At 44.6% G+C, this 238,237-nt stretch overlaps 4 protein-coding genes and 1 non-coding gene across 13 annotated transcripts; 3 read left to right on the forward strand and 2 right to left on the reverse strand.

Annotated features, from left to right (window-relative positions):
* The first annotated feature begins 13,956 nt into the window (after positions 1-13,956).
* Ezr (ezrin) lies at positions 13,957-59,839 on the forward strand. Its single transcript, XM_020166714.2, has 14 exons — positions 13,957-14,056; positions 14,606-14,691; positions 35,796-35,879; positions 40,115-40,210; positions 41,044-41,318; positions 41,948-42,031; positions 42,793-42,939; positions 49,554-49,650; positions 54,031-54,194; positions 54,543-54,673; positions 55,482-55,642; positions 55,991-56,083; positions 58,031-58,282; positions 58,492-59,839. The coding sequence occupies exons 2-14, from the start codon at positions 14,680-14,682 to the stop codon at positions 58,654-58,656; spliced, it is 1,761 nt and encodes a 586-aa protein (XP_020022303.1). The 5' UTR covers positions 13,957-14,056; positions 14,606-14,679; the 3' UTR covers positions 58,657-59,839.
* A 344-nt stretch (positions 59,840-60,183) lies between these two features.
* On the reverse strand, positions 60,184-148,504 carry Sytl3 (synaptotagmin like 3). Of its 7 annotated transcripts, none has more exons than XM_074071283.1 (16): positions 148,246-148,504; positions 130,512-131,078; positions 128,539-128,754; positions 118,288-118,352; positions 90,622-90,673; positions 89,495-89,579; positions 87,797-87,875; positions 84,381-84,505; positions 79,575-79,709; positions 71,183-71,361; positions 67,520-67,622; positions 64,198-64,368; positions 63,288-63,393; positions 62,432-62,537; positions 61,332-61,537; positions 60,184-60,431 (listed from the first exon to the last, which is right to left on the reverse strand). In XM_074071283.1, the coding sequence occupies exons 2-16, from the start codon at positions 130,619-130,621 to the stop codon at positions 60,322-60,324; spliced, it is 1,848 nt and encodes a 615-aa protein (XP_073927384.1). In that variant the 5' UTR covers positions 130,622-131,078; positions 148,246-148,504; the 3' UTR covers positions 60,184-60,321. The 7 variants fall into 7 exon arrangements, with proteins under 7 accessions (XP_073927384.1, XP_073927391.1, XP_073927377.1 ...); XM_074071290.1 differs by lacking the exon at positions 148,246-148,504 and adding an exon at positions 144,107-144,396 and having other exon boundaries at positions 89,510-89,579; XM_074071276.1 differs by lacking the exon at positions 148,246-148,504 and adding an exon at positions 144,107-144,396.
* On the forward strand, positions 131,787-131,917 carry LOC141416683 (small nucleolar RNA SNORA51). The gene has a single exon (XR_012441298.1). It is a non-coding gene; the product is annotated as a small nucleolar RNA SNORA51 (small nucleolar RNA).
* An 18-nt stretch (positions 148,505-148,522) lies between the features above and the next one.
* On the forward strand, positions 148,523-155,123 carry Dynlt1 (dynein light chain Tctex-type 1). The gene is made up of 5 exons (XM_020166717.2): positions 148,523-148,633; positions 151,298-151,339; positions 153,836-153,959; positions 154,352-154,429; positions 154,694-155,123. Exons 1-5 carry the CDS (start codon positions 148,607-148,609, stop codon positions 154,762-154,764), a joined length of 342 nt encoding a protein of 113 aa, XP_020022306.1. The 5' UTR covers positions 148,523-148,606; the 3' UTR covers positions 154,765-155,123.
* A 1,473-nt stretch (positions 155,124-156,596) lies between these two features.
* Positions 156,597-217,349, reverse strand: Tmem181 (transmembrane protein 181). 3 transcript variants are annotated; one of them, XM_074071333.1, is made up of 17 exons: positions 217,158-217,348; positions 192,758-192,861; positions 182,942-182,997; positions 180,981-181,071; positions 179,570-179,691; positions 174,553-174,663; positions 170,421-170,501; positions 168,479-168,578; positions 167,794-167,924; positions 167,501-167,592; positions 166,595-166,652; positions 163,068-163,170; positions 162,603-162,654; positions 161,764-161,846; positions 160,639-160,728; positions 160,014-160,080; positions 156,597-159,636 (listed from the first exon to the last, which is right to left on the reverse strand). In XM_074071333.1, the coding sequence occupies exons 1-17, from the start codon at positions 217,286-217,288 to the stop codon at positions 159,558-159,560; spliced, it is 1,551 nt and encodes a 516-aa protein (XP_073927434.1). In that variant the 5' UTR covers positions 217,289-217,348; the 3' UTR covers positions 156,597-159,557. The 3 variants fall into 3 exon arrangements, with proteins under 3 accessions (XP_073927434.1, XP_073927444.1, XP_073927439.1); XM_074071343.1 differs by lacking the exon at positions 217,158-217,348 and adding an exon at positions 204,558-204,704; XM_074071338.1 differs by lacking the exon at positions 170,421-170,501 and having other exon boundaries at positions 217,158-217,349.
* Between the last annotated feature and the right edge of the window lie 20,888 nt (positions 217,350-238,237).

Below are 238,237 nucleotides of genomic sequence, written 5' to 3' on the forward strand. Positions count from 1 at the left end.
TCCTGTATTTGTCACCCGGCTTTTTGTTGAAATTCTGGGACCGCCTTGCTAGTAATTAGGTAGGCTTCTAAACTTACAATTCAACATTTTTGCATTCTGTTAGGGTAATATAGTTCACTAGACAAGATAATTGCTTATCTTGTATTTCAGAGCTGCCTTACCTGGGCAAATGCAAGCACAATAAATAAACATGGAACTAGAACAGAAACTTTTTTTTTCTTTGAGACAGTCTGTGTTTGCCAAGCTGGTCTTGAACGCCTGGGCTCAAGAGCCCCTTCTGTCTCAGCCTCCCAGTAGCTGGGACTCCAGGAGATGGACAGTGAATGCTGTATGCATTAAGAGCCAGGCCACACTAGTTTGAGCTTGTTTGCCTCCTGTCCTGCTTACCAGAGTTCCTTCTCTTTATCTCCATCTCTCCCACAACAGAAGGAAGACTTCAGGTACTTTGTTCATTGCTCCCAAGAATGCGAGCTCTTTATTCTTTGACCTCAGACACTTTGTACCTCTCCCTGGTTATCTATGTGCATCTTGTCCTTACCCTTCATTGCTAGGCTGGAAGACTTAAGTTTACTAATAAACTGTCCCTGTTTTGTGGTGTGTCTCAGTGTTGATCTATGGGGAAGTAAATGTGCAGTTTCTGGATAAAACTCTGCATCCCACATTGCTATGTCTCCTCGAAAATAAATTCCCTATAAACATCAAGGGATTGAATTAGTTTCTAATGGAAGAATTGTTCTGTTCAAGGCCAGGTCAGAGTTTGCACTTGTGGAAAGGAAAGTTCTTCAAACAGAGGCATGTAATTTGGAGAGTTAAGGAAACCCGGAGAGGATGAGGAATGCCAAGTGTGACCTGTAGCAGATGAATGTTGAGCCTTATTCTCTTATTTCTAGTAGTAATTAATAGATTTTTTTTCACTTCTTGTTGTATAAATGAAAACCAAAGCAAAGCTGCCAAAGTGCTCTGTCGATCTCAGTGTGTTTGGAACTATCTCTTCAAGACTTGGCAACAATAACACGTAAATATTAACAGCTGGTATCTTTATCGTGTTCACCTCTGGTAGGGCAGATTTCATCACCCTACTTGACAGAAAACTGTGATCGTTGGGGTCACCCAGTTCTGGCTCCCACTGCTGGGCTGCATCCGCCTCCTGTCTTCTTTCTGCAGAAACTGGTTCTCACAGAAAGCAGAAAGGCCACAAGCCGGAGGTCCCACTCTGGGACTGCCTTTCAGTGCAGCCTGAGATACATTGCATCAAAAAGATGCCTGGCTCCTCTGCCTCAGTCTCCCAGGTGTGCACATTCCCTTCACACTTGGCCTCAGAGAACAGATGCAAGGGTAGAGAGTCCTTGCTTGTCTCACCTTCAGCCAGGGTTCCATGCTGTGAGAGTCGGAGCTAGGTTCTCCCTGCCATCGGGGCAGAGATGAGCATGCCACATAGTGATGCAAGCAGTTCACACGATGCTGGGGACAGGACAGATTCTCCAGCACACCTTGGCCACTTCTGCTCCCTGCTCTGGCACAGCTCAATGGCTTAGGTGTTCCGTAGCTGTCCATTTACTTATTAAAGGGAGTGGTGGCAAACATCTATTCACTGAGCACCTGCTATGTTCAACACCCAATATTAGTAACGGTAATTATAATTACCTGGGCACTCACCATGTGCATGAATGAACCCTAATACATACAATAGCTCAGGGGATCGTGCTTAACTGCAGGTGAGAGAAGGCAGATTGCTCAGGGATCTTGCTCAGGTATATTCAAGGGGTGCTGGCAAATCTACATCCATCTCACTTCAAAACCACCAAACTGCACATTATACACAGCCAACTGTAAAACTAGGGGTTGCAGTTTTAATTGTGTTAAAGTCCTAATCTTCAGTCCCTCCGAATATGACCTTATATGAAAATAGGGTAATTGCAGATGTAATTAGTTAAGGTAAGATGAGGTCATACTAGAATAGGGTAGGCATAATGGCTCTTGCCTGTAATCCCAGCTACACAGAAAGCAGAGATGAGGAGGATCACATTTTGAGGCCAGCCTAGGAAAAGAGTTAGCAAGACTTCCATCTCGACCAATAAACTGGGCATGGTGCTTCACACGTGTGGTACCAGGTACTCAAGAAGCCATAGGTAGAGGGTTGTGCAGGCAGGAGGATCTGGTCCAGACCAGCCCCAAGCGAAATATATGAGACCCTATTTGAAAAGTGACTAAAATGGTAGCACGTCTGCCTAGCAAGCATGAGACTTTGAATTTAAACCTCAGTACCACCAGAAAGAGAGAGAGAGAGAGAGAGAAAGAGAGGAGAGAGAGACAGACAGAAAGGTGAGATTGGAGTGATGGTGACACATGCCATGGAACACCTGGGGCCACTGGAGCTGGAAGAGCCAAAGCGGGATTCTCCCCTACAGTTTTCAGAGGGAGTGTAGTCTACTTCTTTGATTCCAGATTTCTGGTCACTGTTCTGTTTTCTAAGTCCCCAGCTTGGGTGCTTGCCACAACAGCCCTCAGAATCAAACAGAGCAGGTTAAACAAGCAGTGGTTTAACAGAGGCACAGGGTTATGTAAACAGGTGTGGAATGGGGGGGCCTGAAGACCTGGAAAAGGAGAAAGAAGAGTTTGTTGTCTTAGCAAACGTGACGAGGCCAGGTTGCAGGGGCTGGAGAGCCCACGTGGGCTGGGGAATGTTGAGCAAAGGTGTAGCAGCAGGACTATCCATCTTGCCCTTGGAGAGAACAGTGAGCCTGGGGTGGGGGTGTAAGAGGGCAACACAGAATGCTAGAGGGTCATGAACTCCCCACAGGGGACTCTGGACAGGATGGATCCAGGAGCTAGCAGTGGTTGTCTGGCCGCCTGCTCCTTAGCACCTCATCTGCTTGTCACACCCTCTGGGGCCTGAGTGGTCTTCCCCTGGGTTCAGGGCCTGCCCTTGGTGCTGGCATCCTTCTGCTAGACGCGACACAGGTGAACCACGTTTATCCTTGACACCTTTGGTTTTACAAGACAGCACCCTGCTCCCCAGCTCTGCTGTGTTGCCAGCTGGGGCCACCTGTTCCAGGGGAGGGACCCTCCATTCATTTCTCTAGTCCTCTCTCAGGGTCTGGAGTCCTTCCTCTGTCCTGTAGGATCTGAGCCCAGGGCCAGCTCCCTGGGCCTGTGCCTCGAGCCTAAGGAACAGGGACTGCCACCCCCTCCCCCTCATTGTTGAGCCTGCAGACACCAGCTCATGTGGCTGCGCTCTTTGCATACTGTCTTCCCCCTTGCAGTGCCATGGCTTTGCTGGCCCTGGCCTCTCTGTCCCCATGGGTGGACCTGGTTGCAGGTCCCAGCTCTTCCCAACTTCTGCCCCCTAGGCTGCCCCAATAGCTACTGTCCTGACCTGAAGATCTGGGAGCAGGAGTTCAAGGAGCGTGACATGGTCCCAACTGCAGCTCTGCCTACTGAGTCAGCGCTGAACTGAAGGAGAAGTCACGGGAAAGCCATGCCTGACACAGCAAGGTGCTTAATGAGTATGTCTGGTTAAATGGATGGATCAAGGGGCAGCACGTGAAGATTAACATGATGGTAGGGTGGAGGAACTGAGCATCACAACACAGCCTGATCCCACTTCAGATACAGACAGAGGCAGAGAGGAGACTGGTGTGGGATGGCCCTGTGCTGTTGTACAGTCTAGGCTCACCCTGGCTCCCCTGCCTCTGGCCACATGCCTAGGGGAAGTTACTTAACCTCTGAGCCCTGAGTTCCTCCCCCACAGCACAGAGAGGTTACTATCCACCTCTCAGAGAAATGAGGCAGAGTCAATGAGGAGAGGGTAAATTTGAAAGTTCATGATGATCTGCAACCAGGGAATAGTCAACAGGTGGTAGGGTCCTCACCCCAGATTCTAATTCCTGGAAGAATTAAAAAGGCAAGCACCACGCAGATTCTCAAAGACATAGGTCACAAGGTATATGAGTTACCCAGGTGCAGGAAAGAATGCAAAGCTCCAATAATTGTCACCATCCTGGACCTTACATAGAATTGACTCTTAATAAGGAAGAATGGCTGGTTGAGACGACAATGACGAATGACAATGATGATCAGATCTCAGGTACAATCTGAGAACAAGAAGCAGAAACACAAAGCCACCCTGACACATGTCGTGGTGCTAAGGGCCATGGTGTTGAGTCCAGGATGACTCTTGGGGCTAACATAGCTCAAGCTAGGAGGATGTAGGCTGTGGACACTGGGAAGTAGGGAATAAGCCTGCAAAAGAGGAGGTAGATGTGAATCAATTAGACCAGAGGATGGGGGTGGGAAGGAGAGGAAAGGAGTTGACAGTGCCCCAGAAGCTTGTAACTTATGCAAGTGCTAAGTGGACACTTGAGTGCCTTCAGGAGTGACCTAATCCTGTGGCCTGCCTGGTAGAGACCACAGTGGAAACAAGAATTCTAGTCTGACTCCCTGAGTGACTAGGAAAAGCCTAGTTTGACTCCCTGAGTGAAGAAGGCCAGGCAACAATGCCTAGTTGGTCACAAGATGGATAGGCAAGGTCATATCCTGACGGGGAGTCCAGGCCCCTAAGCAGCGAACAGGCTAAAAAAAAAAAAAGATAGCGTCAGAAGTTTATGTTAAACATCTTCACAACCATGATAACTAAATAGAAATGAAATACCACTCTGAATTCTGCAACGGAAAACTTAAAAATTTAAAGAATGCTTTATTTTTAATGATCAATCAAATAGCATGATACCAAGCAACAAAAATGAAGATTAAAAATGTCCAGTGGAACAGCTCAGTCTGTTCTGGAAATGTCCCAGCAGATTCATTTGTTTATAACAGGATCTCCTGAAGATCCATATTGAAAAAGAGGAACAACGAGGAAGAAATTTGCCCTTTCAGATTAAGATCTACAAGGCCATAATGCAGTTAAGATGCAAGAGCACATAGACTGATGGAGCAGAACAAAGAGCTGGCAGACAGACCCAGGCACGCACCGAACTTAACATGCCGCCATCAGGGTGACAACCACATCTTGCTGGGAAAAAGATGGATTATGAAGTAAATGGAGCTAGAAAACTAGCTCTCCATAAGGAGAAAAACAAAATGACATCCCTAGTCAGTTGCTCATGAGGATGGACTCCATTTCCAGGGGAATTAAAGTCCAAAATGTGGAAGGTAAAACTAAAAAGTTGGTAGGAGAAAGTAAAAGAAGAGATTGTCTTTTTGCAATAGAACTAGAAAACATCTGAAACTCCTGCAAGTCAATAAGAAAACTGCAACAGAAAAATGGGCAGAGGATCCAAACCATTTCCAAATAAGAAAACCTGAAAGGCCACCAAACATAGTAGAGATGATCAAGTGTGTTAGAAATCAGACGAATGCAGAGTAAATCAACACTGAGCTATTTCGTAGCTATCATCAGGGTATAGGAAGTACGCTGGGATGTGGAGATGTGAGACCCCATCCCCTGCTGGGGGAGTGTCTTGATCAATTTACATGTGCTTGTAGCTCATGGTTTGTTTTGGTTTTTTATTTTAAGACAGGGTCTCACTATATAGCCCAGACTGAATGCAAACTTGAAATCTTCCTGTCTCAGCCTCCCAAGTACTGGAATTACAGAAGTGAACCCACCACACCTGGTCTCATGTAATCATTAATAGTGCCACCTTTCATTCTTTAAATTATCCTTGTTCGGATATGTCATCTGGTCACCTTCCTATGACCTAACGATTTCATGTGTGGTGAAATTCTTAGGTCCAGAGAGACATGCTTACATTACAGATGATCTAGGCATCAGTGGTGGAAGGAGTTGGAGGTGACTTGAACGTCAACCTGGGTGGGAGGACAGGTAAAATGAGGTAGGTGCACACATGAAGGATTATGCAGGAGTGAGAAACAACAAATTTGATAAGACCAAGTCAACCTGGTGGTTAATTAAAGCAATGCGAGTCCAGGGGTTGGGGACCTCAGGAGATAAATAACATTTTATCATTTATACAAATTGAAAATATGTGTATGGAAAACAGTATGCATCTTGAAGACAATACATACAAACAAAATATTGAACCCATTATCATGAAAAGGAAAAGGAAAATGGGAATACAAAGGGATAATTACAATGGAAAGAGCTGGGTTCAATTTGAATAGATGGAATCTTCTAGGAAAGGTCTTCAGAGATTAAACATTCAGTTGAGTCAGCCAGTGCTACACTCCATTGCTATTACCTACTGAGCTCTCAGTACTATGAGGTGTCCCATAGGAAAAACTGGTCCATTCAACTACAGTGATGGAGTAAGATGTTTACTGAGCCCTGTTCCATGTCAGACACTGAAGCAAACCCCAGGGATCAGGACCAATGTCTTCAAGGAGCAATAGCCAAGTTCCTGCCTTAAATCGAAACCCAAGATTGAACCCAGGGTCTTGTGGATGCTAGGCAAACACTCTACCACTTGAGCCACACCCCCAGATTTCGTTTGCATTTTGTTTTTGAGACTGGTTCTCCCGAGTAGCTATTGCCAGGCGTTGGAGAACAGGACAGAGAAATTGCTGGAAAGAATCAACACCACCAGAGCTCTGAGCTTCAGGACCCAGTCTGTCAACATTCCTATGGGCTCTACCCCCATCCACCAGTCAGCACGAGTCCAGGGTCCAGGAATGCAGGGACTACCTGGGAAAACCACTCCGGGATGCCAAGTAGATTTGTGACTGGGTGGGGGGAAGGGTGAGCTGATTTACTTTATCTTTCTTATAAATGATTTCAAAATGAAAGCAAGTCTCAGGCAATGTGTGCTCAAGGTCCCCGGTTTGCTGTAGGGTAGATCCAGGGAGAGAAACACATTCTCAAATGGCTAGATGTGCCGTAGGAAGAAGCAAGCTGCCTGGGATGGCAGAGACTCTGCCCCAATACCTCATGGGTGTCCTTGGTGGTCATTCCGTCCACTCTGAGCAGGTTTCACAGCCTGGTGATGAGGTGGATGATGGATGTGGTGACAGACGTGGCATGGTCAGAGGTGCAGGGTGCAGGGCTGACAATCCAGAGATAGAGGACAGCTTTCCTGGCAAAGAGCATGAAGCTACTCTTTCTTGTTTAGTGTGGGAGAAGGGGGAGAAAAAGGGGTCTGGGCACACAGCATAGGTGGGTCTTGCCAGGCAGGAAGAGCCATGGCCAGCCATTCAGGGTTGTATACACCAGGAACCTCCAATATCTGTGTACACAGAGGATGGAGAGACTGTGTGGGTGGGCCTGCAGCCAGCTAGTGTGTTTTCTACTTTAACCTCACTCCTGGGCATACAGGGAGCAGCCCCTGCCAGCACCATCACCTGGGGCATGCCAAGCATACTCGAATGACAGCATTGGCCCCAATACACAACAGATACTAAAGCAAATCTGCAGAGCATATGGCACTGGATGTGCACCACCTGGCCTGGGGAGCTGTTTCATCTGGCCTGCAGAGTGTTTAGAAGGAAAAAAAAGTAATAGCTCATTGCCAATGTTTAAGAATTGGGAGATGTCATGTAAAAACCAGGATTTTAGGCTTTTCTTAGAAAGTGAGACTTGTATCTGGCCAGGGTCCATATTCCAGCTTGGGAATAGCACCTCCCCCACCCAACCATCCCAGCTCTCCTGGTTGTGTGGGTCCTTTACTCTGTCTGCTGGTGTGAGGGTCCATGACTGTCCCCTGGCCAGGGACTGAGTGAGTGCCAACACTCACAGTTAATAATGGAGTGTGGAGGGGGGAGAACCTGGATCTTACAGCTGCATTTGCACCACCTACCCATCCACACATTCCTCAATTCTTGGGGTCACCTGAGGACCCAGTCTGAGGAGTTGGCTTGGAACCACAGATCATCCAAGTAACAATGCTGATTTCATGGAAACGCAGGGGAATTCTGGTACCCCCCTCTCCCTGCGCAAAAGCCAAAGGCCAAATTTCAATGAAGTGTAAACTTCAGGGCTCCTCCTTGTAGCCCACTGCCTAAGGAGGGAAGCAGCTCAATAAATATTTGCAAAATGAAGTATGTGGTCCATGTTTCAGCGTAGGGTGAAGCATTGCCCAAGATGTTATAAAGATGAGTTCATTCTGGAGCAAATCCTTTTAATATTCAGTAAGACCCAGCTGGGTCACAGAATAATCGTTACATGCTACGGAAATTCATTTGCTTGGGTATTAAAAAGATTTTGGTTTTACTTTTTAAAAATTTAAGTGTTAACCACCAATTCTCCCAGTTTACATATCACGTCTGTAGGACCCAGACAACTACAAATTCATTGTCTGCACTGCAGAGAACACACAGTGCTCTGTTCGGTCAGCTCCACGCACTTTTACTGAGTACTATCTGTGCAAGGCTCCATTCTAGGGAGTGAGACACCAAAACCAGCAAGTGCTGGCCTTACCTTTGAAGAAAGGAGAGGGGGAAAGGGAGGAGTAATGAAGAGGAGAGGAAAGATGGGGAAATTCATGTTGTTTTTATATACTGCAACTAAGCACCTAATTAATAACACCTTATTTACTTGGGAAATAGTGTGTTTCACATAAGTGGGTTCTTTTTCCATATAAAACATTAACCCTTGCATAGCAAAGGCACAGCATGTCTAAAATAATGACTATTCTGGGGAGGGGTAGGAAGGCTTTAGTTCAACTATAGTGTTTTATTTTTTTCTTAAAAATCTGAAGGTAGGCAGGTGTGATAATGCATGCCTATAATCTCTGCACTCAGGAAACTGAGGCAGGAGTATTTCAAGTTCAAAGCCAGCCTGGGCTACATAGTGAGAACCTGTCTCAAAACAAGCAAACAAACAACAATATATATGCATATATATATACATATATATATATGTATATATATATATACGTATATATATATATACAATATTTAATATATATAGCCAGGCACCTGTGGCTAAATTCTGTAATCCTAGCTACTCAGGAGGCAGAGATCAGGAGGATTGCAGTTCGAGGCCAACCCAGGCAAATAGTTCAAGGGATCCTATCTCAAAAATATACAACATAGGGAAAAAAAAAAAACCCAGGGGGGATAGAAGCATGACTCTAGTGACAGAGTGCCTGCTTAGCAAGTGCAAGACCCTGAGTTCAAACCCCAGTACCATCAAGAAAAAGAAAAAAAAATATTTCTTGAACATCTGTTATGCACCAGGCACTGTTTTCGATGCTAAGAACCTGCAGTGAACAAGACAGGCAGGGGCTTCAGCCCTTATGGGGGAGAGAGCAGACAAAGGAGCAAACTAGTAAGAGGACTGCAGAGGTGAGAGAGGTGAGGGTGGCACACTAGGAGGGGGTGCTTCCGGCAGATGAATGGATGGATGGATGGATGGATGGCTAAGACGTGCTCACACAGGAGAGGTCTCTGAGCAAAGACCTGGAAGATAAGGAAATGCTAGGCAAGCAGTGATGGGGATGTGACTTCCAGGCTGAGGGAGCATCAGGCATGAGACCTGGGAATGGGGCTGACTTTCCAGAACAAAACATCAGGCAGCGGGAGCAGAGCGAGAAGAGTTGGGTGGCAGATTGTAGACACAGCTGGGAAAGGAGCGGCTTGCTTGCAGGGCCAAGGAAGAGTTTGAATTTTATCCCACATCCCAGTGGTGCAGGAAAAGCACAGTCTGCTATGTTCTGGAAGTGGAGCTTTTGAGGTCTACCCAGAGATGCCCTGGGGTAGAGGGTGACATGGGGTCACTGGAAAGACAGGAATTGAGACTGACTCTAGATTTGGAGCCAAGGCGCCTGGCAGGGTTGTTCGCTGGAAGGGTAAGTCTGGGTAAGGAGCAGTTTTCAAACAACCAAGAACACCGGAGAAGCCAAGGTCAGAGCTGGAGATGTGAGTGAAGCTTGGGAACCCATGAGGTAACCAAGGGAGGGAGTGTACACAGATAAGGGCCAAGCCTGAGCTGAGCAGAGCCCTGAGAGCCGGGGAGGAAGAACAGGAGGGAAGAGAGAACACAGACACCCTAAGAACAGAATGTGCCAAGGAATACTCAAAGGTGTCCAAGGCTGCTTAGGAAAAGGGTAAGATGAGGCAGAGAGGTCTGCCCACGATTCAGCAGGACAGAGCGAATGGTAATACTGACGAGGGAAGTCTGGGTGCGGGGATGAAGACAATTCATTTAATCACTCTGGGTCTGCTTCCTCTGGAAAATGAGGATATCCAAGCAGATGAGGTTTAAAGATTCCTTCCACTCCCTGGAAAAAAAAATTTTTTTTTACAAGGAAAAATGGTTAAGTGATAAGAAAAAAATATAGGAAGCTATGCTATTTGGGAGTTATTAATCAAACAAATTGAGTAATCACTAGTACTCTTTTACATAAAAATTATTAAGGACATTTATGCAAATTGCTAAACAAGCCAAAGAAACATTGAGAATAGAACAGCCAGGGCGGGCAGTCTTCTTAGCACATCCTAGTTATATAAATTATACCATCAAAATAGAACAAGAGACTCTCCCTAGCCTACTGTTCTGCCAAACTCCTTAACAATTATTTCTTGACACAATGCACACTTGGAGATAGCTGAATGACACCTATCAGACTGTTTGAGTCCTCTGTGTTTATGCGACTTCTTATCCACTCAGAAAGGACGAGTAACCCTTCCAGAGGTCAGAAAGGAATGATTCAGGAATTTGCAGCTTGAGTTCACAGAACTTTATAAGATTTCATGAAATATTCTTGTCTCAGCCAATGAAAAGCTTACCCTAATGTTATATTTAAAATAAACATTTCAGCTCCACAAAGAAACAGAAAGGAGGAAAGAAAGGAGACCTGTGTACCACCACTTGATAAAGCATCAGTGCAGTGGCCCTCTGCAGTTCTTCTAGCTGCATCCCCTCCCTGCTCCAAGTAGAGGCCCTCTGTCTTGAATTTTCACCCAAGGTTAAGTGCTGAAACTTACCAAGATCCTTGTTTTGCCAAGGGCACTCTCCAAGTATTTATTTCCCTATTGCATATCGACTGTTCTTTCAAAGCCAGTGAGACTGAAGATTGTCATACTACTTGTGGATATTTTGTCACTGGGTGAGATTAACCTGGCACCGGTGTGGAGACAGGCTCCCAGGTGATTTGATAGATATGACTGTCCTATAGGAGGGTTGTAGGCTATGATCCTGTTTCTAAAACTGCCTACCAGAAGTGTGGCCCCCCCTTATTTTGGTTTATCTTACCTCAAGAACTCTTAAGCTAGGTACCAAGAGCCCTTTGCCTGACTCCTGAGGTAGACATGATTACGCTCCTCTAACTGAAAAGCTGAAACCCTGAAATGAGGAGTCAGTCAAGGTCAACAGCTAGACTTCCCCTCAACTCCTGACTCCAATGCCTCCTCACTTCCTTCCAAGGCATTGATTATCATATATTTAAAAAGTCACAACTTTCTTTTTTTTTTTTTTAATTCTGGGGTTTGAAGGCTCGCTAGACAAGTCACTCTGCTAGCCAGCCCTATGTTGGGTATTTTTGAGATAGGGTCTTGAACCTCAATCCTCCTAATCTCTGCCTTCTGAAGAGCTAGGATTACAGACGGGAGGGAGTCACCGGGCACCTTCCCTAGTGGGACTCTTGATGCCTTACCCTCTCCTATGTAATTGGAAGAAAGATCTTTTTTTTTTTTTTTGCGGTGCTGGGGTTGGTGCTCTACCACTAAAAGTCACAACTTTCAACACAGAACAGCCTCACACAACAAGGGTGTAGAGAGCTGCAAGGTAAGTAATGTATTAGGGTCCTGCCATATCCTAAGCCAGCTTCTCATATTTTTTTGTGCATCCGGGTCACCTGGGGGTAGGAGGCTTGTTAAAGACAGTTTCCAGGGGCCACCTGGGGGCTCTTTGTATCATAATTCCTAGGGGGAGCTCTAGGAGAAGTTCTAAACTTGGAGCCACTGTCTTAAGCAAATCTCATAGACTGCCCTGGAATTCAGACTTCTTCAAGAGTGCTGGGTGGAGGGATTAGGTACAAAAGACAGGTGAAAGTAAATGACCCATGAAAAATCCCCCTACAACACTCATAAGATACAATATCAATGGCTTTATTTGCCTGAGGCCAGGGGAAGTACCCTGTTCAGTAACATGTAACACATACAGCAATGGGGAACATATGAAGATTACATATGCAAAATATGGTTTTATACTATTTTAACTTCTGCAAGAAAGAGTACACATACAAGTTGAATCCCAGCAAGTAAAATTCTCGCTTGATGTGACTCAGCGACACAAGAATCCCGTGTCACCTCCACTTTACAGATGAAGATTTGGAAGTTCAGGCTCCACGGCTTGTCCAAAGTGACTTGCTGGGAAGTGCTGGAACCGGAATGCAGCCTTCCCTCTGTTTGCCTCTAAACCCTGTCATCTTTTCAATTTTATCAAATAGGGTAAAATTACCACAGGCCATTTTTCAGGATTCCCCTGCAGGGCAAAGTTCAGAGATTCTCCAGAAGGCCATCGCTATTTCAAACATCCATTTAGGAAGATATACTGTAAACTGAGCAAGATAAAAAATGGATTAGAGCTGTGTTCCATCAGCAGAGTTGGGAACTAAAAAGGCCTACCAAGGCTCCAGGTAAAGCTGTGGAGGTAGGGAGTGTCAAGAGGAGTAAATCCAATCTGACATGTTATCATAGTAGGCGATTTAAATATCTTCCATAGTTTCTTTCCTATCGCACCATTGTATCTTAATTTTAAGAAAAAAGAAATTCTGGAAGGGAAGAATTCCAACCTTATTGACTTGACTGATTAGGGACAAAATCTCAGAAGAGGCTTCCCTCTTCCTGAGTCTCTAAAGTGCCTGGATCTGCAGCCGGGAGATGACAGGTGCTGATGGGGTTGCCTAAGAAGCCACTTGTCCCATGACAGCACTATTCACCCAGCACGGTGTGTGCACAATCTCATTTAATCCGAAATCTGTGTAGAAGGTGCTAGGACTGTCCCCATCCTATAAACTAAGAAACTGAGTCATAGCTTGGAACTTTGCCCAAAGTCACTGGTTACTCTGTCCCAGGATAGATTTGAGTGCTTTTCCTACCGTTACAGGCATTTAACATCTAATCGTCATTAAAATTCTATCAACAGGAGTCATAAAATTAGGCAGTTTTACAGTTGAGAAAATGAAAGCACCAAGGAATTAACCCACTCAGCTCCCACAGGGAGTTACGGGTGAGCTCCACGAAAGGAAAACAGAAGCTCAGGTCTTCTTTAGCCAACTTCACAATCACCTGGTGGGCTTTGATACTCAAGACTGCTGGGGCGTGAAAGAGTTTCTGAAGCCCTAGCTGGGGCAGAACCTGTGAACTTGCACTTGTGCACGTTCCCAAGGGCATGCTAGTCCCTGCAACATGCTTTGAAAGCCGATGCTCTAACGTGAGCGAGCTCGCTAGTCGCACAACAAATTCTACTGGTCGCGAAGGTTCATGTGTCTCGTGTTTTAAAAAATTTCCCCTTGAGAACGATTAGGAAACGAATTAATTTCTAGAATTTCAGAGATGACTCGCCACGGAGCTTCTTGCTAGTCAAATAAGGCCACAAATTAGTCCTTTAGCCGAGCAAGTGGCAACAGTCTTCATTTTCGGAGGAAGGCGGAGGCTGCGCGGACCACGTGCGCGAAGACACGGCGGCCAGGTACCGCGCTGGGGGAAAGGTTCTCGGTCCCCGCCCAAGGACGATCCAGGCACTGCTCGGTGGCCGTCCGCCCCGCCTGACTTATTTACACTTTCTTGATTTCCCCCAGTTCAAAGTGGAACACTCGCAGCTCACATCTGCGCTCAGGAGTAGACCTAACTCCGCCAAGTTCCTCTCCGAGGGCGCGGGGCCGGGACGCGGAGGGCGAGGTCCGTGAGAGCCGGGGGCGGGGGGCTAGGGCCCCTGCCCGATCCGGGGTCGCAGGCCGAGAGGGGCGCGGGGCGCGAGCGAATGCGGCCATCTTGCGCGGGGCGCACCTCGCAGGTCGGGCGCGCGGGCGGGGCGGGAAGGGGCGCGGCCCCGGGACCCCGCCCCGCGAGGGCCTCTCGGGAGCGCGGGCGACGGGCACACTGGGCGGACGCACCGACGGCCGGCGGGAGCGCACCGTGCACTGCAGGCGCTGCGGTGAGCTGGGCGCGCGGCCGGGGGCGGGGGGCGCGCGCGCACTTTCCCTAAATGGGGACGGCGGCCGGGACTCGACGACAGGTGCGGCTTCTGGCCGAGGGGTAGCCTGCGCGGGAACCAGGTGGGTGGCCACGAGAGAGCCGGGCTGAGGGTCCCGGGTCCCCGCGAGGCCCCCACACGAGGCAAGTGGAGCTGCTGCGCGCGCGGCCTTCCTCGCTCCACTCGGTCCCCTTCGGAAGGAAAAGTGGAGCCCGCGCCGCGCCGCCCCTGGCTGCTGCCGGGAGGTGACAGTTTTTGAAACAGTGTTTCTCAAAGGCTTGGCGGTTGCGGTTTCAAGCCCAGAGGCAACGGTTGCTACACAGTGAGACTTGCTGTGTGCCGGGAAGCCCCGCGCCCCGGGCCCGGCGCCCGCCCCCGCCCCCGCTGGCCCGCGCAGCCCCGCCCCGCCCCGCCCCGGGCTGGGCGGTGACTCAGCCGGCACCGCCCGGCCGCTTCTTAAGTCCGCGCGGAGAGCTGCGGGACGCGCTAAGGGCTTCCCTCTGCCTGCAGATCGAGATCTATCTGAGCTGCTGCTGTTGCTGCCGAGCTTCCGGGGGATCGAGGCCGCCCATCAGGAACCGAAAATGCCGAAGCCAGTAAGTGGTCCCGGTTCTGAGCCGGGTCGCATGCGCCAGGTTCCGTTTCCGAGGGGAGTCACCTGCCCGAGGAGTTGGGCGGATCTTTGTAGAAAGATCTTTGTAGTGCTCTTTTTGAAGTGAGTGGGGACAGGAATCGAATTCTGCTGCCCTCTTGTTTCCTGGTGACCCTTCTGCGGGACGCTAAGAACACGCCATGGTGATGCTTTTCTTGCTCGCCTTTTTCTCCGGGAGTCCCCTCCTCCGAAGTTGTGCTCGTGCATAAAAACTTGAGGTCCCTTTCATACTGCTTCGATCTGTTTAAAAGTTTCTTTGAAAGTGCAGATCGCGGGAAGACTAGGTGACTTTCCCACCAGCTACACCTACTCTTCCAGTTCCTCAAGTGTCCCGAAACCGCAGGCAGCCCACGCTTTGCTGGGCGATTTGAAGGGCATTTGGGAGACAGGCAAGCTCTCTGCAGCGACCAGCCTTGTCCCAGTCCCGTCGTCCTCGTCGTCCCCAGTCCTCCTGTCGTCGTCCCCCGTCCACACCCCCCGGCTCCGGAGGCGCTGCCTGTTAGCCTGAGAATTTGCTGGTTGCAGCAGGATTCCTATCTTTGAAAGGGTTAGTAATGGACTTGAATTGCAGATGAGACAGCCCGGGAAGCTTGATAAGGAGGCTGCTTGGGCTCAGGACGGGACAGGTCAGCTGACTAAAGTGCTGCGTGCCTGCACCTTGCTCCCTGAATCTGATTGTGTTGAGATTGCTGGCCAGGCCAGGGTTATGGGGACAGGCAGGTTCTTAGTGAGTGGCGCTTCTTAGAAAGTTGTATCTATTTCACATTGGTGAGCTGGTGACTGGATACTGGCGACAGGCGTTTAGGTGTTTTTTGAGTTTTGAATTACGATGGAGAAAAATGAGGATTCATTCAAAATTGCAAGGAAAAAATAGATGAGGAATTTATTTCTAGTTTTTCCAAACAAGTTGGTTCTGTCAGCAGTCCTTATGTGCTTTCTCTCCTGTTGAATTTTATGTTCTGTGAGAGGAGTTCATTAGAAGTCCTAGTTTTCTGTTAGGTTAAAGAAATTACTCTATTAAAGAGTCTGAGCCAATATAGTTTTTGGTGTAAGTTGCATCATCAAGATGACGCTCATGAAGCAGATCCTCATGTGTAGGATTTTGATGATCCTACACAAAATTCTTTTATTCATTTCAAACTTAAAAATGATACAGCCAAGGTACAATGCCTTGGAGCACTATTGGGTGCAGCAGATGGGGGAGGAGGGGTGGGGGGGTCAAGAGATTAGTTCCTGGTGTGGTGTCTCGATTTTACCAAAAGATGCAGAGTTCAGTATTCAGAAAAGAGTCTGTTTCCAGTCACTGCCTTTCCTTCTCTTTTCTTTTCATCCACTGTAATTTCTTTGATTCTTTTTCTGGTTTCTTTTATTATTATTATGGTATATTAACACATAGCCATTTCTAAGTGTACAGTACAGTGGCTTTCAGTATATTCATACTGTTAAGCAAACATCACCACTATCCATCTGTGGAATTTCTTCATCCTAAACTGATCCTCAGCTCCCACTCAGTGCAGCCAGCATTCTAGTCTGTGTGTGTGAGTTGAGTACTCTAGGGACCCTGTGTGGGGGAAGCTTAGAGTATTTGACCTTTTGAGGCTGTCTCATTTCCCTTACCATCAATAATGTCTTCATTCAGGTTTTATATGTGTTGCACTATATGAAAATTCCCTGCCCTTTTTAAGCCTCTCTTTTATTTCTTATGGTGGGTATGTTTGAATTTCACTTTGTTTTAAAGGTTTCTTTTGTTGGGTAGGAACTTAAGAGTTGACAAATGTCTGACAAAGTGAAGAGAGTCGTTGGGTTGGAAAAGGAGAGTGGCCATTGCCCGTGTGTATTTGAGCCTCATTAGCCAAAGCATCTTTTTGGGAGACTGTTTTGTACAATATCCAGTTATAATTTTCACACTTTGTAGAGAAGTTTTCTTTTAGGTGAGTCATGCATGTCTGCTATGGGAGATCCCAACCTGCCCCATTTTAGGCAGGGGCAGGTGTTAGAGATGAAAGACAGTCATATTAGGGCTATCCCATCTCTGATCACAAAGAGAGCCCAGTAGCCATCCCTAAGGCTGTTACAGGGAATTCAGTTTGTTGGTGTTTGGTTTAGGGGGCTTGGGGTTGATTTGTTTCCTGCCTTGGTAAATGTTAAATGAGGCATCTTCCAACAAGCTCTATAGATCTGTCCTTTAAACAAAGGGTTATTGATTCTAGTTATTTAAGGCCAAGCTAAGAATTTCGTTAAATAGCTTTTGTGGGATTGAATGTTTATGAAGATAAGGGGCAACCACAGATTGACCTGAATAGTTGGGGTTTGGGGGCTTTTACCTGGTGATTCAGTTTAGGTATAAACTGAATCATTGCATGACTTTATTCAAAATACAGTATAAATGAAACAATATTCATTGGCTGTGTTTTCTCTTGCGATTGCTTCTTAAAGCACTACTTTTTAAACAGATTGGCTGTTTATTCATTCAGCAAGCAGGGTGCCCTGCACCAAGGGTCACACAGACCTGTCCTATGGGGACTTACAGTCTGGTACTGAGCCAAGACACAGACACAGGTTAAGTAGGAGCCCTGCCCCAAGCCTCCACAGAAGGAAACGGCCTCAGTAAAGCGTGTGCTTAGGAGGACAGCCATGCAGGGGCGGGCTGCTGGAGGGCTGTGGGGAGGGACAGCTACAGCCTGTTGTCTGAACTTGCATTTTCCATGACTGCTTTGGGCCCTAGTAAGTGGGACTGGAGGACTTCCAAGGAGGGCAGTCTGGTATTTTGTTCTGCCTGTCTCCGGGACAGGGTACTGTGTGAACAGCTCTAGGGACAGGGGTGGCGCCCTGAGACCTCCTTCAGGAATCGTTTCTTGCTCCACCCTTTCAGGCAGGGGGTTGATGAAGCTCCTCCTTTCCCTCCTCCCTCCCGTCTCCTCTTGATCTCCTCTGGTAGAAAGGAGGCATGTGGCACTGGAGAGGAAACCTGCCAGCTGCCTCAACCTAGGAGTGAAGAGGTGTTGCCTTTTAAGCCCAGCTTTCTTAAAGCCCTGTGAAGGGCTTAGAGGTAACATATACCTTCACTGTCCATGTAAAGTGGTGTGGTAGAAGTTTCTCGTGTAAAAGGAGGCTTACCTTTCATTAGGAGAACTCTGAAAGTGGGTTCAAAGTTCCACCCTGTGTCAAAACATTAAAAACAGATTTTTCTTTTTTTTTTTATGGTGCCTCACACACTCTTGACAAGTACTCTAACACTAAGCCAAGATAATTTCTGAACTAACCTTACCTCTTTGGGAATGCATGCCTTTCTGCTAAATAATTTTAATAGAGATAGAGTTTAATTGAGTACCCTGATATATTTGAAGCTCCTTCATTGAGGAGGACACATGGAACCTACTTCTACCCCACCCCCTCCTTCACCAAAGGCAGATGGTGAATTAGGTAGCTAAGATTTTGGCCTGTGGTGGTGAGAGATGCTGGCTCGCGTTACTGATCTGCCATCTTCACACTGTAAGGCATGATGAATATTTATAGCTCTTTTATTAGTTCAGCAGACATTCACCGAGTTACTGTGAGAGGTGTTGAGGCCCCCAGTACAGACACAGAAGTCACCCCTGTCATCATGGATTTACAGTCTGGTTCTGGGACGTGTGATAATCACTGCGGCTCTGGAAATTGTACTAGAATACTGGTGGTCAGGGTTCTGAGACAATGAGGTGTAGGAGGGAGCCCTGAGGCAGTGAGGACTGCTGAACAACCTAAAGAATAAATTGAGTGGAGGCTGGGGGGACACAACTCCCAAGTGCACAGACTCAGTAGTAGGGGGGAAATGAGAGGAGTTAGGGGTCCACTGGAGACTGATGTGGTTAGAGAGGAAATAAGGTCACAGTATACCTCGTCAACCATACTCAGGCACTTTTTTTCTTAACTCAGAGTTTGACCTTCTAGAAGGAGGTGACCTGATCTGATTTGCCTTTTGCAGAGTTGACTACAGTCTGTAATGAGAATCACAAGAGCAGGAGGTAGCCGGAGTGGATATGGTAGACTATTGAGTTGCAGGAAGAGACAGTGATAGCTTGGACTAGGGAGGTCAAATTGAACGGCCTAGGTGGTGGATTGGGTGTGCAGGGCCCAGGGGTGTGCCAGGCTGCCTTCTGGTTTCTGGCTTACACAACTGGATGAGTGGTGGAGTCACTACTAAGATGAAGAGTCCTCTGGGGGATGGGTGAGTCTGGCTTTTTACAAGCTAATTAATTTGCACTATAAGTGTGACAAATGAAAGAAGTTCTTAAAGTTCTGGCTGCAACCCTGTGGCGCCATTATTGGGTTTTTGAGTCACGACTGGGGTTGGAAAAGAGGTGACAGTGGGATGGGTCTCCAGCTTCAGAAAGACAAGACCAGCGGAGATGTAAGGTGTTGCTCTCACTGTAGCTTTTCCTGCAAGGGCTTAATTTGGTATTAATTTTAATTTTAATTTGGCAGTGTCTCAATTTTTTGGCCCTTTGTTTATAAAGGAGGAAAAGAACCTAGACATTCCCTTGGAAGATACCACATTCCTCTTTCCTTTCTCTCCTGTTCCTTCCACACTGGCCTCTTTTGTTACTGCCCTAAATGATAGCGCTGTTATTTCTAACAAAATTTGAATAACTTTTCTAATACTTTTACAGTTTGGAAAAGGAAAAGAGTACCACTCAGTGAATTATGTTACATCTTTATCTTATATATACATTTTTTTTCTTTTTTCTTGTACTGGGGATTGAACCCCGTACCTCATGCATGCTAGGCAGTCACTCTACCATTTGAGCCACAGCTCCAGCCCTCTTTTTCTTATTTTGTTTTTTAGTTAAGTTTTTGTGTATCTTGGGCAGTTTGGAGGTTTGTGCGATGCTTGGTGCACCTGCTTTGTTCTAATACTTGGATGATTCCACTCTGTGATCTGAAATAATAAAATTCATAGTCTGCTTTCAAAGTCAGGAATCCATGTTGAACTGCACCTTACATTTTATTTCACTTCAGTAGCAGCTACATTGGGATTCCTTAGCTACTCTAATTAGTTTTTAATTTAAGCACTAGATGTGTGTTTGTTACCACCAATTAAATATGGAATGCTTATTATAAGAAGGATAATGTTGCATTATTTCCCCTCCTAATGTATTTATCATCTATACCTGTTGACATAAGAATGAAAATGTTGCTCGAAATTTCTGTAAAGCATCTTTTTTTTTTTTTTTTTTTTTTGCAGTACTGAGGCTTGAACTCAGGGCCTTCACCTTGAGCCACTCCACCAGCCCTATTTTTTTGTGAAGGGTTTTTTTTTGAGATAGGGTCTCAGGAACTATTTGCCCAGGCTGGCTTTGAACCGCGATCCTCCTGATCTCTGCCTTCTGAGTAACTAGGATTACAGGCATGAGCCTCCGGCACCCAGCTAAGAATCTTTTTAAAGAACCAAACAAAACCATTGTGCTATAATATGACTTAGAAACTTCTGACTAAAATAAAATGCTTATGTATAGTTCATTAATGTACATTATTTTTTCAAATAAAAATCCTAAGAACCATAAAAGAATAATTTCATAATTTACTACTTCCGGTGCTTGAGCAAGCCACTTAGTGTCTGTGAACCTCAGTTTTGTCATCTCTAAAGTGGTAGTGAAAATGTTATTAAGTGAAAAGGATGCTACATAAAATAAGCAAAGACAGTGCTTTTCTCTTGAAATTGAAAGTTCATCTCTACATGCTGTAAGCTTTGTGTTTCTTGTGTGCTTTTTTTCCCTGCATATGTTTTACACACTTTGTAGGGCAGCTTGTTTGCTAAAACTTTGAGTTCCTATAAACCATGTAAAGTTTGTTCATGACCTTCACAGGGACACAGCAACATGGAATGCTTAGTAAAAGGGAGCACTCTCCATCTCCTCGTATCCATGTTTCTTTACAACTCACATGGGCTTCTTCCTGGTGTGATGAAGCACAGCCATGTCACTCTTTGCTCTGTGCCGAGGCCGTGAAAGTAAGATTGGCTTTGCCTTTAAGGGGTCTCATGGAGTCGGTGAATCTCAGTTCATTGCAGTGTGGTCAGAGAGAGACACAGGACAGGCGGAGCCCGGCAGCATTCCCCATTGACAAAGTGGGCTGTGGGGGGTGGTCAGACTAGACTGTCAATGCAGGTAGCTCAGATTTGCCCTGTCTTTTGTTAACTTTGAAGTCACTCTCTGCAGCCTAATTTTGTTTTCCGTTTTTGCCTGGGAGAAGACTAATTTAACATTGTTGTACCAACAGCTGTCGTATCAGATAGTGTAAGTAACTGTTTTCATGGAAGGAAGGTGGCAGGTCACCATGCCTGTTTCTCTAAGGTGTACCAGCTAAGAACAGTTTTTATGTTTTTGAAGGATTATTTTAAAACAGCACTGTGCAACAGACATCAAATAAGGTGTTTAAAGCTTGAAATATTTACTCTCTGCCTCTTTACAGAAAAAAGTTGCCAAACCCTGCTTTGAGATAAAGGTAACTATTGTTAAACCTTTGTTATAACCTTGTATATATTTTATGACCAGGCTAATGTTTGGAAGCAGAGTCACCCCTTTGGTTCCAGTTTAAAAAAAAAAAAAAAAAAACTTCTCAAAGAACAAAGAATCTGTTTTGTTAGCCAGTGCGAAGTGCATCCTAGGCCTTGAGCATGGCCTTCTATTATAAAAACTGTCACCACAGAGCAGGCACGATTGGCGCTGAGGTAATGTTTTAAGCAAGGCTGGTGTTCCTGGCTATTCTTTGTTTCATAGAGAAAGTGGCAGTAACTGTGTTACACTTGCTAAGCCATCATCTAATGACAGATTTCTGGCATATGCTAAAAGCAGTTTGTGCCTGTATTTGAGTTGGAAAGAGATTGTTATGTGAATATACTGCTTTGTTATCATTGAAAATTTTAAATTAATTTTTGACTTACTACAATCTGTATATGAATTTCTGTTTGACAATTCCATGCTGAGTTTAGACTGTCTGATCTAAATGTAGCTCCATTGACATCCAGTCCTTGCCCACTGTCTTATACTTCATAGACCTTATCTCTGCCTATAGTGATATCTGATACTTATTTGTACCCTGACTTTACTGGTTACAAACGAGAGGCCAGGTTGTTTCAAAAAAAGAGCATCATTATCCTCTTCTAGAACGAACTTTAAATCCTTATTGGCAGATAAAGAGATGAGCAAGTAGTAAGTATGCCTGCCTCTTAGTGTACGATCTCTGCCAGTTTCTTCAACTCCCTCTGCCTGCATACCTGTAAGCAAGAGCCCATGGGCCTACCTGTGAGGCCTAAGGTGGTAACTGTGGGAAGCCTAGCCCTGGTGTGTTCTACTTGAAACTACTGAGTTCTAATCCGATTAACAGCTTTGCATCCTGTGATGGTCATTCTTCTTTTCCCTCTAACTTAGAAGCTTGGTTAAGTAACGAAAGAAACATATTCTACTTCACTTTTTGTCCTTTTGCTCTCACAGCTAATACTATTGTCTAATCCCTCCAACACTTTGAATGCCCAATATGCTGGGGTTTTAGGTCCTGCAGTTACATTGGTGAACAGAAGGGGCCGATTAAGGGCCCACCCCCTTCACATAGTCCATCGAATGATGGCAGAACCAATGTCTATCTGATGCACTTCAATCTTAAGTGTATATTGCCTAGTCCTCCCTCGATGGCCAGGAAGAATAAGCCCAGGTCTAAAATGGCCTTTCTGTCTGGAGTCTGAAGGGAGCAGTGCCTTCCTTGGCTTCTCCCCAGGGAAAGACCTGCTTTTAGGAAGCTTACGTTGTGCTGGGGGAGACAGATATATGTCTGGGAGCAGGATAAGTGCTATTGTAAATTTTCATCCAGGCTTTGCCAAGAGGTAGCGCTATTTTTATTTTCTTCCTTTTTGTTGGGAGAGGAGTTAAAACCATCAGGCAAAGTGACTTGTGAGTGTGCAGCATGTGATGTGTTTTGGTTGTTTTGTTTTCAGTAAATCACTTTTGTATTGAACAAGGAGCCAACACAAAAACATCATGGTGGGACAGGGTCATGGCTCAAGTGGTAGAGCGCTTATCTAGAAAGCTGAAGTCCCTGAGTTCAAACCCCAGTCCTGCAAAATAATAAAAAGTCATGTTGAACAGTGACCTTTCTCCAGGAACTTATTTTCTTATAGAAGCAAAAGCACAGCATCATCTGTCAGGCTGCCTGAGATTCTGCCCTGCCGTTGGTTCGCAGATGCTGTGGTTCAGGGATGGTAACTGAGTAATATTTTGCCTGTTGTTCCTTCGCTGCATTTGTAGGTTTCCTGTTCAGTGTGTCTTTTAAGGAGATCCAACCTTGCTCCTTATGTTCTTAAAGAGAAAACTGAGCTCCAAACCACTTGATAAGAGCATAGAGTATAAATATTAGATTGGAATCTGCCTTTATGAAACACATGACTGTATTAGCTAGTGTTCTCACTGAGGTGCTACTTTGCCTTAGTTACATAATTAAGGGTATTGCATCTGGGTGCTGAGGTTTTTATGTACATAGTACGTTGCTCTTTGGGTGACACTGAGACTCGTAAGTGGGCCTCAGATGACAGAGGTAGGGTGGGAAGAACTTGGTGTCTTGTTAAGATCCTGGCTAGACGATATGGAAATGTGGAAAACAAAGCTGCAGGATGCATGGCAGGATTTGCACGGATCAACTATAAATACATTTTTGAATGAGGGAAGTAGTGGCCATTGAATTGTTGGATATGATAGTAGCTTTGTTGCTATGTGTGTATTTAACACTCATTTAGTGCTGCATGCTGGAGTTTTCACAGGTAAAGTGTTTGATAACCGTAAAGTATGCAAGCAGATAAAAAGTTTTTTTTTAAGCTATAAAAAAAGGTAAAAGCAGAATGTTCGAGTTAGTATGTTGAAAGCAGGAAGGAAGAGCACATGGAGGCTCATTGTAGCTTTCATTCTCTACAGTTGTGAATGTTTCCAGTTTCCATAATAGAGTCTGCTTGTTCAGAGCATATCACAAGGAAGAGGCGGAGACTCTTCACTTTTGCTCTCAGATGGGAGGAACCCACCAAAGAGAGTCCCTGATCTGGGGAGCCTGTGCTCTCCCCATGGCTCATTCCTTGCTGTTGAAGTACAGTGAGGGGTTCTCCATGGATCCCTGAAGTGGCACCACAGTGTCATGGTGTTTTCTGATCAAATGAGTAGCTGATCTAAGCCCATCTGGGCCATCTTGTCCTCCCTGACATATTTTAAAGGAGGTCTCTTACAGAATTGCTGTTGACATGGAAGCACGTGGATCTGATGGTGCCCAGCTATTCCTGTGACTCTATTCCCGAGATTGTGGGGGTTGAAAGTGGGAGGGGCTGTGACCCAGCTAAGAGCAGCACTTGAAAATGAACATGAAATATGACACATCTATTGAGTGGGGTTTTAGGCAGTCATTTTAAAAGGTCCATATGTGTATAATCTATGTACTGGTGCTGCGGCTGGAGTAAGGAGATTATAAGAGCGCCACAATTGTGTAATTATAATCTCATTGTGGATATAACACATAGTACTTGACTGTAATAGTGGAAATCGAAGAATTTGGTTTTTAATATATACTTTAAAACGTAAGTTTTGGTGGGGTTTGATAATTCAAACAAATTTTAAACTAAACTGATTTAGTTTGATTTTTTTCTTTGTTAAATAAAGCTGTTGAGGTCTTACACTAATTTTTTTTTTTGCCTTTTAGTATTTTTTGTTTGTTTTTTAAATTCATTTATTCACATTGCATACATTGTTTGAGTCATCTCTCCCCCCTCCTCCCCTCCCCCCACTAATTATTTTTGATAGATGGCAAAAGAGATGATTCATGAGCAAGTTCTAATAAATCTGTGTAAGCTCCTTATAGGAGAAATGTTCTTTGACACTGCAAAATATCCCTGCTCATATGATCCTAACTAGATTTTATGGCTTATTTTCTGTCTGTCCCTAAAACAACACAGTCGGGACATTTTCATCGCTTCACAGGTTCCCCTCACCCCACTAGATTGGAAAGACTCTTCACAGACTTCTAAATTTACAAAGAAAATAGTGTGTTCTAGGTGGGGAGCGAGTTCAGTCTACAGGCCTTTAGTTTCCTCTGTTTTGTGAGCTAGAATTAAAAACGATTATAGCATGGAATGGCCATCTTGGTCTTGCCTCTTTTGTCTTTCACAGGATCCTGAGGTGGTGCATATAATCAGCTACACATTTCAGTGAACCAATTGATGCTGAAGTATGTGACACACCTAGTAAAACTGAAAAAAACATGTTACAGGATCAAGACTGTACATGTTCACTAGATAAAGAGAAAGTGACCTTGAGTGAAAATTTATTTTGCCTGCTTTGGGTAAAGATGAGAATGTAGCTTATTTATGTTTCTTGAAAGACCATTTTCTTTTATGGAAACTGGTCTTCATTCTTTCTTTCTTTCTCCTTCATTCTTTCTTTCTCCTTCTCCATGTAAAGTGGTGTCTAAGAATTTTAGTTTAGTTCTCTTACTAAATGTGCAAACACAATGGGTATCATTCCAGTGTGGAAGAAGAGGCAGTATTTTCTCAGACCATGAGCAGGTCAGAAAATGCCCACTGGGTTACTCTTGCAGCACAGGACTGGCCCCTGGTTTGCACCTGGAAAGCAGCTTCCTTCCTCCACCTAGCCTCAGTGGCTTTGCCTACAAATGCATCAGTGGGGAGGGCTCAGCACACTCTGTTCCCAGCCAGGTTTTGAAGTGGAGGGAACTGACCTTCTTTTTAATGTGAATGCTCAGAAAGTTCCCTTCTGGTTCTAAGGTCATGATTTTCTCTGATCATAATGAGTACAAAAAGGACTGGGTTGGCTGTTTTTGTGTTTATTAAGCAGAATTGGTCTGACAGGAAGTAGATCTGGGGGCAGGAAGTGGCTTGCTTTCAGAGGCAGAAAGGAACTATTTAGAAGGACTTGAGATTTTATTATATGTTCTTGAAGTTATGGGAGAATATTTGTTAATCTGGACTTGCCTGAATGGATGGGGTGGTGGGTGGATGGCTGACTGGATGGATGGATGGATGGATAGAGATAGATAGATAGAATTTCACATAATTTTCACTGGAATTTAGAAATACAAATTTTTCAAAAGCTTAGAACTTTAAAAGATACTTAAGAGTAATATTAAGAACTATCCAAATATAATTATTTTTGATTACTAGAAATTGAGAAAACTGCTCAGACCTTTCTGGGCCTATTTCTCAACCATTAAGAAGAGGTCACCAGTCCAGAAGTGGTGGTCCTTGCCTGCCGCTTAGGAGTTCGAAGCCAGCCATGGCAACTTAGTGAGACCTGGTCCCAAAAAGAAAAAGATTAAAAAAAGGTTGTCACGTGCATTACCCATTCGGAGTCACCCACAAAATAGTTACAGCTTGTCACTATTTTAGTTGCTCTAAAAAACCATATATTGATGTAACAATGTGGATACCTCCTACATAAAAGTTATTAAGAAGTTCTGAGACCCACCTTCTGTCAATGCTGCGAACACTCAGGGTCTACTACACACTGCGAATTTACTCTTTTGTTGTTGTTGTTGCAGTCCTGGGGCTTGACCTCAGAGTCTACGCCTTGAGCCCTGAGCCACTCCACCAGCCATTGTCTGTGACGGGTTTTTTCAAAATAGGGTCTTGAGAACTGTTTCCCTGGGCTGGCTTCAAACCTCAGTCCTCCTGATCTCTGCCTCCCGAGTAGTTAGGATTACAGGTGTGAGCCATGAGTGCCCTCAAGAATTTGCATTTTGAGCTTAGCCTCCTGGAGGTGGTGGAGTAATGAGAACAGTTTAGGAAAGGAAGTGGAAGGGCTGTAGTGTTAATTGTAAGTAAAGATCCTTAAAGCTTTTGTGTCCTCTCTATAAAATGAAGCCGGTGCCTGCCATGCTTCCCAGGAAACTGAACCAGGCTGGCTGCCCTGTGTCAAGGGTATGCAATACATGTGATGGTGTGCTTTAAATAAAGAAAAAACAAACTTGTCAAAGTCAAGTATAGAGGTATTCTAGGCACATGCAAGTATCCTAGAAGGCAATTGTAAGGCATTTATAAATACTTAGATGTAAACGTGAATATAAGCAGAGGTATATTCTTAAAAAAAAACCAAACCTTTCATCACAAAAACTCATTGGGATTTGGTAACCTTCCTTTTTGCAGACCTGCTGGCAGTTAAAATTTGAAACTCTGTTCAAAGTCTCTTTTTATTCAATTAAAGTTTATACTCACATTTCCTAAAACTAAATAAGATTGTTTAAAGTGAACCAAGAAGCTCTTTTTACAGACACTTAGTTTTTCATGGAGTTAGCTGGCTCCTTTGACTTTGACCTCAGTAGTTAAGACCTCATGTTTCATTAGTGATTAGCACCTGGGCAAATACTAACCACAGTACTTTTTAACACCTCCCTCAGCAGGAAGTGGGGGTGGTACCATGGTGTTTTAATCCAGAAGGTACTTCCTTGTGGTGGAATAGATCCTTGATAGATGCTACCACTGGAAATTTAGTCATTCAGACAGCTGGCAGCATCAGCCCATAAGTAGCTGAATTTGAATTCTCTTGCTGGTTAGCTTTCTGCTGGGGAACAACTGTCCCAAGGAACTTGTCTGCAGTGGAGACCCACAGCACTACCACAGATACCAGGAGGCCAAGAGCAGCCAGCCTGGGCCTGTGCACAGAACTCTACCACTGGCTCATATCCCTGACTTCATCTCCCTGGGAAGAGCCCATTCATGCTTCCCAGGAAAGAACTATCTATCAGCCAGCCCTTTGGCCTCTGTGGAGGTGCTATCTAGTGGTTATCAGAGTTGTGTGACAAGGGGACTCTTGTTAGCTCTGCCATTTGACAGTTTTATTATTATTACTTAGGCAATAAAATAATTGGATATATCCTAGAATTGTATAATTATATAGAAATTTTTTATCAGAAATGAGAATATCCCATCCATATGTCTCTGTTGGTCTGTTGTGCTATGCTCAAAATGATGCACAGAAATTTTACTGAATTGCCTGACTGTTTTTGTTGTAATTCAAGGCTGACCTGCCTTTTGCATCTGACAGTTCTTTCACTCATATTCCTTAACCTTGAAAAAGAGACGGTATGAAATGATGACTGGGTATAACTTCAAGATACAGCATTGGTAGAATGGAATAGCAATCTGATGGTCTTCATCTGTTGGACTGTGGATTTGCCTCAGGGTTAGTTCATTAGTTCTGTGGATTTGCCCTGTTCTTTTCACCTTCTCTGTCCATCAGCAAGAATGCTTACAAAGTCTGGCAGTAAGAGCCAGAACTTAAATTTGTGTCCTGGGATTTCTTCTGGGTCAGCCTGCCTTTGGATGCTCAGTGATGTAAGGCTACTGTTGTGGGTGGGACATTTAGGGAAGAGCCACTGTTGCCACCTCGGTTGACAAGCACAGTATCAGGTTACTGTTGTGACTTGTATGCGTAGAACTTTACTCCATGTAATGAAAACTCATGGTGTGAGGCCACATTTCTGTTAACTTATCTTCTTTGTGTGCACTGCTCTGACACTTTGATGAATGCCTTCAGCAGAGCGCCTCTTATTTTGGTCCTCTCTAAAGGAATGACGTGCAACAGGGAGGTGTCTTGGAGTGGAAATTGGACATTCCAACTCCGTGGACAATGGAGTTACAGTTGCCACGATTTTATGTAATTTAGTTGCTTATATAACCAGTTGTTCTCAGATCCCCTTTGAACATCTAACTTCCATTTTGTGTAGGAGATGGAAACGAAGTTATCTTTTAAGAATTAACCATTGCTGTGACACTCTGAGAAGGGCTGGTGATGTGGAAAGAGAAGAGCTTTAAAAAAAAAAAATCTCACTGCCTCTGGGACTTCTGGCTTTTCCCATCTTGGCTGAATTCAAGTGTCTGCACTAGGCTAGTTAAGGTTTGCTAAGTTACTGGTAATGTTTTACAGATGTGGGTTATTTGTTAGCCAGCCCTTATGGAAAATGACCACTGTGTATGATAGCAAATCCTAAGACAGTTGACCTATTGTTTGTAGAGATGGAATTTATATCTTTCTCAAAGGTTAGAAGGGGATCAGGACTCAGAGGGCACTAAAATGTGGGTCCATCTGTTGTGGGTTTGATGAAAGAAAACAGTCTTCTAGTGCCAGTGCATGGAGATTCAGGACAGATGTTTTCACGCACAGATCATAAATGGTAGCCATGAGTGCTTTGTCCTGACCACAAGAGTTGTGACGTTTTGCATTTTTACAATGCAAGGCTCTTTCCCTTGAGCACTGATTGTCATTGGCGTCATATCTGAGCGTGATGGACTTGACCTTATTGGCCCTATTTCAACTGCCAATCCCAGCGTGGGCCTGGAAAACAGTTCTAATAAGCTCTCCAGGTGCTGCTTTTGCATGCTTGAGGCCACAGGCCTTGGAGGAGCAGTGAGGGCGGCTGTGCAAGGTGGCCATCCAGACCACTTCCCTATGCCTGACTTTATTAAGGACATCAAACATGACCTTCAGTGGCAGAAACTGGGCCCATGTGTGTGTGTTAGGGGCGGGGGAGAGTGTTAATCCAAGAAAGTCAAACATATGAAGGAGGTGTTCCATTACAAATTCTTGTTGTTAATTAAGTTGAGTGCTTCAGATGGTGTGCTCAGCATAGTTGGAGTTAAATGAACAGCAGACTGATTAAGTCCCTGCTCTATCTAGGGAGGAGCAGAGTCTGTGAAGGAGGGTCTCAGGGAGGGCAGCTCAGCAGCCAACTCAGTCTGGAGTGCTGCTAGGGAGAGTGGAGGATCCCAAGTATTTCATTGCTGTTTGTTTGGTGGCTGATACCGCCTTTCCAAGAACATAGAATACTTTCATTTAGACCTTAACAACAGAAACTTCAAAGTTTAGTTTTTGACAATTAACCTTACTTTTCTTTCGTCTTTGTTTCTTGGTAAAGATTTTTTATTATTAAATTGTTATTCAGACTAGATTAGACTGCTATTCAGCTTTTACTAGCTGCAATCATGAAAGCAACAGAGATATTAACCCAATATCCATCAACTGGCAGACAGATAGAAGGGGTACAGCCATGTAGTGGAGTATTTTGGGCAGTAAAAACAGGGCTGACATGCTAATACATGTCATAACATGGGTGAACCTTGAAAACATACTACATGACAGAAGCTGTCACAAAAGACCACACATCATAAGATTCTGTTTACATTATAAGATCTGGCAAATCCATACAGCCAGAAAGTAGGTTATTGGTTGCCAGGGCTTGGGGGGATTAAGAATAATGGGGAATGACTGCTAAAGGAGACCAAGTTCCTTTTGGGGGGTAATGAGATATTCTAAAATTTGTTGAGTATGGTGGTGTATGCCTGTAATCCCACCCCTCAGGAGACAGAGGCAGATGGAATTCATTCAAGACCAGCCTGGGCTACATAGCAAGACGTGAATTAAAAATATATATATATATATTTTTTTTTTTTTCTAAAACCAGATAGCAGAATTAGTTGCACAATTCTCTGAATGTACTAAAAAACCACTGAATTGTACATTGCAAATGAGGTAATTTTATGTAAGTAATATTTCCCACAAAGCTGCTATAAGAGAACTAATAACAACCTCAAAGTCAAAATACAGTATTGTATCCAATTATTCAGTTGAGTGAACAAAACAGCATCTGAAAAATGCTGTTTCAGTTTGTTTGCAATTGTCCTGAGCATTTTCTCCCTTTTGTAGAAGAACATTACTGTATCTATCCACTCCTATCAGAGCAGGACTAAACATTCAAAAGGTCTTATCCAAATATTTGAAAGCTGTTAAAAGTTGCTGAAGTGGCACCTTTGGAAGAAGGCTGGAATGTTGGAAAACAGCGTTGACATTTTAAGTGATAAGGGAAGGTCAGGCTCTCAGTGTAATCTGGGCTGTTTGGATAGTTCTGCAGACCAATTTTTGAGTGAAAGCAGGTATGATAAAGCAGGTGTGATAACAGGGATTAATCTGTTATCTCTAATCCACTGCCTAAAATTCAAACATTAAATGCTACATTTGAATTTCCCTTCTATTTTAAATGGTCTTCCTGGTTGAGTATAATAAGAAAATCGCTGCAGTCACTGCTGTGCTTTGGCTGCTAAAGTTACCCAGCTTGTCTAGGAGTCTCAGTCACTTGCCTGAAAGTTTGTGGGGGAATTTATCTTGCACTTGTCCCTTCTCTCCCAGCTTTTACTAAAGGTTGCATTTATTTTGTGAAAGTGACAGCATAGAGGAAATCTTAAGCTAAGTTTGAAGTGTTTCAAGGGGAAATGACATTTCCCAAAGGAAACTGTGCATGACTACATTTACCAAAATGAGGGAAAGAACCAGGGGATAATTTGACATGAGCAAAAATTCAGCAGAAGTAATAACATAATATTTAATTGTCAGTTCGGCCTCTGTATTTCTCAGATTTGTAGAAGGCATTTTAGATACCATTTTGATGCTTGAATTGGGAAGACTCAGAACTCACCCAAAGTGTATTCTAAAAAGTCCTGCTTTTTTGAGATGCTCCTTGGAAAACTTCCATGGGCAGAAGAGCCTGGAAGCCTAGATTGGCCACAGTTTGTATCAATGTAGCAGACTTATAGCATAAGAAGCTTTTCAGCAAAATGAAGAAGAAGAAGAAAAAAAAAAAACTGTTCCAGACATGTGACCTTCAAACATGGCCACCATCCCCATATATCCTCTTTGAATTTAAAGGCTAAATAATTTTCCAGAGAACAACACAGCCCTGACATGGGATGGCATTGGAAGTGACACAGGTGTTTTAGAAACTGTAGACTTGGGAGAGCCTCACAGGCCACATGGTTTCCAGCTACTTAATTTATACCTGATGTGATGGGGTGGAAGGAGCAGGAATGGGGTTGTCTGTCCACAGCTGCCTGTGCCTGAGGGATGAGCAAAAGAGATACTAGGTTTAGTGTGCTTTAAAAGGGTGGACTATTACTGAGTTTATTCAAAACAACCAAACCAGGTTAGGGTAGAAGGCCTTTCATTTTGGTGGCATTGGGGCAATTCAGCCTGTTCTGTTGCCTGTGTGCCTAAAGAGATCCATTCCCCTTCTGGAAAAAGTCCACAACATGACTGGCATCTGCCAGCGTTCTGTTATTTCTCTTTCAGCTACCCCATCCCGTCTGCACACACCCCTGCCTCTGGACTTGCACCTACCCTTTCAGACCCTCTTTTTATTTTGTTTGGTTTTTGGCAGCACCGGGATTTGAACTCAGGGCCTCAGGCTTGCTAGACAGGCGCTCTACCACTTTAGCCACTCCAACAGTGCTCAACACAGCTTTTGACAAGAGTGTGATTGGGGAAGTTATCAAAACAGTAAAAACTAAAAGCCAGCTGCTCTTTTCTCCAGACTTAACAACGGTTTGGATTTGTGGGGTGCAGTGTTTAAGCCCACAGATTTGAGCTCTTTTGGGGACCATCCTCAGGTATCAGAACCATATATTCCCACTTGTTGCACTATCGTGAGTGCAATTACCAGTTGCATTCAAGTCCTCTTAGTTTGCTAAAAACAGTTGCTTACCATGGAAGCCTGTTACTGAGATAATAAAGAGTTGGGATTTAGGTGTTTCCTTACTTGCTACAGCCTGATTTCCTTCAAGCCTCTCTCTCTATAACATATACTGTATATCCTCCTGTTACCTCGTTTTACATTTCAGTGAAAGCTTATGTTGCACGTTATTAAAGATTTATAAAACCAAGAATAATCTTAAGTCTTTCTAAACTAGAGCTGTTTACGGCAGTGCCACGCTTTGGTTTCGAAGCGCGGTGGGGGAGGAGCCCTGCTTTACCCTCCTGGAGCATTTGGAAATGTGTGTGTGTTGGGGAGGGGGTGCTTCCCGATGTCCCAGTGACTTGGGACCCCTGTGCTTAGAGATGGGCTCCGGGGTACCCCACGTTCTGCAGCGCTTGGGATGGTAGTACAGAGTGATCAGCTCTGCTGTCCACTTGCTGGCAGCACCCGAGAAACACTGGTGGGTTGTGACTGACAAGTAACGTGCGCCCTATCTTTTAAAGCAGCTTGAGCGCTGGCATGAACTCAGAGCTCATCTGTTGTCTCACTCAGCTGTGCTCCTGTTTTCCTAATAGGATCTTGTTTACGTTGGACTACGATCCTACTGTTTATGCTTCCCACATAGCTGGGATGACAGGTGTGCACCACCACACCCAGCTTCTTATTGGTTGAGTTGGGGGGGGGTCTCTTGAACTGTTTGCCTAGGTTGACCTTGAACTACAATCCTCCCGATCTCCACCTCTCTAGACACTGGTGTAGGAAGGTTTCTTAGAGAAAATTCCTGGTTCGTGCCCACCTCAAGTGTGGGGATGGCTTCTCTGAATGGGACAGTGGACTGAGCAGTGGAGGGAAAGTAGGATTGCTTGCCATTGGCTGGTCCTTGTTTATGTGTCCCTATAGTGCCAGTAAAACCTCGCCTGGTTCTCTGCCAGACCATGTGATTTCCCATGGGTGTTGGGACATACATAGAGAATTTTTTTTTATTTCCTTTATTCATATGTACATACAATGATTGGGTCATTATTCCCCTCTTCCCTCCGCCCCCATAGAGAATTTTGTGGCACAATAAGCCCAACTAAAACTCCGTTAAAATTGCTGCTTCTGTTGCTCAGACTAAGCCCTTGAAATGGGAGGAATGGATTCATAGGTTTACAAAGACTTCAGGACACTTACTTTCTAAAAAGTCCACTTTCTGCACACTACTGGGTTGTTATAACCAACTTCAGAAAGGCATTCATTGTACTACTTGCTTTTTCAGAGAGTTGTGTGTCTTTTTTTTTTTTACCCCCAGTACTGGGGATTGAATTTGGGGTCTTAAGCTTACTAGGCAAGTGCTCTACCACTTGAGCCTCACCCCCAGTCTTTTTGCTTTTAGTTTGTTTTTCAGATAAGCTCTTGTGCTTTTGGCCAGGCTGGACTCAGACCATGATCCTTTTCCTGTACCTTAGGAGTAACTGGGATTATAGGTATGCACCATCATGCCCAGCTTGCTTTTTTTGTGGTACTGAAATTTGAACTCAGGGGCTCATACCCCTTGAGCCATGTCACCAACCCTTTTTGATATAGTCATTTTTCAGTTAGGGTCTCGCTTTTTCACCTGGGGTTGGCAAACAATCCTTAGACCACAATCCTGAGTAGCTGGGATTATAGGTGGTACATACCACCATGCCCGGCCAAGTTGTATGAACTTTGAATCAAATATGAATCTGATTCAGCACCTGATGGTAATATATTTAATTCCTGTTAATGTGCTCTATTTAACTTGCACAATGGTTGCTATCACATTTTTAAGGTAAACACTGGTTTTAGTTTCAGGTGGTGACATCTTCTCACTGTCCTACGTCTAGAGATGTTCAAGATATAGTCCCAACTCTCCTTTCCATCAAATCTAGTCTTTTTTCTTTGTCTTAAGCAGGTAGTGGCTATAGAGCATGCTGACCTGTAGTTCTGTTTCTGGATTGGTAACTAGGAAAGGAAGAAAAGTAATCTGGGCTCTCTGCATTGTCGCTTGTCCTCCCATTTGTGGTTGAGAGTGATGTTGTCATTGGCATGTCTGTGTGATTTGGAGCTGGGTTTGTTGCTGGAACATTTGACTTTAGGAATGGCTTTCTCGTCTCTAACATGTATCCTTAGACTGTCATTGAGAGTGATGATTGCTTCAGTTAATGCTTCATGACACTTCTTTCTGAATTTAAAATGTATATGTATATCACAAGCCAGAAATGAAAGGAAGTTAGGATTTTATATTTTAACATGGTTAAAAACCTTGAAACATCTCTCATCTTGCTTTTCAGTAAACATCGGTTCTTTAATATGTGGACTTGTTGAAGAGACTTTTTTTTTTAAAAAATCTGGAAATTTTTATCTGTTCTCCATAGTAGTAATAACCAGCCAGTGAGCTTTTCAGGCATCCTGGATGTATGTCAGAGCTGTCTCTGTTTATCACAGTCTCAAATGGTAGGGGAAATGTTTCATAAAGACTCACTCTGTTCCTGAAGTAGGAAATGGGTTTGGTGAGTGTTTCCTGTGTCTGTGCCCTGGCTGGCTCCTGGGAACTCTCTTAAGTGCTGGCACAGTCGGGCTCTGTCCTCATGACCTCTCTACCTGTGCTGGGGAGAATCTGGCACCTATTCTTTTTTTTACCTGTTCAGTGTGAGAAGCCAGCAACTCTTGATTTTAACCATTGTAAAAGCTATTACCACTCATGTTTTCCTGTGGAATGGGTGATGTTAAACAGCAGGATTTGAGTGTTTTTCCTATGTTTATCTAAGTCTGGGTTTTCTCAAGTGAGAATTTTAGAAGCTACTTTGAAATCAGTTGGCTTTTTGCTTTTTTTTTTTTTTTTAACAACCAACATTAGAAACCCTGTTAAGACCCTGCCATCTCTTGGACCACCTCAATTCCCTGTGAACCTACCATCCTAATACTGCTTCCATTGTTTGTTCCCCTTTCATCTAGATAGATTTAACATATTTGCACTGATAGTGTTTGTACCATTTTGCTTGACACACTGTCCTGTTTCTCCTGTCTTCGTAATTACCATTTTAAATAACTTTATAATATTCCATCCTCTTTGATGTGTCTGGACATTGCACCATTTCTATCTTCAACATTTAGATGGTTTCTAACATTGCCCAAACCGTCTAGCTCTCCTCTCTTCTCCACTTTCTGCCTCGGTGTAAACCACTCCTAGGTGCTTTCTTCACTGCTATACAGGGTCTTGGGGTAGTGTTTGGAAAAAATATGTTAACAGTTAGCAAAGACTTTTTGAAAAGCCACCTAGACCCAAGTGTGAATGTGCTTTATTAAGGCAAAGAGGCCTTGTATTTAAACAGGTTCTTGCTGAGACTTGCTCAGCTGTTCCACAGCCAGGGTTTGTGACTAGCATTCTGGGGAGGAACATGCAGTCACCATGCTGACAGGTGTTTGAGGTTCTGTGGACAGCCCAGAGGTCATTAGAGAGGAGAAAGCTCAGTTAAATGTGATTTGTTCTGTTCTGTGTTTCAGATCAATGTTCGTGTTACCACCATGGACGCAGAGCTGGAGTTTGCCATCCAGCCAAACACCACTGGGAAGCAGCTTTTTGATCAGGTTGGTCTCTGACTCTGAAAAAAGGGAATTACTGTTTTAGAAAAAACTTTTTTGCAGCATCCACATCATTTTGTTTGCTGAGTGAGTTACCTGTTTTGCTTACTTTGAGGCATTAGATGAAAAGAATCACTGAAAAGGTGAAAGTATAGTTCTCTATCATAATAGCATTGCAAAATGCCTTTAAAGTCAGGGTGTTTTTGTTCAGTATTTACTGGTGATATTAATACTTATTGTTATTAATACTGATTATTATTACTTCTGGCAATACTGGAAGTTGATTACTCAGAACCTCGTGCTTGCTAGGCAGGCTCTCTACCACTTGAGTCACTCCCCCAAGTCTTTAGTATTTATTATACGTTTGGTTTTTCCCTAATAACAACAATTCTAAATACAGCTTCGTCTAATGGCTCAGTCTTCCCCAGTCAAGGTGGAACAAGAGCCATTTTCAGCATTGTTTCCACAGCTTTACGTCACAGCTCAGCACACATTTTCTTCAGAGGTCCAGATAGTAAACATGTTAGGCTTGCAAGCCATGTAGTCTGGGTCATAACTGTTCAGTCTTGCCATTGTCATATTGAAAACATCCAGAAACTCGTGAATGAATGAGTATGGCCGTGTTCCAATAAAACTATACAGAGACACTGAATTTTTATGTGATTCCTTCCCCCTCTCCTGCCTTTTAAAAAATAGAAACCCATTTGTATCTTGTGGGCTGCAGAGTCAGCAGACCAGATTTGGCTCACAGGCCATAGCTGGCTATCTCGGCTTTATTTAAAAACCTCTTCTGTGGTTCAGACAAAACCAGCTTTGCTATCATGAGCACCATGACGTGGGTATGGCGGTGCCCATCACACAACTTGGACTGGTTCCAGATGTGGTCTGTCTTTGTTTCCTTCTGGATGTCCTATTGTGTTTTCTGTTGTCTCTTAACAAAACACTTCACATGATCAACTCCAACTGGCAGATCTTACTCACTACACAATTCTCGTTTTTGGTAAGACGTTTTCCCAGTATGCTTTAAATGAACCCCTCAGAGGGGGTAGTGCCTCTAACTCTTACCTTAGAGTTAATCTTAGAAAACCCACTTCTCCCTCCCTGCCTTCTTTTTGCTCCTCTGCCCAACTTCATGGACTAAGTGGGCCCAGACGGTGGCAAGGGAAGCGCCTGAGATGCCCTGTGGTGTATGCACTCTGTCTGCAGCATAGAGACTCTTCTGGAAATGGCAGGGCAGGTATATGCACATTCTTGCATCTCCCCAAAACTTGAGGCAAGTGGCAGAGTTTGAAGAAGAACAGTGAGCCTTTTTCCATGGAATCGGTCCAGGCTCTAGAGAGCAGAATCTACTTTTCCAGGCTAAGTAAGTTCTGCTCAGAGGCAGGAGTCCAGGGGGCACAGGGCCAGAGGAGAGTTACAAGGCACTTGAAGTAGAGCCTGCTTCTCCAAATGGCCCTGCTGGCAGCAGCTGTGTCCTGCATTTGAGCACCAAAGCTGAAAATGCCAGTGGCTGGCAGCTCCAGGTGGCTCCACCCATGCTTGATCCAATCTCTGTCCCCTCCAGAAAGTCAGCACCTAGTAATGCCAGGACTTTCAGCTAAGCCAGGTGTGCCTGCCGGTCCTACAGAGGTAGGTGTGGTCCAGGCAGCTGGTCATCGTGACTCTTGTCACTATTGTTTTGAAGTCCTTTCTTGGGTATGCTTCACCTATTAAGAATAAAGATACTTACTGCTCCAGGTGGGGCTGGATTTAGGCTGCAAATGTAAAGGTTTCTCTTGAAACCTTTAGATAATTTTAGGTAAGTTGAGTGGAGCCTGCTGAGAGCTGGGTGGTTCAGTGGCTAGGACCTGAGCCTGCCCTGGCTTCCAGTGTTGGCTCTGCCCCCATGCAGCATATCCCCTGGTCACCTTCCCAGACACTACAGTCCTTGCCTATAAATGAGTGGTGGGGCACCCAACAAAATTGTTCTGAAGGTAGCGAAGGAAACTCTAGGACAAGAGGAAAAACTAGAGAAATTTGATGAGAAGCTCGTTCAGGGACCAGGCACTGAAATATGTCCTTCATGGAGCCAGGCAAAAGAGACTTCAGAGGTGAGTCAGTCTCCTCCCACCCCATCTCACCTGTCCTTGCAGCTCTTCTGTAAGCAGCCGCTCTCCTGGCCAGTGTAGACCCTGCAGAGTATTGCTATCTATACTGGACTCCAGTCTAGGATTCCAGTTTGCTGGAACTGCCATCCCAGGACCAAACTAGGACTGGACAGACACCAGGCCTCCTGCTGTGCTGGGGGAGGGGGCCCCCAGCTGTTGCTTGAGGTCATGTGAAACAGATACCCCCAGCCTTTTCCTTCTAAAACCTGCCATCCAAACCCCTATGAGGCAGAGCTGAGAACTTGACCTGCACACTGTCGAGACTCTCCTCTGTGGGAGGTGAAGCAAAGGACCTTGAAGGCAATGGTGAGGGGTGTTTTTATTAGGAATGTGGAATTTTCCCATAGGGAGGACCTATGGGGTGGCCTTTAAAATGCATTGAAGAAAGGATGATTGTTTAACTCCATTGTGACATTTTGAGGAAGCCATGGTGATACAAACGGGGCTTTGAAATAGATACCAATGACAGTTACACTGAAAACAGAAGATTTCTACAGTGAAGATGTATGGTAGATCAGAGAAACCAGGGATGGCTTTCCACTGAGAGAGTCTGGGTCATGGCTGTGCAGCACAGTTCCAAATTTGTGATTTGCACCATTGTAGTAAGATGGAGAAAAGAAATCCGAGTTGTGACTCTAATGATGAACATGAGTGTTAAGAGTGATGGAGAGGAAGGTCAGGTGGACGAAAGTTCTTCCCAGCTTTTCAGAACTAGGCAGAGGCTGAGGATTGGTGGATAAAGTGGAAAGACTAGATTACAGCAGGCACCTGCTTTGTGCATAGGACTTTTGTAACTTTGAAACAATCTCAGATGACAAGGTGCAGGTTTGTGGAGAACAGGCAGTAATCAGGATTGAGTATAGAGATCTGATCTTTGCTCTTTCTGTACTTAGCTGAGAGAGCACAAAAGACATTGGGGGAGCAGAGCACTGTATGCAAGTCTGAATTTCCTTCACATCATTCTACAATGAAGAATTGTAGGTGTAGTCCATCCTCGATGTTTTTGGGGGTGAGTGGAGGGAGAGATGAACAGATCAGCCCTTGGCATTCATTAAACAGAGACTTCTAGAGCATTAGCATCTGCCCTGCTTCAGATGGGGTACAGGCCAGGTCATGTGTTTTTTTGAAATTGCAACTTTTACTTTAAGCAGGTGTCCCATGTGTGGTTTCTAGTGTGTTCAGTACTCTTTGTTTAAATGTCTTAGAAGGCATGTGTTTGAAGAACAGTAATGAATAAACATTTTTTAAAGGTTTAACATTATATGTCATGGGATTTTAGATTACATGTCCAATCTGTAAGACTTGGTTCTGATGTTCAACACATCTGACTGCTGCTGTTTTTTCTTGTTTCCAAGATGCTCATGAAAATAACCAGCCCAAGGTGCTCCCTATAATGAAACATGAGAGACTTTTTTCCCAGTGTCATGGAGACTTTTAACATATGAACTCCTTGCTGTGACCTAGGCTTGGGACCCTACCAGAGCTACAGAATTTCACATTTCTGGAGGCCTAAATGGCCTGATATGTGTGTAGCCCCTGACACCTTGAACACCCCAACCTGTCCCCCACCTGCTTTCTGCCTCCCAAGGACCACTCATTACCTGCCTGCTCCTTAGTAAGCCAGATTCCTGAGTCAGCTGCCTGAGGGGCCTCAGTGTTATGCTAGTCATTTTCAGCCACTTCTCACCTGGGCTCCCTGATGGATGAACTCGCACCCGGACACACCTATTACTGACAGACCACACATCCCATGGTTCTGGGTGCTAGCCACAGCCCACTTTGGTTTTCATTCAGAAATGCATCTTGCAGTGTGAAAGAGTAGGAGTGTAGTTCATGAGATTTAATGATAACCATCTAAGTCTGTTCAGAGTTATATTAAACATACATTGTTTGTGGCTTTAGCAGAATAGTCCATGCAGGTCACAGGTCACATGAGACAGTGTGGGGTAGGGGGGATGCTGCTGGTCTGTGGGTTGGACCAAATAGGCAGATAGCAATCTCAGGAACTTCTGGCTACATGACTGCTGGTAGGTGTTGCCCAGGTGAGGGAGTTTCTTATGCCTGGGCCTCTCTTTTGCTCTTTCTCTCACACAGGTGGTTAAGACTATTGGCCTCCGGGAAGTATGGTACTTTGGCCTCCAGTATACAGACAATAAAGGATTTCCTACCTGGTTGAAACTTGATAAAAAGGTAAGGCGGGTTAACTATTTACAGGCTATTAATTGGAGTTGGTCTGCTTTGTGGACATTAAAACCAGAGCATTTCAACTCTGTCTTTTGTTTTCTTGTTCCTTCTTTGTGTAAAAGTTTTTATGGACAGGAACGCTGCAGGCTTCCAGTAAGCAAAGATATGAGTTGGAAATTAGATCCTGGCATCTCCCCAGTGCTCCCTCATTGAAGCAGGCGATGGTTAACTGCCTTCCTTTTAGTTGACCTTAGTTTTTTTTCAATGAGATTAATCTTAGAAACCATGAGTCACCCGCTGTGTCGTAAGAACCTGCTATTGCTTTGTTTGAACTTGTGATAGATTATCTTTCAATTCCAAAGATTGAGTAATTCCACTAACAATTAAAGAGACGCCATCAGCAAAATGTATTTTCTTCAAACTCTTCGAAAACTCTACTTTTTTCCCCACCCCCACCCCCTTTCTTGTCATGTCACTAAGCCAGGGCAAGAGGAGCAGGATGAAGTGTGGGGGTCAGTCTTGTGGTCCAGGACCAGACTGATAGGTGGGCATATTGCAAGATTGCAGGTCACTGGGGGCAGGAGTGGGGTCATTTCCATATCTGAATTCTCTGGGACTGATAAGATTGTCTTAGAAATGCCGGTAGGTGTGGCATGTCAGTAGTGTAGGTTTCCAGCAGAATGTGGATGTGTAATATACTTTACATTGACCTTGTTTACAAAAATGCATTTCAGAACAAATACTATTTTCTGAAAGCTGGCCGGAGGGCCACTTTTGAGTCACTTGTGAGTTCAGAAGTGGCTTTCAGTGTGTAATGAGAACTGACTTCTATCCCACAGGTGTCTGCCCAGGAGGTCAGGAAGGAGAACCCTGTCCAATTCAAGTTCCGAGCCAAGTTCTATCCTGAGGACGTGTCTGAGGAGCTCATCCAGGACATCACCCAGAAGCTGTTCTTCCTGCAGGTGAAAGAGGGGATTCTCAGTGATGAGATCTACTGCCCCCCAGAGACTGCCGTGCTCCTGGGGTCCTATGCTGTGCAGGCCAAGTTCGGCGACTATAACAAAGAAATGCACAAGTCCGGGTACCTCAATTCCGAGCGGCTGATCCCTCAGAGGTGAGCAGAGGGTAGTCTAGTCTGATTGAGCACAGGCCTCCGTCCTGCCATGGGGGTCGGACAAAAGTGGTTGTGAGAAGGAAGCAGGGGACTCTGTCAGGTTGAAGAGCAACTTTAGACTGGGACTATAGTCTTAATTTCTGGACTTCAGGACATCCTGAACCAGTGGTTCCTGCAAGGCACTAAGGATTAATAAGACACAGCCAAAGGGAAGGTGCATTGCTCTTTTTGTGGGCACTGACAGGTTGTTCTCACCTGGGGATCTCTCTGGCAGAATTAGGACCTGCCTGCTTAGCTCTGCCTGATGCGTAATAATCTGGCTTCTGCTAAGTCTGTCTTTATTCACTCATAGTAATAAAAATGACCCCTTTTGGAAGAAAAGGTCACTTAAAATATCTTCCTAAATTTCTTCAGCAGGACTGGCTTTGTCTTGTTCGAAATGCTAAATCTTCAGATTTCTTCTAAAAAATAAGCAATGCTATTGACCAGAAAGTAGAAACAAAAAAATCTCTGTGATTGTTTTATTTAAAAGGACAGTAGTAGTTTGAATGTGGGTGGAAAGCAGCCCTGTAGCTCTCGTCTCTCAGCCTCTGACATTCACAGTACTGTATCATCCTCTTGCAACCCAGAGTCATGGACCAGCACAAACTCACCAGGGACCAGTGGGAGGACCGGATCCAGGTGTGGCACGCAGAACACCGTGGGATGCTCAAGTGAGTGCTGGCTTTTCCAACTTGTCTTCTTCTCAGGGGACTCCAGGTAGTGCTTTCAAAGTGGTCAGCCTGAGGCCCAAGCTGCAGTCCTAGTACCTGGTGAGGTACCCCCCTCTAGCCACAAGTAGGGTTTTCTTATGGGGAGGGAGATTTGTTTTTGGTTTTGGAATTTTTTTAAACATGGCCAGAATCAGTTTAAGCTTTCAGGTCCTAAAAGCTCTTTCTCCCATTCTTTAGAATAAAGAAAATCGAATGTCTGAAACTCATTTAGTTGAGGGGAGCACTGATCACCAGCAAGTCGGACTAGGGGTTTCCATCTCCCTGCTAAAAAGAGGTGCTAGTTTGCCCATTTTTTATATGGTTGCCTTCAGAAGTATACAGAAATGAAAACCACACATACCAGGTGAGAAACACTGGTAACAGAGAAACATAAGCAAAGCATAAGGAAGAACAGAGAACATGTGGCTTTAAGGTAGTTAAGTGTACAGCCATGTCCCTGACTCTGGGCATCATTCTGCTTGAGTTTCCTTCTCAGACCGTAGCAGCAACTTTTTACACTATCCCAGCCTCACAAGTTCCTTTGCAGTTTGGGCCTCAGAGTGCCAGCATTCCCAACTGGCTTAAAAGTCCTGTGTAGGGAAAATGACTCAAAACCTGTAGCAGTGGCTACTAGTGTTGTGGGGGGAGGTGCCCTCTCACCGCCCCCACCCCCAATATGGAGCACTGCTAACCATTGCACCTGTGTTATATCTCCTCACTAGAGATAATGCTATGCTGGAGTACCTGAAGATTGCTCAGGACCTGGAAATGTACGGAATCAACTATTTCGAGATCAAAAATAAGAAAGGAACAGACCTTTGGCTTGGAGTTGATGCCCTTGGACTAAATATTTATGAGAAAGATGACAAGTGAGTTGAAGTTTATGGTTCTCTTTAGGTGGGCAGTGGGCCTGGAAACAAGGGTCACAATGGCAATGGTGTATGTGGGTTAACTTTGACATATTTGGCCCTTAACAGTCCAGAGTGTGAGTCTTTACAACTTTTGCATTGTGCTTTACCCATCTTGGAGGGCAGCCCCATCTGCCTCCTGTCTCCACAGTCTACTCAGCAGCACAGGGAATCTGGGGGAGGGCTGGAGGGGCAATGACCTCAGGACTCTGAGGACTCGGAAGAGAAATAGAGAGAATGGCAGCTGAGGAAGACTCCCTCCCATCAGACTGAGGCTCCCACCCCCAGCTGCCACAGGTCCCAGCACATCCATGACTCTTCCCCAAGCAGCCTGGCCCAGGTGAACTCCTGGCTTCAGGTTTATGCAAATCCAGCCAAGAATATTTATAGTGTGGTCAGACACTTGAAGATTCTGTAAGCCACAGCCTGCATGTCTGAGCAATTAGCTAAATCCCCTGAGCCTGCAGAAAGTGTCTAATTGCCTCACAGTAGTTCAAGTGTAAGTTGCAACTTACAGAGACCTGCCTGGCATTGGGAGTCTAGCTTCTTGTTACTGCAGATGCCGTGGTCCCTGATACGGTACTGCACATGCCTTCTTTCTGCCCAGGAAAACCATCTGCTTCATGAGAGCAAGTTTTCCATGGTACTTTCTTGAGCTCAGAGGATAAGCCTAGATTGTCAGTACTCCTGGTCAGAGACTTCCTAAATTTAACCCATAGGAGTTGGGAGTGGTGGTACACTCAGGAGGCTGAAGCAGAAGGATCGAAAAATCCCAGATCTACCTGGGCTACATGGCGAGATTCTCTTATCAAATTTTTTTTTAAAAGTACAAAACCACCTCTTGGGAAGAACAAGGAGAGAGGCTGCTTGGGTCCCGGCTCTGAGTGCCTTCCTTCCCTGAAGGATTCCCTAAGAGCCCTGTGGTGGCATCAGCTTCAGGGACTGGCAGAAGACAGCTACAGCTCTGGCTGGGAGGTGTGAGGCAGGAAAGCTCCAGAGTCTCAGTGCCTAGCCCTTTTGGTCTGCATGGAGCAGAGCTGCCCTGTGTCCTGGGATGAACCTCAGCCCATGGCATACATTCCAGTTCCCATCCCAGACCTGTGCGGTCCCTTTAAGTGGCCCTCTAGCACATCTACTCTGCCTGTTCCCAAATGTGTCTTCTCTCAGCTCCCCACGCCTCACATTCCCCCACAACCTTCTCTCTGGGTTTACTAGGGGAATGGTACTGCTTCTGACAGATGACACACACGTAAAGACTCTGTCTCTAGTCCCGGCAGAGTGTGTTCAGAGCAGGGCCTTGGGTTCATGCTCCATATACTACACTTGAGCCTGTGCACAGGGGAAAGCAGACTCTGTCCACCTAAAGGACCTGTCCTGGCCAGGAGTGGACTAAGCTACATGGCACCATGTGACACGCTTGTCAAAGTATCAAAAGAACTTGGGGGAACCGACAAGTGACCCACTGAGGCTTTGCGGTTTGCTCCTGCCTGAATGTGCTGGATGCAGTGTGAGTAGAGAAACGAGCTTTCTGAGTAGATAAGGGAACTAGGGGAACCACCCTGTGATCCTTCCTGATTTGGAGGCCAGGGGCTATGAGCTGTGCGGGAGAGCCATGTGTGTCCAGAGTCAGAGAGTACCCTGCATCCTCATGGGACTCATGGAAATGTGTGTGGGAAACTGCCTCTTTGAACTCTTGAATGACCAGATTTTGTAACTGAGCCGTGGCCAGAACTGTCCAAACAGGTTTTTCCAGCTGCAAAAAAACAGCCATAGGCAGGGACTTGCTGAAGCCAGCCTGTAACCTCCCCAACCCATGGAAGTGTTCTTTTCTTTTTTTTTTTCCCCAAGTAAAATTTGAGCCCTGTGTCCCACTTGGTCCTATCCTTGCTCCTCCTGATCCCCCATTCAGCAGTGCAGCTGGCAGCTCTTGATGGATCTTCTCCTCACAGAGTGTGCCACGGCACTGGGCAGCTTCACATCCCATCTGCTCCCCCTTTTCCTGAAGGCATGTCCTGTCTTCAAAGGAAAAGCACTTAGGTGGACATTTACCAGTTGACAGGCCCCAGTTCTTTTGCAGATATTGACATCATGGTTAGAGGTATAAGCAGGAGATTGTTCCTGGGGCCTGAGGAACTGCCAGCACTCTAACTGGGCTCGGTGTTGAGTTGCTATCTTTACCAATAGAACTAATGGTGAGAATTAGATATTCTTGATACATTGTTCACGAGAGGAATCTGATACATATCCAGTATGTAAATTGAGCTATAAGAGATTTAAGGGCACATCTTTATTGTATCCTTTTTGGAATTCAATAGGCTGTGACTGGGAAATGTCTCTTGGGGGGTCCCCTTTTAATGATATATGTCACCATTCAGTGGGAGCATAGAAGACTAAAGCATTTGTCTCCTCCCCTTTCTTTTTTTAAAACCCTTAGCTTGGGAGAGGAGGAGAAGTGGCCAAACACCTTCCCTAACAGGCAGCATACGCTTATAGTAGAGGAAGTCCAATTGAGCTGGGTTACACTTCTACCTGAAACTCTCAAACCAGACACAAAAACTAAATGAAAGTTCTTTTGTCCTTAGAAAGCATGTATTCCCCCCTGAGTTTCATCCCTCTGCAGGCTCACTTTATAGAGTACTGGTGACATTTATAAAGGTGGAATATTTTGAAACTGGCAAGGTTCTGGGCTCCCACCCTTCAAGAGAGAGGATGCTGGGGAGCTGTGGACAAGTTGGGGGCTGAACTCCATGTGTGAGATTACTCAGTATAGTATTTGCTGTCTCATGTCTGTTTTTGACTCCATACCATTCACTGTTAGCCCTCCAGCCTCTGTTGGCACATTTCAAAGTAAATCATGGCATCTGTATTTTTCCCCAAAAGGAAAACACAGGTCACTTAGTCTCTACTAAATACATTTTGATGTAAGTTTTAAGTATAACAAAATGTAGTCTTAACTGTTCATTTGCTGAATTTTGACAAATTAAATATGCCTGTAAAATACAAAATCTTACCAAGGCATGGAATATTTTTACCCTGAGCTGTAGATTTTGAATTTAAAATTTTTAACTATTCATTCTTTCATTCTTAAATCATACCAGACTTCAACATGGTTCCACAAGTAATACAAAGAATTCCCATGTACCCTTTACCCAGCTCCCTCAAATGTAAATACCCTATGTAATGATAGTCCAAGTAACAAAATCAGGAGGCTGATATTGGTTCAGTAGCAGTAACAGTCTGTAGACCTTATTTCCATTTGAATTCGAGTCCCGCTAGCTTTCTGCCCCAGGATCCAGTCAAATCACTCCAATGTTTGTCATCTCCTACAGTCTTCTTTGAGCTGGGACAGTTTCACAGTCTTTGTGTAACTTCATATTTTTGAAGAGTATTAGCTATTGGCGTGCAGGAACCCCTCAAGTTGGATTTGGAGTCCCACAAAAGGGCCGTGGGCCTCCTATGAGGTGGCAGTGGTGTAAGTGTGTCCAGCCCCTAGTGGTGCTAACTGGATCACATGGTCGGCCATAGTTTCTGTCCTTCCTGTTGTAATTGGTATGTTTTGAGGAGGTACTGTGAAACTGTGTAACTGTACTGGTTCTCACACTTTCATTTATTAATCCTAGCATCCTTGATGAGGTTTACATGAAATAATTATTGCTATGATATGACAAATGGTGGGGTTTTGTTTTGTTTTGTTTTTAGAAAAGGCTTTTATGTATTAACTAGAATTCTTTAAGGAGCCAGTTTCTCTTCGCCACTTACTCAGTTATCTGTATTGACAGGATATTTGTCTTAGTCTTTGTGCTGCAGTCTGTTAGTAGTGATAGTTATTTTATTGCTCAAATTGTTTGAGATTTGACCTATGGGAGCCCTTTGGAGTTTGAGCCTGTGTCCTTTCTATGTGGCCTCACTGTTCTGTGACATATCCTTACCCTTCTGGCCTCTCAGATGCTATAGGATCATCCTGGTCTTTCCTGACTCAATCCCAGCCCTTGGTTGGGTTTTTCTCCAAAGACCTCCGTAATGCTTACTGGAGAATGCCACTTTTTATTTTTATTTATTTATTTTTGAGACCAGGTCTTGTAATGTAGCTCAGGCTGGCCTCAAACTTGTAATCCTCCTGCTTCCACCTCCCAAGTTCTGGGGTTATAGGCGTGTGCCACCAATTCCTACTCCTCTTCTTCTTCTTCTTCTTCTTCTTCTTCTTTTTTTAAATGGGTAGCTTAGCAAGGACACTTAAAATACAAATCCTGTAGCAATCTTCTGGGTGGACCATGTTCATGCCCTATATGTAATCTCTTTAAAAAAAAAAAAAGAAGAAAAGGGAATCCTTGTAGGCTCTCATTCTCCAGCTGTGGTTAAGAATTAAAGGAAGTTATTTAACTTGGAAATGAGTCATAACTTTCATGTTCAGCCCTCATCCTTTGATACTGCAATTATGCTTATGAGTGGCTAGGGATTATTATATGAGGTTTCAAAGTCTTAAAAAGACAAACTTTTCAGACACACTGGAAAATAGAGGATAGAGGCCATGGTGCACCAAACCCTTCAAAGAGAGACACCTGTCAAGCTCAGAAGCCTGAGTTTTCTAGGACCAGAAACTGTTTGGAGAAACCTGGGTAATGCCTGGAGCTGAGGAGCTAGGATTGCTGCTATTCCAGAGCAGTGGCTGCTTGCCAGTGCCCCTTTCCTGGCCTTTCCATGTAGGAAGCACATGGGCAGGATCGGGCTGTATCCTGAGTTCCTTTACAACACTCTGAGACCTGTAAACAAAACACGCCTACAACATACATGAAGATGAAATAACAGAACAAACTCCCTGTGTATTTGAGTGCCATGAGCCATGTTAGCCACCTATGTTTTACAAGCATTGGTGATCATACAGAATAGAATTAGAAAAAGGATGTATGCTGCCCGGTGAGGTGGCTTGCACCTGTAATCCTAGCTACTTGGGAGATGGAGACAAGGAGATTGCAGTTCAAGGCCAGCCTGAGCAAAAAGATTACAAGACCCCATCTCAACCAATAAAAAGTTAGCCATGATGGCACACACCTGTCATCACGGCCATGCAGGAAGCATAAATAGGAAGATCGTGGTCCAGGCCAGCCTGGTCATAAATACACCATCGTATGCAAAAAACAACTAAAGCATAAAAGGGCTGGGGATGTAGCTCAAGTGGTAGAGTGCCTGCCTGGCAAGCACAGGGCCCTGAGTTCAAACCCCAGTATTGCCAAAAAGCTTTGACATGTAAACCAATCTGGCCAGCAGTGTCCTTTATCACTCCCTACAGGTGAGCCATAGCTGCCGTGCCCTAGAAAAGCCACCTAGGGCTGGTGGAGTGGATCAGGTCGTAGTATGCCTGCTGGCAAGTGCAAGGCCCTGAGTTAAATTCCCTAGTACTGCAAACGAGAAAAGCCACCAGTCAGGCTTACTGCTTGACCTGGCTCTTGGCATAGCAAGACCTATGCGGCATATCAGCTTTTATTTAAATCTTTGAATAGGCAACAGATTCCTCCCCACCCCTGCTGTGTTCTACTGAAAGTTACAGATGTAGGAAAGGACTGTTTTTGATGGCAGCCCTTGAATAGTTGTTTGAGGGTTTGTCCTTACTTTCAGAATAGTATTAGCCCTGGTAGCATGTTGAAAGAGTAGGGTGGGAAGCATGAGGTAAGCAGAGTAGCATGGACTTTCTTGGGCATGCTCACAAGTAAGCCAGAATTCTGGCCAGGAGAGGAATAGTATCGATTACGCCCCTTTTGTGTACTCTGAGGGCCATCTTGGAAGCTGCAGGGTGACCCGGGACAGTCCCTGGCCAGGCAGGAGAACATGTATCATGAGCCCAGAGGAACAGAATCTCTACCAAGCCCCTGTCTGCTGCCCTCGGCATGCGGCTGCTGAGTGTGGCATGTCTGGGAAGCAGAAGGCAGGCTCTCCATTAGGGAAAATAGCAACTCACTATTTAAATAACACTAAGCGGTTATGCAGGAGAGGCCACCATAGGAAGGAAAGTAAGCATGTGTGCATGTTGGGGGGTGGGGAGGAGTAGTGGCAGCTGGGGACCTTGTGTTGAAAGCATAGGTTTGGGAATGAGGTGACAATTGATGCTGAATTAAGGACTCTTGACATATTTTGAAAAGAGGGGAATGGCTGGGTGATAGGGAATTAATTAGACCAACAGAATAAACTAGGGGCCCTGGCAGTATGAGAGGCGGGTAGGATGGAGGTGTGGGAGTGCAAGGTATAAGATGCTGGGGAGAGACTCAGATAGGACAGCGGATGTTCCCAACTGAGAGTGGCAGGTGACTGCAGGATTGCCAAGTGGAGTGACTGATTGCAGGTAGACGCCTAAAACTGAGAAAAACTAGAGTAGTCGTACAAGGTCACAGATACTCACAGACAGCCACTGCGCTTAACCTGGGACAGGTGAGGACTATTTAATAGTAGCATTTCTCATTCTTCTTGGACTAACTTTATATATTTTTAAATCGAGCTTAAAGAAATTAAAACTAGATTTGCAAACCTTTCTTAATCCAAATATACATCTAACCATCCTACCTCTTTTTTTTTTTAAACCTCAGGTTGACCCCAAAGATTGGCTTCCCTTGGAGTGAAATCAGGAACATCTCTTTCAATGACAAAAAATTTGTCATTAAGCCCATCGACAAGAAGGCACCTGTAAGTTCAACTGAGCTCCCCACAGATTCACCACTTACCATTCTCACAGCTACATGGGTTTTCAGGAGAACACTTGGGTTTCTGTATGTGCTGAGGAGCCTGTGGGACTCAGAGCTAGTCACTGAGGGTCAAGGATCCTTTGGACTGTGTGACTGACCACTGCAGTGGGAGGTTATTGTAGAGACCAGATATCCATCAAAAACTAGATGCCGTAACCTAAGCTTTCAGGTAGTCTTCATTCCATACAGAGGAAAGGGCAGTTCTGAGTCATTGGCCTTTGCCAAGTGATAAGCATTGTCCAAAACGCCATGTTGCTGCCGTAGCACACCCAGCTTGTGAATGTTCAGCACCGTGTGGCGAGCCAGCCTGCCTTAGACAGGGACCTGGGTGTGGAGCTCATGCTAGCATCTCTCCACTGGCTGGAGAACAGACAATGAGGCATTAAAGTCTTCATGAAGGACCAGAATTTGATTTTCAGTGTTCCCTCAAACTTACCCAAGTTAAAAAAAGTCCCAAATGTATCCAAACCAGTGCTAGTGCCCTGGGTTTCCTCTGTGCCTCGTTTCTCCCACACTGATGCAGGCCCCCACCTTTTCTCTCTGGTCACCCCATGCCGGTCACATGGTCTTCAGTCTGACACATCACCTGCGGCATCTCACACAGATGAGACTGGCAGGTGCTCACCCTGGAAGGGCATGCCTAGAAAAGGAGTTAACTCTTCGTATTCTAGCATTCGAAAATATAGATTGTTAGCTAAGGGCTGCCTCTGCACTATGGAAATTTATTTTGGTTTTATTCTGTTAAACGTAGCCAATGTTAGCTTAGAATACTTAAGATATACATATATGACTATAGTATGGTAAAAATGGTGAGGATTTTGTTTTCTCATCAAAAATCTAATTCTTCAAAAAAAAAAAAAATCTTGAAGAAAAATTCTGTTACACTCCTTTGGAGCCTGCTCTGAATTTTACCAAAATTAGAGATTGGAAAAGACTTTGTGTTCTCATGTCCTCTTTGCTCCCTAGGTACAGTGTTAAGCTTAGAGAGGCAAATGTGGGCTGGGGTCCATACCTTGGGTGACTCTCAAGCTTCTTGGGACCACTTTGAACTGCTAAACCCACTTGGGACACCATATGGTGTAGCTGTCCAATTACTTTTCCCCATATACGGGTTAGTCTAGTATAATTTAAAACCAGCAGGTCTTAACATTGTTTGTAAAAGTATTTTCTTTATTGAAATGTTTCCTGCTGTTTATAAACTCTTGACTCCTACTCCATGGGTAGCCCATGGTTCTTTAAAATTAACCTAGCATTTAATACTCCAAAGCTCCATGGTAACAATTCACATTAATGTGCAGTCCCACCAACCGAGGGTCACAGCGTACCCATGTGATATGGGCAGTAAGATTGGCACAGTTTGAAGTCAGGAAGATTCTGGTCTGTGGGTAGATTGCTGTCTATTCAGCCTGGTGCTACTAAGTTTTCAGAAATTTATTTTAGAAATTGAGCTGACTACAAAAGTTCTTTCTGGGATAGACTGTTTCAGAATTAGTGTATAAATGTTTAATTTGGTGTATAAAAGTTCAACTTTTGAAAAGCTGAAGAATATTTCATAATTATAAAATCCCAGAAGTGATTTGAGTTCATCTGGCTGAATCAATGCATATGTGTTCACTGCAAAGTAGCTGTATGGGAAGACTCGCTTAAAAAGAAAAGAAAGAACCATTGCTAGTGTATCAAGATGTCTAGAATTACAGGACTGCAGACATGTCATGGACAGTCATACCTCTCTCAGCCTTTCCCTGTGGGGAGAAGAAAGCAAATTTTCAAGTTTAAATTTTTATGTAAAAAATAGAAGAGGAAATTCCAAAGGTCAAGGAGTTATGGGATTCTTTATCTGCTGTGGCCTTACAAACAGAACCCCCTGTCCTGGCATTTTCTGCAGGGAACTCTCAAAACCTGCTGGGTCGGGGAGGTGGGACGGAGGGGCAGCTCTTTTTTAAAAGCCAGCTTCTCTTTTCTGCCAAGTAACACAGCAGTTTGGGACCACATTTTGACTCTTAGGTGGCATCTCCAATCCCACTACCCTCCCAGCTTGTCCAGGTAGCCTGTAGGGGTTGAGACAACTGTCTTTCCTTTCAGAATAGGGCTTTCCATCCCTGTAGCCTCAGAGAGTTCTTAAGGAACTGCTTAACTGCCTTTGAAATGTTGGAAAGTGGCCAGCCTTCTCTTTCCCAGGAATCCTCTGTCCGGGCTCCCACTGTCTGTCCCTCCCTGGTCCTGGGACTAGACAATGGAGATGGGCTTCCTGGGAAACTTCCTGGAATTCCTGCTAAGGCTCTGTCTCCTCCTCTTTTGCCCACCTAGATTCAGAGGATCTCTGGTTCACTTTGTCTGTTTACCTTTTCTAGTTTCTGTGTCTAGGATGCAGGTTGTCTGCCATTTTGGAAAGCCTGCGCTAGGTGTCTTTCTGGTGTGGCTTTGCATTAGGAGGCACAGTTTGGGAACTTGGACTTTGAAATCCAAGTGTGTGAGTTTTTTGTTTTTAACTTGCTTTCTTTGGAAACTGGCTTTCTTCAAAGGCAGTGGGAATAATTTCCCTCCCACCCTCCTCTTCCCTGCTCAGCAGCCTGTTCCTAATTCTCAGGAGCGCTTGCCAGTAGTTCTAGGACCTATCTCCTAGGGGCAGAGATGGAGGAGTTCTCATGTTGGTGTACTTCTGACCCTTGACGCTGTTTGATTGATTTTTTTTTTCCCCCAAAGGGGAGTTGGTGCTAATCAGCATTTCTTTGCAAATACTTGTGAGTCACAGTGGAACCTACTTGGGCAGTGTGTCTCTGAAGCCATAATACACGGTTGTTTTCTCTTGTGTAATAGGAGATAGGCAGGTTATAAAAATTCCTGTTTCTCCCAGGCCTGCGGACTCCTCCCTGGGAAACCCGATGGCTTAATAACCAGTGTGTGAAACCAGAGGGGAGCCCCACCCAGGAAGCTTAGGAGTTCCGGGCTTAACCTCAGCCTCCCACCCCAGGGCTTCCAGAGCCAATGAAAGACTGGGGAGCTGCGTGTGCTCTCCTTGGGCGTGTCGCCTGGTGGGTCTGGTGTGCTCTGAAGGCCTGTGACGTGGCTGTGGGGTGGGACACACTGCTGCTTTGTTTTGGCCCCTTTTCCTGTTCTCTATGATCAGGATTTGGAGGCCAAGGGGCCCATGGTTAGGAAGAAGCAGGCAGAGGCATTTCAACACCTTAGGGAGCGCGTCTGTGCCCTGTTCCTTCTTCTGCTCCTTATGTTGATCATTTCAGGAGTTGGGAACCAAGATGGTCTGTCATCCCTGCCCAGGTCACAAAATTCCCAAATGCCTTGCTCTCTCCCCCACTTCAAGAACCCTTCTCCAGTATCTGGTTTGTAAGGCAGCTCACACACATCTGTGAGGGGTCACTTTGCATGTCAGCCAGTGTTTATTGTCCTAGGTGCCATTCAACATACTTAAACATTATTTAACTTAATCCTCATGACAGTCCCATTTGATACTGTCAGCACCATCTAATGGTTGACACTGAGGCTGGGTGTGGAGCATTGTTTTGATCCTGGAGAGAGAGAGATAGATGAATATAGCCCCTGCTCTCAGGCACCACTGGTCTATGGGAGCAAGAGGTACCAGAACCAAGCAGGGAAATAATGTGTTAGCACACTCACAAACATCTCTGTCAGGCATAGAAGCAGAGCTGGGGTCCTTGGGACAGGATTGAAGAATGACACTTCCAGTAGAAGGATGCTTATAGGTAGGACAGAGTGCAGCTGAGGTGCACATGTGGATGGTGGGGCTGGTGATCCAAGGCTGTGACATAAGATAGGCCCAGGAATCTGGAGCAATGGAGGTGAGGGTGGTGACTGGTCCAGGTGCTTGTGGCAGTGTGGGAGGTAAAAACGTTGTGGCAGAGGAGACAGGAAGCTCAGGAGATGTTAAGAATGCACCTATGCAAGAATGGGGACAGGTGTGGGACTGGAAATACCAAACATGGTACCCAGGAACAAGGCAGTACTGGGACTCAACTGATACTGGATTTCCCAAGGCTGGGAGAAGCCTCACCTTGAAAGCGTTGTGACATACACAGACCACACATACACACGCATGCTAGCACACCTGCACATACAGACCACAGATGTGTATGCGGACACATATGGGTGCACATGTACAACCAGGCACACAGACTGGATGCAGTACACCTCTCCCCCAGAGAACATACATTCCCGGTACAGACAATGTACATTTCTAGTCCCTCTCCTCTGCTATATTTATCCTTTTAGAAAGGTTCTAGAACTTTGTGAACTATGGTCTGGGAAAGAAAGCTGAGTCTAAGACACCTGTTCTGTCTTGCAGGACTTTGTGTTCTATGCCCCCCGCCTGAGAATCAACAAGCGGATTCTGCAGCTGTGCATGGGGAACCATGAGCTGTACATGCGTCGCAGGAAGCCTGACACCATCGAGGTACAGCAGATGAAGGCCCAGGCCCGAGAGGAGAAGCACCAGAAGCAGCTGGAGAGGTGAGTGGCCAGACCCACAGGGCACCACGGCCTGCTGCAGCTGCCTGGAGAAGCTGTGCTCTTCCTGGTCAGAAGAGCCTGGTAAACATAACCTAGTTTATGGGCCTCCGAGACCTGGGGCCTAAACAGTTCCATCCTTGTGGTGTTGCTCAGAGCCCAGTGCAGGGTCAGTGCTATGGCTAAGAGGCACCATTTCTGTGAGCTGGGGTCAGCTCCCACCACCTTTGTCATACCAGAATAACACGACACAGCAGGCAGGAAGTTCGCACAGGAATGTCCACTGTGTCTGCGAGCCAGCACCTGCCAGAACCTAACCCTTCCTGTGCCTCTGCCTCCTCTCTGTACCAGGCAACAGTTGGAAACTGAGAAGAAGAGGAGGGAAACTGTTGAGAGAGAGAAGGAGCAGATGCTGAGGGAGAAGGAGGAGTTGATGCTGCGGCTGCAGGACTATGAGCAGAAGACCAAGAAAGCAGAGAAAGGTAGGGAGCTTTGCACCACATGGCATGACTGCGCTGGTGTCTGTAACTGCCCCATAGAGGGGCAGACAGGGGCTACACACAGCCAGGAGGGGGCTTCCTCGAGAGAACACAGTTCAGTTTAACACAGCACCCACCAAGAGAGGCTTTGAACAGAGAAGTGATGACATGGCTGTTTAGGTTAGAAAGCAGCTCTATATTTCCGTTCAGTTAACTTCTATGCTGGTTGTTTTCAATTTTCCCAAGACCTTTTGAAGTGAGTACTGAATCACCACCATTTTCCTGGTGACAACATTAAGGTTTAGCAAGATGGAATCATCAGTCCATGGTCAGGCTGCAGTGAGTGACAAAGCTAGGCCACACTACCCAACCTTCTAGACTCAGACCCTCGGCCAGACCCTGCAGCCCACCTACAGCTGTCCACAGCTCAGCTCCATAGTGACACCTTGTCCAGTCAACCCAGGGAGCTTTCAGTATAGCAGGGAAACACCTGTGTTTGCTGGAACCTGGAATGACACTGGCAGGGCATTTCTGTGTTCTAGCTAGTGCCCAGGTGACGGGAGCCAAACAGACTGGCTGGAGAGAGGTGTGTCTGACCAGCTCTGTGCAGCAGTTTCTAACCTTCTCAAGGGAGTTATAGAAACAACAGCAATGATCCTGAAGTGTCCTTGGGCAAGGTTCACTGCCCTGTGACTCAGTCCATCACCCCCATCTCCTTCTGCCACCCTGGGGTGGGACGGAAGGCTTTTGTATCGTATGCCCCTGCCCTGGCTTGGGGATTTGAGCAGCTCTGGCTTTGTGTTCTCTGCAGAACTCTCTGACCAGATCGAGAGAGCCCTGCAGCTGGAGGAGGAGAGGAAGCGAGCCCAGGAAGACGCAGAGCGGCTGGAGGCTGACCGAGTGGCTGCACTGCGTGCCAAGGAGGAGCTGGAGAGACAGGCACAGGATCAGATAAAGAGCCAGGAGCAGCTGGTAGGGATTGCCTGGGTTTCAAGATGCTGAATTATGGAGAGGCTGCTTCTGGGGATGGAAAGAGCAACACCTGCCTTATAATGGCTTTCCTCCGAGTATAAGCACATCTGCTGAGGCCAGTGGCAGCCGCATGGAGGAATGAGGGGGAACTTGTGCTAATCCCAGTCAGGGAGGTGGACGTGGGCATCCAGGGTCCCACAGAGACACAGGGTGGCATGGATGGGCCCTGCTGGCTGTGAAGGTGGGGCACAGTGTGTCACCAGGAGGGCCATTCACCAACTCACACTCAGAAGTGAACTCTGCCCAAAGGACTCTAGAAACCACTTTAGCTTCATCTTCCCTTCCCAGGCTGCCGAGCTTGCAGAGTACACCGCCAAGATCGCACTCCTGGAGGAAGCACGGAGGCGCAAGGAGAACGAGGTGGAGGAGTGGCAGCACCGGGTGAGTCTGCACTCCAGAAACCCCTTTCATGGGGCACACCTCTGGTGGCCTCCTCTGGTGGACGGGTCAGGACGAGGGTCTAGCTTGGGTGACAGCTTGCATGGAGAGCCCTGGGATCTTTCACTATCCTTTGCTGATGCCAGCTGTACTGGTGAAGCACTAAGCCCCAAGGAATGGGCTCAGCCTTGTGCATTTGTGCAGTGTGCTGGTGTTGGATTAGCAGAGGAACAAAGACCTGCCTGTTCATTTCCACCACTCTGTTCCTGCCACCTGAGCCAGCCATGATCAGACCCTGATCAGGAACTAGTTTTAAATCCGATTACCTGGGTGCCCCCTGCAGTGGGGTTGAGGTGCCTGAAACAAGACCCGACAGTTGGAATATATTGCAGGAGGGCTCCAGGCTCTGCCATTGGTTGGGGGCTGTGGGGTGCTCACCTAGAGCCTTGGATTCCTTATTGCAGAATGGGGACAATACCCAACTCGGAACCCCTCCCTGTGGGTTAGAGCTCATGTGTGCAGGACCTTAAACAGGTTTGATGAGCTGTAGCTACAGTCATGAGACCTGTGATCTTATGTGCCCTCTAGGACAGCAGAGGGACCAGGTGGTTCATGTTAGGAGCCTAACACCAAGCTTTGGGAGCCTCCTCTCCTCTCCATCTCTTCTGCCTGCATCTTCTGCCTCTGGTGTCCCCTCCTGGGCTGGCCTGATGCCTCTCTTTTGCTGTTTCCCTACATGTTTTCCAAACCCCTGCCCTCCCCGCCCCCCTGCTATTCCTTCTTCCTAACCTGTTACAAGCACAGAGCTTGTTAAAACTTTTGGAGAGGAAAGCTGGTTACGAGCAGCTTAGGCAAAACTTGGGTGCACACAGCTGGTGGAGATGATGGCCCCCTGAGGGTGCTGGACAGATTTGAGGCAATGGATAGGAAGGTGCTTGGTGACAGTCCTCAAAGAGAGTGAGGCCACACAGCACAGCACTTCTGGTGGCAGACTGTAGTAGCTGGAGGACTGGGGTTTGAACTCAGGGCCTCGCACTTTAGTAGGCCGGTACTCTGCCACTTAAGCCATGCCCCCAGTCATTTATGCTTTCATTATTTTTCAGATAGGGTCTTGCATTTTTTGCCCAGGCCAGCCTAGACCATGATTCTCACACTGTAACTGGGATTACAGGCACACATGCTACCATAGCCAGGTTGTTTGTTGAGAAAGGGTCTAACTTTTTGATGGCCTCAAACAGCAATCCTATCAATCTCTGATTTACACAAAATTGGGATTATAGGTGTGAGCCACCATTCTTAGCTAGTTAATTTCTTTAATAATTTTTTCAAAAATATACATTGAGCATATACTAGGATTATAGGCAGAAAAAAAGAAAAGGCACTTGAAAAAATGTCTGGCCTATGTCATCTGTTACCTCCATGCGGTGGACATGCGTGGTGACTGCACAAAGGATCCTGCATGACCTTGTCCTCTGAGCAGTGCTTCAGCTTGGCTCCCTGCTGCTTCCAAATCCCTGTGCCCTTCACCAGGACACCACCCTGCTGCTCCTTCCTTCCTTCCTTCCTTCCCTCCTTCCTTCCCTCCCTCCTTCCTTCCTTTCTCTTCCCTTTCCCTTCCCTTTCCTTTTTCCTTTCCTTTCCATCACTGTTATCATACCTTAATAACACAAGGGGATTTCATTGTTGTAATCCCATACATCCATACATGTGTGCAGTACACCTTGAACAAGTTTACCCCTCCGCTATATTTCCATTCTTCTCCCCCTCTCCCCCCACCTTTTCAAACAGTGTTTGGTGGGCTCCATTATGCCGTCTTCATGTGTATGTATGTAATGTACTTCCATCCTCTTCACCCCTTAGTAGTCTTTCCACCATTTCTTAAAGAAAAGGATCCCCACATGGGGGCTGTGAGGACAGGCTCTCTCACGTTGAAAAATTTGCCCCCCAAAGGCCAAAGAAGCCCAGGACGACCTGGTGAAGACCAAGGAGGAGCTGCACCTGGTGATGACCGTGCCCCCGCCCCCACCACCCCCAGTGTACGAGCCAGTGAGTTACCACGTGCATGAGAGCCTGCAGGAGGAGGGTGCCGAGCCCATGGGCTACAGCGCCGAGCTCTCCAGTGAGGGCATCCTGGACGACCGCAACGAGGAGAAGCGTATCACCGAGGCTGAAAAGAACGAGCGTGTGCAGCGGCAGCTGCTGGTGAGCGGGGCGTAGGGCCTCTGGGGGCTGGCTTAGCTTTCATCTGGGCTTTACATAGGACCATCACCTGAGCTGTCCCCACCAGCACCCTCTCCTGCTCTTCCACGTTCCCTAGGGGAGGGGTCTACATCTCCCAACCTCTTCATTGTGGTGTCACTGTGATGTTGTACGGAGGATGGGTCGGTAACTGATGCTGCTTCATATTGCAGACTCTGAGCAATGAGTTGTCCCAGGCCAGAGACGAGAATAAGAGAACCCACAATGACATCATCCACAACGAGAACATGAGGCAAGGCCGGGACAAATACAAGACCCTGCGGCAGATCCGGCAGGGCAACACCAAGCAGCGCATCGACGAGTTCGAGGCCATGTAGAGGCCAGTCCAGGACTGAGGGCGCCCCATAGCGGGGCTCTGCAGGAGCGTCCCGGGCGGCCTCGCCACACTTGGCTCTTTAGTACTCTAAATCTAGAAACCCCCTGAACGTACTCCGGGTCCCTTGAAAAAAGAGCAGTTGCCGGCAGAGGTATTCTGAGCCGGAAACCAGTGGAAGCTCCCCTGGTTTATTTTTCTCAGCTGTATCATAGTGCCAAACAGGCTTGATTTTTATGACAGTTATTGAATCACTTCCTGTTTCATGCTGGAAGCAGGACAGATGGGATTAAGTGCCTGTCAAGTTTGAGTGACAAACTTCACGCTGGCCCATGTGACACAAGGTTCAGGATCGTTAAAGAAAACCGCGTGGTAGCTCACATGGGTGCCATACTGTCTCTAGTTTTGAAATGAGCTCACATTGATTTGTTCTTGATTTCTATGAAGGGTCCATCTGCATATGTTTGTGTTCTAAGGGGTGAAAATTATTTTGGAAATTGAGCCCAAAGCACTCTCCCAACACAATGATTTCCTTCTTCCAGACATCTAGTTCAGCAGCCTCAGTCTGCAGTGGTCATTCAGAGTGAACGGTACCGGACTCTCCGATGCACTGTGTTGTCTTGCTTACCATTTAGAAAATGTTGTTGGACTTGTATACCTAACTAATGATCAGTATAGAGCATAGTGTTTATATATATGTGATAATGTGGGTTTGTAACATTAGTTCTAAAAAGGGAAAGTTTTGTTCTGTATATTTTGTTACCTTTTACAGAATAAAAGAACTACATATGAAAAACCATGTAACCACGGCACTCGATCTGATGTGACGTGAGTACAGTTGTGAAACTGATTACCTGCTGTAATCACATCTGTACACAGTTTTTCTCATTAGTGTTCTTTGTGCATATAACTGCACGCTTCAGTTTTCTAAGCTGCTTGTTTGGACAAGATCATTCAGACTCCAGCCATGAAGGGACTCTGACCTGTTTATCACAAGAACCTCCTTCTGACTTGTTTGCATTCATCCACATCTCTGAAAACTGTTAAACATCTGCTTCGTAAGCCACTGATTCTGTACACTCCACCTCCCTTCTCGTGCGCTGTGTTGTCCTTTTTAGTTAAATGTTATGTGCAGGTGAATCCCACACTGCAGACGTACACAATAAAAGCTGTCTAAGGCAATGTCAGCAGTGGGTGTCTGCTTGCATTGGCTGGGAGGACTTTGGAGACTTGCCCGGGTTCTGTGCAGTCCCCTGTGAGGGGTCCCCAAGTCCTTGGGAACATTAGAGCTGGCCGTTTAGAAAGCAGCAGTTTCCCTAGCTTTGTGTGGCTGGCTAGCCTGTTCTGAGAGGTTTTCCACGGAGAGCAGGAGGGATGGGACCACACACAAGGCTCATTTTTCTCTGAAATGCGCATGACAAAACTATGGTTTTCACTAGTGATAAGCACTGGGAAACCTGGGTGATTGCTGAACACTTACTGAAATCTGGCCATTTTCCATGACTCTTAAAAGAACAGACAGTAACCCACCTGAGACTTACTCATGTAATTAACATGTTACATAAATACACATAGATGTGGAGCAGTGCTCTAGGCACATGGTCCCAGACCCCACAGCCCTTTGCAGGCACACAGCACCTCGGCATCCACTGCAGCCTGACGCTTCACTTCAGTGCAGGATGAGTGTCATGTCTGTCCATAAGTTGGGGCTGGAAAGTACTTTCTGCCATTGAAGCTTCGACTGTGAGCATGAGTCCATGTCACCAACTGCACCTTCCTCTGTAATGTGAGACAAATTAGCAATGGTGGGTGAGAACACCATTTTATCCCTTCTCAACTTCTTACAAACAAGGACCAGCAAGAAAGGTATTTTCCACCCAATTCTTAGGACTGAAAATACTGACCACAGATGAGTAAAAGCAAGGCCTCCCAGCACAACAGGTGCTGGGAACAAACAAGGAGCACTGACACATTCCTCACAGACCCTAGGAGCCTGACCTTTCCTTTCCCACAGTCTAATGGGAGAATGACTGTCTGGGTGGTAGGGAGTCAACAACCTAAGCTGGAGGCTGTGGGTGGTAGGAGCCATCTCAGATCCAGAGGGTTTGACAGAGTTCCTTTGGAAAACTGAATCTTTTTCCTCTTTCGTAGTTAGAGGTTAGCAGAGATGTGTGCAGGTGTTTTGGTTGTCACGGTGAGGGGGCAGAGCCTCCCTGCCTACACAATGCCAGCAGCCCCCCTGGTGAGCAACATTGAATAGTGTCACTGTTTGTCCTACTCTCAATGAGGCCCTTTCTGAATTGCCATTTGTTTGAGTTAAAGATATTTTCCTTTGAGAAAATAATCCTCTTATGATTGACACCAGACACAAAAGTAAATACTGTGCCTTGCTCGTTTTGAGGCCTAAAGCTTTTGTTTCTTTAGCGGATCTAAATCTGATTCAAATTGTTGAAATACTTTGCTGTATTAGTGCCTGGCAGATTAGACCTGGACGTAGGACTCCCCACTCACGGCAGGTTAGGCAGTTTTAAAGCTAGCTAAGTCACTGCCGCTGTAGGAACTTTTTTCTTTCTTTTTATAGTACCCACATAAGATGATGGTCATGGACAAAACAAAGTTGTGGTTTTCACTATTTGATAAGCATGAGGGGACAAATGAGGACCCTACAAATAGACTTACTTGAGCTGAGTCTGGCTCCCCCTAGCAGGCGGTCATTCATACCAAAGATGGCCTGGTCCCAGACAGTCAACTCCAAGCTTGACTGCCTTAGCTGAGACTTGGTTACACCACTGAACACAAAGGAGTGTTTCCACTGGGGGCAAGCTTGCTTCTTCAGTACTGGGGACTTCAGCCGCAGTCTCTGTTGGTTTGGCAGAGTCAGACAGCTGAAGAGGAGAAATAGAAGGCCTGAGGTCACAATCTGAACACACAGCCTCCTTCCCTAGCGCTTGTGCCGCACACAGTGCAGAGCAGACATGCAAGTGCCACATCCACACAAAGTAAGCGTTCTAAACCTAGAGCATGACGGGAGCGCAAGGCTTGGCCCCAAGCCCTCCTGCCAGGATGTTCCCAGTGTCCCTTAGAGCATCCGCATCAGGTATGAAGGCTGTGGGAATTCTGAGGCCCGCAGGCCCTTACTGGCATCCTTATCACCCTTTGATGGCACAGTCCATTAGAACTGCTGCCCCAGGACCAGGGCTACGTGTTCACGTGGTCTCATGTTGCTCTGTTCGCCTCAGGAAATACATTCAGAACAGCTAAGTAAGTAACTTGCCCATGCCACACACAGAAGTGACAGGGTTAGGACACAAGCTTGTTTCTGTCCTGACAAGGCAGGCTTTGCTTTCCCATTCTGTCAGTGACTGGGAGTTAACATTTCCATGTAATTACTGGTTTTTGTTTTTTCTTGGAGATAGCAACACACCTGTAGTGACTAAGAAATGTGGAGAGTCATCCATGTGACACTTAATCCAAGAGGCGGTGTCAAGCTAAGGAACTGTTGATGGAACATGCCACTTTTTCATACCTGATTTCAAAACTGATTGATATAAGAACTGACAAGATTGGGGTTTCAGGTTAAAAATCAACCTCAGCATGTCTACATCTGTGAATTCCTGGAAATCAGAGTCCTTAATATATACTGTTGGATTTTCATGGGAAAGCTAAAATAAGATGAATTTTAAGTGGCCCATATCTTTGGTATTTCCTGCAGGTGCTAAGACCGTATGTATGTATACTGGAGAATCAGCGCACCGTATCTGGTTACATCTGATACCTACCCCTTAACAAATGAGTTTAAGGTACCATCTGACCGCACAGGTAAATTCTTGGCTCCCAGCACTACCAAACAGAGTTGACCATCAAGTGCCAGCTGATCTCCTGTCCCTGGAAGGAAAGCCAGTGCTTAAGTCAGAACTATTTCTCCTAATGTATTAGAATACAGTACCAATGTCCCCAAAACTGAGAGGACTGTATAGCCTCAACCCCAGGAGCAGGGGAAAGAGGCACCTTCCCGAGCAGGCGCAACTGGCCTGTGAAGGTGGGAGCTGCAGCGAGGAACAGGGACCCCACAGGGAGAAGAGAAGTGGAAGGTGTCACTCTGGTTCTGTGGAAATGGGAGTCACTGATAGTCCTATGAGCTGGGAAGCAGAATTTCCTCTTCCCGCCAAACAGTAAGCCACTACATTCAGTGGAAATATGCATTCTCCACCCTCTCGGTTGCCACACGCTCCACATCATCTGAGTTAAATCTTCAGCAGCTCCCTCTGAGCCCTCGGCACCTTGAGGAGCACTCTTGGTTCCAGAAGAGTTAGACTTCTGACCCAGGATGCGCCTTGCTGTGGAGTATTTCACTAGAGACTGTCCAGTCTGCCCCTTGGAGGCCTTGGGGCCAGTGTCACTAGAGTGGGCACTAAAGGCCTTGCCTGGTCTGGCTATTCATGTTCTTTCATGCTGTGTGTTCCGGGGAACCCTCTCCCAGGCCACCTCCTATCTCAGTGAGTTACTGGGGCATGCAGGGTCAGTGGGCAGCGGGAAGGAAATGCTAGGAAACCTTTCCCACCTCTCGGCCTAACTTCCTTCCAGGCTTTGGGGACAGTGATCAGACAAATGCTCAGGGGGCAGGAGGTCACCCACCCTCTTGCAACTCCTGGAGCTTTCTGGGTTCTGCAGGGAGGATCAGTTTGGCACGAACAGCAAGTTCTCCATTATTCTGAGGAACACCGTCTTCATATTTCTCAGCCTGTGGGCAAGAGAAAGACTTCAGAGGCAGGGTCCTCCCCCAGTGGCCTGCCACTGCCCCAGAACCTTCTGTGCTGCTCTGGTTGTCTCAGTTCTGTCCATAAATACTCCCTGGCTACCCTTGCAAAACCTGGAGCCTGGGAGAGTCCGGGGCTGGTGGACTAGTCATCCCCTATCTATAGTAACTTGTGTCTGCCCCACTCACCACCCCCAGCTGGGAGGCCGACGCAGCCACCCCAGCAAACCAGATGGGCCCAGAGAAGAAATGATAATGAAATCCGATCAATTTTCCACTTGGGGGCAGGAGGAGTGTGCTAGGAAGGGTCTATATGCAGTATTTGATTCCACCAGCTGTGAGAAGCAGCTCTCAGGAGAACCACAGAGGGCCCAGAGGTCCTATGAGCCCACATGGGCCAGCCTCCATCTGTGCTAAAACATCTCTTCTTGGCCCTTGGGTCCAACTGAGATATGGCAGCTTCAGTATCTAGCAACCAGGGACCAGTTCCAGGACACCTTGCTGTCAGAGCCCCAGGAACAGGCCTGTGAGCAACACTTGCCATCCAGCACCAGGATCCTGATCCGTTAGCTAGCACTAAGGACACCTTTTGGCTTGGCACACTCTGCTTCTAGCCTGCTTTCCAAAGGAGGTTCAGACAAGCTTGGCAGCAGACTTCCTTCGCCCAGACCCCATGCCAGGTGGTGTCCACAGATGGTTCAGCCCTGCCTTCAAGCTGACAACAGAGGAGTGGGAAACAGTGTGTACATGGTGGGCATGGAGGACACCCAGCCCCAAACCAGACATCACCTTGGCCCGAAGTGGATACCAACGGAAAGACCGTGTCGCATTGTCCTCAAAATCCCATGTGGCCAGAGGAACAATGACTTCTCCAAGGAACACCCTTCGAGTCAGTGTGCCCAGGTGCCATACAGAGACCTGCAGCTGCCGGGTCACCAGCTGGATAGGGTCCACCTGATACTGCAGAGACAGAGCAGAGACGGTCAGATGGGTCCCCTGACCCTGCTCTCATGGGCCTGCACAGATGTCTCTCTCATTCATCTGTAGCCAGGGACCTGGTGTGGTAGGGTAGGCCAAGCTGCTTGGAGTTGGGGGAAGAGACAGGCCCTCTGCCTACTCCCCAAGTGCCCCAGGGTCTGCAGTCACTGAGTGCTCCCCCTCACATCCCCAGCCCTCACCTCTACTCCACACTTTTTTAGAACAGAACAAGGATGAAAGTCCACACCCAGTCCCGGGGCTCCTGGAAATCAAGCCAAGAACTGTGCCAAGGCAGAATCTGAACTTGCATCTGGACAACACTGCAGCTAGCCATTGTCATCCAAAAGTACTAAACACTGGACTTTTATTTTTAAAAAATACAAATCATAGAGGCTGGAGGTGTAAATCAGTGATAGAGTGTTTGCCTAGCATGTGTGAGGCCCTGGGTTCAATTCCCAGTACAGCAAATAATAATATTAAAGGAAATACAAAGTATGAACTTTTACCCCTATATTTTTGCCCTACATGGATGATGCATGTGGACAGCATGCAGGGCCAGGAGACCAGAGGTCAAAGGCCCCTGAGGGTAGGTGACGCACGGCCCTTCTAAAGGTATGAGCCTCATTCCATCTCAGCCCCTAAGGACTTAGCTTAATGCCTATTAATTGGGTTTTCTCAATAGTGAACACAAGGTACAAGTTACTGGACTGTCATTTTGTCCCAAGCATCTTAGACACACTGATCTTTACCTTCCACAAGTACCCTATGAGGTCAATATCATCAGTCTACATTTTGCCCATGAAAACACAGAAGCTTAGAAATTCAGAGTCTCCTGTCACCTGGAAGCCATCAGTGGCAGGCAGCCCTGAGCTCTCACTTCTGACCTGACCTCCATGCTGCTGCAACTCCAGCGTTTGCTGGGGTTTGAATCTTGACCATTTGGGACCCTCTGGACAATGCCACGATGTGGCCAGAGACTCACAGCCACTTAGTTGACTATCTCAGACACTCAAGTCTGTTTCTCCTTAGGTCTCACTGGCTGTTCACCCCATCTGACAAACAGAACTGCTTCCTTCCGGTGATTGAACCTGCTCTATCGCACAGACCTATTTTCCATTGCCCTGTGGTCCCCCGAGGTCTTCTACACACTGCTGGAGTGTTAGGAGTTTCCAAGAGTGTGCAGGCAATAACCAAGACCACCTAGGCCCACTGTGTCAGTTCTTCCCAAACCCCTTCCAAGGGTCTCCAATGGGTTACAAGGCTCCCTGGAGTCCAGAGGGCGCTGGAAGGAGCGCTCTGTCCAGAAAACTTTTGATAACCAATTTCAAGAGTCTCAACTTTCATATGAACTTGTCTCAAAAGCAGCCAGAGATGGTTCATACAGCCTGTTACCTACCCTACTCTTCCCTGATGGCCTGCCCCAGGTGTACAGATCTCCTGAGTACCAAACATAGAGGAAATTTGAAATACTGCTTTCTGCAAGACTTTGAAAGATTGATGGACTCCCTCATCCCCCATCTTTTCCATCTTACCTGAGGTTAAGTCTGGCCTGTGTTGGGATGTTCTGAATTTAGATTAGTCATGATTCTTTCAAACCTATCTGGAAAGTTTCCCAAGACTACAAACTATTCACAATAGACGGGGAGACCCATGGGTAAAAATAATTGTAAGTGGTTTCTTTGACTTTTTGTCAGAACGGGGGACTGAACTTGTGCTTGGTAGACATGCGCTCTTACCACTTGAGCCACTCTGCCAGCCTGGCAGTGATTTCTTTGAGATTCTGTGTATAATTTAAATAAGGCAGGTAAAACTTTTAAATTGAACTATATAATTAAATATTTATCTAAAACAGTCCTTGTCTCATTTCATAAACCTCTGTCTAGCAGAAAAACACCTTATTAAGCTTATGATGAGTGCTTTTAGATATCAACCTAAAATGTGTGAGGTGACACATAGTTTTCGAAATTCTCCCAGCAGGCATGTGACTCACCAGGTGGTCTGTGACCAGGATGCATGTGTGGCCAGCCCCAACCAGCAGCATAGAAGTGTGCAGTGCAGCTTGTGGGAACAGGGCATCTCAGGCCCCACCTACAGCTGCTGAGTCAGAATCTGCGACTTTTAAAAGTCCCCAGGGGATGCCAACACACATGAATTTTAAGAAGGACTGCCAGGTCACCCTGGCTTTTAGCTAGGCTTCTAAGTACTCCACAAGACTCAGTTTCTGGTTGGTAAATGAGGGCTCTAATGCCTATCTCAGTGTGCGTAGACAGCTCTTGGCCACAGCAGGGGCCCAGCAAACAATGGCTATTATTATTTAATGAATTCGAGGCACTGTGCCAGCCACCCAGATGGCCTCTGGCTGCCAGTTCATAGACACCCCTACTTGCCAAGGAAGGCAAACAAAGCCCTCTCTTCTCGCCAGCATGAGATAGCAGGACTTTCAGGCTGCCCAGTCCTAACTGGGGCATCCCCCAGGTCTAGGCTGCCCTTCTAGCTGGAATTCCCACAGCCAGCTCTCTGCCTATGCCCAGCCTCCACTCCACCTCTCCACCCAAAAGTAGAGCATGAGGCCCTGGCTCCGTCCTAAACCATAATCATATTTCTTAGCCTCAATGAAAATGAAAATCCGAACAATTCCTTGATAATTTTTTTTTTTATAAAATGACATTTCTTAAAACGAAACAGGAAGAAATCTGAGTTTTTCAGATATTACAGTAAAGAAGTCACACTACCAAGATAGAACTTAGTGGTTTCATTTACAGGGCCCCTGCTTAAAAATGCCCCTCTGATACTCAGACACTTGGTCACCTGACACTTGTTTGCAACAAGACAAACCAATTTTTAAAGTCACTCTGTGCCCATTTGGCAGCCAGGTTCTTTTCCACCATCTTCTCAGAAATCATTGATCATGAGCCAGGCTCAAGTCTGGCATAGTCCGCACTTTTCCTGTACCAAGGCTGATGTCTTTTTTTCTGCCAGTTTGCCACTGATTGACAGAGCCACAAAGAAATGTATAGGGGTCTGCACTTAGGTCTAACTGACTCAAGAGTTTTAAAAGCCACATTGGACTCTGACCTTGTGCCCAGCCTGGGGTGGGGAGGACTCAGCTCATGAAAATTTGCCCAGCAAGTACCTTCAAGGTCTCCTCAAATGTTGGGTCCATCGTATTCTTTTGGACTCCTGTCTTGCGTTTTCCCTGGGAGGATCTGTCAGGCAGTAGGTAGGTCTTCACATACCTAGCGGGCAAATGTGGAAGGACAAGACAAGCGCTCACATGGGGTGAACCAAGAGCTCAAGGGGACACAGTCTACACGTCAATGGGTCCTTTCTCCTGCTTTCTGCTGGAGTTTGAGTCGATAGAAAGGGCTTAGTGTACATGGCAGGCATAGCAATGTGAATGCAGAGCGGACAGCTTCTGATTCACATGACTTCGGCGAAATGTTGGCTGTGTGATCCTCTCAAATATTCCTAGAAGAGTGGGAGTAGATCCCTGCCTCACTCATGCCCTTCTCCTGGAATTAATATCCCCTCCTCAGCTGCCATTTGAAAAAGACCTCAGAACAGATTCTCCAATCTGCCTGGATGTTGGGGCCAAGTGCCAGCTTCCCCTCCCTCCACCTCCACCTGGCACTGTCCATAAAAATAAAGGGGAATTGGAAAACCCATGACTCATTCTCCTTTTTCTTCATGGGAGCCTCAAAGAGCTCCACTGTTAAGCGTCCTGTTTTTGAACTTTTATATAAATATAACCATTCATATATATTCCTCTATGACTTGCTTTTTTCCCCCCACTCAATATAATGCTTTGGATTCATCCACAGTGCTGTGTGTAGTCTCAGATCATTCACTTACATTCCTACATACTATTTCCATGCATGAATGTCACAATTTATTACCCTTCAAAGGGTCTTAGGACTTAGTTTTTGTAATTATGAGCAGTTCTGCTATGATCATCCCTTTATGCTCCTGTTGTACCCATGCAAGGGTTTTTCTAGGCACAAAACTAAAGTGACATGTTTTTGGTGCATGTGTGCAGTGCTGGACTTGGACCTAGATCCTTGTGCATGTTATGTAAGCACTTTACCACTGAGCTACATCCCCAGATGGTATATGCACTTTCAGCTTCACTAGATCATGCCAAATTACCAATTCAATCACTTTAAAAGATAGAGGACCACTCAAGATTTCTATTTCCCCTTATGTCAGCTTCAGTAACCATGTTAAGAGACGTGCCCATTTCATCTAACTTATTAAATTTAATGGCATAAAGTTTTACACAGTGGCCTCTCACTATGCTTTTGTAACTGTTAAGTTCATTTCGCAATGTCTCTTCTTGCATTCGTGATATTAGTACTTGTGTATTCTCTCTTGCTTTATCTTGATGAATTTAGCTAGAGGTATGTCAATTTTACTAATCTTTTCAAAGAATTGACATTTGGTTTATTGATTTTTCTCTACTGTTTTCTACTTTACTGATTTCTAATCTTCTGTCTTATTATTTTCATCCTTAGTTAGAATTCATTTGCTCTTGTTTTGCTAGCATTTTAAGGTGGAGGCTTAAATAATTAATTTTTAATTTTTCTTCTTTTTAAGTACAAACACTGCTTTGATTGCATTTCTGGAACTTTGAAATGTAATGGTCAAGGGACATTTTTGGAACAGAGACCATCTCAAATTCCCTGAGACATATGTTATAGGCAGAAGAATAACAGAAGTTTAAGACCAGAAAGATAAGGGGGAGTTCTGAAGAACCTTATAAACTACAGAAATGCACTTACTTTCTCCGGCACAAAGGGGCTATTTGCTGGTTTCAGAGCAGAGGAGTTTGATTAGATCAATGATCTACTGCTTTTCCCACCATCACCCTCCTCCCTGCTAACTAAAACAGTGTGCCCCCAAAAAGAAAGTCAAAATGAAGTCCTTGCCTAAGCCAAACACAGAAAATCAACTCCAGCCCCAAATAGGAAAGGATCTAAATGTGGGGGGAAAAAAAATCTCTATTGGGAGAAAACAAAGCAGAATGCACGCATGACCTTTGGGTGACATGGAAATTCTACAGACATAAAAATCAGAATTTTTAAAAATTTTGTTTTGTTTGGTATGCGTGGGGGGAGATTTTTGCAGGGTGGGGAATTGAACCCAGGGCCTTGTGCATGCTAAACATGTAGTCTGCATCTGGGGCAAACCTCCAGCCCCTAAAAGCAGAGATTTTTTTTTTCTTTTTTTTTTATTGTTTTATTATTCATATGTGCATACAAGGCTTGGGTCATTTCTCCCCCCTGCCCCCACCCCCTCCCTTGCCACCCACTCCGCCCCCTCTTTCTCCCCCCCACCCCCTCAATACCCAGCAGAAACTATTTTGCCCTTATTTCTAATTTTGTTGTAGAGAGAGTATAAGCAATAATAGGAAGGAACAAGGGTTTTTGCTGGTTGAGATAAGGATAGCTATACAGGGCATTGACTCACATTGATTTCCTGTGCGTGTGTGTTACCTTCTAGGTTAATTCTTCTTGATCTAACCTTTTCTCTAGTTCCTGGTCCCCTTTTCCTATTGGCCTCAGTTGCTTTTAAGGTATCTGCTTTAGTTTGTCAAAGCAGAGATTTTTAAAGAAAAAGATTACCAACTTCTCTACAAGTCACTACAAATAACTGAAAAAATAGGGAGTAGCTAGGATAAGATAACCAGTAAAGAACTTTTTTTAAACCTATTAAAAGAGGTTTTTAAAAACATTTTCCTAAGGGCTGGGAATGTAGCTCCATGGTAGTTTGTGGGCTTTGTATAAGTGGGGGCCCTGGGTTTATTCGCAGCACTACATAAACACATGCAAAACTTTTCCTACAAATAAATAAGAAAATGACTAACAAACCAACAGAAAAGTGAACAGAAGATATAAACAGAGAGGCTTGGCCAGTGGTTCAAGTGGTAGAGCTAGTGATCAGGGAAGTGTACATTTAATAGTGATATATGACTTCATAACAGTTGGGGAAAATTTTTTAATCTGTTTATTAATTGTGTGAAGCAAAATTTTAATTGTGCTCTATATGGAAATCAAACTTACCAACACAATTTATTGAGGCCCACTTTCCCCCACTGATTTCTAACAGCTTCCTTGCTATATCTGAATGCTTAGGATCCTTTAAAATTCGTGTGTTGACACTTGCCCCCCACTGAGATGGCATTTGGAGGTGGGGCCTTTGGGCCTAAAGGTGGGGCCTTTAGGCTTGAGGGCAGCCCTCTTGAGTGGAATCAGTGCCCTAATAAGAGTCCTCAAAGAGCGGCCTTCTTCCCTTCCTCCGTGTGATGACAGAAGCAGGTGGCCTTCTATGAACCAGAAAGCTGGGGCTCACCCGACACAGACTCTGCCACTACCTTGGACTTCCCAGCATCCAGAACTGTGAGAACCAACTTTCTGTTGTTTAAAGCCACTCAGTCTACAGTCTTCTGTTACAGTGACCCAAATGGTTTAAGACACCCTTGACCATGTGAGTTCCCATGCATTCTCAGGTCTAGGTGGACTTTCATTCCACTCTGTTGGCTCAGTCATCTATCCTTGGTTCAGTAATACATAGTTTGAATTACTACAGCTGTATTAAGACTTTCTTAAAGTAAATCTTTTCAATTTGGAGTTTTCTGTTTTTTTTTTTTTTTTTTATGATTGTCTTTGGTTATTCCTGGACTTTTATATATATATATATATATATATATATATATATATATATATATATATATAATATATCTTAGAATCTGTAAAATACATCATTTTATGTGAAAACTTCAAAAAAAAAAAAAACTTACGGATTGCACTTTTTCTTCTTTTCTTCTCCATAAGCCAAGTTCTTGCAGGTCTTGATGCTTATTTCTAAAGAATGCGTTTTAAAGCAGTAACCAATAGCAAATTCTATTTCTCCAGTGACTTTAGCGTTGTCAAAATTACCCATCTCCGTGCAGGTGCTGTTAATGCTCATTAAACTTCCCTGAAATCAAGAATGACAGATCTAATAAATTACTTCACAGTTGATAAGTTTTTTTGCAGTCCTGATTTCAAGATATCAAGTAAATCACAATTCACAAGCCTATATCCTGACTCACACAGTACGTTAATAATGTACCAGCTTGTCCTTTGCAAACTAAGTGACATCTGTTGTATCCCAAGGAGGTGTGGAGTCCCAAGAAAGCCCTGCTTTGCCCACATATGGTCTTTGCCTATGTGTTTCACAATCCCATCCCTTAACAAGGATCACTTAGGATGAACTGGACTATCTCTTGTGCAAAGATAACTCCTGGATAGCATCCATGGCAGGACAGACATTGTTAAGCAGCACAGTGTGAGGCTAAGAGCTGAGAGAGGGAATCAGAGAGACCTGGATTCCAGTGCTGGCTCAGTAGCTGTGTCAAAGTCTAACTGGGAAAAATAATACTGGTCACCTAAGGTTATGCTGAGGACTAAATGGAATGAGGTATGTGATGTGTGCAAAGGTAACAATAAATTGTGTTTTAATGTTTATGGGTACCAAAAATAAGAAACAAAACTGCCATCATAAATTAAGGCACTCCAAGCTTGGATGATGGATGGAAATAAGTAGCACAGGGTGTCCATGCCTAAAAGATAAAATAAACCAGGCAGGTGCCAGTGACTCATGCCTGTAAATCCCAGCTACTTGGGAAGCTGAGATCAGGAAGATCATGGCTTGAGGCCAGCTCGGGCAAAAAAGTTCATGAGGCCTCATCTCAACAGAAAAAAGTTAGGCACTGTGGCACACACCTGTCATTCCAGCTACAGCAAGAAGCATAAAATAAGAGGATCACAAAAGGTAAGATCTTATCTCAAAAATAACCAGAGCAAACAGGGTTGGAGGTATGGCGCAAGCAGTAGAGTGTTTGCCTGAGTATGTGCAAAACACTGAGTTTAAACCCAAGTACTACACTCTCCCTCTAAAATATATATATATTTAAAATAAACCATCTGATCACTTAATTTTGCTTAAACAATTGCCACCATTTGCATGCAAGTGACTTCAGTGCTGACTTAATAGGAACAGAGAAGTCTAATTGCTTTCTACTTGTACTTCTCCATCAGATCCTCCACATTACAAAACACCCTGAAAAGAAACTAAGAAAGCCTACGGCAAAGACTCAGAATCACCAGAGAGAGACTAAAAACAAAACCAGATCAACAACTCCTCAGAGGGAATGGAACCTGAATTAACTAGTGCTAAGAACACAACCAGCTTCACCACACCTAGTCTCTGGTTCTGAAAATTGTCACCTGACAACACAACATGACTGCTGGAATGAAAAACAGCTTTAAAACTGTCCACATTCAAGGACACATGGGGTTATGAGGCAGCATGAGTGAATGATGTATAGAAAGTGAAGACTGAAGAGAAGAGGGGGAAGATTGGCAAAAGAAACTTGAGAGAAGAACAGGGTGGAGGAGTGGAGTTACTGAAGAATTCTGACAATTGATACAGCACTCACCTTGAGCCTTTACTTCAAGTTGTGCCAAACCAAACTACTAGGCTGACTTCTCTGCTAAGAACAATTAGAAAGCTGAGTTAAACAATCAAACTGTCCCAAGACATTGTGGAGTCACCAAGACAGCCAGGACACCAGGGTCTAAGATACTAAGGAGAAGAGAAGCACGTTGAGGCCAGCCTGTGCTCTGAGCTACTTCTCCCTTTGAGATATTCATGCATATGAGATAACACAGGGAGACTCAGACACTGAGCAAAGGTGTTAGCAGCTGGACAGGGTTGGGAGGAAAAATTAGCACCCTATCCAATTATGCATGGTATGTGCATATAGAGTTCAAGGAGCTGAGTTCACAGAGAAAAGGGGCATGCCTATCCTGAAGTGAGAACACCACCAGATGCTACTACCCACTCAGGGCCTTTGATGAACCGCTGCTCTGGATACAGCACTCAGAAGCTGAAGAATACCTTCACTAGTTTCATCCTACTAGAGAAAGAAAAAGTGGAGTGCAGGTTTACCACAGAGGAGGGGCTGGAGAACATCTAGACTCAGTGGAAATTCCTCAAAGGCTTTCTTACTAGGAGTAAGAGTCAACCCCAAATGGACAAGTCCTCACAAAGACTGAACCCAGCTCAGTCCCAGACTGGACATATTGTCTACACTCTCAGTATGTTCACATGATGTCCAGCATTTGATCAAAAATTACCAGGCATACCAGACCAACAGGTAACCAACTTCCCCAGTTTCCTTCCTCAAGACTGAAGAATTCCCTGGTAGGTAGCACCTGAAATGCTAAAGCCAGGTGCATTTTTGGGTAAGCCAGGATGTTTGGTCATCCTAAGTGTAGGATGTAAAAATAAGAAAAACAGGGGAGAAAATAAAACCAAACCCAAAGCAGATCCAGGAATTGATATTATAAGACATAAACTTTAAAATAATGGTGATTAATATGGTCAAGAAAACAGATAACAAGATGGAGAATTTCTTCAGAAACCACAATCTATTTAAAAAAAAAAAAAGAACCAATTAAAGATTAAAGTAACTGAAGTTAATAACTCCAGGAATTAATTTAAGGTCAGACACAGCTAAAGAGAAGATCAGAACACTAGAAGATGGATCAGCAGAAAAATCTAGAGTGGGGGGAAAGTGAAGAGAAAACAGAGAACAGAAAAAAAATGTAAGAGACCTAATGGGCATAATGAAAAGATGTAATATATTTGGAGAGTCACAGAGAGAAAAAATGGGCAGAAGGTAGTTAAAGAGATAATGGCTAAGAATTTTACAAGACTTAAAAAAAAAAGACAATGAATTACAATAAATTGTGGAAAATTAAAGACAGAAAATATTAGTTGCAGAATGGAGAAAAGATATAATGCCTTTGATGGAGGAAAGATTAGGACTTAACCAGATGACTTCCCAACAGAAACAACAGAAGCCAGAAGACTTGACTAATTCCAAAGGCACCATGAAAGGAAGGGGATGGAGACAGGAATGCAGAAAGAGAAAAAAAAAAACAATAAAAAAATAGATAATAGAAAACAAGTAGGTAAGACAGATTTAACTCAAAATATATCAGTAATTACCGTAAGATACAACAGACTGCATACTACAACAAAGAAAGATTATCTGACTAAAATTTTAAAAATCTGACGGTATGCTGCTTACATGAGACCCAGCTTAAATATGAATGTATAGAAACGTGGGAAGTAGAGGGACAGAAAGCGATAAACCAGTAAACAAGACCCCCCCCCAAAAGGCAATACAGCTATAATAATGTCAAAGAAGATTTTTAAATCAAGAAGCATTATTCAAAAACAAAAACAAGTATTCTATAATGATTAAGGGGCCAACCCACCTGAAAGATGGAACAACTCTAGTAACATCAATAACATAAATACAGGAAAAACTGACAACACTGAAGGAGAAACAGACAAGTCCATAGGAATTTTAATATACTATTCTTATTAAAGAGAAAACTAATAAAATTTATCAGTAAAGATACAAATTATCTTAAACAATACAACTAACAAACCTGACTTAATGATCTATATAAAATATTCCTCACAACAAATGCAGATTAGAGATTCTCTTACAAAATTTAGCCATAAGCAAGGACATACAGGAAGTCTCACAGGGTCGTTATAGGGTTAGAAACGATGATGTAGATAAAGCTCTAAGCACACCACCCAACCCAGAAGCAGCTTAATAAATTCACTGGTGTCATTACTAGAAGTTAATATTAATCACACATATGACTATGATGTGTTATTCCATAATCTGTGAATAGGTGAGGCTAACTCTGTTATCTGCATTTGACAGATAAGGAAACTAAAACCCAGAGGGTCACTTAAGTTATAGAGGGAGAGCCTACCACCCAAGACTTCTGTCTTAATTCCATTGCTCCTTTAGGCATAAGGCAGTGCAAGCCTTTATGCCATAATATTTACAGAGAGAATTTTAAAAGTCAAAATACTTCAAGTGTCTTTTTTATTAACGTCATAAGCATTTCTAGAAGATCTACCATGAGCCAGGCACTGAAAAGGCCATGGAGAACAAAAATATGCAGTCACTGCTTTTGTGAGTTCACAGTCTAATGGGAGAGATGGATCTTGCTAGACAAGTGGTCCAGCGGAGAAGTAGGGACAAAAACAATGTGTCATGAAAGTAGAAGGCAAAGAATAGGTTATAGAGGAAGGAGAGGTCAGCAGTGTTGGATGCTGGGAAGAGCTCAAGTAAAAGGAGGTCAAAAGACTTTACTGGATTCCATGATGTGAAGGTCATGGCAGAGGGTGAAGGGGTGGGAAGCCAGAGTGGGGTGGGCTGATATGTGAGTGGGAGAGAAAAACCTGGATATGTCAAGTGCAAAAGACTGGAAGTTTGGCTGAGAAGGAAAGGGAAAAAACGAGAGCCAGGGAGGAATGGAAGGCTGAATGGGGGTGTTTTGATTTCATTTATTGTTTTGTTTTATTAAGAGAGATCTGAATATGTTTAAGGCCAGTGGGAAGGATTCTGCTGAGTAGAAGCTGAATATATAAGCGGGAGGAGGAACAGGTACTAGAATAAGGTACAGAGAAGATAGAGAGGATGGCATCCAAAGCATCACTTGGGAGGATTAGGGAATTTCATCATGATTCATTTCATCTCTTCTTTTCCCTGTGCGTGGTGCAGTACGAAAGGAGATTTCTTTGTTGACAATGAGGAGGAAGAGTGAGTTTGAAAAGACAGGAGAGACTGAATGTTTGTTGTGAAGAGCAAAAAACTGAGTTAACCAGACAAATGAATCAGGCTGTGGGCAGTGTTGAGGTACATATGAAGTTGGTGACACAGTAAGAAGACAGACCTAATCCCCAGTGTGTGAATGTAGTTTCCCAGGCCGAGACCAGCCTTACGGTGAGCCTTACCCCCTGGGTGTACTGGTTGAGGTGTGAGGCTCCAAATTGGCGTCCAGAACTCTAAAGCACCCAAGAAGCACTACAGTGACTCACCCTTCATTTTATAAGTAGATAAATAGAGGTCAAGACAGGTTGAAACACACCAGCTTGCACTGCAAGTCAGATGCACAGCTGGAAGCAGGGTGGACTCATAGCTCATTGGGCCCTACCCTTGGACGTGCTGAGTAAGTTCCAGTGCTGTGCCTACCCACGGGGCGAGGAAGTGCTCTGTCCTCAGCATGCAAGGTTAGAGTAGAGCTCACTCTTGGTCAACCTTCTGAGATCACTGATAACTCTTCAGGTTCTGCTTTCTCCAAAATCAAAACAGAATCTTTGAGCAAGTTGCAAACTCTGAGCAACTTTGATTAAGCCAATCAAAAAATTCAGGCCTAGAAGGACAACAAAGAGTTATTCCTCCTTCTACTTATATATTCAGCCTGACTCCTGTTAAAACTGTAAATGTTGGAAAGAAAAATCACTTTGGGCAAAAGCAAAAGAGAGCCACTCAAAGGCAAGAGAACATTCATTTTAAAGGCCTTTGACATGTACTACTAATGGCCCTGCAGGGAAGTCACAACAATTTCTGTTCACCCCAGCACTTTACAGCAAATGTAATATAAAATTCTTCAGGCTGGCAGAGTGGCTCAAGTGGTAGCATGCCTACCTAGCAAGCATGAAGCCCTGAGTTCAAACCCTAGCACCACCACGCAAAAAACAACAACAAAAAAAAAACCTCTAGTAGTCCTATATTTAAATTTTATAGTGTCTTTAATTCAATATATCAAAAATACTATGCCAGTGTGTATCTGTACAATTGTGTGTGTGTGTGTGTGTGTGTGTGGTGCTGGAGATAGAGCCCAAGGCCTCATACATGCTAGGCAAATGCTCTACCACTGAGTCACACCCAGTCCTACAAAAATTATTGAGATTTTTTTTTCATACTAAAAAGTCCTCAAAATCTATTTTGAAGCTGAGATAGCAAGTGGGACTGACCATATCTCACTTGTTCCATGACCACATGGGACCGATGGCTACTATATTGGGCAGCACAGCCCTGAACTTGTCAAGAATTCTCACCAAGTTACATAATTTCCTCAAGGTTTAAAATTGCCAGGGCTCAACTAGTGTTTCTCAAACTTGGCTGTCATACAAATCTCCTGAATTTTTGTTAGATTGTACATCCTGACTAGTACAGTTGGGAGGGCCCAAGACTCTGCATTTCTGACCAACTTGTGGGTGACACCTATGCTGCCGGGTCACACATGGTCAGGAGTGACAGTGTAGAGCAATGGCTCTGAAAGAGGAGGACCACCCACAGGAGCTGGTGAAGGGGTGGGCTTGGGTTCCTGGCATTCAGAGGATCGGGTCTGTTAGCCTTCCTTGAACGCATGGTCTGGCCTGCTCATACCATGACTTTTATGTATATATATATTTTATTGTTGTTTTGGTTTTTGGTGACTTGAACTCAGGGCCTAGGCAAGCATTCTACCACTGAGCCATCCCCACAGCCTCCAATCACAACTTTTGAATATCCCAATTGACATTCTTGTAGATAGAAAGAATGGGCCTTATTATCTAAGCCAAACACCATTTAATATAAAAATGTGACACCTGGAGGCATAGGTTGGTTAAAGGACTTGCTGCTCTGAGTCACCCTTTTTGCCACTAAAGGAGCTAGAACATGAATCAGGATGTCTGTTTCTAGACCATTCTTAGCACTGTATTATACCAGGGAGTTTATGCATTTATTTCATTCTCAAAGCAATCCAGCGAAATAAAAAAACTCTGACACCCATTTCCTTCAAGAGAACACTGACATTTAGAGAGTCTTTGATAACCTAAGGTCATAACATAAGAGTAAGAACCATGACTATTGATATATTTGAATGTCTATTTCACCTCCAAACGTCATGTGTTGAAACATAATCTCCAAGTGAACATGTTAAGAGGTGGCACCCCAGGGAATGGGAGTAAGGACTTTGCAAAAGAGGTTTCACACGATATTTGACACCTTTGCCCTTCCATCCCTACCACCAGGTGAGGACACCAAGGAAGCCACTATGAGGACCAGACCTTCATCAGAACACCAATCCTACCAGGGCCTTGATCTTGGATTTCCATCCTCCAGAACCATGAGAAGCAAATTTATATTGTTTATAAATTACCAAGCACAAACAGACTAAGTCAACTGTTACTTGAGTTCTCATAACCCTCATTTAAGGTTCCATTTATTGTGCTGTCTATCACAAGTCTAGTATAAAGTACCACTCAATGTTTTTTTAACAAATGAACAAATAAATGAAAAATACCTGTCTATAAACAGAGAATAGATACAAAACATTACAGAGCAATATTTAAAAAGAAGATAGTTAGAAGACCTCTACTTCCCAACTTCAAGACTTACTACAAGGCTATAATAAGCAAAACAAGATTGTCTTAGCATCAGGTTGGACCTAGAGATCAGCGGAACACATAGCCCAGAAAAGGACCCACACTCGCACAGTGATTTGATTTTCAACAAATACACCAAAGTCACTGGGGGAAATGAAAGTCCTTTTTTTTTAAACAAGTGATACCAAATTAACTAAGTATCTATATTAAAAAAAATAAGCCTCAATCTTTACTTTATACCATTTACAAAAGAATCAATGAGCTGGAGCATAGATTTAGACATAAAAGTTCAATTTTTATTAAACTTTCAGATGAAAACAAGAGACTATCTTACTGACATTTACAAGACACAGAAATAACATGAAAACTACTTTGATGTTACACTGCATCAAAACTGAAAACTTCTCATCAAAATATACCTTTATTTTGTTATTAGTTACTCTCTGTATATATGAACATGTTCACGATAAAATGCTGTAAAGATAAAGTGCCCCCAAAGTGTAGCAAGGCTTTCCCCAGACCCAGTCTAAGTGAAATATTACCTCTAAGCTCTACAATCAAGTTCCAGTTCATCTCACAAGACAACTGTTCATTCCTGTCCTTGCCTACCAATCCAGTGTGATGGGTTTTGTTCAGATGGTTTTGTTTTGGGCACTGAGATTGAACTCAGGCCCTTGTGTATCCTAACACTGAGCTAGATCTCCAGCCTGAGTTTGATGTTTTTTTACTGTTGTTCTTTTGTTTTTGTTTATTTCTTTTGGGGCCACTGGGGGTTGAAGTCAGGGTCTCGTGCTTGCTAGGCAGGCACTGTATCACTTGGGCCATTCCCCCAGCCCAGTTTGACATCTTGATAACCACACATTCCACATCAAGAGTATTGAGATAAGACTCACATGTCTCAAGCCCCCAGAAAATAAAGTGTTGGGTGTTGGGCTGGATGGGAGAGTCTTTGACTTCACAACAGGGCTGGTAGAACATCTGGGATCCTCTTGATGGAGAGGTTTCAGAATATCTGGTGTGCTGATCTTCTGGAGAAGGAAGAACAAAATTAAAATTATATCCATATCTGACTTTGTTCAAATGTGTGCAAGTGCAGCCTGAATCTATTAGTTGAAGTTACCAATATGCAAACTTCTAGTGACTGAGTAGGACACACTCATGTTTAAAGAAATGTATGTGCGCACACCCTGAGGGCCCTAGCAGACATCTCCCGAGCTTTGGGATATCCCTGAACATTGATGGGTGAGTTACTTATGACTTAGTGAAAGTCTTAAAGAAGTCCAAATTTTGGCTTTAGTAATGATACTGGTATTTCATCACATGAAATATAATATTCAACTCAAAAAGCAATTTTAGCTTCAATCTGTTCACTTAAAATGGAAAAATCAAAATGTGTCCCTAAGTTTTATAAAAATCCTTTTCTAATAGTTGGCATTTGTCCTATAATGCTTTCTGATGTGGTAACCACTACCCACATGGGGCTATTTAAATTCAAATTCAAGTTACCTGAAATAAAGTAAATTCAGCTCCTCTGTTGCACTAGACACATCTCAAGTGTTCAGTCATTGTATGCAGCAGTGGTTACTGCACTGGACAGTTCAGATAAAGAGCATTTTTCTATTAGTGCAGAAAGTTCTAGTGGATAGTGCAATAGAGAGCAATCCACTTAATGGACAGGCTGAGAAAACCCCTTCTGGACTAAAAAGTATCCCAACTGAGACATTAGCTCTTGATACTGGAGGTAGAACTTGGAAACACAACAGTTATACCTAAGTCACAATTTTCATAAATAAAATGCTAAGTAAGAACATTACAGAGCCAGGCACTGGTAGCTCACACCTGTAATCCTTGCTACTTGGAAGGCTGAGATCGGGAGGATGGTGGTTGGAGGCCAGACTGGGCAAATACTTCGAGAGACGTCCCCATCTCCAAAATAACCAGACAAGAATAGACTGGAGGTGTGGCTCAAGTGGTAAATCACCTACTTTGCAAGCACGAAGCCCTGAATTCAAACCCCACTCCCACAAAAAAAAAAAAAAGAGAACAAATTAAAGTAATAACTACCTCCAAATTAAGACTGTCAACTGAATTGTAAGAGACAGCTGCTAGTGACACTGTATTGGCCATCAAATTCATGCCCTGGGAAGAGTATGTTTCTAAATAAGCCAGGACTCAGGAATGCCTTTCATAAAACTTAAATGCAAATACAAATAGTTTAAGATTATTAGAAAAGTTGAGGGGCTGTTTTGATTGACTAAGGAATCCAAACAGAAATTTGTGTTCAACTTTTCCCCCAAGTAAATTCTAAAGGACTAGGATGACATTGTAAGACTCAGAACCCAGTTAAAGGGCATCAAGACCTCACGAGTTTATCACTGTCATTGAGATGGACATTGTCCCCCTCTGATTTTTAATGTATTTTAGTAACTATCTAGTTTTGGTCAGCTCACAGAGCAATATGCTGGCCCTGAATGAGGTCTACTCTGCAAAAAAGTTGTTATGATTAACATTTTAGGAAGGGAGATAAATAAATGCTAAATGTCATTTAATCAAAATATAAAACTAGAGTGTGCATTTGGGATTTTGCTAACAGTAGCTAAGAACATAGAAAATAAAGACCAGTGACTGCTGCCACCTCTCAGGGTAGCCACTTAACATGACTCAGGTGCAGAGTCATGTTAAGAAAACACTCAGACCTGGCCAATCATACATTCTCTGTTCAAGGGCAAATTTCAGCTGAAAAGCAGCCCCTCCCTCCTGGGCCACTAAGAGGGTCAATGGTCAATGCCCTTCAACCTGAGGTGTTTAACAGTCGAGAAATGATACGGCCACTGGCCTCCTCTCACTCAGCCTTTGGCATGTGGCCAGCAAGGGTTGGGGGAGAAGGTGCACGGAGAAGACCAAGTGCTAGGTGGGTAGTTTCTTTAGATTTCGGGTGTCTGTGGGAAAAGCTTCACATAGTACAAAGGAGATTACAATGAAATAAAGTCTTCCTCCACCTCTATCCTGGGGCTCCCTCCTCAGACATTGCCTCTCCTAACATCTTTTTATATATCCCTCCTGTTTAACAGGTGCCTATTTTCATGGCCGTTATCATAGGTCGACCACACATATATAATAAAACCCACTGGGATGCACATGGGGAGAGGTAAAGAGAATTTACTTCTTGAAGAATCCAGACACAGAGACTCCAGTGAAGGTCTCTGCAGAAGTTTTTTCAGTTCACACCGTTCATGGTCAAGAAGTAATTTGGAGAGGTTGGCAAAGTGGCTCAAGTGGTAGAGTACCTCCTGGCAAGTGTAAGGCCCTGAGTTCAAGCCCCAGTGTCACCACAAAAAAAACCAAAAAAGCTGATGTGGAAGAGATCATGAGGGTTTGGTCAATCAACAGCCCCAAATCACAACACTGCCTTAAGAAAGTTATCGAAACCAGGTACAAGTGGTACATGCTGCGGTCCCGGCACTCGGGAGACTGAGGCAGGAAGATCCCTTGAACCTAGCAGTTCAAGGTCAGTTTGGGCAACATAGCAGGAAGAGAAGAAGAAAGTTATATACTTCTTCTTTGCATCTGTGTAGCCATTGAGGGACACCAATGCCCCTGCTTCCAGAGGGCACTATGTTGTATAATTAACGTTGGTGAGATGCTCCACTGTGTCCCGATGAAAATGAATTTTTGAGCTCACCAGCTAAGGCATGTGTAATGCACGTCCTGCTTAAAGATGTACTCCTTACATTTCAACCCAACAATCATTTGGCATTTATAGGTTGTGCCCTGGTTGTCAAGTACTTCATGACATTTGGCTCAGTTAAAACACCCATATTCTTAGTTAAGGTGAGGAGAGAGAAGGCCTGCAAAAAATAAGTCATACATGCCCTGTTAAGAGCAAGGCCATGGAGTGGACCCTCAAGAAACAGAGTCTACCTAGGAAGGTCCTCTACCCTGGGCCTCTGCCTGCACCTCCCTGTTTCCACCCCTGAACACTTTTAGCCCATCAGACAACCTTATGATTGGCTGGCAGGCTCTGTTCCATGGACACATGCAGCAAAGGAAGCATGTGCTGAGGATGTCATATTACAGCATCATTCGGAAAGCAAAAGTGAGGCCTGTGGATACTCAGATGCCCCACACAGGGCACCCTACGTCCCAACCAGGAAATCCACAGCACCCTTCATAGCAAGGGCCATGGAGAAGGTCCTAGAATAGGCCCAGAACAGAGCACTTTGGAAATGGATGCTAACACTCACCTCCATCTGTCCACTTAAGGAAAGGGAGTTGATTTCTGGGAAGCCAAGGTGAGCTGACAAGGTCTCCTAAATATGTCTCGAAGACACTTTGCTCCTACAGGTCAGCTGGAGGAGCAGCAGTGTGGCACTACCCTCCCCTAGGAGCTCCACAGAAGTCATCTGAGCCTCCTCATCTCACACCCGCCCAGAACCAGCAATGAGGAATCTGCATTTCAACCAGCACCCTGTGACTCACTTCCAGACACATATATGGTAGTCGAGAGTCTCTGCCGCAGAGCTCAGCAGCCCTCCTCTTTCCAGCTATGTACCCACGGACATAGGACTCAACCCCTCTAAGCCTCCATGTCCCTCAAGGTAAAATGAAGCTACACGCAATGCCTACCTCCTAGGTTGATTGGGCAAATAGAGTGAGATGGTCCTGGTAGAGCTCTTTGTATAGAATCTAGCACATCATAAAAAATTCTGGAAATTTAGAGTATGTTTAGATATTATACTATCTTACTGGATGCTTACAAGAACTCCATGTTAGAGCCTTTATTTTGTAGAGGGGCACTTTGGCTTAGGCGGAGGACAGGAAATAGAGGCAGGACTTGATACTGTGGGAGACTGTGTACGTACTCCTGCAGGAGAGCATGACTAACCTCACCCTTGCCTAAAGGACAGTCTGGGATGTGTTGAGTGGCACCCATGGCTCCTGTTGGCCCATGTGCCCTCGATAGCTGAGTAGAACAGCCATAGTGACCCTGCAAAAACAGGTGCTGGCAACTCCCCAGCCAGGTCACCTCAGATGGACTAGATCCCAGGTGTTCTGACCCCAAAGCTGACTTTGAATCGTACTCAGTGCACCAGCTTTGAGCCTGGTAAATCCTCATGGAAGCAGAGTGACTATTCCCCTGAAAGCCTTCCTCAGGTGATCTCTCCCTTGGCTGAGGTACCTGGAGAAGGAGACACTCACCTGCTTGCTCATAACTAGACAATATTTATGTTTTCCATCAGGATGGATTTTAACCAAAGGTTAATGGCCCTAAATGGAAGTAGCAAGGTCTCTCACACCATAGGGAGGGGATTCAGAGACCCCAGGATAATAGCAAGAGTCAGCCCTGCTGGTCTGGCCTTCAATTCAGGATGGAGAAGCCAAAGAGACTCAACTTAAAGCCCGAGTTTCCAGGACAACCTTGAACTCTTTTTTCTTCTTCTTGAGATGGGTCTTGCTCAAGCAATCCTCCTGATTCAGCCTCTCAAGTATTTAGGATTATAAGCACACCAGTGTACCTGGCTTAAGATCTGACTCTTCATGGCCAGGCCTACCCAAATACAGGAGCTTATCATTACATTTTTCTGACTGCTTAAGGTTTGCTAGCACAGGAGAAGTAGATCTATGGAGAAACAGGCTGGAGAGCTCTGAATGACAATGTGAAGGTGGTCAGTGCAGAGGCCCAGCAGGCCTGAGGATACCCTGGAGGTGACGTTGACAGCAGTATCAGACTGGCTCCGTCTCTCGGTCTGGCCCACACACTGCCTGGAGCCCATGGCTAGAAGATGCTTCTCAGAAGTCATGTCATTCTGGGACTTGGAGAACTCTAAAAACAAACACAAGGAACGATGGCTGGGAGCACACAGCTTTGCCAAGACCTGCAGGAGCCCTCTTCTGGATTCCCTGCCACCCACAGACCCAAAGGCCCAGGAGGGCAAGGTTGATGGAAGGGGAAGGGTGGTAGGTCCACCATGGAACACAGAGGCACTAGGAAGGTGACCAGACATTGTATGCTGGAGACAGGGCAGGAGAAAGGCTGGATTCCTTCAAGGGTCCCCCTGTAGTCACATTGACTACATGCCACCATGGACCACTGTTGAGGCAGGAGTTGAAGGGAATTCCTTCCCATCTTCCCCTGGCAGGTCATTTGTATGAACTTACACTCAACCACACACAGCTAGCCAGCATTTTAAGGATTCCTGACAACGATTTTCCTACTAAATACCATTTCTTGTGACTCTTAGAAGGAAAATGAAAATAAGATTTTCATACACTGAAAAAGATGACTTAATGGTTTTGGTTTTGATTTTGCAGTGTAATAGTGGTCTAGAGTAAACATGAACTGAGTATGAAAGAAGGAACCACACACAGAAGTGAAAGACCCACTTTAAAGATGGATTCTTCCTTCAAAGATGGCTTCCCTTCCCCAGAAGGCCTCCGCTCACCTATTTTTACAGCAGCACTGCTGGCTACTTAAGAGATAGAATTCCAGTCACCTGTGTAACTCCAAAAGTTCTACTAGCCACGTTAAGTAAAAGAAACAGGTGACACTGATTTCAACTCTGTATTTCATTTAATATAATATATCTCAAATATGATTAAAGCATATAATTAATATTAAAGCGATTCATGAAATAGTTTACTTTTTTGACACCAAGTCTCCAAAATCTGGTGTGTATCTCACTCTGGCAGCACATCCTGCTGCTCTATGTCTAGGGGCTTCTGTAAGTGACAGCATGGCTCCAGGCCAGCCCTGTTTCTGGTCACTAACATTTCAGTATGTGAATTCCTATGCTTCTGCTCTCTGTGAGCTCTCTCCTGCCTCACTGCCCAATGGGGAGTCTTTGCAGCCTCTCTTCCTAGAGAGGGAGATCCTGACCTTCTCCCCCAAGCCCTGGGGCACTCACCCTGCCTACCTTGCCTCCAGCCTCTCAGAAAGCCATGTCACCCTGCATTCTCAAGTCTACCATCCAGAAGTGTCTCAGGACATCTCTCTATGCATTCTTGCCCTCCAAATAACACCCTGAATGGCAGCCTTGTGTGGCCAACTCCAGCCTAGCTGTGTGACATTTTCTAGTTCTCAACTCTAGGGAGAGATTGTTGCCAGCTGTCTGTTTGAAGACCCTTCCCAAGGCTTGTGCCTGGGTGGTCCATTTCAAGTTCACAGCTTAAGGCAGAGGAAGAACCTTCCTAAGCAATTCAGGTTTTGACAAGCCAGCTTATGTAATGGTGTTATTAGGGAAAGAAAGGAGCAGAAAGAAACAGATTGCTCCTCAGCACGAAACAATGTCCTCTATGCTAGAACTTTACTGATTACAAAAAGAGCTGAAATCTTCCAACTGCTTTGAGTACTATCCTCAGCCAGAGGTTGTAACTCTGGGTCAGTTCTCTCAACCCCTGGAGGGCAAAACAACTTCCAGAAGCTCCTGGAATTGCCTTGGCTCTTTCACATGGCCAGCTTTCCTCTGCCCCCACTTCTGCAGGAAATAGGTAGGAAAACAGAGCAAGAGGAACACATGAAGAGTTGATCATGTGAATTAGAAAGAAATGAGAATTAGCACCTCCAAGATGCTGTAGTCCTGTGGAGAAAAGAAGGTGAGGGCAGGGTGAATGAAGGCCAGGCAGAGCCATGTGTCCCATCCTGCAGGAATGTCTCAGGCATGTGGACACCCCCAGGAGTCAGATAGCTGGACTTTTGCTATCCCTACGTCTGGGCCTGGGATACAGGTTACCAGTTTCAGTGGACTTCCATATTCTGAGAAGGGATGCTGCTTTGTTCCCACAAACCCTCACCCTCACTCCACCCACGGATTAGCTCTAGCTGCGCACCCAGTGCCGAGCTGGCAAGCCTCAGCTGTGTGGGCAGATGTGTAGGCAAGGCTGGGGGTCAGCCCTTCAAATAGGCCTGTGCACACCACACCGTATGTGTCCAGGAAGGCAAGCATGCAGTGGTATAGGCGTCCTGCCTCTTTGGATTTCGGTGACTATGGGATCTCAGATTGGAGTTAACTCCAAGGCACAGATTCCAGTTGCAGTGGAAGGAAGGGATTCACATAAACCCCATGGATTAGGGAAGGCGCCAGGCTTCCAGAAAGATGCAGAAAAGTTCTGACTAGGAGGCCGTGGATGGGAAGAGAGCCAGCTGAGTCAGGCACAGGCAGCTGTCACAGCCCTATTGATAGACACTGCAGGGGGGTGTTATAGAAGAGCCCCGTCCAGATGCAAGGGCTGATTTTCAACCCCCAGGCACTGTTACCAAACAGGCCCATGAAACTGGGCTTCTTCCCCTTTCTAAAAGAGAAGGTGACAGACGGTTGCAGGAGATAGTCACTGTTGCTGCTTATCTGAAGAGTGGGGCTTTAACTTCAATTGTCTTGTGACAGGGCTTGAGGGGAACATGGATGACTAATTAGAATGAAATCCTAAGGTTGTCTCAGAGCCAACGTACGACAATGAGGCCATCCACAGGCAAAAGCAGAAAGAGGAATGATGAATGGAAAGCTCAGAGAAAGAGAACCGGATGCCCCAGGAGCCCAGGTCCTAGGAAGGACATTTTCTAAGCACCTGTCCAGATCTGGGTGTCTTAGGAGATACTAGGAAAGGAGTCAGTTCTCTAGGACTTGCATTTTAACAAAAACAGGAAAAAAACCATGTCTGAGCAGAAAGACACTGAAAGAGACAGGATTCCAAGCAATGGTAGCCCTGGTTACTTGCATCTGCACACTGAAGAAAATAAATTTACCAAGAAGAAAAAGAGAATGGACAGGTAATTCCATCCAAATGACAGATACTGGGCTCCCTGGGGCTTGACAGGTTGTGATTTTGGATTCACTGCAATGTGTCTTTACATTTCTTTATCCAGCCTCTGGAGTCTAAATGTGTCAAGCACTTTTGTCTGTGCTGCTGAGGGATGGGCAAGAAAAGGAGGAACTGAGTCATCTAATGGTCTGAAATGGCAATCCCCTCTCCCCACAAGGAACTGGGCGTTGCTCTGAGGGTGAAGGGACGAAAGGCCAGGTGCCGTGAGTTTCCTCTGGCCAGGGACAGTCCTATCTGAGGCAGCAGGGCTGGCCTGCATGCGTAGTGGTAGAAAGACACATCCCAGGCGTTCACTTACTTTTCATGTGGGTGCTAACAGACAGAAACAAATTTTCCACGGACTTATTAAATCCTTTAAACTGACCAAGTTCCTGTAACTAAAACAGAAACAGGAGAGAGAATGAGTTATGTTAGATGACCAGCATTTGCCCTGCAGTCTCCAGGCTGCCAGTCCCAAAACATTGCAGGTGGGTGAGGGCGCTCGGTGTGCGTGCTGGTGTGGGCGTGTGCATGCATGTCTGGAGGCAGAAAGAGCACAGCCACCTAAGAGGCGGGCGTCCTCTGCATTCCTCTCTGTGTTTTGGCATGCTCGTTAAAGAGCAGAGCACTATCAACAGGCTGTCCACAAGATAACAACTACCTCTTGAGATGATGACTGACATTTCATTGGCTCAAAGATCATACCTAAGTAAATTACTGCCTGTGTAGCCTCCTTGCTCTTATGGCCCCACACCAACTCTACACAAAAGAGAACATGGGCAGAACCCAGGTGACATGGGGCTGAAGGTGGTATAAGGCACAAGGTGACCAGTGGGAAGCCAAGGAGGTCTGCCTCCCAAAACAGGAGAATAAAAAGGGAAAAGAAACAACAACAAGGAGATAGCTCCCTTCTCTGAGTCTCATATGTCTATGCATCCACTCTCTACCAATCCACCTATCCACTGTCCATCCACCCCTGCACCTACCATCCAGTGACCCATCATCTATCAATTCACTTTTTGTCCATCCATTCATCCACACAGTGACCATCCAACTGTCTATCTACTGTCCAGTCAATGACCTACTGTATATCCATCCATCTACCTATCCATGATCTGTCCATCCATCCATCCATCCATCTACCTATCCACTCTCTGTCCAACCATCCATCCATCTACCTATCCATGATCTGTCCATCCATCCATCCATCCATCCCTTACCTATCCACTCTGTCCATTCATCTGTCCATCCATCCATCCAGCCAAAAAATATGTCTCAAGCACATAGGTGCTAAAACAGCTCTAGAGAATTTAAAATCTCAAGAAGAAGGAATCTGAAGATCACCCCATAGTCTCAGTTTCAAATTGGAAAAGAATGTACATTTTTTCTCTCTCATCAATAAGACACATGCATTCTCCCTTATATAGGTATCCTTGTCCCTCTAATTCACAGAATAATGATGCTAATCAGCACCTTATGTTTCTGTGGCACTTTTCAGTTTCCAAGGACCCACAAAAGACATTATTTTGTTGACTTCTCACAATAGCCATGGAAGACAAGTCAGGCAAATAGAATTATTTCTTCTGCTCAGATTGGAAACCCAGGTAACTCCTCCAAGATTGCACAGCTAATTTCTTTAGATAGAAATGGTTCTGGTCCACTTTACATTAGAGCCTGAAAACACTCAAAAGGTACAATCCCACAGACACCCCACTCCCACACCTGTTGGCAACCTGAGACGCCCTACACTCATGCTAGCCAATCCAGATCGCCACACACTCAAAGGCACAGTGCTGAGGTAAGGATGAGAGTTGACACCAAGACAAAAGTAAGGAGGAAAGAAGGAGACCAGCTGACAATGCAGACACTCCATGACCAAAGACCGAGGGTGGAAGCACGTCTCAACCTTCATCTGGACCTTAGCTCTGTGCCTCTTTCTGGGACTCACTCCAGTCAGTCAGACCCCTGTGCTCCAAGGCTGTTGGCCCAAATCCCCCATTCCCACCCAGGGACACACATGCAAACACATCACCCTGCCAGGGCTGCCACTGCACTGGTTTTCACTGAGAGGTGGTGGAGTTGGAGGAACCACAGAAATTTTGCTGCCAAGGAAGAACACAGGAATAAGAAATGAGTTATAAATTCTGCAAGTTACTAGTTTACAACACACATGCACCATTATTCTAGAATTCAAATTCTCAGTCTTCTTTGTTTTTAACTGCCTTGCTGTTAAAAAACAAAAACCAAAAAAACCCAAAAACCAGACAACCCTGCTTCTCCCTGGCTCCTCTGTAAGGGACACCACTTCCTGGCATTTGAATGTGGGAACGAATGTCCTGCCACCTTCAGTCTGGTCATCTACTCCACCTCTATGTTCTGAAATGACCAGGGTGCTGAGATCAGTTTCCCTACAGGGCTGGCAGGCCCAAGACTTCTCGTACAGCATCTCATCTGGACTTCTGTGTTCTTGTATTATAAACCACATCAGCAGAAAGGCCAAAAATACTGTAGATTAAAAAAAAAGCACCATGACAGAAACTGGAAGTATGAGCTATAAGAAGACGGAACAACTGGGGAAGGAAAAAAGAATTTGTCTCAGCTCTGAGCCAAATTTTCTCATAGGCCAAAAAAGTAGTACCTGGCAGGAGCTGTCTAGTGGTGCTTTAATTCTCAGTGTAATCAGGTCTGTCAATTACTGCCAGGTTCAAGGCTCCTGGGGCTCAGAATGTTTTGCAAAGATGCTAACATCTCTCAGACCATTATTCAATGCCACCAAGGTTCATTCCACAATATCTGAAGTGCCAGGCACTGGGTAAGGTGTGAGAGATATGAGTGATTAATAAAAGCAAATGCTGGGTTTAGAAGGTCATCGAATGTCCAATCAAAAATGATATTGCGTTTCCTTAGAACATTTCAGGAGAATTTGAGAAACTAAACAAAACATTGAGCCACAGCCAGAGGGCTTTTCACAAAAATCTGGAGACATCTCCGTTTGAATCTTTTCCAGGTGCTTTAGCAATTTTTTTTTTTTTAAGTTACATTCCAAAGCAGTGACCTCTGGAGGTCAAGAGACCAGAAAGTTCTTTCAGAGTGTCCTCTGCACTCCTACCTGGAGGGCTGGACGATCTGTCCTTTCTAACTCACCTCAGCCTCTGATAAGACTTCAGGAGCTTTGCCCCGGCTGTGTCCCGTTTGCCTGGAGTAGAGAGCAGGAGAGGTCATTTGGTAGTGAGAACATGACTCAGGTGACTCACATACAGGAAGCAGTAAATTAAGGTCTTTTTCTAATAGCACTTCTTGTGATTAAAAAGAGATCCTTTGGGGGTGATAGGAAGGCTCAAAAATTAGGTCGTGGGGGATGATTTCAATTTACTGAAAAACAGTGACTTGTACATTTAAAACAAGTAATTTTAAATTATGGACATTATACTCCACTAAAGCTACTGTACACACAAGCGTGCGTGCGCGCACACACACACACACACACACACACACACACACACACACACAAGGCTATAAGGGTTGGAAGTGACTATTTTTTTAATTAAAAGTTGATGTTGAATTAGATTTTCTAAACATGGACAATTTGAAAAACCATTCAAGCTTCCAAGCTTCTGTTTGCCCTTTGGAAACATTGTATAATTAAATAAATATATTCCTCTAAATGTTCCTTGTGATGAAGATTAAATTAATCCCCTTAAAAAATGTAATCTGCTTATTTCTAGTTATACTGGCTAATAATTTCTGAAATTAGACTGCACCTGACATAGTACCCTTTTTGTTTTTTCAAGGAAAGAGGGTTTTTTTGCTTGTTTTGTTTTGTTGTTTTTTTTGGTAGGGCTGGGGTTTGAAATAAAGGCTTCACACTTGCATAGCAGGCATGCCTCCAGTCCACTTTGCTCTGGTTATTTGGAGGCAGGGGTCACATGAACAATTTGCAAGGGCTGGCCTCAAACCTCAATCCTCCTAATCTCAGCCTCCCAAGTAGCTAGGAGTACAAGTGTGAGTCACCAGCACTTGGCTGGAAAGAGGTTTTCATGTTGTATTAAGACCCCAGAAGTAAACCTCTGCCTATCCACAGTTCTGTGGCCACAGTGTTTCTTGGCCATGTATACAGAAAGAGGTATGCAGTGGTGGAAGCTCTACTCTGCCCTCCAAACAGCCCGAGCCACCAGGCCACCACTCTGGGTGGTCAGGCTAACTCCTCCTTCATCTGTTTGGAAGGCTTTGATCTAGTCCAAAGAAAGATATAGGAGCTGGTGGAATAGCTCAAGTGGTAGAGTGTCTGCCTTGTAAGGGCTAAGGTCCTGAGGTCAAACCCTAGTACTACCAAAAAAAAAAAAGAGAGAGAGAGAGAAAAGAAAGATGTAAGTATTGGCATCAGTTCCAAGGACACATTGACAGCCAGGGACAGTAAAAAAGTCAGGATGAGCAGGGGAGCCTGTGGGAGCAGCAAGACAATGTCTAGCATTAAACCCTTGATATAGAGCCCCAAATCTCAAAGCAAGGGTAACCCCCAGGTCCTGGATCCTTAGCTGAGCTGGCCTCAGGAAACACAGGTACCCTCAGAATTATATCTAAAGTTTGGAGTCTGCTTATATATTCTCAAGGCTTCCCAAAGGGGTTCGCTTGATTCTAAAAGGAGACTGAGCACGCCCCATGAAGAAACAGTTCTCCAAGGCAGAACAAAAAGGTCGTGCTCAAAGGCTGAGAGCTAAACTCGTAGAACCAGCTGGCGAGGGATAAAATGACACAATGACACCTACAACAGCCTCCTTGAAGAAAATGTGTACACTGGAAGCAAAGAGGGCGGCAGCTTCGCTGCACCATGGTGAGCACGGAGAAAGAAGGCAGAGGAAAACAGGGAGACAGAAAGAAAGAAAATAGCAATGTTGTGTGCCCAGACAGGCCAGGGGTGAAAACACAGAACAAGAGACGGTGAACTCTGAGCACTCTGAGTCTAGCTCTTCCCAGGACACTGGGTTGCCTTTTAGTCATCTTGCTCCAGGACTGCTGTAAGTGTGCCCTGAAGCACAGCCAGCTAAGCCACAGTCTCTCCCCACAAATCTGATGCTATCACCACCACCCCAGGACCTCCAGTGACTCCTTTGCCATTGCCTAAAGCCCAAGGCCCCACTGCCCTGGCTCTCTCTCCCATGCCCTGCAGGCTTTATCCTTTCCTTTCCACCAAATTGCTTCTTACCTGGGTGTCACTGCCTCTGCCTCCACAACTAAAGTCACCCCCTCCCCACCTCTTCTCTTCAGGCTACTTTCCCAGGCATTCCTACCTCAGGCCCTTATCTCAGACCCTCGACTAGAAAACTCCTTGGTTTCTCTCCTTTGACCCCTGCAGATGGTCTTGCTGCAGCATGGCTCTCTGCGGCCCCCTGCTGGCCGTGGTAGGCTGGAGAACCAGCTCTTTTTATATCCTGGCCACAAATCCTCAACACGGCCTTAGAAAGCCAGCGTGGGCAGTATTAAGGAGTGGTATGATTGTGTTCTCACATCCAAGTACTATCGAGGCCCAGCCCTGATTACCTTCTAAGATGAGATAGGATCAGGTGCAATCAGGGTGGTGTGGCCATAGACAGTGGCTGTGTTCTGATCAAAGTTTATGGATACTGAAACTTAATTTCATACTACTTTTATGTGTCTTTTTTTTAACCATTTAGAATGTAAAAACCCATTCTTAGCTCAGAAAACATGAGAACAATCAGAGAAATCAGCTGACCCACAGGACCTAGTTTGCCTATTTCCCTATACAGCCTGGGTGGGACACAGAACCCCAGATCCAGTTCCCACCCCACAGATCCAAACCTGCATGTGCATAAGATCCCTCAGTGGGGGGACCACTGCCACACGTGGTCTCTTTTTTTGTTTTTTGGCACACTGGGGGTTGAACTCAGGGTCTTGCACTTTACAACCAGGTACTCTACCACTTGAGCCACTCTGCCAGCCTTTTACGCATTAGTTATTTTTCAAATAGGGCTCACATTTATGCCAGGGACAGCCTGGACTGTAATTCACCTATTTATGCTTCCTACATAGCTAGGATGACAGGCGTGTACCACTGTGCCCAACTTTAATTGGTTGAGATGGGGGTCTCATGAACTTTTTACCCAGGCTGGCCCCAAACTGTGATCTTCCCAATCCCCGACTCCCAAGTACCTAGGATTATAGAGTAGAGCCACTGGGCTTGGTCTCATGTAGCTTTTGTCCCACTCTGTTCACTGACATTTTACTTGGTCTTCTATGTTTTTTCTTAATGTGATTTAAATTCCTGTAGTCACTGTGAAGAAACACACAGAGGACAACCCATGGACGTATCCAGGGGCCATGGTTTGGACACAGGGGTCTGAGTCCTACCTGGCTGCCTGGCTGGGCATGGAACTTAGCAGAAACGTAGCCTTTATCAAGGGTAGGTACAAGCAGAGTGCGACCCCAGGCTGTCGGGGCCCCATCAGGACTTCACCTGACTCCATGTCAGGTGTAGCGTAGCTCAGAGCACTGTGCGTGCCATGGCTGCTCAGGTAGGAATAAAAGTGAGGGCAAGCCGGCCATGGGTGGCTCACACCTGTAATCCTAGCTACTCTCTACAGGAGGACCATGGCTTGAAGCCAGCCTGGGCAGATAGCTTGTGAGACCCTATCTTGACAAAAAAGGGGCTGGTGGAATGGTTCAAAGTTTAGGCCTTGAGTTCAAATCCCAGTACTGCAAAAAAAAGAAAAAAAAAGAGGGCGGAAGGGATAGAAAAGACTGCCGCAGAGACACATGTGGCTGTCTGGTTTGTTCCTGGAAGTTACCCTCCCTCTACCTTTAGTAGGCCTTGACATTTTTCATAATAAAATATTAGGAGGAGCAGGGTGCCAGTGGCTCACGCCTGTAATCTTAGCTACTCAGGAGGCAGAGATCAGAAGGATCACGGTTTGAAGCCAGCCCAGGCAAATAGTTTCACAAGACCCTATCTTGAAAAACCTTCACCAAAAAAAAAAAAAAGAAGAAGAAGAAATCAGGAAGAAAATAACCACATGGAAACCAATGGCCAAGTCCATGAAAACTCAGATACTTCCCAACTTGATAAATGTTTTCAGATTTGTCATTTGTTCTTCCCTGCTCAATCTGCAAGATCCGGGCTTTATGTTTGAGACATCCTGGCCTTGGGTGTCAGGCCCCTGAGGGAGAGGGGCCAGCAGTGAAGGGTGCAAACAGGGCAGCAGCTGGGTGGGAGAGGGCCCAGAGGTGGGAGCCCAGGCCCTCCCCACCCTGGCAGGAGGCAGCCATCATACCATCTCTCCTACACCCACCTTCCTCTCCCTGGTCCAGTGCACCCTGAAGAGCATATGTGAGCCTGGATCTCCTGCACTGGGCACCTACCTGTGTGGACACAGCTGCAGCCACCCTGCCTGGCACCAGAGTCTGTCTTGAACTGAACTGTGTCCCTCCTAAAGAGGATGGGTGGGCGTCCTAACCCCTGCTTCCTGTGAATGGGACATCATTTGGAGATGGAGCCTTTGCATATTAAGGTAACATGAGGCCACCAGAGTTCTAACGTCACCAGGTGGCTGAGTGGGGGGGCCCCAGTCTCTGCCACCACTCAAGATCATGAACAACATGGTAGACATCCAAATGGGGGAAGAAGGCTGAGTCACCTAGGTGTGCCATGGAATCAAATAAAAATCTTCATTGAAAATGCCAGAGGCACTTGGACTGTGCACCCATTTACCAGTGGGCATACCGCCCTCTGGAAAAGAAAACTCAGGGCCTGCAGATCCCTCTGAGGGCAAAGAGAAAAGGAAAGCTGACTCCAGCTTTCTTCCTGGGCAGCCACTCTGGCTCACCTTAGGCAACAGGATTCAGGGGGAAACTGCACTCCCACCAGGGGCCAGGCAAAAGCAAAAATGATGTCATTAAGGTAAGATTTTGGAGTCCTAACCCAGTATGTCTGTGTCCTTATAAAAACAGGGAAAATGAATATGAGCTAGATGAGGAAGACAACATGGAGACAGCTGTGCAGCCGGTGGAGCCGGGGCTGGAGCGAAGCTTCTACCAGCCAGGGAAATGCCAGGAAGGAAGAGGCCAGAGATGCCAGGTCCCATGGACACACTGAGTTCAGGCTTCAGTCGTCAGAACTGTGAGGCAACAGATCTCTGTTGCTGAAATCCCTCATTACACAGCCCTAAGGAGCTCAAACAGAGGCCCTCAGTGATCTAGGCCTGACCTTCCTGTCCAGTGACACCTTCTGCCACTGCCATCCTGTGCACTTAGTACTGGCCAAGCTGAGCATCCCAGGTGCCCTCTGACCATCCCATGCTCTTCCCCATGCCTCTTTCTATCTAGACTACACCTCATCCACACCTCTGATCATGATTTGCAGGTGTGGCAACTGTTCTCACCAGACTGGTCTCTTACCAGTTAACTGTGCACACTTGCACGGAAGCTCCTGTGACTGTACTGTATTCAACTGCATGTATGTCTGTCTCTCCTGCTAGATGGTGACATCTCAGGGCGTGGGCCTCATCTTAGGTATCTTGGTGTCCCCACTACCTAGAAGAAGTCTTGCCATGCAGGAGGTGGTGGCTATAAATATGACATTGATAGGAACCGACACTATTTTAACAATAACCATAAGCACTACCTCATTTAAGCCATTAAATCACATATGTATTAAAACGAGTTCACATTTTTTCACAACTAAGCTTACGTGCAAGTTCACGCATTCACATGAGCTGACTCTCACACACACAGGCACTCTGATAGCAATAAGAATAAGTGAGATGATCTCTGCTCACAGCAGAAGCTGATGATGATGGAAGGATTCACTCAATTACAGAAGCAAGCAGAGGGGAGTCAACGGCTGTGGCTTACTGTTCAAAACCCAGTCCTGCACCTGAAGCTAGCATGTCTGTGACAAATCACTATACATATGTATGTCCATTTCTCCATCCATAAAAATAGGTTTAAAGCAACTTTTTCTAGAAACCCACAAAATTTCTGTAAATGGAAGTCCACCTTAATTAAGCTGGACTCTATTGTGATGCCAGCCATTTACACTAAATCCTGACCATGCCAGTGCCCTGGACTGCAGCCCCTGTGACAGACACCAGACTCTGTCACCATGATACTAGGATGACTTGGTTCACAGGGCAGACGCCATGCGAGGTCCCTGTTGTAACTCAATTAACTAACAGATTATGTTGCTCTCAGGTGGCCAAGGGGTTTGAAGTCTGAACTGCATAATCTGGATGGGTTAATCCTCTTTCAAAACTCAACCGTTTACTCCTCCTCCTACACTGTCCTATGTCAGTCCTTCATTAAGGAAAGTCATGTCCATCCATACAGCCTTGGGGAACCAAAGGGCAGAGCTAGCAGTCAACCGAGTGGAAGGGTAACTTGCTGCTCTCACCTCTCTGTTGGTGCCTGTGAACTGGGAACAGCATCCTGTGCGAAACCAGACCTTGCAGCTCCAAGTGTGACCCAAGGAAAACACAGGTAGGGTTACCAACAGAGCCTCCATGGAACCTGAGTCCCTTCCTTGACATGCTTTAGGTCCACCCCAGGAAGCATTTTGTTAGAACAACACATTTTGCTGTATCTGCCCAGAATAAAATCACCACAATAAACACAAAACAGTGACTAATAACTTTTAGTGTGACTCCCTTGTATGATGTCTGATCTGGACAATCATGTGTGACCATCCTGGGGTTGACCCATAATGGAACTTGAGTATCCTCCAAATGCTAGAGAAAGGTTAACAAAGCCAGGGGCTAGACGGAGAGTTGGACAACTGCAGTGTGTGCTAGGATTTGTTTCTTAAACATTAGGGAAGAAAAGGTCTCTAGAACAGCAAAGTTTCAAACTAATCTTTAGCTCATAGTCGAAACAGAAACTCTCAAAAAAGTCCATCAAAAATTCCCTCAACGTGCTAAGAATTGTGATACCTTGTCACAAATGCTTTTAGTTCTTCACACACACACACACACACACACACACACACACCCAAGCTGACTATGTGACATGATGGATATCTGTAACTTTTTTATTATCTACATGTATCCAATAACATCATATTGTATACCTTAGATGTGCATAATAAAAGTTTTTAGGTAAAAACTTTAAAAATGGTTGTGGAGCTGGAGTTCAGAGCCATTTTTAAGTATATTTAAGTCCTGAGAGCAGTTTTGAGCAGAGACAGCCAAGCCACTAGCTCAGGATGAAAGAAGAAAAAGTGCCCTCCTATGAATCAACAACTAATGTCTTCCAGGAAAGCAAAAACTAATAATGGTAGATTTACAACCCCGTGAGTACAAAGCATTTCTCATTCTGCCCCAGATATTACTCTTGCACTTAACTGCAGGAAAAAAAAAAATACTTTGTTCCTTTAATGTGGCAACCAACTTTCTATCAAGCAGAGCTCATGGCCGGCTCCCATGTAGATAGCAATACTCAAGGGCTGACAAGTAACCCTCCCACTGAGATCTGTTTAAGATTGATGACAACTGGTGAGTCTGTTGAGGCCCTGAGACAATAGGGTATGAACCACATACCCTAGAGGGAAGTGCAAAGCCAAGGAACTATGGACACCATGGGGAATAGTGTGAGGAGCCACCACCAACAAGGATCCTCAGGGTACCTAATGTAGGGCAGCGCCTTTGGTTTGCTGCAGAGTGAAAGAGCAAGTGTGTGGGGTCGATTCAGCACAGCTCTCCATGGAACAACCACGGATGTCTGTACATGATCCTGACACACAGGTTATTCCAAGGAATGGGTTGGCCTGGTACACTTGTTGGGTCTGGGGGATCAGAAGACAAAATGGGCCAGTGCTCCCATCCCCCATGAGAACACTGTGAGCCCTACATCCTATAAAGGGACATACAGTTTCACAAATTATGGCCCCCTGGGGATGCCTCAAAATGACACAAGGCTGATATGCAGGAGGCTTTCACAGAACTGAGTATATGTTCCTGCAGGATATGTTAAAAGACCACTCCACTCCTGGCTCCTGACTCCCCTCCCCAACAGAGTGTGTTCTTATTGAGATATATCAGAAGGCCATTCCATCCCTGACTCTTAACTTCCCTCCCCAACAAAAAAGACAAAATAAAAACCCCACTATGAAAACCACAGTGAGTCACCAGTTTCCCCAGGCTCCACTGCACTGCTCTAGCTGTAGCCTTTCCTTTCTCTCTAATAAATCTTACTTGAGTGCTGACCTTGTCTCGTGAAGTCAGTTTTCTGCCTCACTGGACAATTCTTTGGCTAGTGAAAGCAAGGACCTACGACACCGACCTACAGCACACTGGATAGGAGCCACTGGGAGCCACCCCAGGTGAAGCAGCTAATATGCTTTGCATGCAGGCTCTATAGGGCAGGCTTTATGATGACTGGGAGTCACCCTCTGAATATGCCCATTCAGCAGGTCAGAGTAAAGGCTGTGACTCGGGGGACCTTTCACATGACCACTGCACGTAACCCTACTGCTACAAAATTCAGACTCCTCTCACATTTCTCTCTCAGTATCCCACATGGGTCTTACAGAGGCTAATGAAAACATTAGGTTAATTAACATGAGAATGAGGAAAAGCAAAAAGGAGAGTCACAGGACTTATCTCAGGAAATAGAAACTTTTTAAGAAAAGTGATAAAGAAAATGTTGATTGGATTAAAACAAAAGTCTTAAGACATTCTACCAAAGGGAATGCCTGCTGATCCACTAACATTACAGGGCCCAAAACCGAGGCAGACTAGCAATAGCAAAATAACCCACCATGGAACTCCATTCACTCTCTCTCTCTCTCTCTCTCTCTCTCTCTCTCTCTCTCTCTCTCTTTTCTTTTAATAGTACTGGAGCTTGAACTCAGGGCCTCACATTGCTAGGAAGGTGCTCTCTCACTTGAGCCACTTCGCCAGTCTTGTTTTATGTTGGGTATTTTCAAGATAGGGTCTCATGAACTATTTGTCCCAGCTGACTTCGAACTGCCATTCTCCTGATCTCTACCTCCTGAGTAGCTAGGATTACATGAATGAGCCACTAGCACCCAGCAGGATTCCTTTCTCTTAAGCAAACATACCCCCACGCTAGACTTTTTTACCACTCCCCCAGCACCATCCTGAGCCATCTCTACAGCAATAAATTTCCTGTAAATTGTAAATACCTTGGCAGTTGCAAATATCTTTGCAAGCTAGTGTCCAAACAGCGCCTCTGAGTCGGGCTTGCCTGATAAAAAAAAAAAAAAAAGGTCTACCCCGAATTTGACCTCTCAGGCAAAGTCCTCTTCTTAAGACCTTATGAATATTGGCCACATCTCATACAAATAATTAAAGGCCTGGAATTAGCATAAGTACATGCACAGAATACCCCATCTTATGTGAAAAGCTGTGTCAATCAAATCTGCTACCCATATTAGCCCTCCCTAAGGACTGCCCAGATTTTTCCCACCTTACAACTTATAAATTAGTCTTTAAACAAAGAGATCGATGTTTCTGTGCCACCTGGCAGGAGCCCACTGCTTTTCCTCTTGTGGTACTTCCTCTTACTCTTTCTCCTCCCTTTTCTTTAATAAAGTTTTGCCACTGTTTTGCAATTTGTGTCTCCATCCAGTTCTCTGTTCAGGTGACACAAGAATTTGGGATCTTCTGGATTAGTGTCTTCTTAGACCACTCAGCCAGTAACAAAACCAGTCCCTTCCACTAACTCCATTTTGGAGAAAATTTAAAAGCCAGAAGACAGAAATTACAATAAGCAATTGTGATTGTAGTTGACAATTGCTTAGGGCAATAATCAGACAAGTCAATCAAGAAAACAGCCAGGGTCCCTGGACTCAATCCCTGCATTGGGATAAGCAGTGTTATGCAACCTGAAATGAGTAAACAAAATTGGTAATTAAAAGGATTAAATTCAATATTGGTGTGGACTCCTCGAGAGCCTTGTCCTCCCTGAGCCCTTAAACTCCCAATAGTAAAAGCTCTGCACTAAATGGCTTATCAAGGAACAGAAAAAAATGACTCAAGTTATGAAAAAATATCGGTAGAGTGACTGTTTTAAAATAGCTAAAATGGGCTAGGCACTGGTGGCTCGTGCCTGTACCCTAGCTACTTGGGAGGCTGAGAGAAGGAGGATGATGGTTCAAGGCCAGCCCAGGCCAATAGCTCATGAGATCCCATCTACAAAATAACTGGAACAAAATGAACTGGAGGTATGGCTCAAGTGGTAGTGTCTGCTTTGTAAGCACAAACTATAAAACTTTTAGTGTCCTGAGTTTAAATCCCAGTCCCACTAAAATAAAAGGTAAAATAAAATAACATTGCTAAAATGATTTATAATCAATCCTCTTGGAAAGACAATGAAAACTTCAGGTACATTTCTGCTACATTACGGACCGTCTGATTACATAGAAGTTTTCCCATGTAGGAAGATTAATGCTCAAACAGTAACTAAAAGGTTGTTTGAAAATGTCTTTCCCTCTATTAGGGACATGAGAACTACTCATTTTGTAACAGTGGCCACTCCTCAGCAAGGTTACGTCCTTTCCCTTTGCCAAGATTCTAAATTCTAAAGAGAAGCCACACCTAAATGATTAAGATGTTGACTGCTAAATAATCTTTCTGTAGATTTATAGAACCCAGAACATTGGGTAACCTTCAGATTGCATCAATGTAAAATGTTCCCCATTGTTCTTTAGTTCTGTGCATCGACTAACCCAAAGTATACAAATTTCTGTGAGGTTTAGCTTGCAGAAAAGTAATAGTTGTCTAAAGAACTGCAGGAACCATCCCTGGAGGTTGAAGTCCACTGCAGTGTTTCAGTCAGAGGGAATAAGAGACAGAGCCCTGGGTGACAAAGACCCCCTTCAGCAAGTAGACTTTTGCTAATTGTCCCTCTTCTTTCCCTCCCTATGAAAACCTGTTTGGTGTTCTGAAAGTCTCCTATACCTAGATGACCTTCTCTCTCAAGATTGGGGAAGTTTTCTGTTATTATTTTATTGAATATGCTTTCTATACCTTTAGCTTGTATCTCTTCTTCTTCTGTAGTCCTGATTTATATGGTTGGTCTTTGATCCTGTCCCAGAAGTCTTGCATAGTCTATTCATATTTTCTTAGTATTTTTTTTTCTCTTTCTTTGTGTAATCTAATTCCTCTACTTTATAATTTTCAATCCCAACATGTTATTTTCTGCTTTTTTCCATTCTATTAGTAAGGCTTTCAATTGAGTATTTTATTTGGGTTATTGAACTTTTCATTTTCAGGATTTCAATTTGTCCCCCACCATCACAACCAAGGATTCAATATCAGCACTGAATTCCTCCTTCATAACCTGCATTGTCTTCCTTATTTCATTCAGTTGTATATTTGTATCCTCTATGAATACATTCAGGTGCTTATATAGGTCCTCTTTAATTTTTTGTTTATTTTGTTTTTTAAAACTATAACTTTAGCACTTTTATTGTCCTTTTTAATTTTATTGACCATTCTTATCACTGTTTCATTGAGTTCATTGTTTAAAATTTCATACTCTTCACTATTGTTCAAGTACTCTCTTGTGGAATCATTGACTTTTGGAGTAGACACATTGTCTTATTTTTTCATATGACTTGTGTTTCTATGTTGAGATTTATACATCTGAATCCAAGTCATTGGCTGGAAGTTTTGGTCACCAGTTGAAAATAGTCCCAGTGTTTCAGTTGAAATAGTCTCAATGATCAGGCAGGACAGTGTAGTGGCTGAGTTGAGGTGCTATTTCTCATCACTGGACTGGGGGCTGTGGGTTATGGCTTAGTAGCCAATCATTCATCCAGTGCTCAGGACACTAAGCCTGATCCCCAGCACTGCTCAGGTCAAGATAAACAAAGTAGCTGGAGTCTCCTGTAGAAGAGACTTTACAGGCTTCCCTCCTTTGTGTATGGGAGCTGCTGTTGGATGCGTGGAGTTTATACGGTTTGTGGACTGGGCGGATTCCCATTTTCTTCACATGTATTCCACCCCCCACAAACACACACACCACTCCCTGTTTGTGTCCCCAAGGGCAGAAAGCATCCAAGCCTCAGAATGATCTCAAATCTGTCAGAGAGTGGGGGATTGCAACAGAGCACTGAGTTCTGCACTGGCTGGGGGAAAACTGAGGGACATAGTCACTCTGCCTGCTGGTATCCATGCTTACAGACCCCACCCAGCAGTTCACCTCCCTTTGCAGAGGAGTAAGCTGTGGAAGTTTCACAATTCAGAAGGTCTGCACTTGAGTCCTCAGCCCTGATTGTCAGCAATCAGGATGCAATACCCAGGGTCAGATCTCAGTGCTTTCTGCCCCTTCCCACAAGGATCCAATACCCAGGGTCAGATCTCAGTGCTTTCTGCCCCTTCCCAACTATTCACCTCCCTGTGGGGAAGGTTGGGGGAGTGAGCTGTGGGACTTATGTGATTGGAAGGTCTAGGTGTAGTGTGCTGACCTGCCCAGCAGTCAACACACACACACACACACATAGCCATGGGACAGGCCCTGGAGGCTGAATACTAAGCCAACCACAGGCTCAACACTTTGTTTCTGCTCTAGCCTCAGGCTGAAGGGTGAATTCACTTGCTGGTGCAGTTTCCCAGTTTGAACTTCTCTGTGGGGCCACATCAAACCCTCTCCCTTTCCTCCACCACTTCTGGCAGCTGTTTCCCACCCAGGCTCTGGCAGGGTGTTTGAAGACTTCCTGAGCTATGAGCATTCCTTGTTTTCCATCTCCCAGAATATCTCAGTATGAAAACAAAAGGCTCCCCTCTCAAGATGGTACTTTGTTATATCCCCCTGAGATAATGTCTTTCTTCACCAAGTATAGCCTTCCACACAAGACCAGATGCTGTCTCACAGACCCACACACTGTGTTTAAGACTTGCCAGAGGTGTGGTCTTATCTTGCAGCTAGAATTGGCAGCTTGTCACCAGGCATATCTGTTTTACCTTCTGGTGGTGTCTTCAGTTTCTCCTCTATCTCCTGGGAATACAAGGTAGGCTTGGGACTGTTTGCTGCTTTTTTGTTGCCTCAGTTTCTCTGAGGCTTTCTGCCATCCTGCTACCTCTTTTATGATTCTTAAGCTTTTTTTCTCTTCACAATATAGTCTCTCCTGTGCTGCCTGATTCTTCTCATTCATGGAGTGAAAAGAGTGAATGCTTCTAGCCTGCCATCTTGCTGATACTTCTTGTTGCACACAAAGTCGTGTACATTGGATATTGTAAAGATGTAGCCACAGGGGATTCAAGAATATCCTCCAGAGTTAAAATGGGGTGGTTCCCCTCATCTGGCACAGTCTTTGATCCTTTTAGCTTTAGTTGGTTGATTACTGGTGACCCTGGATATTGAGAAAACTGAAAATATTTGGTATTATCCTACTGATAGTTATAATAGTAGAAGTCCTGATGCACTGTGTTCACTCAAAAGTTTTACATGTTTGCATACAGTCATCTGTAGAATGTCAAATGGTGTCTCTTTAACTAGAATGACAATAAACTAAAAAGAAAATGAAATTCTGGTACATAGAGGAAACTTAAAGACATGCTAAGTGAAATAAGCCAGACACCAAAGGACAAATGTATTTTAATATAATTAATAATATATTTGACTACCTACTGCAGTCAAATTCATAGCAACAGACAGCAGAAAAGTAGTTCAGAGTGGGTGAGATGGAACACAATATTCTCCAGTAACAGATCCCATAGGAAAAGAAATTTACAAAATGTCTGAAAAGGTTTTCAAAATAATGATCTTAAGAAATCTCAAAAACACAAGTGAATACAAACAATTAGGTAAACAATTAATGGGCTAATGAGAAATTAAATGAAGAAATAAGTATCATAAAAGAAGACCCAAGTAGAAATCTTTGAGCTGAATGATTTAATGAATGGAGTAAAAATATAAGTAAGAACCATGAAAACAGACTAGATTGAGCAGAGAAAAGGATTTCTGAATATTAAGACAGGTTTTTTAATTAAGTCAATCAGAGGAAAATAAAGAAAAAAAGAGTGAAAAAGTAAAGAAAGCCTATAGGACATTTAATAAGTGAACAAGTATCTTTGCTATGAGAATTTCAAAGGAAGAAGAGATGAATGACATGAATAACATATTTAACAAAATTATAGCTGAAAAGTTTCCAAGACTTAGGAGAGATCAACATCCTGCAGCATGAAGCCCGAAGAACATGAATTAGACTCAACCCAAAGAAATTCTCCCAAAGGCATTTCATTAGTAAACTGTCAAGAGCTAGTGGAGTGGCTTAAGAGGTAGAGCACCTGCCTAGCAAGCATCAGCCCTTGAGTTCAAACCCCAGTGCCACAAAAAAAAAAAAAAAAAAAAAAAAAGAATTATCTTCAAAAGTCAAAGGTAATCCTAAAGGTAACAAAAGAAAAATACTAACTCATATATAAAGGTATCCCCACTAGACTAACTGCAGTTTTCTCAGTAGAACATTGCAGGCTCAGTGATAATGGAATGATATATTCAGAGTGCTAAAGGGGGAGAGGGGCAACCTGCCATCTAAGAATACTATATCCAGCAAAGCTATCCTTTAGAAATGAAAGAAAAATAAAAGCTTTCTCAGATAAGCAAGAACTAAAGGAATCAATCATCAGTAGACAGACTTTATAAGAAATACTTACAGAAGAGCCCTATATCTAAAAGTAAAAAGATAAAAAATACCATAATGGAAGTATCAAATTCACTAATAGAGCAGGTACACAAATGAGAAAGAGAAAGGAATCAAACCTTATCATGACAAAAGAGAACCAAACCACAAACCTTAACATAAGAGAGGGGAAAAAAAGACCAAAGAAAAGAACAACCAGAAAATAACTGACAAAATGACAAAAGTAGTTGTTACCTATCAATAATAGGTGGCATGTAAACAGATTAGATTCTCCAATTAAAAGCTAATGATTGGCTGAAGAGATTTTAAAAATTTAAGGCATTTGTATATGCTGTCTACAAGAAACTCACTTCATTGGTAAAGACACATAGAGTGAAAGTGAAGAAAGAATTCAGTACAGTTGTTGGATACAAAATCAATGTACAAAAACAATCAGCAGAGTTTCTCTATACCAATAACAAATTAGCTGACAAAGAAACCAAGAAAGCAATCACATTTAAAATAGCTACAAAAAATCTAGTAATAACTTTAGTTGAGGTAAAAGAGCTCTACAATGAGAACAATAAAACACTAATGAAAGAAGTGAAGAAGACACAAAAAAGGAAAGACTTCCCATGTTCATAGAATAGCAGAATTAATATTGTTTAAATGTCCATATTACCAAGCAATCTACAGATTCAATGCAATCCCTACCAAAACACCAATGGCATTCTTCACAGAACTAGAAAAAGACAATCCTAAATTTTCTTATGAAACTGCAATATGCTGAATAGCCAAAGCTATCAAAAGCAAAAAGAACAAAGCTAATGGCTTCACAACATGACTTCAAAACATGCTACAAATCTAATAGCAAACACAACAACCTGGTCTTGGCATAAAAAGGAAACACAGAACAGAGAACTCAGAAATAAATCTGCACATTTATAGCTAATTTTCAACACAGTCACCAAGAACATACATTGGAAGAAGGAGTCTCTTCAATAAATGATGCTGGGGAAAACTGGATATTCACATGCAGAAGAATGAAGCTAGACACCTACCTCTCACCAAGTAAGAAAAATGAATTCAATTGGCTCAAATACTGAAATGTAAGACCTAAAACTATTAAAAGAAAATGTAGGGAAATGCTTCTGGATATTGGTCTGGACAAAGATTTTTTGCATTTGATCCTGAAAGCACAGGCAACAAATGCAAAAAAAAAAAAAAAGATGACAAATGGTATTATATCTGATAAAAAAGCTCTGCACAGCAGAGTTAAGAGACAACCTACAAAATGGGAGAAAATATTTGTAAACTATCCATCCAACAAGAGGTTAATAGCCAGAATACATAAAGAATTCAAACAATTCAACAATGATAAAACAAATAATCTGATTAAAACAGAGGCAAATGATCTGAACAGACATTTCTTTAAAAAAAAGATATACAAATAGCAACAAGTATATGAAAAAAATGATCAACATGACTAGTCATTGGGAAAATGCAAATCCAAGACCATAATGAGGTATCATCTTACCCTACTTAGATGGCTATTCTAAAAAAGACAAAAAAGTAACAATACTGGCAAAAAAGTAGAGAAAGAAAAACTTTCATTCACTATTGGTGGGAATGTAAATTAGTACAACTGTTATAGAAAACAGTATGTAGATTCCTTGTAAAACATAGAAATAGAGCTGCCATAGACTCAGCAATCTCTCCACTGGAATCCATATCTCAAAGAGATACCTGCACTATCGTGTTTGTGGCAGCACCATTTACAATAGCCAAGGTACAGAGTCATGTACCTTGATGTCCACTGATGGATGAACAAAGAAAATACATGTACAATGGAACATTATTCAGCCACTGAAAAGAAGGAAATATTGTCACTTGCGGCAACATGGTAGAATCTGGAGGACATTATGTTAAGTCAGATGCACAAAGACAAATACTCCAAGTTCTTACTTGTGTATGGAAGCCTAAAAAGTTGATCTCATGGCAGCATTGAACAGAATAGCTACCAGAGCCTGGGAATGGAAGGAGGAGGAAGGATGAACAGAGGGTGATTACCGGCCCAGGGCTCAGTTGATTAGGACGAATAACTTCCAATGCTCTAGGGCTCAATTCAATGGCTGTAGTTGACAACGAATTGTATCTTTCAAAAGAGGTAGTACAGTTGACCACATCCGGCACAAAGAAATAATAAATTTTGGAGTGATGGATATGTCAATCATTCTGATCATTATTCACTGTGTGCATGTATTGAAATGACACCTAGTACCCCATAAATATGCATGATTATCATGGACAATTAAATATATATATATATTAAAAACAATAACAAAAATGAACAAAATCAAGAACCTGCCTTGGGAAGATTACCGGATAAAACCAGAAAAGTTTGAAGGCCAAGGTCTTACTTCACCCATCAATCATAAATTCTGACTTCATCATCTCTGTTCTACCCAGTTTGAATGGACCCATCTAAAAATATCTCAAGGATATGACAAGCAACCAATCCTCTAGAGCACACACTCCCTTTTGTGATGCTGTACATCTTTGGTCTTTCCTCTTATGGAAAGTAGTAAAAAGAAACTATTCAAAAGTAGGATCCCACTTTTTTAAAAAATAAGATCAAACCAGGTATGGTGGTACACACCTGCAATCCCAGTACTCAGGACACTGAGGCAGGAGGTTCACAAGTTTGCAACCAGTCTGGGCTACATAGCAAGAGCCTGCCTCTACACAAAATTTTATTTCTGGGAAACAAAAATGACATCATTAAAGGCATCATTTTAGGAGAGTAGATGCATATAAACTAAGGTCTTTGTTTGCAACTTACAGGCAGAGTTAACAGACTCTGTTGAATTATGGGACCAGACGGTGTTCATTGAGCAAACAAATAGCGAAGAGATAAAGCAGGGAACCGGAATAGAGTCATGGACACTGTGACTGCCATCTACTTCTTTTCTTTCATGAGCCTGAGTGCCTTGACTCCATGCCTCCAGTCTGATTCTGTCCTCAAAATTCCTGTGACCATATGGCAATATCCACCCTGCCCATAGAGAATAAAACTCGGAAAAGTGACTCTAAAACCAATCACACTTGCTACTGGAAAGGGATAAATGTAATTTTCCTTCAAAGTTATCAGACACAATAATCATCCTGGCTTGCTATGGGATGGGTCACTGAGAGTTATCAGAGGCTATGTTAAAGATCAGCCTCCCTAAATTATTTTATTTCCCCAATTATTAATGGTAGAGTGAAAATCTAAGTAGATGGTTTGCATATTACACTTAAATTATTTTAAACTTGAAGAGGCATTAGTATTAAAAGCACCAATATTGTCGTTTGTCTGATTTTAAGTTTGAATATCAAACAACAAAATGCCATACTTGTAAAAAAAGTAAAATATGTGCATTTACAGAAAAGAGTCAAAAGAGAGCACTATCTTTATGTGCTTAGCAGGTGTCAAAGCATAAAGATGGATTTTGTTTCAGTTTTCTACTTAGTGACCTAGAAAACTTCCATGATAATTGTTCATTAGCTTAACTAATTTACAAGTGGCTTTCAAACCTAGTGTGAATAAAAACAATTCCTTGGGGACCTGTTAAACATTCCCTCTTGGACTCCAAGTTCCACTGCATCAGAACTTCTGCGCAAAAGGCAAGGAGCTGGAATTTGAAACAGCTTTCTGCTGACTCTGTAGCAGAGATCCAAGAAACCACATTAAAACCCTTTGCACAAATTGCCAAATCCTGTGGACAGAGGGGCTAGAGGTAACAGAGCCAGGAAGGGCTCGGGAGCGTCCTAAAGACACTTTGAGAGAGAGCTCCTACAAAGGTCTGGACATTTTGATAATTCAATACAGCACAGAAGCACAGAGAAGCCTCAACAACAGAACTTAAGGAATTATTTTAAGATCACAAAACTACATACATAACTAAAAACCTTAGAGGAAAAACATCCAAGACTTCATGTAGCTATATGAAATAGAACAAAAAGATCTCTTGCACTTGCTTTAAGTGGACAGGAAGGGAGTTGAGGGGAGAGATGATGGGGCCTTGTACAGTACAAGCCAAATCAGAATTGTCACTATGAATCCTCCCCTGTATAATGAATACATTCTAATAAAAATTTTATTTAAAAAAGAAAAAGAAAAAATCCATGATATAATCAGAAAAAGAAATATAAGTAAAACAAAATAAAATATTTTGTACCATCTCCCTGCAAAATGAAGAATTGGGCAACTTTTCCTGTTCTTAAGTCTTCTTAATGGTTGGGAAATTAGCATAATAAATATTACCACAACTGATTCTATTGATCTTCCCTGGACTGTTATTTCCTTGTCTACTTTCAAGGAAATTTTGGGAACATTTATCTTAAATGGCACACATCTATAAGGCTTTTAAAAGAGAAATAAGCAAAGCATATGAAAAAGAAATTGGGTCATGAGGGCACAATGACACTTGGAATCAATTCAATGAACATTAAATTTAACTCCCGGAAAAATACTCTCACCTTACATTTTTAATGTGTTCAGCCCTGACAATGGACCCTCCTATACATTACATCACCTTTATTGCCACACAGACCTATCCTTGTTCAATTCATTCATTCCCTCCCTCATTTGCTTATAGCTCCTACCCTTGAAACACACAAATTGTAGTCAGGGCAGAACCACCGAGGGTCACAGGTGGAGGGCAGCATCAGGAGGTATTCAGTGGGACAGGCTGCCCTGGAGCACAGGATGGGCAGACAGAAGAACATTGCCCCAAGCTGTGCACATCCACAGCCATGGGCTGCAAACCAGTGGGAAAGTACATAACAAAGACTATAGGGGAACATTTAGGATCTGGAGGGAAAAAAGTTAGAATGGGGTTCTCTCCCTCCCCATCTCATTCCCAGTACAGGGGATCGAACTCAGGGCCTCAACTTTCTGGGCAAGTGCTCTACCACTTGAAACACACTCCAGCCCTGGAGTCAGCTTCTTGGTGAACTGTGAAAGGTTAAAGTTAGGAAAAAAAAAATACAACATGGATATTTAACTGATCGCAGTGTAAGGAAGAAGTCTCTAAACAGAAAAGCAGACAAAGAAGTAATACTGGAAAAGGTAGATATGGTTACAAACAAACAAAAACCCTACTGTATGTCAAAAATCCTGAACCTTTCCAACAGATTACAAAGCAAGAAGCTACATTTGCAACTAATGTGACCGAAAGGGCTAACAATCTTAAACATACAAAAGACACTAAGAAAGCAAGGGAGTGCAAAATACCCACTCATTGTAAGTAAATAAGTTCAAGTTAAAACATAAGAAGACCACTTTGGATGACCAATGTGGTTTTACCAAATTGACAAACTTGGTTTTTAGTGTCTTTGTTTTTAAGACTAACTCACATACGTGTTGAGTTATACCCACCCAAGAGGCAGCATTCCTAAGAGTCATCTCACTGTTCTCTTCAGAACATTCAGAGAGGTGCTGAAGATCCTCTACGAGGGTATTGACTGCAGTATTATGTATTGCAACATCATAAACTCCCCAAAATATAATAGAAAACTGAAAATTCTCTAATTGTCCAACAGTCATGATTTGGCTAAACAAATGATACATTCCAATAGTGGAATGAGCTGTAGTCATAAGGAATCCAACAGTCAATGACACTCTAACGTATGGAAAATATTCTTTGTAAGTTATATAAAGAAATATCAAGACAGAACTACAAAAGGTTTGATCTCAATTATGTAGACACATTGGCCTGATTCATACTAAGTTATCCTAGTCAATCATTTTTTACTTAAAAAAAAGAATTTCTTGTGAGTCAATCTAAATACTTTTAAAAGTGCGCATATGTAGTTTTATAGACACACACAGATACAAATAATTTCTGTTCTTTTGTGAGTGTAACAAAATTTTAGTAATTATTCTCTTGGTGAAGTTGTTTTTTTATTATTATTTCTTTATTTTTCTTTTGGCAATACTAGGGTTTGAACACCCTTGATAGACAGGCACTGTACCACTTGAACCACACTCCCAGCCCTTTCTTGCTTTAGCTATTTTTTAAGTAAGGTCTCAGGCTTTTTACTTAGGGCATACTTTGTACAATGATCCTCCTACCTATGCCTCCCACATAGCTGGGGTTACAGACTCTTACCAACATACCCAGCTTATTTATTGAGATGAGGTCTCACTAAGGTCTTTCCCTTGGCTTGCCTCAAACTATGATCCTGCTGGTCAACTCCACCTCCCAAGTAGCTAAGATTATAGCCATGACCTAGTGTGTCCAGCACAAGTTGCTGTGTTTTTAACATTACTCTTGGAATGAGGGCATGGCTCAAAATGGTAGAGAACTTGCCTAGCAAGTTCAAGGTCTTGAGTTCAAACTCTAGTACTGCCAAAATTTTTAAAAAATCACTCTGAAATTTCCTCATTTTTCTTTCTTTTTTTCCCCCCAATACTAGGGATTGAACCCAGGACCTCACAAACACTTGGCAAACCCACTACCACTAAGCTATATTCCACCCCACTTTCCAGTTTTTAAATGAATACAAATTACTTTTATATTCAAAACAAAAATCACAAATTTGAAATCATGCTACACTGTAAAAAGCTTAATGAGTGCCAAGTGTGGGGAGAGGGCAGCTCACAAACCCTTCTGGGGTGGTGTAGTGGACATGCACTTCCTAAAAAGTCATTTGGTAAACACGCCACAAGCCTGTCACATGTTCATACATTTGACCAGCCATTTTTCCTCTGAGTCTATTCAAGAGAATAAAACACAGCTGCCAAGAAACCTGTAGAAAATCTTCATCACAGAGTTATTTGTACCATGAAAATTGAATAAAATGACAGTCATCGACAACAGGGAACAGGCTGAATCAATTGTAGTGTCTGTAGTTGATGTATTTCATGGTCAGCAATACAGTTTGGAAGAAGTCTGGGGTTTTTTTGTTATTGTTGTTGTCTTTTGGCAGTACTGGGGTTTGAACTCAGGACTTCATGCTTGCTAGGCAGGTGCTTTACCACCCCAGCTACTCTGCCAGTCCCTGGAAGAAGTCTTAATACCATAGGAAAACATTTATTCTACACTGAATTTTAAAAGCAAGATAAAACTATACATAAGGGCTGGACAAGTAGCTCAGGGGAGGAAGGCATGCTTAGCACATGTGAAGCTGTGGGCTCCATCTAGCACCAACACCAAAACAACTGTGCCTGATCACAAATACATTTAAGATGGTGAAATCTCTATGTGTACACACATAGGCACATGAGCACCTGGGAATAAGACTGGAAGAGAGAGAATGGGATTACCAGTAGTTTTGGACAGAAGCGGTATGTGCGTGGACTTCTGTACCCTGACCTGTTTCCCAAGCGTTCTGCAATGGGCATGCATTGCTTCTATAATCAGAGAATAAAAACTGCTTTCAAAAGACAAAAACAAGTGTCTTCCTCTTCCCAGAGCAGAGGACAGACAATGGGAAAAAGTAGGTGGCACATTAGACCTGCTGCTTTGGAAGCGGAATGAAGGCACGGGGAGAGTGAAGAGACCTGGGGAGATAGGAGTGTCAGGATTTAAAGATTGGCTGTGTTGGTGGGATGAGGAAGAAGAGGGGTAAGTATGAGTCTCAGAATTATGAGAAGTGGTGCTGTTCCCCAGGATTAGGAGCCAGCTCCCAAAATGGCCTCCTCACCCCAGTGTAGCCCCTCCCAACCTGACTGCCACTGACCTGTGTGACCAATAAGAAGTAGCAGAAATGGCAAGATGTGACTTTTGAAGCTAGGCTATATGAAATATTGCAGGGCTCTGCCTTGCTCTCTTGGGTCAGAGGAATCCCTGGGGAAGTCAGACATCATGCCATGTGGACACTCAAGCAGCCCTGTGAGGACATCCACATGGTGAGGAACCCAGTCCTTTACTGGTCACATAGATGAGTGAGCCCCAAGAAAGCACAGCCTCCAGCCCCAGGCGAGCCTTCGGCTGAGGATAGAAACTGTGTAAGATGCCAAGTTAATTGTCTTAAGTCACTAAGTTTGGAGTTTGGGGACATCTGTTACGCAGCAGTAGATAGCCAACTCATAGGAAGAGGGACATGTGGGAGCTGCCTGTACCTTCCTTGGTTTACATGCATCATCTAGGTTTTGGCTTAGGATGGAAAAGGATGGAAAAGGCCTTATTTCTGCCATGGCAACAAAAAGCACTACAGAATACACAAAAATCACTTTTTCTTGAGTATAGTAGAGAGCTGAGGTTGCAGCTGACTCCCTATTAGATGTAGTGGAGCTGCTGGGGGATCCCAGAGATTGAGGGGGGTCTCTTCCTGTCCATCTTCTGTCTGCTCAGCATGAACTCAGCAGGGCAGGGTGCTGTCTGCTCCTGCAGCTTCCACATCTCTGCACCCTCCCTGTACCCCCTTCTTTCCTCCCTCCCTTCCTCCCTTCCTTCCTTCCTTCCTTCCTTCCTTCCTTCCTTCCTCCTTTCCTTCCTTTTCTCTTTATTTAAGCAAGCTACCACTTGAGCCACACCCTAGTTTGTTTTTAGACAGGGTCTCATGCTTTTGCCCAGGATGGCATCAGACTGAGATCCTCCTACCCTAACCTCTGTGATTACAGACGTGTACCACCATGCCTGGCCCCCACTTATGCTTTTTCATTTCTCCAAAATGACCTATTTGACCAGTTCCTAAGTTAAATTCTCTTTGTTCAAATAATTACATGATTTCTGTTTTCCTAATTGAATCTTAACTGATACTGGAACTACATTCATCCGCTAGTGCACCAGATTCCCTTTGGGGGAAGAGACAGGAGTGAGTAGACTTCCTGCTTATCCATAGAAGCCTTCATCAGCTGACCCTCAACTTCCTGCCTGCCTGTCCTGACTTTCCTGCTATGGACTCCACCCCACCCAGTCTGGTTCACAGGACTACTGTGTGTTCTCCCAACTTGGGGTTTTTCTGGTTCATTCCACACCTCTTGAGCACCACTCTACAAGACAGGACAAAAAGAAAACACAATATCTCAGTATTTGAGGAAGCACGTAGAGAAGGAATTTGTTGTTTGTGTTAGAGTCGGTCTTTGTTTTATATGTTGGTAGAAACAACAGCTAAAAAGGATGATTATGCTTAGGTTGACTTTCTTTATGTTAATTTTGTCATTCCTTCTTCAATTCCTATATTCTTGTTTGAACTAGGAATTGAAAAATTTTTTTAAAGGGGAATCTATCAGCTGAAGAAGGCCCTTGAGTTCCCAATAAAAAAGCATTTTAAAGAAACAAAACAGAGCCAGGCATGGTGGCACCTGTCTGTAATTTCAGCACTTGGGAGGCAGAAGGATGGTGAGTTTGAGGCCAGCCTGGGTTACTAGGTATAGCAAAACCCTGTCTCAAAAAAGAAAAAAAAACCAAAACCCAGCTGAGCATGGTAGTGCATACCTGTCATCCCAGTTACCTGGGAAACTGAGAACAGGAGGATCAAGGATCAAAGTTCCAGGCCAGCCAGGGGCAAAAAATAAGTTCACAAGACCTCATATCATTTCTGTAGTGTAGTGGTTACCACATTGGCCTGACACAAGCCCTCACCCCAATGGAGAAAATGTGGCATGGAGATGGGCACCTGTCACCCCAGCCACAGTGGAAAGCATAAAAGAAAAGGATTGTGTCCAGGCTAACCTGGGCAGGGGCTGGGGGGTGGGGGATGGGGGTTGGGAGGGGACTTGGGGGAAGCAGGAGCAGAACCCTATCTCCAAAATAACCAGAGGAAAAAAGTCTGGGGCATGGCTCAAATGTAGAGAACCTGCCTAGCAAGTACAAAGTCCTGACTTCAAACCCCAGTACCACCAAAAAAAAAGAAAGTAAAAAAAGAGAGAGAAATAGAAAAGAAACAAAACAAAACAATAAAATAGAGAAACACCTGTGTTACCACAGTGTTGCCCAATAACACAATTAACATGAGGAGGACAGCACCCCAAGGGGAGCACAAATCAGGACCTGGGGGATGGATACATCTTTAGATATCACAATGCACGGTGTGGGGCTCCAGAAGGCTTGGTACCCAGGCACAGCTATGCTACATGGCCACAAGGAGAGGGTTAGCCTCAGAGTGTGTGAGGGCTGAGATGAAGTCAGTCCCTCGCTGCTTCCTGCTGACAGAGCCTTGTGTTCCCAGGTTTCTAGTGAACTCAGCAGAAGCATCATTTGTTCTCAAGTAAGAAGAGTCAGGAGTGTAATCCAGGGGAGAACTGCATACCAACCCAATCTGTACCTCAGCTCCAGTGCCTTTTACAAAAGGTGAGTATCAATACTTTCCTTTGACCAGCAAATTTGAGGGTGAAATTAAATGGCTTGCTTCTTGACCTCACACTGACACTTTTTTTAGAAAAATTATTCCAAGCCACCTCCTGCCCTCTAAATCAGCCAGAACCTACCCGAGCCACTAGGGCAGACAGATGTGATCGACAGCACACTGCCTCCACTTGAGTCTCATGACATTTGTGTATGTCTTCGTGTGATTCTTTTATTTTTGGTGGTGGTGGTTTTGGGGTTTGAACTCAGGGCCTCATGCTTGCTAGGCAGGTGCTTTACCACTTGAGCCACTCCACCAGTCCTTTTTTTGTGATGGTTTTTTTTTTTTTTTTTTTGAGATAGGGTCTCATGAACTATTTGCCAGGGCTGGCTTTGAACCGTGATTCTCCTGATCTTTGCCTCCTGAGTAGCTAGGATTATAGGCGTGAGCTACCAGCACCCAGCTACCAGCCCTGTTTTGTGTTAAGCATTTTTGAGATACAGTCTTGAGAATTATTCCCTGGCTGGCTTTGAACCCCAGTCCTCCTGATCTCTGCATCCTGAGTCACTAGGATTACAGGCATGAGCCACTGGTGCACAGTTGCACAGTTTTTTGTCTGACTCTTTATCATGCTCTGAAATGGTCATTTGTGTGACCAGAGCACACTTCCCTTTTGCCATGGTGTGAGGTCTCAGCTTCTGACTACACTGTCACACCACACTTTCCAAATACATATTATAAGACCTTCATGGTATTCAGACCAAATGCACGCTCCCATCCATGGACCACCACATGCTTATGCACATTTGCTTCCTCCTAACGCTGTTCACTCCCTGTGGTCTTCAGTTATTCAATTATTTTAATCAAGAATCATGAACAAGGACTGATAACCAGAATATATAGGGAACTTAAAAAACTAAATTCTCCCAAAACTAATGAACCAATAAAGAAATGGGCAAGTGAACTAAACAGAACTTTCTCAAAAGAAGAAATTCAAATGGCCAAAAAAACACATGAAAAAATGCTCACCATCTCTAGCAATAAAGGAAATGCAAATTAAAACCACGCTAAGATTCCACCTCACCCCTGTTAGAATAGCCATCATCAGCAACACCACCAACAACAGGTGTTGGCGAGGATGCGGGGAAAAAGGAACCCTCATACACTGCTGGTGGGAATGTAAACTAGTACAACCACTCTGGAAAAAAATTTGGAGGCTACTTAAAAAGCTAGACAATGATCTACCATTTGATCCAGCAATACCACTCTTGGGGATACACCCAAAAGGCTGTGACACAGGTTACTCCAGAGGCACCTGCACACCCATGTTTATTGTGGCACTATTCACAATAGCCAAGTTATGGAAACAGCCAAGATGCCCCACCACTGACGAATGGATTAAGAAAATGTGGTATCTATACACAATGGAATTTTAGGCAGCCATGAAGAAGAATGAAATGTTATCATTCGCTAGTAAATGGATGGAATTGGAGAACATCATTCTGAGTGAGGTTAGCCTGGCCCAAAAGACCAAAAATCGTATGTTCTCCCTCATATGTGGACATTAGATCAAGGGCAAACACAACAAGGGGATTAGACTATGAGCACATGATAAAAGCAAGAGCACACAAGGAAGGGGTGAAGATAGGTAAGACACCTAAAAAACTAGCTAGCATTTGTTGCCCTTAATGCAGAGAAACTAAAGCAGATCCCTTAAAAGCAACTGAGGCCAATAGGAAAAGGGGAACAGGTACTAGAGAAAAGGTTAGATCAAAAAGAATTAACCTAGAAGGTAACACACATGCACAGGAAATCAATGTGAGTCAATGCCCTGTATAGCTATCCTCATCTCAACCAGCAAAAACCCTTGTTCCTTCCTATTATTGCTTATACTCTCTCTTCAACAAAATTAGAGATAAGGGCAAAATAGTTTCTGCTGGGTATTGAGGGTGGGGGAAAGGGAGGGGGCGGAGTGGGTGGTAAGGGAGGGGGTGGGGGCAGGGGGGAGAAATGACCCAAGCCTTGTATGCACATATGAATAATAAAAGAAAAAGGAAAAAAAGAATCATGAACAAATATTGTGCTTGGTGCTATATGGATGAAAAGATTTTAAAAGGATAGTGCCTACTTGTAGAGAAAAGCTGATGTGCACAAATAATTCTATATAAAAAACACTTTGCAACAATTGACAGAAGAAATGTACAAACCAGAAGCTGATGTGTTCTGGAGGGAATTACTGCTCCAAGAAGTAGAAAGTCAGGGACACTCCATGGGGCAAGTGCCTTAAATAAGGGTCCCCATCTCAGAGATAGAAATGGGGTAGAGAGAGAAGAGCCACAAGCAAATGTAACAAATGGTATGAATTGCAATCCAGGGACAGGAAAGCTTGACAATGGAAGAAGAAGTCCAGACATTGGGGCCTGTGCACTGTTAGAAATGATGGGCCATTGCTCTGGAGTGAGGTCCTGCACTGGGCTCCAACAGACCAGGCCAAACCAGAATGGAGTCACTGGTGCTAAAAGCCACATAGAAAGCAGAAATATGCCAACATTGACTAGATTTTCCTGAAAACAGGAGATTCCAGTCTACCGAGTCAGCATAATGAAGAAGTCCTTACTGATCCTTTACAACAAAAAGGGGAGGGGCTTTAACCATTACCAAAAAAATAACCAGGTGTTAGCCAATGAATCTGTCTTCTCTTGTTTTCTTGGAAGTTCCCCCCTTACAAAACCCCCTGTTCTGCAATGGACCAGGGGAGCTCTTGGCAGTGGAGGCTGCCCCAATTCCTGAATCACAAAGAAAGTCAATTAAATCTATAATTAAATTTGCTGTAATTTTTGTCTTTTGACAATTCTAAACCCATAAAGATTTTTTAAATCCAAATATTTAAAACTAGGAATGTATTGCTTTACTTTAGTAAAGGTTCTCAGAGCACTTACCTTCAGTTGGAAATTTCTTGGCTCGTTCCTCAAAGAACCAGTCTCCAGTTTTTATTTTCACATTTCTGAAAAGCAAGCAGAAAGGAAGCCTCAGGCAGATAGATAAGGATGGTGCTGTATTTGACCCATAAGCGGTAGAAAGGACATTGATCTTACAAGGGACCAAACACCTTATTTTACAGATGCTCCATGGAGGTTAAGCGACTTCAGACTGGCAGAAAAGCTGAGTCTCCTGCTCTGGTATATTTTACCCTATGTGTGATGTATGCATATTAACACATCCTTCTGCCTAACGCACATTAAATACTTAATATTTGAATACATACAAAAAGTGAAGCAAAACTGCCACCAAAGCAATCAATTTACCATGTCACTAGCGGGAAGCCAGGGAATGAAGGATGAGTTCCAGGGACGCGCAGTGCTCTGCACTTGGCTGAGGAAAAGAGTTAACCTTAGTTTGTGTTTGCCAGGATATTTACCAAGAGCCAACAGAGCAGCCTGGCCTGAGAAGATTCCTGGGAGGATCTGGAATGTGGAGCCAAGTGAAACAGGAGAAACCACCTCTGCAGGGCCACCTGGCCTGACAGGGGCTCCCTGGGACTGCGTCTGTGTCATCTAACTCACAGGCATACCAGCACCCGGACATAAAGACCCAAAATGTGTTCTACTCTTGACAGATCTCAAATTTCTCAAGCAGGCACTGGTGGCTCATGCCGGTAATCCTAGCTGCTTGGGAGGCTGAGATCAGGAGGACTGCAGTTCAAGGATAGCCCTTGAACTATCCAGGTGTTAGCCAATGCATTCGTTTTCTATTATTGTTTCCTTGGAAGTACTCACCTTACAAAACCCCTTGTTTTGGCAAATATTTTTAAAGACCTCCATCTACAAAATAACCAGACAAAATGGACTGGAGGTGTGGTTCAAGTGGCAGAATACCTGCTTTGCAAGTGCGAAGTTCTGAGTTCAAACCCCGGTTGCACTAAAAAAAAAATTTTTTTTTAAAAGCTCAAAAAGGTAGAATTGTGAATGTCCTTTTCAAATATGAAAAGGTGATCACACAGACATTTTAAATTGTTCTCACCCTTAAAATAAAGACTATATGGGCTGAGGATATAGCTCAGCAAGGGTGAGGCCCTGGGTTCAATCACTAGTACTTCCCCACCTCAAGAGAAAAAAAAAGAACAGGGAGTGTTTAGAGAAATTGAAGAGTGGTAAATTCACCTCCTTTGAAGTGCCACACCTATCCACTGTTCTATTTCTGAGGCTGCCTCCTCGGTCCTTGTAAGCAGGACAAGTCTGGTTGATAGGTAAAGTGGGCAAGACTAAGAAGGCCTCTAGCTGAGAAACACACTACACTTCCTAATTCTGTGTTTGTTTGATTCTAGTAGTGGAGCCTATTACCCCTGTGATATAAAGCCCTCATATCTGAGACCCTTCTACCATCAGTTAAACCAGCCAGACACAGGCCAGCATTGATAAGTACACACACACACACACACACACACACACACACACACACACGATGCACAATCAGAAGAGAACGAAAAACGGTCAAGGAGAAGGAGGCCGGAAGAGGGTGTACCTGAGCAAATCAATACTGCAGATACCTATAAACAAAAGACTCCTCTAGCCCAGGTTTCAGAAGCCATACACGGGTCATCTAGTGCCAACCCTCTCACATGGTGACATTAAACGTAAACATGTAATCAGCTCACACAATCCCAACTGAAGTATAAGCAGAGCTCATTTGCCTTATCCATGACTGGAGAATAAAAGAACAAAACACCACTGTCCTAAACCACACGAAGATGACTGGAGGTTGTTTCCTTTGCTAGATTCAGGCTGGATCTCCACCACTCCTTCTTGCAAAATCAGCAGTTACATAACCACTTATTCCAAAATACCTTTTATAAGGACTTCCTGTCTACACCAATCCCCCTTTAAGAAAGAAGACTGTTGCTCTTACTGTCTCAATCTCTGTCTATCTGTAGGGCCAACCCAGAGTAGCATAACCTACAGTAACTGAAGGAAGCAGTTAGCACTTCTTCCTAGACGATTAAATCAGAATCAGATTATGAAAGCTTTTTGGAACTGTTCATGAGCTCAGCAGGCTAAAGCTTTTAAATTTCTCAGATAGAATAATGATTTACTTCTTTAACTTTTTCAATAGATCCATTAATGCACCTTAAAGGCAAAAAGGTGGAGTGGTGGAGAGAATGGGCCACATGGAGTCAGGAACCTCACCTATGCCCAACCCTTCCCTGCTGAGGCATATCTGGGGTCACAAGGTGCACCACCATGCCCGGCTTTTTGGTTGAGATGGGAGTCTTGCTAACTTTTTTCCAGAGCTGGACTTGAACCTTGATTCTCCCCATCTCTGCCTCCTGATTAGCTGGGATCCCAGCATGCACCACCACATCTGGTCCTCAGAAAAATATTTTGACCTCATTACTCTCACCAGGAGTTAAGTAGGGCTGTAGGATGCCTTTATTTTGCAACCAACTTGCTTGTGTCTGCCTTAGCTAATGCCCCTGTTTTATTCTCTGAGAAAAGTGAACATGACACCCCCTACAGTTGCTTAAGGTATTTTTCATCATCCAACTGAGGAGAGATGGAAAATCAATCTGCCTGGTCAGGATTCTTCAACTGACTAAAGAAGCACATCCGTGCAGATCTGATCTCCCAGACCAACCAATGTCCTGATGGCGATGAAGCCCCCAGTGAGCCCTAAAGAGAGCCATGAGGCACACAGATGCAAAACTCCAAACAAAGCATCTGAATATTGTAAAACTGAGAGCAAGCTATCTTGTTTCTGTTACTTTTCACAACTGCCTGGTAATTACCAGTTAAAACAGTCCTGCGCAGGCATGCAGTTGAAAACTTTACTTCACACCATCTTGCAACTAAGACTGCTTGCAGTTACAATGCAAAATGGTGGGGTTTCCACAAGCTCTACTGATCTGATTTCACAGGAAAAAAAAGACCGATCATTGTGATTAAATCCTCGGTAACTAGGAGAGGAGTCAGAAAGTGAAGATGAAGATAAAGAAGTTTACCAATCTCCCACCAACACTTCTAGCAAAACATTAATCATGGCCCCTTCCTGAACCTCACAGAGAAGGCAGGCAGGCACCCCTGTCACATTCAGAGCCCCAGTCACAGCCACAGCAGGGTGGGATGGTGAATGAACGGACATCCCCACCTCTGCAAGGGTACCCTGAGAATCAAGGGTGAAGTGGCATCCAAAACAGGCAGAGCCCTGCGGTATGACTGAAGTTTCATTCGTGCCACACCATCAAATGTGGGGTGAGGTTGTGCGCTCAGACCAGGCAGAAGCTGTAAGAGGGGGCTGGGTGGAGGATGACAGGAAGGGATGGGCACAGTGGGGAACCCATGGCCCATATGACAAGTATTAAAAGTGGTGAAGGCCAAGGGAAGTCTGTTGGTTACAAGATGTCAAGATTGTAACTTCCGGCTTGTTACATCTAACCAGTCAATAAAGCAAGAGCAATTCTACTGCAGCCTGACAGGGTCTCCTTGTTTAAAGCTTTGGCTCAGACATTGGGCTGACTCTGAGTGCTGACCTACCTCCCCCGGAGATCTGAGCAGGGCGTCCACCTCACCAAAGGGACCATGAGAAGGGCACAAGGCAAAAAGCACTTGCTCCCCATTGGCACAGCCCCAACCTGGAGGGGTCTGGGGAGATAGCCAAGAGCATCTCCCCAAGGCAGGATAAATGGAGGGCACAGACCAGAGAAGCAGCCACAGGAGCATCACTACGGCAACAGGGGGCCTCCAGGAAATAGTCAAAAACATGTCAAACCCGCCTCTGTGGAAAAGAATCAGAAGACTTAAGGTAAACCCAGGCTGGAGTGAAGAGACGGAACAGAATAAAGGAAGAGTTGGGAATGTGACCATGCTGAAACAGGGTGAACTCAGTGTTGTCACCAGAAAAGGGCAGAGAGAAGCTGACTCGATTGAGTCATGTTTCCAGAACATGAAAACAAAGGACAAAGACAAGAACTGCTGAGGGAGAAGATAGCACAAATGAAGGATGAGGCCAATCTACTTTGTTTTTCTCAAAGAAGCCAGGACAAGTGGCACAAAAGAACAATCACATACAATTGAAGCAAAAGTTAGAAAATGAGCAAACCCAAGGGGCTGAATAATCGGCTCACAATAACATTCTTTATTCCAGAAAGATCAGTGTGGAGAGACTCCTTCCCAGAAACATAGTAGAAACTGTTTTTACTGATAAGAATGCAGAAAAAATAATACATTTCTAGTGCATAAAAACAGGGGACAAAGATAGCGTCAGATGTGTAATACTAAATTTCAAACAACAAAGATGTCTTTCTTAAATTTCTTGATGAAAAGGTTAGGACCCAGGATTTTAAAACCCAGTGAGGTCATTGCTCATGTGGTACAGCTCACAAACATGCAAAGACAGACACTGTGTGTCAGGGGAACAGCTTCAACTGACTGAAAAATGAATCAAAGTGGAGAATTTTCAAGTTGGGAACTCATGGTCTCAAAAAATGGGGAATAAGCACTGGAGTTGGTTAAAACATAGAGTCAGTTTAGTACAATTGTATAGCATAAAACAAAACAGGTAACAAGGGACTGGGGGAGTGGCTCAATGGTCACGTAACAAGCATGAGGCCCTGAGTTCAAACCCCAGTGCCACCAGAAAAAAAAAGTAATAAAAATATGGAAGGAGATGCTATATAACATAAAAGTAATAATTCTATGAATGTAGATAATTCAAAATGATTTGTAAAACAAATAATATTATTTATAAAACATTCTCACTGGGACTGCAGCAAGCATGCCAGCTGGTGAAATCACCATGAAGGGTCATAGGAGCATAGCTTTATCCTATTTTATCAGAGCTGCAGTACCCCATAGCAATGATAGCTTTCCATAGCCAGCAAATGTTCAGAGCTGTCTCCAACATCTACCTGCCACACCTTCAAAAGCGGCCAGCTGTTCCCATCTTACAAATACCATCACCCTTTAATTCTGGACCTGCCCCCACTCTCTGGCCACACCCATGGCTCCTTTTGGCACTGTCCCTGCTCTCTAAAAGTTCCCAGGCATCTTCCTGTTCACCCCAATTACTTGTCTCTGTTAACCCATTGGCTAGAGACACTGCTGTCATCACTCACAGCTCCAATTCAAGGAGTTACAGAGTGAAGTCGCCTTACCTCTGTTTCTCTTTTCTCAACTCACTTCCTGCCTCACCCTAGCTCAGGATGTAGCTGAAGACCTTCTTCCTCTAAGTAGCCTCACTGCCTGCTGAGGCCCATCCATGCCCATGGCTTCCCCACTTTCCAGATCAGACAGGAAGCCCTGCCCCTCCCCAGCCTCTCCCCTAGCACCAGCACCTTCTACAGAGTCACTCTAAAAGAATCCAGCTATCTTACACTTTCTTCTTAGAACCACGTCCTAGTCTGGCAAGCTAAAAAAAAAAAGATCTTAGAATCAAAAATCATGGATGATATTATACATTTTTTAAAAAAATCTTCCAACAGCATCTTTTCTGAAGCCTGTCTGCAAATATTTATTTTAACAAAGTGAAAAAAAAATCTCTGTGCCCCAAGGTACCATCATCATACCATTTTATCTGATTAATTCAAGTGGTAGACAATATTGCAATATGTTAGTTCTTAAGGTCTGTCAGCATTTATAAGGTCCACATTTTTAATATTTGTTTCCTAGATAAAACTTAAAATTAACTCAGATTCCTTTCCCAGGTAAGAGCGGCTGTTACACAGTAAGTGATATGCATTTGATACACATTGGCGGTCCTTTTCTCAAACGTAAAGGTAATAAACTTACCAAAGCTAGCTCATGGAGCCTGAGAATGCAGTTAAACACAGTAATCATTGTAGACCTGGCAAGAACTAGACAGGCCTTGGGAACTCCAAAGGAACAATTACAGTCCCTTGTTACAATGTTGTACAATGTTAAAAGGGAGAAGGAGTTACTGTTTCTTACCAGCTAACTTCAATACCAGCTACAAAAGCTCACAGGAGCATGGCAGAGTTGGGCAGACTCCAGTTCTTTCATTTTAAAGGAGTACTTGTTAGGTTTTAAAAACCAGAAAGCATAAATTTAAAATCCAAAAAAGACATTCCAAAATCTAATCTCATCCTCACCAAAGTATACTGGAGGTAAAGGGGTTTCAGAGGAGGCTAGCAAACCAAGTTCAGCTTTACCATTGGGCAGAAACCCACAGGTACCCCTTTCAATTGAAAGGGGGCTTATTAATATTGATTCTGAAATGTTGGCATTAATAAACTAAGACAGGGATTGTCTTAGTTTATTAAGACATCAGTCCCTCACACGTGACATCTGTTGGAATAGAAATGTACTTTGGTCTGACCTGTACATACGGGTATGTTATCGTGGAAATTCTCATGAAAGCATGACTTTAAAGGCACAACCAACCTGCCCCATACCCCAGCCCCTCACCCTTATGTGTCTGAATTCTTTTTTTTTGTTTGTTTGTTTTTGCATGGTACTGGGTACTGGGATTTGAACTCAGGCCCTTGTACTTCCTGGGCAAGTGCTATTTCACATCCACAGCCCATCCTGCTTTTTAATTTATTTTTCAGATATAGTCTCACTTTTTGCCTTGGGTCAGCCTAAGACAAGTGATCCTCCTACCTATATCTCTCCTGTGGCTGAGATTACAGGCACGCATCACCATGCCTTGCCTAAATCTGAATTCTACTTTTTGTCTTTTGGCAGCACTGGGATTTGAACTCAAGATCTCATGCTTGCAAGAGAAGTACTCTACCACTTGAACCATGTCCCAAGCCCCTGAACTCTTCACTACAGCCCACATTGTGGCCCTGAGTGCCCACCAAGGCAGCACTTGGCCAGCATGGAAAACTGCCTCCTGTGGCTGACCTCCCTTGAGAGGAGACAGGTTTCAGCTGAACTAAGAAGGTGGCAATAAGAGTATGAATAAAAGGCATAATGAAATAGAAAGCTTACTAATTCTCAGAAAGGTTTTAAAAAGCAGGTTCTGCCATGACTAATCAAGTGCTGACCATAAAATGAATTTGACTTTCAACAAAAAAAAGGCCAGATGAGATGGTGCATGCCTGTAATCTCAGCACTCAGGAGGCAGAGGCAGGAGGATCTTGAGATCAAGGATGAGGACAATCTGGGTTATATAGCAAGACTTTATTTTGTTTCATTTTTTTGTTTGTTTGTTGTTTTTTAAAAAGCATTCTCTTTAGTAAGCATAAAATAAACCTTTCAAAAAGTATTTCATAATGTTCTACTTTTTTACTTTGGTATCAGAAGGCTTCAAAGAATGTTAATATTCGTTACTCCTACTGGTACATAGATAAAAAACAAAACAAACAAACACAAAACTCATGATCCTATAAATAATTATCAAATAGCCCATTCCTAAGCAAGCAGTGTGCATACTCCATGTGCAGTAGGGAAGTTCTGTGTACCTACTAACAGATGTCACTGTTAATTCAGAATGGAGAAAAAAATGGGTGCAGTGCCTAGAGCCTGTAATTCTAGCTTCTTGGCAGACAGAGATCAGGAGGATTATGGTTTGAGGTCAGCCTGGGCAAATACTTCCCAAGACCAGATGGCATTCTGTCATCCCAGATACACGTGGAGGGGGTGAGGGTTGAGGGGGTGGAGAGAAGCACAAATTGGAGTCAGGTCCAGTCTGCTCAGGCATAAGGGGAAACCCTATCTCAAGAATTACCAATGCAAAAAGGGGCCCATGGAGTGACTCAAGTTATGGAGCACCTGCCTAGCAAGCACATGGGGCCTCCACACAGTCACCAGCCAGCATATTTCACTTTAAAACTGGTCTGTTTGTATTGTAATTGCTACCCTAAGCCCCTGTGCTTCTTGATTTAAAGAACTTATTTCCCTTATTTTGCTCCCACAAACACTTTTTTTGGGGGGTGGGGGGTGGTCCTGGTGTTTGAACTCAGGGCCCCACACTTGCTAGGCAAGCACTCTACCAATTGAGCCACACTTCCAGCCCACATAACCACTTCTTGCTGAGGGAGAAGCAGGGAGAGGAACGTGAGTAGTGTTAAAATCCTTTCCCAGGTCCCAGTATGTAAGGCAGGGGAGAACGTCAAAGCTTTACAAGTCCTCATCCTTGTTTTGGGTCCTAAACTCAAATAGTGTCCCAGAGTGGACAAAGCTGGAGTGAGGACAAGGGCCATGAAGAAGGGGCAGGATGAAGGGAAAGAAACAGGTGTCATTATAAATAAGCCCTCTCTACACATGGCTTCCTGTGTCAGTCTGACTCAGAGTAATGCAATTATTTAAGGTATTTTGAAAAACATCCTTATTTCAAAATAAGGAAGCTGGGGCTTTAGGAAAGATACTGGTGTACTTAGAGGGTCAAGTTACAATGCCTGGGCACCATGTCTGCTAGGGCAGAGATTTCAACACTGTCAGCTTCCTGGGAGATTGCTCAGCCCAGTCCTCCTATTTGATTTTTACCTTACAGTTAACTATTAGGGAAAAAACTGCTGAGGGCTCATTTAATGCCTTTATCATTAGACTTCAAATCTATGCAGTGGATTGACTGGGGAAGAAGGTCTTCTTCAGCCCTCTCTAGAAGTAGTTTGGAATCATTATTGACTCTCCTGAGAGCCCAGGCCTGTATCAACATGGGCGGCTCACAGTCCTGCATTGGTCTTCTCTCCCATGCTAAGAAAAGCCTGAAGAACATGGACTCCAGCAAACCAAAGAAACAAGGGGACTGCCTCCAGTCATGCCATGTGAAGTCATTACAGGAGTGGAGCCATGTGGTTTAAGAGTGGAGAAAGCAGCCTGAACTACTTCCCCATTCTTTGGCTGAATGACTGACCCACAGTATGCTTGGCAAAGGGACAGGAAATTAAGCAGATTGGCATCGGGGTATCAATAACGTGAGCCCTCCAAGTGTTGGAGAAGAGAGAAGCCAGAACCATACCACGCGCACGGGTGCCTCTGCCTCCCTGTCCTGGGGCACGCACACATCTGCAGTGATAGTTAGAAGTTGCCTTCAGAGCTAGGAGTCTTTGATTACTCTCCAGATTCACACTTGCCTCTTGTTCCTCCCTTCCTGCAAGTTCTGTGATGTCCTGCACATGCTCCCCCAACAAATGGAGAGACCCTTCTTTTGTTCAAGGACTCCACCACCATCCCACTTTTGCTTTGAACAATGCTGGTCCAACTCAAACATGCTCCTTATTTTCACATCAGTAGCTCAAAACACCAATTCTGTGTTTAAATGAGTTTAAAAACTTCATCACCAACAGGTTGACATAAATGTAGATTCAGTAGACAGGAAGCATCCATTTCTCTATCTGAATGTCAGATATAGGCCAGTTAGCCTCCTTCAAAGACTGCATCAGATTTCCCCAACCTCCTCTCTTTTACTGGATATGAATGAAGCACTAAGAAAACCAAGGTGCTAGTCAGGAAATCCAAGTGAACCTTAACTCCTGGGCCAGTTCTTTGTTAGCTATCACAAACTTTTGTTAAAAGACATTTTTATATAATAAAAAATAGTTTTGAATTAAATCTCTCCCGAGAGGAAATAGGCAGCTCTATGTTGGGCACTCTGGAAGCATCTACTCACCAGATTTGAGGAGTGAGCTCTCTTTGTCAAAAGTTTTGTGACTGAAACATGGTAGCTCTTTCTGTGAAAATCACTGACTCCACCAGTGAAAGGAAAGCAGGGTAGAAATTGGCAACCTTGCCTCCATCTTGCATCTGTCCCCTTCACTCTGAGTTTCTCTCCTATAATCACTTTGGGTTCCAGGAAGGACAGGACTAATTCCCTTTACAAGGGAAACTGTCCCCCATCCTCCCAAAAAAAGAGAGGAGCAGCAGAGCCTCCACCCACCAGGCAGCAGTGGCTCTTATTGTAACAAGGCCCCAGCTGACCAAGCCTGAGATCATGAGCCCAGGACACCTGTGACCACCACGTCTGACTGCTGGGACACATCTGTGACCTGGACTGCTTGACAACTGTGCCTCCAGCTCTCCCTCTATTTAAACCTAAAGTACAGGGAAGGTGGGCTGAAAAACTATTTTGCCTCTTCCCACAGCTTGTCTCCACCCGTCACCATCTCTCCCCTCCTCAGGTCAGGCTGCGTGGCCAGACCTGACGTGTGGAACCCCTGAAACTCTGGTTACAGGTAGTTTTGGACCATCCCAAGACCGGGTCAGTGCAGAAATCGGACCCTGGGTCATGCTCACCTGTCCTCGAAGCACACAGTGCACTTCCAGGCGCGGGTGGTCCTCAGGAACACGCGGCACTCGGAGCACACGCGGTGGCTGCAGCCCCGGCACACGGCCCCGCGGTTCAGCAGCAGCCCCAGCTCCCGCTGGCAGCGCGCGCAGCACTGCTTGTAATCCCGGCTCGAGCTCTTCGCCCCTCTCCACCGGAGATGCTGCAGGTGCGTTTTCAGTTTCCTGCGGCCCATGGAGGTAAATAAGATATGACTGGTAAAACACCAGATGCCAGACTACAGGCAAGAGCCTCAACAGAACCATCCTGGCAAGGGACACCCCACCCCATCTCTCAGGGCCGAGGCAGAAACATGGTTTTGGTTTTTTTGGCGGCACTGGAGTTTAAACTCGGGGTCTCATGCCTGCTAGGCAGGCGCTCTTACTGCTTGAGTCACTCTGCCTTCCAGGAATTTTTTATGAGATTCCCAACTCTTCCCAGGTCCCACACCTCACAACAATGCTGTTGATTGCTCTTCCAGAGCATCTCCTGAATCTGTCCACTTTTCTCTCTATATTAAAATATTAATATTCCACTTATTAAAGCCACACATTCATAAACTCAGTTTTTCCTTAATCTTTTGACCTCAAATCTTACCCTATTTTTACACTTTCATCACCTTTAAAAGTATTTAATAACACCAGGCACCAGTAGCTCACGTCTGTAAACCTACCTACTTGGGAGGCTGAGATTGGGAGGATTACAGTTTGAGGTCATCTGGGAAAAACAGTTCGCAAGACCACATCTCCAAAATAACCAGACCAAAATGGACATGGCTTAAGCGGTAGAGTGTCTGCTTTGCAAGCACAAAGCCCTAAGGCAAACCCCAGCCCTACGCCCCCAAAAGAGTAATTAACTAAATTTCCTTACACTTAATGCTGCATTTATAAATTCACTATATTTTATATGATAAATACAAAATTAATATTTTAAATACTTCAAATTTTTTTGTTATTGAAACTGGATCTCACTATGTAGCTCAAAGAAAATTCTGGTTTTCCTCAGTGTATTATAGTTTCTAATGGAAGAAACACACTTAAGACTTTTGAAATAAAAAGGGAGGATGGAAAAAAATTGTACCTTCAAATTAACCATAAAATTTCCCTCATTTCTCAAGCATTTGGTTGTCCAAACTTTTACATCTGTAGTATTTTTATTGACAGACTGTGAAAGAGTTCTACTCTCAGAAAACAAAACCAAAACCATATTCCATTTGCTTGCTTTTTGGTGCTGATTGTATCCAGGGCCTGTCCCATTTACGCATGCTCCGCACAACTGAGCTACATCCGCGACCCATTTCCTTCTTTCCAACCCTCCTGTCCCCGACAAACACAGATTTTCCAGTGGGTCTGGACAGCTAACATTGGATATTTTCCATACTCCTACCAAGTAGTTCCAACAGCTTCAGCAGCCAGGAAAGCGCTGTTGACAAAGTGCTTTGGGAACAGGCTGAGCAGGTTTCATGTTTTACTTTCTGCTCCCTTTCCTCAAAGCCTACCTGAAAGCAAAAGTGAGCAAAGGAAGAAGATCATAATGGATTGCACCAGATTTGCCCTTTCTAAGCCACCTTCTTTGTGCCTTGAGGTACCACCAAGAGTAAGAGAGGAAAACTGAATCCGAGGTCTTTCCCTAGGGAACTACCAGAAGTCTGAAAGTGCCCCCCTTGAACTATTCCACATGTAAGCAAGTGGACTAGCACACAAATACAGAGGTGCCATTAGAAATGAACAAGGGCGACCTCCCTTCTTCCCTGCCTTCTTCTTAGTATGATAGCAAAAATAATCTCCACCCGCAGGGTCATTAGGACGCTCCTCGGTCAGAGGCCCAGCAGCGAGCAGTGGTAACAAGTGAGCAAGCAAGTAGCAAAGAAACCAAGGAGACTCCAGGCAGAAAAATCCAACCCCCCAACCCCAAGAAGTGCACCCCTGGGAGGCCAGCTTACCTTATCCTTTCCTCCTCTATGCTCTGGACAGCCCGGTCGCGGTACAGGACCTGGAGAATGATCTCGCGTTCTAACTCCTTAAGGGACTCCAGCTCCATTCCGTGAGCCATCTCCTCTCCCTTTTCCTCCACCTACGTTGGAAGAGTTTCACTGCCTGCATACAACTGCAACCCTGTGTTCTTGGAAGAGCCCCTCTCCAATTTCACTGGTGACTGGGTTTTGCTTGTGGCTCTTTTTTCCTTTTTAACTGTGTCATACTCCTCTGGAGAAGAAAGTTCCACAAAGCTGATCCTCTGTGGGACTCACTGCAACCTAGGGAGCTTTTTCACTGGGTTTTGCCACAGCCTCTGACATCCGCCTGAGATGAGCATATCTTTTTCTGAGGTTTTGCCAGAGATTGTTATAAATAATGCATGGCTTCAAGCAGATAATTTCTGAGAAGCAGAAATAATCTCCAATCTGAGGAAATTTACAGTGACAGGATATTGATGACTTGGAGAACTTAACCTTCCTCTGGAAATGTTGCCAGGTCAGTAAAACTGCAATTAAAAGCCCAGCCTGTAATACCTGGAGAAGAGAAAAAAGCACAGCATCAGTTTTTTTCTGGTGTTTTCCTGGTGTGACTTCTCTGCAGCATGACTTCAACAAAAACAAAATGTTCTATACAGCATCCTCTACTGTGGTGATGATGTAAAATTTTAAAACTGATTAAATAAGACTTCTTATATTTAAAACTTCCAAACTGGGATTTTGCTAATATGATATGAATGCTAGATCTTCAATGGTCAGAGGAATGTTGAGTGGACAGTCATGTCACTTAATGATGGGATAAGTTCTAAGAAATGCATCATTAGCTGATTTCCTGCCATGCAAACATCACAAAGTTCACCAACCTATTTACACAAACCTAGAGGGTCTAGCCTGCTCATACCTATAGAATAGCTATATGGGACAGCCTACTGCTCATAGGGTTGTGATGAGAAAAACAAAATGAGATTACATCAAGCACTAGAGAATATGGTTCAGTCACGAGTCACAGTTAAGGACATAGATGTGGCTGCTGTGGCCTAACACAGCGGACTGTTTCTTTTTCAAGAAACAGAAGATGAAACTCTAAAATTAACAGTAAAAGAATAGTAAATGCATAAACCAGCAACATTGTCACTTATTGTCATTATTGAGTATGATGTACTAAGTTGTCTGTGCTACACGTTTACACAACTGGCAGCACAGTAGGTGTGTTTACACCAGCCTCACCACAAACAAGAATAACAAGGCCCCTTGGTGCTTACCACAGACTGTGTTCATACACTGATCTACAGAGAGAGGAGGCAAGGAAAACCTACCCATGTAAACCTCAGCCCAGGCCCTGTGCCTGCTCCGTATTGTGAATGGGGAAGAGAAAAAGATGACAAAAAATAAATAAATGAAAGGGGGGGAGGGAAGGAAGGAAGGAAGGAAGATAGATAGGGAGGGGATGGATGGAGGGAGGAAGGGAAGGGAGGAAGGGAAGGAAGGAAGGGATGGGATGGAGGGAGGAAGGAAGGAAGAAAGGGAGGGAGAGATGAAGGGAAAAAGGGAGGGAGGGAGGAAAAGAAAGGAAGGAAGAAAGAAAAAAGAAAGAAAGACAGCCCTGTTACAGTTGTATGGGACCGTTGTACCTAAATGTGTCTGTTGTTCTCTTAAGCATCATTGTGTGGCACGTGACTGTATATCATCATCCTAATTGAAAATGTTAGAGAAGCGATGCTCTCGATTGTTGGCAGTTCTTTTCACAAGTAATGTCAAATCAAAAAAAAAAATACTGATTGATTAGGAAATTATGAAGTGGCATCACCACAACCTCAATCTATCAATTATTTATGGCCTTTGATTGTGTTCATGAGCTCCCTTGTACATTAGGCCTTGCTTCTGTTTAGTGCCAGTTGAAAGGTTTTGCACACATTCTTCTATCAAGAAAATGTAGTTGATCTAGTCAGTAGTTTTCTACAATGCTGTTTTTGTTATCAGACCTGTGTGAATCCCTTAGTAACAAGATGTCCTTCCAATATGTTAGAAGCCACACTCTGTTGGGCTTGAACAGAAATCCACATGAGATTAATTTATGAATGAGATGTTAATACACCCAAACGGTATCATTCTCTTTAAGAAAAGGTTCTTAATTTTTCTTAATCTTTGGTAGTCTGGTGAGCCTATGTAATTAAATGCAGAAAATAAAATATATTGGGTTACAAAGGAAATTGATTCTACTGAAATATTTTAAAAATTATAATAATGAATTACATGTGTTCATTGATGCATGAAATAATAAGATGTAGGAGTGATCTAGTGACTTCTACAATTTCAAAGTGGTGATTGGTGTAAACAATATTTTGAGATATCTATAACATATATAATATGAAAATATCTGTGATTTCTACTACAGATAAAATTATAGGGCCAAATGATTCTACCATGGCTTTCTGCCTATCTTCATAATTTAAGGAAATGTTACATTTTAGTTCAAGGGATAATGAAAATAAAGATGTAATATTCCCCCATATAAGTTCATGGGCTTGAACTATGGACCACTGGCTTAAAAGATTCCACATAACCAGAAAATACAGGGAGTTCAAAAAACTAATCTCCCAAAGAATCAACAATCCAAGAAATCAATGGGCAAATGAACTGAATAGACAATTCTCAAAAGAAGTATAAATGGCTGATAAATGCATGAAGAAATGCTCAACATCCCTGGCCATAAAGAAAATGCAAATCAAAAACATATTAAGATTTCACCTCACTCCTATTAGAATGCTATCTATCATCAAGAAAAAAACAACAAATGCTTGGGATTGGGGTATGCCTCAAGAGGTAGAACATGTGCCTAACAAGCACAGGCCCTGGGTTCAATCCCTAGCACTGCCCCCACCCCAAATAAAATGCTGACAAGGATGCAAAGGAGGAGAGGAAACATGGGGAGAGGAGGAACCCTTATATACTGTTGGTGGGAATGTAAATTAATGTAACCACTATGGACAGCAGTATGGGGGTTTCTCAAAAAACTAAAAATAGAAGTACCATATGATCCAGAAATTCCACTCCTGGCATATACCTGAAGGAATGTAGGTCAGGATATAATAGGGCCACTTGCACACCCCTGTTTATTGCAGAACTAAAAGCCAAGCTATAGAAATAGCCCGGATGTCCTACAACTGATGAATGGATTAAGGAAATGTGGTATATATATACACGATATTATTCAGCCATAAAGAAGAATGAAATTATATTTTCAGGTAAATGGATGAAACTGGAGAACATCAGGGTAAGCAAAGTAAGCCAGATTCAGAAGAACAAAAGTTGCTTGTTTTCCCTCATCTGTGGAAGTGAGACCTATAAGATAAATGTGTATATAAATATGATCACATACACTCACACATATGTAACATGTTTGCAGTAGTGGAACTGTTCAAGGGGACTAGGGGGAGCAGGACAGAAGAAGAAAATGATAGAGTGTGGGGAGCAGAGTAGGAGAAGCCTATGAGGACATAAGCACAGTTGTACTCAATATTCTGCAGGCTGAGTTTGGCACAGCCCCAGCCACAGAAGAGAGCAAGAAGGCACAATGCAGCTCAGCTGCTTTTCCTAAGTTGTTATGTTCAGAGAAGCAGGAACACAGGTTCCTCTTGTTACAATGTCACACCCCTCCCTGGAGAACTGTTGCTCATCTTCCTTGTTTACCATTGATTATAAAAGACTCGCAGAAGGAGGACGTGAGGCTTTTGGATGAAGGGAGGCTTTTGGATGGGGGAGGTTTTTTGCTGGGGAGGGGGTTTTGGCTGAAGGGAAATTGCTGGAGGGAGGATTGCTGAAGGGGGAAATGAATTGCTGAAGGGGAATTGCTAAAGAGGGGTTGATAGAATTCGAGACTTTAAGAAAGCTGAAGAGAGAACGTGGAACAGTGCGAGTCTAAGGAAAGAGACTTTAAAGAATAGAAAAGAAGCAAGGTTTTAAAGAATTGTAAAGGACTAAGGCCTTAAAGAATAAAGATAGAGAAAAGAAGCAGAGTAAACGAAGAAAAGAGTAAAGAGAAAAGAAGCAATAAGGCTGCTGTCGTCTCCATCCGAGCGCCCAGCACACCTGGCCCCACCTTTCTGTCTGTCTATCCTGTGTCCTTTCTGCATCTCTCATCACCCCCCAGTTAGCTCCAGTTAGGTTCAGTAGTAACAAGAGAGCAAGAAAAAGCTTGCTCCAATAGAGAATGAATAATATTGAAATACATTGCATCTGTGTATGAAGATGACACAATGAAAACACTGAAAGCTGTTGAATAATGGGGGAAGCTTGAAGGGTAGAGAGAGTAAAAGGGGTTGATCTGATTAAAGTACAATATATACACATGTGAAACACAATGGTAAACTGCTTCTGAACAATTAATAACATGCTTAAAATAATGAAGGACAGGATGTAAAACACGTCCTATTCTCAAATGCATACCAAAGGGAGTGGGGAGGGTGGATGACAGGGTAAAGGAAGGTGAATATGGCTGATGTACTTTGCATACTTGTATGAAAATAGAATAATGAAACCTGTTGAAATTGTTCTAAGAAGGGGGGAGGGGAGAGAGAGAGAATGATGGTGGGATGAACCTAACCAAGGTACATTGAAAGCATATATAGACATGCCACAGTGAACCCCCCCATACACTAATATGTGCTAATAAAACTGTTTTAAAAAGAGATTCCATCATTGTGGTTTCTCTATTGTTAGGTAAAGTTGAAATATTCTGCTCACCCGAATCGCAGAGGTTTTGTGACTAAGAAAACCCAGAGTGCTGAAAGGAAAGACTTGGCCTCTGGTCTACAGGAAAATACTTAAGTACCTGCTCTCCAAAGGCCTCCTGACCAAACAGTGAGAAACCACAGAGCAACAGAGACTCTGGACTCTGACCCAGCTGCATGGCATCTCTCTGTGCCACCAGGGGCAAAGCCTCATGCCCTCTTAGTTCAGGGTCCAGATGAGTAGGAGAACTAGTGCATCTTAGTCCCCCAAGGCTGAGTCTCTGGGAAAGAGGAAAGCAAGAGAAAACGTGTGACCAAGTGCCAACTACTCTGGAAGTTGTTAGCCATCATGTCACCCATGTTCCAAGCTCCATCTTCAAAACTTGCCCCTCAGCTCTCCTTGCTGTTTTCTTACTTCTTCTCTGCTGAATGTGCTTCTGGGTTGAGAGCTGCCAGGTTTGTCTGATTCTCAAGTGTTTTAAATGAATATTTTGCTCTTGGCCCCAAACACGGGATCTGAACACCATGCTTTCTGCTCCACCAGTAAAACTGGTCCTGGGCTGGCAGTGACAGCAGAAAGTGCTTCAACAGGAGGAACCCGGGGACCCTCAAATGCTCACCCATAGGTGATGCATGCATCAGAAATGCAGGATCCAACTGTCATTGCCAAACACCACCCTCACTCCATCTCTGCCTGCCTGTGGGCCTGGGAAGGGCCCTTTGCAAGGAGCAGTGGGAGCTGTGGCTCCCCCTTGTTGCTGTGAGCTCCTACTTACAGAGAAGACAATGATCCATCCATCCAGTCATACAGAGAGCGTTTGTTCAGGCACTGTTCTGGGTCCTGAGTTGTACATGATTTGACTGATTTGTCTTATTTTGTGGCAGTACTGAGTTTGAACTCAGAGCCTTGTGCTTATCTAGCAAGCCACTTGAGCTACACCTGCAGCCCTTTTGTCTTTACATAATATTTTTAGGCAGGGTCTCATTTTTTTGCCTGGGCCAACTGGGGGCTGTGATTCTCCTACCTATGCCTCCAGCGTAGCTGAGATTACAGGTGTGAGCCACTGCACCCAGTGACTGGTTGGTCTTTTATACCCTAACTTACTACTGATAAAAATATGATGTGGCTTATAATAAAAGCAAATAGAGAGCAAAATAAAGTCAGAGAGATATCAGCCATGAGAAGGAAAAGGGGAAAATAGTCCTGCTGGGAAGCTGGAGGAAAACAGCTGCTGTGCTTCAGCATTAAATTTCTGCCTGGCATGGTGGTTCACACCCATAATCCCAGCTATGAGGAGGTAGAGATGGGAAGATCTTAGTTCAAAGCCAGCCCTTCCCCCTCCCCCCCAAAAAAGTTAGCAAGACTCTATCTCAAAAACAAGCCAGGCATGGTACTTCATATCTGTAATCTCAGCTAGGTGAGAGGCAGAGATAGGAGGCTCATAGTCCAAGGTTGGCCTTGGGCAAAAACGTGAGATCCTATCTGAAAAATAACTAACACAGAAAGGACCATTGCTCACATGGTCAACTGCTTCCTGACAAGCCCAAAGCCCTGAGTATCCAGTAGCACCAAAATAAATAAATAAATAAATGTCTGACCTTCCTAGTAACCAAGGCAAAGCAAAACACAACAACAAAAATGAAAATGATTTTTATATAGTTCTGACAGGTGCGAAGAAATACAGAAGAACCTCTTCAAGGTGTAAAGGACTAAGACAATCAATTTCTTCAACAGTGGTTTGTCAGGAGACGCAAAAATGTGCTGCATTATATTGACTTCAAATTAAAGCCAAGGAAATGGTCTGCCATGACAGCTCACTGGAAGCATTTCAAATATGACTGTGCTTTCTAGAACTCCAAGTTGATGTGGGGACAAAGCTCAGGACACGAGGTCTGAGTATCCCAACCCATCCCATTGTAGTCATTCTTAACCTTTAGAGCCTTTGATTCTAGTTTCTTCAACCATTCAGCCAAAGTAGAGGTCTCAACTCTCACTTCTATAAGCCTTCAGCGACTCAGGGGACTTGGTAAACATCTACTACAGAAAAGCTGCCTATTGATAGATTAAAGTGTACATTTTTTTTTACCTTGGAGGTCCACTCTAAAACAAGATGGCTTTTCAAAATGATGCCATAGGTACGGCCTCATCCCAGGGTCAGTTGCATCAAGATTTAAAAGGTCAGGCAGGCATGGTGGTACATGCCTGTAATCCCAGCACTCAGAAGGCAGAGGCAGGAAGTTTGAGGCCAGACTCACATTTTTTTGGGGGGACTGTTTCAAAAAAATGTGAACAGAAGTCTAGGAGGATGTTTTCTTTCAGTTGACAGTGGCCTTCTAGTGCCCCACTATCTGGGCAGTGTTTGAGCCACAGGTGCTTCACTTCATTGGAAGTTGTTGTGGATTTCCCATGGGGACATCACATTCCCATTTAGAGACATGTGGATGTTGTGTTTTCACACTGGCAAAGAATTGTCTTGAATTTTATGGAAACAAAAGAATTATCTGGTAATAGAATTTAACCTTTATATAAACACAAGGTGTATTTTTGCATTGTTCTGAACTTTGTAGCAGTGCAACATAGTGTAAACTGAAGGAAGGACTACTTTGTTTCACTGTGAAGTTTAACAAGAATTGGTTACGTGTCAGAAAGACGTCACAGAGGGCAACACTGCTTGGGGTGCTGGAGTCACTAATGCCAGTACAGCAAGTCTGCACTTCAGATTTCATTTGCAGGATTCTGTGTGCGCAGACATCTGACTGCTTCACCATGTCCTCCGATACACTTTGCATCTCTATACAAGTATAAATTACACTATGACTCCTTTTATCACAGTAACGACTTTTAATTTCAGGATAGTAAAAGGTGAACTGCAAAGCATTTCTGATAAGGGGTGAGGATTGGATGTCATGCGTTTAAGAACCACTGAATGTGAGGATCCCATCATCCCCAAGGTCACTTCAGTCAATTACATCACTCTCCATCATTTCCACGTTTGTAGGAGAGCAGAGATGAGGGAATTAGAGGACTGGTTCATTATTGTTAAGTTGTGTTGTTTTAGGTTCAGAAACTTTGGTTTGATTGTGAGTTTATTTGCTTATGCAATAAATACCAGGTCTGATTTCTGGGATATAATTTTATAATTGAGAGTTCAGAGTTCCTCTCCCTTTCTTTTCTTTTCTTCTCTTCTTTTCTTTCCTTTCTTTTTCTTCCTTCCTCCCTCCCTTGCTCCCTCCCTTCCTTTCTTCCTTCTTTCTTTCCAGGGTCTATTATAGCCAAGGGGGCCTAAAACTCACAATCCTCCAGCCCCATCCTCCTGAGTGCTGGGATTATAGTCAAGAACCACCATACCTAGCCCAAGTTCCTCTTTCAATATGAATTCTTTAAATTATTTCACCTGCATCTCTTTGGTCCTCTTAAACTAGTGCCTTCTCTGTTAGGTTGACTGTGGGTTCTTACAAGTTTTGGGTCAGCTGCTAACTTAGAGATTCTACTCTACAATCCTTCCAACTCACTCAAAACCAATTCACTAAAAACTATTCCTGGCTCATAGTCTATTTATTCAAGACAAGTTGCCCTAGATAACAATTTGTGTTTTTTAAATAAGGTTTTAAAGTGAACTTCTTTCTGGCCAATAGAAGTTTCTAGAGTGTCAGATGGAGTTAATTAGTAAGATGAACAGGCCAGGCCCATGGTAAGGCAAGAAAGTCAGAGCTAACTCCATCCACATCACAGCGTTAAGGAAGGTATAGGGCACACTTACAGATTTGATTTCTAGACATCTCACATATTCTTCAAGCACACATGAAGAAGATTAAAGATGAAGCAAATATACTTCTCTCTTGGATGCTTTTCATCTTTGGACTGTTTTAGAATAAAACATGGAGGTAGTAAAAGAATTCTATGAAAATTAGTTTGCATGGTATTTGCTCCATGTGTCACCACACCATGGTGGGCTGGGGCTTCTCCATCCTCAATTCCCACAGAATGCTCAGCTTGCTGCACTGAACTCATTCCCTCATTCAAGAACATTCCTTGTGTAGTTCACATGCGCTTCCATTTCCTTGCATTTGTTCCACTCTTTCTCTGCCCACCTAAATTTCATTAATTCTGAGCAACAGAGGACAATAGCCAGGAGACACAGGCCGGGCCTGACTACCCTGTGAGGAGCTCTGCTCTACCACTTGCTGGCTATTGGTGTTCCTTTAACTCTCTGGGATTTAATTCCTCACCCACAAATCGACAGAAGTCCAGCACCCAGTCATAGAGCTGTGTTGCTCCGTGCATGGCGCTTGGGATGTTAGCTGTTAGCAGTGCTGGTAACAGCTCATTGTTGCTATTGTAAAGTCTTTAAAGAGCTACATCAATTTCTAACTAATTCAGGAACTTTCTCCTTATTTATAGTCAAAACCAATTGTTCCTTCAGCTTTAACCCCTTTTTACTCTGCATATTTCCCCATGGCAACCCTGATACACTCTTTTGTGTACTGGGTGTCTCCTTTAGTGAGGACATTGGGTTAGTCATCACCAGAAGGAGGTACCTGATGCCTGGCTTGAATTGAGAAACCAGTGACTATTTGACATGCAAGTTTACTAAAGCAGGAAACAAGAAGTCAAGTACAGCAGGAAATAAGGATAGTCAGGGAGCAAAGAAATGCCCATTTCAGAAAGCTTCAGCCTTTAGACACCTGAAAAACAGGAAAATATGGGCCACTTGCTAATTTGAAAAGAATGTACTAGAAAGTACTGCATTTTAATAATTTTCATACAGAAATTCACAGTGTCATAACTTGAATAATTAAATCACACATATCTATTTTCTGTGATTTTTTTTGTTGTTGTTGGTACTGGGGCTTGAACTCAGGACCTACACCTTGAGCCACTCCACCAGCCCTTTTTGTGAAGGGTTTTTTGAGACAGGGTCTCAGGAACTATTTCCCTGGGCTGGCTTCAAACTGTAATCCTCCTGATCTCTGCCTGCTAAGTAGCTAGGATTACAGGCATGAGCCACAGGTGCCCAGCTGTGTGATAGTTTTTATAATCTCACTGACTCAACAAATTCTTTTTTTCTTTTTTTTGGTCATTTCTCCCCCCTTCCCCCCGCCCCCTCCCTTATCTCCTTACCCCTCGCTACCTGGCAGAAACTATTTTGCCCTTATCTCTAATTTTGTTGAAGAGAGAGTATAAGCAATAATAGGAAGGACCAAGGGTTTTTGCTAGTTGAGATAAGGATAGCTATACAGGGAGTATTTGACTTAACAAATTCTTAAACTTTGCTTATGTTCCAAGTCCTGGGGTCAGGCTCTGTTCTCACCCACAGGGAGCTTAGAGGCTACCTCCTACCTCAGTGTCTCTTGCACAATTGCACAACAATGGTTGCTTTTGCATTGTGGCGCTCTACCCATCAATCTAATTGCATTTAACAGGTAAACATAAGTAAAACCTACAGCACAACTCCATACCTATAGCCTGTTAGAGAAGTATGCCACACCAAAACATCCCACCCCATTCCAGCTAGTTCAGGACTCTATCATGGACTCTCCAGCCATTTGTTAACCTCTGTGAGATGAAAGTCGCCTTCCTGTATGAAGTGGAGAAAACCATCCCTATTTTATAGGAAACTAAGTGAGTTGTCCAGGACAGCCCAGAGCAACAGCTGGAACAAAGCAAGAAGGACTCAAGTGATCCTTCTGCAGGGTTTTGTCTTACCCTTCAGGAAGGCCCTAGAGAGGGGAGGGGGGGGTAAAAAAAGCCATTTCTCTAGGATTGACAAGGACCCAGACAGCAATGGGAAATATTTCAATCTAGGCACACTTTTCCTTATCCTTAGGGGATACATTGCAAGACCCCTAGTGGATGCCTGGAACCAGAGACATTATCTAACCAGGTATATGCTATGCTTTTTCCTATGCAAGTATACCTCTAAAAGCTTAACATATAAATTAGGTACAGTAAGGGATTAGTAGCAATAAGTACTATAAAATAGAAGTTATACTAGTATGCTATAGTAAAATTTATTTAAAACATATGAATTTTGCTTATTTCTGGATTTTTCCATTTCACATTTTCGGCTCATGGCTGCTGGTGAGTAAGTGAAATTGTGAAGAGTGAAACTGGATTGGGGGCTACTACTGTATTTCCACTTTGTCTTTATCGAGTCTTGCTGTATCCCAGGGAGACTTTGACATCCAGACAAGCACGGTGTGGTCATGGGATTTAGTGCATCCATTTGACCAAAAAACTGGTTTTATTGTTCTTCCATGCAAGAATTGAGGACATGCAAACAAGTGAGACCCAACTTCTTATTCAAGAAGTAAACTAATCAATCACGACGTGGCAGGATGAGCCCACAAACTCAGGGATGCACAGAGAGGGCGAATGCTGGAGGGAAGGCAGGGAAAGAGGTGGGCAACTTTGCCAAAGGATGAAAACAATCATGAGCCTGTCAACAACAAGCCACATATAACATGGTGGTCCTGAGATTATCTGTCCTAGTGACCAGTTGTCTTGTGCATACTCAACGATGTTTGCACAATGATAAAACCACTGAATGATGCACATCTCAGAATACATCCCCATCATTATGACACGTGACTGCATCCAGTCATGTTCTGGGAGTTTGAAAGAATGTGTTCCTGGGCCTGACAATAAACTCTGACTTTGGCTTTGACATCTGGCAATGGGGTGCAGTACAAGAAATGTGAAGCTGAAGGAGAGAAGAAAAAGAGGTTGAGAAAGAGAGCGATTCTTTATTTGCAGACAGGTCCTTGTTTCTCTCATCTAAGTATGTATAAACAGTCTTGTGACCAAAGGACATGAATGTCTACCCATGCCTGAGCTGGAAGGAAACATGACAGCAGGGTGGAGAAGTAGCAAAGAGCAGCCATATGCGAGCCTGCGAGTGCAACTGTTTTCACCACCTGCTGTCGAGAAACTACAGAATATTCTCACAGCCTGCAAGCCACAGGCCTCAGAGACACACAGCCTGGTCGTTTCTAGGGGCCGCCTCTCCACCCCACTCTTCACCACAGCTATTTCCTTAAGAAGCCTCCAGTTTTAGCAGCAAAGACGCCTTCTGCCTCATACGCAAGGGAAAAGCTGAGTGGTTAAACTGGCCTTGACATGTTCCCTCTTTTCAGTTTGTGTAGCTTCTTCAGGGAAGAATATGACAACCACAAAAGACTATGAGCTCACCAAAGGAAGGTGACAAAAAGCACCTCTTGTCTTTAGTCCCAGCCCAAACTGGGCTCCTTATTCACAGGCTTCTAAGGTTCATTTGCAAAAATGAGGTAACGGGTATGTGTGTCCATCAGTCTGGCACAGAAGTGCAGACTTGCATTTATACATGCTGTCTCTCTTGTCACTCAATCAGAGGTGAATTTCTGGAAAGCCAGTGAAACCCAAGTGTTAGGATTCCTTACTTGCACAGCCCCAACCAAGGTCCCATCCTACCTGAAAGACTCCAGCAATGGTGTAAGCTTCCCATCCCTCAATACTCTGTACTTACTGCTCAAAGACACATGTGCGTACACTTGAATCCATACAACTTGAAGCTACCTGAAGGAGGATAAAATCCCTACAATTCACTGTTAATTCTGTCTATTCCTCCTCATTTGGGTAGATTCTTGCCAACATCCTCACAAAACATTAGTTTAGAATCAAAGTAAAAAAATGAAATAGAAACCCATGGTTTTCATGTCTTAAACTTGGCCTCTTCTTACAGAAGGGCAGAGATGGTAAGTAATAGTCCACAGGCATAGATACTATTCATAACTGTGGTTACACCGCTTGTCCTACCAACAGCTCCACTTATTAAGCACTTAATATTTAACAAGTACTTTTTTTGTGTGGTACTGGGCTTTGAACTCAGGCAGGTGCTAACAAGTACTTACATTGTTCCAACTAATCCTCATTGCAAAAGTATGAAGTAAGTGAGTGTGTGTGTGTGTGTGTGTGAGAGAGAGAGAGAGAGAGAGAGAGAGAGAGTGCAAAATTTGAGTAATTTACCTAAAAATTACACTGTAGTCTAGGTTTGATTGACTCCCAAATTTGGGGTTTCCTTTAGGTAGAGAAGTTAAGAAGTTACAGTCTCCCACTGTCTTGGCTGAGTAATGTTTTCTACATCGGTTCTAATTTCCTAATAGATCTTTAATATCTAATGTACATTTTCCTTTGACTATCTCACTCTTATCAAGATGTTTGCTTGGGGGTTAAAGAAGCTTAATTAAAAGACTTTTAAATAAGGCCCTAGATAACGTAATATATTTTGGCAATACTGCAGTTTGAACTCAGGTCCTTGTACTTGCCGGGCAGGCGCTCTACCATTTGAGCCACACTTGCAGCAAACTTAATTTCTTTATTATTAAATTATATTCATTCCACCCCTGAACCAGAGATTATAGGGATAGGGTGATCTAAGTAATCTGAATCAGTGAAGTTGATTCAAGCCAAAGAAAAAAATTAAATAACACTATCATCTGAAGAAAAAAATTCATACAGCCTGACATGGAGGCGCATGCCAGGCACTCGGGAGGCTGAGACGGGACGATTGTGAGTTCAAGGCTAGCCTGAGCTACAGAACAAGACTCATTCTCAAAAAAAAATCACACCATGTAGTTTAGGACAGTGTTTTCTGTTTTGTTTCTGTAATTAACTATGAAGTTATTTCCTCTGAACTATTTAAAAGATTGTTACATTTTAAATACATTTTATCCAATAAAGTTACAAGTCAATCTTCATCTCATTTGTTGTTGGTTTTGCTTCCCACCTTTTCCAAGTTATCAACTTAAGAAAAGTTACAATAACTGTAGTCTCTACCTGCCCCACCTCCAAAATACCTGCTCCACTGCAGACATGGATCCTCATCCTGCCTTCATCTGCTCAAGACAAGAGACCAGGAGTGTGCTCAGGAGATGAGGCGGTTCATTCTTCTTCACACAATAGCTGACCTGTTTCACTTTCCTCACTGTTGGGCACAGGCAGAAGTGGTGCATCCGTATGGCCTGCCCAAGCGCTTCTGTGGCTGCTCCCACGTCACTAAGGGCCCAGGCAGCAGAACCACCCCCAAACCACACACAAGCCCTTGGAGGCCAACATTTCACATTGTGAGCTGGAGGAAAGTAGTTAACCTAAAGTCACACTGTGACTGTGACTGTGTATGACTGTATTCCCATATAGAAATGTCTTATCTGTCATACTGTCCATGAAAATTCAAGTGGATCTGATGAAATATTTCAGCCTCCATCATAGAAGCCAGAGCATTTCCCAAGGGGCTTCACACTCCTCAGGTTCAGTGACTAACTACATCTCAAAGAGCAGCTGCCAACTCAAAAACCAATTCATAACCAGACTGGCATAGGCTTTATTGGGGTAAAACTTTTTGCACACTTAAAGTTTAATTTACTCTTTACTCAGGAGTAATTTACGTCTGACAGAGTACATAACAAGGCAATGGCCCAAACCTAGGAGCTGGATAGAGGAGAGGTTAAGAATTTTAAACAAAAACTATCGTTTAGAACAGAACACAGTTTACAGAGTTTACGTATTACCTATTACATAAGTAATAGTAAATAGTTTACACAGGCAATCTCTCTCATGTAACAAGACAATGACCCCAACCCAGGAGATCATCCCAGGGGCCAAACAAGCCCAAAGCTTTAACTTCCAACATTAAACTTAACCCCATCTTCACCCCCTGGATGTGACCTTCCCCCAACCTACTGAAAGTGAATTCCTTTTCTAATTAACTCTGTCATTTACATTTTATAGCTACCTCTGGTCTCCCTGTCTCCCTTATTTAAGATAAAGTCACTTCCGCTATTTGCTCCCCTCACAGAAGTGGGATCCTGAGAGTTAGAATGGCTGTGAGGAAGACTAGGTTAGAGAGGAAACTTTGAGGTGAGACAGACTGAGTAAGCATAAGCAAATCGCTCAGCCTCTCTCTGAGCCCTTTTCCTGGTAATCCTCCTAACCTCACCTTCCCAATTAGCTAGAATTACAGATGTGAACCACCAGCGCCTGGTAGAACTTTCATTAAATGAGGATGGAATTTGGCATTTTGCCTAATAATTTGTTATGTTTATCGTCTAAACTATTTGTTCACTCACACATATATCAAGTACTCCCTCTGTGTCAAGCTCTGAGCTGGGTTTTGTGCTACAAAATTGACCCCTCTCAGCCTCCCGAGTGCCTGGCATGCGCCTCCATGTCAGGCTGTATGAATTTTTTTTTTCAGATGATAGTGTTATTTAATTTTTTTCTTTGGCTTGAATCAATTTCACTGATTCAGATTACTTAGATCACCCTATCCCTATAATCTCTGGTTCAGGGGTGGAATGAATATAATTTAATAATAAAGAAATTAAGTTTGCTGCAAGTGTGGCTCAAATGGTAGAGCACCTGCCCAGCAAGTACAAGGACCTGAGTTCAAACTGCAGTATTGCCAAAATATATTACATTATCTAGGGCCTTATTTAAAAGTCTTTTAATTAAGCTTCTTTAACCCCCAAACAAACATCTTGATAAGAGTGAGATAGTCAAAGGAAAATGTACATTAGATATTAAAGATCTATTAGGAAATTAGAACCGATGTAGAAAACATTACTCAGTCAAGACAGTGGGAGACTGTGCTTGCTAGGCAGGCACTGTACCACTTGAGCCACTCCTCCAGGCCCAAGACACAGTCTTGATAGAATATTTTATAAACCTGATTTCTGTTAATGGGAAGGTTTGGATTTTCTAGGCATATGTCACTTTGTAGTGCTTTGGCAAATACAGGGATCTCGCATACTCTTCCCTACTGACGTACAGGCAGCAGGGCTAAGGAACTGCAAATCAGTAGGACATTCGTTGTTCACTAGTTGCATATCCAGCACTTCCTATCTTCCGAGAATGAACACACATTAGAAGCACTGGCACATAAACACATTGGCTCATAAATCTTGTGTTCAGCTATGTTTTTGAATGATGTTTAGTTTCTGTGAATCTTGGGTTTATTTTTCAATTTGGTGGTTAGTCATAGATTGGCAGGTAATGTATGCAATCACTCTTTCTTCAAGTTAAGTCACTGAAATACAAAATGTAGAAATAAGGACTTTGTCAATGCCTTTTAAGAAGGATCACGGTTCAAGGCCATCCTCAGCAAATAACTCACCAGACCCCCCCCCCATCTCCAAAATGACTAGAGCAAATACGGGAGGTGTGGCTCAAGCAGTAGAGCACCTGCTTTGCTAGCATGAAGCCCTGAGTTCAAACCCTATTCCCACCAAAAAATAAATAGCAAGAAAGTTAATTAATTAATATTCTTTGATAGTTGAAATTGAAGAGTGATACCCAGTGCATATAAGCTGGAGTCACGTCAAGTTTTGTAAATACACACTCACATGTTCTCCATTGACCTTTAGTTGCAATATTACTTAAGATCTATGCACTATTTTGGCAGTCATTCAGGAAACTCATTTGAACTAGGAAGTTTCTAAAAGGCTGTGAAGGAAATGAAATGGATGTCCCAAACTCCACACTCTTTAATCGCAAATGTTCACTAAGAATCCTGCTTTGCCCCTTACTAAGACAATCAGCTAGTAGAACTCAAGGCCCAGAACAAAGCAAGAAGAAGAAAATTAGGAACGTTAAAGGCACTTAGTTGGCTCAGGATCATGGTAGGGCAGAGGGCCTGAGCCAGCTAGTCAGAGGACGCCTAAAGAGGGACTCAGGTGAATCTCTGAGAATGGCAGAAAGAGAAAATCAGAATCAGAATCAGAATCAGAAGTACACCAGGGCACAAGACTAAAACAGGTGAGTTGAAGCCAGGTAATAAGAAGGGAACTTAAAAAGGTAAAATAAAGTTCAGAAACCAAGGCGCAGAAGACCAGGTGTGGGACAGCACCCAGCCCACCCACTGGGTCTCCCTGCTTATGCCAAATACCCAGTGCAGAGCAGCCTTAGGTGGGCCTCAGCTCTGCCCTCTCCTGGCGGCTCTGTGTCCCACAAGGAGGCACTCTACTCTCTAGTTCTCTCCATTTGGGTCTAAGGCAGAGCTAACAACCCTAGAGAAATCACTCATTCATTTGATGAATTTTAACTGTGTGCCTTCTGTAGGAAGGCATACAATAGTGAAGAAAATGAGTCCTGCCTGCATGGAACGTCAATTTAGATGTAAAGACATCCTAAGCAGGCAGCCATAAATACATCCTTCAAAGTGAGAGAAGGGCTAGGAAAGGGACAGGATGCAGGCTAGAGAACAATGAAGGGCTGCCTCCAGGGAGAGATTTGGAGCTAAGAGCTACTCAAGCTTAATCATCTGAAGACCATCAGGAAAAAGTCTGTAGACAATAGCATTGGAATTATTGCCTTATGGCAAGGCAAGATGGGACAGAGGAAGGCAGTAACTTTGGAAGGGTTAGTTTCTCTCTGAAAGGTTCTAGTAAGACCCTAGCCAAAAGACCACCCCGGTTCTGGTGCATCAGTTGTCACCATAATCCAAGTGAGAGACACAAACCTTGAGCTAGGACCAAAGCATAGGTGTGGAAACAAGGGGATCTGAAGCTTATTCTACCAAATCTTTGGGATCTTTATCGTGGGCTGTTTCCAGGGGGTACTAGCAACTGAGCTTTGGGGTGTCTGGTAGAACCAGAACAAATATCCTCCAAAGTCAAAACTCCGAGCCTCAGAGTACATGCGAACAGGTGCATATGCCCCAGCCCTGCGTGGAGACGCGTCTACATAGCTCAGGGCAATTAATTGCTCATTGCAGCCAAGACGCCTGGATACAAGTCCGTGTCTAGTTCACTCTGCTTAAGGAAGCCAGGGAATGTGCTGCAGTTTACAAAAATTTCTATCCAAAATGGTTTTCAACACAGTGCTTTAAGGAAAAACTCATTCACCATGCATGTATGGGAAAACTTGCCTCTTCAAAGTTTTGTACACTTATCCTGGATCCCCAAGGGAACTGTAACCAACATCTCACATTGCACCTTACCTTAGTCGTCACTTGACAGTTTGGAACTAGATGTCCCAGCCCGTTTGCAAGTGCCCACTAATCTCCACGGTAGGTGGAGGAGGGGCTAGGACGACGCTTCCAGCCCTCCCCACCCCCACTGGCTTTTGTCTCTGGTCTGCTTTGAGTTGCTGCAGTTTGCTAAGCTGTCAGGCTACCCTGTCTGCTTGGAGACCACCACCTCCTAGAGACCTGGAGTTGCATCCGGGCAGGGCGGGGCCCTGGAGAAGGGCGTGTCCACCGACGCGGTGGGCGTGGACGGGGCGGTGCACAGGGCGGGGCCTAAGTGCGCTTGCGCCGTCCGCTCTCCTCCGGGTGGCGGAGGCTACGCGCAGGAGGAAAGATGGAAGACTATCAGGCTGCCGAGGAGGTAACCGCCCTGTGGGCGACAGGAGGGTGGAGGCTGATGACTCTGGGCGTGGTGCCGTGGCCCTGCTTGGGGAGCTGCCCTGGGCCGCGGCGGACCCGCTCAAGGGCTGACGAGCCCGGCCTCCGGTCCGCCGCACCCGCAAGGGCACCGCGGCCGTTCGGTCCCAGCGGGGAGGCGCGGGAGGCCGGAGCTCGACTCCTTTTGCGCGGCGGCGCCCCGGCGGTCTGCGGGCAGAGGCCGGGGCCACGGCGCCGGGACGGCCCTGCCCGAGGCTCCGGAAGGATGACATCACTCCGCCCCTTATTCCGTGGAGCAGCCCCAGCCGGCCCCAGGGGTGCTGGGCGTCCGGGGGGGGGGGGAAGACCCGGGTCCAGGGTGACAGGCATGCGTGGCGTGGGCGCCCAAGGCCACCTCCCCGGTCCCTTCTGCCCGCCGGAAGCAGACGTGCCCGCAGCGGGGCCCTGCCTTTGTCTCCGCTCCGCTCCTTGTCCCTCCGTGCCGCGCGCACGCCGCCCAGGCCCACCACGAACCAGTGGCATTTCATTTGAGTTTGAGATGCGAGAAAGGCCGCTGATTCTTGAGCGGGGAGAAAAAGCGTCTCGTGTTGCCCCGAGAAGCAGGGAACACACACAGCTGTTTGCCAAGCAGATGTCCTGGTGTGCTCCTGAGATGGAGGAAATAGAGCCCGTGGACACTGCTCGTGTTCTCGCTGAGTAATCCTGTTGCAACATTTGTATTACGCAATTGTCAAAAATAAAAACTTTGAAGTTTGACATTTTGCCACTTTTGAAATTGAGTTCCACCTGGAAGGAAGGCGTTGAGAGAAAAATTAAACTTTAAGGAATGATCCTAGAGTTTCAGTTTTGATCTAATTTTCAAACTAACCCAACTTTTATAGCAGTATTTGAGTGCTGGTAGCAACCACGTGAATAATGACAAAGCATGATTCAGGAGCAGCTAGCAAAGGAAAAGCCATTACCCAATGTAAGATTGGAAAAAGGCTTGCTTTGTAGTAACATTGAATAAAATGTTTTAAAAAACAAAGGACGTTGTAGGAGAAAGCCCTTACAACTACATTCGGACTACAGCTTTCACAAAGGAAGTAAATGGCTAATATTCATTATTCCAGATCCAGTGGCCTATCCTAAAAGAAAGGGGCTGGGTAGAGTGATGTGTGTGTTACAGATTAAGCCCTGGCTGTCATAGCTACCTGCTGTTAGGCTCCCCTTGGCATTTACTAAATCGTACATCCCACCAGCCTGTCAACTAAGCCTTTTCTGCATATTCTCTAGCCTGTTGGTGATTCTACTCTCACCACATTCCTCTTTCTCGTGGAAGCTGAAACTATCCAGTGGGTTCCTTACAACTGCCCTTCCTACAAGTTCCTTAAAATGTGCTTCTCTTTTTTCATACCTTGACCATATGGAAAGTTATACAGGGACCTTTCTTTGTGGCTTATGGTAATTTTAGTCAACTGGAAGGATCCTTTTAGCTTCCAGAAATGATTAATTTCTCAGATACTGCACATTTTTATTAACTCAATGATTTGGTTTTGTTTCCAAATGTGACTTCTTGTAAGTACAGTGAGTAGATGACTTTGGGCAGTCAATTCTTATTCCCCCTGAAAAGAAAGGCACATTACTAGAATCGGGCAGGACCTGCAGTGGTGAGCAGCCAGGATGGAGGAAAACTGACCCAAGCAGGGCTTGCTGCCTTTATTCTACCTGGGTTCACTTTGAGGGCCCCAAGGGGCTGCCCTCAGAGGCATGGCCAAGCTCAGTACGTCCACAGGACTCAGCGGTGACGGCACTGCTTTTTCCTTAGGTAAGGAAGCACACTGGCAGGCAAGCGGCTGATGAATGTTGTTTTCAGGATGATCTCGTATGCCTTCCATGTACCATATGTGAAAAGGAAAGAATGAACTATGTGATACAAGGTTCCTCTGGCAGCCCACCTTCCCAGTCAGCTGGGTGACATTCCTGAAGTAGGGCAGTGTGAAGAAACTAAATGATCCAGAAATGGATAATTGTAAATTTTGACTAATGGTGGCTTAAAATAAAATACCTCTTAAGTTTTAGGCAATCAGTTTACATAAAGAGAAAGTTCCATCTTTAAAATAAATTGCTTAAGCTGCTTCAAATAATTATAAAAAATTGAGTAACTCATTAAGTATGTATGCTGGTTAATGACCCTTACAGCTGGTTGAAATGGAAGAAGAGATTGTATTTTAGTTTAAAGTCTTGGATTGTAGCATGACTTAAACAAAAACACCTTTAAATTACATGCATGTGTTCTAGGCCCACAGCTGCATTCACTGGCCGTGATGCTCAGTGTATCCAACCTTTCTCATAGTGCACTCTTACATAGGTGATTTCTAAACACTTTATTTTGGCGGCACTGGGGTTTGAACTCAGAGCCTCAGGCTTGCCAGGCAATTGCTCTTACCGCTTGAGCCACTTCACCAGCCCTTTTCTGTGATGAGATTTTTCAAGATAGTATCTCAGGAACTATTTGTCTGGGCTGGCTCCGAACTGTGATCTTCAGGAGTAGCTAGGACTACAGGCATGAGCTCTTTATAAACTGTATTCATTAACTAAATCTGCATTAGCAATGCGATGGAAATGGGTCTTTTAAGTTACACTTACCAAGCTTTCTTCCTTGCAGGCCGCTTTCGTTGTTGACGAAGTAAGCAACATTGCGAAAGAGGTAAGAGAAAGGGCGCTCACTCTCCAAGTGTTCACTGGCTTAGGAGTAAAATGCTGCAAATGCCGTCTTAGACTAACTTGACAACCTTTTTTGAGATGTCCAAAGTTCTTAATTACAGGATCATAAAGAAGTATTTTCTTTGCACGTCAGTTAGTTTACTGCAGAAAATCTAGAAAACTCAGGAATGTGTAGAGAAAATAAAGATAAGAGGGAGCACAAAGAAAATGTAGCAGCTCTCAATTATTCAGGACCTGGTGGTTTGTTGAGACTTCTTCAGTTATTTTTCTTACATTCCTAAATTACCTGTATGACTGTTATGGGTCACAGTAACTTCCTTCTTTGATGATGAAAGACAAAAGACAAAACGAGTATTTGTTCTTCATTGATTCAGAAGCACATAATGAGCTGGGTGTGGTACTGCAAACCTATAATCCCAGCTACTTTGGCAGGCAGGAGGATGGTGAGTTTGAGGCAAGCTGTAGCAAAATTATAGACCCATCTCAAAAACAAGATACTATTAATGTATGCTAATTAAAAAATACATACAAAAGGGCTGGGGACATGGTTGAACTGATGGAGCACTTACTTGCCTACCATGCTGGAGGCCGTGGGTTGAATCCTCAGAACTGCGAAAAGTAAAGAGCACATAATGAGGAAGTGTGTCAGAGGCTGACCCTCCTGGAGTTTACAGCAGGGGGGGGCAGCATTACCAGGTACTGGAACGTGTTAGCTTGCATTTGCTACGTGCGTGCCACAGGATATGGTGTGAGAGCATTTAACAAGGAATTTGACCCTGACTATAGAGTTAACATCGCGGAAAAAAAGGCTGTGTGCTGTGGAGATCATGTGCAAGGGCCCCGTGGGGGTTGTGCGTGGATTGTGAGATCGAGCAAGCCAGGGGTTCCTGGTGCAAGAGTGAAGCCAGAAGGGCTGACTTGGTCAGCTTCCCTGCTCAGGGAAGACTGAACCCAGATCCTGACACCACTGGCTACGAGTCATTAGATCTGACTTTAATGCCATGTGAGATTCCTTATGTAATTTAGGACTGACTTTAAGGCAAATTAGCCACTAATGCCAGACTGATGAAGAACCACAACCTATTTTTGTGAAAAGAATCCAAAAGCAAAGTGATTTTCTCTTTTACTCTTTACATTATTCAACATCAGACATGACATTCAGGTTACTTTGCAGGGTCTGTTAATGTTTGCTTTTCATTGTTTTTTAAGTATAGTGTTTCACTTGGAACAGTTTGGGAGCAGAAAAGTTAAACTAGGACTAGGAAAAGTGGAGCTGGGGTTTGTTAGTAGTCTGCTTTCACCAGGGAGCAAGCACAGTTGAAAGCACACATTGCCAACGCACAAGGAAGCATGAGGTGGGGTGGCGATGCTACTTTAACAGGAATCACTGGTCTCGGTGGCTTTTTTTTTTTTTTTGCCTTGGCAATAGGTTAATTCTGTACTCAAGCTATATTACGTATTAGGTAGTTAAAATTTCAGCAGGTCAAAACTTAAGAGGTTTTCCTCTCCCTGGAAAAGTGGATTTCAAAGTGCACGAGAGGGATGCCTGAGTTAGAGGCCTGGCGTGTGCAGTCACCCTCCCACTCCTCCCTTTGAGGATGCAGAACTGCTGGACCCTGCTCCCTCACCTCGGTGCACAACTTGGGTCCTGGGCTGTCGGTCTTCTCTGCATGTCTGAGGACAGATCATGACCTTTGCTGAATGCTTTTACTTTTATTTTGGGTCATAATTGTCATAAAGTTTCAGTTTTCTGGCTTGCAGCACAGCAGGTTAGAAACAGGTAGAGAAGTCTGCTTAGATAGAGGCACAATGGCGTCAGTGCCGAGGGGAGCTGCCAGGGAAGGACCCAGAAAGTCGGCTGGGAATTGCACTGCAGCAAGAGCAGGGACAATGACCCCTCGGACACAGCACAGGAAAAGACACCAAAAATAAGAAAAAGACCTCATCACAGACTTTTAAGTTTTGAAATGCAAAGGACTTTTCTTTAGTTATCTGAAAATTGCACTCATGTGGTAACATATTCCCAGAACTATGATGGATAAAAAACATCTGAATATATGACCATTTGGTTAGGTTTGTACATTGTCAGTTGTACAATTAACCAATAAAAGTTCACCTAACATGTAGTATTAGATAGAAACATCTAGTATAGTAAGAAAGGAATTGGCAAAGTAAAATGCTTGCTAGCCTCAGTCAGGTAAGAAAAAGTGTTGCTTATCTCTGGGTATAAAAACAGCAGTGAACATTGATCCAATTACTAGATCACAATGTTAAACACATTTGACAGACTCCGTATAAACCCCAGGTCTTTCAGCCAAGGTCAACCTGTTAAAGATAGACTTACAAAGGAGACTTCCTAAGCAGAAACTTGCCTCTTCCACAAGTTTTGTTTCGACTCTGAGGGCAGCCCATTGTGGGTATGAACTGGACGGTGTTTGGTGTGTCCTCTGGCTGTCACTCCTTGTGTTTTGTTTCCTAGGCTATAGAAAGTGCCATCGGTGGTAACGCTTACCAGCACAGCAAAGTCAATCAGTGGACTACAAATGTCGTGGAACAAACCTTAAGCCAACTCACCAAGCTGGGAAAACCATTCAAATACATTGGTAATGGATCTTTGTTCCTGGTGTTTCTTTCAGTACTCATCAGAGGTGTGTCTGGTGCCAAAAGAGAGCTAACCTGGCAATTTGGTGCCTAACTAGCTACCCTCAAAGATGTTCTTTCTGGGAGTAGGTCACTTTCTGTATGTTACCATACACTCAGCCTATTTGGCTGCTGGTACAGTTGTGGGGGATGGACCAAGCAGGACTGTACAGGATTTCTGATCAGAAGCTTTCAGAGCAAGTAAGTGCTAGAGAATGGAAAGAGTATAGTTTGTCAATAGTGAGACAAGGTAGTCCACTCCTGTAATTTTTATTGGGAACTTCAATATGTTAAGTGGGAAAAAAGAAGTTTATGTTGCTACGATTTTTCTAATAAAAGTTTGTTTTAATTTAAGTGACCTGTGTAATTATGCAAAAGAATGGAGCTGGATTACACACAGCAAGTTCCTGCTTCTGGGACAGCAGTACTGACGGTATCACTTTCAGCCTGTTTGTGAAGTCTTGTCATGCACATTGTCCTTCAAAGTTTCCAAGTACCTTTTTAGAATGCGCTGAGATACGTATTATTTAAAAGCAGCATTTTGTGAAATATGTGCTTGGGTATCGCCTATCTTCAAATGCATGTTTGTAAGAGTTACATGTTATGGAGACTGGCACCTGTCTTTGCTGTAAAGAGGTGGGTGTTTGAGCGTTAGCCTTGGTGTGGAACTGTTTCGGTGCTCATGTCTTCCTTCCAGGGAGCTGCACTGTGCGGTGGGAGAACAAGACCATGTACTGCATCGTCAGCGCCTTTGGGCTGTCCATCTGACCTCGTCCAGCCTGTGACTCTTCTTGTCTCCGCATTTCTACTCCGTATTCTAACCACCAGCCGTGAAGTCAGTGGACACCTTTCTCCTCTTTAAGTGTGTGTTTTGTGGCACTCTCAAAATGTAGAGAAATAAACCAAATGACCACACTGTTCTACAAACTGGGCACTGTTAAGTCAGATTAATAATTCTCTGTAGTAGTCTGAATCCTGTATTGCCACTTGTCTTAACTATTTCTTTTCAAAGGTGCTAAAAACTGAAATCTGCTAGTGGGAAACTTTCTCTGCTTTCTGAAATGATTCAAATACACTAATTTTCCATACTTTATACTTTTGTTAGAACAATAAATTATTCAAATTTACAGTTGTGTTGTTCTTCATAGTCTAAAAAGTATCACAAATAAATTCTTCATATTTAGTCAGTCACTTCAGAATCTTTTAAACTAAAGTTGCATTCAGCTCTTTCTGCGCTTCCCTAAGAGTGCATAAACGTCCTGGCCGACACTCGAGCATCAGCAGTGCTGAGAGGCAAGTCAGGTTCTTGGTGAGCTGGGCTCCAAAATCATGGACCTGTTTCTCACTGTGATCACTGATGGTCACAGAGCTGGGAAGATTGTTAACTTCACAAGCAGCTTAGACAAATGTGGAGTGATCAACCTCAGATTTGATGTGCAACTCTAAGACCTAATCCGCTCCCATGCCATCAGTTTGGTTTCATTGTATTGTCTGACAACCTCAGCTGGCATAGCGCAGGAAGCAAGACAAACAGGAGGGAAAATCCTGGGATTCTTTTTCTAGGGATGTGATATGTTATCTGCAAATGCCTGAGTAGAGGAAAAGTCTTACTTCATTTTGGTCCTCTCTAGCACAAAGATTTGCTGATTTCACCAATGGGAACAGGACCTTGACTACACTGCTGGGTTCTGGTTACATTCCTTTGCTGGGCATCGCACCCTGGAAGTTACGGGGTGGGAGGTGAGCAAGTCAGAGACTGCTAACTCATACATGCTTGGCCCAAAGCTGAGAGGCTCTAACTTTTATCCAATATTATTTTTCAGTAGCAACTGCACATCACTAGCACTTTATGGCCTACAGAATGCTTTCACAAATTGGTCACCTGTGTCCACAATCATGCAGTTATTTGAAAATCACAAAGAGCTTGGAAGTTATCTGACTAAAGTCACAAATCTTAGTAAGTGGGGAGGTGAACTTCAAAGCCCTGGCTTCTGTCATCCCCTTTGGAGCTCTTCTGAGGGCTATTAAGACAATTTGTACTTGCTGAAATGAAAACAGCCCTGCTCTTGTCTCCAAAGCCCTTTTAGTGAAGCACTCATGTTTGAAATTTAACTCCATGTGCAAAGACCAAACAAGACAGATAGATAGATGACAGACAGATAGAGGTATTATATGTATGGACTGAATGTTAGCAATGTATCAACATTTACCAGAAAGGAAGCATCAGAATGAAGCCGTTATGGTTTGAATATGAAATGTCTCCACAGCTCACGTGTTAAAGGCCCTTGGGGTTCTGGAAACTTAAGGAGGTAGGATCTAATTGGAGGAAGTAGTGCACAGGAGGCATGTCCTTAGGAGCTATATCTTGCTTAGACCCCTTTCCTAGCAATCTGCTTCCTGGCCACCATGAGACAAGCAGCTCTGTTCCACCGCACACAAGGCTGCCTCACCACAGGCCCACAGCAATGAAGCAAACCGATCACTGGCTCAACCCTCTGAACCATGAGCCAAAATAAATCTTTCCTCCTTTGAAATTGTTCTCTCCGGTATTTGTCACAGCAATGAAAGGTCTGACTAATATAGAAGCCACTCTCAAAATGTGAGTTTGCCATAAATAAACGTTTATTTACTTTTTGCCTGATTGATTACAACAGCCACTGATGAGGTGGCACTGGCCTCCTGAAAGTTCCAAACTCTAATACATAGATAGTTCTAGCTTTCCTTCTGAGCTAAAGCTTAGTGATGTTTTATATTACAAATATTTACATCTTTTCATAAAAAGGCCATTTTCAGTAGCAGAAATTACTTTTGTTTCATAGTGATACACTTATTAATATATGCAAAATATCCTATCAAGACAAATTGCTCAACAAAATGTCATATACTAAAGCAATTCCCCTCTGGCCTGGGGAAAAGATTTTTTTTTCCCAAAACCTAACCTCTAAGGCAATTGGTTTCTAAAACCCTCAAGCATACAAATACACTTTAGTGTCTTAAGTATACTCTTTACTAAACATTCATAGAAGTCCATTTTAATTACCCCTTTTATGGGTACTTGTGTTTTTCCTGTGAGAAAACTCAGGAAATAAGTTGCTGGCTATATTATAACTTATCATAGCTGTCCCTTTAGTAAATAGTTCATGAAATACTTGAGGCTGGTGACGTGTGTTGTAACCTGTCCATATCTAGTGGGTTAAGTTCACAAACTGTATCTGAACTTACTGCAGTCTGGACCACCTTTCAAGCCCTGAATATACTCTATAGATCCCCTTCTCTAGCCTTGCAACTGGGGCTTAACGGCACCATGTCACTGCTAAAATGATCCCATAATAAATCCAGTGGAGCTATTATCCACAGGGATAATGAAGCTCTCCCCAGAGAGTTCATCTTGCAGGTTCCCCTAGCCTGGACCAATATAAAAAATATCCCAAAGATGTTATTTAAGCCATTACCATGAAAGAACTAAAGTCAGCCCTTTGAATTTATACCTTAAGGTTGCAAAACAATTTTCTTGGAAATGAAAACAACTTTCTTGTTCCGGCAAACTTTCTGCCAAAGTTTCTGGCAGCCTTTAGTGTTTTAACCTAATACCTATGGCACATATTCTACACACTGAATGCTCCATACTTGAATCAAAATTTTACATGAAGTGTAGACTATGTTGATATGCATGAAACTCCAGGAAAGACAAATTGAAAATGCATGATTTAATAAAGAACTATTTTCCCCTTAAGTGCTTCCTTTCTAATATTTTTCTTGTTTCCAACCAAAAATACTCCTCTATTTTTTATTTCACTGATACCATGAAGAATCAAAGTATGAAGATTCTAGTGATCAGTTTATAGTTACACTACAGGACAGACAAGTTTTTAAAAGGTCTAATATCTATAGCTAAATGTCTCAAATATCTTACATTTACTGATAAATAACAGCATTCCAAATCATGGACAATTCTTTTGTAGTGATTAAAACATGTAAACTGTATCATATATCAGAATGTGTTAATCAGCACAAATCAGTCTTCATCAGTGTACATAAAATTATTTATAGTTAGAGTGGTCTTACAAGTTGTAAAATTTGGTAACAAATTTTTTTTTCAATACCTCTGAGTACACAGGATCAAAAAAAAAAATCACAGCACTGCAAATGTAAAATCATGTAAACTTGTATCATCTTGCAATAATACAGATGCTTTCCTTCAGACATTCGTATTTACAGGGTTTTTTTAAACAAAAGGAATCCATATTAAAGTACATTAGGTTTAAAAAGGAATTCCTATTGAATAGTCTCTCCCAAGCATTCCTGGGGTCTGGGCACCACCTGAGGTGGCCGTGACCTGCAGCTCTGAGTGGAAATCTGAGCGTCCATGCATAGATGAAGGGAATGTAGGTGCTGCCTGGAGAGTGGGATGACCCCCCCTTCCTGGGCCTCTGTTTGCCAGGACGGCAGCAGGCAGGATAGCTAGTTACCATGTTAACAGAGGTGTTCCTGGGGATGGCCAGGAAGAAGCGCAGGAAACTCCTACACCAGACTCTAGCTGAGTCTCTGACAGAAACTGCCATGTTCTCAGAGGCCCATCTCCAGCACTGAGCTTCTCCAGCACCAGACGTCCACTTTCCACAGAACAATGCGTCTGGCTCACCTGACCACAACAGATCTGGGAATGACCCCCAAACAAGCTGCCTCTACCCAAAGTTGTTTTTCCACCTCCACTGAAAGTATTCTACTTATTCTCTATCTAATTTCCAAATATAAAACTGAAAAACTTTTTGGCAATAAAGAATCTACAATACAGCAATATTTCATGTAGCGCTCATTAAAAAAACAAAACTAGAGCTCTATGGAGTTTCATGTTCAGCAGAGCTGCAGAAACTAGTTAATGGGATGGGAAGGGCTACCCTGTTGCCCACCCCAACACAGGGAGACTGGCTCATGTTCACGTTGGTGCAACTCGTGCACACAGAGCTTTGGACAGCACCACGGGACAAGACCTTGCTCATGGGGCTGGTGACTTGTTAAGTCACCTTTCCTCATTCAGCCTCCCAAGTCCCTCAGCACTTCTGCTCTGGCAAGGCCTGGACCCTGGCGAGTCATACCTACATGGCACAGTCACTGTCATCGCTCCAGATCCCTGGGAATCAAGGCCCTAACTAGTCCATGGGGAAAGCAAGGAAGGAAGCAGGAGGAGCAATGCTGCTGTGCTGGGTCTTAAGTCATGAGGGCCTCCTGTGGACGTGGAGCTAAGTGAATTATTTTTAAAAATAAAAAGTACGTAATTCTTTCTATTGCAAATAGGCATAGTTTCTCCTCACACTGGAAAATGCTGTTTTATGTGAAATCTGTGAAAAGCTTTCTGCCAGCCTCTCTTCTCTAATGGAGCCACCCTAACATTTCTTGACCCAACAGTTAAATCTGTTCTTGGTTTTGGTTTTTCTCTTAAAAATATGTAAACAAGGACTAGGAAACCTTTGCTCACAAGAGAAGCAGGTAGAAGGGAGGCCAGGACACGGTCACTGCAGGAAGGCTCTGGCCTCCTTGCCATCTCGCCTGCTGCCCGGGGTTCAGTCGCTGTCAGACTCCTCCTTGTACTTGGCCCGAATGGCCTGGCCATTCTGCAGGGGCATTTCTTCATAGTCACTCCTGTTGTAAGAGAGACCTTTGACACCCTTCCACCCTGGCAGCTCTTAACTGTCTCTTGTCCTTCACAATGACGTACCATTCTGAAAGGACTAATCTCCCAGCTTCCCTCTAGGTGTTCTGTTGCCACCCAACACTGCCCACTTCTTCCCTCATTTGACTCCTAGGGCCATCAGTCCACAGTCCAATGGTTATCACGCACTGTAGACATTCTGCAAAACAGAACACCACTAAACCTAAACCTGAGTCATTTGAAACAGAAAGCCATGGAACTCCATGACCCCCAGCCCCAAGTAATATTCTGAAAATAGTCTTTGAATAACAATGGTTCAGTATGTGTGCAGAGCCAGGCTGGAATGCTCCTGGGGACAGTGACTTACCCGTAAATCACATCATCATCAGAATCATTTAGCATGGAAAATGCAGGATTGTCTTTCAGCTGGGATTCTGAAAACCAACAAAAGCTTTTTTAAGTGCAGCCATTTATGTTATTAGCCCCGATGGAGTATGAAAGAGCTGGATGCCAACCCCAGATCCTGTGTATCTGTCTGCGTGGATCTAAACCGGTCACCTCATGACGCCCAAAGGAGACGCTATTCATGAAGGTGTCTGGAGCTCGAGCACCTGTAACGTATCAGGTCGTGCTTCCTTCTCCCAACAGCTTTCAAACCTCTCTGGTTTGTTTATTGAATTTGTTTTTGTTTTTTTGGCTTTCCTTTGAATGGTCACTAAGAAAGTACCAACACTTTATTTCACATCACTGATGGACACGTTGCTTGTGCCAAAACCCACTACAAAACAACTCGACCATCATGGGCTGTAATGCAGACACAGGTACAGTGGAGCACTGCTCCAGTCAAAACTTCAGGCTTGGTGTTTAACTGCCTGTGTCTGTCTGCCCAACGAGAAGGCACCACGAGTCATGGTGCCCGGCATCTGTGGGAAACCCAGACTTGTGTTTCAGCTACCAGGCTGGCCAGCCACCCAGAGCCCAGGGGGTCTTACCATACAGAGCATTCTTCGATGGAGAATACACAAAGGCCAAAGTGTAGAGATAAAAGTTGAGCAAGCCATAGAAAGACAAGAATTCAGCTGGTGGAGCCAGTCAAGGGAAGGAACGTCAAGTGGTGGCAGACCTCCTTGCACAGCAACGCCAAGGGCAGGATCAAGTTACATATACACAAAAGCAGGAAGTGAAGCAAGAGCCACCGGCATAGTAATAAAATACAGAGTAAGAACACCCTGGGCCAGGCTGTGGTAGTCACCCCTATAATCCCAGCGAGGCAAAGGCAGAGGCAGGAGGATCACAAGTTGCAAGCGAGCCTGGGCTGCACAGGGAGCCCCGTCTTAGAGGAAGTCCTTCTTCACCTTCTCTGTGAGGATCGGGGAAAATCACGGTGCAAATTCAGCCAAGACAACTGAAAACTGTGACTTCTAAGGACATAAAAAGTCCCAGGGCAAGATCCGAGATTTAAAGGATTAACTCCCTAAACATACCCAGCACTGAGAGGGACAAAGCGTCCACTGAACAGGGAACCTGAGGGGAACAAGCTGCTGACTGGCCTGGGGCACAGAGAACCAAAGGAGCCCTTCCCTGGATCCACAGGCTCAACCTGCCATGTTGTCATGAGGACATATGAATGCATGTGGATGATGGTGAGAGCCGCCGGTGGGGGAAGAGAGGGCGCGAATCACCTTTGGCCACACCTCACTGCTCTGCTGGAGGGAGCTCCGCTCTGGACTCACCCCAGTTTGCAAGTGTGACTCGGTGTCACCCAGCTGCACAGGCCTGCCCCAATGGAAGGAAAGCAGTGTGGCATGGGGGACAGAACCAGAGCACTGGCAGCCCTGGGTTTAGATCCAGCTTGCCATATGGTGACTGAGCTTAGGGAAGGGTTCAGCCCTATAGCCCTTTCCTGTTTACACAGGAAGACTGATGGAGCTGACCCTTTACACGGCTGACACAGAGCCAAAAGGGGGGTTTGGGGAAATGCCTCTTTGCACAAACTGGGCACATGAAGTCCTCAGGTCATAGAAGCAGATTTGCTGACTTGAGCCTCCAAAACCTAAGGTGCAAACCACTGCTCCCAGGGTGTCTCCGAAGCACTGGTGCCCCAATGAAAAGGATATAGTTCTGGTAGTGAGTCGACAGTTCTGCTACAAAGTTGTCTTGTAATACTTGTGCTCCAAACCTCAAATAAAGGATGATGATACTGAAGGAGGGGAAAGGGGAAAACAGAGACAGTACGTAAAAATACACAAAGTGTCCCTAGCATCATCTAACCTGTTGTATTCACCTGGTTAACACATAGTCTAGTTACTATTATTTCTTCATGGAAATTTCTTACACATACACACATGCACATATGCACACACAACCCCATGCCTGTTCTTGTGGCCTCAGGTCTCTGCCAGCTGAGAGAGGGAGTGAGCCTATAATGAGACACACTAACCACAGTCGCTGACCAGGGTCTGGAAGCATACTCTGCACATTCTCCTCCCAGTCACTCATTCATGTCTTCACCATCATCTCCTATGACAGGGGGACTGTGTGCATGGCCCTCCTCTCTGGCCCAGCAGCCACCCTGATCCCTGCCCCCCAGAGCCAACAGTGAGCTGCTCCCCAAAATCTTCACTAACTTAGAACATCAAGAGGGCCCTAAGGGCCAGAGCTCAGCTGAACTGCCGCTCAGCTGGCAGTGTTCAGGTGTCCAGTGCACGGGCTGAGACCTGACAGGGAGTGAGAAAAGTAAGTGTGTTGTAGGTAGTGGGCTTCATTCCTGCACACTCATAACAGAAGCCCCTGGACCACAATTCATATTCAACAACTCCAGTCCTAGGTGGAGGCCCTCTAACCTAATGAATGTTTGTCACCAACAGTCCCCTGAATTAACCCCACAAAAGTAGAGAACAGACACTCATGGCAGTGGAATGAAAGTACAGTATTATTTCATCTAAGAAAGTCTTACCTAATGACAAGCACTACAAAGGTCAACGAAGTCAAAAATTTTAACCTGAGATCTGAAAAGGAAATAAATACTCCAGTTAACAAATTCTACTCTAATTTCAGATCTTGACACCAAAAACAAAAGAAAGCCACCCCTGAGCAAGTGCTCACCTCTGGGCTTTAAGGCTCTGTTTTACCACAGCTGGGAGTGCCTTGGCTGGGCAGGGCCCAGGGTGGTTTCAGGTGGTGGGGCAATTGGGGAAAGACCCTAAGATCAGATGACTTGCTCTAACCAAGGATGATGGTGTGGTCTTAGTAGGACCCAGACAGCTCCCAGGGCTACTGTTTCCACCCAAAGGCCTCCCTCCAAATGGCCAGTCACCACAGAGGCCTCTTTGGATCCTGAAGACTAAAGGCTCCTTTGGGTGCTGCCCCACCCTTGGAAGACTCCAGCTGCCACCCCAGCAGTTCCTGTAGTGGTGCTCACCCACATAAGGCATGTGCCGGAGCTCAGAACATGCCCGTATGATCAAGAACAAGAGGTATAAAATGTACACAGCTGCCACCACCATGAAGAAGATCTTCATGCCCTGGAATAAATGAGACAGGTGCTTGAGTGAGGCAGAACTCAGACACGTCTGCTCCCAGCACCCCCAGACACAGTGAAGCCCAGCATGGTTAAAGGGGGTGGAGCCCCAAATCACACCCAGCAGAACAAGGAGCAGCTCCCGGAGCACAGGCGGCTCACCCCAAGGACATTTCCAGCCCCATGCATCACAGGAGAGAGAGAGGCTCCCTCAGCGATACTCCCACAGCCCACCACTCAGGGCCTGTGACCGCTGGGTGCTCAGCAAGTGGAGGTGGCCAATGCTTGTATCCGAGATGGGGGCTGGGCCTGCCCTGCTAATGAGGATGAGGGTGGTGCCCAACAGGCTCCAGAACATGACAGAGCAGTCCTCAGGCAAATCTGAGCTGTCCTGGACCTTGGTGTTCCCCTCTGTGAGATAAGGAGCTGCAGAGCATGGGCTGGAAGACCAGGACTTGAGGTGCACTTGCACAGCTTTGTGGCAGGAAAGCTCTGTCCTCTGAGGGCAAAGGTCAGTGCCTCTGATGAGGGCCAGGCTCCAGGAAGGACACATGCCCTCCTTGCTGAGCCCTCTTCCTAAGGGACCCCATGCTCCCCTGCCATCCTGTCCTCCCTGCTCCGAATTGTGGGTGGCAGCACCGACACTGGAACTACTGGTCAGGAGCAGGATCTGCTTCTGCCTGGAAGGGACCTATGTGGCTTCAGCGGGCTTTGTTTTCTCAGCTGCTAAAGTCAGGTGGCCTACATCACTGCTTCTGGCACCAGAAGTCACTAGCTTCTGCCATGTCCATCAGTTCAGTAGCAGCTATTGTCTGTTCTTGAGTCCTTCACAGCCTTTCACACCCAACAACGTGGCTGACAGCCAGGAAGGACAGCCAGGCAGCCACCATTTTGAGGTGCTGGCTGCAGTCTTCCATGTGCTGCTACTGGGCCAAATACTCTGCATTCCTCATCTAACAGACAGATGCCATTATTGCCCCATTTCACAGATGAAGAAACTGAGGACTCAGGAGGGAGGGAGTTCCTGCTCCCAGGACACCTAGGGAGCTGGTCCACTGGCCCAGGAACCAGCTCTGGGCTGCAGACCCTGGCAGTGCTGCTACTGGCTCTGTGGCCACTCTTTAGCTCCCTCACATGAAAAACAAGGGGTTATGCCAGACAAGAGGTACGCTGACAGTAAAGCAGCACAAATCACTGCATTATTTCCTCTAAGTCTGGAAGTTCCACTCACCAACAGCCTGTTTGTCACTGGGCTGCGTCAAATCTTCCCTGTAGGACAGGTGAGAGCAGCATCTTCCTCACCGTTCCTTTCATGACCTGCTCCCCAACTACAAAAACTCCTCTGAGGCCCTCCCCTTTAGACAGGATGGCCTCGAGCCCCCCCCCCCAGCACTGCTGCCTTCCTGGGTTCAGCTACATCAAGTGCATCCTGACCCATTCTCTTGTCCCCTCAGGTGCTTCACCAACACAATGCAGGCGCAGTGCCCTCCTCCACAGAGCCTTCCTCCTCTCCAGCTCAGGGCATGATGCTGTGGCACTGTCCACGAGGCATACATCAACCACCTTCCAAACCTCTAAGTACAGGAACAGAAAGGCCATTGCCACTGCCCTACCAGATTTCAGGTAGGAAGCAGGTGCTCACACAGTTTACTAGGACACAGTCAGTCTCCACTCAAGTTAACCTCCTTTCCACACACCACCACTAACCTTACTGCCCCCTCTCTTTCTCAAAGGGCATGTCCCACAAAGAAGCACAGATATTACCACTTTGCAAGAAGCTCCACAAACCACCCTGAGCAATGATGCATGTCAACTATGGCTGCATGCAGCTTTATGTTGTAGCAAAATCACTTATTTGTACAAGTCAGGGGCCCTCTGGAATGGCCAAGAGTGGTCAACATGGGTACATAACCCCTCGGCTTCTAGCTGAGCTCCTCTCCACCCAACACTGAGCACAACTGCCAGGGCTCGGCCTCAAACTACATCCAGGAGGGGGGCTTGTATAGCACTGGAGGTGCTGGACCCAACCCTGAGAGTCAGAGGGAAAGCCTCACTCAGAACTGATCGTGTGGCATAAAAATGCTGCACCTGCCAGGCACCAGTGGCTACACCTGTAATCCTAGCGACTTAAGAGGCTGAGATTGGGAGGATTTTAGCTGGAGGTCAGCCTCAGCAAACAGTATGTGACATCCCATCTCCAAAATAACCAGAACAAGATAGACTAGAAGTGTGGCTCAAGTGCTAGAACACCTGCTTTGCAAGTGTGAAGCCCTGAGTTGAAAACTCTAGTCTTACCAAACAGTAACAAAAAAATTCAACCACCCCACCACCCCCGCCAAAAAAAAAAAAAAGAAAGAAAAAACCACTGGGACCTTGTTTAGAGTACAAAGAACTTGCTTTATGATGTGTTCAGATAAAGTAACCTACATGATGCTGGGTCTTTAAAATTTGTTTAAATTTCGCTCAGTATCTAACACATGGTACATTTCTGTAAGCTGTATATATGATTCTTTTTTTTTCTGAAGTAATGTGTATGTATGTGTGTTAGATCAAGCCTATTAACTGCAATTTTTCAACCCTCTAAATACTTGCTAATTTTCTGACTATTTGATCTGGGTTTTTGTTTTTGTTTTTGTAGTACTAGAGATTGAACACAGGGCCTTGTGCATGCTAGGCAAACACTTAACCACTGAGCTACATCCCCAGCCCCAAGATTTGGTATCTTAGAAAGGTAACATGTGAAAATCTCCCACTATAATACAGTTTTATTAGCTGCTATATGTAAATCTGTCAGTTAAAACTATATATATTTTTGAAGCTGTTCTTTCAGTGTAGAAAAACCCATAGCAGTTACATCTTCTTGACAGACTGACCACATCAACACTGTGCTTTAAATTCTATCAAAAGGAGCCTCACTCACCCATCCCCTCTCCTAGAACGTATCCACAATCCTGCATTTTAAACCTGTTTATCCATGTTTCAATCCTAAAGTAATACATGTATTTAACTTGCTATTTTTAATATTAGATAAATGAAATCATATTGAATTAAAAAAATACAAAGAACTTTAGGAACACAGGTTCCTGCTCCAGGATGGCCTCCTGTGACTGTATACTTGCCTTGATTGGCCACACCACTGACCCAGGGAAACCTTCAAAAAGCAACATACACAGAAATGTTTTCTTAATTATCCTTCTATATCTTGGCACTTCCATCAGAAACTGAAGACTGCTAGTCAAAACATAATTTTAAAAGCTTATTTTTATACTACTCCCACTTTCTCCAAATTTTCTACCTTAAACTTTCTATAGTCCTCCCCAAATAGCCTGTTAGCTCGTGTCAACAGCACAATTTGTGACAAAATTCAGTCATTTCATAAGACAGAATTTTTTTTAAAAAAAACCCTCAGGCTTATTAACAGTCCTCACCTGAAAATTTCCAGTGTCGACTCGATACTGGTACATGGGATCATGTAACTCATTAACCCTAAACAATGATATTAAAAATGTAGGTGAATTAACAAGCCTTATTTTATATTTTACACTTTTTCTCATGTGGCATGCTTTAACTTATTAAAGTACTTGCTACCAACAGTGAAGCACTTTCTAAAAAATCAACCCTAAAATTTCATATTTCACATAGAGAAAGTAGCCAATACTACTAACTCCTCATTCATCAGTATCATGAAAAAATCCCTTTACAGTTTCTCTTTCAAGTTTAAAAGCTATTTTTGATGGCATACCTGAGCACGAGGTAAATATAACCTTCCAGAGATTCCCAAAATGAATAGAGGAGGTGGAGCTGGGAGAGAAGCAAGGATAGGGAAGTGAAGCAGATAAGGGTAAAGTCCTGTTGGTGTGTGGCCACTGTGGCATGAATGAGGCACACCAGCCACAAAGCCACACTCGGCAAGGAACTACTCCAAGGAAGTCCTTTACGGAATCAGGCCGGAACATGGGCTTCTGCCACAGAATCCCATTTTATGGGATAACTCTAACAAGGCTGAACCTTGGAGCTCATGCAGACTGGAACACCTGAAGAAGTAAGATGGGAACTAAAAGATCTGCTGGACAGTCCCAAGCCTCATCCCAGCATTGTCTCTTTAAAGGAAAAATGTAAACCAATACGGTCATTTTCATTTTCCATCTTAGACCAGTAGACTGGTGTGTTCTCTACTCCAGCAAAACTGAGTTCCTCAGTCCTAGTGATCTGACCATGTGTGAAACAGAGACTCTCTTTCTGGATGCCATCACAAGGTAGAGTCAGATCTGGGTCTGCCCACTTGTGTCAATGTGTTTGGGGACTGATGTTTCACAGGGAATAGAATTACTCACGTTTGCCATATTCCTAGCGTAACAGAAGCCAGCCACAATAGGCCAACAATGAAGAATTTTGGCAAATAGAAAGTTAAACACTTTCTTTCTCCCTGAAAGAAAAAAAAGGTAAGAAATACAAAAAACTAAGTGATTAACCCTAGCAGAGCATGTTAGACCACAGACACCCAAACCATTTCTACTAGCATGCACCCTGCTGTCCAGTGAGGCCAAGGAAAGTTTTCACAACTACACTCATCTTAAAAGATTTCCATCAGTGTTGGGAGAGGAGTGTGGGTCTTCCTAGAGCTTACCTGAACCCGTATCCCATGGTATGCGCACAGCCAGAAGAGCAGCAAGGCACACAGGAACAATGACTGGAAGAGATCGTCCAGCATCCCTGGGAACCAGCTGTTCACCAGGAAGGACAGGGGGAAGAACGGATCTAAAGGGCAAAGGACAGGCATGCTAACAAGAGCAGGGCTAGCCCTGGAAGCCCTCTGCAAGCTCTGAGCTCGCTATGGCCTTTCCCTGGTCAGAGCTGAAGGAGGGGTAAGGAACCAAAGGCTATTTGTTCTCCAAATGCCTAAAAGTCACTGAACAGATTGCTGCCGTGATCACAACAGAGTGCCGTCCGCTCTGCGCCAGCTCCTCCTGCAGGTCTGGGAATTCCAAGCACTGCAGTTGGGGGAGCAAATAATTTCTGGAGCCCAGACAGAGGAACAGACAGCCGTGCCGGCACCTTCAGCCAAGTTCCAGGACTGCTGGGTCTGTAGCTCTTCCAAGTTTTAACTACCAAAGCAGTTGCTGTTTGTTAAAGATGCAGGCATCTGCCACGGCCTGTGTGACACGGTGCCTGGGGAGTGGGGGCCATGCCACTACATGCTCCTCCAGGGCTCCCTATAGGCTCTTCTGGTGACTCTGGGACCAGGCCACTTCCAAGATGCCTGCCAGCTTTAAATCTGAGAGGGGGACGTTCCAAGATAAAATGGCACCTACCGTTGTACAACAGCAGCAGTGGCAGGAGGACAGACATCCACTTCTGCTCAGTGCCCCAGTCCCTCACGGAAAACTTGCGCAGGGAATGTGCAAACAGGCACTGCAAACCAAACAGGCCCCATAACTGCTCACCCCCTGCTCCCCAGCAGGGTCAATGAGTCCCCCTCAGTAGTCCAGGCGCCAGGCCAGGATCTGTAGGGTTAAGCCCTGGTTGAACTGACTTGCAGTCTTAGAGCCACTGATGACAACCCAGATGAGATGGGTGATGGGTGCAAGGGACCACAGGTAAGATGGGTCACAAGGTGTTCCCACAGGGGCAGGAGGGAGGAGGAATACAGCAACCTTTAAATTCTCTGCAAACAGAAAGATCGTCCACCCCTCTTGCCTCCACCTAGCTGGGCTACTTCTGCCAGGGTTGATCACAGATGGCAGTTCACAAGGCTCCCTGGGGCACAGGCACATCTGTGAGTCCTACCAAGAGGCCATCCACTTGGCAGGGCAGCTCTTACAGATGGCCAGCTGCTAAGGAGGTGTCAGGTTCCCCAAGAAAAAGCCAACAGATGAGGCTTGTGACCACCATCACAGGCCTAGTTTATTTTCAAACACCTCCCTGGAGAAGGTGTGTGGAGCCCTATGAGAACTGTTTTTAAACTGACTTTAGACACTGTGTGATCTGTGATGGTTAGGCCTTGGTTTTTTCCTATGATTTAATAGAAACCAATAATCTTCTAGGCAATCTGGATTGCCTGTCCTGCGAACAACTTTCGCCAGTCCAGGTTATCTGGACCCATTTCCCTCTGTTAGGATGATTACAAGTGCCAGTCCTTGGGTCCCAGTGCATACAAGGAGAATCCCAGGCACCAGACAGCCTTCAAGAGACAGCAAGGACTATGTGACTGTCAGAGGCCACTTCACTAATGTAGCTCTTTAGGGGGAACCCTGGACTTCCTGAGGCCCTGGACTTGGCACACTCCAAGCCCCATCCTGGCCTTGCCTATTCACCACATGCTTGTGTCCTACTGTAAATGGTGAATCTTCAAAGTACCAAGAGTTGCTTAGATAGAGCTGGGTGTTGGTGGCTCATGCCTGTAATCCTAGCTACTCAGGAGGCAAAGATCAGGAGGATCAGTTTGAGGCCAGCCCGAGAAAACATTTTGTGAGACCCTGTCTTGAAAATATCCAGCACAAAAAAGTGCTGGTAGAACCGCTCAAGTGGTAGAGTACCTGCCTAGCAAGCATGATACCAAGTATCACAAAAAAAAAAAAAAACAAAAAAAGAGTTCCTAAGGTGGCCACTAGAGGGGGCAGCACCACAAAGGGGACACATCTCCTAAATGTCATATTCTGTCAGCATCAGCGCAAGCTGCTGGTGAGAGCAGAATGTCACTCTCAGATGGCAACCAGCCACCAAACACAGTGCACTTGCTCTGTTTCTAATTTCTAAATCTCCATCTTCTTGTGCACCCTTCTGTCTCCAAGAATAAGCATTTCCCCCAAAGTCATGCTGTGCTTGTGGACACAGACCTCAGGTCCCAAACAAGCCAAAAGCTTACCATTCCAAAACCATTTCCTCTATAGCCTATTCCTGAAAAGCCCAAGACTGACAAGTCCAGTACAATTTTCCAAATATAAAAACCCAAGAGAGTGCTGTACCTGCTCCCAGAGATCTCTCAAACAAAACAGAATCCCTTCCACACAGCTTAAATGGCACTATTTGCTGCATGCTGATGAAAATTTACTTAAGGTCAGTGGTCTGCAATGGGCTAGAACACTGCACAGAAATCCTAAACAATCCCATATCATCCTCTCTGCACTGAAACAGTTCTGCACACAGAATGTTTAGTAGGTCGGGCCACCTCTTTGGATGGCACATCTCAAAGTCTGTAAAAACTGTACAAACTAGCCTTGTCCTAGCTAGTTCTCCCAGGCAAATGGTACTCACAGTGACAATGAAGGTGAGCACCACAAAGACAAAGCGGAACCAAATTTCCAACTGGGAAAATGCAGGATCATATGTCTTCCACTGAAATGAAAGTAGGGGAGATTATGTGAAAAAAATCTGCACATAAGAGGAAACACACCAGCCTATCAATCACAGTCATCTCTAGTGTGAGCTACAGGTAATCTTAGGCACTGTTGTGTGGAGTCAGCTGTGCTGAGTGAGTAGGTCCTGGTTCCTCTTGTGGGCTCAGGATGCAGATGCCACCTGTTGTCAAGCAGGACAGGAGGCAGGCAGCCCTTCAACCCTGGTCAGAGCCAAATTCACACATGGCACTGTACTAGGCCAATGACCTCATCATTTTGATGCATTGAGTTAAAGTATCTACTTTACAACAGAGTGTTGCCCTAGATTTACCTAAAACTAAAACACATATACACACCCTGTACATAGGAGGAGTGTCTAAGACACTGGACCTGAGGAGGTGAAGACAAGGCAATGGCCTCTGGCTGATGAGAAAGAAGGAGTGCCCTCTAGCTGTCCCAATTACAGGGACCAAGAAGAGCCAAGCGGTCTCCCTGAATGTGAACACAGAAGGGAGTAGATGTGCAAGCGTGTTAGACGGCACAGGACAGAGTGCTGGAAAGAAAGGCTGTACTAATGGTACCCCGACACTGGCCAATGCCATCCCCCTCATGTTTCCACCCAAATGCTGAATAGTTTATGAGTGTGTGCAACTCCCTAGGGCAGGGGGAGAACCTCCCACAGGGTCAGTTCTTAGCACACACAGGGCCAGCAATGGTGCCAGTTCCCGCAGGAGACAGAAAACTCAAAATCCAGGGCCATCAGGCAGCATATGCTTTTGTCTCAGTGGTAGGAAAGTCAGACTTAATGCTGCTTTGGTTCCACCAGAAACATCTAAATACAAGGCCTGGCTAGGCATGGTGGCTAAGCCTGAATCCTAATACTCCTCATGGTTTGAGGCCAACCCAGTCAAAAAGTTCTCAATCCCATCTCAACCAATAAAAGCTAGGCATGGTGGCACATGCCTGTCATCCAGCTACATGGAAAGCATAAACAGGACTGAGATCAAGGTGACCTGGGCACAAAGTCAGACCCTATTTCAAAAATAACCAAGCAAAAAGGGCTTGGGATATCGCTCAAGTGGTAGAACGCCTGCCTAGTGAGCATGAAGCCCTGAGTTCAATTCTCAGCACTAACAAAAGAAAAAAAAAAAAAAACAGGAAGGTCTGAAAAGATCAAACCATTTCCATGTGATGGACGACATTACAGAAAAAAGCTCAAAAACACTTGTGAGAAGCTGGGTATGATAGTATACACCTATAATTCCAACATTTGGGAGGCTGAGGAAAGATGATCATGAGTTCGGGGCCAGTCTAGGCTACAGAGCAAGACCCTGCTCCAAAAAAAGAAAAATTAACACTGATCAAAGTATCATTTTTTTTTTTTTTAAGCTGGGTGCTGGTGGCTCATGCCTGTAATCCTAGCTACTCAAGAGGGAGAGATCAGGAAGATCTCGGTTTGAGGTCAGCTGGACAAATAAATTGCAGGCAAAGCAAGACTATCTCGAAAAAACCCATCACAAAAAGAGGGGGGAGGGGCTAGTGGAGTAGTTCAAGGTGTAGGCCCTGAGTTCAAACCCAAGTACCTCAAAAAAAAAAAAAGTACTTTTTTACCCACAAGGGACTATTAACTTTTTTTTGCTGTTGTTTTGTTTTTTGAGACAAGGTCTCTGTATGTAGCTAGCTGGCCTCAAACTTGTGACCTTCCTGTTTCTACCTCCCAAGTACTAGCATTACAGGCCTACATTACCAGGCCCAGCAAGAGAGTGGAACTCTTAAGAAAGAAAACCCTGAAGAGAGGTTATGGCATCTTAACATTCTGCCAGCAATAAACAATCAACTCACTTTAAAAAACTAATGCTAGACACCCATGTTTATTGCAGCACTATTCACAATAGCCAAGTTATGGAAATAGCCAAGATGCCCCACTACTGACGAATGGATCAAGAAAATGTGGTATTTATACACAATGGAATTTTATGCAGCCATGAAGAAGAATGAAATGTTATCATTTGCTGGTAAATGGATGGAATTGGAGAACATCATTCTGAGTGAGGTTAGCCTGGCCCAAAAGACCAAAAATCGTATGTTCTCCCTCATATGTGGACATTGGATCAAGGGCAAAAACAACGAAGGGATTGGACTTTGATCACATGATAAAAGTGAGAGTACACAAGGGAGGTATGAGGATATGTAAGACACCTAAAAAATTAGCTAGCATTTGTTGCCCTTAACACAGAGAAACTAAAGCAGATACCTTAAAAGCAACTGAAGCCAACAGGAGAAGGGGACCAGGAACTACAGAAAAGGTTAAATCAAAAAGAATTAACCTAGATGGTAACACACATGCACAGGAAATTAATGTGAGTCAACTCCCTGTATAGCTATGCTTATCTCAGCTAGCAAAAACATTTGTTCCTTCCTATTATTGCTTATACTCTCTCTTTAAGGGCAAAGTAGTTTCTGCTGGGTATGGAGGGGGTGGAAGGGCAGAGGAGTGGGCAGAGTGGGTGGTAAGGGAGGGGGTGGGGGCAGGGGGGAGAAATGACCCAAGCCTTGTATGCACATATGAATAATAAAACAATTAAAAAAAAAACTAATGCTAGAAAATAATGCCTTATTCAATGCATGCAGCTAAAACTATTAAGCATTTTCGTTCTAAAATATGAGATAACAGGAAGGAGGGGAGAAAGATGGGGATCTGGGGAGGAGAACATCATGCCCTGCCTTTCCAGCCGGGTCCAAAGCAGCAAGCCTAATGCCTGACACAGGGGCCCTGACACCTTGCTACACCCACTCCACACCTGTCCTGGTGCGAGGCTTCCCCCACACTGGCCGGCAGCAGCTGACAATCTCCTGCGTGTCCTCTGGGCCAGTCTAGCCCCACAGCTCACCTGGCACTCACTGTGCCAGGGACATGTGAAGACTTTGTCTCTTCCCTTGAGCTGACCCAAGAGGAATGCTAAAGCTGAGACAGGCCCTGGCGCCAGCCATGCAGAGTCCAGCAAGGCAGGACTACATGGAAGAAAGGCCACAGGATTCTGCTGGCCACGGCTGGTGCGTGATAAGAGAGACCACCTAGGATGTTTCTGGGTCTACTGCATGGACACAATTCTGTGGCACTAGCTGTGCAGTTTTTGCTTTTGTGTTTATTTTTTGCTTTTCTTTTCCGGCACTACCGGAGTTTGAACTCAGGGCTTCATGCTTGCAAGGCAGCTGCTCTGCCATTTGAGCTATGCCTCCAGTTCGTGTTTATTCTTAATCCCCAAAATGTGTTTTTAAATTCAAAAGTAAAATAAATAGGAAATAAAGAGACCCCTAGGGAAGACTCCAGTGTTAGACATTTTCTTTGAAATCTGAGGCACTGGCTTTTGTGTCAAGGTTCCCTGACATCACAAAGCTGTCTTCGTCCTCTCAGAGCCTGGGTTTGCCCTGTGATTCTGAGAGGTGACATGGGAAAAAGCACCCACTTCCCACACCAAGCCACCCTTTGGGTTTGCCCATCTATCCTTCAACACCTACTTGTACCAGGTGCAGGCACAGAGGATGTAGACTCCTATGGGACATGAAGTAAGTGAACCTTGAACAACATAAAATCGGTTCTGCTGCCTCCAGGAGCTGGTTAATTCTTCAGCAGTGAAAAATGGTTTCTTACATTTGTCCTCTGACAGCACATGGAGGTAGAGGAGGGGTGTCAGGGAGCCATTGTTCCCATCCAGCAACCTGAGCAGCACTGAGCACAACCCTGAAAGGTGACCCCATTCTCAGATTCACAGCTTGGGTTTCCAAGGTTTTAAAAATAATAGGAAAGACACTAAAGGACTCTTTGCGGGTAGAGTCAGAACAATGTATCAATACTGGTCCAAGAAGCTGAGCCTGCGCCAACCTCTCAGTTCACCTAGGAACCAGTTTAAATCTCAGACCACCTAAGGTTTCTCCAGTTTCTATGCTTTCTAGAAGCCAACCTTAAAGCAACCTTATTAGGTGTTGTGATGTAATTCAGCTGCTCAACAAAGGAGTCACGGAAGGGTGCGCAGTGGCTGTGTACTCACGGTGAAGTTCATCTCCTTGATGCGTTCCTTTAGGTGCTCGAATCCCACGGTCACCGTATACTGTGTGTAATTCAAGTAGCCAAGGTGAGCCACAATAATCTCTGCACATTTCTGTAAAGACAAGAAAGATCTGTCTTTTTTTGGTGGTACTGGGGTTTGAAGTCAGGGTCTCATGCTTACTAGATAGACATTACCACTTTTTTTTTTCTTTTATTCATATGTGCATACAATGTTTGGGTCATTTCTCCCCACTTCCCCTGCTCCCTCCCTTTCCTCTGCCCCCTTCCTCTCCCCCCAACCCCCTCGCTACCCGGCAGAAACTATTCTGCCCTTATCTCTAATTTTGTTGAAGAGAGAGTATAAGCAATAATAGGAAGGACCAAGGGTTTTGCTAGTTGAGATAAAGATAGCTATACAGGGAGTTGACTCACATTGATTTCCTGTGCATATGTTACCTTCTAAATTAATTCTTCTCGAACTAACCTTTTCTCTAGTTCCTGGTTCCCTTCTCCTATTGGCCCCTGTCATTTTAAAGTATCTACATTAGTTTCTCTGCATTGAGGGCAACAAATGCCATTTAGTTTTTTGGGTGTCGTACCTATCCTCATATCTCCCTTGTGTGCACTCGCTTTTATCTTGTGATCAAAGTCCAATCACCTTGTTGTGTATGCCCTTGATCTAATGTCCACATATGAGGGAGAACATACGATTTTTGGTCTTTTGGGCCAGGCTAACCTCAAGACACTACCACTTGAGTCACTCCACTAACCCTGTTTTTGTGTTGGATGTTTTCAAGATAGGGTCTCAAGAACCATTTGCCAGGGCTGGCCTTGAACTGCGATCCTTCTGATTTCTGCCTCCTGAGTAGCTAGGATTACAGGTGTGAGCCACTGGCATCTGGCAGATCTATTACTTTAAAGCAAGAGAGGAGACCCTCTCACCACATTGCCCATAAGTGACACACTTCTACAACAGACACACAGAACTCCTCATTTCCAGAGAACTTGCCAAAAGCCCAGAAAAAGTCGGATGCTAGCCAAGAACAGTTCCTAGAGAAAAAACACCAAATGGGTATTTGGGGAAATACAATATATGATTTAAAGTGATTAAATCCAAAGTCTACTTTGGATGACTGAAAACAATACTACCACCTGCATAAAAAAGTTAACCATGTAAAAACACAAACCTGCCATCTCCATAAATGCACTAACACACAGGACAACTACATCTAAGACACAACCAATAGGGTGATGCAGGCTAACTTGTCCTCTTGGGTACATGTTTGCAACCATGGTAACCATACACAGATGGGTAACACAATTTTCTCTCTCCCCTTTTAAGCCTGTCATTCCCTACAGAGCCCTGTGTTTGTGTGGGTTTGGATGTGATGCCTGACCATTTGCCAAGAGCCCATTCCCTTGTCCTTCAGAACTAGTGAGCAGGTCTCCTCCATTAGGCTGTCCCTTCAGAAGTGGCAAGACTGAGTCCTCATTCTGATGTGAATATGGATGTGTGCCCTTTAAGAGCCAGGCTCACAGAGCCAGCAAGTCTTTCCTGTCAAAGCCCTGCCATGGGCCTGCAACACAGGCCAGCACACCCTCACCATCGCTCCGTCATCTAAGCTGACACATGCTACCTGTGCCACAATAGCCCAGCCACTGCTCAGAATTTCTGTGGCTTTCTGGGTGGCACATGTTCTCGCTATGGCTTTGAGCAGAGCAGTCAGCCCTACAGTTATCAAAGGCTCCCCAAGTCTCAAGTGTCTGTGGTGCGGGTAAGAAAACACAAACCTGGGTTTTACATAGGAAAAGATGAGAGGGCAACTGCTGGTGAGGAGGGCTGCCACAAGTACTGCTCATCCCAGAGACAAAAAGGAAAACGGTGGGGGTGGGGAGGAGCGCGCAGGGCCTGGCCACAGTGTGGAGGCAGTATCACAGCAACCCAGGCCTGCACTGCAACCACCGCACTCAGCCACACGGGGTTGCCCCTTGAAGGGGCCGGAGCTCTCTGCGTGGCCACTCATCCCTTTGTACTCTCCCGCATCAGTAGTACAAGTCACCTGCTATTTTTTTTTACCCCATCTGAGCTATTTTCCTTTCCACCTGGATAGTTTCCCTCACTTGAATTGGCTGTCTGCCCTCTAGGCAGGTGTGTGTGGTCCACATTGCTGGGAACTCAGTCACAGCTGCACCCAAGGACTCAGTGGGGCAGGAGTGGATAGCTTCAACACCTAACACACTTCTAAGGGGCAGAGAAGCACTTGGAAGCAGCCATCTCGACTTTCAGGGGTTTTTAATTCTAGAAGTTACAGCTCAGACTATGTACGCTTGCACACTCAAGAGCATGGACAAGCAAACTGATGAGCACTTGTGGGTCCTAGGTGTGAGCTGTGGCTCTGTGGCTGATCTACAGCACACCTGCTGAAAGGACCATCTCTTCCATACCCACAGGATGCAAGACAACCCTGCTACCTATGGCTGAGGCTGGGTTTTCTTTACATAGAATAATAATGATGAGGGAGATAAATATCTATAACATGAAAATTCCATGTTTTCCTGAGTGGTGACAATGTAAACGGAGGCAGTGCCACTAGCAAGAGCAGGAAGAAACCAGAGATGTTCTCAAGAACTGCTCTCAAAGGTACTCTTAGGAGCAATGGTGCAGCCCAGTGCTCAGCCAGTCTGGTGCTTCCTGAAGACAAGGATTTAGGTGGGACAACCAAGTTGTCTGAGTAAGATTTTTTTTTTTTGGTGGGGGGGGGGGTCTCAGGTTTGAACTCAGGGCTTCACACTTGCAAAGCAGGTCCACTACTGCTTGAGCCACACCTCCAGTCCATTTTGCTCTGGTTATTTTGGAGATGGGGTCTCACAAACTATTTGTCCAGGCTGGCCTTGAACCACATCCTCCTGATCTCAGCCTCCCAAGTAGCTAGGATTACAGGCATGAGCCACTGGTGCTTGGTTGGGTTTTTTTGTTTGTTTTTGTTTTTCTGTGATACTAAGGTTTGAACTCAGGGTTTGCTAGGCAGACATTCTACCACTTGAGCCACACTCCCAGGCCTTTTTTGCTTTATTTTTGGACAGGGTCTCACACTTTTGCCTGAAGCCAGCTTCAGACCACAATCCGCCCATGTAGCTAGCATTACAGACATGTCCTACCATGTCCAGATTGTTTGTTGAGATGGGTTCTCACTAACTTCTAGCTCTGAACCATTATCCTCCTAATATCTACCTCTGTGTAACTAGGATTATAGATTTGGGCCACCATGCCCGGCCTTGTCCAGACTTTAAAACTGAAAGTCCTGTGTACTGGGAAACCCTTTGGTCAGGGCAAACTACAACGACTAGTTACAGCAGCTGTGGGAGCAGCTGTGTACCCTGCACCTCTTCCAAGAAGCAGCAGGACAGGAGCTGACATGCAGGGGGTGGGGGGACCCAGATTCCTTATGCCTGGGATGCGAGAAGGCCAGCTGCCCGGACCTTCACATGTCATCCCGTCTGTCATTCTGCAGAACTGACCCAACACCTCCTGCACACAAGACGGTGGGGAACATGTGGACACACTCTCGAGTATGTTATTCACCTTGATCCTCGCCACGCTCCCAGGACAAGCACGGAAGGCTTAATCTGCCTTTATAGATGAGGAAAGCACATTCTGGAAAGTGGTGTGTGTGACTCACACAGGTGAAAGGGAGGCAGGATGGGGGTCATTCCTTCTGGTGCCTTCTCTCCATGCCACCCCTCCCTGCTGTGGCTGCTCTGCTACAGAGGGCCACACTGTCAGCAAAGGTCACCTTTACAACAGCTCGGTGTCCTCAGGCCAGAGTTTCAACCCATTTCAATCAACAGAGAAGGACCCAAGAAGGTAGCCTTCCCAAGACACAGTCCTTTCCTGCTTGAATTCTTTCCTGCAAGACAGACAGACTACTCTTCTTACTGTCAGTAACTCTGGCAGGATGTATCATGGTTAAGGTCATGAACTTCAGGAAAAGAGAACTCGGGCTTAGGTCCCTGCCCCTCCACTTACCATCCGTGTCATGACAGGCAATGGTTGTGACCTCATAAAACTCCGTTTCTTCGGGTGTAAGAAGGGCTCGAATAAGCATTTCTAGTCTGTGGGGATCCATGAGTGACATATGCCTCACACAGACTATGTGTGATGCAGCTCCAGTACCCCTGTGTCTAGCCCTCTAACCGAAGGCACTGCTTGTTATTACGCTCTAAGTCCCCCATGCCAACAGTAACTTCTTGAGTCCTGACATGGCGCCTTGCTGTCCCAAGAATCAGGTTCTGAATTTGTGGATTCTGGACAGAATCCAGTGCCAGTGGATAAAGGAGTAAGGGCTCATTTCCCACTCCGGACCCTCAGCTGTCCTATCCCATAGTCATACAACACACTCTGAAGTAGATCCCAAAAAAGAAGGCTCCTGACCCTGAGAGGCCTGGTACTCTGGCCCCCACATCTATCTAGATGGATCAGGGCATTCAACACACAACAGAAACAAAGCCCCCCGTGATGGGAACAGACCACAGAAGAGTGGCAAACCTTCCTCAAGGAGGTGACCCTTGGGCAGGAGGTGTGGCTCAAGTGGTGATGTGCCTGCTTAATAAGCACAAGGCCCTGAGTACAAACCCCAGTCCCACACACACACACAAAAGGGGAGGTGGGCCTTCACATTCACCTACAGACACCAGGCAATGAGTTAACTACTCGAGCAGTCAAGCAGGTAGCTAGCATGTGTGCTGGGAGTGGGGCAGGGTGAGTGTGCATTTGTACACAGAGGGCATGCGTTCTGTGTTTGTGCATGTACATGTGTGTGCGTACATGTGACATCAACAGAATTTCTAAGGGCAGCAGCAAGTAAGTTAGGTGAGTCTTCCATGTCTCTTTGGCATTACTCCATTTTTTTTTTTTTAACTTTTTGAAGCCTCCGCTGGGCTCTGCTCCTATGATAGAGAAGCAGGTCTGTGAAAACGTATGTAGCTGATGACCAACTACATCATCAATGAACACTCACCCCTGCACACGTGAGGGTCCTCGTTCGATTGTGAACCTTATTGTGAATGTACATCGTGGTTCCATCATGAGCCACACCGTTCACTTTAACAGTCATGGGAAAACTGGTCTGAATAGAAGTTTCTACAAAAGAAAGAAATTTGGTATCAGAGCCCACCCTGAGTGCCTCCCACTGGGAAAGGTGCCTGCCACTGTGCCACCGCCTTGGAAGCAGAACGCACAGCCCAGGACCCCCCACAGCCACAGAACCTCTGCTTAGCTTAGAAGCTGACACTGCCGAGCAAAGGGCAGCCTTTCCATCTGCTGCTACTCCCACCTGCCCAGAGAGGCCTGTGCTAACCTGCTCTCAAACCCATCCGCACATTACACCAAAGGGCCATACTTCAGGACTAATGGAATTTTTAAATTTCCTACATAAATTCTTTATTGAATTTCATATCAAAATAGAAATAATTTCTATTTTTTCTGATTATAATTTTTTTAATTCTATTCTCATCATTAAAAGAAAACAAAAATGTAAAGATGGCACTAACCAATCCTGCCACCTGCAGATAGGTAACCATAATTAACACATTTGGATCCATTCTTCCAGACTATTTTCTAAACATACAAATACATAGTGATATAAAATTTATTTTTTCTTTTTTATTGGTGATATTGAGGTTTGAACTCAGGGCTTCACACTTGCTAAGCAAGCGCTCTCCTACTTAAGCAACTCTTAGTTTATTTTTCAGATAGAGACTCATGTTTTTTGCCTGGGGCAGGCCACAGATTTTGGGTCTTCTACCTATATCTCCCAAGTAACTGGAGTTACAGGCAGGAACCTCCATGCCCAGCTTTTTTGTTGAGACAGTCTTCCTAACTTTTTGCCTGGCTGGCCTCAAACTGTGATCCTCCTGAGCTCTGCCTCCTAAGTAGCTGGAATTATAGGAAAAATAGTGCCCTTTTTGATAAACAGACTCTAATCATCATAAACAATGGATGCCTTAGGGCAGGGTTTCTCAGCCTCACTAGCACTGACATTCCGGGCTGGATAATTCCTTGTTGAAGGCATCTTCCTGTGTGTTGTGAGATGTCTAGTAGGATCTCTAGCCTCTACCCATGATCCTAGTAATACTCCCTCCACCCTAGTGTGACAATCAAATTGTCTCCAGACATTACCAAGTGTCCCTGGGAAGAACACTGTAATACTCTCCCAGACCCCCACGGAGCTCAGCTGCCCCACAGAGATGCATCGTAACTCTTCCTTCCACCAGGAGACACTTAGGGGCTCCCAATTTGTTGCTATTACTAATGATGGACATCCTTCCACTACTATTTTATAGCTCTCATCCAAATAGTTTAAGGTTCCTTCACCCTCTTAAATATGAGTTTGTACTAGAAAAATCATCCCAAAGTGTCAGACTGCATACCTTCTGATCGATCCAACTCAACAACACATGTCAGCCATAGCTGCTGGTTATACGTAGATAGTGGATTTGAACGTATTTGAATTGGCTTCAGCTGAAGTAAAAGAAAAAAAAAAAAAACAGTAATTCATGTGACCGTTTCATTGAGTTTACCAAATACCTCATCTTAACATACAAAATTTACATGTAGCAAAAAAGGCTGAAACACTGGCTCTGAAACAGAAGCATATGTAGTTGTCCTTTCAACAACATAGTGAGATTCTGATTTCCAGAAGAAAGGCCCAATTTCTAGCTGCAAGTCGCTTTTGTGTCATTAAAACTTCCCAGCAGGCGATTCCCACCACCTGGGGCTTTTGGGACCATGCATTTACTTAACTACCAAGAAAAGGCCATCTAGGAGAAAAAAATGACACATAAAAAAATAAAGAAGACCAGACATGCTTTTGTATTCACAAGATAATGGTCTCAATAATTACTTCTCTAGCATCAGTAAGTCAGACGTGGCCCTGTTTGATGTCTGTGATTCTTAGCTTTAGTAAAGTCTTAGGGTCCCCAGAAAGAAAAATTAGAGGACGATGTTGCAATTCTTCTGCAGTGTCCTCGGAAAAACAGCATATTGGTGCCCTACAGCAGTAGGTAAGAGTTGTAAGGAGCCCTCTCACACCTTAAAGAAAAGCATTATTTGAAGGCATCATCTTTGCAAGCGAACGTTATTGGCTTTGCGTGTCAGAGTCTCAACAGAACTTCCTGGGACCACAGACTTGCCTGAAAGCCACTCAGGAATGAAACCTATCATTCCTGAGAATAAGAGAATGTGATACCATCTTTCTGAAGTAAGGATGGTCTCTCTGAAGCAAGTTAGTTCAGTGGAATAACTGCTGTTTTCAGTGTCAAAAAAAGACTTAAACCCCAAGAGACAGAAATTCTATTATCAACTACTCTCGGGAAACTCCATTGTGGCACCTCTCCAAATCACACCATCAGCCCAAGAGTTAAAGACAACGTAAAGGAAATGTGAAGACAGACTAAATAGAGGACATTTCAAATCAGCAATAGCAACAAGAAGCAAGGGCTGGGGGTGTGGCTCATGTGGTACCGCACCTGCCCAGCCAGAGTGAGGCCCTAAGTTCAAACCCCAGCACCAATGTCCCTCTGTCCCCCCAAAAAGAAAAGAAGCAACATCAAAAAGTGCATGTTTTAGGACATTTTTTTTTCTTTTGCCCATTTTGGAAAATTATACAGGTAGACCTAGCAGGGAAGTGGGAGAACAGAGAGAAGGAGGGACTTGGGGTGAAGCAATGAGATTTAAACCATACATACTATGGTATCATGAAAATTAGGACTCAACTGGATTTAGCTTATAGACAAGGATTATGTGTGACACACAGAAAAATAAATGGTGTGTTGTTTAGGCTCTCACAAGTTAACATTTACTACACAAAACCAAAATTCTCCAATTGAAAGGACCTCCATTTCCTCTAAAGAGACTGAAGAATCAAGGCACATGTCAAAGGGAAAAAGGGAGTTTCATTTAAACCAAACTCATAAAAAAAAAAAAAAGCAAACTCATGCAAGGAATACCAAATAATCAATAAAAAGAACTACTTACTGTTAGAAGCCTGACATAGGGAGCAAGTCCTAACTTGCAAGAAAGGGTCAGACACCTGAGTAATCACTCTTAAAACTTACAATCTAGTAGGATTCACGGACATGAGGAACCAGAATGAGTTAATCACCCTTTAGAATTGAGTGGCTGCTTCCCAAGATGTACCACTACCCTACTTCCTGACACTGAGGCACTTGGACCATTTTAGCAGGCAGTATGCAGAGGCCAGCAGCCAGCTGTGAAATAGAAATGTGTTCCTGAGGCGCCAGCTGCAGAGCAGGGCAGTCCATCCTCGAAGCCCTTCCTCGAAGCAGGACTGTTTCTCAGTGACTCACGAGTCACTTCTAGCCGGTCTTACCTTTTTGCTATTATTTAGTGAAAAATTAGCTGTAGTAGTCTGGATCACTTTGGGTCCTAAAAGTGTAACAAAGAAGGGGAAAAACAGGTTTTATCTACATTGATAATTGACAGGTTTTTCTTCTTCAAATGCCAAGAAAAACTCATCCATTATACAGAAATGATCTTACCTGGTCTTTCTTCTTCTTTTTTTCTTTTTTTTGGCAGTATTGGAGGTTGAACTAACGGCCCTGCACTCACTAGACAAGTGGCTCTACCACTTAAGCCACACCAACTTTTGTGGGTTTTTTTTTGGAGACAGGGTCTTGCTTCATGACCAGGCTAGCCTGAACTACATCCTCCTATTTGTGCTTCCCTGCAAGGCCGGAATGAAAAGTGCACACCACTATACCCAGCCATTGTTTAAGATGGGGTCTTGTAAACTTCTTGCCTAGGCTAGCATAGAACCGCAATCCTCCCAATCTCCACCTTCCAAGTAGCAAGGATTACAGGCATGAGTCACTGCACTTGGCCCTTACCCAGTCTTTCAGAGATTTTATATATGTAGGCAAAACACACCAATAATGGACACAAAAGAGCCACTCTTACAGTACAGTACAAATTCCCTAAGCAAGTTAAGGCAAAATGACCCACAGGTAACGAGTGGGATTTCCATGGGAAATCAAACGCTCTTAATGCTCTCAATGAGGCTTTCTGTACAGTGCATGGCCCCAAGAAAACATTTACTATACATTCATTATGTATTTTATAAACCATGAGTTTAGGTGCAGTGGTTCATGCCTATAATCCCAGCATGTGGGAGGCTGAGGCAGGACAATTGAGTGACACAGCAAGTTCCAAGCCAGCCTTGGATGTGTAGTGAGTGAGACTCTGTCTCAAAAAGAAACCACATATACTAGGCAGGCGGAGTGGCTCAAGTGGTAGAGTGCCTGCCTAGCAAGCATGAGGCCTTCAGTTCAAACCCCAGCATCACCAAAAAAAAAAAAAAAAAAAGAACAAGAAGAAATCACATATACTAGTACGAGCATAAGAGTACGACCTTCTGCAATAACAAGCACATCCACTTAGTAATGATTCTCCATTTTACTACCGTGGTAAAATTCTCACGTACAATTAAATACACTCTACCCTTGTACCAAACAGCCTCCACTCCACCTCCCCTCGTGCCCTGCAACCACCATCCTCCTTTCTAGCTCTCTGATTCTGACTTCTCTATTTACGGTGGTGTCACACAGCATTTGTTTTTTGTTTTTGCGGAACTGGGGCTTGAACTCAGGGCCTTCACCTTGAACCACTCCACCAGCCCTTTTTGTGATTTTTTTTTTTTTTTTTTTTGAGATAGGGTCCTGTAAACTATTTGCCTGGGCTGGCTTTGAACTGCAACCCTCCTGATCTCTGCCTCCTGAGTAGCTAGGATTACAGGTGTGGGCCACCCGCACTCAGCTCGCAGCATTTGTTTTTATATGGCTGGCTTGTTTCACTTAGTATAATGTTCTCAGGATCCATCCATGTTGAATGTGTCTAAATCACCTTACTTTTGACACTGAATAACACTCCATTTGGAGCACACACCACACTTGTTCATCCATTCATCTTCCAATGCACATTTAAGTTGATTCCACAATTCTAGCAACTGTGAACAATGCTGCTGTGAACATGAGTGTACAAATATCCTTCCAGACCTTGCCTTCAGGCCTTCTGAATACACACTCAGAAGTAGAAGTAGTGAATCATGTGGTATTATTTGCATAGAACATTCTTTTCTTCAATCTGTCTGTGTCTCAGGATCTAAAGTGAATCTCCCGGGCGGAGGTTAGGGTTATGTGGCTCCAGTAGTAGAATGCTTGCTTAGCAAGTGCAAGGCCCTGAATACAAAATCCAGTACTCCCAGAAATAAAATAAAAAACAAAGTATTGTCTCCTGTAGACAAAATATAGTCTGGATCAAGTTTTTTAAAAATCCACTCTGCCCACTTCTGCCTTTTGATGGGAAAGTTTAGTTCATCTATATTTATTTACTGATTAGGAAGGGACTGCTTCTGACATTTTGTTTTCTGTGTCTTGGTTTCCTGTGCATTTGTTTCTTATATGCCTCATAACCTTTCTGTCCCTCATGTAACATCCAAAAGTTGTAATATTCTAAATGGAATTTATACCACTTAACATCAATAATGTGCAAAACCTCTGCTCCTTTAACAGCTCTGCCCTCACCTCTTTTAGTTGTTGATATCACAACTGTGTGTTGGGGGAGGGGCGGTGCCAAGGAACAAACCCAGGACCTCATAAAAATGAGCCAAGCAAGTGTTCTATCATTAAGCTACGTTCCCAGTCTTTATATATTATTACTTTATATCCAAAACCATTAAATAATTTTTAGTATCTTAAGTTATATAGAAAACAAAGCATGGAATTACAAACCAAAGTTACAATACTAGCTTTAATAATTGGTTAGTCTCTTAAATTACACAGAAGACACAAAGTGGAGTTGCCCACTAATGTGAGAGTAACATGAGCTTCATCATTACCCACACAGTCACCTTTACTCGGATTACATGGCTTCGAGTTACTATCTAGTGCCCTTTCATTTCAATCGACAGGCTTCTCTTCACAATCCTTGCAGAGCAGGGGCAGTGGTAACAACTCCCTTAGCTTCAGTTTACATGGGAATGTCTTCAGTTTTCCCTCATTTTTTTTTGTTTGTTTGAAACAGGGTCTCACCATGTGACCTCAAACACAGTTCTCCTGCCTCAGCCTCCCAAGTGCTGGGATTACACATGTGCACCCACCACACCCAGTCTTCTCCCTTTTTTTGGACAGGACTGGGGTTTGAACTCAGGACTTCACACTTATTAGGCAGAGTCTCTACTGCTTGAGCCACACTGCTAGCCCTTTGGGGTCTGATTATTTTGGAGATGGGTCTTGTTTTGTGCATGGGCTGACCGCACCACCATCCTCCTATTTATGCTTCTTGCCATCACTGGGATGACAGATGCATGCCACTAAGCCCAGTTTTTTCTGTTAAGATGGGGTTTACAAACTTTTTTGCCCAGACTAGCCTGGAACCCTGATCCTTCTCATCTCAGCTTTCCACGTAGCTAGGATTACAGGTGTGAGCCACCACACCCAGCTCTCCCTCACAAAAGTCCTTCAAAGGAAGGACAGTTTTGCCAGATATAGCACTATTGATTGACAGCTCTTTTTAACACTTTAAAACTATCAGTCTACTGTTTTCTGACTGCCAAAGTTTCTGATGAGATAACTACTAACAAGCTTTCTGGGGCTCTCCAGTGTGTGATTAGTCTTTCTCTTGCTGCTCCAAGAGTCTCTCTGGTTTTGGCTCCGATCATTTGATTACACTGTGTCTCTGTGTGGTTCTCTAAATTCAGTCCCCTTTGGGTTCATGGAGCTTCCAAAACGTTTATATGTACATTTTTCATCAAATCTGGGAAGTTTTCAGCTAAACGTTCTCTCTTCTCTTTCTGAGACTCCCACAATGCATATGTTGGTCCACCCGATGGCATCTGAAAGATCCCTATGGCTCTGTTCACTTATCTTCCATTGTTTTCCTTTTTATTCCTCAGATTCAAAATTTTCCACTGTCTCCTCTTCTTTCCTCTGCCTTTCAAATCTGCCTTTGAATCCCTTTAGTGAATTTTTCATTTCAGTTATCATACTTTTCAGCTCCAGAATTTCTTTTTGGTTTCTTTTTTTTAGGTTTTCTCCCTCTTTCCTGATATTTCCATTGTGTTCCCACATTGTTCTCTGGACTTTCCCCATGTCTTCCTTTAGTTCTTTGAGCATCTTTAAGACACTTGTCTTAGTCTTTGTCTACAGATCTGCCATATGGACTTAGGGATACATTCTGTTGTTGTTTTTCCTTCCAGTGGGTCACAGTTTACATTTCTTTGTATGCCTTGTAATTTTTTTTGTTGAAAACCTCTGAAATATAATAATGAGATGCCCCTAAAAATTAGATTTTTCCCCTTCCCCAAGTTTTTATTTTGTTTTGTGGCAGTACTGGGGTTTGAATTCAGGGCCTCATGCCTGCTAGGGAGACCACTCTTCCCCTCTCTGGCAGTCCCTTCCCCGGGGTTTTTAGTCTTTGTTTGTTCACTTTTGTGACTATTTCTGTGCCAAGGGTAAGACTGAGGTGTAAACTCCAGGTCTTCTTGGGTCTTTTCTGAGTCTGTGCCTTCCTCAGGACAAGTGTACTGACTTCCTAATTTCTCCTGTATATGAAGTATATTTCAGTGTCTTGTTCCCAAAAGGAGAAAAAGAGAAAAATGAAGCAGGCAGGAAGAGAAGCACTAGCTCTTTAAATTCCCTGAAAGTTAGTTCAGCTAGAAGGTATAGGCCTACAACAATGGGGGAGGGGAGTGCAACAACAATGAATGCCCACCTCATTGTACCTCTGCGATCAGTGCAGTGATCAATGAACAGAGCACAGATCCCAGTATTAGGAAGACAGGGTTCTTTTGGCCCACACTGGCTCCCACAAGCTATACACAAGCTGGTTCCAGAACGTGACCACAGATGCCTGCTTTTGAACTAGGGTTGATGGCAAGTGTCTGCTACTGTATTAGGAGCTGCACTGACTGAAACTAGCCACAGCTTAACGCTACACATGCTACGGAAGTTACAAGCCTTCAACAGACTTCAGAGTTCCAAAGTTCCATCAGATTCTGCCACTGCAATTGTTGTCTAGGTGGGGAGACAGATTCTTTCCTACTCCACCATCTTCCCAGGCTTCAGATGCTTATTATTCTCACTGTAATCCTTTAGAGCTTTGGCCTTAAATAATTTTAATTCAATTTAGAATAGGGTTTGTTCTACAACACATAACTCTCAATTTGTGATGTCAGTTCTCTGGGCTGCCTCAACAATCCTTCACCTGCAAATAGGCAATGCCAGTGCAGGCACCTCAACCAGTACTGTGACTATCTCCATGCAGGGAGGAGGCTGGCTCTGAACAGACTTCTTTCAAACAGATTCACAATCTGAGTGGACTCCTAACCAGTAAGCCAGGCAGTATGGCTTCCTGGAGAGAATTAACAACTGGCAATCAGAAGACCCTGGATTCTAGCCTTAGTTAACTAGGTTTCCTGGGCCTCTATTTCCACATTTGTAAAATGAGGGTGATAACACAGTGGTCCCTAAGATACTCATAACTGAAATAACAACTTTGCCACATGAAGTAGTTAGGAACAGAATACTTGTGATAGCCAATTTATGTATTAATGTGATAGCACCACAGGGTGCCTGTGCCTAGCCATTGGGTTAAACATCTGTTGTGTCTGTGAGCAATTTCTGATTTGAACCATAGTAAACTGCAGATTGACCTCCCTGGTGTGGGTGGGCCTCATCAAATCTGCTGAAGGCCAAAGGGAGAAAAGGCTAAGGGAGAATATACTCTCTCTTGGGGCCCTCTCTGTCTTTGAGCTGGGACATTATTCTTCTCCTACCTTTGGAGTCAGACTTGAACTGGAACTTACAGCATCAGTTCTCCTGGTTCTCAGGCCTTTGGACTCAGACTAGACCTGCCCCATCAACACTCCTGGGTCTCTAGCCTGCTGACTACGACCTCAGGACTTCTCAGCCTCCAGAATCGTGTGAGCCAGGTCCTTATTTTATATGTGTGTGTGTGTGTGTGTGTATTATATATATGTGTGTGTATATATATTATATATATAAAGCATATATATAATATATGCATAATATATGTGCACTATATATTATATATGCATACATTTTATATATGTGTTGTATGTGTGCATGCATGTGTATGTATATAAAATGTAGGCCATGTTATATAACAATATAGTTAAGATTATATTATATAATATATCCTGTATTATATAATATGACATTTATCTATAATTTTATAATTGTAACATATTTATATTAATTATAACTAATTGTATTATAGGTATACATTTACATTATTATATTTTATTCATATTATTTATAATAAATAAGTATAACTATAATATAGTAATAACACACACACACACACACACATGCACACACACACACATAACTGATCCTGACATCATTTTTCCTGCCTCAGGCTCAGGGCATCACTTCTCATTTCTGCCCTTCATTTCCAAGTGGAGAAGGCCGGATGCAATCAGGAATGTTTCAGGCACAGTGGCTTAAGGAAACAAAAGCTGGCTGGGGTCCCACTGAGACCACGGCATATTAATGTCTCCCCCACCAATCTGAAGGGGCAGTCATGAAAAGCAAGGAAAATAATGGAGATATCTTTTAGTGTGACTAATATAATTTTTATTCCTTGGCAACTAAACAGAAGGAAAAGAAGTTGACTATAGATGGATGCTACTGTCATCACCATCATCTCATCTTCATCAGGTAAGTAGCATCCAAATGGCCACCCTCTCTCACAGCCCCCTCAGTCCACTCATCATCCCTTATTTTAGTTTAGGTTAGGAAACCAGTCTTCTGGGGGCACCCTCTTTTAGGACCCCCCCTAGCTCTGAGGGCTGTACTCTCCCACTTTACACTTTTCTATCTGAATAAACTTTCCCAGTATACTTGGAAAAGAAAAAAAAAAAAAAACAGTCTTCTGAGGCACAAATGCCTCTGATTGCAATAAGCCTCAATGTCATTCTGTGTTGGTGTTCAGTGCACCAATTAAATCAACAGCTCCCAGCAACTACCATCAATGGGAAAGATGTTTTACTTAAAAGGAGAGAATGAAGGGAACAGCAATAGCCACTCTCCCACCCATGCAGGTTCCTGTTGCCCACCCTTTGAGTAGGACTGATGAGACAGGTTTCTGGAGGCCCTGTGAAAACCACTCAGCTTTAGTGGTTGTTTTCAGTCTGTAGGAAAAGAGGTTAGCTTGCTCAGAGGATTTCAAAGGCGTTTGCTAAGCCTAAATCATTATGGTGTGGCTCTTTTCCTTCAAACAACTGCTGGGAAGCAGCAGATGCCCTGAAAACAAGGGCACAAGAAGACGCCCAGTCTCCCAGCAGGGAAGACCATGCTACTACCCAGAACTCTTCTTTCAGGCCTGGAGCTTAGGATGTTACCAGAGCAACCTCCCCGCTCTTCTGCCCCCCACAATGTCAGCTTGAGCCCCATTCACCACATAAAGGCCTTTACACGGCCGGTCTCCCTCTCAGACGGCAAGCTCTAGATTCCCCAGCACACAGACTCGCTAGAAATGTTTGTTGGCCAGGTATAGTGGTGCGTACTTCTAGCACCACACTTGGGAGGCAGAGACAGGGGATTGTGAGTTCAAGGCCTGCCTTAGCTACGTAGTGAGTTCTACACCTGCCTACACCTGTGCCTGGACTGCACAGAGAGACCTTGTAAAGGAAGGGAAGGAGGAAGGAAGGAAGGATGGTTAGTTTGTGTGGCCAATAAAAGGTGGTCAAGGTTGCCAGTGCCATCAAGGGCCCCTGGCTGTTGTACAGGGGGTTGGACAGGTCTGATTGCGCATTGCACATCTCCAGGAGAAGCAGAGGTGCAGGGCCAGACACTGTTCTGCTCTGTGGGCTCAGGGAAAAGTTGCAGACTCCCTCCACACTGGGCCCTCAGTGGGAACAAGAAGGTACATTGGGCTGGCTGAGAAGCAACACAACAAGGTGGCTGTAAATGGAGAAATGATTAAAAACTAAACTTAAGGCCAGGTGAAGTGGCCCATGCCTGTAATCCCAGTTACTCTGGAGATGGAGACTGGAAAGATCATGGTTCAAGGCCAGCCTGGGCAAAAAAGTTAGCAAGACAACTCCATTTCAACAAACAAGCCTGTATACTACCAAAAGCAATCTCCATGTTCAATGCAATATGCATCAAAATTCCAATGACATTCATCACAAAGGCTGAAAAATCTACCCTAAAGTTCATTTGGAAACACAAAAGACTGCAAATAGCCAAGGCAATACTGAACAAAAAGAGCAATGCTGGAGGTTTCACAATAATCAACTTCAAACTATATTACAGAGCCATAGCAATAAAAACAGCACGGTACTGTCACAAAAACAGATATGAAGACCAGTGGAACAGAATAGAGCACCCAGATATGAATCCACACAGCTATGCCCACCTAATTTTTGACAAAGGTGCCAAAAACATACAATGGAGAAAAGACAGCCTATTCAACAAATGTTGCTGGGAAAAGTGGCTATCTGCCTGCAGAAAACTGAATCTAGATCCATGCCTGACACCCTTACTAGTACCAACTCAAAGTAGATTAAGGATCTTAATATCAGACTCGAAACTTAGCAGTTAGTACAGGAAAGATCAGGGAAAACCCTGGAAACAATAGGAATAGGTAAGGATGTCCTCTATAGAACTCCAGCAGCCCAGCAACTAAGAGAAAGGATGGACAAATAGGACCACATGAAATTAAAAAGCTTCTGCAAAAAAGAAATGGTCTCTAAATTGAAGAGACCACCCACAGAGTGGGAGAAAATATTTGCTAGCTCTACATTAGATAAAGATAGAGAACTGATAACCAGAATATACAGAGAGCTCAAAAAACTAAACTTTCCAAAAATCAATGAACCAATAAAGAAGTGGGCAACTGAACTAAACAAAACTTTTTCTAAGGAAGAAATCCAAATGCCCAAAAAAACACATGAAAAAATGCTCACCATCCCTGCCCAAACCACACTAAAATTCCACCTCACCCGTTAGAACAGCTATCATCAAGAATACTACCAACAACAAATGCTGGCAAGGATGCGGGGAAATAGGAACCCTCATACACTGCTGGTGGGAATGTAAACTAGTACAAGCACTATGGAAAACAATATGGAGGCTCCTTAAAAAACTAACCAGATATCTGCCATATGATCCAGCAACACCGCTCCTAGGGATATACCCAAAGGAATTCGACTCAAGTTATTACAAAAACACCTGCACACCCATGTTTATTGCAGCACTATTTACAATAGCTAAGATATGGAAACAGCCAAGATGCCCCACTACTGATGAATGGATCACGAAAATGTGGTATTTATACACAACAGAATTTTACTCAGCCACAAAGAAGAATGAAATTTTATCATTTGCAAGTAAATGGATGGAACTGGAGAACATCATCTTAAGCAAAGTTAGCCAGGCTCAGAAGGCCAGAAATAGTATGTCTCCCTCATTTGCAGATTATAGATCTAAAACAAATGCAGTAATACTACTGGACTTGGGTCACACACAAAGGGGAGAACATGCACAGGAGAAACAGGGAAAGGAAAGGAAACCTAAAACTTGAATGTGGTTGACGTACTCCCTGTTGAGGAGCGAATAAAGTAATCTTAAACTGGCCAAGGCCACTATGAAACAGGGACTAGGAAGTAGTGAAGAGGTCTGGTAGAGATGGACCAATATGGGTTGTAATACACAAGTGCATGGAAGCAACACTAGGAATCTCTCTGTATAGTATCTTTATCCCAAACTAGCAAAAATGCTATGTCTTTCTTATCATCTCTTATGTTTTCTCTTCGACATAATTGGAGAAGAAATGGGGGGGAGATACAAAGAATGTATACACATGTAAGAAAATATAAAAACAATAAAATAAAAGGAAGGAGAAAAGAAAAAACCAAAATCAAACAAGAAGCCTGGAATGCTGGTACACACTTGTTACTCCAACTATATTGCATGGGTCAGAAGATCTTGATCTGAGGCCAGCCCCAGGCAAAAACTGGAGCCCCTATCTGAAAAATAATCCCAAGCAAAAAGGGCTGGGAACATGGCTTAAGTGGTAAAGCACCTACCTGGCAAGCTGAGTTCAAAGGCCCTGAGTTCAAATCCCAGTACCACCAAAAACCAAAATGAAAACCTGAACTTACCTCTGATTCCAACGAAGACAGTCAGGCCAAAACAGAAGAAGAAAACGACAAACACAAGGACAAAGTGGCGCTTGGAGAGTGTGTAGAGCCGCATGGGCGCCAGCCTAGGGAGAAGAAGCCAGGAGTAGGGACAGTCAGGGAGACACCTGGAGTCACACACAGCAGGCCAGCAAGGCCACACAGATCAGGCCCAACTCCCCAGCCCAAACCCCTACCCCAGCAGTGGAACTGCTCCACGACTGTGTGACCAGCCCTGCCAGTCTCAATGACCTAAGCGACCTCGTCAGAGAGCAGATCATTCCTGTATCTCTGGGGCAGGGTCACTGTCACTCTGGCCAAACCCACCCTGCATGGTACAATGTGCTGTGGCTTATGCCAATGATGGTTCATGTCCCGCCAGAGGTGGTGAGGCTGCACCCACCCCACCTCCAACTGCCAGAGTAAAGCCCAGTGCAGCCATCAAGAAACCACGCCTGGCAACACCAGCACCAACCATTCTCATCTGGTCACCTTCAAGCCCACAGAACCCTCCCAACTTAAGACACCAGGTGAAGAGCAACCTGGCCTTCCAGGGGCATGTGCTTTTGCCACAACCAAGCAATGGCCTCCTGTGATCACACCCATACAGAGGCCCTGCAGGGGCTGACCCTAACATGCACCCCAGCACCTTCCACTTGGAAGAAATGTGAGGGAAGGGGAGACAGGAACTGTTTTTGCTCTGAACTGTGTGTCCAAGGAGGATGACAAAGTCACTAACTGTCTGCGGCTTTGCAGGCCACAGGCTCTGCCTTCCCCAGGGGTCAAGGGGTCCCAAACTCTGCCTCTGCTCCAATTGACATCACTTACAAAAAGAGGTGCCGGGGGCTTGGCTGCCCAGCCTAAAAAGGCAGCCCACAACCCTGAGGGAGGAGCAGACAATGGTTGTGATCTGGCTTCATTGTCAGCCCCTTCAGTCCCGCACTTCCTGGTCTTGGCAGACAAGAACAGCAGGACAGACTCTGACACTCTCAACCCGGATGCAGGTGTGGCCCAAGACTGAAGGAAAAGTTATTGACTTTATGCACAGTGTGCACATTCCTCCTTTACACATGTGCCCAAGATGCCAGCAGCCAGGCATGGAGTCAGTCATGGGCTGGACAAACTCAGGGCAAAGGTGAGGTCCAGGAGCCACCATGCTCTGACATGACCTGCTGACACTGCAGGGCCTGCATGGTCACCTGGTTGGTACACACACTGCCTGGCGGACTTTAAGACCAGTGTCACAAGGCTCACAGAATGAGAGACGCACTGAAGCCTCCAAGGTTTCCCAGGGACTCTGTTTCAAACACTGACCCACAAACCACCCTGCTCACTAAGAAAGGTCACTAGTGAAGGAAGTGGCCTGATCCCAACACGGACTTGGGCCCTGACGGCTTCATGTATCAGAGCTAGAAATGGCTTCTGGGACAGAGCTGGGCTCCTTCAATTCCAGGTGGGAAGCGAGATCTGGAGCTAACAGACCTGCTCAGGTGTCACAGTCTGCCCTTTGGCAGCACCTGCCTGCCACTCCCCTCAGGGGCTCTGGGAAGCAGGGTCCAGCCTGTAATGCCCTTCTGGTGCATTAGCCTCACGGATGTGAAACTGGCAGAACAGGCATCTCCTCTGTTGCCCCTTCTTTGTGACTCAGGGGTCCAGTCCTTTTCATTTCTCTGAACAATGTGTTTGAACATTTTTAAAAAGGGGAGATGTCAAAGCAAATGCACATGATGTTTTCATGTTGAAAAAAAAATGTACATAGTTAAATGGACTAGTACTGCACCAACGCCAGTTTGGACAAAGCACCAGGTGATGTGAGTCCCTGACACCAGAGAGGCTAGGAACAGTGAGGAAAAACATTTGGGGCTACCTTTGTCACTCTCCTCTGAGTGCAAAACTGTTTTAAGAAATGACACAGTCCCTGTATAGCTATCCTTATCTCAACTAGCAAAAACCCTTGTTCCTTCCTATTATTGCTTATACTTTCACTTCAACAAAATTAAGAGATAAGGGCAAAATAGTTTCTGCCTGGTAGCGAGGGGGTGGGGGGGGAGAGGGAGAGGGCGGAGTGGGTGGTAAGGAAGGGGGTGGGGACGGGGGGAGAAATGACCCAAGCGTTGTATGCACATATGAATAATAAAACAATAAAATAAAATAAAAAAACAAAGAATGGGGCTTGTGGAGTGGCTCATGCAGTAGAGTGTCTGTCTAGAATGCATGAGGCCCTGAGTTCAAACCCCAGTACTGCCAAAAATAAATAAATTAAATAAAAAAAAAAAAAAAGAAAAAAAGAAATGACACAGAATAGGGTCTGGGGATGTAGCTCAGAGATTGAGTATTTGCCTAGCATGCAGCTCTCGGTTTGTCCCCCCGACCACAAAAAAAAAAAAGAAAGAAAGAAAGAAAAGAAAAGAAAAAGACATTAAACAGAGCCATTCACGAGCTTTTCCATTACACTATTCTCAGGGTAGCTTGCCCTCATGAGCAAACAGCTCCCCAAGCAGAGGCTGAAAGCAGAGACTTGGAAGCAGAAAAAACAAGGTAAGATTATATTTAAATTTGAATTTTAAGCACACTATCGGCTCCCTGAAAGCACAGTTACTTAGCAGATGGTAAGAAAGGGTAAAGAAAGGGGTGAAGGTGGGTGCAATGCTACATGCCCGTAATCCCAGCTTTTTGGGAGGCGCAGGAGGATCGAGAGTTCCAGGTCAGCGCAGGCAAAGTTAGTGAGACCTTATCTCCACAACAAAACACAAACTAAAGGGTTGGGGGCATGATGGCGAGGTGGAGTGTTTGCCTGACATGTGCAAGGCCCTAGGTTCAATCCCCCAGTACTACAAGAAAAAAACAAATAGAAAAAGAAAGGGCATGGCATTACAGGTCGAATGTAAGCAAAGTATGACCCACCCAGGCTATGTGCCACCTTGCTCCCCAGAAGGCTCACAGAAACCTGTCACTTCCCCTTCCTAAAAGTTTCTACTTAGGGCTGGAGGCACCGCTCAACTGGTAGAGCACCTGCCTAGCAAGTGTGAGACCCTGAATTCAAACTCCAGTACTGTTAAAAGGCAAAACAACCAAAAAGACTACTCAAGTGCAATTTATTAGAAAACTTCCTGGTTCAGCAATCAAGTCACGCATCTCAATGGAAAGAATCCAGGGAGATAGCGAACTACCCAAGCTTGAGAAATGCAACCAGAGCGCAGCCACCCATGCTGGGCATGGTTGACAGAGCAGATCTGACCTTCACATCCTAACATGCAGCAAACTTTTTCAGGTCCCCCACTCTGGGAGGCTGGGGTCGGGACCGCCCGGAGGACTACTGTGGGCTGATGGCTCGGGGACAGGATGGTTCCATGTGGCAATGCTTCCCTCACCTCCATGGTGCTCTATGCTTTCAGCTTCCCATCTAAAAGCCTGAACAAAAACACTAGACTTCTGAAAGCTCAGAAACCTCTGTCTATCACAGATAAATTATAAATCTAAAACTGTCACTCACAGTCAAAACAAGAAAACACTGAGACACCAACATAAAGACAGAGAACTGAGTAGTCTTTGCCAGACCCGGCCCATTCCATTGCAGGGGAGCCCAGCTTAGTGGCTACACCTGCGAATCATGTTGCTGGTCCTGGCCCAGGTAGCACTGGTGCTCTGCCTCCTGCCCATCTCATCTTCCTGCTGAAATGCTCAGGTGTTCTTAGCCAAGCTGGCCTAGGCCAAGGCCAAGCAAGTCTTGAAAGAATCAAAAGAGTCTGTCACCTTCTGACAAGACTAACAGGAGGATATTTCTGTAAATGCCAGAGGCAAGACTGTGATACAGAAAACACAGAGCCTACCATTGAGAGCTCTCTGGTCCAGAGGCCTGCCATCCACTTCAACTCTATGGCTACTATGCTTTTCTTTAAGTTTTCAGATTCTGGACTCTTCAAACAGTCCTTCCTGCTTTTAGGAGCCTTCCACAGGCTTCCTGTCCAACCATACCCCACTCTGAAGTAGTGTTTCCCAAGATATTTTCAGTCAGGAGTCCTACAGCATCTCACGATCAACAGGCTTAAAACTAAACTCACTAAAAGCCTAAAGAACATAAATGTGAAACCTGCCTCCAATTCCCACTTCCTCCTGCTATTCTTTCTGTTTCCTGGTCCTGAAACCTCAGACTCATCCAGATGGCAGCCAGGAAGAGGCAAGTCCCTGCCTCCCAAGTCCTCTCCAATCCTAACACCATGGCCTGCCATCTGGACCCTTGAACTTGGGGATCTCTTCTGCTGTTAGTGTACACCCTCACAGTCTACCCCCAAACAGAAAGCCTTCAGTGGCTTCCCACCACCAACTCAGTCAAGTTTAAACTCCTCCTTAGGACTTACAAGGCCCTCCAAATCTTCGCTCCAATGCCAATCCAACCTTCCTCCTCCCTTCACGCACACAAGTCACTGCCTCCTGCAGCCAACTCAACACCTTCAGAGTGGGTACTCTGAGAACCCCATTTCACAGATGAGAAAGCTCAGGCTTAGATCAGTTAGGTGCAACTATGCGATAAAGTGCTTTTCTAGCACACATGAGACCTGGGTTTGACCCCCAGCACTGGAAAGAAAAAAGAATGGTTAGGTAACTTGCCCTAGATCACAAAGCTACCTAAATGATAGCATTCTGGACTGGAGGTGTAGCTCAAATGGTAGAGTGCCGGCTTTGTAAACATGAAGCCCTGAGTTCAAACTCCAATCAAATAAAGAAAGAAAGAAAGATAGCATTCAAACCCAAGCTTTAGACTTCCCATGCCTCCTACCATAGTCCAGGAAGACCCTACACCAGCCCGTTCACACCGTTCTCCTAATCTGAACGCTCTCTTCTCCCAGCCAGGCCATCTAAAGGCCACATACAGGCTCACCTGTGGGTCCCACCTCCATTAAGGGTCCCCTCACTGCTCTCAGAACAGTTCACACTGTCAGCATCACCACAGGTGTGTCTGCTGTATCGCTGAGCACCTGGAGATAAAACATCCTTGGCCTGCTTGGACACCAGGTGTGGCACAGAAAGCATTTAAGCGCATTTTTTCCACTCAGCTCCCACTAGTTATCTCAAGAGCTTGTGTAGTTTCCCTCAACGTGGACGTGAGGTGCCAGGGAGAGAGGGGGACTCCCCGTTTCCCCTCTCCACCAGACCAAGTCAACACACCTGCAGGCCAGGTAGCCAGGACAGGAAGACTCCACAATGTCTCCCTTGCTCTTCATGGGATATGTATTGATTTTCCTCCCAGGCCTGTTCTTCTTTTGTCTTCGTGGTGGTACTGGGGTTTAAACTCAAGGCTTTGACCTTCTAGGAAGGCGCTATACCACTTGAGCCATGCTCCCACCCTTTTTTTTGCTTTCAGTTATTTTCTGGATAGGGTCTTGTGGGGTTTTTTTTCTCCCTAGGGTTGGCTTTGGATTTTCATCCTCCTTCCTACACCTCATGCATAGCTGTGACTACAGACGTACACCACCACACCCAACTATTGGTTGAAATGGGGGGGTTCTCACTAACTTTTTGCCTGGGCTGGCCTCAAACCACAATTATCCTAAGAATCTGGGATTCACAGACCTAAGCCACCATGCCTTTCTTTTTTTAAAAAAAAACAACAGCCCATGATGCCAGTGATGGTTTTATTATTTTTCTCTTTGATTTTTTTTATTAGTATATATTACTACAAAGGAATTTCATTTTGATACTTGCACACAGACATATGAAGTACTTTGATCAAATTTACCCCGTTACTCTTTCTCATTTTCCTCTCTCCCCATATTAAACAATTTAAATGAGTTTCTTTATTCTGTTTTTCATGCACATCAAGTTCTTTATCATATTTCCCCTACACCCTCTCCTTTCACCCTCTTCCCTCCCACTGGCTCCTACCCCCAACTAGTCCCTGTTTTACACTTGTGTCATTCACTTTTTGTGGGTCTAGATTCTATGGCATATCTTTTCACACTAGGCATCTAGTACACATACTCTAAAATCCAGGCCTAGCTAGGCCCCTAAGCCCTTGGAAGATCTGCCAAATGCGATGAGATGGGCTGTCCTTGGACTCTTTGGACTCCTTCTGATTTCAATTAGAACTCTCAATTTCATGGGGCTTTAACACATCACAGACATATTTCCTACAGACATGCCTTTACTGGAAAGCCTACTCCCAAAGCTGCAGCCAAGTCCCAAATCACTATGAGCCCCCTCTTCCCCTCACTAGGCACACTCATAGCCACTTCCCAAGGTACTGCTTCCAAAGGAGATGAAGTCTGTGGAGACTCCAACTCATAAGTGAAAACCACTGGAAAACGATCTGGTGGGGCTGTCTGAAGTCACACCTTTGGTGGGGACATTTGCCCCTTGTTGCTCTTTGCCTCTCCTCCCTTGTCTCCCTCGCTCCTTCATGACCTCATCCTGTCTCAGGCCTGAGATGACACAGAGGGGACAATTCCCTCACCATATCTAGGTCCAACCCTCTCCCCTGAACTCCAGGCTTAATTAAATCACCCACTTGCCACTTCAGCCTGGGTATAAAACAGGCACCTCAAACATGACTCATGTGGCCCCCCTGAACTTGTGGTCCTCCCCATCATCCACACCCCTGCAGCCTGGCTCGTTTCAGGACCTGACAACTCCCCCTTCTATTACTTGGGCCCAAACCTGTATATGCCACAAACAGCGTAGTATGGAGAGCTGGAAGACAGAAGCCATTTAAGGTTGCTGAGACCTAGAGCTGTTGGGTTGAGCCTGGCCATGGCACACCTCAACTGACTTCTGAATAGCCAAGATCAGTGACCACTTTTCATGAGATAGTCTATAAAAACCAAAACCTTCCCATGGTTATACATACCCCTCCATAACCAAAATTAAAAATGAAACTCAAGATACTAAGTCACACAGGCATGTAAAACCTCCTATATCAAGGTACCCAGCACTGTCCTTTTAGAATGTACAACAGTCAACAACCATCCCTGCTAGCAGCCCTGCCCTTCCTGTTGCCACTCTCAGGCACTCCATCCCATTCACTGTTCCCACCCTGTCTCAGGTGAGGGACCCCAGTCACTCAGAGAGAACAACCATCTCTTCACCTGCAGGACTCGTGCCGAAGCCTGTCTCAGGAATTTACTATGGGTGACCAGTTGTTCACCACATCCATATCCTCCCCAACGCAGAGCTGCCCCCACTTCCAGTGCCGAGTGTGTCCTACGAACGTGGACAATGGATAACTTTCAGTTCCCTGAATTTCTCCTCACTTTCCTAGTCATCTTCTTTCCTCTGTGTTCTACCATGCTTCAAACCATGATAAAGGAATGACACTTTCTTCTCCCATGTCATCTTTTAATGGTGTCTGTGGCTCTACTTTGTCCTCTACATCTGAGGCAGGCAAAGCAGCCTATGCCACTTCGGTCCAAAAGGCTATCTGTCAGCACCCACTGCAGTCTTTGAGGTTAAGCCACGCATCCCGGCTCAGAGCTGGAGAGCCCGTGTCCCTCCCATTAACCCAGCTCAAAGGCTCAGAGCCCTGCAGCCACCATTAGGCATGTGCTCAGCCCTTTTTCCTCCCATGTGAACTCCTCACAGTCCAAAAAAACATACAACAGCCCTGAAGAAAGGGTGAGACACTTGATGTGTCTGACTCAGAGGAGGGGAGTGGCCATAAGACAGAGGTGAGCAGAGAATGTGAGGGAGCACCTCAGGGTGCTGGCTTTAACAGGAGGGAAGAGCCAGAACCAATCACTCCCTCTACAGCACCCAAATGACAGCAGCACTAGGCCTGAGCCATCACCCAGCAAGCAAAGGTTTTAATACAGAATACAGTGGGTATTCTGACAAGACTACCCACTGTACAAAACTGGGACAAGACTGAAAATACTTCAGTGTTACCAATCTGCGACTTGTTCAGCTGATACCCAGATTCCCCACTTTCGAGCTTAAATATTAACATCTGAACAGTGGAAAGGGATCTTAAATCTGTCAGCGCACTCTCACATTTTAGCTAAGATTTTATTTTTTCACAGTTGGCATAAAAACAATCTCTGCTTCGGTTCGAGGCCTGCTGCCTCTCAGCCTGGCTCCCCACTTTCTACCAGGCAGCTGTGAGTAAGTGAAGTAGCCTCCCAGGGCCTCAGTTTCCTCATCTAGCAAAAAAAGAAATAAGCAGAATAGTCACAAGGTTGCTGGGAGGTGTGAGATAAAAATGTAAAGAACTCAATCGTGTCAGTTATTGTTAGTAATAATTGTGCATTTTCTCCTCCCATTACTTTCTGTTCCATCACTCTGCTGCCAAGGCTGACCTCAAATTCCTAGGCTCAAGTGATCCTCCTGCGTCAGCCTCCCGAGTAGCTGGGACTACAGGTATACTCCACTATGCCCAGTTTCTCTAATTTCTTATTTCTGAAAAAATTTTAGTCTTCACAGGCACAGTTTCTCTAAAGACCCACTGCCGAAGACATAGCTCAAATGGTCAATCCCCAGTACCAACAAGAAAAAAAAAAAAAAGCTCATTAAACAAAGAAACAGCAACAATAAAAACAAAACAAAAAAGAAACCACTATCCCTCCTCCAGTTTCAACCAATGCTGGAAAGGGGTAGAAGTTGACATTTCCTGAGCACCTGCTCAGAGAGGTGGAGTGACTCACCCCAGGTCACCCTTCTGGTCGGTGGTGGAGAGGCCTTCCTGCCAGAGGTCTGGGCCACTGGGCTGCTGTTTGCTGTCCCTCAGGCCACACACTGCCTGTACTGGGATCAAGTGTGCCAACTCGCATCTGACTTGCTTCACCTCTCTGCAGTTTACCTCCAGGTCCTGAAGTGTAACAGTCAGGAAAGAGAGACCCACCCCAGAGATGCCTTGACGATGAGATGTGTTATTACTGAAAGCCCTGCTGTACAGCACTAGCTGCCCGCGATTGTTGCATGGGAATAAACTGCAGTGGTCAAGAGGGTGGGCTCTGCTCAGCGGAGTGGCTCTGAGTTCAAACCCCAGTACCACCAAAAAAATAAAAAGTTAAAAAAAAAAAGTACAGGCTCTGGAGCTTGACCTCTCAGCTGGGCCTTAGGTCTTGACCTGGAGAAACTTATGACACCTCTCCAGCCCGATTTCCTCATCTATAAAAATGGCAATGTTGAGAGAAACTTCTTAATGGGAGGGTCATGAACTGATGGTGTGCAGTAATAAACAGGGTCTGATCCACAGCCAATACCCAAACAGTTGTCTTTTAGTTCTAGAGATTATTTTGATCCAGAAAAAAAAAAAAAAAAAACTATTGGGCTGGGGGGAGTGGCTCAAGTGGTAGAACATTGAGGCCCTGAGTTCACACCCCAGCACTGCTCCCCTTCCCCCACAAAAAACAAAACAAAACAAAAAAAAACAACTATTCTGGCTGGGAGACACTGGTTCATGTTCATAGTCCTAGCTACTCAGGAGGCAGAGATCAGGAGGACTGAGGTTCGAAGCCAGCCAGGGCAGATAGTTCGAGAGACCCTATCTTGAAAACACTCATCACAAAAAAGGGCTGGAGGTGTGTCTCAAGCAGTAGAGCGCCTGTCTAGCTAGCATGAGGCCTTGAGTTCAAGACCCAGTACTGCCAAAAAAAGAAAAATGATTTGAAAAGATATGATCCTGAATAACTCACAGTGACAGGGACAGAATACTAATCAGAGCCTGGTGTCCCCTCAGGACTGAGAGACTTGGCAGGCCTCGAACCCTCAAGCCATAGCAGGCTTCACTGTGCTTAACTTGCTTGTCCACCCTTCACTAAGAGTCTAATATACATCTGCACAAAAATGCCCCCGGGATGACAGAGACATGTAAAATGCGCTGTTATAAAAACTGACTTGAGGGCTAGAGGAGTGGTTCAAGTGGTAGAGTGCCCACTAGGCACCCAAGGCCTTGAGTTCAAACTCCAGTACCACCCAAAAAATAAATTTTTAAAAATGGTTTGCAGTGCCAAGGCACACACAATGCCAACCTGAAATCAACAGAGAAATGCCACCATAAGAGCAAAGCAAATAATGAATATGAGGAAGTCCCAGCTCCATGTAGCCCTGCAGCTCAAACAGAAAGCCCTGTTCCAGAGGCACCACACCATCCCAGGGGTCTGGCATCTCCCCTGTTCCTACCATTATCAGAGAGGGATGGAGTAGCTGGGAGCTCCAGGGTGAAGTCTTAAGAACTGGGCACTCTTTCTTCTGACTGGATCTGAAGGCAATCTTTCTAGCTTTTCACTTAGAATAAACTGAGTCAAATGTGAGCAGGTAAGTCCCGGGGCAGTATTTGCAATGGGGCTGTCCCCAGCCTCTAAGTGTTATGCTGTGCTGCTCTCGCCCCCCCAGGCAGTTACTTCTATTTTCTCTCATTCTCTCCACCCCCTTCCTTCTCCAGGCTTCCCCTCCTGTTCCTGTCCCTTGTCCCCTTTCTCATCCCTGAGAGCATTCTGACCCTATGAGGCACCAAAGTCCAGGACCTGCATCAGAAGTTCAGGCTTGACTTTGTAGCATTTTATTCCCAGGTCAGCGTCACTGTGAAGCTGACAATGGTGGCTGTCTGACCTCCAGACATCCATCCCACCCCTTACCCAGCAGTCTGAGCCACACCTCCAGGACAGCAAATGAGAACAAGTACCCATGACTGGCCCACCACCAAATTGTGGGTGATGAACCTTTCATTCAAGCTGTGTTTGCAGTCCCTTCCTTCCCCCGAGACCCTTCCCTGGTTAATGGCTTCCCTTTGGTCTAGTTCCCTGTCCTGTAACAGACAGTAAGTATAGGCAGGAAACCTGAGTTCCAGGCCTGGCCAAGGTCCAACCCTCTGACATCCTCTGCCTTTCAATTTCCCACAGAAAGGGCTGAGGCTTAACAGGCTCCAGCTGCGGCCTGTGAGAAGCCCCCTAAGACATACAGCTGCCACTCTGCTACAGGGCCACAACTCCAGAAGGCACCATTCCCTGGGCGTTATAAGAGGTGGCAAGGACCACAAGTGAATGCAATCTCTGGAGATGTGCAGCGGACTGCTAACTCACCTCCACCTGGTTTGCAATTAAAAGAAAGATCTTTACACCAGCCACCAGAATCTAACATTTTATGCCAGTTGGGTTTTCCAGCACGTGCAAAGTGACCAAGTCAAACTTCTAAGGAAGCAAGGACTGGGTGGAGTGACCTGCCACCACAAGTGACTGCACTCAGGCAACCCTTCCTATGTAATTTTCTGCCTCTACAATCCCAAATAAGCCTCCGATCGCACACGAGGCCGCCATGAAAACTCCACGCCGCGGACGACTCCAGCCACTCGCGATCTGAAGCTTCGCACCTCTCCACTTAGCTCCACCCCTGCGCGAACCCAGGTGACTTTGCTGCGTCCAAAACTTTAGGGATGGCGTCCCTGGGGCCCCGGCAAGGTGTTCCTCATTAAAACCTCTACACATCTTAGAAGGGCTTGAGCCCAAAGTCAGCAGATGGTAAAACTCGTAAAACTCAGGATCCACAGATTCAACCAGGCTGTGCCGGCTCCAGGGCGCCCACGTCACCAAACGCCTCCGGGAAGCGCCTCCGAGGCAGTCGCCCCCCTAGTCCCCGGGAGGGGGCGCGACCCAGCTCTGCGGGAGGAGTTCAGAGCCCCCGACCCACACCGCGTCTCCGGGTCCCACTCCAGCTGGGAGGGTCCGGGCCACCCACCCGCCGCCTCGCGCGGTCATCAGGCTCCGCCAAGCCCTCGCCAGGCGTGCATGAAGCCCCCGAGCCCCACACGAAGCAGTGGCCCCGCGGCAGGCAGCCCGGCCGGCTCGGTACTCACGGTTCCATCTCGGCGTCCCCCACCCTGGGTCCCGGCCGGCGCGCCCCGAGCCGGCCCGACGCCGCGCAGCAGCCACCGCTGCCACAGCCACCGCCGTAGCTGGTGCGACAGCGGCCGCGGAGGAGCGGGCCGTGGAAAACGCATCAGAGCGCGACGCGCGGTCACGTGCGCGGAAGCAGCGGCGCGGCGGGGGCGGGGCCAGGGAGGGGCGGGGCCTTGAGGGGCGGGGCCCGGCGCGGCACAGGTGCGCTTCGCTGCTGGCCGGAGCTGAGCTTTCGCGCTCCAGGCGCCCATCGCGAGTCTAGATTATTAAATGATCAAGGCTAGCCCAGACCCAAGGCGAAGGGACAAGAGCCAAATCCAGGGAGGCGTGCGGTCTTCCGACACCGTAGTGCTGAGGCCTCTAAACAAATGTTTGCTTCCTCTCTTTTCTTCATCTCCAAAGCTGAGACAATTATGTACACAACTTTCAGAATCGCTTCGAAGTTTACTACTGTGCTAAGGCACAGTGTAATATGTGAGACTGCACATATTATCTCATTTTGTCTCCTTAGCAACCATTAAAACAAAAGCCCTCTTTTCCCCTGGCGCCTCCTGGTTTCCGGTATTGGCGCTCCTAGAGAGAGGAGCACGCCCAGCCCTGGCTCTCACACGGGACTTTTGCTTCCACACCGGGATTAGTCTCCTGCCTAACAATGCCCTTCACTCTTGAAGTGTAGGAGCTTTAAGCATCAGTCCCGATCTATCAGACTGAAACATGTATTTCATTTTATTCCTAATGTTTGAGCGGTGCCATTCCACCATCGTCCCCTATGAGGTCACTGTGCCAGCTTTTATGTGTCCTCCTCCTTCCAGAACCTGTCACCCAACACATGTGTACTGAACAAATGACTCAACTGGATTTGCTGGGTAACCAGAAATATACCAGCCTGTTTTCTAAAGTGGAGAGAATGAAGAACACCTTCCAATGGAATCAGAGTGGGTGGCAGGGACCAGCAAGTATACAATTTGCAGGCTAGAGGTGGACAGCCTTCTAGCTAGGGGGAAAAAACACTGGTTCTGGTCTGCCTTAGACTCCTAGTGTTAGCAATGAAAGACCCCATGTCCCAGGCAAACCAGGACAGGTGATCACTCTACTTTTGGTCATGGTTTTCTGTAAGTTACAGTACAAAGCAATTAAAACATAGCTTACTTCCCTCGTAAATGCAGCCTGAGACAATAGCTTCCATGTGAACTTTGTTGGAAGCAGGAACAGTCCCAGGGAAACAAGGAGAGAGAATGAAGTAAGACAGGAAGGCAGAAGAGTAGTTAGAGGGGGTACAAGCTGTCCAGAGCTCCATGACACACAGCTAGGGGTTTAGTCTTGCAGAAGAGTGCCAGAGAAGGGCAGAAACTACTTGAGTCCAGAAACAATCTGTTGGCTGTGTCCTGTCACCTGTATCCCATGGGTCAAAGTCTGACCTTCTAGGTGACTCTACATGGCCTCTGCAAGCAGCCACTGGAAGCCTGTCCCTGAGGACACTGGTCCAGCTAATATAAGGTGAATGAGCCTCCCCTGTCAGCACCAAGAGGCTCCTCTGTCAGGGGCTGAAGGAGCAGAGACTGGAACCATGGTGGGGAAGCATGGTGGGGTGGGGGCTGGGTGTGAGTCTGGGTAGGGCCAAGGGGATCCAGGGACCTGTCAACAGGACCCAGCACAAAGAAGCAGAGAAGAGTGGGGAAATGATCCACCCGGGGAAAACTAGCAACTCTCAGGGCTTCAAAGAGGCCTCAGCTGAGCGTGGTGACCCTGTATCAGCGCTGATCTCCACAAATGTCCATCTGTGAACTCCTCCTTCTGCTGGGCAGCCTGAGCTTGAAAAAGGAGCACTAGAATTGATCAAAGATTGGGAGCAAACAGGCAAAAGGACAGAAAATTAGTTTACCACAGGGGTCTCAAAATTAGCTTAAATGAGAATCACTCGAGGAACTTTAAAAAGCCCCAATGCTGAGGCAGAACCCCAAACCAATTAAACCAGCTCTGAGGTAGGGCTTAGGCATCAGGGTTTTTAAAAGCTCTCTGCACAAGTATAGCAAAAGTTTGATAGCCAGTGGCCTGGGCATTGCAACCTATGCTCCCTCCTGGGGCAAGTTGCATTTTTGCTCTTTGTATCTGTGAATAATCTCTGTGTCCTGTTAAAAAAATCCCCTCTTTTCACCCAAAATGTACTTGCAACCCCCAGTCTTTTTTTTTTCTGCTTTTCATTAAGTTTTTTTTTTAATTTTTATTTTATTCATATGTGCATACAATGTTTGGGTCATTTCTCCCCCCTTCCCCTCCGTCCCCTCCCTTACCCCCCCACCCCCGCTCCCTCTCTCCCCGCCCTCAATACCCAGCAGAAACTATTTTGCCCTTATCTCTAATTTTGTTGAAGAGAGAGTATGAGCAATAATAGGAAGGAACAAGTGTTTTTGCTAGTTGAGATAAGGATAGCTATACAGGGAGTTGACTCACATTGATTTCCTGTGTGTGTGTGTTACCTTCTAGGTTAATTCTTCTTGATCTAACCTTTTCTCTAGTTCCTGGTCCCCTTTTCCTATTGGCCTCAGTTGCTTTTAAGGTATCTGCTTTAGTTTCTCTGCATTAAGGGCAACAAATGCTAGCTAATTTTTTAAGTGTCTTACCTATCCTCATCCCTCCCTTGTGTGCTCTTGCTTTATCATGTGATCAAAGTCCAATCCCCTTGCAACCCCCAGTCTTAATGCTGCAGTGCTCTGTAGAAAGTGACAATGAATGCCACGAGGTATCCCTGCCGTGACTCTTGATCAGAACCATGGCAAGGTTCCAGTCCCCACTCACTGCAGCATAAAGGAGTAGTGTTCTATTCTGCAGCTCTACTATGGAGGCTGGGCTCACCTCCAGCAGAACACGCCCTCTGGAGTTCCCAAAGCATCACTGAGAGATGGAGAAAACTTGCCCTTTCCAGGAAAACTTTGAAGGCATCTGTGGTGGCTTACATCTTATAGTAGCACTCTCTTCACCCAAGATTGTGGGATTACACCCCAGAAACATGGTCACAGTCATGCTTGAGGGATATACTGGGAAACTGGATGTGTCTTCTCTGAGAAATAAAACCTCATCTACAAGTCCATCTGAGACTTAACAGGAAATGCAACTTGGCTTTGCTGATTGTGCTCCCCACAAGCAAGCACAGCATCGTGAGAGTATGAAGAATGGAGAGCTCAGTTGTCCCAGCCTCAGCATTCTTTCTAAATCCTGCTGGGCTCCTTCATTCCCTAGAAAACAGAGCAGGCAGGACCACTCCCCCTGCCTTTCTTTCCCCCACATCCTAGATGCAGCCTCTACACACTGGGGGCCTATGAGTGTGACTTTCACCACAGAGGTCTGCTTCAAGCAGGTGGTCAGCCCTTGGCTCAGGCCATTTCCTACATAACCAAGGGCTGCTCAACTAGATTTGTAATTTGCCATAACTGCCAGGTCAGGAAAGGCCGGGGTAAGTCTGGGTCTGTCCAGCTGCAGGGCCCAAATCACAAAGAAATCCCCTGTATCAGCCTTGAATTTACAGAGTTAGGGGTTTTATCCTGATTTTGAGCAACTTGGGTAAATACAGGGTGGGGGAGGAAGGGCGATGTAGCAGGAAGGCTGGTATAGGAAGGTCCAGAGTTAGGCAGGCTCTGTGGCACACCCCAGCTACTTAGGAGTCAGAGGCAGGAGGATCTCAAGTTCAAGGCCAGCTCAGACAAAGTCAGGAAAACTTATCTCAAAAATCAAAATACAAACAAAAGAGCTGGGGGCGTGGCTCAAGAGGAGCACTTGCTAGCATGTATAAGACCCTGGGTTCAATCCCACAAAAATAAATGAATTAAATAATTAAATTAAAAAATAGCTCCAAAGTGGGCATGACAGTGCCCTGGGGCCAGGCAAATCTGAGGGGTACAGGAGGCCTTCAGAGAGGAGCCTAGCCACTAAGTGGTGGCAGCAAAGACCCATGCCCAGAGCCTAAGGTGGCAGCTTTCTGAAACTCTGCCTCCTGGTACACTTTCCTTTCAGAGTAGTCAGAAGCCACAGCAGTATCCAGTTGAAATGCATGCTGTGTATTACAAGTGATTTTTGACTGGGGTATAGCTCAGTCAGTGGTAAAGCTCTTGCCTAGCATGTGTGAGACCCTAAATTCAGTCTCCAGGACTGAAAAGAGAGAGAGAGAGAGAGAGAGAGAGAGAGAGAGAGAGAGAGAAAGAAAGAAAACCAACCAAATTACTTTTCTTTCATTGCTCATTTAAATCACATTTATGGTAACTTTTTAAGTGATGGATGCATACATATATGATATTATCAAGGAATTTTGATTCAAGGAAGGAAAAGATGTGCTACAAAAATTGTAGAGCCTTGGGGTAGGGGGTTTTCCATTGAGAACCAGGGTACAGGGGCAATAAAGCCCAACTTGCAGGGAGCTCTCCATTGAGGGCAAGAACACAGCTTTAACCAATAAGAACAAAAGAATGAGCAAGCTGGAAGGAAGAGCGGGAAACCAGGACTTCAGTAGGAGAAATTCAAGGGTGTGCCAATGGAGACATTGAGGCTGAAGAAATCAGGGATCGCTGTCCCCTTTCTGCACTTCTCAGTTGGTTTTAAGTAACCTTCTGCCCACAACCCTGACCATGACACCCCCAGCATGCACACACAGTCCCCAGCAGACTCCTCTTGTCTGAGAACCTTGGACCCTGCATCACCAGCCTGGTTTAACCTGGACTCACTTGCAGGTTGTTTCTTTCCTTTAAGGTGCCCAATCATCCTGAGTTTTCTGGGACTGAGGGATTTCCTGGGACATTGGACATTTAGTGCTAAAGCCAGGATGAGTTGCTCATCTGACCTCTGATCCAGAATTAGTCTCCCCCAACCAGTGGGCTGGGCAAAGCCTGTTTTCTCTGCCCTGGTTCCACATTCTCCTGCACCCCTATACACACACATATGTGCACATGCACGTATACACACACACACACACACACACACACACACACACACAGAGTTCTTCCCTAGTTCACACCTGATACAATCTTCAGATTGTTCTGGTGACACAGCCAAAACTTCAAACATCTCTGCAGGGTCACCCTCTTCAGACTCACAGCTCTATAAGCATCTGCTACCTGGGTTTAGAGGCAGAAGGATCTCAGACCATTCTGTAAGATATAAGAAGTATAATGACTGACCCCAGCCAGGACCCAGCCAGTCCCTCTGAGGTTTTCACCAGACATCCAGCTGCTGGTTCAACAGAGAGGACCCTGATTCCACAGCGTGAGTCAACACATGGCGATTCCCTTCAAGAAGAGCCTGCTGTGGGTTGAACTGTATCTCCCAAAAGATGTTGAGGTGCTAACCCCAGTGCCTCTGGATGTGGCCTTGTCTGAAACAGGGTCTTGCAGATGATCACGTTAAGACAAGGCCATTAAGATCCAATGTGACTAGTGTCCTTATAAAAAGGGGAAACTCAGATGCAGAGACAGAGATACAGGAAGAAGATGGTGTGAAGACCCAGGGAAAAGATGGTCACCCACAAGCCAAGGAACAGTTGAGGCTACCAAAAGGCAGGAGAGAGACCAGGAACGGGTTCTCCCTCACAGCCCTCAGGGGTACCCAACCTTGACTTTGGACTTGGGCCTTCAGAACTGTGAGAGAGTTTGCGTTGTCTAAGCCCTGATTGTGGCACTTTATTCTGGCAGACCTAGCATGTTAGCCTGAAGAGGGGATGGAAGGAAAGGCAGGAGGCAGGTCAACATCAGACAGGCTTTATTCAGGAAAGAGCCTGCAACTGCCACGCACAGGCTTGGAGTAAATATAGCGGAAAAGTACCAGGAAGGTCACTAAGAATACTGTTGCTAGGCAACCAAGGAAGACCAGTTATGGTTAGGCACTGTCTGCTCAACTGTCCTTGGTACCCACCTGGAGATAAAGGTTAACAGCTGTCCCTTTGTCAATCTTTGGGGTTGGGTGAGGAGTTCCCAGCAAGCCACCCGTGAGAGAGGGGGAATCTGGTCCTAACATGGCTGCTTTTACTGTTAACCCTAACACAGCACACCAATTAAGACTCCTGACCATGATATTTCAGGGATGAGGCACAACTGCAAGCTCCAGACACCCTGTCCCAGCCTCGAGGCCTGGTCCCACTCCACAAATGATGCTCTTTCTGAAGCCAGAGAGTCAGAGCTGCAGTCAGACCCAGCCCCAGGAGAACAGACTGGTGCTCACATCTGCTCTGTTCTCCAGGAAATCAGAATCTTTCAAGCCTGTGCAAGAACAGCTTTTAAAAAAAAGAAAGAAACATAAAGCCCTGCTGCCTGGGCAAAGCTTTCCTCAACCTAAGGTACACACAGAACTTATCAAGCTTGGGTGACCCACCAGGAAGAGATCTATAAGGGGGCAGCATGTCCTGTTGGGGTTCCAGGTGCAATACCAGCCCAGGTGATGAGCTGAAGGCATTTTGGCTGTGCTTTAAGCACAGGGCTGTGCAATCTGGAAGCACCAAATGGTAAGTGGAAGGAAGCACCACAAAAGGGGTGAGGCGGGTATACTGCAGGACCCTGAAGGCCCCACTCCCTTGGGAGGTGTGTTTCAAGTGAGGCCTAATTACACCATCCTCCTGCCTCAGAGGAAAGAAAAGGTAGGTCTGTAACATATGGAATGCACAATACATACCAAGGACCATCTCTGGATGTTTAAAGGTGCTGTTTGCTTTGAGCAAATGAAGGGTCCATTTTAATTCACACAGTAACAAAAAGAGATCCTGCCAGAGAGACACTGAAGCTGTAAAGAGGCATTAGAACCAGAAAGCAAGGAATCACTGACACCAAGGAACAAGAGCTCTAAAACAGAATCCCAGCTAAGGGTCAGATCCTTCAGGACCACAGTGTAAGGCCTGAAAGTAGTCACTGGACTTGGGCTTAGAAGGTTACCAGTGACCTGGTAGGAGCAGGATGCCTGTGGCAAGCTGGAGGATTTCAAGTTGATGGGAAGAGGCAGGAAGGGTGGTGAAACTGTACACCCAGCTTTCCAGACAGGCTACAGGAGAGGGGAGGTCCCTCTCAGTAGGCAACCCTCCAGAGGTTTTGGGAGGAGGGGCTCTCATGGGGAGAGGAACTGGAGCCAGACCTCATGGTTTGGGTGACATCACTCTGCAACAAAGTGGGGTGAGTCTCTGGGTCAGAGGGCTGCAGCAGATCTGAGAGCCACAGGGTTTGTCTAGCAGATGCTGGGGACAGTTTTACAGAGTGGGCAAATAAGCAGACCCTAAATGGCTGAAAAATCTGCTTATTTGGGTTGTATCTGAAGAACTGGAAATGTGAGGATTTGGGCCTGGCACCTGGAAGCTTTGAGCTGATGATCCTAGTCTGCTGTGAACACGAAAGGAAGGAACCTGGGAGCCAATGTGCTGGGTCCATGTCTAACCCAATTATATGGGTAGAAGTCAGGTCGCCAGATGTAGGGGAAGTAGCCTCCTGGAGAGGCTGAGCTGGGATAATACCATTGCAAGTGGATGAGAAAGGGTTAGTGTTGCAAGAAATGGAGGAGACATAAGAACAGTGGAAGTAACTGGTGGAACAAGACCCCAGAGCACCGAGGGGAGCTGCCTGTGGGATGAGGGGGCTATAAGGCAGAGGCGTATGATCTTCCCTGGCATCCACTACTGGCCCCTCATCCACGTGTCTGCTTAGCCCTTTGGTCCACAGCCCATCTGAGGCCTACACCTTATCCCAACAGCAAAGCAAATGTCTGCTTTCATAACTGACCTAGATGAATACTAACTCTAAGTCCCCAAGCACTGCAAGTGAAGTCCAAGACAATTACACAATCAGTCCTATCAGGTAGACTTATTGTCTCCTCTCATCAAAAACACAAACAGACAGCATCATTAGTCAATAGTGACAGTGAGATGTTCCCAGTAACTGGAAACAAGGAGCAAAGGTAGCCCTCTGAGATGCTCACACCAAAACCAGCACATATAGGTCAGGGTGGAGACATGCAAGTCTACCTTCAATAAGAAAACATGGCCCTCTGACTTTAAACTTGACTGTCACTTGTCCAGATTTATTAATCCAAAGGAGGTTGGCCAACCTGGAAATGTGCAAGGGAGAAATCACCAAAGTCATTGACAGTGGGCACTGAGCTTTTTGTAGGTAGAGGAAGCCATGGCCCGTGACTGCCAATATTGCTGTACCTTTGTCAAGTCACCCAGGAAGGAGATGGGCCAGGCTCTCTGGTCTTTTGCTCAGTCATTTACCCCTGAGGGGCTCTCCATCCTGCCAGAGGTCCAGCCCAAGCCAATTAAAGCAGAATCCTTGTGGGTGGTACCCAGACAGTTGTGGGTTTAAAAGCTCCTCCAGGTGATTCTTACGTGCAGAATTAACAAATTCCCCTAAAACAAAAACAACCAGTCTGGGGGCTTGGCCTCAGGTGGTAGGGTGCCTATGTAGCAAGTATAAGGCTCAGAGTTCAAACCCTAGTACCATCAAAAAGAGAAAGAAAAGAAAGGGCAAACAGCCCTATTTCCATTGTGGAAACTCTCTTTTAAGCTGTCTACTGAAGTGTAATATGAACAAAGAAGTAGACATAACCTGCATCCAAACAGATAAAGGTTCTCTGGATGAATATACCTGTATACTTGGCACCTTCTGCCCCTTCCAGTCTCGTCCCCTCCAGGATCACCTGACTTCTAATGGTGTGGGTCACTTTGCCTGTTTTATACTCTTTATGTAAATGGATCTTAAAATGTCTGGCTTCTTTTGTTCAACGTTATGTGTGTGAGATTCTTTATGGTTGCTGTGTGTGCCTGTGAAATGTTTACTTAATTCCTGTATAATTTTTAACTATGCAATAAGTTAAATGTATTTATCCTTTCTACTGTTGATAAATATTTGCCTAGCTTCCCGTTTAGGAGTACAACTTCTACTGATATGCACATTTTCATGCTTTTTTTTTTTTTTTTCCTTTTTGGTGGTTCTGAGGTTTGAACTCAAGGCTTCTGGCTTGCTAGGCAGGCGATTTACCACTGGAGCCACACCTTTAACCCTTTTTTTGCTTTAGCTATTTTTCCTATAGGGTCTCACATTTTTGGTCAGGGCAGGCTTTGGACAATAGTCCTCCTACCTATGGCCTCATAGTTAGCTAGAATGATAGGCACATACCACCACACTCAGCATATTTGTTGAGATGGGGTCTTGCTAACTTTTTGCAGGGGCTGGCCTCTAACTGTGATCCTAGCAATCCCACCTCCTGATTTCCTGTATTGCAGGTATGAGTCACTGTACTTTGCATGTCTTTTGATGGACATCTGTATGCGTTTCTGTAGAGTACACACCTGAGAGGAAATTCTAGGCTGAAGGGAATATGTATGTGCATATTAGTAGATACTGTCAACCAGCTTTCTACAGAGATTACACCCACGTGCACCCCATCTGTAGTAGATAAAGGTTCCATGGCCTCATCAACACTGGTAACATGTCTTCATTGTTACCATTACGGGGGGAGGGCGGGCAGAGGACAGTTAATGAATTTTGCTGTAGACTTCATTTAGAGCTGGCCATAGGAAGTCAGCCACTTTTCCCCATGAATGTGACTGAGAAGCAACAGCCTAATGGTAACTATCAGCCAATGGCAGCCAACTGCTACCCAGTTAAAAAGAAAGTTCTTGATTGCACCATTACCTCCAGCTGCTGGATCAACAACTGGATCCACCACCATATTGTTCAGGCTGGTTTGTGCTGGTGTTTTGTTATCTGTACTGAAGGCATCCCAGTGTTATCCTCAAAGTGCTTGAGTCTCACATCCTTGTGAAGGTTAGAGTCACAGGCTTCATTTTTCTGATGCGGAAATTGATCATTTGTTGAAATCCAGTGATTCCTCCAAAGCCAGGGAGTTTGGGAAGATTTGAGTTGTACCCAGAATTCAGGATTTCAGCTTCCCAGCTACTATTCCTCCACCTTCCCTTTCCTGGCAGGGAGTACAACTGTCAGAGCTTGTTTTGTGGAAATGACAGTAAGTGCTCTGATCACATAGCTCAGCTTTCCAGTGATGGCAGACCACGAAACTGCCATGTACACAGCTGTGCCAGCTACTGGAGGGCCTGGCCACCTTTTGGACCCACCTTTTGGAAATGGATCATTAGCAGTTCTGTGCTTTGCCTTGCTCTGTTAAGAAAAAACTGTTAACCACGTGAGGTTAATCCCGGGTCCTCTAGGGAGTAAAGGGCTGGTGCGTCTTAGTCATAAGTCACGAATTCCTCATTCGTGATGGTGAGAAGGGCAGGAAAAACAGTGTAGTAGCAGGTTCGCCTTGCGGGGTAGCAGATACGGCAGCTGTGACTAACAGCTTCCCAACACAGAAGCCCAAGAGTATGTCACCTGGTGTGTAAAGGAAAGGCCCATTGATGTAAAGGCTCAGTGGAGCATCTGAGGAGAGTTCAGTGACCTAAAACCTAACCTCGCTGTGAATCTCGGTGATTCAGCCGAACTGCTCTGTCTACACAAAACACTGTGAAGCACCCTGCTGTCTACTTGTTCCCATGGCAAGGGGCAGAACTCACTTCTGCCCTTTTCCAGCTGTGGCGAACTGGTTTTCAGGATCCAACTCAACTGATGAAGTTGCTACCAAGCAAAGACTCAACTGCTTGCTGTAGGACAGACAACCTACATAAAATAGCTATAAAATAGCTCATGTCACACCCCCCCCAATTAAAAGTAGTTAGTATAATTCTATCACATTTAATGAAATCCACATTCATTGGTCAGGCCTCAAAGGGTATATTCCTCCTGACCCAGCCCATCTCTCTGGCCTGACTTTCTTGACTTCAGTCTGTTCCTTGATCAGACCATGTTTTTATGGTCTGCACTTCTTTCTCTTCTGGAACTTTCCTGCCCACCTCATGGTCTAGTGAGGTATTCTTTCTTCAGTTCTCAGACAAATGTCACCTCAGAGAGCCTTTCCTGTTCTGAAGTAGCACCCACCACTCCATCATGTCCTCTAGTTTAAAATCTTGCTAGCACTCATCAAAACATGCAATCACTTGTTAACTGTAAGCCAGCGACAGCAGGACCCGTCTTTCTTACTCACTGCTGCATCTCCCATATGGAGAATAACAGCAGGAACAGAAAAGATGCTCAATTACTGATTAGCTGGATAAATGAATATGGGATGAACCAATCACAGATTAACCAGAGGTGAGGCTTGTTCTCTTCTTGGCTACCCACCTGCATTGAGACCACTTCCCTAAGAAGTAGTCTCACTTTGCCAAAGAAATGGAATAGGGAGACCAGAGTGGAGGGAAAACAGTAGGAAAGGAGACTGGAAATAATATTTCACCAACATAATTTTTAATTATGTGTGTACTCCATTACCTGTCAGGTCTTCCAGGAGACTGTGGGGGCTCATCCAAAAGCTCCAGCATACGATTGTGGCGTTTTTTTTTTTAATGGGCATTTTCACTCAGTTATTGCCATGGCCCTGATATATTACTGATTAGCCCCTTGGGAAACCATTAGGCTTTTGGGAAGACTTAATGATAAACGTGATACATCTTCTGAGGACAAACATACATACACCACATTAGCACAGGTGAATGGTACACAGTGAGTCTCATCACTTTAAAGGTAGCATGCAGTACACTGTGCCACACCTGAACACCGAGTGGGCAAATTTGTGTGTGGGGGGGGGGGGTACCAGGGCTTGAACTCAGGGCCTTCACCTTGAGCCACTCCACCAGCCCTATTATTTGTGATGGGCTTTTTCGAGATAGGGTCTCGCGAACCATTTGCCCAGGCTGGCTTCAAATTGCGATCCTCCTGATCTCTGCCTCCTGAGTAGCTAGGATTACAGGCGTGAGCCACCGGCTCCTGGCAAACAAACTGTTTTATTAGACTCCTCGGCTTTCAGAAACCTTCTGCTTGAAGCTTCCCATTCTACAGATGAGGAAGCTTCGCGGCTCTGGGGACGGACCTCAGGTCACAAGGCTAGGTAGTAACAACCAACCTAGGCTCCCTGCCTGTGGACTGCTGACGGAGTCCTTTCCTCGCACCTCGGTACAGCAGGTAAAGGCGGCCATTGGGGACCCCTTCCTATCAGAACTGCGGGGCGCGGAGGAAGGGCGGGCGCCTGCCCTGCGGCAAACGTCCAACAGCTTGGGGCGTTCCTACATGGCCTCGCCACGCACCTTCACCGCGGTGCCGCCCGGAGACCCCCACCCTCACCCCGAGCCCGGGGCCTGAGCACCTCAGAACCACCCCAGACGCTCGAGGGGAGCCATCGCCGCCCCAAAATCCAGGCTCCGCCAGGCCCCGGAGGGAAGACAGGGGGAGAACGGCAGGGGAAGGGGGAGAGGGAGGAGCCAAGCGGGGACGAAAGTCGCGGGTCCCTTTCTCCGGAGGCGAGCATCGGGGTTCTGGGGATGGAAAATGGCCCTGGGCCCGGGTCCCCGGGATCCGCCCTTGACCCCCGAAGCTTGCGCGCTCCCTTCGCGGGCTTGGGGTCCCCGGGCGGGGGCGGCTGAAGGGCGGGACCCGGCCCGGCGCGGGGCGCAGCAGGCCCGGGTTTGGGCGGCGGCTCGCCGCACCTACCTGTAGTAGCGGTCATCCTTGCAGGGCGTGAGGTCCTCCCGCAGCTCGCGGTACGCCTCCTGCAGCCGCCGGCACAGGTGCTTGAGCTCGCTGCAGAGCGGGGGCTCGAAGGCAGGGTAGTCGGCGTCCATGCCCGCGCAGCGCTCCGCCCTTTGTACTGCCGTCCTCGCCCCCTCTCGGCTGCGGGCTCCGGGGACCCGGGGCTGCGGGGCGGGGGACGGGGGCGGGGGCGGACCGGAGAGGGGGAGGAGCAGGTGCGCGGGGGTGGGGCCGGGGTCGCCGCCCGCCGGGGGCCTACGCGCCACGGTGCTGCGCCCATCGGCTGCCGTCCCCATCCGCTGCCGCCATGGAGAGGTAGGAGGAGGAAGTCCTGCACAAGGTCATCGGCCGCCCAGGACAAACATATAAAGTGTCGCCTCGCTGGGAGCCGCACTGTGGAGGGAGAAAGTGGAGGGGAGAGCAGAAGGAAAGTGGGCTCGGGAGAGGGCCGAGGGCCCTTTCTTGCTGGGAAGGTCAAAGGCAGAAGCCGGCAGTCCGTTCAGCACCGCGGACGGCTCCCGCAGGTTTCCCCCACCCACACACACCCGCCTCCGGCCTGGTACAGTGTAAAAATTTTAAATTAAACCCATTATGGTTATGTCATAATGCATATTATTCTTAACGATAACGTGCACAAAGAAAAGAAGATGCCTCTTCTCACCAAAAATTGTCTGGGTAATGGAATCTTTCATCCTCCTCAAACTCAGCACTTGCATGCAAGATAAAACTCAGCTGGACGCCAGTGGCAGATGCTTGTAATCCCAGCTACTTGGGAGGCTAAAATGGGGAGGATCACTGTTTGAGGCCAGTCTGGTCAAATAATTCCACAGACCTCATCTCCAAAATAACCAGAGCAAAATGAACTGGAGGTGTGGCTCAAGTGGTAGACCACCTGCTTTGCAAGTGAGATGCCCTGAGTTCAAACCCCAGTTTCACCAAAAAAAGGAAAAACACCTCTTCACAAATTAACACGTCCCGCACGGGATTACTCATCCAAAGAGGAGCGCAATCTCTTGTGGGATTTTTCCAAGAGTTAAGTGTGGAAACAGTTGTTCCAGATGGCATTGTGTTTCCGTCTGAACCCAGGACATATGTCCATGCAAAATCGATCTTTGGAACCCTTTTAAAATATGCAAATCGGCGTCCAGTTTACACAGTTGAACCTAAATTTAGAATTCGGGCCCCAGGAATCTACTTTTCAAAGCTCCCCAGGTGAGTTTAACGATCACTCGAGTTATGTAGTCCCAGAATTCCCATGTTTCCTGCTTCCCACCTCTAACCGTGCCTGACTCCACTCACTCTTCCTCCTATTTTTATCATTAGGTTTTTTTTGTGTGTGTGTGTGATGGTACTGGAGCTTGAACTCAGGGATTCATGCTTGCTAGGCAGGCGCTCTACCACCTGAGCCACTGGCAGCCCTATTTTTGTGATGGGGTTTTCGGAGATAGGGTCTCATGAACTATTTCCCCAGGGCTAGATTCAAACCTTGATCATCCTAGGATCATAGACATGAGTCACTAGCGCCCAGCTATCATCACTTTTTATTTCCTCCTCTCCTTACAGTTTTGGATTAACTTTTTGTTGGCTGGCCAAGCTCTCCTGTCAGGCCTTGCAAATCTTTCTGTAGCTTCTGATCATCCTGCCCTTTGCACAGTTAGGTTTTAGCCACTATTCATTGGTGGGAGCTTTTGTATTTAATCATCTCAAGATGATGAAAAATGCAGCTCAGAATGGGCAATACCCAAAATACAGTGCAGAAAGCTCACTTCAAAAAATACACATGTGGATTTGCTCACTGTAATAGATTGAGACTTTTGAGTCCAGCATATGCCATATTTCAAATATTTTCTGATTGGCTACAAAGCATTCCTCACTAGAAGGAATATTAGTCAACCCCAGAGATGACCCAGGACACTTAAAAATCTTCCAGCAAACCTTTCCTTGCTTCTCCAGCCTGTGCTTCTTTTTCTCCCTTTGCACTATGGCAGTCCCTAGAGGACAGCTTTGTTACCTGTTTCAGAAGAAACTAGAAACATAAGATAAAATATCACATGCACACATACATGACTCTGCAAATATTGTGCATAGCTGAGTCATATAATCACATTGCCTTTTCTGGACACTTTTATTTCCTGTTGAATCATCTTTTTTATTGCTTGGCTTTCTATGTACTTATTAATTCAGCCTCAGGTCCCCCACCAATCAATTCCCCTCTTAAGCTATCCAGACCTAGAAGACCCATCAGTTTCACATTGGTTAAAACTGTCTTCTGGACCACTAGCCCAGCTGTGGATGGTGCCTGGTGACAACAAGGGTTTGATAGATTTTTTTTCCCCTGCTGTTCTGTCTGGATCCTTATTTCCCTCCTTATTGGTGGAACAGTCTCCTAGGACCTTCCTGAGAATGGGTGTGCAGAAATGCAAATGTTTTGAGGTCATGAATGTAGAAAAATATTCTTTACCCTTACCACTTTTTTTTTTTTTAGGGCCCATACCTTGAACCACTCCATTAGCCCTTTTTTGTGTTGGGTTTTTTTCTAGATAAGGTCTTTCAAACGATTTACCCAGGCTGGCCTTGAACTGTGATCTCCTGATCTCTGCTTCCTGCACATCTAGCATTACAGGAGTGATCCACCAACACCTGGCTTACCCTTTCTTAATAGTTTGGCTAGGATAAGACCTTGGGTTGGAAATAATTTCCCCTCTAAGTTTTGAAGGCATTTCTCCATTGTCTGTTAGCATGCAGTACTGCTGCTAGGAAGGTCAAAGTCACTACAGATCCCAGCTCACTCCATATAGACCAATGTTTTTGTCTGACTGTAGGAACTTCATTTTGTCCACAGTGTGATGACACTTCAAGATTGCATGAGGCTTTTCTTATTCCCTGGGCTGGACTTTTGAAGCACTTTTTTCTTGGCACTCCAAGTCCTTCAGTTTGGAATTTTCTTGAGTTATTTTCTTGATAATGTCCTTTCCTATGTTCTCAGGTATTTATTTCTCAAATCCCTGTTAGTTGGAAATGGGCCATCCTGGATTGGTCCCCTAATTTCCCTGCCAGCCTTGATTACTTTGTCTATTTACTCCACTTTTGTGCATCATTTTCCAGTCCTCTTATGATTTGTTTCTACTGTGATGCCAGTAGTTTCCAGGAGTGTTCATGAGTTCTCTGAATGCTTCTTCTTTTAGAACCTGTTCTAGTTTCGTGGATGCAATGTATTTTCTTCTGTGTCTCAGTGGAGACATTAATGATAGTTTAAAAATATTTAGTGATGGCACATCTATAATCTCAGCACTTGGAAGGTGGAAGCAGGAGGATCATGAGTTCCAGGCCAGCCTGAGCTATATAGATATACCCTGTCACAAAAACAAAATTCTTTCAATAATAATTATTCAGCACCAAACCTACCATTTCTTTATAATTTGTGCAGATGTCACCAGGCCAGCCCACATTGCTTGCTTATTCAACTTCTCACTTAAGCATTAGATAAATAACAAGTTTAAGCGGGTGAGTGTGCATCTGAATGGCTGCACTCATTCTGTGCCCAGTCTTGTATATCCTTCCTCATAATCCAACGAAGCAGTACATACATATTTCTTTCCAATGCCACACCAAGGGTTTCTATTGTACCCTGCAAGTCTTCTTCCCCTCAGCCATTAACATTTTACATAATTGGAACCATGTCACAAAAACTATTTGCAATTCTGCTTTTTCACTTAAGAATATCAGTAACACATCATCATATAAACCTTAAAAATACCACTTTTAATGATTCGTAGTGTTCTAACTCAAGGATGCATTATAATTCATGTACTCAGCCCCCCTTTTGTTAATTATTTAGTTGTTTTGAGGTTTTTATTATAAATAATGCTGAAATATTCATCTTCATGTACAAATCTTTGAATTTCAGAAATGAGATTAACGGAAGAATCATAAACATTAAAATGTATTTTATCATGGAAAATTTCACATATATAAAAAGTTAGTGAGGTGACTACTTGCTCTATCAACCAGACTTCCTCTTCATCCTCGACAATTGTTGACAACAAGCGGTGCTCAATAAATACTTGATTGTCTGAATAGTATAACATTCCTGAAATGTAACTGGAAACAGACATCCAACCAGGAATGAGAGATGCAGAATTCTGTGATGTGAACAGCAATGAAATTAGTCTTGGGCATAAAGAAAGTCAAAGGCTAAGCATTTTTAAAAATAAATATCTGACTTTTAATATTGTAACAATGAATTCCAGTGAACTCAAATTCCCTCCAATAAGTTGAAAGAACACAGACATGTGAAAGTGTATATACAAAACTATAAACTCTCTTTCTTAAATAGTACTTATGCCTCATGCTTGAGATGAGAACATCACAAAGTGTCAATTGCTAATATGTTATAACAAGTTATTATTAGTATCATCAGTCACAAATGTGGCCATGAAATTTCTAGGAAGTTAGTAGCTCCTTTTCCTATTTGGTCAAGTATCCTGTGATAATGACAGGGTCATCTTCTAGATTCACCCACACCATTGCAAACTGTTTACAAGTCTCTTTCACTAGTCTATGAACTCCTCAAAGGAGGAACTGCTTCTTACTCAATGTTGAATTTTCAGTACTAAGGTGTCTGGGGGCACAATGGGTATTTAGTGTTTATCAAGCTTAAAATATAATAAAGTGCCCCACTTCTTCCCCAATGCTCAATTAAGAATGAAGGAGCTAGGCATGGTGTTATGCACCTGTAGTCCCAGCTACTTGGGAGACTGAGGCAGGAAGATTGCTTGAGCCAAGGTGTTCAAGACCAGCCTAGGCTATATAAGCCAGACCCCCATCTCAAAAATAAGCAAATAAATACAGATACCGTTAACAAGGTCTTGAAAAATATTAGAGACAGCAACTCTTTGAACATTGTCTAATTAACATTTTCCACCTAAATGAAAGTTCACTGAAGACAGGGCACAAATATATTTTTGCTATATCTTTAAAAGTTGTCAGTTGGATAAAAGACGAGATTCCACTTAAAATTAATCCTTTGCATCTTTGCATTTCTGAACTAGGAAGTCATGAGCCTGCAGGGTGGGGCGCATTTGCATTCCATACAGACAGCCCTCTGCTTACTGCCTGTTTGTTGATTAGATTTTAAAGGGCATTATTCCTCCTGAGAACATAGGGACTTTACCAAGAATTGCCAGATCAAAAGTACTCCTCAGATAATTTTTGTTCTCTGAGATGAATCAAATAAAGGAAGGTTATAAGAAAATCTACCTAGAAAATGAGAAGGGAAGGGCAATGAATATGGCTGGTATAATTTATTATTGCTGAATCACAAACAGCCACACGTGATTCTTGCATTGCTCTTCCTAAGAAATCACACAATCAATCACCAATTTCTGTAACTCTTAACTGAAATATCCCAGGGTGCATTGTCACCAACAATTTTAGTAGAGCGTATACTTGTGCCAAATGCCGTGCTACGCACTTGTCCTTCTCAGTATTCTGAGCCATTTTAGGAGGTAGCCACCACTATTACTGCCGTCTTGAGACAGACAAGGCTTACAGACACTGTGTCCACTAGTGTCTCTCAGAGACTCCACCAACAAGGCAAGAGCCCACCTTCCCTCCTGCAGAACACGGAAATGCTTCCCTGACATGCCAATCATCCAAAGCATCACGACTGATTTCATTATAGGGCCCATGGTGCCATATTTGTGAATATCTGCTCATAATCTCACAGTAAGGAGTGTCTGACTTCCATGAATTCACTTTTTCCCAACATAAAGTGCAATTTGTACCAAGGCACCCTGTGGAAGACCAACTGTGTTTTGAGGTTGGGGAATTGTAGCTCCATTAAGAAACAACTCTGAGGCACCTGCACACCCATGTTTATTGCGGCACTATTCACAATAGCCAAGTTATGGAAACAGCCAAGATGCCCCACCACTGACGAATGGATTAAGAAAATGTGGTATCTATACACAATGGAATTTTATGCAGCCATGAAGAAGAACGAAATGTTATCATTCGCTGGTAAATGGATGGAATTGGAGAACATCATTCTGAGTGAGGTTAGCCTGGCCCAAAAGACCAAAAATCGTATGTTCTCCCTCATATGTGGACATTAGATCAAGGGCAAACACAACAAGGGGATTGGACTATGAGCACATGATAAAAGCGAGAGCACACAAGGGAGGAGTGAGGATAGGTAAGACACCTAAAAAAGTAGCTAGCATTTGTTGTCCCTAACGCAGAGAAACTAAAGCAGATACCTTAAAAGCAACTGAGGCAATAGGAAAAGGGAAACAGGTACTAGAGAAAAGGTGAGATCAAAAAGAATTAACCTAGAAGGTAACACCCACGCACAGGAAATCAATGTGAGTCAATGCCCTGTATAGCTATCCTTATCTCAACCAGCAAAAACCCTTGTTCCTTCCTATTATTGCTTATACTCTCTCTACAACAAAATTAGAAATAAGGGCAAAATAGTTCCTGCTGGGTATTGAGGGGGTGGGGGGGAGAGGGAGAGGGTGGAGTGGGTGGTAAGGGAGGGGGTGGGGGCAGGGGGGAGAAATGACCCAAGCCTTGTATGCACATATGAATAATAAAATAAATAATAATAATAATAATAATAATAAAAAGAAACAACTCTGAGCTAGGTGTGGTGGCACATGCTGAGGCAGAAGGATCTCTAGTTCCAGAACCCTAGGCAGGGAGGGAGGGAGGGGGAGAGAGAGAGAGAGAGAGAGGGAGAGAGGGAGAGAGGGAGAGAGAGAGAGGGAGAGGGAGAGGGACAGGGACAGGGAGAGGGAGAGGGAGAGGGAACACACACACACCACTGCATTTGAATTTAGGGCTTACTTGCCTCCTTAACATTTTATGGTCTAATTAATAAAAGTTCTAGCTGGGCAATTGGATAGTGATTCCTCATTTAATTCCTCTAGCCACTGTAAAGCTATTTAACCTGACATTACTGAACACTGGTATTCTAAGCAAGAATGTTGATGACCCTGTGGGATTGTTTCTGATGTAATATATAATGGGTTTCTACATTATTGCCAGAAAGCAGTAAGAAACTTTATCATTTTATACCTTTACATCTCCTCACTCCCTTTTTTGGTTTTTATTAAGTTATGAATTTATCAAGGTATCTTGCTATATAATGTAGCTAAGTATTATTTTCTTCCCAGAAGTGTGGGTCTAATTACTTTACAGAAAATATACACTTTACTTTTGAGTCAATTTTGTTCAGTGAAGAGGATAAATAAGAAATAAATTTTGTATTGTGTTCATACAACAAGTATTTATTGAGATTTATGGCCTGGCACTTTGTAATTGTTACAAACTGTTCTGGGAGTTGGTATTTGGGATTTTAAAGTAGCTCTGCCCTTTTGGATTAAGAGGCATATGACTTGGGTTGAGCCAGGGCCCCTCCAGTAGCTGTTCTCCTGGGACACAAGCTGGACAGTCCAAGGCAAGACTGAAGAAGAGGGCAAGTGACCAACAAAACGGTGACTTGTTTCTATTTCAACAAACACTTAAGGTATGTTAACTTGTTTCTCCTTTTGCTTGAAACTAAGAATAGTGTGAGAAATACCAAACCAAAAATAATGTATTTATTTAAGAAGATTAAACAGGATAGGATGGAAGAGCAGTCTTTTTTTTTTTTTGAAGGAATATAAAACTATTTATTGACCACTGTTCACCATTATTCACAATTAAGTAAACAATATTCAGTTGGATAACATTGTGATCACTACAATTATTTTCCTGGCTTCTACAGAACCAGTAAAGAAAATACTGAAAAGTTTGACCCTACATGTGAGGAATGAGTTGGGGTAAAGAAAAAGAACACACAGCAATAGTTCAGATTATAAAATGTAGTTCATCCATTTATACCAGCAGGCCCTAAATTGCCAACGTCTTTACCATCTGATTAGGTTTCCACGAGCCAAGTCTTAGCTATTCCACAAATCATGACCTTTTAGTACACAGATTTCAACTTTCTGTAAAGGAATGGCTCACTACAGGAACCTTTCAATGTGCATTTAAGTCTTGCTTAGCTAATTAAAAACAACCAGGATCAGTCTAGTTTCCTCCTCTGCGTAGGGGAGTGTTGATAGTGATAAAATTCTTCGTTTCAGGAATTCTGCAAATAAATGGTTGCATTTTGTGACTATAGATATGGATTCTGAAGTGACTGTTTTTAAATTATTCAATTCAAACTGTCCAGTTAACTATAGAATCATCTATTTAATTTGAAAGGTTATGGCTTCAGGGAAAGGTTCCATTTAATCTGAAATAATTTCTTAAATTGCTCAGAATGATGGAATCTCAGAAACATGGCCTTACCACCTATGGTTTTTGTTTTGGTGAGTGTTTAAAAGCAAAACAAAAACCATTTACATAGGTGTTTTATATATGTACACACATATATATAATGCCTATGTAAAAAAATAAAATGCACATGTGTGTGCATGCATGCACAAACAGATAAAAACCCCAGAATGGTCTTTATGCATGAAAATTGAAAACAAATACTGATCTACTAATGACTAGAAAATTTCCCCAATATTTAGAAATAGCTGTGCTCAACTGTAGAGGAAATGCACCATGGTACCAAATACTCTCGTCTGATGAAGAAACTGTAGAAGGTCTTTATTTGTTCAAAATAACCAGAGCTACTGATGCAAAACAAAAACAAAACAAAATCCAACAATTTTTCCAATACAACTTTCAAACCCAACACATTGATTTTCAAGCATTCCTGCGTTCCGTCTTCTGGAGAAATGCCAATTGCTCTCTTCATAGAAGTAACTGCAATGGAGAGCACTTTGCCTCTGCCTTCTTTGCAGCACTGCACCTGCCTCCTGGGAGTCCTTCCATCCTCCACTGCTGTCTGCAGACCAGTTACTCCTTCAGGACCAAGATCCCGGTAAAGCCTCTTGGTTTCAGCAGCATCCCTCTTTGATTTGCTTTCATCAGGTTCACTGTCAGAGAAAGCTTTCTTTTTGTATCATCCTTTCCTTCACCATCTGATAGAAGGCTGACAGGACCATTTCCAGGTTTTTCCATAGGGTCTATTTATAATCCCTTCCACTTCAGGAAACACTCCACCTTCGCATTCACTAAACATCACTCCAGTACTTTTTCTACTACAAATTCTTTAAGCTTGCCTCTTCAACGTTTTTTACTCTTTCTATTCTGCTTCTTTCTCATTTCCTGCAATGCAGTATCATGGAGGCCATTTTTACTGCAGACTTGAAGATCTGTTACATTGGTTTGCAGGCAGTCTGGCACCGGGGGTTCCCTGAAAGAAGAGAAAGGGGAAGAGAAGCTAGGACTTAGAAGATCTTCCCCCACCACCCCAAGGCTTCTAAGACCAGTCTTAATTATTACATCTGTCCAGGTTTCTCTTAGTTAACCCCCCAAAGGAAATTCAAACATAAGCGATGAAATTTTTGCTGATATGAGATTTATTTGTTACAATGCCAAGAGACAGGAGACAGAAAGAGAAATGAAAGTCAAGATGAGATGGCCCATGGTTTCCTTTCTGATAGGTCCTTTCTTGTTTGGGTGTCAATATTGTGTTACCCTCATAGTGGGGACTGGGTTTGGGGAAAAATATTTTCTTTTAAAAAATTTCCAGAAATGTGTATGTGTGGAGGGTAAGTTCCTTGAAAGTGATGGTATTCACCAATAAAACCATTTGGCATGCAATTTTCTTTGTAGGAAGATTTTCTACTAATGATTCAATTTCTGAGTTTTCAAATCTATGGCATACAATTTTCATAGCATGCTTATTCACCTTCTCTTAAAATGTTTCTACCTGAAGTCCCACTTTCTATTCCTAGTATCATTGATTTGTGATCTTCTTTTATTGATAATTATGGACAGGTATTTGTCAAACTCATCAACAAGAGTCAGTCTTTGGCATCATGGGCCCTCTTGAATACAGTTTTGCTTTTTATCTTTATTAAATCAGTTTTCTATCTGTTTCTCTCTTTTTAAAAAAAAAGATTTTTCCCAATATCTGAAGATGCGTACTTTTCTCACTAATTTTCAGGGTTTTTGTTCTTATGTAAGATAAGCACTTAAGACTAAAAATTTATCTTCAAGTATGCCTCTCTTTGCATTTCACAAGTTTTGGCTCATTATTATATGTAGTTTTTCTTTGACCTATGGGTTATTAGAATGTATTTTAAAATTTCAAGTATTTAGACAGTTGTGTCTTTCTGCTATTGATTTATTTGTCCCTTAATTGCACTGCATTCCAGAAACATAGCCAAGGGGGAAAAAAAGAGAAAAATATCACAGCAGCTGTGGAGACAGACATGCTTTGACTCTGCTCAGCTGGAAAAGACTCCAATGGAGAGGGGTGAATTTCTCAAAGGGGAACCTGAGAACCACGGAGGTTCAGCTTACAAAGATAGTGCAGTTCTTTGCTGGTTTAAGTCCTTATCTATTAGAGAAACCCATCCCAGTACTGGAGTGAATTATTATATGGGGCGTGGGAAATGGGCAGATGTTGGCCAGAGGACGTAAGTTTCAATTGGACAGGAGCAATGGTTTTAGAAATCTAATTACAGCAAGGGGACTATAGTTAATACTGCATTATGTACCTGAAAACTGCTAAGAGTAGATTGTAAATGTTCTCATCACAAGAAAAGGTATGTGAGGTGTTGAATATAGTTAGCTTGATTTAATCATTCCACAATGTATGCATATATCTGAAACATATGCCATAAATTCTTTGAACTTTGTTGCTAGTTGACTTATGGCGTAGGTTCTCAGACTAACAGTTACACCTTTCGCTTCCTTAGATCTCAGGTCTTCAGACTTGGACCAGGCAATGCTACTGGCCTTCCAGGATCTCCAGCTTGCTGACAGCCTATCGTGGGACTTCTCAATCATGTAAGCCAATTCCCTTAATAAACTGTCTCTTTATCTATCTATCTATCTATCTACCTACCTACCTACCTACCTATCTATCATCTATCTACGTGGATCCTATTGTTTCGGTCTCTTTGGAGAACCCTAATACACTACCTTTAGGTAAATTCAGGTATATTGCAAAACTTTCTAATTGGCATTTTGCTAAGTGAGACATTGTTGTGATGAGTGGTCTCTCAGATGGATCTTAGGAAGTTCTGTTTATTGTAGAGATTATAGTATACACTGAGATACCTGCCATGTTCCAGGCACTGGGTCTATCATGGAGCCTGAAATGTAGACAGGAGACAAGCGGCTGTGTATTCATCCTAACAAATGTGTGATCACAGTATGAACATGTGCCCCAAAAGACTTAAGAAGAACTGCTATAGACTGGGGCGCGGTAGGACCTCCCTGGAAGGAGCTCTGAAGATGAGGGCAGGGGAGACAGTAGGAAGACTGGGCCAGTGTGTGAGGCCCCTAGGTGAGGGATCAGGTTCTGGAGCAGCTGAGGCTGGATGAATTGGCAGGAGCAGACAAGGAGTTTGGTTTTTATTGAATTGGGCAGGTGAAGACAGGGCTGATGACAACAGCAGTGCCAGGTGACCAGGCACTGCTCCAAGAACTGCACATATGTGACCTCAGAAATACCCTATTCCAGAGTACTCATGTGGATTGAGTGGAAACCCTCCCAATTCGTAGGTGGCAATCCTACCCCCCCAACCTACAAGCTGATGGTATTAAGAGGTGGGGCTTTTGGATGGTGACTATGTCATGAGGGCTTTCAGCCAGGGACAGGCTTAGTGCTCTAACAAAAGTGGTCCTAGAAGGCCCTCAAGCCTCTCTTTACCATGTGAGGACACAGCAGAAGTCAGTGGTCTGCTCTCACCACATCCCGATTTCAGCCTTCCAGCCTCCAGAGCTGAGAAATCAATTTTGTTTTGTCTGAGCTGCCCAGTCCATGGTTCATTGCTATAGCCAGCTGAGTAGAAGGCAGTACTGTAAAGTCCTCATTCTGTGGATGGGAACAGACCCAGAGCTGCTATTATCCTGCCCACAGGCAGCAGCTGGCAAGCAGGCTGGATACAGATGTTTTGCACTGCCACACTCAGCTGCCAGCGAAGGGTTTTAAACTGAGGAATGCTGTAAAAACAGCTGTTTTATTTTAAAAATCACATTTTGCTGAGTGGGGAAGTGGCCTGGGGATGTGTAGTGGGAGGGCACCGAAGAGATCAGTGAGGAGCTGGTCTCAGGATCCAGTGGCAGAAGTACAGAATGGACAGTTGTGAGCTCATGCAGGAGTGGGCAGGGCTTGGTGGCTGTCATGGCACAGGAAGAAAGGCGAGGGGTAAAGGGTGACACCTCACTGTCTGGTACAACCATCGGACCCTTCCCCGGGGCTCTGGTACACTAAGTGCTAGGTGGAGAGGATGAGCTGATCTGAGGAGCTAGGACTCAGCAGTCTCACAGACAGAGACCTAGCAGGTACCGTCATCCTGTGAAGTAGGGCTGTGTCCATTGCTCAGGGTAGGATTGCCTGTCTCAGCATCATTACAGTCATTGGTGTAGTAGGCACACTATAAACACTTGCTGAATCTGTGGAAGATGAACAAAATATCTATGTTGTTTTTTTTTTTAATTTTTATTTTATTCATATGTGCATACAATGCTGGGTCATTTCTCCCCCTATCTCCCACCCCCTCCCTTGCCCCCCCACCCCTTTTCTCTCCCCCCCACCCCCTCGCTATCAGGCAGAAACTATTTTGCCCTTATCTCTAACTTTGTTGAAGAGAGAGTGTAAGCAATAATAGGAAAGACCAAGGGTTTTTGCCAGTTGAGATAAGGATAGCTATACAGGGAGTTGACTTGCATTGCTTTCCTGTGCATGTGTGTTACCTTCTAAGTTAATTCTTCTTGAACTAACCTGTTCTCTAGCAAAATGTCTATGTCTTGATCACACTAGCCAAGTGACTTACACTGCCGGGACTAACCAATCTCTACATTGCCATTGGATTGGAGACCCGCCCCATTCTGCATTCTGAAAAAGACACAGCCTTTGAGTACTGGAGTCAGCAACTGCTGGCTCATGACAGCTGATGGTTAAAATTTCCAGAATCTTGAGATCTTATGGCTAAGATCTCAAGCAGTCAATTAAACTGTTATTTACTGTACATCTCCTTCCAACTTCTCTTTTGGTGACATTATGATGGTTGCTAGAAATTGCTGTGGTGGGAATATTTATACCATGGAAATCAGCAAAAGTGGCACATCAGGGGTTGATTTGGTTTCATTGTTTTAGTCTAGGCTCTAGACAAGAGAATAATGGAGGCAATGTTAATAATGCAGTTTAAATAAAAAATAAGCTATATCTGTAGCTATCCTATTGCAAATGGCCTCTTCCCCCCAGTCAAGAAAATCTTCTAGCATTCAAAAACTGTTATCCAATTTAGCAAAGAAATGGACTGTGCCACTGACGTATAAGTGAAGTTGTGACAGCTTTGATGTTTCACTGAACATATCTTTGATGTTTTACTTTTGTCTTGCTCAAAAATGAGAAAAAAAATAATCAACATTCCTGCTGAAACATGCTGTTAATCACAATCATGGGTTGGTCACAAATGTTTGGCAAAATCGACAAATGCATTGTCATTTTTTTTTTGGCGGCACTGGGGTTTGAACTCAGAGCCTCATGCTTGCTAGGCAGGCACTCTACCACTTGAGCCACTCTACCAGCCCAACAAATGCATTCTGTATGAATCAACTGGTTACTGGAGTTGTAATGAAAAGCATTAGGTATTTTATTATTTGTGATTGTGTGCTACAATCCTCTGTGCCATATCAACTTACAGTGCTTATGTATGTACATATCTGAATGCATGTGTTTTTGCATCTGCAGAGATGGTTACTGAACACTTCCCAGCATAGCACTGCCTTCGATGCTTAGCTTACTTAAGTTGGGTGTCATGAAGCAGGCATCAGTAGGGGAAGATCATAATGTTTATCCAGCAGCAGGGACCTGGGTAGGCTGGAAAACTTACTTATTTTTTGTGGTGCCTCCTGCATGCTAGGCAAATACTTTTCCAACAGAGCTATACCTAAGCCCCAGGCTGGATAATTTAAATGTGAGTACAAAGGCTGCAGCATCCTGATCAAGTCATCACTCACTGTACACTCACCACCCCTCTACCCAGGGGCTTCCAGGCACAGCACCGGGTACGTGGACCATAAAGTTTTGAGGAATGGTGGCTTTAATAATCACACGCTGCTGAGCATGTGCCAAGGGCTAAGTCTCCCCTTCCTATTCCTCCGAGTGCAATTCAGAATCTCTTTCCTTCCTGAGGATGGTACCATTATTTAGAGGTAGAATTCTTTTCTTTCTTTTGGTGGGACTGGGTCTGGAACTCAGGACTTCCTGCTTGCAAAGCAGGAGCTCTACCACTTGAGCCACACCTCCAGTTCATTTTGTTCTAGTTATTTTAGAGATGGGGTCTCAAGAACTATTTGCCTGAGCTGGCCTTAAAGGACGATCCTCCTGATCTCAGCCTCCCAAGTAGCTAGGATTACAGACCTGAGTCACTGGTGCTCAGTTTAGAGGTGGAAGAATTCTTACTTGAACATTCCAAAAGCAAGCATCCTGGTACCTAATGGTACATTCCTGTCAGGGAGGAGTGCGTGCCTATTCTTGAATGAATCTCTATTAGTGAAGAAAGTCGTGGTTCCAGCTCTGGCATAGACAATGCAAAGCTTCTGAGGTTTTGTGAGAAGACTGACTGCAGGCACTGTTTTTGTACTCCTTAGGGCAAACTAAGGCAATAATGTGAAAATGAGGTCTATGATAAAATGTTATTGTAAGTGAACTGGGCACCGATGGCTTACTCCTATAATACTAGCTACTCAGGAGGCAGAGATCAGGAGGATGGTGGTTCGAAGCCAGCTTGGGGAAAAAAAAAGTCTGCAAGACCCTATCTCAAAAAAGCCTTCATAAAAAATAGGGCTGGTGGAGTGGCTCAAGGCAAAGGCCCTGAGTTCAAGCCCCAGTACTGCCAAAAAAAAAAAATTATTGTAAGTAGAATATGATCCATAGAGCATTTCATAATTATTTTTTCTCACATGGCTTCTAAAGTGTTTCTCTCTTAGCATTGTTTCTGGACACGCCAATCATTTAGCATGCCCTTTGCAGTTTTGCAAGGTCAATTTAGAAATTGGGGCAAGATGCCTATAACTTCATAGGTCTGTATTCTTAGTGTCAATTAACTAATTTATTGCTCAATGGGAGTAGGTTAATTTCATTTGTATAATGATAATGTTAAATTAGGAATTTGCCTAAAATGAAAGACTGAATATACACATGGACAATGGTCAGTCTCTAAATAAAAGCAAAACTGACCAAGAATCTGCAGCCCCCAGCACACAAGGCCAGCCTGCTATAAATCAGCCTCGTGTGAAGTCTCCAGCACTAACCCAGGAGCCAGACAGTAACCCCCATAACAAATGACCCCAAATGGGTCAACAATTGTTGATTAAATACTGACAACTCCCCTGATTTTTGCCCCCACTTCCCACTCAGGAGCAACCAGAAAAAAAAAAAAAAAAGTTCCTCTAAGGCAGAGCCTGGGGTGACCTGCTTCAGCATCCCCAAGGCACAGCTGGAGCGGCCCCTTTTCTACTGTGAAAGCTTCCCTCTCCTCAGCCTGCCTTTGAGTCTCTGACAAAACACAAATGATGGTGGTTAGGTGCATGGCTCAAGTGGTAAAGCCCCAGCCTAGCAAGTGTGAGGCCCTAACTTCAAACCCCACTACTGCCCAAAACAAAAATGCAAACTTTGATAGCCTCTGCTTACTCTTATTTGGTTGGCTTTATTTCCACAAAAGTGAAACAAAAAAGGTTGTTCAGATCATCTTTGTCTGCCTGAACCCCTCTGGACTGTCCTACTGGAACCAATTCTCTGGTAACACCTTTCATTGGTCCCAGTGCTTCGGCTGTCCCACACAGGCTCTAACCTGGGGCTTGGAAAACCTCCCAGGGTGGCACAGTGATGGGCCATTTCCATTAAGGGTGACACTAGGTCACACCAGCTGTTTTCCCTTTCATGTGAGCAGGTCCCAGCTGGATGCCAGCCATTACAAGCTCCCATGGGACATTATTTGCTATCTGACTTGCAAATGGCATGAATATTCTCAGCCCTTGTTTCTATTTCTGGCAATTGAAAGAAGCCTTCCAAGAGTTCAGAAGGATCATTTCATTTTGTAAAGCACCTACCCAGTGAGCTGGAGTTCTTTGTATGACATTTCTGTGTACGAACTCCCAACCCTCAGGGAGCAGAGACCCTAGCATGCTGCCTTATGTAATCTACTGGCTTTAGCCCAGGTGAATACTTGGCTGACCCCAACTGGTTCTCCTTCCTAAATTGACTGAAAGTGATGTCTAGACATCCAATTAAATTAGATACCGAAATCTTTAAGTATTAAATACAACATGATGATGAATTAGGTCAGAATCTCACCTGCAGAAACAACTGTATTTACACTGGTTAGAACTGCACATTGAATAAGCTAAACATTTGTGTCTTAGTTGACTGAAAGGGCCAAAGCTCTCTGTGCAGGAGGGTGGAGCACACCTGTGATCCCAGCTACTCAGGAGGCTGTAGGTAGGACTACAGTTGGAGCCCAGCCCAGGTCAAAATCACAAGGCCCAACCTGAAAAATAACTTAAAAAGCAAAATAGGACTGGGGGGTATGGCTCAAGTGGTAGAGGGCCTGCCTAGCCAGGGTGGGTCCCTGAGTACCACCAAAGCAAAAAATAAATAAATAAAAAAGAGGGCCAGAGCTCAATTCTGTTGCAATCAGCTGAGAGCTCAGGTTTTGTAAGAAAGTACCCTTAAAACCAAAACCAAAATCCTTTACTCTTTTGTAGCCCAACAAACACATTTTGGACTTGAGCAAGGGTCTCTTGTCTAGTTGGGCAGAAATGGAGTTGATTTTTTATTCCAGAAGAAAAAAAAAAAACCCACCTTTTCAATAAAATCCAGAAAAATCACAGCATTCTGTAGTCGGAAATTTGGAGTGTCCAGTCCTGTTTTCCAAAGCCTATTCCTTGGGTCAGAGATCTTCCAAGGTGCTCCTTTGTAATAGGATTCCTACGTTGAGTTTGTAGCACTGCACTATACTTCTCTTTGGTGATCTACCATGCACACCATATTTGTGTCCTGAAGTTTCTGGAAAACTGTACTGTAAAATAAGCTTGTTCTAATCAGTGCAAACAATTACTGGGTAAGTATGAAGTAGGCACTGGGAAATACTGATTAACGGGGGGATGTAGTTGACCAAAATAAAGCCCAGAGTGGACTATGACAGTTACATAATTTTGGTGGCTGACCCAGAACAAGCTCCCTGAGCTCCTGGCTCTTGATCCTACAATACCCTGCCTCTCCGTGGGTCCTGTGTCACATGGGCCTATTGTGTCCTGCTTCAGGGAAAGGGCAGCTTTATGGCCTGCTCCAGTGGCAAAGTGGTGAGAGGAAGGTGACAGTTACCTTCCTGTTTCTGGCATTTCCTCAAATACCAAGTGTGTATTTTCGGGTAGTTTGTCCTGAACTCTGTCACCTTCCCCACAAAGGGTCTGTGAAGAGGGTTTTATTACTGCTTCCCCAACCAGAGTGTACTTTTTATGGTTTGCTCAAGAAGCAGTTATCATGCAGTTAGGTTGCTGCTTATTTTTTACCTTTGCCTTATTTTTCGATGCTACACATATAGCCATCAATTCTTGTGCTCTGTCATTTAGATGCAAGAAAAGTTTAGCTAATTTATTTTTAACTGTTTCTACAGCATACTGAGGAATTAGAAAAGTACCAGGCTTCATGTAGCAGTCCCTTGGTACCAATGCACACCTATCTGGTTGGTTTTTAAATTACTTGTCTTCAAATACAATTTTACCAGTCCTTTGTTCCACATAGAGTTAAATAATCTTTTTCAAGTATAATCAAGAGATCCACATTGTTGGAACTGGGGTCATCAAAGACACCACTTAGGCTTAAAGAGGATCTCTCCTGAAATGTGGCCCAGGCTGGACTGGTTATTCCAATGGCTATGAAGGCTCGACTGGAGGAATGTTTTACTCAGGATTTAAAACAAAGGGAGTTGAAACTTCTAGTACTGGTGAGAATCCATAATTCTTGTACTTCAGAGCCTCCCACACTGAGCAGCAGGTAATTGAGGAAGGCAAGAAGAAAGAGTCAGAGGACCCCATGGGCTCAAGCACAGAAAGAAATGATTTACTGATTTTTCTGTGGTGGGTGTCAGGTTTGTATGGCATGTTCACTGGTGCCTGGGCTGCTTGCCTTTTCATTGGAGAAAGAATGTGACACTGGGAAAGTCAAGGCTTCAGTGACATGTTAAAGGAACCACATCTGCTCCTGGGCCAAAGTACAAGATCTTAAGAGATGGTTCATAGAAGATCCTCAAGGTGACATCCAGGGAGGCAGGAGACAGTTGCTTCATGCGAAAGGAGAAATCACAGACCACTTACATGTGCTGAAGGACAAAAGGAGCCGCAGTGGTCCTTGGCTTCCTGCACAACATGGGGAATGGTGTCAGGACTAGCCATTGTCTTTCTATTTTGGAAAAGAGTGGAAAGAAGAAGCATGATGCTCTCCCCTCTGTGAGAACTCAAGCAGGTGACCATGAGAAGGCAATGAAATTAGTAGTTTGAAGACTTGTTGTGTGGCTAGACCTTACGTTCAAGCTCCCCCATCTTGTTTTGGAGTCAAGAGTTGTGCATGCAGTGAAAAACGCTTAAAACCAGTAGGCTTAAGAAGTGCCTGGAAAGGAGCATGAGCTCAGTGGCAAACAGGATTTCTGAATTTCTGAAATACCAACCTAGAAGGCACAGACCATTCGCATGGCAAAAAGAAATATGCTTTGCAAGGTGTCTGGACATTGTCTTGGAAGGTAGGTAGAATTTAATAAATTCCTCACACTTACTTCTCTTTAAGACAAACTCAGGAATTTCACTTTCACAGTTCTATAATTTCCCAAAGACTTTTTACCTTGCCTCAACAGCAGGTTTCAAGGAAGACCTTGAAACTTCACTGAAAGTTTCCATCCCTACTCAAGCATCTGAGAAGTGGCTTTAATGTCCTCTATGATGCAAGAACATTCCCTGCGGTGAAAAGTAAGAAGGCAGCACCACTTTCCACACCTAGTGCTCAGGCTCCTGCTGGGCCCTGCTCTACACTGGAGAACCATCTTCATCTGAAGCCTTCAGCCTAGCAGGAACTTTAAGTACACCCCAGAAATGAGCCTGTTCTGCACATGAATGGCTTCATATCCTTTAGCACAACAAGCAGCTGTTTCTAAGACCTGCTGAGAAACAAATCCACACAGACCTGTGCCCTGGTGATGCCTGGTTAAGCAATACAGCCTATAAGCCAAACGTTCAGTCTTCTGAAAATTCAAAAGTACATGACTACTCACATGTCACTCTGAGATGAGTTCACCACAGGAAGAGCAAGGGTGGCTCATCTGTAATTCTCTTTTTCACAGAGGATGACCAAGTACAAGTAGCTCCTAGCTCATTACAGGAAAGTCATTACTACACATGAGTGCGAAGCTGGGAATAAACTACTTCTATTCATTACTGTGACCCAGAAATCTTAGATTCTATTTCAGGATTGGTTTTTATCTATGGAATCCAGAAATCATCTCAATGTCTCAATGCTCCAGTTTTCTCTAGAAAAAGGAGGCAAAAGGCCTAACTCTACAACAGAGTTAGGAGATTTTGTTGTGGTAGCTCTATATCCTTGGAAAATTGCACTGTAATCTCCACAAAGCAGGCATTTCTCTTTCACACTGAGTTTTTGGGGCAGGATGGGAGAGTTAAATTGATTCTCTAGTCTTCAGGAAAAGGATATAGGAAGCTAGAATATAAGTAGAATGAATCCTTTTCAAAGTAAGTTTGTAGAAAGAAAGGGATTTTCTAAATTCTGTTCCCCAGGCTTTAAAAATAAATCACATCTGGTAATACTGAATGGAACTGGATGACCCCAAACTGACAAGTGGCTTGGTGGAGGTGGCAATTCTAGACATGGCTCTTTCCTACAGAGCCACATACAAACAAGTTGTTGAATGGTGGAGTGATGGGAAGAGGCAGGGTTGTTTTTGGACAGGTCTCCTTGCTATCTGGTTTTAAGTTGATGAAGATAAGGTAAATATTACTAGATGCTCACAAACTTTCACACTAAGTAAGATATGTTTTGCTATTTTTTGAGTGGTACTGGAGACTGAACTCAAGGCCTCTCCACCCCCAGCCCTCTTGCTTAATTTTTTTTTTTTGTTGTTGTTGGTCAGGAAAATTTTTTTTTTCATTTTTCTTTTATTATTCATATGTGCATACAAGGCTTGGTTCATTTCTCCCCCCTGCCCCCACCCCCTCCCTTACCACCCACTCCACCCCCTCCCGCTCCCCCCCCTCAATACCCAGCAGAAACTATTTTGCCCTTATCTCTAATTTTGTTGTAGAGAGAGTATAAGCAATAATAGGAAGGAACAAGGGGTTTTGCTGGTTGAGATAAGGATAGCTATACAGGGCATTGACTCACATTGATTTCCTGTGCGTGGGTGTTACCTTCTAGGTTAATTCTTTTTGATCTAACCTTTTCTCTAGTTCCTGGTCCCCTTTTCCTATTGGCCTCAGTTGCTTTAAGGTATCTGCTTTAGTTTCTCTGCATTAAGGGTAACAAATGCTAGCTAGTTTTTTAGGTGTCTTACCTATCCTCACCCCTCCCTTGTGTGCTTTCACTTTTACTATGTGCTCAAAGTCCAATCCCCTTGCTTGTAATTTTGTTTTTGAGATAGGATCTACCTAACTTTGCCTGACTGGCCTCAAACTTGTCATCCTCCTGCCTCTGCCCCCCCACCAAAGTATCTGGGATTATAGGTGTGTGTCAACAACACACAAGGTTATATTTTGATTCTTATACCAAATGTGAGGCAGTTAGCCATCTGTGACTCAAAACATAGACTTATAATCCCACATTTTAAAAAAATTCATAATTAGAATTCATTAGAGTTTGGGTTTGGGTTCTTCTGTCTCCTAAAGTCTGAGTAATTACACATCTATTTTTA

The sequence above is a fragment of the Castor canadensis genome, chromosome 1 (genome assembly GCF_047511655.1).
Source record: "Castor canadensis chromosome 1, mCasCan1.hap1v2, whole genome shotgun sequence".
NCBI classification, from domain to species: domain Eukaryota; kingdom Metazoa; phylum Chordata; class Mammalia; order Rodentia; family Castoridae; genus Castor; species Castor canadensis.

Coding starts and splice junctions, on each gene's coding strand:
- Ezr (XM_020166714.2), top strand. Junction 42,940..49,553: donor ATTTATGAGAAAGATGACAA/GTGAGTTGAAGT, acceptor TTTAAACCTCAG/GTTGACCCCAAAGATTGGCT. Junction 49,651..54,030: donor CCATCGACAAGAAGGCACCT/GTAAGTTCAACT, acceptor TCTGTCTTGCAG/GACTTTGTGTTCTATGCCCC.
- Sytl3 (XM_074071283.1), bottom strand. CDS start 130,621: ATGGCTCACGGAATGGAGCTGGAGTCCCTTAAGGAGTTAGAACGCGAG. Junction 90,674..118,287: donor CAAGAAATTTCCAACTGAAG/GTAAGTGCTCTG, acceptor TCTCTACTCCAG/GCAAACGGGACACAGCCGGG. Junction 87,876..89,494: donor GCAGGGTGATGTGTTTGCAT/GTGTGTCCCTGG, acceptor TTTCTGTTTTAG/TTACAGGAACTTGGTCAGTT.
- Dynlt1 (XM_020166717.2), top strand. CDS start 148,607: ATGGAAGACTATCAGGCTGCCGAGGAG. Junction 151,340..153,835: donor TAAGCAACATTGCGAAAGAG/GTAAGAGAAAGG, acceptor TTTGTTTCCTAG/GCTATAGAAAGTGCCATCGG. Junction 154,430..154,693: donor CTGGGACAGCAGTACTGACG/GTATCACTTTCA, acceptor TCTTCCTTCCAG/GGAGCTGCACTGTGCGGTGG.
- Tmem181 (XM_074071333.1), bottom strand. CDS start 217,288: ATGGACGCCGACTACCCTGCCTTCGAGCCCCCGCTCTGCAGCGAGCTC. Junction 181,072..182,941: donor CACTAAATAATAGCAAAAAG/GTAAGACCGGCT, acceptor CTTTTACTTCAG/CTGAAGCCAATTCAAATACG. Junction 162,655..163,067: donor CCGGCACATGCCTTATGTGG/GTGAGCACCACT, acceptor TTTCCTTTTCAG/ATCTCAGGTTAAAATTTTTG.